Source organism: Lemur catta, chromosome 15 (genome assembly GCF_020740605.2).
Source record: "Lemur catta isolate mLemCat1 chromosome 15, mLemCat1.pri, whole genome shotgun sequence".
NCBI classification, from domain to species: Eukaryota; Metazoa; Chordata; class Mammalia; order Primates; family Lemuridae; genus Lemur; species Lemur catta.
Window position 1 is genome coordinate 47,038,792 of NC_059142.1, and position 242,917 is coordinate 47,281,708.

Here is a 242,917-nt window from a genome sequence, read left to right on the forward strand (position 1 = left end):
CAACCCCTATAAACATTCCAAGACTATTATATACCCAGTTTATAGATTAGAAAACAAAACCCATGCTCTTAATGTACCATGCCAGCATCCCCACTTGAACTTCTACTCTCTGGCTGAAGAGGTGATTCCATAGGCTCCTGGTGGGAACTAATAAATCCTGCCCCTCTTCAGAGTTGAGATTTTGGGGTTAACCCCTAACAGGCACATCCTTTTCTCACTGTTGTATCAGGTCCTTTAGACCAGAAACAGAACCTGCTGGGGGCACATCAGAGGCCGCAAGTGACCCTGAGCATAGGAAAGAGAAGATATATATTCATTACCATAGAAGGAAGAGCTTAGGAAGGGGACAGGGAGAGCGTTCTGACAATGACCATGTTGCTAAACCTTCAAAGGGCTTTTAAAGAAGTTGAGTTGCTCCTTCCTAATAATCTAAAACTCAAACTCCCATTGATGGACAGACACTGAGCACACTTGTGCTATAATTTAATCCTCACGATAAATCTTTATGTATCACCACTCCTAATTTACAGATAAGAAAGGCAAGGCTCAGGTCTCTTAACTGAGTTCTCACCCACCTTCTCCCCACTGTACTATATTCCTTCTCTGGAAAGCAAAATGAATAGCAAACAATCTGAAAAGATTCGTACTGAAAAGTGGATGATCTTACTACTTAGGGGAGCTTTTCCTCTTACAGTTCTGGTTATTAGCAAAGAAAGGGGAAAGCACCACAAGTGCAAGATTGCTTGACACACACCCAGCACCTTCCCTTCGCTTTTATTTTCTCCTCTTGTCTTCTCCTGTTTGGGCCTGGCATAAGCTTCCCTGGAGAAAGCCGGGCAGTAAAGAGGGACCTCAGCTCCATGACTTATCTTCTAAGCCCTCTCATTTTGTCGTTCTGACTCAGCAGCTGCTGCCTTTACCTGAATCCTACCATGAGCAAAGCTTTCTTTTCCTCAGTGGCTGACTCCTCAGCAGGAGTTTGGAGAAAGCTGATGATACCATTTGCTCTGAGCCAGTGTGGGCCATTTCTCCTTGATCAGCCCCTTATTGTTCAGTGGGAAATTCAACCAGCTGACACTCCCCGGCATTTTGCACTGAGGCAAAGGCCAGGTCTACAGGCTGTGACATGTGACGCTACCTGCACTCGGAGCCAGCTATCCAGGAGTGTGGTTGCTGGAAGGGACAGGTCCAAGCTTGCTTATCCAGTGTTCCAAGAGAAAGAAAACTGCTGCCTGCTGCCAGGATGAGAGCACTGGATTTTCAGACACAGGAATACATTGAGACTGCCAGCTTGAACATCCCTGGAGAAACAGAACTTACGTTCTAAAGCATCCTTACCTATTTTGGGCAAGGGGCACCCCATTTACAGGCATTGAAATATAAAAAGTACCCCTCATCTTCAAAAGCCATGGGGGAAAATAAACGGGGAGGGAGTGAGCAGGATGTTTTGAGTTTCTCAGAAAGCATCTCAGATTTACAGGAAAAGCCTTGTGCTTAGCGTTATATAAACAGAGTGCCCTTAAATGGGTCTGATGTGGTCAGCAAGGTGGAAAAGCTGCATGAGTAACAGTGCGTGTCTTTAAGGCAGTGCCAGCTTCAGACTTCTCAGGAGCTGAGGGCTCAGCTGGTCCACAGCAGCTCACGGATCTTTTTGGGACGCTGAGAAAAATACAACCAATAATTAAAGTCATGTTTTCCATTATTAACAACAACAAACAAAACCACCATCAATTCAGTTCCACATGTCTAGTTTCATAGGAAACTTTCCACATGAGAGGCTTATTCTGTAAGGGTCACATCAAATTTCATTACCAAAAAAGTTGCCTTTTCAAATATAACTCTTGTGAAGTGAAGAATGTGTGGGGCTTACACACCATATAAACAACAAACAAACAAACAAATAAATAAACTTGATTCCTTCTATTTCTCCATCAGCCACCTGGAACGTTTTACACCAAAGCCTGAGCTCGAAGGACAGAAGCTCTTTCTTACCAGAATCAGCCCGAGAGCTGGGGAACTTCAAGATGGCAGCCAGCCTGAAAGGAGCTGGAAAAACAGACTAACAAACACACAAAAGTACTGAACTCTATGGTGCCTAGAGGTTAAGTACAGTAAGCTACTTGCTTCCAGTTTAAACTTCATACACCGGGGCATTCTAGGCACTACGACAATTTTGGCATATCAGAATGAGCACTGGACTAAGAGTCAAAATAGGGAGCTTCCAGTCCCAGCTCTGCAACTGGAAGTCACTTAAACTTTTCTTGGTTGTGCATGGTGGTTCATGCCTGTAGTTCCACAACTTCAGGAGGCCAAGGTGGGAGGATTCTTTGAGGACAGGAGTTCAAGACTAGCTTGGGCAGCATAGGGAGACCCTTCCTCTACAAAAAAAAAAAAATGAGAGAAAGAAAAATTAGTCTGGCGTGGTGGTGCACGCCTGTGGTCCAGCTACTAGGGAGGCTGAGGCACGAGGATTGCTTGAGCCTAGGAGTTCAAGGCTGCAGTGAGCTATGATCTAGCCACTGTACTCCAGCCTGGGTGACAGCAAGACCCTGTCAATCCATCAACCAATCAACTGATCAACAAAATAAAAAACAACCTTTCTTGCCCAATGGGAGTGAGGTTAATTCTGGGTTTTCCTAGTCAGGCTATTGTGAGCAGAGCATGAGATAAAGTAGGTCAAAGTACTTTGACACATTTAAAACATTACAATAATGTAAGGGATTTGTATTTTGGGCGGGCTTGGGAATTCCCTTCCTTTCCTGTGGGGAAAGGAAGGTAAGAAAAGCCCATGCCTGTTTTATCTGTAAGAAAGTATTAGAATCCATTCATTTTATATCCTGATGAGGCAGAAGAGAGTTGTGTAATAAGAACCTTGCATGTGTCATCATCCTTATTAGAAAATTAACACAAGGTTTAACCATCAAGTAATGAGACTGATTTTTAAATAAACATATCTAAATGGGCGTTGTCCCATCCTGAGTAGTGAGTAGTCACTTTGGCAGGGGAAACACTTATTTAAATCATATTTCCTATCAAAAAGAAATTTTTTAACTCCTCTTTTGGAATTGTTCCTAGAGCCTCTGGCACATTTTTTTTGAATATGTCTAAGGGTGATACATTTTTGTCCTTTGTGGATAATTCTGATTTTTGTAAACAGCCCAAAGTTATTTGGCACGATTGGTAAAAAAGCTAAGTAATATCATTTTTAAATTGAAACTAAACTGTGATTATAAGATAAAAAATCTATCTTTCAGTTCCAACAGAAGAGTTACAGATAGATTTCAAGTATGGCAGTGTTGTTGGAAAGGGTTTGTTTCTAAGGTGGCAAGAAGAGAAAAGCCATTTGGAAATGTATTTTTAGTCACACTTGTCATTATTTATCTTACAAGACTGCTTGCCATTAGACTTTGAGTTTCCAGAAAGAAAAGGGCATTGCAACTAATCAACTGTTCCAATCATTTTATCACAGCTCCACAGGGCATCTGAATCCTTCATTTCCATACGGATTAACTGTCTCACAACAATACAGATGTTTCCAATGAGTTAACATCTGGGCCTGAAGGAAATATAGCATCCAGCAATATTCTAACCAATAGACTCTATACTCCCTTAAAAAGTTTAGATTTTTTTTTCTCAGTTATGAAACAATCTATCTGAAAATTTAAAAATCACTAATATCATCACAATGTAATCTGAAGCAATTGTTAGATTTGCTTCTGGTGCAAATAATTTACATTGTTAGTATTATTTTAAAATAAATACAATGGCAATTTCAATCATTGAATGTTATACACTGTGGGCACTTAATGTTAAATGATGCCGATGACTTTTTACGGAAAATATTTTTCCCTAAATCAGTTTTTATTGTGGTAAAATTAACATAAAATTCATCATGTGACCATGTTAAAGTATACAATTCAGTGTTATTTATTTAGTACATTTACAATGCTCTGCAACCATCATCACTACCTAGTTCTAAAACATTTTCATCACCTCAAAAAGAAACCCTGTACACATTAAGCAGTCATTCCCCATTCTTCCCTCCTCCCTCAGCTCCTGGCAACTACTAATCTGCTTTCTGTTTCTATGGGTTTGCCTATTCTGGACATTTTATATAAGTGAAATTTTATAATATGTAGCCTTTTGTTTCACTTAGTGTAGTATTTTCAAAGTTCATCCATGCTGGAGCAGGTATCAGTACTTCATTCCTTTTTATGGCTGTATAATTCCCCTGCAAGGATATATCAGATTTTGTTTATCCATTCATTCATTGGTGGACATTGGGATTGGTTTCACCTTTTGGCTATTCCGGGTAGTGCTGCCATGAACATGGGTATACAAGTTTTGGTTTGAACACCTGTTTTCAATCTTTTGGGTATTCTTTTGGGTATACCCAGGAGTGGAATTGCTGGGTCATATAGCAATTTTATATCTAAGGTTTTTTTTTATTTCAGGGTATTACAAGGGTGCACACGTTTTGGTTACATAAATAGCTTTTGTATAGTTTGAGTCAAAGTTATAAGTGTGCCCATTACCAGAGAGTGTGCATTGTACCCGTTAGATGTGAATTTACTCATCCTATTTTAAGTTTTTGAGGAACCACCAAACCTCTAACTCATTTTTATGCTTACAGTTTACAAAGTGTCTTGATCCCCGCTTAAAAGTTGGACAGCTGCAGTGAAACCCCAGGCTGGACCTAAGGAGGTCTCTTTTTCTGAAACACTGAGTAGAGCAGCCGAGCTCCATCTGAGTCCAACTTGTTCCAAGGCAAGGTTACATGCAGAGCTTTGAACAGCTTTCACTGCTACTCTACGTGTCATAACATGAACTGGCTGGGCAGGAATACCTTCCTGCCTCTTAGGCATTCTTGGTTTTCCATTATGTTGCACACACTTTTGGAAAAAAGAAAAAAGATGTTAACTACCTAATTTACAGGCTTCCCTCGTCTGTCTTTGCTGGAGTTCAGATTAGCACCCGTGATCAATGTAGAAACAGTGCGTGGGGGCTGGTGCTACTCCACGGTCTTGGGCAGAGGCTAGTCCTTTCATGGTTAGAAAACAGGGCCTTCCTAACACTAGCTGAGACTATAGAGAAAGCCTCCATCAAGGGTAAACTTTTACCAAACATTTTGCCTGATGGGACTGCCCAATGATTCTGACCCTATTGATCCACACATACTGGAGGTGAGCCTACCCTGCTTTGCATATTGTAGACTATTCACCCTATGGGCCTGGCCAGAGCAACAGGAGATAATCCTATGACAGGCATTTGTTTACTGCAGCCAATTTACTGAGTCATGAGGCTTCTCAGTCATTAACTTAGCACTAGACAGTAACTGATTAGCACTGATTTTTAAATTCAAACGCATTCACGAGCCTCTCAGACTGTTGACCTCTTACCCCAACTCCCTAACACATAAGAAGTTGATTCTCAGCTACAGACCCCCAAAGCAAGAAGCATTACATCGCATTGCCAAAGACAGAGGCATACTAAAATGGCTTTTTCCACTTGAAACTAAATACTAAGAATGAAGAAGTCAGCTTCCGGGGACGTGGCTGTGCTGTCTCTCTGCCAACCCAGCTGTCACTTGTCGCTTGTCTCCTGGCAGCCCTTTCAGGTGTCCTGGCCTGAATCTGCCATTAGGACAGAAAAAAGTCCCTTGGCTGGTCATATCCTCTGTAATCTGGCAGGAAACCTAAAATTTGCCTGCTCCCGTCCTCGTTCTGTTTGCTTATCTGCTTCCTTGTTGGGAAGAGACTGCATCACAGTGTCCGGTTGGGGGATTTTCACCATGACCTCACCCTCCTGCTGCTACCATTCACTGATCAGCGTTACCGAAGTCACAGCGCAGCTCGGGTGGCAATCCACATTAGTGAGATATTAACAACCCTTCTAGCACATCTCAGATGAACATCAACTCCACAAGCAGTTAAGAAAAGCCATGCATCAAAAAAAAAAAAATTGAACATCAACTCCAGTTCTTTTTTCCACCAAGGAGGGCCCTTGCAGGGGTCTGAAAATGCCAAAAAGTGCAGGAAGAAGGGGGCATTGACGACGTTTGGTTATCGTTCTGGGTTATCGTTCTCGTGAAGGGAGTCACCTTAAGAAAATGCACCAAGAACCTGCCAGGCTCGCGCCGGCTGTGCGAATAACTTTCGAGCCAGTGGCCCAAAGTTAGTCGCGCGGACCGTGACAGCTGGCCCGGGGCGCGCAACCCAGGAGAAAGGGCGGCGGGAGCCCAAAGAGCAGGGTGGGGGGCCTGGTCTCCGGCCTCCAGGGCTCGGGGAAGGGGCCCTTCGGCCCAGAAGTGGGCGCAGCTAATTGCAGGCGTGCGCCGGCCGGGCCCACGTGACCGCGGCTCCCCACCCCTGCCGGGTCCTCCTCGCGCGCGGCCGGCCGTGGCTACGGGCACGCGAGCCAGAGAGCGAGCGCGTGACTCGCCAGCCCAGCGCGGGAGGCGGGGAAGAGAGAGAGACCGAGAGCCACAGAGCCCGCGGCGTGCGCGCGCGCTCCCGGGAGGCAGCGGGGGCGCGCACGGCCCGGGGCCACCGCCCCTCTCGGGCCCGCCCTCCTTCCCTCCCTCCCCGGCTGGCCCGGCCCGCCCTGCACGGCCCGCCCTGCGAGTCAGTTCGCTGGTTCCCTCCCTCCCCGGGCGCGCTCGGGCCGCCGCAGCGTTCCCCGCCCTCGAGCCGCGGAGCCGGAGCCGCCCGCCGCCCGAGGAGGAGGCGGAGGGAGCCGGAGCGGCCCGCCGAGGCGGCGGCGGCGGCGGCAAGATGGCGGACTTCCTGCCGTCGCGGTCCGTGCTGTCCGTGTGCTTCCCCGGCTGCCTGCTGACGAGCGGCGAGGCCGAGCAGCAGCGCAAGTCCAAGGAGATCGACAAATGCCTGTCGCGGGAGAAGACCTACGTGAAGCGGCTCGTGAAGATCCTGCTGCTGGGCGCGGGCGAGAGCGGCAAGTCCACCTTCCTGAAGCAGATGCGGATCATCCACGGGCAGGACTTCGACCAGCGCGCGCGCGAGGAGTTCCGCCCCACCATCTACAGCAACGTGATCAAAGGTGCCGGGCCGGGCCTGGGGCACCGAGGACCGGGGGCGGCGGCGGCGGGTGTGGGGCTGGGCACCGCCCTCGTCCGCTCTGTCGCTGGCGGAGGACCGGGCCGGGCGGCGGGCGGGAAGGGGGCGCGCCCCGGGCACCGGTCCTGCCTGCCCGGGTGCCCTCGCCCCGCAGGTGAAAGGATGCCCCGGGGCGCCCCGCTTTCCCTCTTGCCGCCCCAGTGGGCGTCACAGGCATTCCCCCAGCCCCCACCCCACCCCGGTGTCGCCCCCTCCGAGAGGGAAGTGAGGCGAGCCCGGTGCCTCTGGTGCAAGGTGACCTCCCCTGTCCTCCTCCCTGCAGGTGAGGCAGGAAGACCCTAGAGCAGCCCCAGACCCTACGCCCCCATCCCCCGCCAGGGCGCTGTATGTCGAACCTCGCTGTCCGGGGTGGGTGACCCGAGTCACATGGGGTCAATGTGCTCCCAACTCTCTGCTTCTTTGGCCGCCTCCTGAGCAAGGGAGTTCTGGAACCGTCGCAGTAAGGAAACTTTTTGCCTGAAGACTCTTGTCAAGGGCGTAGGGTGACAGCCTCTGGGGCCCTTTTGGGCAAGGATATGAAACTTGAGGGCGTCAGGTTTACTGCACTGGCATCAGGAAAGAGCAGACCCATACAGTTACTCTAAAAAAATAGCATCAGTGGTTTTTCGCCCCAGTGTCACGGTCAGGTAACATGTTTCTCTGTAATCATCGTACAACACGTTCCACTCTCCTTTTTGCTAAGTGATTGGGGGCGGGAAGGAGGGGGGTACCACTGCTCGCTTCTATTTAGATGAAATTGTGTAGTGATATGAAGACTCTTTGGCCTCAAAGTCATGCGGTTCCTGTACGGGTGGAGTCAATGAATCAGTGTTGGGTTGGATAATAGGCTCTGCTCTTGTATTTTCAAAATTAAACTTTGTTCTTAAAGTGAAAAATACACAAGGTCTTTATATCTGGGCATTCAAAGAAATCAAGAAGTTTTTATTTTGTCATTTGAAAGGTAATTAGCACTCATTTTTCCTAGTGCTAATGTTTTACACAAAAGGCCTCTTGGCAAAATTGAGGTACATCCCCTGGTACTTCAGGTGCATCAGGATTTTATTTTATCTCGGGAGCAGTTTATCTAGGAGTTTGCTACGGATTGCAGGTCTTTTCAAGTGGTGTTTTTTTAAGTGGGATTTTTGTTCAAGAGGTACGTAAGTAATTCATTCATGTTGCTTTTTTTCCTCCCGGAGTTTTGGTAGAGAAAAACTGCCTGCCTGGAGGAGGAGCCATTGTGGGGTAATGACTGGAGAAGAATGCTAGGCCAGGAGCTGACAGGCCACAGATAGCTCTCAGCCCGAGCACCTCTGCAGTTAAACTGTAAAGAACAGTTGTATTTATCCTGCCTTACCAGTTAGCGCAAGACTAATTAAGGTTTCTTTCAAGGCCACAGACCCTGCCTTGTTAGTCCTTAATTGAAGGTACCTTTATATCCTGATGCAGCTGAACTTAAGGAATTATGTTAATGAATAGAGTCAACATGCTAACTGTGAGCCAGGTAAACACCTAGATCTTACTGTATAGTGGGTCCTAAGTGTGACCTACTTTGAGCATTGATTATGAGATGAAGTAAGTCACTAGACATCTAGTTTTTTTGAGTTGGTATGATCGGAAAATTGCCAGCAAAACATTTTTTCAAGTATCCGAATGACTTCCTAATAGCCATAGGGCTGTTAAGATTGACTGAGGGTCATAGTTTAGTTAGTGACAGAAATAATTGAGTTTGAACTAACCTCTGTGAGTTGGAGTCTGTTTTTATATCATTTTGCAGTTGGTCTTCCTTTTAGGGAAATCTAAAGCCATCCTGTGACTTACACTGATTTGAAGCTTGGGCTGGAAGAAGTTTTTGAATCTTCATTGTGTTCCTAGAAGACTTAATGTTGGTACTAGAGTGCTGAGGGAACAAGCAGAATGTGGAGCTATAATGTTTGGTTCTTAGTGTTTCATAAATAAATGTCTTTTAGACAAGCTCATAAAATCTTGGTTGTAGTCGTTTTCTGCAGAGCCTGGACATTGGGCTGTGCAGTATGATTTCTTTTTCCTTTCCCTGTTTGGTTCTCTTTTGACCACCTTCTATCCCAGAAATTATTTTATAAATTGGAGTATGTTAAAATCCTTCAGAAAGAGCAATTGAGTTAATAGTATTTGCTTTTCAAGGCTCTAATTTTAAGACAGTGAGCAACTGTTAGCTTTTTTAACCTCTGAGAAGTTGTGGGTGTTTGTTTTGATGTTGGTCTCCATTTCTGGATGATGTGGGCCTGGAGTAATTCAGAAGTTTAAGGAAATAATACTAGAGTGAAAACATAGGTACTATCTAATGACTCCTCTCCACATTTTTTCTTTTTAAATAAAGGTATGAGGGTGCTGGTAGATGCTCGAGAGAAGCTTCATATTCCTTGGGGAGATAACTCAAACCAACTCAATGGAGACAAAATGATGGCATTTGACACCCGAGCCCCCATGGCAGCCCAGGGATTGGTGGAAACTCGGGTTTTTTTACAATATCTTCCTGCTATAAGAGCACTGTGGGCAGACAGCGGCATACAGAATGCCTACGACCGGCGTCGAGAATTTCAATTGGTAAGAGATTTGCTCTTTTAAAATGTTGTGGTTTTAATGACATTTAGTAACACAGGTTGCACATCCCTAATCCAAAGGCCAAATTCTGAAATGTTCCAAAATCCAAAATTTTTTGAAAATGGAGAAACAGATGGAGGTTTAGTGACAGACCTAAAATGTTCTGACCTATAATGAGTATGTGTGAAAATATTGTATAAAATTACCTTTAGGTATGTGTCTGAGGTGTATGTGAAACATAAATTAATTTTATGTTTAGACTTGGGTCCCACCCCCAAGATAGCCCATTATATATATCCAAAATTTGGAGTATTCCAAAATCTGGAAATACGTGAAATCCAAAACACTTCTGCTCCCAAGCATTTTGAGTAAGAGATACTCAACCTATATCTGATTTTAGCACACTTTTTCGCTGACATACACAATATAATGTATCTCTCCAAAATTGTAGCCTCAGAAATTTGGGCTGCTATAGATAACCTTTTTACTAAGCAAGATAAAAATAAGGTAAACTCCACAGATTTGGTAAAGCTATTCTATTTAATAGATCATTCTTCCTTTTTGAAACTGAGGTCGTAGTGATTTTCTTAGGTATTTTTCTCTAATTTTATTCTCTTTTTGAAAATAATTTCCTCCCAATTATAGCAACCGTATTCATCCTTCTTACAAACTGACCATTTACTCTTGGAATAAGAATTTAGTAACTGAACCTAGTTGTTCAAATGTGCTGTTTAGTCTTTTGAGGTACTCATTTTATGATACAGGTTAATTTAATATATAGAGAGATTAAAATCCTTAATGTTTAACAATAAATATGCTTTTTATATATTTGCATTGTGTGTGTATTTCTAAGGCTCCTAACCACATTTTATAAAATGTTTTTCTTTAAAATAATCTTAGTTATTTTTTGTACCTTTGTTTCACATAGGAAGCACCCAGAATTTATTTTACATTTATTATTCCCCTTTGTCTTAAACAAGACTACCCATAAAATACTTAGTAGCCATTGCACAGCATTGAAGAAAGGATAGAAAAGAAAGTATCCAATCCAGGTTAAAGATACAAAACTAATCATTGAAACAGATTTTTAATCAAGTGTTTTGTAATTTAATTGTGAATGCTTTGATTTTAATCTGGGTTTTATTTGCCAAAGATCAGAAAAATACCAACAGTGATAGCAATCTAGACTGTGCAATTTGGAGATAAAGAGTTTTACTGTAATATGGTTAAAATAAAGTGACAGTTAAAAGTAAAACTGCTTAGGAAGTTGTCTGATGATGTCACCAACATTAAAGCAATCTACACTTACGGGTGTGGCTACAGAATGATGTACAACCAGCAGTCTTTGCTGTTACTATTTGTACTCAAAAGAAATCTTGACTACTAAAAATTCTAGAAAAGTGTTCCTGGTAGCTTTTTATAAAACTGACACCTTAATCTCTTTTTTTTAGTTATGGCTCTTTTCTTTCTTTCTTTTTTTTTTGTTTTAAACAACCTCTTATATCTTTCATTCAACTAGCTCTTGATTACGTACTATCTTGTATAGTTCCCTTATATCATACGTGCTTCTTTTCAAGTAACTTGTACATTTCTAAAAGGGACTATCTCACATTATTATTAAAATTGAGTAGCTGTCAGCATTATATGTTGAAAACTATGAATTTAACTTGGCAAGTGACCTCCATCCGATTCCCTGATTTCTGGTTAGTTGTTGTCCTTTGGTCAGTATTTGTTCTTTTATTTTTGGTAGATGGCTTGCATAAGTTCCTCTACATACCCCTTCCCATCGCCCTTCACCCTCCCTCCCGTTTTTAAGTGTTGCTTACTCTCCACTCTTCTTAGTTCATTTTCTCACCTAACTACACTTTCCACTCTGTTTTCTCAGGCTCTTATTCATTCTTCCAGGTCAGGGAAGAAACATCCACCTGTGATAAGCATATAGTACAAACTGAATGAATAAATGAATAGCTATGTATGTACCCAAAAGTTCTCTGTGGGAAAGTTCCATATTTACTCCAAGTCTGTTTAATTGAAGTTGGGCTTAACTGACATTTTTTTAATTTGGAAGTTCACATCTTAAAGTTTCATAGCAAGTCTGTCATGGGATCATAGCTGAGAAAGCATGCCTAAGTATTTCTTTGTCATTTAAAGCAAATGGGTAAAAGTACTCTGGATGAAGACCTGCATATTCTTGACTTGAGCCAGCTAGTGCTTTAGAAGCAGCGAAGTCCTCAAGGGCAAAGAGACAAGTTCCAGGAACACTTTTTTCCATAAAAAAAATAGAGACACAAGAAAAGAGGAACAGGGTGAGACCCAGTTCTAAGCTCCTGGAGGACAGGGATTTTCGTCTTGAGTGCATCCTCAGCATTAATAGTACCTGGCATGTGTAGTGGATGCTCAATTATTATACTGAATTAATGACGTTCATAATTTTGGATGCTCTGATGCATGGCATAGTGTTGAACACTGAGCAAGCACTTGGCTTATTTAAAATTTTCCTCAAAGTTATTGTCAGTTCCTTCTCTTCACCTATAGCAGATCCCCAAGTCCTGACTTTTCTACCTCTGTAATAGCTCTTGTATTCATTCCCTCTTTTCCTCTTCCTTTTCCTTTTCCTTCCTTATTGTTCTAGTACTTCTTACTTGGACTCCAAGGTAATCTTGTTCAAATACAGCATGGGTTTGCTCAGAAAGTTCTGATCACTTTCCATTACCTCCAGAACAGAGTTTAGCCTCTTTCTGTGAGTCAAGACTAGCAAGCTTACCTATGATTCCAACAATGTATTTCGTTAGGATTCTGAACATACCTTGTAAACCTCTCTATTCCGCGTACCCTGATTTTCTCCTCCCATGGCTCTCTTCATGTAGTGCCTCTGCCAGAATTTTTCTTTACCGTTTCTCTTCATTGGGACTTATAATTTTAAGTTGACTAAATATGGTCCATGGCCTCTTTGCATTCAACTAGAATGCTGGTTAGAACAAACAGATTCCCAGGCTTCATCACCTAAGGATCTGATTCAGGAACCTGGGATGGGCCTCAGCAATCTGCATTTTTGGCACACAGCAGTAAGTGATATGGATGAATTTGCTCCATGTTCCCACCTTCCCTAGGAACAATGCCTTAGGGCTATGTCTCCTTATTTGAAGCATCCCCAGTCCTCCTGGCCAGAATGGTGCTGTCTGTGCCTTGTATTCTCCCTAGCAGGCTTGCTTCTAACACTTGTCATGGTCCTCAGTGCGTTAGTGCGTTAAAGTTACCTACATTCATACTTGGCTGTCTCACTAACATAGAAAATCCTTTGGTATGCCTTGTTTGACCTTTTCTCTTCCACCAGCGTATCGCCTGACACTTAACTTTATTTCCTCATTTTTTAGACACTCTGAATTTCAAAGGTCTTGACAAGAAAAAAAGAAAGAAACATTCACATTAAGTTCCTTCTGGGAAATACAGATTATTTCTATATGTTAGTTTGCTAATTTTCCAGAAAATGGGAAGTCCTTGTATTATATAATCATAATTTGGGGAGTTTAAAAAAATGTCTTTTTATGTTTAGCAACGTATTTTTGAGTCTTGATTAGAAACAGTAAACATTAGGGGAAATGGGAAGAGTTAGCAGATAAAGTAACTAAGATTAAAATTAGCCTTTTCATTTCAACTAATGATTGATTATTAAATTTATTAATGCAAATTGAGATGAAAAATATACTGACAGTTTTTAAGGCTCTCTGTGACTTAACATTTTGCTTAAGATGAATAATGCCTTTAATCAATTTTTTTTTTTTTTTTTTTTTTGAGACAGAGTCTCACTTTGTTACCCGGGCTAGAGTGAGTGCCGTGGCGTCAGCCTAGCTCACAGCAACCTCAAACTCCTGGGCTTAAGCGATCCTACTGCCTCAGCCTCCCGAGTAGCTGGGACTACAGGCATGAGCCACCATGCCCGGCTAACTTTTTTGTATATATATTTTTAGTTGGCCAGATAATTTCTTTCTATTTTTAGTAGAGACGGGGTCTCACTCTTGCTCAGGCTGGTCTCGAACTCCTGACCTCGAGCGATCCACCCGCCTCGGCCTCCCAGAGCTAGGATTACAGGCGTGAGCCACCGCGCCGGCCTTAATCAATTTTTTGGATAAGGATAGGGTAGTGATATCATAGCTTAGGTTTTTAGCAGGCCACTTGTTTGTTAGTAATAACTTTGGGTGCAAACATGAATGTTTTCCTTTCTAAGTTCCCAAAGGCAAACATTTCCTTTTCTGGTTAGTTCCATTATGGGTAAGCAAAATAGCTTACTGGGGAAAAGAAAAACCTAAGATTCACATTCTTGTTATAACTTAATCATCGTAAGAAGTGATCTCTTTTATTACTGGATTAAATATTTGTAATACTCTGCTTTGGCTATACGGTGAGTGTAACCTGCCACTGTGCTAATGAGTTACCCTATCTTTGGAAAAATTTCTCATGTGACAATAACCAGAGAATTTGGGAACTAACTTAGATGACTGAAGATGTAGGGGTCGGGGTTGGCTGGGCTATGATACAATGGAAATATGGATCAGAACTAACAAATTGGCATAACTAAAAGTCATTGCCAACTAATTTTTTTTTGTTTAATTTACATTTTCTTATTGAGGTAAGCAACACTGGTTATATAGGACAGGACAGTGTGTGTGATGGGGAGAAACACCCCACAGCTTCCTAGTTTCTATAAATAATTTAACATTGTCAGCATTAATACAACTTCCTTTAATGGCCAGTCTGTCTTTGCAATTCCTGAAACCAGTACTGTTTTCTTTGTTAATCATGGTACCTTCGATTAGTCTTAATTCTTCCTCAAGTGGTACGGTTTGTGCCTGATGATAGTTACACATCTCTAAGTTGATAAGGTAGATTTTTCATTAAGACAGAGATTCACTCCTCAATCTGTGTAACAGAGTAACTATTTAGCTTCATGATTGCGTGTAAAAAGGAGGTGAGTGCCAGCTAAATAAACCTAGAAACTTCAGTTTTAGCTAAAATATTTATTTTTTTATTTGCACTGTGGCATGTATTTAAAATACAAAAGAATCAGAGTCATTTGAAGCTAGGCAGTATTGTGTACCTGTAGTCCCAGCTGCTGGGGGAGGCTGAGGCAGGAGGATCACTTGAGCCTAAGAGTTCAAGTCCAGCCTGGATAACATAGTGAGGATCTCATCTTAGAAAAAAAAAAAAATCATTTGTTTATTCTTTAACACTAATTTGGATTTGTTTTAAAGAGTGAATCAGTTACTACTTTCAGTTGTAAAAATATTGTAAAATACTATGGAGGATCGGTTCATTTTCTCAAATCTAGCAAGGACTTTGAGTTGCTGAAAACCTATTGAGCGTCTACTGATTCTAGGGCTAGAGTTAAATATTTCGGCCTATATAACATAAGGATTATATATAACGTTAAAGATAGTAGAGATTTTAAAGTTTAGGTCTCTATAGGTAGAATTGCCTTTTGATGAAACTGATCACATATCAGAGTGGTTACATTTTATCTAGACCTTGGAAACCCAGAGCTGTATTTATGTTTACTTTAAAAACAGAGAGGGTGTTTTGGGATGTGCTTATAGTTTTATTACAACTTTGTGCGTTGTGGGTATGTGTGTGTGCAGACAAAGGTATATCACTTGATGTGTTCTGTTATGTTGACATTTTTGTGTTTGCATTTTTTTGGCGGAAATAACTGGCTGTCAGCTGTCTGGGCTGTTGGTGCTAAAGGGGAATTGTTTACTGTGCTGCTTTCTGTATTACCTTTTATTACTAAATAAAGCTAGTTGTACAGTAATTTATGCTGCTCTGAAAGTGTTTATTAAACAGTTTCATTTGGAAATTAGCACCTGTCTTGTATGTAATTGTTCAGAATTGCTTTTGTTTTGGAGAAGGGGACATCAGAACACTTTTATTGTTATTTTTATGAACTCCTTTGAAATGCTTCTCATATTATGTCACAGTTTTCATACTGTCTGTAAGCACCCCAGATTTTGCAGTTTGTCACAGATTTTTGTCACAGTTAGAAGTGACATAATTTTTCTATAGTGTGTATTTCTGGAAATTAGCAGTGGTTTTTATTTCCTTGCTTGAAAGTACTCCATTTTTCTCTAGTTACGTGATACTATTCTTTGTATATATCGGGAACTTATTTTACAAGATGCCTTTTTTTCAAGAGAAATTGTTATAGTCACTTTAGCAGAGCAGTATTAGAATGGGCTGATAAGAATCAAGGAAATAATTTTGTTTTGAGAACTGGACTTCAGTGGATTTGGCCAAAGTTAGCAATCTGTTGCAGTGACGGTAGTTCTTGATCTTCATCTTTTATATTTAATCGCTCTTCTTTTGGAAAAATGAATCAAAAAGACTTTTAAATCAGTGCAGTGGGTGAACTTCTTCATCCCTGTCTACTCTGCAGTGATGAAGTAGGAGTACTCTTCGTTGATTTATTTTGTTTTTTGATCTAAGTATCAAGACTGATGTACTTAGTTGTGCTATATGTGACTTTTTTTTAACTTTTATCTTCCATACAGATTAACAACCATGTTCAAACTAACTGATTTATTTTACATACTGCAAAACATTTTTACATTTAGTTTTAATGTAATGACCTTAAAATTTGATGCGGCTTTCTGCTGTGCTGAGGGATGTAGTGGAGCAAGACAGCTAGCCAGAGTCGTGTTTTGGCTGCCACTCACTGCTCGGATGAGTCCCTCATTCTCTCTGAATTTCTGTTTCTCCAGCTGTAAAATGGGGACCATCACAGGACCTGATATTAGTTATTGTGAGGATTACATGAGATGCTCCATGTAAAGCCCTTGGCACAGTGCCTGACACGTATTAACCATATTATTAATATTAGCCATTAATATTCCTGATATATTAGCTTTATAAAAAGTAAAGCACTAGAAGCTTTGATTTACTCTCTAAACTTGATTACCAGTATAAAAATTCTGAATTCTGAATAATGCAGACCACACGTTGGAGACTTGAGGTATTCATTATTACATTGGTTCTGGTTGCCTAATATCATTTTGTTTAATTTTTAGGTTGAAAGTTTATGTTGTTCTTCATTTCTTTACGGTACCTTTTTAAACAACCAGAAACATTTTATAAATGCTGGGTCTATATTTTTATGGCTAGTCCTTGTGTATATTTGTAAATGATTTGAAAAGCATACACAATTCTAAAGAATCAGATGTCATTTGAAAATAATAAAGCATTATATAGATATATGGTGAAACTAACCAGTATTGACCTTTCTCATTCTGACTATGAGATTTATAGCTGGAATTATTTAATTGTTTGGAGAATGTATTCCTGAAATGCTTCAGCTGTGTAGGCAGAAGGAGCCAAATCCTTATCTGCCTGCTGGAGGCACGGTAAGATAACCTTTGGCATAGGTGCAAGTGCTCCACCACTCCCACTGAATGTGCTGCTCTCTTCTGCCCCTTCACCTTTGTCTCCAGGGCACTCCGCATTCCCCCTCCACACGCACACACAGAAGGACTCTTTCCCTTTCTGCCATTTCCATGGTCTGTGACTTGGCAGAGGTGTTGGGAGTACTTAGGTTAAAGAGGGTATGTGGGCTTCATTTGCAAGGTAAAAATATTGAATATGTTCATAAAATACAGAATGATTTTTTTTAAGGTTCCATGTTGCTTTTTGTGAGATCTTAGAACTTCTAACCATTTTGTATAAAAAGCAATTAAAACCATTAGTAGATGATGCCTACTTTTTCTCACAGAGCAAAATAAAATTCAAATTTCAAATTTGCTCCCCTTAACGAAAAATCTATTGATTTTAGCATTTAAAAACAATGTTGGTCAACAAACAAAACTCTTCTATACCACTCCCCACTCCCAAAAAAGTATAACAGTGTCTTTGGGTTCTTTGAGCCTAGCAGCTATATTTAGCTTGTAAATAGGACATTTCTTTTCTCTTTTAACTCCTCAAGAAAGGTTAAAGAAAAACTGGAATAATGACTAATTGGGGAGAGAGACTTTCACTTTCCTTTTTAACATCCTGGTTACTGTTTTCCTATTTCTGGGTAACTTTTTAAACAATTATTTTTCTTTTAAATAGGATGAATTGGCTCAGTAGAAGTTATGAAGAAATCTGTCATCTTATATAATCATGTGATTTTTATTTAAGCTTCATAATGCGAAGTGTGGTTGTGTCCGTTCATTGATATTAAGTAAAAGAAAAACTCATGGAAGCTACTAGCAATGAGCCGTTGCCCCAGATTTTCCAGGTTGCTAGAGAGTTGGTCACAAGTTACTGCTTGGCCTGCTCTGCTACAGTAGGCCTAATAAGTGAAAAAGTGTGCCTGGAATATACTTTAGACAAAGAAAATTGCTATTCAACTATAAGATGGTCTCTAAATCTATTTTTATTGATGTTTTTAAAAAAGTAAATAATTGAACACTATCTAGTCACAAAGCTGCAAATACTATTTATCCTAGTTGAAATTTTTAAAAAGAAAAATATGATTTAGCCAATTCAGTTAAAAATACTGCATTCCAAATGGTTTGCTATTTTTAACTGTTACTAACTTGCCACATTTACAGTTAGACTGATTTTATTTGCTACAGTTTCAAAAATAGTAGGAACTTTAAGCTGTTACCACACAGAATATATATTAATACATTTCAACTCTAGGGCAAGGAGGGTTATACTTGCTTAAATTTTTTCTTAACTTTTTAAATTATGATATGCTATGGTTAAATGTTGCAACCAGTTTTATGGTTGGTGGTACAATTTAGTAAGAGAACCCAAGTTTTCCCCATTCTACAGTATTTTGCACATTGGTCTTAACGTATGATATCTTTCTTTTGAAAAAGTTGTTTATTTTTATTAAAAAGCTTCATTCTGTAGAAATGCATTGATAGGGGTATGTATGTCCATCTCATTTTTATATGTAATTGCATTCTGTATGCAGGAATTAAAATTTAGACCATTATTTTAAGAGTATCCAGTTTCATTATGATAATCTGAATGTTTTTCTCCTCAAATGTGAAAAGTGAGTAGCAAATGTAAAAGGCGATGAAGGCTAGAAAGCCCTGGGTAGCAGATTACAGGAGTTCTGTTATTCTGGAGCAGGTCTGGTAACAGTTCACTGGTAGCTTTCAGCCGCCATGCAGTCGTGTATTACTGAACACCTATTAATGAGTCAGGCACCTTTTTGCAGGCTAGGTGTTTGCCAGTGAACCAAACGAAAGTAATCCCTGTGTTGATCTTAAATGCTAGTTGGAGGAACCTATATTAAATGGCAAACAAATAACTATATAATCACTCATATGATAAATGCTTTGAAGAAAAAGAAAACAATGAGAGACCAAGAGGATAGTCCTGGGAGGTGACGTTTAGGTTAAGACATCATGGATGAGAAAGTGTCAGCCTGGCAAGGTGGGGGAAGAGTGCTTCAGCCAGGAGCACCATGAGCAAAGTCAGAAAAAGATGTGGTCAAGGCCATCAAGGGAGGGTGTGTGAGGGAGGTTCAAGCAGGTGGGGGAAACTGGCAGCAGCCTGTTACTGCCATGCTAAGGAGTTTGGGGTTTCTCTTGACTGCCTTGCAAAGCTACCAGAGGATTGGATTTCAGGCAAGATCACTCTGGCTGCTGTGTGGAAATTGGAGGGAAGTGGGAAGAACCTTTGCACCAGGTACTGTTCGTGGTGCTAGCCAGTTCCAAGAGTTAGCAGACTATTTCAGAGTAAGTGGCTTGTTGTCAGGTAGTGGCAGTAGAGATGAAGAGTAACAAAAGGATTCCAAGTATACTTTGTAGGGAAAATCATTGAGATTCTGGTAGATTGGATATGGAGTAAGGGAGAGAGGTATAGGTTATGAGTAACTCAAGTTTCTGCCTTTAACAACGAGGTGGATGTTGGTGCTTTTTATTGAAATGGAAAGATTGTGGGAGAACGAAACTTGAGGGGGAAGATTAAGAGTTTAGTTTGGGCATACAGACGGTGCTCAGATTACTATGGTTTGACTTAATGAATTTTCCAACTTTATGGTGGTGCAAAAGCAGTACACATTCAGTAGAAACCATACTTACAGTACCCATACAAGCATTCAGAACAGATTTCAGTAAATTACATGAGATATTCAGCACTTCATTGTTAAGATAGGCTTTGTGTTAGGTGATTTTGCCCAACTTTTGCCTAGTGTAAGTGTTCTGAGCATGTTTTAGATAGGCTAGGTAAGCTATGATGCTTGGTAGGTTAAGTACATTAAGTGTATTTTTGACTTATGATATTTTCAATTTACTATGGATTTATTTGGATGTAACCCCATTCGAAGTCAAGGAGCATAAGTACTAGATTGAGGTCTCTGAGAGACATGTAGGTGAAAACAACCAAGTAGACAGTTTAATACATGAGTCTTGAATCCAGAACAGAGTTTTGGGCTAGAGGTAGAAATTAGAAGTTGTTTTTATCCGGGTGATACATAAAATCTCTGTAGTTATTACTGAGTATGATTTCCCTGAGTATGATTACTCAGGGAAGGGATGTAAAAATACAGGCAGTTAGGGCTCATGGTAGAGTCTTGAGAACCTCCAAATCTCTTAGAAATACTCAGAGGAGGGGATGCTAACAGAAGTGACCAGAAAAGTAGGAGAAATTCAGGAACATGTCATGTCATGGAAGCCAGGAATGTGTTTCAAAAAGAAAAAAGGGGTCAGTGGTGCCTGTGCCAGCAAGAGGTCTAATAAGGTCAAGAATGACATGTCCATTGAGTTTGGCAACAGGAAGGTTATATATGTGCTGACCGTGGCGGGTGATGTGAGGGAGAGGCTTGACGAGGGGAGAGAGGTGAGGAAGTGGGGAAGCTGTACTTGAAATCAAGCTGACTGTCCTCCCCTCCCTTTTGCCATACTTTCAGCCACTTGGCTTAATAGGTTGTAGTTTGTCAGACCTTTATAAAGTGCAAGAGGACATTGCATGTATATTAACCAGTTTCTTTGAATCTCATTCTTAGCAGAGTTAAATATTAGTTAATCATACTGTTAATCTGTTAGGTTAGACAAATACAAAAAAGTTTTTTTCACCTTTTACTTGATTATTTTACTTATGATCATCTCCTATTTAGTAAGGGCAATAACTTGATCAGTTATACACATGGGGCTCATTCATTCTTCAGCAAGCATGTATTGAATACCTGCCCAGACTTGGCCCTGGGAACTCCAGTGAACTGCCTGTCTGGCTGCCTTACTGGGGACTCTTGACTTAGTGGGCACTAGGTAAGGCAACAGTAGTGGCAAATGATAGGATAAATGCTATCGTATACAGCAGAATCACTAAGTGTTTATTAAGCTAGAAAATACCTAAGGGAGCATGTAGTCCAGTTCACTTCATTTTGTATGTAAAACATCTATGGAGGTTAAGGACACAGAGGTTAAGGTCACAGCTCCTTTTGCTGATAGGGCCAAGATTAAAACTCGAGGCCGTAGGACTCTAGCCCATGTCTGTTACTCATTACCATGCTTTGCTGCTTCTCTTAATAAAAAAAAAATTAACCAAATAGTGACTTGGAAACAGGAACTGATGTGCCAGTATAAATTTTGAGCTAATTTTCCACGTTGCTCAGTATTTAGAAATATTTGTAGGTTCCATTGTTTTGTTGTCTAACACGATTGGTTGGGGATGGGGAGAGGAAGGTAGTTAATGCTCCTTGCAGGCTGTGTGGAACTTTTCTACTGGGAGGTAAGAGTTTGGGCTGACACTTGAACACTAAACTGGCAAATAATGTGATCTGGTTTTTCTCTTACCTGTTGCGTGATCTTTTTTTTTTTTTTTTAATACTACCTCTTTATTTTTAATTTATAAGGAGCCTCAAAATAGTTGTGTGATCTTAGGCATAGAATTACTTGATTAATTAATGTTGGTTATTGGGTAACATTTGAGTTATGGGGTATTTATTGTAGGACATCATCATAGAACAGAGCTTTCCAGCTGGTGTGCATTCATAGGGACTTTGGGGTATTACAGAGTTTTCTTATAGCCCCTCCAGACAGCAGGGGAATTGAAACTATATTTGAGAAGTATGTCCTGTGTCGGAAAACTGCACATTTATTCTTTTATTCCTTTTAACAATTGAGGTCATTTCTTTTTGGGAATCCAAAAAAAAAAAAAATTTACAAGTGAAGGGTTCTAGTTCTGGCAAAGCTAAATCTTTATGTGCTGCTCGGATTGTACTTGTTTGGCCCTTTTCAAAAAAGTATTTTAGCTTTTAGGAATTTTTCAAGGCTCAAAACTCTAAGTTTTCTGGTGTTATCATTATGTGAAAACTGAAGAGTAGTAAAGTGGTTGGTTTGTTTTGAGGGATTAATTTACAGGCTCCAGAATCGAAATTAGCTTTTTTTTAAAGCTTAAATTTTAAAACATATGAGTTCATTGTAAATTATCATCCAGTTAGCCAGCATACCACCACCCCAAGACATCTTTGTTGACATTTTGGTGTATTTCCTTCCAGTATTTCAATACAATATTGGATGTTAAGATAAACTTTGTACTTTCTGTACAACTTTATATCCTGTTCATTTAATGTTGCAACATTAGCATTTCCTGGAGGAGGGAGGTAATTTTCTAAGAGGATCAGCAAGGCATTCTTTAGAAATGGATGTGAATTTTTTATTTAAATGGATAATTCTTCCCTGTTTGTTTTTTTATGAACAGAAGGTAGTGGTGCTAAATGCTAACATAGGGAATAAATAATGGTTTAAGTCTTGCTGTGTTGCTGCCCAGTTGGTTGGCATTATATATTATGTCAGAGCTGTCCCAACTCTGCAGTATTGAACTCCTTTCCTTTTTTCTTTTTCCTTTTTTTTTTTTTTTGTTGAGACAGAGTCTTGCTCTGTTGCCCTGGGTTGAGTGGAGTGGTGTCGTCATAGCTCACTGCAACCTCAGCTCCTGGGCTCAACTGATCCTCCTTCCTCAGCCTCCTGAGTAGCTGGGACTACAGGCATGTGCCGTGATGCCTGGCTAATTTTCCATTTTTAGTAGAGACAGATTTCGCTCTTGCTCAGGCTGGTCTTGAACTCCTGAGCTTAAGCAGTCATCCAGCCTCGGCCTCCCAGAGTGCTAGGATTATAGGCCTGAGCCACTGCACCTGGCCTGAACTCTTTTCTTGCATTTAAAATTTGGACTTAACTTTTACTTTCTTAAGATAATAACAAAATTAAACATCTTACAAGGTAAGTATGTGTAAGATACATATGTATTTATAAATATTTATCAGGCATAAAAGCTAAAACTATTTTCTCTGTTTCTCCAGGATGAAGCATTTTAATAAAATAAGATCCTTTTTTTTGTGACTTCTGTAGTAGCAGAATTACTAAACTGCTTTGTACATTTTGTGTTATGTGTAAATTGGGATTTGGCAGGACCATGGAACTATTCCTAGAAAACTCTGATCATTAGGATTATGAGCCTTAAATTATTTTGGTGATAAGTCTAAATGAAAAACTTGATATAAAGAGGAATTTATAATAATTTATGAGTTATGTCAAGAATAAGACAATTTACAAAATAACTTAGTTCTTTCTAGAAGTCTCTTATTTTTAACATTGTGTCCTAGTTTTTTGGGGTTTTTTTGTAGCTTGTATACTAGAAAAAATTAAATTGTGTGTAAATGAGACAAAGGTAGTATCCTTTTGGAAATTCTACTTATCTAAACTATCTTAGATTGTTCTGGGAAGATAGTCAATTTGAAAAAAGTTTTCAAATATTAGGATGGTTATAATGTCCTAAATAAATAATTTTGGAAAAAAAATAAATAAAAATAAAAACATAAATAATTTTGGCTCTTTTGGGAATTTTAACTGATACACATAGAAAATATTGGCAAGAAATTTGAAACTCTACATTCACTTGGAGTCTATTTAATTTTGCTGTATCTAGAGAGCAAAGAAAAATGGCTTATTATTTCTTTGGTTATAAGTAAATACTGTCCTTTTCCTCAAGAACCAAACAAAAAGGCATGAGTGGTAGTAATTTAAGTATGCCTTAATGATAAAAATGACAATATTACCCTTATTAAAAACATGTGCTCACATCATAGCAAATACTTTGCTTTTTTCTAGAGAAAAACGAAGTAATAGAGAAAGTCATTAAAAAAAAAAAAAGCAGCCTCAAAGATAAGGAACAACAGAATAGGTCCTTTGTGAAAACCAGACAAAATGAGAATGTTGGAAGGGCATTACATAAAAGGAGAAGTGAAACTGGTCAGTGGTAAGCTCTGAGAACCAGAAGGAGAGTTTTATATGCTTCCCTGGTATGTAAAGCTAGCCTCTCAGTTGGTAAGACTTCTCAAGTAGTTTGTATCATAATTAATTTGAAATAAAAATTAAGGGGGAAAAGATAAGGGACCCATGATAGAGGTAGTATATTTCAAATATTTGAAATAGAGTGGTTTCAAGATTTTTTCACTTTAAAGTTATTATCAAAGCTATGAACAAACTCTTAAAGTATAATCAGGCCTTCTTTTATATTTACTGTCTTTAGGAATTGTATATAATATTAGAATCTTAGGATTTCAGATAAATAGTGTGAGCAGAGCAATGTAATGGTATCTTATTTTTATGTGAATATGTGGAGAGACAATAGAGAAAGGACAAATAGGATGGGAAATTGAGTCAAAATAGTGAGAAATATTGCCGCTGTTTTTTTTTTTTTTTTTTTTTTGAGACAGAGTCTTGCTCTGTTGCCCGGGCTAGAGTGAGTGCCGTGGCGTCAGCCTAGCTCACAGCAACCTCAAACTCCTGGGCTTAAGCGATCCTACTGCCTCAGCCTCCCGAGTAGCTGGGACTACAGGCATGCACCACCATGCCCGGCTAATTTTTTCTATATATATATTTTTAGTTGGCCAGATAATTTCTTTCTATTTTTAGTAGAGACGGGGTCTCGCTCTTGCTCAGGCTGATCTCGAACTCCTGACCTCGAGTGATCCACCCGCCTCGGCCTCCCAGAGGGCTAGGATTACAGGCGTGAGCCACCGCACCTGGCCTGCCTTCTGTTACTCGCCATATCTTTAGGTTCAAATGAAGAGTCTTGATTGATGAACCAGCATTAACCCCAGACTTTTCCATTTTGTACCTTATTTGTATTTGGCATTTAATTCTTGCTGAAAACTTTATATAAGTACATGGTAGATGGAAAAACTTCTCTTATATTATACAAAGTCTATCCATAGAATATTATCCTAAAGGCACCTTATTTAGATGTGACTTCATTAAGATGTTTTTAGGACTGAAATTGTTCCTACATACAAATGTGAATTATTGATAAGAGCCTAAACCAACATCTCTTTTAAAGGCAAGTTAATAAGTTTCCTATTGAATAGATTTCCCCAAGCATATGCTTAATGAATCCTGCCTACAGAATATTTAGAAAACACTTTGACCTGGATTTGTTTTTGGATGATAAGACTGTTGGAAATTAAAGGCACATTATAGATAATATAAAAACTGTATTATGCTAATAGAGGTAATTCACAGTTGTGATCTTTTTAAGGCATTAACATAGATTTCCAGTTTTCTCTCGTATCACTTGACTCTTTTTCCTCTTTGAAATATCCCAGACTTGCAAATGGAAGGACTTAAATATTCATGGAAAGTGTACAAACCATTTTAAATCATTCAGCTTAGTATTTTAGAACACAAACATCTACAGTCATGTGCCATTGTTTCTGTCAGTGATGGACCCCATATAGGACAGTGGTCTCATGCATTTTGTTGTGGGGTTTTTCTTTTCTTGTTCTTTTTTTTTTTAATAAAGAGACAGGGTCTTACTATGTTGCCCAGGCTGGCCTCGAACTCTTGGGCTCAAGCAGTCCTCCCACCTCAGCCTCCCAAAGTAGCTGGAACTACAGGTGTGCACCATCCCATCTGGCTGGTCACATAAGATTATAGAGCTTCCCTATACAGGCATACCATTGTCTATGTTTTATAACTACCCTTTCTATGTTTAGATACACAAATACTTACCATTGTGTTACAGTTGCCTATTGTATTCAGTACAGTCACATACTGTGTACAGGTTTGTAGCCTAGGAGCAGTAGCCCATACCATATAGCTTAGGTGTGTAGTAGTAGGCTATACTATAATGGGTCTGTGTAAGTACACCCCCTAATGTTTACACAATGATGAAATCACCTAACAACACATTTCTTAGGTTCACAGTGGTCCCCAACCTCTTTGGCACCAGGGACTGATTTCATGGAAGACAATTTTTCCACAGACCAAGGGCAGGGGCTGGGGATGGTTTGGGGATGATTCAAGCACATTACATTTATTGTGCAGTCACACCTCTCTGCTAATGATAATGTATATTTGCAGCCACTCCTCAGCGCTAGCATCACCACCTCAGCTCCACCTCAGATCATCAGGCATTAGATTCTCATATGGAGCACATGACCTAGATCCCTTGCAGGCGCAGTTTACAATAGGGTTCATGCCCCTATGAGAATCTAATGCTGCAGCTGATCTGACAGGAGCTGAGCTTACGCGGGGATGAGAGCCATGGGGAGCGGCTGTAAATACAGAGGAAGCTTCGCTCTGCCCCTCCCAACCTCCTGCTGTGTGGCCTGGTTCCTAACAAACCACAGACCAGTACCGGTCCAGGGCCCAGGAGTTGGGGACCGCAGTCTCAGAATATATCTCTGTTAGTCAGCAAGGCATGACTGTATTTTGTAGTGTACTTACACTTGTTTAGGGAATGTTCTGCTCTTTATAGCACTTGGCTAGTCACTGGTTCTCTCTATAAAGAGAGACTGGGTGTTAACTTTGAGTTATACTACGATTTTCAAAATCACATATATAATTAGGTTTCAAAAGAAAATTTCTCACTACCTAATTATCTTAGTAATATAGATTGTCTTTGAATTTTAATATTTCTTGAACTATTATGTTTAAACAAAAGACTATTTTAGGTGATGTTAGTCTCATAATTGAAAGGGCCATAACACATAAAGATGGAATACTTTTTAATTCACTTTATTTTATTCTTTACAGTTGACTTATTTTTTTCAAAGTGAAGTTTCTGCCATTTGTAGACATACTTAATTGGCCTGCAATTAAATTTTCGACATTTTACAAGATTAAGCAATGATGGTTCATTTTAAAAGCAAAGAAACTTTTGAACGGCCCATTTTAGTGTGTTAGTCTTCTGACTTTCATTATAGTCTGCAAAATAATTTGGTAAAATAAAGTTAATTATAAGCATGACACATATTACCTAACATTCTTGTTGTCAGAATTTGACATTTGTCAAATTTCCCAGTATTAGTAATTAGAATATATACTATGTGTGGCAAAAATGAAACCTTGCAAATTCTTCATGATCTGTGATTCTTCACCACTGTCTGGAGATCTAGTCCTGAAGCGGGTAGTAACCCTGCTTGGTCCTTGAGTTTGGATCTGTTGAAACTTTAAGATTAGAAGCATTCTGAAATTTTCTAACTCCGCTCAGAGAAAAAGCAATTCTGAAGATTTATCATCATCTTTGCCCCTTTCACATTCTATCTGAATATTATTCTCTTTGAGCTCCTAGGATACTTTATCCTTTTTATGAGTGTCTTTTTGATTGATGTTAACATTTCATGGTTACTTACGTAGAGTAGAATCGTCTCATTTCATCTTAGCATCTTCCCCGTACCACTGCCCACAGTGCTTTTCAGCATATTCAGACATAATGAAAAAAGTAATGTACTTCATGCCACTGAAGAACTTAGCCATATACCTTTGAATTGATCTCTCAGTTTTCTGCCTTTAGTATTTACAATTATAAACAAATGGAATTTAGTGAAAGTTACTTTAAAAGGCCTTCCTGGCTGGGAGCAGTGGCTCATGCCTGTAATCCCAGCACTTTGGGAGGCTGAGGCGGGAGGATCAGTTGAGGCCAGGAGTTCGAGACCAGCCTGGGCAACATAGCTAGACCCCATCTCTATAAAAAATGTTTAAAAATTAGCTGAGTATAGTGGCACACACCTGTAGTCCTAGCTACTCAGAAGGCTGAGGTAGAAGAATCACTTGAGCCCAGGAGTTCAAGGTTATAGTGATCTGTGATTGCACCACTGCACTCCAGCCTGGGTGACAGAGTGAGACCTCATCTCTGAAAAATACAGGGAGGGCCTTTCTCCCCAATATATTATGCTTGTCATGACTCGGACATTTGCAGAAATAAGATGGAAAAAAGATACCATCAAGGGGAAGTTACAATACAAAAAATTTGACAAATGTTTGTGTAGCTATTGGTATGTACAAGATAATATTCTGTTCTGGTATACAGAAGTTTAGCAGAGGGACTTGGAATCTAGATTTTTACAGATGGGACTACATACAAAAATATAGAATTGCTATATTGCAAAAGATGTTGGTGAAGAGTATGATTAGAGGAGATGGGAAGATGCAATGGAGATAGGGGAAAGTCATGGTATAGTCAGGGAGAAAATTTAAGAATAAGGTACCTTAAATTCTTGGTTTCATCACTAAAATATAGTTTTGTTGTCTAAGCCACCTAACTTCCCTCACTTTTAGGCTTCTCATCTGTAAAACAGTGGATAAGGTTGGCTCTCCAGGCTCTCTTCCAACTTGAAATCTATGGTTGTCTCTCTGTGTACAGGGAAGACCCTCAGATGAGGATATGGTGAGAGGTGTGGGGAGGAATGGTGTTAGGTAGAGGTGGTAGGAATATGTGCAAAATTTTTTGGAATCTGTGAAGTGTTTTCTAAACTGATGAGGTTTTAGTGTTTTGTTTTTATCTCTCCCATCAGCCTTAGAAAGGACTTTTGTTATAAAGGAGAAATTAATATGTTGTGGTATTCCTAGTTCCAGAGAGAGTCCAATACTGTGACATTCGTTTTTTCAAGCGTGTAAACACTCACTGTATACAAATGGTAGGAGGGATACAGTGACAGGAACTGTGTCCCCAGGAAATGCATTGTAGAAAGGGAGATAAAAACAGGTACACAGATGATTGGTTGTAAGAAAATAACTCTTGCCATAAGACAGGTGCTGATGAAAATGCTATTGAAATTTAAGCAAAAGATTGTCTTCAGTTTTTGAAGGACTGAAGTGGAAATTGGGCTCTACTAAATAGATCTGGATGATTTGAGAAAGATAGGTGTACTTTGGATTTCTGAGGCAAAAATTTGTGTGTGTGTATCTTTATAAGCACTATTAAATTTTGATGAATTTTCTTAGTACCCTCATTTTCTATTATTCTTAAAAGACGGGCGTACTGTATTAGATCTTGAGTGATCTTGAAGTCTTTCATCTTTAATAAATCCCTCAGCTTCATATTTTTGATGATATTGTAATTCTTTAGTGTGAAATTCATTTGGCAGAAAGTTATTTCCTTAATTATACTTTCTTTATGGAAATGGCTTTATTTTATGTACTGTATAAACTTGCTTTATGGTTTGTGATAATGAGTACTGTACTTTTTTTAATAGAAAGCCTCACATCCAAAAAAAAAAATAGAAAGCCTCACATCCAAGCTGTTGATTATTTTCTGATCATGGTTTCCTGGTACTGATACTGTTTATAGATCATTGTTCCCTTTGGGGATCACATGATACAGTGATATAATGTACTTATCAGTTATATTTAGTATTGTGACCCTGACTAGATTCAGAGGGATAGTGCTGTCTTGATTTGAAGGGTTTAAGCTTTGTTTAAGGGTTGGAAGTGATTTTTGCTTTTTGTTAGGTTTTTTCTTTTGGGGGGGGGGAGTTAGGGATTTGGTTTTATTTAGGGAGTGTAGAATATAGAAAATGCTATGTTTTGGCATTTTTAGTAATGATTAACAACTCAAATGTATATAAAGTCATAATTATATTTGGCAGAGTAGACTTCTAATTTTAACTCTGAAAAAATAAAAGCTGATACATTGGCCAGGCCCGGTGGCTCGTGCCTGTAATCCTAGCACTTTGGGAGGCCGAGGTGGGCGAATTGTTTGAGCTCAGGAGTTCGAGACCAGCTTGAGCAAGAGCGAGACCCCCATCTCTACTAGAAAAATAGAAAGAAATTATCTGGACAACTAAAAATATATAGAAAAAATTATCCGGGCATGGTGGCACATGCCTGTAGTCCCAGCTACTCAGGAGGCTGAGGCAAAAGAATTGCTTGAGCCCAGGAGTTTGAGGTTGCTGTGAGCTAGGCTGACGCCATGGCACTCTAGCCTGGGCAACAGAGTGAAACTCTGTCTAAAAAAAAAAAAAAGCTGATACGTTACTTATAATTCGTATTTATTGTATTTTTTATTTGCTGTTTTTACCCCATAGTGCAATTTTGATCTGTTTACCACATACACAGCCACCAGCATTTTTTAGTATGTTCTTCTAAAAAAGCAGATAATTTCTTCTTGTGTATTCTTTGGCTGTCCAGCTTAAATTCCATATCCTTTTAAAGTAGTACATTCTAAAACTTGTCCTTTATATATTTTAGCTGTGTAGAAGAGAGCATTAAATAAATCTGTCACTCAGCAACTGGGCAAATAAGCCACTAAGTTTCTCTATAACTGTGAATTTATGTAATAGAAATTACTTTCTAACTTGTATTCTTAGATTTTGTTACCTTCAGACTTAGGGCTCCCAACTCATTTTGTCTTTACAAGCAATGGGAATTTTTTAAACAAATGATTCCTGTGAATGTGGGACAACATAAAACTGGTAGTTCACGAAACCTCATAGAATTTTAAAACATGAAGGGTAACTGAAGCTCACCAGTGCTCACTGATGGTGTCACTTTTCAATAATAAAGCCTATCTTGTGGCTAGAACCCAAGTCCACTGGGTTCTATGCTATTGTTTAGATGGAACCTAAATATCTACAAGGCCAAAGAAACATTGGAACACTTTTCAGAGTGCCATGCTGCTTGGTACTTTCAGGGCTCTCTGCAGTAGCCTAGAAAATCATCTATAGCATTCTGAGTAGAGAAAAAAGAACTAAGGAATGAATAAAATATCTTACATATTAGAAGTCTTAACTGTGAAATGGAGTTTCTTTGGAATTTTATTAAAAATTCACTTCAGTAACATAAAATGGACTGTGAAAAGTTATGAGTCTCATGTTATAAACAACAAAAAATGAGAGTCTTAAACCCATATTATTCCTTGCCCAATACATGAAATCCTTTACTTCTATATTAGCAAAGAGCCCAAGTAACAACATCACTTGAATAATGGGTCACGATGAAAGCTCATTTAAGATTAATAGACACATGGCATATAAGGAAAGGAGAACTTAACTTGAAATCAGTTGAACAAACTGAAATTATTGTGCAGGGCAGAACTTGAATGCTTGGTTATTCTTTGAACCACTGAACTTCCTCATTTTACTGTTGGGGAAATTGAGGCCTGGAGACGTTTAGAGACTTGACCAGATCACTCATGTATAGAGAAAGGACTGAAATTCACATCATTTCCTTAATGTTAATAACAGAAAAACCAGAAGACTTTACTAACTTCTTCTGAAATTGTTAGGAAAAAATATGTAGAGATAACTTTCAGTAATTCATATTTTATTCAACAAATGCTTTGGGAGGGGAGGAGGAGAGGCTGCCAGTTGCTGGAGACTGAGCTAGGTGTAGAATTTGCATGAGAACACTAAAGCACAAACAAAAGAAAATGATCAGAAGCTCTTGGGCTTACTGAGTACAGAGATATCATCATTTGCTTCCATGTCCTTCATGGTTAAATTATAAAATAGTACAAATTTTGGGTGTTTTGATTTGGAATTTTTTTGAGATAGTGAAAAGGTTTTCTCTTTCTCTCTCTTTCTCTCTGTCTCTGTCTCTGTCTCTCTCTCTCTCTCTTTAGTAAAACTTAGAAGCTGCTGTGAAAATTTCCCCAGATTGCCTAATTCCGAAGGGTATTCCCTCCTTTTATAGCAGGTGTGTTGGTGGTGCATTGTTTGTTTCAGCATAGCTTAATTTGAGGAACCTGACCATTGCATTTGAGTTTTATCTGGACCCTTAGGGTAAACTGTAGAAAATCTAAATTTAAATGTTTCTTTTTCTTAAGAGTATTGAGGTTTTAGTTTTACAACCACCACATTAAAAGGTTATTAACCCATTCTTTTTTTTTTCTTTTCCTTATTCCTGTGGTCTGTATAATTACAGAAATTAACCCGTTCTTATGTCTCTCACTCTCAGTTCTTAGTAATGGAAGCACCTATGATATGAAATGGTGAATTAACATATCTTTTTTTGATAAGGGAGTGATTTTAAACCAAAATGTATTTTTAATATGAATGATGTTTAAAGTGTTTATGCTCCTTGAACAAATACTGGCTGAGTGATGGGAGAGAAGGCAAAGTATAGTTCGTTGGCAGCACCATGCCTTATTTAGGACTTAAAATATTAAAGACAGTCCATTCTCATTCAAACGTGAAAGAATTATGAATATCTTTATTTCAGTTTATATAGTTGAGTGCACAGAGGACTTTGTAAATTATACTGATGTAACTTTGCTAGAAATTAAAATTTAATAATGGCACATACATTTTTCTGTAATTATTGCCATTTGATTTTAGTGAGATTATGAATTCCTAATAAACAAAGGCATGTAGTAATTTTGGCCCAAAAGATTTAAGATCCTGTCTTAGGGAAAGCAGTTAAATCAGGACGATTCAGTGAAAAGATCTGTTAAAAATATATTTTTAAAATATTTGTAATACCAGGAGAAGAACAAATAGGGGTGATTTTTCTATTTTCATCTTTTTCATTTCTCTTTTTAATGTTTTTTTGAAAAGAGAATATAGTTACCCATAATGTCCCAGTTACCTTTGCTCATATTTGAAATAGCTAAAATCAAAGCGTATATAATTCAGGCCCATAGTCTCTTATAAATTCTTGAGTCTCAATGTGTTATGGAATTAAGAACTTTTTGAATTTCAGAAAGGTAATACAGTCATTTATGGTTTACTGTGTAATATCTGCAGGGTTTTGCAGCAAAACATTTGAATAATTTTACTATGTAGGATAAAAAAAAGACTGTAAAGAACCCCACATTAATTCAGATCAGGTTTTGCTGCCAGGTGAGGATTGGTTCTAAGCTTGCAAAAAATAAAAATAAAAAATCCTAAAGCTCCTGGATCAAGGTTGTGGCTCCTTCTCTTTGTAATCTGCTACTTTAATTTAGCATTTAATGATATAAATATTTTATACATAACAATTATATCAAATATAATTATTTGATGACTATTATTATGATGATGTTAGTATACCAAAATTTATTAAATCACTCCCCTATTTTTTTTTTTTTTTTTGAGACAAGAGTCTTACTCTGTTGCCCTGGGTAGAGTGCAGTGGCGGCGTCATCATAGCTCACTGCAACCTCAAACTCCTGGACTCAAGGATCCTCCTGCCTCAGCCTCCCCAGTAGCTGGGACTACAGGCACACACCACCACAGCCTGGCTAATTTTTTGTGTTTTTGGTAGAAACGGGATCTCATTCTTGTTCGAGCTGGTCTCCAACTCCTGATCTCAAGCGATCCTCCCACCTCAGCTTCCCAGAGTGCTAGTATTATAGGCATGAGCCGCCATGCCCGGTCTCCCCTACTGTTAGTGGAAAAACTAACTTCCAGATCTTGCTATTAAAAGTAGCACTGAGGTCAGGCACAGTGGCTCACACCTATGACCCTAGCTCTCTGGGAGGCCGGGGGTGGGAGTGTGGGGACTACTTGAGCTTAAGAGTTCCAGACCAGCCTGAGCAAGAGCCTGAGCAAGAGCAAGACCCCGTCTTTACTAAAAATAGAAAAATTAGCTGGGCCTTGTGGCGCCCCTGTAGTATGAGCTACTCCAGAGGCTGAGATAGGAGGATTGCTTGAGTCCAGGAGATTGAGGTTGCAGTGAGCTATTATGATGCCACTGCACTCTCACTGGGGCAGCAGAGCAAGTTTTTGTCTCAAAAAAAAAAAAAAAAAAAAAGTAGCACTGAGTAAATATCTTTTTGTATGTATTATTTTGTTTATGTTGAATCAGTTTTCTTAGAATTGGCCAAAGGTCATTAAAAGTTTTATGGTGTATGCTACGCATAGCTTTCCAGAATGTTTGTGTGAATTTGCAAGGTCACTAAAATGAGAATACTAATTTCTCTATACCCTCACAAACAATGTGGGTTTGGGTATAAGCATTTACTTTTATAGGAGGCAAAGGCTTTATTGCTTTAGATAATTTTAATGTGTTCATTTTGCATTTTAAGGTTACTTTAACTTTCACTTATCTGACCATCAGTTAAGACAAATAATACTAATTGAAATAATTTTTTGTGTAGTTGAACTTGTATTGTTGATTTGGATGTGGGATTTATATTCTCTTTTAAATGTAGTCCTCTTGCTCTGGTGTTCCTAAAATGATAAACATTAGCCACCACAACGTCGAGCCTCTCAGAGTTTTCACCTTAGTTAATTATAGAAACATCTGCAAAACACTCTTATGCAATCTTGGCTTAGTTTATCTTTGTCTAGATTCACTATTAAAAAAGTAAACTCAATGTTTCAACTGTGGGCGGTAGGAAAGAGTCAGTTGAAGGCGGTATCAGGCATCTTAAAAATGTTTAACCCCTGGTTTAGTAATTCTTAGCACATAAATACACCACTGGGCATGGTGGCTCACACCTGTAATCCTAGCTGCTTGGGAGGCTGAGGCAGGAGAATTGCTTGAGCCCAGGGGTTGGAGGTTGCTGTGAGCTAGGCTGATGCCACGGCACTCTAGCCCAGGTGACGAGGGGAGACTCCATCTCAAAAAAAAAAAAAAAATCTTCACCCTTAAGTATACATCTCTTTACTATTGCCTGTGACGAAATGGGAGATAAACAAACACTACAACTACTCCTGCAGCGACAACTACTCCTGCAGCGTGATGATTGTCTCCAGGGAAAGCACTTGGGTGGCTGGTGCCTTGTGAGCTGAAATTGCCACACTTTTCGTGGAACACCATGAACAACTAACTTATTCAGACTAGAGTATTTGAAAGAGTTTTTTTTAGAAGATGAATGAACTTAGTCACTTCAAGGAAAATAACTGAAAGTTTTTGTTGCTAGTGATAAAATTTGAGCTTTCAAGTGAAAATTAGAATTTAGGAAAATTTATATTTGCCTGCCCCTGTGAGTTTGACAGCTTCCCAATGCTAAAGATTTGTGATAAGATTGAGGTGTTATTCATGAATATGATTTTTAAATACTGTATAATGAAACATGCCAATATTTGGAAAATCTGCATGACTAAATGACCAGTGTCTGATGTTACAGAATCATGGGCGAGTAAAAGATCCATTCAAAGTACAGGATAGACCCATGAATTTTAACATAACGATACAAAAAGTTCATTAGTAGGGTTTCCAATTTCACAGGGAACTAACCTTTAAGAAACTACCACTTGTTGAATTTTGCTGTATTAATGAAGAATATTTACAATTATCTGAAAAGATTATTAAAATATTCTTCCTTTTTTCAACTACAGTTGATCATTGAACAACACAGGGATACAGGTACCAACCTCCCACAAAGTGAAACTCCATGCTTAACTTTTGACTCCCCAGAAACTTCACTATGAATAGCCTGCTGCTGCTGACCAGAAGCCTTACCGATAACAACTGATTAATACATATTCTGCATGCTATGTGTGTTGTAGGCTGTATTCTTTGAGCTAGAGAGAAAATTATTAAAATCATAAGGAAGAGAAAATATTTATTATTCATTAAGTGGAAGTGGATCATCATAAAAGGTGTTCATCCTTATCATTTTCACACTGAATAGGCTGAGGAGGATGAGGAAGAAGAGGGGTTGGTCTTGCTGTCTCAGAAGTGGCAGAGTGTGAAAAGTGGAGGAGGTAGAAGGGGAAGCAGGAGAGGCAGGCACACTCGGTATAACCTTTATTGAAAAAAATCCATGTAAAAGTGGACCCACGCCATTCAAACCCATGTTGTTCAAGGGTCAACTGTACATTTTTATGTATGGCCAGAGTTTCTTCATATACTTCAACCAAAATAGCCTGTTGTAGCAGTTGAAATGCAGAAGCAGATGAGAGACTTGCTGTCTTCTCTGTTATGCCATACAGAAATATGCTAACATGGAATGGGCTTATTATTGATATTTTAAAATGATTTAATAAAATGTTTGGTAAAGATTCTCAGCTTTACTTTATAACATGGTGGTAGCTATAACCCAAATAAAAGTTTTTTGGGGTCCTCGAGAACCTTAAGACATGTAAAGGGGTCTTGAGACCAAAAAGTTTGAAAACTGCTGGTTTCAAGCCTTGTGACTCAAAGTGTGGTTCCAGGTACTCCCTGAATTGCAGAAACTGGGGCCATACTCCACACCTACTACACCAGAACCTGCAGGCTAACGAGATCTTCAGGTGATTCTCCTGTACACTAAAGCTCTGTCTTCAGGAACCTGCAGAAGCAGCTTCCACTGGGGGCAGTGCAGCAGTGGTAAAACCCAGCCGCAGAGTGAGAATGCAGGGACGAGGACTGGAGTCTCAAATACAGATCCCTTCTTTCCCAAAGTGGTTGCCTCCTTCTCTGTGTCCTTTTGTCAAGTGTTTTCATTTTAGGAAAGTATTCTAATACAATTAAGGTGTTTGAAATTGCTTGGAGGTCTAGCAGAAAACTGGGCTCAGAAAGGGTAGGCCACTCTGCATGGGAAGACCTGTTGGAGACGTGAAGCCTGCGGCACCATCCAGAATCTTCTGAGCAAGGTGTGTCTGTCCAGGCACACACCTGTTACTGGGAGATTTTGTATGGTATTCTTGCCTTATTTCTGGTTTGTTCTTTTCACTGATGATAACTGCTATTGCTGTAAACTTAAGATGCAAAACATAGATAAAAAGAATCTCACTTAAATTTTAGTCGTAGATTTATGTTTATCCCAAAAACAGTTTTCAACTTCTAAGTACATCTTCTCTGTGGATACGTAGTTATATCAAAAAGCATGCATGTAATCTGGTCCACAAATAAATGATCACTTGGGGTATGACTTACATAAAGCATTTGTGAAATCAAGCAGCCTTTTGCAGATTTGGCATTTTGTGACAGAGCAGACGTTTCATATGTTTTTAGGAAGGTTAGCTGTTCAGTCTGAAGTTGATGACTAAACAAAATATGTTTGGATAAAGTGTACAACCAGATAGTATAATATAAACTGTTGTAACAAGATCTTCCGTTTCTAAGCTGCAATAATTATTTATTTTCTTCTTGTTTTTAGGGTGAATCTGTAAAATATTTCCTGGATAACTTGGATAAACTTGGAGAACCAGTAAGTTTTTAAACTGAATGTTTGTTTATTGCTGTTTGAAAGTAGTAGTCAGGATATCAGTGTTTTATATGGGGGCATCTTGTTAGGAAAATTTTTAAAAAATTATATATTAAGCTATTTGCTTCTTTCTTTTTCCTTGGGGCAGTATTCTGACTCGTTGTGCTTTATTTAGAGTGATGGCTAGCGAAGGATATTGAATGATTTTTATTTTTCCAAAATGAAAAAAATTCTTATTTTTCAGCTGCAACACTCCTTTTTTCTCTCCCTACCATTTCCTTGAGAAATGCCCTATCCACTGGAAGTAAAGCTGTTTAGAAAAAGAAGTTTATGTTTGGAAATGAGATTGCACATTATCTATTATACTTAATTGTCTTTTGAGGGGTTTTGTAAGCAGAAATAGAACACAATGGGTTGATTGATTTCCAGACCTTTCAGCAAGTGACATTTTCCAGTTCATGTCCCTTTTGTGTTAAGTTACAGAGTAGGAGGGCTAGATTCTGAAAGCCTACTGAAGAGACTCCAGGATGTGGGAGAAGGAGTCATCCTTGGAAAGAGAGTTGATTATTTTCCTGTGGTGTATTCCTCGGAGCCAGCAGCTCTCAGCTGGAGCCAGGCCGGCTCTGGCTTCCGGGCCTGCTGCAGGCAGAGCCAGCCCCGCTTGTCTGTTCTCCGTATTGGACTTACTCACAAGAGTTTGTTAGAAGAAAGGTTTCTGCTGCTTAGAAAATTTTTGAAAGCCGTTGCCCTAGGGTCATTTGTTACTTACTAAATTTAGTGTCGTTTCATTTGCCTCCTCATAAAGCAAATTTCTGTTATAAATTTTAGCAGACAAGTGGGGGTGCTCTGCCTACAGCAGACCCCGGAAGCCAGAGCCAGCGGTAGCACCAGCTGAGAGCTGTTGGCTCTGAAGAATACATATTAAAATCATGGTCTTATGACTCTTCGAGGTTTTTAACTTTAAAATATAGCTGAAGGAAAGCACAACATGAACCTGTTGCAAGTAGAAAAGTAGCAACTGATGTATCTGGGACATGTGAAAAAGTATTTTTTTTTTTTTTTTTTTTTTTGCCCTAGGAGATTAATTTTTACATTTTTCCTGGTCTTTTTCTAAATGGCGTTTTTCTGCCTTTAAGCCAATATGTTTTTTTCCTGCCAATTTCCTAGGCACAGGTGTTCCCTGTAAGTTGAGATCTCCATAGTTTGTTTTTTACTCATTGGGTCCACATTAGGGAAGCTTTGTAGTAAAATCTATTTTATTAACACTTTTCCATCTGGTCAGATTGTAAGCCTTAAAAAAAGTTAAGTATAGGCCAAATGGAGAGAAGCCTTAGTAGATAAACTAATTTTGTAAGAGTTATTTCTTATTTTCCAATTCAGACAGTGCCAACTTGACCTGCCCTTCTCAATTTACCTTTCAGATAGGCCTTCCCTGAGCACACCATTCAAAGTAGGTCCGTTCCTCTTGTTCTCAGTGTCAGCTCCTGCTTTCTTCCTTCATTGCACATGATAAAGTTGATAATTACTTTGGTTTTACCCATCTATTTCCATAAGTGCAAAGACCTCATCTCCTGATTGTGAAGAGTTGAGAGTTCCTGGTGCCTGATGACAATGCATGGCACAAAGTAGGCACTCAACAAACAGCCTTTGAATGAGTGACTCCAGGCCAACTCCAGTTAATTTGTAGCAGTTGCTTGGAATCTTCTGTTGAGAACAGTTCTAAGGCCACATCTGGAATGAAAAGAAAAGAGTGCTGTGATCAGAGTATAGTTTCAAAGAGAAGGAGAATAAACCTGATGCTCTCTATTTAGGGGAAGATAAAGAAAAAAAAATAGAACAAACCTGGGTGTACTATATTTTTGTCATTCATTTTGTATATCTGGGACAAGTCACAGGATCGTGTTTGCTGTTCCATTTGTTACTGAAGTACCGAGGCCACGGACACCCTGCCAAGTGCCGAGCCCCATGATCCTGTGGAGCTGGACTAGCACAGGTGTCCAGGATGTGGGCTCTGCAGCCAGACTGCCTGGGCTCCCGTCCCAGCTCCATCACGGACTGGCTCTGTGTGACCTCAGGCATCTCTAAACTGTAGTTTCTTCATCCCTAACATGGGCATAGTAAGAGAACTGATCTCGTAGGGTTATGGGACAGTTACAGGAAATAAACCCTGAAAGTATAGTACTGTAGTCAATGCTCAGTGTTAGCTGTTCTTTGTCCTACATTTAAGGAGCGCAGTCTGGTCAGGGAGACAGAACTAACATACATGAAATAAGTGGAGGACAAGTGAATGATGCGCATCACAAAGATAATATTAGTTCATGGACTGGAGAGAGATGTCTTGGCTAGAAAGGTTGGAGCTAGCCCATAAGAGTAAGTGAACCTGAACGGCCTGAAGGATGGGTTGGATGTAGATATGGAAAGAGATGTGTCCCACCAAAATGGGAGACAGCTGGATGTGTTTAGTTTTAGAAGGCACATCTGCCTGATGAAGGATATGTGAAGTTGTTGGCTCTAACCTATAAAAACAGATTTCTAGAAGGTGGTAGCTTGAGTTTTTATCCACTGTTCGTGCAGTTGCACTGTTGTGCAAATGAATGAACATGTAATGGCAGTAAGATGTGAAGCTTTGTGCAGGTCTTGATGCTAGGCACTGTGGTGAACTTGAACTAGTGCAGAACAGAGTCTGAGTCCAGAAAACAAGATGTAAGGAGGGCCCTGAAAGCCAGTCAGCAGAGTTTGGGTTTGGTGCAGTGAGGAACACCACCTTAAATCCTGGAGTCATGACGCAGGAGGGTTAGTTTAGTCTGAGAGAGGCACAGAGTGGCTTAGAGATGTATCCAAGAAAAGTGACACATTCAAGGCAAAGAAACTAGTGAAGAGATGGCAGCCATGCCTGAGATGATAAAAAGTGGGGGGCAGTGGGAATAGGAGAAAAGGAAACATATAAGAAAGATTCGAAGAAGGAACAGTGGGATTTGATACAAAATAGGAGATGATAAAGTAGCGTCCAAGGTGATTGAAGTCTTAAAAGAGGCTGGGGGGTGGGTGGGAAGGGAGTAGAAAGGAGCACACTAGTGGGACTTGGAGGAGTTGGTAAGGAAGAAGATGAGTTTTCTTACTGAGTGTGTCTGTTTGATTGTGAGTAGATTCTCAACTGTGAATGACTGGTGAGCGTTTAAAAATAAGAGATTCGGATGAAAGTGTATCTAGCTATTCCAGCCTCCTTTGAGTGCTGTCCCTTCAGCGGTGGCAGTGGTGGCAACAGTAGTAGCAACAGCTGACACAAATATGCCAAACACAGTTGTTACTGACTTCACTCCATCACTTCTCATTTAGTCCTTCTTAGCAACCCTATAAATGTTATCTCTACAAATGAGGAAATTGAGACACAGAGAGGTTAAATGACTTGCCCAGTCACACAGCTAGTATGTGCATGTCCTGATCAACATAGTCTGCCAGACTATTTAGCACTTGATTGCATTGGCCCGGGCTTCATATGAATTAGCCTTTAGTGTTCTATCTAGAGTGTTAACTCTTAATAAAGACAAAATAGAGAACTTTTTATTTTTATGGAATTAAAATTTTTTTAATGCTCAGGGGTGCACATTTTGGAAGTAGCTGGCACAGACATAGGCTGTAAATTGATACTACCTTCTGGAAAGCAAATGGGCATTATGTGTCCAGGGTTATTAAAATATTTGTAACCTTTTTGAGAGTCATGTTTAATGTTAAAAAAAAGTTTATAACCTTTCACCTCATAATGTGATTCCTGATTATTTTAGTCTCAAGAAATAATCCAAAATAAAAAAAATTATGTGCATGAGAATTTTAATTGAAGTGTTTCTGTTAATTACAGCAAAAAAATTGGAAACAACCTATGTGACTTTTAGGGGGGATGTTAATGTAAATTATAGCACATTAATGCATTTGATATATTTTATAGATTGTTAAAATGAGATGTGACAGTGTCAGCATATGGAATAGTTTATGATAAAATATTAATATTAAGTAGAAATGTGGAGGCAGGCTGAAAATTGTATGTATATGTTGATTATAAGTAAAGTAGATATGTATGTGAACAAAAGCTAGAAGAAAACATGAGAAAGCTAACACTTTCATTACAGTCCTAGAGTTATTTAATGAATGGCTGTGGATTGCCAGTAACTAAGGCTGTGGCCTACTTTTTTTAAAATTCTTAATTCCATTGCACTATTTTAAGGAGATGAGTGAGTATCCATGTTGTATTGAAATTTCAAAATCATATTATATTACTTAGGCATAAAATGCAATATCATGAATAACAGTTACATTGTTTTAAATTCTGCCTTGATTTTTAAAATATTTTTACTTTGACAATGAACATTAAAAGCTCCACATATTGCCAAAAATCTGTGCCAGAGTTCTGGAAAAATACTAGACTGAGAAGGAAGAACCAGTTACATTGCATAAGGAAGTACACCACCAGGTAGCTGGTGACTCATGACCAGAGCTTCCATTTGTTCAGAGTCTTAGAGTTCACTGATCAAGAGTTCAGAGAAGAGCACACTTGACCTTTGCAACAACCCTCCCTTTGAGGTAGGTAAGCCAAGTGTGATCGTCTCCATTTCACAGGCAGAGGTGCTAACACTCAGAGTAGATAACTAGTTGTGAGTTCTTAGGTTGGTAAATGAGAAAGCTGGAGCATAGCTGCTTAGACTGTGTCCTGGGAACAAACCTAGCAAGAGGTCCACAGTGATTAATTGATTAGTTAGAATAGAGAAAGTGTTTCTCACACATGTAATATAGCAGCAAGGATAGCATAGAGTGACCTAGTATAGAAACTCTAAGTCATGAAGGTGGGGTGCACAGTAAAGGAATGCTTAGAATGGGTTAGAGAGAAGTGGGCAGAACCTGGAACCGGGAAGGTAGATGCACAGCAGTGGAGGTGGACGAGGACAATTGGCAGATAAGTCTTGATTTTGAATAGCACTGCCACAGTGAAAACAGTAGCGTGTGCTAGCCGTTTGCAGTGGATTTTGAGCCAGTCTTTGTAAACTAACATTTTAATGTATTTTGGCATTTTATAATAATAATAGTAATAGTATTGATGCTTTGGTGATGTATCAGAAACTGTCATTAAAAAGATCATTTTGTTTGTATATCCATTCACTAGGGCAGTTAGTAGTCCATTAAAAATTCTAATAATTATGTCTGGATTACTAAGTATAAAACAATTTTTTTCTTTTCCAGGATTACATTCCATCACAACAAGATATCCTGCTTGCCAGAAGACCCACCAAAGGCATTCATGAGTACGACTTTGAAATTAAAAATGTTCCTTTCAAAATGGTTGATGTAGGTGGTCAGAGGTCAGAAAGGAAACGTTGGTTTGAATGCTTCGACAGTGTGACATCCATACTTTTCCTTGTTTCCTCAAGTGAATTTGACCAGGTGCTCATGGAAGATCGACTGACCAATCGCCTTACAGAATCTCTGAACATTTTTGAAACAATCGTCAATAACCGGGTTTTCAGCAATGTCTCCATAATTCTGTTCTTAAACAAGACAGACTTGCTTGAGGAGAAAGTGCAAATTGTGAGCATCAAAGACTATTTCCTAGAATTTGAAGGGGATCCCCACTGCTTAAGAGACGTCCAAAAATTCCTGGTGGAATGTTTCCGGAACAAACGCCGGGACCAGCAGCAGAAGCCCCTATACCACCACTTCACCACTGCTATCAACACAGAAAACATCCGCCTTGTTTTTCGTGATGTGAAGGATACTATTCTTCATGACAACCTCAAGCAGCTCATGCTACAGTGATGTACAAAAGACTTGCTATTTTAATATCTTTTTGTTTTTGATTGTTTTCTGTTTGTTTTGTTTTTTAAAATAGCAGTTTACAACAGGAATTAGAAAAATCTTGATTCTGTGTTTAACTTCTTGAAAATCTTAGTCTTTATTCTGCGGCCTTTGGTTTGTGGCTGAAAGCTGTTGAATAACACATCGCCAAGATTTGCTGAAATTCAGGCTTGGATCTGTTTCACTATGGCTTCCGTTCGAGCTGAGTTATAACTTCCTGGCCAGCCTCAGACTAGGTATATTTCAGGCTTTAAAGCCTTCCACTTTTCAAACTGAATTCTCCTATAGTGCCAAGTATAGGTGTCCTTGAATACTTATAGGTATGAGGTAGGGAATATTCGGTTCTAAAACAAGTAAGATGTTTTTTGTCTGCCTTACACATAGCAGCGACACTTGTTGCCTGGCCTTATGGTGACCTCCTGTTCTGAAAGGGCTGTTAGAAAAAAGTTTGATCTAAGGAATGGCATTCTGTAGATTTACACAGGTTTAGCCTTCGTTTTTTTTTTAATTGCTTGTACACACAACAGTTGTTTTGTTTTTAAGTTCCTATGGTTTTTGAAGGTGTAATGCTCTTAGTGTGTTAAAGTTTCTGTAAGGATTTCTGATCTGATGCTGATGAGAAGAGTTCACAAGTGGTACAGGGGAGCAAAAGGCAAACAAATGCCTTATACAGTTCTTTGATCAAAAGCAATGAGTGGAATCTAATTTGCCTTTTTCATTTCTTTGTCATGTAATGTGCCATATGTGAAACATTCTGGCCATAGCAGCAACTAAAAACTGCAAGCAACTTGGTAACAGAACTTCCTAAACAAACTTAACCTGTTCCAGAATGTCATGTGTTTTGCTTTTAAGTCCTATCTCTGTTGATTTTGGTCTTTCCTGTAGAAAGCATTGTTGCATCGTCACAAACATCTCTGTTGCTCTCCTTTCCATTCCCATCAACTCCAAACTGTGGCACTGATGGGATGTTGTTTGTGTGTTTGTTTGTAGCTTACCAAGGGCTGTGTTTTCCTGCCAAACTATTCAAGAAGGCATTATTTGAGATTCCTGTTCATTCTTGGTATCTCTAAATGATACAGTATGTACACATTTGTATAATTATTGTTCATGAAAGGCCAGCTTTTTTGAGGTATATTTTAAATGTTTTAAGGATGCTTCTAAGGATAAGTAGTAATTTTTTTAGTTCACACCTAAGGATTTGGCCTCCCCACACTGCTTATCAAATTAAAACATACCCATGAAGTAGCTTTGTGATTACAAATACATTTATAGTGAACTCATCAGAATGGCTGGTTTGCAGTACTAAAAATACTGCCTTGTAGGTTAAATGTAGTGTTAAAATTGGATCAGAGAAACAGATACATGAGGCTGGTGTCAGTTTGAAAAGTGATAGCTTTCCTGCTTTTCCTGAAAATTTTTATTAATACTGTGATATCTGTCACTTTACTGTATAGCTATGTTCTCAGGTATTTTATCAGTCCTTAAAAGATTGGTTAACATTATGGATCACCCAGCCTTTACAGGTCAGTGGTTCTTGTTCTGTCTTGCTGTCTGGTATGAGAGCAGGGCTTTTCAGTGAGCTAACCAGGGATTGTTCTTGACATACCTGACTTTTCTTGTATTTGAAGTTCCACTATCATCATATCCATGTAACTTCCAGTGTTTTTTCATGCCTTGATAATACATGAGCTGCAGATATGTAGCTTGACATCATAACGCAGGTGTACATAGTATAATCTGTGCATGTTTGAATAGTTCCACATCTAGTGCTTCTTGCCAAAAAGAATACATTGTTTATAAATTTACAAGGTTAGCATAATTTCAGTGCTAATGAATATCTGAATATGTACAGTCACATTTGGACTGTTCCGTGGAGAGTCTATGTGTAAATTGAGCAAATAGTTTTATTGAATGGCCAAACATTTAACTCCAGTGAAGACTAAATTTAAATCCCTTCAGAAAGAGGACACTTAGTCTTATTGAAGTTATATTTAAGATTTCTGAACCATAAATAAATATTGCCTGACAAAGCACAAATCGCTAAGTTTCTCCATTTTGACCACCACCAAGAACTGTTAAAACACCAACCAAATAGATATGGTATTATTTTGGGCATTTGCAGTTTTATTCCCTGATGTGTGTGATGTCTCAGAGTCAACATTGTTTTAAAATAAAATCTAGGATATATTTTGAGGCAGTAACACTTATGTTTAACTTAAGCTTGTTCAGACATTCAGTGGAACTATAAGGTTCAATCTGAAGGCTTTAGCCCACATTCTTTTATATACTGTGTTTCAGAACCATTTGAAGGAGTCATACCTGTATCATGAAACCTGGATCCTTTTGAAATACCACTGTATGAAGAGGGAGATGAAATTCAGTGAACTGTATTAAAAAGGTGCTCATAATTTTCGCTATGCCAGCTTCCCCCTAGTCTCTCAAAAAGTAATTTAGATTTAAAGTTCTTTGGTGTGTTTTGATCTTCTAAATCATTATGGTTATGATTTGGAATAAAACGTGCCTATTTCTATATTACATTCTGTTCTTAAACCTGAATGCCTTCTCATTTAATTCTAAAGAAATATCACACAAGTGTCTTTGTTGACCTTGAAGGAATTTGTAGTATACAGAGTTGCCTTATAAATCAAGAACAGCAAAATTTAAACAAAGTTTTATAGGGAAAGGGATTTGTCAAATGTTTTCAGAAGATCTAAATAATTCAAGGCAGCCTCTGCCATTTAAACATTATTTTTGATAACCTGAATTGTTGCTCTCTGCCAAACATTGCATTAAATTGAAATCTTCATTTCAGTTTTATTATCTGGAAAGAACACGTGATAGCTAGAGTGCAGCTGCAACCAAAGAAAGCAATATGGAATGAAAAAGATCATTCATTTTTGTCTTGTTTTCTTTTAAGTGGCATTGGCATGTACTTTACGTAGAGAAGGTCCTCTGGCTGATCTCTCAAATTAGAGCTGTTGAGGGAAATCTCTGGTGGCAGTGGTTTGTTTAAAGTAGAAGGAAATAGGATCACCTTAATACCAGAAATGATTAGAAATACTGGTGTAGATTCAACAGAAATCATCTGCTCTTATAATTTTTTGTAAGAAGGAATGGGTCAATCTTAACTTTCAATGTATACCGAAATACTTGCATTTATGCTTTTGATAAAATGTATTTTCAGCATCAGTACACATTATCTGGTTATGCCTTATTTGTATGAAGAATAAAGTTACCAAATTGTGCTGTTATGTCCTGAAACTCAAAATCACTATTTGAGAAACCCTCAAATTGGTGCTTTCATTATATAATGACACATTTAGACAAAACCCCAAACCAAGTCATTTAAAACAAGATTCTCTCCATGGCAATTTGTAGCAATGTTATTTCTGTGTATGTAATGAGAAGGCTAACTATCAGTGTTAACTCTTAATTTTTTGCTTGAATCCGTGAAATCATGTGTGTAAAGCCCAGTCAAACATTTGTAACAAACTCCCTAATAAATCTAGAGAAAGTCACTCTGTTACCTTTTCATTTCTTTTAGTTTTATTTGAGGAATTAAGAACAATTTTGCTCATGTCTTTTTCAGTTGGATATCTGACTTAGTAGTTGGTCGCTTTGTCTCTTTCCCATCATTTCAGCATGTTAACTTCCATTAATCACAGATGATCCATCCTTGTGTTTTGCTGCTCGACTAAAAGCACTCAATTTTTTCTTTTAAATAATAGGATACAGGGTGGCTTTTCAGTCTAGTAAACATGAGGAGGGGAGAGGTTATAAGTGGGTGTATATGTGTCTCTTTGTTCCAAATAAAGCAGATGATATAGTACATGCCCATTATTTTATGGTACGAGGTTAGGGCTTAAGAAATTTGTACTAGAGAAGTATAAATTATTGAAGTATAAGTCTAAACCTGAACAGTTTAAACAAGTTGGACTTATGGCTTTTTCAAGTACCATCAGGTAGATATTAGCCTTAGGGTGGTAGGTGATTATTAACATTTGAAGTACAGTGTGTTGTACCACTAGCATTCTTATGTCTGTACTTGAATGTATAGTTAGCATTTAAATTAATAGGTTTGCTCTGTGGCATTCAGGTCTAACAGTCTGATTTCAAATGCTAGTGCATATGGAATGTTGATTGTTTTTAAAAGCATTAATGACATGGCAGTATTTTCTGGGTTGATAAAGAGATTTTTGTGACCTGGACAAGTCTGTTGATAATGGTAAAAATTAACAGATGGATCAAAGTATGTTGGGACCCACTATGCACAAGTTGTCGGTCAGTGAATATCACTGGTAGTAATATACTATTGGTATTTGATTTGGGTTTGTATTTAGAAAGCTTGTTTATGTATTTCTTGCCATAGTAAGTGATGAATTTGTCCTTAAGCATGCCTTTTTGCTGGTACCAGGAAAAAAGGGGAAGGGGTAGGGATTCTTGCAAAGTATATGCAACCGTGCAACAGACTAGACCCTTTCTTTACCTCTTACTTGAAAGCAGAATCGCAAAAATGTTTTAAATGGCTTTTCTATTCTACTCTACTATGGTGAGAGCTCATTTACCACAGAAGCCTTATCAAAAAGTATATTTTGTAACAACCTCATAGATACTGTACCTAACAAGACATGATTTGTATTAGCTCTGTATAAAAGTCTCTGTGGCTTAGGATTTTTTACATACATCTTTTTATAACTTTCCAGGAACTAAGCACATTATCTGATACTGTTGTAAATTTTTTTTTTGTCAGTGCTTTAGTTCAAGATTGGCAATAAATTATTTCTAAAGGAGGTCTAAAAGTGGAAAGAAGTGGTTTGATTTTATAAAATGAGTTGCTAGTTCATTAAGGCTTTTTACTTTTGTACATATTTTGCAAAACAAAATTGCCTCTTGCTATTAACATTTGCTTTGTAAAAATTACTGACATTTAATAAACATTTATAAATGATTCAGTACTATGACGTTATTTAAACTGTTTGATAAAGTGTAAAGCAAAAGTTTCATTTAGTGACTGATTTAAGGCACAGAAATCTACTTCAGCAGATCTCCAACAACACTTTGCTTTAATATTAGTCTATAAACTTTTCCTTGCTAGAGACGGAGATGTGGACTTCTTCCAAGGACGTTTCTCAGACACTAAATGTGCTTTGACCTGGGAAAGGTGAACCACTTGTTTTTCCCTGTTGTCTTACAGTTGCTGAAACTACATTAGGGTGTATTTGGGCTCCCGGTTTACCCAGCTGCGACAGTAATTCTGTTACATCTCTAATTGAAATAGTGTTTTAAAAACAAACCAACATGTTACCCCTCAGACTTTTTTTTCAGTAAACTTTATTTTAGATTATGATTTACAGAAGAATCGCAAGAATGTAAGAGTTTCCCTGTACTTCCCACCCCTTATAATAGTTTCCACTGTTAATATCTTGCATTAGTGTGATACATTTGTCATGATCAGTGAGCCAATACTGGTAACATCGTTATTAACTAAAGCCCATATTTTATTTGTCTCCTTAGTTTTCCTGTAACGTCCTTTCTCCGTTCCAGAATCCAGGTAGCTTACCACATTACATTCAGTTGTCATGTCTCCTTCGGCTCTTGTTTCTCAGATTTTCTGTTTTTGATCACCTAGGCAGTTTTGAGGAACACCGGTCAGGTATTTTGCACATTGTCCCTCTGTTGACAGTTGTATGGTATTTTTCACATGATGAGGCTGGGTTATGGGTTTGGGGACCACAGAGATAAAATGCCATTCTCATCAAGTCATATGAAGTGTACCTTGTGTGGCTCCCACTCTTCTTTCTACACCTTCAGCTAAGTTAGAAGTCATCAGATAACTTTTGGCATGTTTATGCGTTGTCTTAACTGACGTTTATTGAAAGCTGTGCTTGTACTGTCTTTTTCCAGACAGAATGACAGGCTTTTCCCCACAAATGGACTTGCAAAGCAGGTGTAAGTAAATGTCTAGTGGTAATAGCTGCACTCCTAGGCCAGCTGGCTCCAGCCTTTCTGGCAAACAAAAATTCCTTTCCAGGGCCTCCTCACCTTCAATGTGAAATTGTACTGTTGGTCCCAAGAAAAATTGAGATAGAAAATTCAGACTTTAAATGTCTAAAAATCTGTGATTTTGGAAACAAGTTGTTAAAGGCTTTCTGTGAGAGGTTTAAGATCTTTTAAAATTGAAACTAAGCTCACTTGAGCATTTGAATCCCCCTAAAAAACCAAGAAGTCTTTTTTTCCAAAAAAAAAAAAACCTTTTCTTGTGCTATTGTTGGAACAAGGGGTTATTTATCTTTGTAAAAAGGAGCAGCTAAAACTCAAAACTGTTGTCTTGCAAAGTGTTTGGACACAATCATGGTTAATCGACACTGACACGTGGGATGTCTTGTTGGCATGGGGTGATCTCTCCAGATGACCTGTTCCATCGCCCACAGTGTGGGTTGTTGAAAGAGGAGAGACTTTTCCGTCTCTTGAGAATGTAGGAAACTTAAGGTTTACGGGTTAAAACACAGGTTTATTTTGGTGACTTGGGATATTTGGCAAATCCTTAAAAAACTAATGACCTAAGGGCAGTGTTTTAAAATACATGCTGTAATTATTCCTCAGAAATTCGTGGAGCACCTGAAATTCAGTGTTGTGGTTGGAGTAGGGAATATCTATGAAAAGGCAACAATATTGCACCAAGAGTTCCCTTTTCTTTGAAGTGCACCAAGAAAACAAAAGGCTCAAACAAGTATGCAGTACAAACAGCTATTCAGGGAGGCTGTGTTAAGCTTCTCTGTTTGCCACAAGAATACTAAGAGAAGTTGTGTTCAGAATTAACATTTATACCGAGTGGAGGAGTATGTTGATTTTTCTTTCCCCCACGAAGTTTCGTGGCAGGAAAACAGAAGCAGTCAAGGCTTTTTCGAAGTGGGTAATTCTGTAATTAACTACTCTGCGGCTTCAGACGATCTTGATGGGAATTAGGAGATGGATGAAAAGGATGCTTAGGAAAGAAAATTGGACTGAGCATGTGGAAGCAGCAGGTGGAGGAAACAGGGCAAAACCCAGCAGGCGCCCCGGTTTCTGGAGGAGCAACTGCGTGGAATCATGCCTGAAATAGGACATCTGGGGTGGGAAAGATGGGCTCTGAGGGACATGCCGACTCTGAGGGCTTTGGGGTTATCCAGCTGCAGCTGGATCTACACGTCTCAAGCTCAGCGGAGAGGTCTGGTGGAAAAGCACAGGTTTGAAGCTGCACATACACAGCTGAAGCCATCGGTGTGGACGGGCTCGTCCTGGGACCTGACAGCCTAGAGTGAGAAGAGAAGAGGCTGGCAGGAAACTTGGCTTCAGGAGGACGGAGAACTGTCCGAGCAGGAGCCGCGGGGAGCTAGCCTAGGTGCTCTAGGAGGGAGGGATGTTAAAGAACCCAAGGAGGAAATCAAGGAAGAGAGACAGAGACACAGAAATAAAAGCAAATGGCAAAATATTAATTGTTCATTATACTATCCCTATGTGTTTGTTACTCTCTTCTTTCAAAATTTGTGTATGCTTGAAATTTTTCATGAGAAAAAATTGGAAAGAAGGAAGAGATCGTGCCCTCATTGGGGAGATGACGTAAGTGTACAGTCAGCTTCAGAGCATAGGCTTGCGTGGGTCCATGACATCAAGAGCTCTCGTCTCAGCCACAGTCCTCCAGTGGCCTCGTTACAATGAAGCCCCAAGGGCTGCACTTTCTTCCCGGCCTTGGTGTGTTCCATTTCTTTAATGGCCTTTTTGCTCAATAATAAAAGAGATCCAAACTGCTGATTCCAGCATAGCATACAACTCACTACATTTTTTCACCTAAGCTTTCAAGTCTAACTAATGGCTTTTCTAGAGAATTGCTATGCTGCTTTTTTGTTTTATTTTATAAGATTCTTTAAAGAATGAGTGTAGGATGTGTCTGTGATTTAAAAAAAAAAAAAAAAAAAGAACATGGGCTTTAAAGTAAGATGGATTTGGATTCAAATCCAGGCTGCTCTATTTACTAAGCTAGTGACCTTAGGCAAATGACTTAGCCTCTCTGGGCATTGTTTGCTTCACCTATAACACCTATGCGGTAAGTTTGCTGCTAAACATCAAATGCAGAAACTGCTACAGTGCAGGGCACGGGACAGGAATTGGGGGTAGCTATTTTTGTTTTCATCTATTATACTCTTTTTTCACTCCCTTTCTTTGCCCGCCTTCTTCCTTCTTTCTCTCTCATCCTCCTCTGTGTTTCATTTGGTTTTCAGCTTCACAGTTTTCTCCTTAAAGAAAGGGGAAGCCAATGTGTGACGTTCTCAGGCTATATATAGCATCACCTCTGCCACCGTGCAGTGATATTCGAGCTGAAAGTCCCCTGAGAGAGGATTTGTGTTGATGTTGGTGGTTGGAAAGGGAAGATGTAAATGGAGAAGTTCAGTCTTATATTAATAGGATCTGTGAGTAAAAGACACAGCCCTCAACCGTGTAGTCGGCTGAGCACCGCAGGTGTGAGGTCATTATTACATCCCTGACCGATAGAATTCAGCTCTACTCTAGTTCTATTATACTATGGGAAGGCACAAAATATTAACAGGTATTTTTTTTTAAAGTTAGCATTGTGTTCAAGCAGATATTAAACATTCCTCAGGGAGTGAAGGTTGTAACATTCATTTTTCAAACATTTAATTCAGGCAAGATTGATAGAAAGATTGCCTGGGCCCAGCCCCGTCTCTTTTTGGCCCCGAGAGGGTGAAAGGGGGAACACGATGTGGTCTCCGCCTCGCTCGGGGCCCCCCTGGACCTGCGTGGAGCAAAGAGGACACCCCGGCAAATCCAAGTGGCCCAAAGTAGATTCACTAGAGTGACAGGCAGCAAAATAAATTCAGTAAGGCATTCATGTCACTTCAAAAAGGACTTTAAAATGTGGACATCTGAATGCAAAGATGCCGCGCAGATGGAGTGTGGGAAACCCTGCTCATTGTGTCCACCTGACTCTGCTCTGGGCTTGAAGAGCTCCGCGGGTGGGAGGCTGACCCTTCCACTGTGAGGGGCGGGGACTCACCGGGGCCTCCTTCAGCTTGCAGAGTGAGGCGGGGAAGCTGTGGGGATGCAAGGTCGCTCTGGGGACAGGTTGCTGCCACCCTCCCTCGTGCCTCTCTCTCTCATCCCATCCTCTGCAAGTTGTCCAGTGCACGACAAGGAGCCAGGCTGATGAACCCAGCCCTTTGCCCCACTGGAGGGAGCCCTCATGGGCCACCCGCCAGCCAGGTGTCTTCCCGTGCTGCAGGAAGTGCCCAGTCTGGGTTCCCTGGCCACCTTCCCCTTCCAGCGAGTGGCGGGCATTGTGCCTGACGTGCCCAGCGTGCGTGTGCATGGAAAGTGCCTTTGACTTTATAGTTTAATGCTGGACAGTGGACTTGGGACTGTCTTAAATAGCAAAGATCGTGTGACCACACCCTCATCTATTTTCACACTTAAGCTGCCTAATTTGCTTCTAAAATACACTCAGTGTGCCGGGTGGGAAAGCTCTGAACTGGGTTAACATCAGGGACCAGCCTTAAGACCTGGAACGAGCTGAGGGTCCCAGCTTGCTCCCCGGTGACACAGGAGGCTTCAGAGGGGCCCGTTCCAGCCCCGATGTGCTCTCACCCTGTGACTGGGTTGGGAGTTCGGATTGCAGCTGTCATGCGTAGTAACTTTCATGACTTACGGCACTGAGAGAGGAAGGCACTGATTGCATTACCGGAACTTGAAAGCTTGCACATGTGACGTTTTGAGGAATATGTGTTCTTAGCTGGGAGATCGACTAGCAGGGTGGTGAAGAGTGTCCCACTGGCGTGACACCCATCTCATGGTGAATCGGGCTCTGTCGCTGACCAGCTCTGAGACCTTTGGAAGATGATCCAGCCTCTCTGTGCCTCATTTTCCTCCTTTGGGAAGTGGGGGTGCTGGCAGTGGCTGCCTGGCAGGCTGGTTGGAGGATGATAGGTAACACATGCAAGGCACTTAACTGGAGCTGGCGTGAGGGGACCCGGCCGCCAGTGAAGAGTCGGGGGTTGATGGGATGGCCGGTGTATTTGTTTCCTGTGGCTGCTATAATTACCACAAGCTCTTGGTATCTTAAAACAGCAGAAATCTATTCTCTCATCGTTCTGGAGGCCACAAGTGCGAAATCCGCGTTGCTGGGCTGTGCTCCCGCTGATGCTCCGGGAGAGAGTCCGATCCCTGCCTCTCCCGGCGGCCGGCACTCCCTCGCTGGTGGCCGTGTCACTCCAGTGTTCGAGGCCAGCCTTTTCCGCTCTCTTCCTGCTCTGTCTCCCTCTTATAAGGACACCTGGATCTGGGGCCCACCCATGTGATTCAGGACAATCTCCTCCATCTCAGAACCCTCGCTTAATGGCATCTGCAAAGATCCTGTCTTCTTTTTTCCTGCCATGTAACACAAGCTCTGGGGACAAGGACGTGGGTGTTCTAGGGGAGGGGGCACATCCAGCTACAGAGGGGTTGTTCCTGCCGGCTGTGATTTTGTGCCTTGGCGCCCGTTTGCCCTGGAGACGCGCCTCGGCCCCTCCAGACTTCCCTAAAGCGAACATGTCATCGTCCCCTCCCCGCGGGGCTCTCTCCTGACACTTCCCATTTCTGCAACGGCCGCATCATTTTCTCCACAGCTCTCCTCGGCACTGTCTTTGACCCTTCAGGCTCCTTCCCTTTCCTGACACCACCCCACCCACGCCTGACAACAGTCACCAAGTCTCAGCATCACAGTGAGCGGAAAGGAAACTTCTTATCTGACTCCTCTGATGCACAGAGATGGCATTGGCCTGATAGGGGGTGGCCCCGCACCCGGGCCGTGCAGCGATGGAGCAGCGAGGTGGCTCAGGGCCCCCAAGAATACAAATGGGGAATCCACTGAGCTTTCTTAAGGGGTAACCCTAGAGCTGGCACAGACTCACTGAATTGTGAGTTTACATACTTGCTAAAGACCACATGACACATTAGCAGATTCAGCTTGAAAGCTGGGGGATTCATGTTTTATTGAAAAATACGGAAATAAATTTACTGTTCAGAAGTTTATGTTCTGGTCAACTTCTTTGGATGCCCCTCATCTGTAAAGCAAGAGATATCAGGATTCCCTGCCATCACTGTCACCCGGACAGTTACTGCTCTGCTTGAACATATCTGATGATTCTCTTGAATCCCGGAATGAGTTAAACGTTGGCGGCATCTGTCTGTGAATGCAACCTACTCTAGATGGGATAAAAACCAGTTCCTTGGAGGATAATAGTCCACCTCCCCTCCCAGGAGAATATTAGGGAACATTTCAGTATTTGAAAATTATATTCACAAAATGTTTCAGTGACCCTGAGTTCTTTTTTTGGCTTGTTTTTGTTTGCATGTTTATTTAATCTAACCTACTTTTCCCAGCCTTATTCCCCTCTTTGCCTCTTTGTGTCTTCTATGCTCTAACTAAATAAAACCACCAAGTATGCCTCAACCATTTCCTCTTCCTTCCATGTGCTCAAGTCATTCTCTCCACCGAGGACACCTGACCATCCTGTCTCATCTCAAATGCCACCCCTACGAGGAGTCTTCCTTCATCCAGCCCCTCCAAGCAAAAGTGCTCTCCCAGGCTTGAACTTGGAGCACTTGCAGCGCCTCCCTTCTGCCTCTCGTGTTCTATCCTGGAGTTATATGCATATTTTACACTGCAAGCTTCTTGAAGTAAGTGGGTTTTTACCAGACTTTACTCTCCCTGAGTCACCCAGCACTGGGCCTTTCATGGGGGACATATTTGCTATTTGTGTGGAGTGTGTCTTTTTGTACATAGACTCACCCCTTTCTTGCCTTCTCAGAGCTGTGTATAGGTTATGAGAGCAACCATGAGGTCACCGCCACCTCCAAAAATTCGGAAACAGGGAAATGAGATTTCTCTTGGAGACAGGGTTGCCAGATTTACTAAATATTAATAAAATACAGTCTGCTTAATTAGAATTCCAGATGAACAAGTAATTTTTCATTTAGGTATGTCCCATGAAATATTTGGGACATGCATATACTAAAAACTTATTCATCGTTTATCTGAAATTCAAATGTAACTGTATTGTATCTGGCAGTGCTACCTGGAGAATTAAACCATAGGACTAACACATATGGATCAGAACAAAGAAACGTAAAGTCACCTTAGGAGGTCACAGTGGGTCTTGCAGCAAGACCTGATTGGAATTGGAGTGTGTAGGAAAAGGATATTTACAAAAACACTTCTAACCTTCTCTTGTGACATATCTTAAGAATGTGCCAATCAGAAAGGGGATTGGTCAACAATAGAAAAAGGAGGGGAAAGAGACCAACCATGGTCATTCTCGCTAACCGTGCCTGGCAGCACCAACTCCCAGGTCTGAGATGGCCCTGATCTTATAGAGGAGATGGATTTACAGGTGTCTAAGTCCGTTCGGGCTGCTATAACAGAATACCATAGACCGGGTGGCTTAGACAACAAACGTTCATTACTCGCAGTAGAGGCTGGAAATCCCAGGATCAGGGTGCCAGCATGGCCGGGTTCTGGTGAGGGCTGTCTCCCTGGTTCACGGGTGGCCAACTTTGGCTGTGTCCTCACAGGCAGGAAGAGACATAGGAAGTGGCAAGCTTTGAGTGGTAGGGGCTGTTAGGGTCATCCAACTAATCCCTCATGTTTCCTAAGAAAACTCGTTATCAGCTGGCTTCCCATGCCTCCTAGGGGTGAAGGGGCTGGTCTGGGAACATATGTGTCCAGCCCTGAGGGTGACGATTCCATAAAATGCCTTGGAGTTTCTCTACATTAATCTCCCTTGGGTAAGGTGAGGCCTACCATTCTTGCTGTGCCGGATCACCTCCAGCTGATACCCAAGGTCAGCGGGCCATGTTTGATTCCAACTACTGTGCTTTATTTTTCTGAGTCTTTATGACAGCTAATGACAGAATCCATTTCTTTGGGGTATACGTGCATGATAAGAATAAGTAGCATTTATCAAGTGCTTACTGTATCTTCTGTAATCCTTCTAACAACCCTCTACCCCAGCTTCAGAGCTGAAGAAATAGACTTAGAGAGGTTTCATAACCCCTTGTCCCAGGTCACACAGCGAGTAAGAGGCACAGCTGGGATCCCAGCCCATGGCTTTCTGAAGCCAATGTCTGTGCTAACTGCCACGCCTTAAAAACAGGCTCGAGGAGCTTTCAATGTTAACAAATACTTTGACAATGGAGAAAACAAGCTTGAGAAGACTCCAGATAAGAAATCCAAACATTAAGGAGGAAGAAATATTTACTCTTGAAAGAAAGCAACTTCATTCCACCCTGTCCCACCCGGGGCCCTCAATAAAAGCCTAATCGGTTTTGAAGCCACTTGGTAGCCATTCACGTTAAGCAGAATCTTCCCGTGTTTGTGTTTTATGAAAGAACTAAAGTTATTTGAATTACCATTCAAAATATTTCACCCAGAATCAACAGAGGTGTGTATGTAAAATGAGAGAATCTGCATGGGAGCAGGTGCCAAAGAAGGAGCTGCGAGGAAGCAAAAATAACTCCTCTCGCACCTGCTATTTCAGAAGCCGATTACTGTCAGGGCTGTAAGTTAAAACTCCTTGGGCGAAAATAATTAACAAATCGCTGCTTTCTTTTTATTAAAATATGATCTCTTCAAATCATTCCCAGGAGCATCCCAGGCCTACAGAGTTAAACCACCAGTCGTGACTCACGTCAACAGGTCATTTTTTCAGAGAGTCTTTCCATAATTAGAATTTGTGACCAATGTGTCCAACCACGAGGATATATCACAAGTATTTGTCACCAGCACTGGTTTCCTAGCAAAAAAGGATCTGTTAAATATCAGAGTTTTGTGTTTTTGCCTTTGGGGTTTTGCCAAGCTGTGGTTATTGCAATAGTCCGGCACCTTCTGGTAATAGACAGATAGTTGTAAGGAGCTGTTCCCATGTCTTCTTTAATTCTCTTGATGATCCTGTGGGGTGGAGGTTCTTAGTGTCCACAGTCATGGATAAAGACACCGAGTCCCAGGGAAGTAAAGTATCTTGTTCAAGACAGACCACCCAGGAGATGGTCGTGCCTCAGCTTGGACCCAAGTCCACTGACTGTGGATTTCACGTTCTCTCCACCATGGCGCACGTGTTAGCCCGAGCTAACGACAGCCACAGTCGTTAGCCGGAGCCTCATTCCCTCAGGGCCCCGCTAGGTACCTGCTTAGCTGCCTGGGCAGCCTGGAGGGGACAGTGACCCAGAAAAGCAGGAGGAGTTTCCAGAAGGACAGAGTACTGGTGGTGTCAGATGCCAGGGGCAATTCGTGCCAACAAACAGCCATGCTTTGTTGTGGCTTTGTGCCTTTCGTACGCGCTATGCCTTCAGCCCGGGCTGCCCTGGACTGGTCAGGCCGTACTCCTCCAACACTCAGCCCAAAATATTACTCTTTTCTTCCCAGAATGAAAATATCATTATCGTGGGGTGTTTTTTTTTTTGGCCCAGACTTTACCACTGTACATCATTATTGTTTGAAATACAACAGACTCATCATAAAACAAACTTACATAGGATAACAAGTTTTTAATCTGTTTTTATACAAATGTATAAAACTTACATATATTTTATGTATATTTGTAAATTTATATATTTTTGTATTTATATTTTAATCTAAAATATGTAAATTATATATAAAAATATAGAATATGAAAATGGTATGCTATGTATGTTTTATAATCCTCATTTTCACTCGCTACATAATGAATATATTTTATATCAATAAATATAGATTCATATAATTTTTTTCAAAGTAAGTCATTTTTGAAAATATAAAACTGGCAAATGCTCATTGCAAAAAAAATTTAAATAATACTAAAAATTATCAAGAAGAAAGTAAATGGTGCAGAAAGCCCTCCTTCTAACGAGAACCATTATTAACATTTTGGCAAGTGTCCTTTTTTACATGTATATACAGCCATTTTTATATAGATGGTCTCAAATTTTATATATATATACACACACACACACACACACACACAAATATATACACACACACACACACACATATATATATATATATATATACTGTTTTGAAACTTTAAAAAAAATTTCAGTAAGATCTTGGGCGACATCCTTCCATGTTAATAAATATGTGAGATGATCTGAGTGACTATATATTATGGTGAGATTATAACTATTGAATTTATTTGTAAACACTAGCGATGAGCATTCATTTTCAGGTTTTCAGTTTTATAAACTACACTGTGATGAACATCCTCATACACTGAGTATTCTTTCTGGAATAACAAAAAAATAGACTGAAAAATGAGAATGTAGTTTTGGAGGTTCCATATTGTTGCAATTATGTTGAAAAATGTGCACCACGAAAAAGTCAAAAGGTTCAGCCACAGTTCACACGGGTTATTTCTGGGCAAAAGGACCAGGCATGATTTTCCTCTTTTGCCGACTCTTCCATCCTCCCCAGATTTTCTATTACAAGTGTGTCTTGCTGCTCCCCTTCGTTATGTTGACTCAAGTAGAAATTTTCACATTGCATCAGAAGTATGTGTTCTTAAACCACACTAGTGGCACTCCTGGTGACACTCTCTTTCCAGTCCCTTCTGTGCCTACTTGCTTCCATCACTTGCTGTAGGGCTCTCAGGGACCTGCTAGCCCTGTCCCTAAGCTAGCACCAGGGGACCCCACAGGTGTTCAGTGGGGAGTTGCTGACTGCCTGGGAGAGTGAATTTGAGACACGGTGTTAACGGCTCACGGTCCTAAGGTAACCCCCTCAGATGGCACCTGCGTTTAACACAACCTTGGGCACCTCCACATTGTGAGCAAGATGGTTTCCAGCTTGTGCAGAAGCAGCTTTGAGGGGTCCCCAAGGACAAGAAGGTCCTTCCTGTCTCTGTCCATCAGAAGCCAGCTGCTGTGCTCCTTCTGCCTCCAGGCAGGTGCTGCCTGTCTCTGTGGGCTCCCTGCACTGACCTGGCCAAAAGGAGGCTGCGTGCTTCTGGGCAGCAGCTGTCCCCTCCCCCAGCAAGTCTAAAAAGACACAGAGGACATCTTCAGTATTTCCATAGAGGTCACCGATTGAGTGGGTCGTTGTTTTATGTTTGGTTAGTGCCGAGACACTTCCTCTTTCATTTATGTCTTATTCAGGTTACCCCTCCACCCCCCGCCCTTGGAGGCTGAAAAAGGGGAACCTGAAAGAAAAACCAAAAATTTTGAACTGATCTATGGCACAGGAGACCACGCTGTCACCCTGAAGCAGTGGCTGGGGAAGGCCCCCGCCGAGGGATCACGGCATCCTCCAGTGGTCCCCAAGGTTACTGACCTAAGATTTTCTTCCTTCCCTCATGCTGACTTTCTTAGCTCCCACCTGAGTCTTCCGAAATGCTACGGGAGATCCTTGGGACCCCTAATTCCTAGTTTTTAGGGAGTGACATTCTTAAAGTAAAAACTGAAGTCTGCTTTTACTCAATTCTTTGAGTTTACTGTACTCACATACAATATATGTATATATAGATAGAGATTATAGATACACACACATATGTAGTGGTACACACACATCAGATTGAGATAGGTTTTGGAAACTGTTTGAGGCACAGAAAATAACTTGCCTGACAGGACGTCAAAGAATTGCAAAACAGGCCACAGCACCAAAGGCTGTACAGACTGCTTAGCAATTTGTAGCAGGACTGCTGATAAGCATCTATTTGCCTCGGTAAATAGAAGCTGAAGTAGAACCATAACATTTCTTCCAGGAAACAGTAACTGAAGTCACAAATCATGAATAATAAAGGATGAAAAATTCTCTTTTAACCTAATGGACTAAAAGATTTCTTGTTTTTTTCATTTCTGCTAATGGCCTCTCTCCCTTGGCACAACAAGAGCTGGACCATTATAGGCGAATCGAGCCTCAGTTCACATGCAGGACGTGGTCCAAAAGATCATTTGTAAGTTGGTTGTTTGGAAAAAAGAATGTGTTTTCCCCTAGAAACCCGTCTTTCCCAGGGTGACTGGGTTCTCAGGTTTGCTTGCACTGTGCTGTTCAGCCCCTGCTGTAGCTGAGCTCTGGGTCTTGGAAGGCAAGTTCTCTGCAGTGCAGAGGAAGAAAACAGGTCATCTCCTGCTTCTTTGCACAGTGCCTTGGCTCTGAGCACAATTTAAGCATGAATTACTTTTATTTCCCACCTCCCTCTTGGAATCCAGGTCCAGAGCCCTAATCCCTGGACTGTAGCACCCTCCCCTAATCTGCCCTGCCCCCTCTGGGCTGCTTTCCTGCTGAAGGAGTCTATGACACCAAATGACCCACTTGCTCCCACTTTCTGTCCAGCCAGACTTCCATTTCCTCAGGGCAGCTGATATCAGCTAAGTGCTACAGGAAAGGCAAACTGAGCATATGCGAATTCATACTAGCAGGTGAATGACTGAGAACCTCTTAACCCACTTAACTTAGTCTTCTTATGTTAAAATGAGTTAGTCGTGAGACTTGAGAATCATCGTGGACAGTAAGGGTAGGGGTGAAAATAGGGTGGGTAAGGGTTTAGAATTCATGCACACATTAGTGGGATCCCCAGGCTCCTTCCTCTCCTTCCTGCCCCCTGCCTCCAAAACACTGTCAGTTAGGAGATGATCATTCCCTAGTAAAAACAGGATGGCCACAGAGAAGAGACCTGCATGATCAGACACTTGGGAGACTCCTCTCAGGGAATAAGCTAGTTGTCTGCCAGATCAGCTCTGAGAACCCTAGTGGATAAGCCACATTCATGCACACAGAATCCTCCACCAACTTTTTGTGAAATCTTAACAGATACCCAAGGATCACTAGATGTTTATGGAAAGTTCTAACATGAAAGAAGACCCAAACAGAGGAAGCAGCAGAACAAAACTTCAGAAATATTATAGTATGGTTAATATCTATAGAGAAATAAGAAATGACATTTTATCCATGAGGTGAGAAAGGGTGTAGTTTAGTCTGTTCAGGATGCTGTAACAAAATACCATACACTGGGTGGCTTATAAACAAGGGAAATTTATTTCTCACAGTTCTAGGGACTGGGAAGTCCACGATCCTGGTGCTGACAGCTTTGGTGTCTGGAGAGGACCCACTTTCTGATTCAGAAGACGGCGCCTTCCTGCAGTGAGTGGCCTCGCATGGTTGAAGGCGAGGGACACAAACATTCAGACCACAGCAGGTTGTAAAATAAAATAAACAATCATAAAAAGAAAGGCCTTTGGGCTATTAAAAATAGAATATTTGAAAATAAATGTTCAAAAGAAAGGATAGAAAATGAATGATAAAAAAACTTCAGAATATAGTGTAGAAAATACTTTTTTTTACAGATGAGAGCCGCGCGATGCAGAGAGGGCGGCCAGCCTGTCCTAAGCCGCAGAGCTGCCGCCTTCCTGCCTCACAGCCCCGCTCGGGCACATGCACGTGGCCTCGCCGGCGTCAGCGACACCGCGCGGGCGCCGCACCTGCGCGCGGGCTGGGCCCGGCCTAACCACATCAAGGAGGGAAAGTCCGGCGGTGACGGCACGGGCGGCGCGCGCGCCCGGCTCCGCGTCAACCGCGGCGAAAGCTGCCTTATTTTGGGCCGCGCTGGTTACGTTAGTCACGCTGCGGGCGCTCCTCAAACCCACGGCCCGCTGAGCACACTCACAAACGGGCAAACCCCAGCGGCGCTGGCGCGTCTGGGGCCCCGGAGAAGCGGGCCGCGGCGCCCCCGCGAGGGCGGACGGGAGGAAGGCGACGGCGGGGACTGATTTCGGCGCCTCGTCGCCCCCTCGCATCCTTCTGTTCGGGAAAACGAGGGCCGCGTACGCCTTTCAACCTCCAACACCGCGCCCGCTCGGGCCTCCCGGCGCTGCGGGGCGTGGCGCGGGCGTGACGTGGGCGGAGCGGGGCGCACGGGGCATGCGCGGCGGCGCGGCGCGCACGCGCGCAGGGGTGGCCGCGGGAGCCTGGCGGGTGGTGTCGAGGCCTGCTGGGGCGAAGATGGTGCAGTGGTACAATCAAGGCAGGGCCCGGGCCGCCTGGGCAGGGCGTCCCGAGTGTAGGGGCGGGGACGGTCGTGGTCGGTGGGGAGGGATGAGGACGTGGGAGGGGCGGCCGCGGCGGAAGCAGCGAGGACCGCGGGGGCGGGTGTCTCTGGAGAGCCAGGCCGGGCCTCTCAGGACGCTCCCCGGGGAGAAGAGGCGGGGGCAGGGGGAGGAGGAGCCCCCACTCCACCCCCATCCCGGGGACTGGGTAGCGCCTGCACTGGGGAGAGCCTCAAATGCGGGTTGCTATAGGCAACCAGTTGGAGTGACCCACTCGTCCCGGTTTGCCCGAGATGTTCTGGTTTTAGGACCAAAGCATCCCAGCGCGCCAACCCATTGCAGTGACCCAGTTCTGCTTCCAGTACCCGTCTTCTCTCGCGGCTCAACCCAGTATAGACCTAGGAGGCTGGAGGAGGACTCCTGTCCTTTTCACACTGCCTTTTTTGTATTAGGGTGAAGGCACCCTCCGCAACATTTTTCCAGCCAGGCCCAGACATGCCCCTCCTTGTAAGGTAAACACTTCAATGGGAGCCTTCCTTTTTAATAAAGGTAGGTGGAATTCAGGAGGATACATCTTTGTATTTTGTCCTGTAGGAGAAGTCAAATTTCAGCCCGGTTGTATAATAGTGAGGATAATCCTACGCTCATATCAGAACTCTCACTATAGAAACCTTTGATCTGGAATTTCTGCCACCCTCTTGACCCCCAGAATTCAGAGGTTCAATCAGAACAGTCATTAGCTTAAGTTTTCCCATCAAATGTCTATCATTAAACTGGAAAAATCTAGATAATTAGAAAATATGACAGATGATCCAGACAGATATTCAATTTTTTCCCTTTGTAATTCAGAAAGCCTCGTGGTGGAACATCTTTTTGACCCATTCAAATGGAAGGATGAAAGCTCTGCATAGGAACACAATGTGAATGGAAGAGATCTGTCATTGTGAGTCTGGCTTTTGATTAGTCATTTGATGTCTTCCCTAGTGTGACATGACTTTGAGGTGGTAAACTTCAGTGCCTGAGATAATATATCTTGTCAGCCTGCAGTTAAATTACAGAAATGGCAGGACTTAGGTTAGTTCTGTTTTTGTTTGATATTGAAGATTTTTGAGTCACACTGGAAAGGATGAGTGTTTTTCATGTGGCTCTAATGCATTAATTCATAATATTGTTATTAGTACCCAAGTGACAGAAGGAAATTGGATATCGGGTCATGCTCTTATGGTCACCACTAGTTTTGATAATGGGAGTATATTCCATATGAGATGGAGGAATGGATTTCATGATTTTCTTTTCAATTTCTTTGATACCCTCCCCCCAAAATTGATTTGAAACAGGAACCCACTCTAAGGTTGACCATTCTAAGGCATGTGGTATCAGTTATTCCATTCTACGGAGAAATCAGAAATGTATATGGAGGATAGGTAAAGTCCCCAATATGGATATGCATTTTATATTTGACTACTTGTGTTTTGTTGGTAGATGCAAACGATACGGCACTCTGAACAAACACTAAAAACAGCTCTCATCTCAAAGAACCCGGTGCTTATGTCACAGTATGAAAAATTAGATGTTGGGGAACAGCATTTAATGAACGAAGCCTTCCAGCCAACCAGTGGTCTCTTTGGACCCATTACCTTGCATTCACAATCAGATTGGATCATCTCTCATCCCGAGGCTCCCCAAGACTTTGAACAGTTTTTCAGTGATCCTTACAGAAAGACACCCTCTCCAGAGAAGCGCAGTATTTACATACAGTCCATCGGTATATATTGCTAATATGCTGGTTTGGGTTTGGTTTTGCAATGGTATCCTTGTTGTCAGGGATAGTTTGGGCTGTTGGTCTGATTCAGGTGGGCAGTTTTTGTGATCATTTTTGATATTCATTGCAATGGTAGAAGTTTTGTAGCCAAACCGACTTAAAAGAGAGCATGTTGTTTCTTTTTAATTCATATTGATGTCAATGAATGAAAAAAGTATATTGAAAAATTAGAGTTGGTTTTGTTTCTAATTTCAAATTTCTAATTTATAGACTGAGGTAAAGACTGAATATTTTAATCACCTTAAATTGTGTCTTTAAATTTTCTTCCATATTACAGGATCTTTAGGAAACACCAGAATTATCAGTGAAGAATATATTAAATGGCTTAAGGGCTACTGTGAAGCTTTTTTCTATGGCTTGACAGTAAAACTCCTAGAACCAGTTCCTGTTTCTGCAACAAGGTGTTCCTTTAGAGTCAATGATAACACACAAAACCTACAAATTCATGCAGGTGAATTAAACACCTTTACAATTTGAGTTGAGTAAAGGTAGTATATGTGTATAATATATACACATACCTACATTTCTTTTTCCTAAATAGGGGACATCTTGAAGTACTTAAAAAAGAAGAAACCTGAAGATGCCTTCTGTGTTGTGGGTATAACAATGATTGATCTTTACCCAAGAGACTCCTGGAATTTTGTCTTTGGACAGGCCTCTTTGACAGATGGTATTCCTTTTTGACATTGTTCTTAGACAATTCCTCATCTTGAGAATGTTTGAAGATGTTAAAAGAGGGAAAAAATTCTATCCAATAATAATTTTGATACTTAAAACTGTATAGTATTTTCAGTGATGTGTCATGCCGTAGTGCGAAGTGTGCTGTTGGTAGATTCTGATGATGTGGTTTCCTCCCCAGTTGGCCATTCACTACCTACATGACCTTGAAGGTAATAATACCTATTTCACAGAGTCGTTTTGAGATAATTTACACAAAAGTGCCTATACGTAAAAAGTGTGTATATATGCCTGGCACATATACATAAGCATTCAGCACAACAGCTGGGAAATGTCAGTGATTCAGTAGCAAAGTGAATTAAACAAAGATACAGTTTGAACTATCAACATAATTGTTTTTCAACTCTTGACTTTTCATAGCAATCTTGCATAGGTGGAATAACCACAGACTGATTTAAATAAGTATATGCTTCTTTCTTATCCTATGTCTTATGACACTTGTCTTTTGTTTTTGATTTTAAAAAGTCGACTTCAATCTTTGATTTGAGATATGATAAACATTGATTCATTTAGAACTCTGCATGGTATTATTGGGATAGGATCTGGAAAGAGGCCATGTTTTTACCTATTTTTTTTCTTCTTTTTTCCATCTCTCTACTTCTCTTCTCCCTACCCCTCCATTTTTGCTCTTACTTCTCTAACCTTATCCCTTAGGGTCTAAGACAGACTTGAAAGGGAAAAGGCCAGTGAACTAAGGGGAGTGGCTCATTGGTGTTCTGGGGCTGAGGAGTAAGTACCAGGGACTGTACTGAGAGTTTGTGGTCTGTCTAGATGTTACATTATTAGCTTCAGGATTTGTGTGCCAGTTGGGACTTTTCTGGCAAATGTTCTTCCTACTAGAGGTGAGGACTGTGGGGTTATAGAGCCTCTTCCTATCTACTCCTTCTTCCTCAATTTTCCATTTACGTAAGGTTTCCTTTGGTCACCCCCATTCCTCCATTCTGATGACCCTACCACTTTTTTAGAGATTTGGGTGACTGCTAGCTTTTTATCAGACGTCCCCCCTTTATTAATTAACCCAGTAGAGAGGAAAACACTAAACATAATTTAAACCAATTTGTTTATTCGTCTCAGATATTGCTAGCTAATTTGTGCATTTAAGGAGGTCAGGAAACATTTCCCCATACTGTTTCTACTTTAATCCTTTTTTAGTAAGAAATATTACATGACAAAAGAAAAGACATACAGAGTAAAGAAGGATTGATCTGCCATGCAATAAGACAATATCTTACCATAAGTGATCTTGTTTTCTCCAAGTTTGCAAAAATTGACATTTTTTAATTGAGAAAGATTTATTACTAAAGAAAATAATCTTCTATTTATAGGTATTATTGTAGTGAAATATGCCCATACGTGATTGGCCAGAGGGGGATCACTTGTGATACATTAATAGATTTAATTTTTAACTTCCAGAATTCTGTCTTTCCCTAAATTTCAAATACCAGTCTACATTTTTTGAGGGTAGGGCGAGGAACATTCTTTTTGAATCAAGTTGTATTGGGCAAATCTACTATAAGTCTTTTTCCTTACAAAAAATGTATTATTACTTTAACAACTGAAAGGGAGGCATAAATAAAAGTGATAATTTAAACAAGCCAAGTTATAAAGCAATCCCTATAGAGTGACTTGTGCATCAAACTGTGTGCTCCATGCATGCAGAAATGGTTGATACAACTCTAAGTGTAACACAGGAAGTCAGCTTCAAGAGTGTTTATTCTGGTCACCCGACACTAGCCACATAATAGAGCTGTGCTATTCTTAAGAAAGGGGGGCAGGGGAGGGGAGGAAGTTATTCTGTCTAAAGGCATGGTCCAAAACATGGTCTGCAGGACGTTGGGGCAGTGGGCAGGGCAGTTGCCCTCAGTAGCACGACATGAGGAAAGGCCAGCAGCCCGTCCCAGGGGACGTGCAACAGCTGTTTTAATTCTGTTCTTAAAGAGTGAGCTCGTGGCTGCCTGTTGTTCATGTGATTATTTCTCCTGGCTCCTTTTGGAGTAGTTGATTGAGTACTTGATTCTTTGAAAGGAAGACCTCTTTTGTGGGGAAGAACTCTCTGAAACTTCCAGTTTCTCAAGAATTTGACCTCAAATCTGTTGAGTTTTACAGGGCAAGGCAAATTGGGTAGAAGCAGCAGATGGTTTTGATAGTGAAATCGGGGGCAAAAGTCCGTTGTGTTGTGAACCTTAAGTGTGTTAGACAGTGTGAACACAGTAATGCAGATGTGTACTCACTGACCAGATGTTCCGGCAGGCCCTTTTTTGGTCTTTCCTTTAGGAATCTTACTCTCATTCTGTTGTTGCTGATCCTCTTTTTGTAGGTGTGGGGATATTCAGCTTTGCCAGGTATGGCAGTGATTTTTATAGTTTGCACTACGAAGGCAAACTGAAGAAGCTCCAGAAAACATCTTCAAGTGACTATTCAATTTTTGATAACTATTACATTCCTGAAATAACTAGTGTTTTGCTGCTTCGATCCTGTAAGGTGAGTTGCTTAAAAAATCCTAAAGGGCCATTTTTTAAAAAAAGCGATCTTAATTCCCTAAATTGTATATTGTCAGTCCTTAAGGTACTGAGTTTGTAGCATTTGTATAATTTTGGTGGCTAGTACTTGACTGAAATTATCCATAAAAACAAAATTTAAATGGATACCTTCACATTGAAATTTATAATATTGGTGCCAGTTTTTTGTCCTGCTAGTTACACGCAGCTTTGCCTGTACCCATGCCTTCACCATTAGTTTGATTCCTGGATTTTGGTATGAATAGGTAACTTCTTTCAAGCTGCTGTAGTCGTCAAGTAAATCTGCCTTCCTGAGGTTTTTGGAGAACCCCAGCTCTCCGGCCTCTCAAGGATAACGGGCCTTCCTTTTTTGGGTGCCAGCCTACCCTGGACTACAGTTCTGCTGACAGTTCCTGACATCTCCCCCCTCCCCTGCTCTTTGGAAATCCCATCTCCCCCTTTTCCCCTTTCTCTGTAGCCAGAGACATAGGCTTTTCCTTCAGCTAGAGTAGTTCTGCTTCCACCAGTACTATTTGTTGGGGTTTGAGAACTACACTTCTTAGAATTACGATTTCAAAGTGTGTTCCATGGGCCCCCTGCCTCAGCATCACCTGATGTGCTCCCCGACATGCAGATTAAGCACCCCTCCTCCCAGACCTACTGAATCAGCATCTCTAGAGGAAGAAGTTACAGAATCTAAATTATAACAAATACCCTAGTCTAGAGCAAGAATTCTCAACCAGGGGTGATTTTGCCATTTATGGGACATTTGGCAATGTCTGGAGACATGTTTGATTGTTACAACTGGGAAGGGAGTTCTACTGGCATCTAGTGCACAAGACTGCAATGTGTACAGGACAGTCCCCCAACAACACAGAATTGTCTTGTGCAACATGTCAGTGGTGTTGAGCTTCAGAAACTCTGGTCCAAGGGAAATATTTAAGTATAGTAAGGAAGGCAGTAAGACATTTGGGAAGATGATGTGGATTATTAAGTCTTTGAAGGTCTGGGCAGAGTGAAGTTTTGGTGATAATGGTAAGGGAGTTGATTTCTGTAAAATTGTCTCTTGGAAAAGCAAGAAAAAGAAGAGATGTGTAACTTGATGGTGATGATGATGGTGGTGCTATAACACCTCAATGTGACTGTCTTGCAGACTTTAACCCATGAGATTGGACACATATTTGGACTGCGACACTGCCAGTGGCTCACATGCCTAATGCAAGGCTCCAACCACTTGGAAGAAGCTGACCGGCGCCCTCTAAACCTGTGCCCTATCTGCTTACGAAAGTTACAATGTGCTATTGGCTTCAGCATTGTAGAAAGATATAAAGTAAATGGGAGGGGGGTGCTAAAAGGGAGGGAAGTGGTTACCTAAGTAGCAAACTGACATCTTCTATTAGGTCCTTCTCTAGAACTATAATTTATCAAAGGAAATTAGTGTAAAGATAAGCAGGAAGCTGTGGTTTAAAAAAAAAGCATGCAAAGAAATACCCTTCTTAAAAACTTCAACTTGCTCTTGAGTGATTTATACTAACAGTATAATGAGAAACAGTAGAAGTTTCTCTATTTCTTAGCCATTTAGGGCAAGAGAGCTTGACTTTGCAGAACAGAATAAATATTGATACGTGTGGCAAAGTTCATTTTGTAAAACCCTATAAATATGTGGATGTGATTTATCTTTCCAAATATGAGACAGAAGTATGATGTATGATGTTCATTAGAAGGAAAGGATGATTTTCTTTAAGAAGTGATAAGGAAACTACCTAATCTCGGTATGTGTGTGTGTGCCCACACATGCCCACAAACACATCAGTATGCAAGCACGTGGCTTCTGGTGGGTATGACTGTTCAGTGGCTGCACATAAATGTCTACACATGTATCTTCATACACATATGTCTACTGTGCCTACGTGTACACTTCCATGTATACACATACACATCAAATTAAAAGTGCAGTGTAAGGCCTTGTGGAATATTTAACAGGTTGAGAGAAGAAAATAATTATCCTACCACCCTAAAAAAAGTGTAAGAATTAGTGTACTTCTTTATCATCTTTTTTTCTCTGCATACTTTTGACCATAATTTGTAATTAAAGTTTATGTATATTTGGTACATGCTGTTTCATATTCATAACCTCTTTATCGAATGCAGCATCTTTATGGGACAATATAAATCACAGATTTACAGAAACTGATCTAGAAGCCAGTTTTTTTCCCTTGCTTAAAATTTTTTTACTGTCATTTGTTAAAATATGAATCTTTTCTGTTTTTCAAGGCACTAGTGAGATGGATCGATGATGAATCTGCTGACATGCCTGGAGTAACTGCAAAACATAGTCGTAAGGATAAGGGGAATTTACCAAAACCTGTTGAAGCCTTTAAGGAATGGAAAGAGTGGATAATGAAATGCCTTGCTGTTCTCCAAAAATAAGGACCTTCGAATAGGAGTAATTAAAATAAATACTTGCACATTATGCTTTCATTTGGGTGGAGTACTTCATTGGAATAAACTATATACAGATTCTGTGCTGTGTCAAAGTAACAGAACAGAACCTTCTTTAAAGCACCTGAATTGAAATGAGACTCATTTGAAAAAAATTCTATAAACTATCTTCCATCTTACTGGCCTGGTCTGTGGCAGTGAGCACATTATTTCTGTTCTTCCGATATAATTTATGTCTCACAAGAATTTCTGTTCTTCCGATATAATTTATGTCTCACAAGAAAGCTAGGACTAGCAGTAACTAGTAAGTAAATAAATAAATATAACCAGATATGTCCTAAGGGACCAACCAACATAATTCCCAGGGGGTGAATTTGTTTTTAAAAGAGATGCTCCCTCTCTGTTAGGCCCAGCCACGTCACATTTGTGAACTCTCATGGGCTCTGATCTCCATCCACATCCCTCCTCCTCTTCTGTGAGCTTTCCCTGCTCTCTGGGGTGACTCACCTCTTATTTTTTCTTTGCTGGTTATCAGCTTACCCCTGAAAGAAGCAACAGTTCATGTAAGTTTTTAGCAGCTTAAAATGTGACCTCCTCTGAGGAATATTTACAAGTGTAAATAACAGCGGTACTTACACCACAGCAACCTTTGATGGTGGGAGTTCCATTGCATTTCTCAACTACAACATTTAGTCATTTGTGAGGGGTCTTACACATACTTTGTAATGGTACTTGTTGTGAGTGTTGCACTTCTGTATATTTAGAGCAGGTTTCAGGTTTATTTGTATAATAATGTCTTTGTCACTTTTTTGTATTGTGAAGTGTGTACTTGAGTTAGGGAGAGTGGGCGGGTCTGTCAGGGTGCCAGGAATGCCATGGTGGTGGCCTGCAGGCTGTGGGCATCAGCCCCATCATCCTGATGGTAAGCAGGTTGAAAACCTCAGGCTTGACAAGCCACCTCTGCTAGATCAATGTGTCCCCAAATCTACAAATTACAGTGCATCATTTTACTGAATGCCAGTGAGCAGACAGCATTTCCCACTTTCTCATCTTACCTGGAGGGTAAGACTTAAGGATATACATATATATACATATTTTTTTTTTTTGTATTTTGAAACTTAGATTCTTTCGTTGTTATGATTTATGCAGTATGATTTAAGGTACATTTTATAACTGAATCAGTGGTTTCCCTTGGATTTACTTTCCTACTTGATTAATGATTCATTTTAGAAAAGGGTGGTTTGCTATTAAAATTAATTGGAGAGAGAATACTTGGTCATTCTAGTACTGAAAAGAAAACTTGATGGAGCATGGAATTTTATGGATTCTCTGAGGGGTTTTATTTCCTCCTTGAATAATGTACTTTAAATTATTATCCATTCTATTACATTTTCCTACAAGGTAAGCACAGTTTTAGTCCTGTAGGTCAGGGTTAGTCACAAACCCTTTTGAACCCAGATTTGTCTAGGTGCATAAATTGGGGATTACAGTTATTTGGACAGGATACAAAGTCCATTTGTGCCTATTGTCACTGTGAGACCAGAAAAAAAAATCTATTAAGGAAACAAATCATTCACTCTTGTTAAAAATTGGACCAAACAAAATTTTGCATAACCAGCATTTATTCAGCAATCATCACTTAAGTGCTGTGTATAACAAATTACTGTGTTGTATTATACTTTCATAGAATTTCTTAGAGTTAAATTTAAAAATGTTTACCGCAACTAAGTTTTATGTATTATGGTTAAATCTTTGTAGTTTTAAAAAATGATTTTCACTAACAAAATACAAGTAGATTTTGCTCTACAAATGCTGAATGAAAGATACTGAACTAATAGAATAATTTTCCACTGTCAAAATATTTCATACTATCTTTGAAATAAGTGAATTTGGAATGCTGTTCATTTATGTCATAGATCCTGTTCCTTGGTGCTGACAGAATTAGTATCTCTCCAGTCAAGAGAAGGAATAAATGTTGACATTTCAGTTCACAGACTTTAAAAAATGCATATATATGTTTATGTAGAGACGGGTCTGGCTGTGTTGCTCAGGCTGGTCTTCAACTCCTGGGCTCAAGTCTCTCGCCTTGGCCTCCCAAAGTGCTGGGATTACAGGTGTGAGCCACCATGCTCAGCCCAGTGCACAGAATTTGATTTTCTCATTATTTAGAGTGTTTAGACAGGGTCCGGCTCTGTCAGCCAGGCAGGAGTGTACAATCACAGCTCACTGCATCCTGGAACTCCTGGGCTCAGGCAATGCTCCTGCCCCAGCCTACCGAGTATCTGGGACACCACGTTCAGCTAATTTTCCTATTTTTTGTAGAAATGGGGTCTCGCTTGCTCAGGCTGGTCTGGAATCCAGGGCTCGAGGGATCCTCCCGCCTAGGCCTCCCTGGGTGCTGGGATTACAGGCGCGAGCCGCCGCGCCGGGACAGACAGACTCTTCATGGTGTGGGTTAAACAGAAGCATTTGGCAAGGATCAGGCCAGTACTTGTCCAGCTTGCTTTGTGAAACGTAAATTCCCCTGAGCTGAATAATTTACATGTCAAGCCCTCTTCGGGGCAGGCGCGCTAAAATCGAAGCAGGCAGCGGCGGGACCGCTAAGGCCGGCCCCGCCCGGGCCCTTCCCGAGCAGGAAGCGCGTCGCCCTCCGGCCGCGCCCAGGCGGGTGTGGGCGCCGCGGGCCCAGCAGCTGCGAGCGGCCGCGCGCCACCTGCTTCCGCGCCCGGGGACTTCCCCTGGCGGGCTCCGCACGCCGGCCGGGCCGCCCGGGGACCTCCTCCGCCGCAGCCTCCGGAGCAGGCCCGCCCGGCGGGAGGCCCACGTGCGCCGCACTCTGGGCCCTGGAAAATCCGGACGGCGCCGCAGCAGAGCAGTGAGTGGAATCAGTTCCCTGGGGGAGCACTGGAAAAAGTGCTTCACCGCAGAGTTTGAGTCTTAATCACTCTCTGGATTCTGGTATCTGGAGTAGCACCGTCCAGTAGAAATATAATACAAGCCACACAGGTTAAGTTTTAATTTTTCTAGTAGCCACATTAGCAAATGCAAAAAGAAGCAGGTGGCATGAATTTCAATCATCTATTTTATCTAATCCAGTGCATCCAAACTATTATTATTCCAACATGTAATCAATATAAATATTGAGATATTTTACATTTTTTCATACGAAATCTTCAAATTTCCGTGTATATTTTGCACTTACAGCACATCTCAATTCCAACTGGCCTCGTTTAAAGTGCTTACCAGCCCCATGTGGCTTGTGGCTACTGCATTGGACAGTGCAGCTCTAGATTAGTAGCAATCTCCAGTCCACCTGGGAAAATGCGCCCATGAAATCGAGTTCGTAGGAGAGAAAGGCTTGTTTAAGGAAAAGGTCATACAGATCTTCTGCCAGTACTGAAGTGTTGATAGTCAAGCTGAAAGAGTGTGGACACTACAAGGGCCTCTGGATTTAGTATTCAGCTTTCCCCCCCTCTTTTTAAGTTTTTTTTTGACACATATTTGCGGGATACGTGTGATTTTTTATTGACACATTTGTGGGGTACATGTAATATTTTGTTACATGCATACGATGTATAATGATCAAGTCAGCATATGTGGCGTATCCATCACATTGAGTATTTATCATTTCTGTGTGTTGGGGACAATTCAAGTCTTTTCTTCCAGGTACTTTGAAATATACAATACACTGTTGTTAACTATAGTCCCCCTACCCTGCTGTTGAACATTGGAACTTATACCTTCTATCTAACTGTATGTCTGTACCCATTAACCAACCTCTCGTCATACCCCGCTCCCACCTTCCTGGTCTCTGGTGTCTAGCATTCTACTCCCTACCTGTAAGAGACCAACCTTTTCAGCTCCCAAATATGAGTGAGAACGTGTGATATTTGTCGGGTTTTGATCTTGCTATTATTCTCTGTTGCAGATTTTTACCTTCCTCTCTCATTGCCAAGGGCCCAATATTGCCTTATATTAATAAATGCATTTTCATTTTTGGAAAGCAGAGTTGTAAGGTGTTAATAATGTGGAGATTGTTTAGTCCATTTCATGAATGAGGAAACAAGCCTGCAGTAGCTGAGTAAACTTGTGTGTTTAAGCCAATGGCAAAAATGGGACCAGATCCCACGTCTTCCTAATTCTGAGTTCTGTATTGTTTGCGCTGTGCCACGTGACCTCATAGAAGTAAAATACTGCCTGTCAGAAGCCGAACCAATTTTTTCAGATTGTTTATAGAAGGGGTTATAAGATTAAGCTTCCTTTCAATTTCTTTTCTGTTCAAGTGGAGCCATCTGGGGTTGCTCAAAGTCAGAGAAATCAGTCTATGTACTTCTGCCTTAGCACCGAAAAAAGAGAGATGGAGTATCCAGAAAAGCACTTGCTGCCAGTTGAGGTATTTTTTTTTTTTTTTTTTTTTGAGACAGAGTCTCACTTTGTTGCCCGGGCTAGAGTGAGTGCCGTGGCGTCAGCCTAGCTCACAGCAACCTCAAACTCCTGGGCTCAAGCGATCCTACTGCCTCAGCCTCCCGAGTAGCTGGGACTACAGGCATGAGCCACCATGCCCGGCTAATTTTTTCTATATATATTTTTAGTTGTCCAGATAATTTTTATTTCTATTTTTAGTAGAGACGGGGTCTCGCTCAGGCTGGTCTCGAACTCCTGACCTGGAGCGATCCACCCGCCTCGGCCTCCCGGAGGGCTAGGATTACAGGCGTGAGCCACCGCGCCCGGCCCAGTTGAGGTATTAAAAAAAAAAAAAAAAAAAGCATCCTGAAAAAAAAATGTGTACTGAAAAATAGGTTAAGTTAAAGCAAAATCGATTTGGCAATATGTTAAGACTCACAGCCCTCCATTTGCATACTTACCCTAGTGCTAATTTTTTCCCCTACTGTTTTGTTTTAGTCTCTGTTCATGGATCATTTTTTTCTTCCTCACAGCTGACCCTCCCCAGTAGGACACTACTGCTGGGCACTTTGAGACCCTCAAATGCTGGACCAGTAGGTTTTGAGTACGTGCTTTCAGGGTCCTGTGGCCATCCAGCTGCTTCACAGTGGCATCAGACTCCCTTGAGCTGTAATCGTAAATAGATACCATTTGTTTTCTCTTGTGTAATTAAAGGGGAGAAAAAAAGCCAATGAAATACAAAGAACTCATTCATTCATTCATATATATTTTTTTCCAAGAATATTTATGGAGTACCAGCTACTAGGTGCCAGGCCCTGCTCAAAGCCTTGGGGATATAGCAGTGAACAAAAAATTGCTACCCTAATACACTAGTGGAAAAAAACGGATGCTTTTATAACAGCATGTCAGAGTAAAGGGATAGAAACAAGTACTGATTTGGATAGGATAGTCAGGAATGCCTCCTTAGGGACGTGACATTTGGAGGTGACCAAAATGAAGGGTCACATCATGTACACAACTAAGGGACGGGTGTACCAGGCAAAGGCAACCACAAATGCTGAGACTTGGATCAATAAGAACAGTTCCAGGAACAGTAAGAAAGCTGATGAGGCTAGAGTGGCAGGAGCAAGGGGAAAAGCAGTAGCATCGGGCAGTTCACACAGGGCCCATTGCTAAGGATTTATATCTGACTTTGCTTTCAAAGGATTATGGTGGCTGCTGTGTGGAAAATTAAGGTGGGGGTGGTGTATAGCAAGGGTGGAAGCTGGCAAAGCAGCTAGAAGATTATTGCAGTAATCCAGCTGAGATGATACTGGCTTGGATCAAGGGTCCTGGTGCAGTTGGCAAAAGCAGTCAGCTTCTGGATATATTTAGAAAGTAGAGCTGATTGGATTTGGGGAGGAGTGGGTTTGAGGAGGACCCAGAGTCGTTCTGAGGACATTTTAAGCTGGAGATGTCTACTTTACATCCATGTGCTGCCATGCAGGCATGTATAAGTCTGGAGCTCAGGGACAAAGTCGGGGCTGAGAATGGGAGGGGTCAGTGCAGAGAAGGTACTTAAAGTTTTGATTGAATTCTTTTTTTTTTTTAATTTTTTTTTAGAGACAGGGTCTCCGCTCTGTCACCCAGGCTGGAGTGCAGTGGCACTATCATAGCTCACTGCAGCCTCAAACTCCTGGACTCAAGTGAACCCCCCACCTCAGCCTCCCAAGTAGCTGGGACTACAGGCATGTGCCACCACGCCCAGCTAATTTTTTTTATGTTTTGTAGAGACAGAGTCTCTCTATGTTGCCCAGGCTGGTCACAAACTCCAGGCCTCAAGCAATCTTCCTGCCTTGGCCTCCCAAAGTGCTGGGATTACAGGTGTGAGCCACCCCTCCTGACTTTGTTGAATTCTTGAGTAGTAAATTGCCAGTGTGCTTGTTGTTTTCTTGAATAGTTGGAAAGGCATATAAATGGTACATTATACATGGCCACAATTTGCATTTTCTCTCAATAATCTTTGTTGAAGCATTCTGGGATATCAGGTTTGTTGTCTAATTTCCCCTCCAGGAAACTGATAGTCACTGAAGTCATTTTGATTTGGGTGTGAGAGTTTTTCCGTGAAAAGCGACGTTGCAAGTTCTCTTACCACTTTTGTTCTGCACCTTCAGAGTCGTTATAAAGACTGAACACTAGGGGGACCTAGTTTCCTTGCTTATGCAACGGTGCCGGGCCAACCTGTTGGATACAGTTGCTCTGTCCTAGGACATTCATGGTGTATTAAAGACACATCTGAAAATAAGGACAGTTTCTCTTTTCTCAAAGCAATATATACTTATAGGAGTGATCTTTTAGGGTGCAACATGTCTGAATTGTCTTTAAATTGGTCGTTTTAAGTAATTTTCATAATCATTTAAAATTGTAAAGGCAACGGCTTCTCAACTCCAGATCCCTATTGGTGAGCCCCATGTGTGGGAACTTTTAAAGTGAGGATCATGATGATTTAGAATATTTGGATTGGAGTATGGAAACCTAAATGTAACAAGTACCTGCAGGTGACTAGAATCTGGGCCATGGGAACCCTGACTTGGAATCCATTTTCTATTTTATCACCAGGTATTAAGCTAAAGGCAAAGCAAATAAATGCACAAAAGTTAACATTACATGTCATTGGAGTATAAAATTGATAACTTTGTTGTTAAAACGTTGGAAACACTGTATCAGTTATGGATACATTTGGCTTTAAAGGGTACATGATCTTAACTCGTTTTTACAACTGCCATCATTTTATTTTGGGGGAGGGAAACAGTCTACATTTATGCTGAAACCAGTTTAAAGCAGAATCTCTTTAATCAGGGGAAATGAAAACTGATAATTAATAAATGTGTTATCATCTGTTTGATCTTTCCTATTTTGGGCCACCTATGATTCAAGAATTACTTGGACCACAACGATCCTTTCCTGTTAGGCAGGACTGTTAGAGTTGGCTGGTAGTTTCTGTCTGTTCCAATGCTAGGGATGCGTGGGGCAGGGGCTGGAAACTGGTTCACAGGCCAAATGCAGTCCACTGCCTATTTTTTGTTCACAGTCTTCAAGCTAATAGTGATTTTTACATTTTCATGTGATTGAAAAAAATCAAAATAACATTTCATGTGTGAAAATTTTATGAAATTCACATTTCAGTATCCACAGATAAAATTTCATTAAAATACAGCCATGCTCATTCATATATACATATATTTAAAGACAGAATCTTGCTCTGTTACCCAGGCTTAGACTGCAGTGGTGCAATCATAGCTCACTGTAGCTGTAACTCCTGGGCTCAGGTGACCCTCCTGCCTCAGCCTCCCAAGCAGCTAGGATTACAGGCACGAACTACTATGCCTGGCTACTTTTTATAATTTTTTGTAGAGATGAGGTCTTGCTATGTTGCCCAGGCTGGTCTCCAACTCCTGGCCTCAAACAATCCTCCCACCTCAGCCTCCTGAAGTGCTGGGATTACAGGTGGGAGCCACCTTGCCTGGCTGTCATTCATTTATATATTGTGTATGGCTGTTTTTGACCTGCAATGGCAGAGTTGAGTAAGACAGATCTTGTGACCCAGAAAGCCTTAAATATTTACTATCTGGACCTAAACATTTACAGAAAAGGTTTGCCAACCCCTGGCATGTCTGAGAGTCTGTGCTGTTTACTCAAACAAGGTTAGAATTAGTTTGTAATTGAGTATAGATAGTCTTAATTATTTGCCCTTATTACTTTTGATAGGCTTACTCTGGCTGCCGTAATATCATTTCACTCATGTATTTTTCATTAAGAAATAATTAAGTTTAATCACTGCTTTCATTCTAATTTCAATTCTTAGCTGAAAATATGCTTCTTCATTTGCTTATACTGTTAATTTTTATTTCCCTCTCTTGTTTTCCATTATTTAATACTTCCCTTGAATTATTTAGTTTTTTTGTAAGGTGCTTTAAAATAATTTGTATGAAAGATTCAATATAAAGTAAAATTGTCCTGTTTTCAATGACCAAAAAAAAAAAAAATTAAATTCAACAAGACACTTCTTGGGAAACTATGTGTCTTTAGTAGAGCAAAAAGATTTTATAGAAAAATTTTAAAAAATATTAATATTTATTTGAAATGAATCTTCCTTGGGTTTCTTTAAACTTTAACTGGATCCAACAATGAATGATCCAACAAGAATCAATTTTAAAAACCTGACAGCAGAAAAAAAACCAGTCTCTTTAAATAAAAAAGCCATAAATTTATTGCAAATCTAGAAGTACCAGAATGTCATTAATACAGAACAAATCAGCAATCTTGTTTTTCTTCCAAATATTTAAAACCTTGATCATTGACATACTGAAATTGGCATACATTTTTGTTTCATGCAGTTAACAGAATGGACATAGAGCAGATCCCTCAGAACCCAGTTATAAATATTAAATTGTATTGAACATTCATATTAAAAAATATGTTGTAAAGTGCTGAAGTCACGTAAGTCTGCAAAACTGCCACAAGCTCAAAGTTCGTCTCAAGCAGTGACAGAAATTTGCTACATCCACCTTGTTTTAGGTGTGTCTGTTTTTTGACAGACACTTTGTCATTTCCTCCCCCACCCTCCCCAAAGTTTTATAGATTGTCCTATTTCTATGGCTGATAAAATGCTATACAAAATGTAGCAGGTGGTGATGAACTATGCCACTTTCATTTCAGTGCAGAGAAATATTCAAGCTTGTGTGTACCTGTAACCAAACTAGGCTTGTTATGTTTTTCCCCCTGAGTTGTCATAAATTAACATAAAAGATGAATAAAGATGGAGCAGCGAGCATTGACCATCACCTGCAGGGTGAGGTTCAGTAACAGGTGAGTAAATCGCCCATATATTATCCTCACACTTCCCCTCTTTACGGAAAACTGCTAAAATGAGAAATACTGTACATGTAGTGTAACTCCAAAAAAATAATGACCAGTTACCTGATACCTATAGCAACTTAGAACATCAAGTCATGTTTTATATAAGATGTAAATTGCAACTTGTAACTCGTAACATAAATGTCGCTGCTACCCCCATGTGAAATACAGAAATGCTTCAACAGTTAGATATGTTTTTTTTTAACAGTTAGATGTTTTTTTAAAAAAATATGAGAAATGCTTCAACAATTCACACTTGATCTTAGCCAAAAGGCCAAGAAACAGTAACAATTCAATGAAATATAATTCTGATCAAAGATTCTCAAGTATTCTTAGGTGACAAAACAAATTATTTTTAAAAGCTAAGGCGATTTGCTACGCATTATTTTTCTCCCTTTAAATGGCACATGTTGCCTTTTTTGAAATTGAAGAATTATTACAACTTAGCCTTTTATGAGAGTAACTCTACAAGAGAAAAGGTATTCTTTGAGGCATTTAAAGGATTGCAGAAAGGAGGTAAAAATGCTGCTTATGTCTCAGATTTTTTTCTTTTGATTACTTTAATCATCCTAGAATAACTTAATAATAAATAGTGGTTTAAATTAAAGACACTACAATCACATATTGCTGAATAATTAAAAGCAACAGGAATTTTTGAATGCCATTTTGTATATTCTGTATTGAAACACTTCTGGTAATGACTGGCCATAAAAAGAAATGGTAGTCTTCACATTTATGAAGTTCAAGTTACATGTATTTTTAAAATTTTTGTTTATTAGTCAATATTTGGTCTTAAACTGTACTTCATTTTCATGCAATATTAGGAAAATTCAGAGGCTATAGTTTCTTAATGAAAACCTCAGCATTTTTCAAAGGGTTTTTAAAAAACGTTTTTATTCATATTTCTGAAAGTCAGAAGTTTTTAAAATGATTGAAGATTTTTTTGTTTTTGACTGGCCAATTTCATTTCAATGATTTGGGCTGGAGGTTGTTCTATAAGATTGTCTCTCCCATGTGAGTGCTCTTAAAACCACTTTTCCAGTTCATGTCACTAAATTAATATTGGAATGTGAACCAAACAGTCCTTCTACTTATCTTTCATATTGCTACAGAATAGAGCCAGATTTATATATAGAAGAGTGTTTGGTTGTTTTTGTTTTGGATTAAAAAACAAGCAAAAAGGAAAACTTTAAAGGAAAAAAAAAAAGATATTGGTAGCGCTGTTCACGTATACATTCCCTTTAAAATGTAGCTTTGACAGTGGAGTAGAGTGGTTAGCTCCCCCACCTCCCTATGTCCCCCCAAACCCCCGGGGTCTACCCCCCGCCCCCAAGCCAACACAGTGGCTGTTGTTACATGAAAGTGTGTCATACTGGCTCTATTTGCACGTGGACTCTATGCTCATTTTTCGCAAGATCCATTTCCAGAAAGTCTTCAGGTATGTCTTGTAATGCCTTCCCGCGATGGCTCGTTGCCTTTGTTTCACCTGGATGATGGCGCTGGCACAGTCCCTGTTTACACGGTCTCACCAGGGCGAGGCACACGGCAGCCACGGACATGCCCGCTGCGCAGGAGTAGAAGGCCCTGCTGTAGATTTTACTTTGGTCCACCAACAAGCCTGGGGGAGAGGTCAGCAGCTGTTAGCAACGTCCCCACTGGACATCAGCCTCCCGCTCCCACCCAGGCGCCCATCAGATTTCGAAACCGCTCAAGTTTCTTTGCCTTTTTGTTTTGTTTTTCTAAAGAAAAAAGGATGTTAAAGGCAGAAATCTTTGCTAGACTGGAGAGAAGAAATAGATAAACACACAAAATATTCAGCAACTGAGAAAATGAAGTCGCTAACTTGTTCTTCATGGGCTAAGTCTGTCCTCGCAGAGAATCTAAAACATGGGAGGGACAGTTAGATGCACGATTTTTGAAAAGGTAAAATTCTTAAGTAGGAAAGAGCTGTATTATTTTCACTGGCATTTACTTCAGGTCTCTTTTATCAGAGGGTAAGATTTCTAATCCCAGTAACTTTAAGGATCTATTTCATATCTAAAATATGAAACATACGTATGTCTACCTACAGGGAAATATTCTGTATTAATCAATTAAGTATGTGCAGAGTGTTGCTATGTGCTCAATTCCCAAACATCTTTCCTAACAAGGGACGATGACTTACAGAAGTCCATTAGTTCTATTATTCCAAAAGTCTCCTGAGTTATAAAGGTCATAAGCCCATGGGTTCCCCTCTAACATTAGACAAGGCAAGATGATAGAAAGAGCCTGGGGCAGCCTGGACTGCAGACAGAGGTTCTAATCCCGACTTGGTCGCTAATTTATCATTATGACTTTATGCTTAAATTCTTTGGCCTTCAGTTTCCTCACATTTAAATCAAGAGAGTTGGCTCAAGTAATTGCTAATCCCTGGCAGCTCTAAAATTCAATGGAAGTATAAAAACGGAAGTAGATATTTTTTTTAATTAGACGAGAACAGGAAGCTAGCACAACTCCTAAGGGGGAGTAGACAAGGGTTTGTATTTTGTGTATTTAAATCACCTGCAAGGGGTGGTCCCGCCAGTCCTGCTATGCTCTGAATGAAGACGTAGACCCCAGCTGCAGAAGACATCTTCTCAATTCCCACGACATCATCTTCAGCAAGCAGTGGTATGTGGGTTCCTCCTATTGTTCCGACCATACACCCAAAAAATACGCTACATGACATGAGACCCCAGAATTCTGTAGCAAACGTAAAGGCAAACAGAGACACAGTCAATAAGATGACGCAGATGAGCTCGATGTAAATCTTACGGATGGGCTCTCTGTTCAGGACAAAGCCAGCCGCGATTCTTCCAAACACTTCTGCAATTGCCATCGCAGATAATAAAAAAGCAGCGTGTTCCTGGTCAATGCCCAGACTGATGCCCAGAGGAATGATGTACAAAGACGGCGCGAAGAATCCCAGTGTTGCAAAGAGACCAAATAATGCATAACAAATAAAACTTTTCTCTTTCAAAATCGAGAAGTCTAATAAAGGGGCTTTCTTATCGCTCGGCTTGGAGCTAGCCTTCATCAGGACCTGCTGCATGTCAGCCTTCAGCTCCAGTTCCGTGCTAGCGTGACTAGGCACATTTTTAGGTGAGGTAGTTAGTTCTACTCCTGAGTCAATGGAGTCTATTGAGGTTCGTGTTTTTTCATTTTCAAGCATATATTGCACTTCTTTCCGATTTTCTTGGGGGATTATTTTCGGCGTCCCTGGTCCTCTGATAATAATCGGTCTCAGCAGTGCCCCGAAGACGACGATGTTTAGCTGTAGCAGGCCCACAAAGAGGAGGCTGTATCTCCAGCCGATGTTCTCCTTCAGCGCCGTGATGGCTGGAATGGGCAGGAGTGAAGAAGAAATGAAATCGAAGGTCAATAACGCACTCCAGAGCCAGGAGAAAAAAACATCAAGAAGAAATATGCATCTAGATTTAGGAATCATTTGTTTTTCTTTCTAGTGTATCTAGGCCCAGGACAGTAATAATTTTTGTAGATACTTACAAGTGTGAATGCAGTCAATCCTGACTATTCTTTATTCTAGGTTTTGGTGCATTTTGTGAATCAATAAGGACAAAAATGTGCATAATAATTATTATGTATAACACGAAAATTTTCAGCCCAGGTCTCCAAAAGAGCTTTGAAGGGTACGTTTTTCTGGGTAGACGCATAAGAAGTGAAGTGAGTTTGTGACCTACATCAAGGTTTGGCAAATCCAACCCATGGCCTGTTTTTGTTAAGAAAGCTTGACTGGAACACAGCCGTGCCTGTTCACGTACAGACTGTGGGTGCTTTTGTGCTCTGACAGCAGAATTGAGTGGTTGGGACAGACACTAAAATACTTACTATCTGGCCTTTTACAAAAAGAATTTACCAAACCTCTGAGCTATGTCATTACACATCCACTCATTTAATCCTCAAGAGTAAGGGATTAAAGCAAAAAAAAAGGAACTAAGAATCTAACCTGAGAATCTAAAAGCTCATGATTATCTTAGAATGAAATGATACCGTTCTCCTGTTTCTACCTGAGGTGTGTCCTTAACTACCTGAATTCTTCTCCTTCCTGCCATTAAGTCGGGTCCTAGGTTGCTGACCAGAGGAAGGCTGAAGGGGAGGTTGAGGATATGGCCAAAGAAAGCACACAGCATTTGAGCTGCAGTGTGATAATGCGGGCCCCACAGGCCCCACGAGATCTTACAGTGTCTTCTCTTAATCATCCCAGAAAGGTTACATGATATTCATTATAATTTCATTTTACCACATTCTCATTCTTTGAGAGCTGAGAGTCAAGTACAATGGACATGATGACTCGGGTAACCAGCAGACTGGCTTAGCAAGAGTCCCACGTTCCTCAGGGGCCTCCACTTAACCTTTAGGGCATGGTTCCCTCGGACCTCCTGCTCTCCCTTTAATATGGAAAACTTAGAATTGCCAAATACTTTAGACTTGGGGGTTTCTAAGTGCTTTGCTCTCGCCTGGCGGTAATAGCTCTGATCTTCCTCTCTCCATTTAACATTCCTTGTTGCCCACTAAGTGCCAGGGACAGTGCCCAGTGCTGGGGAACCAAGCTGATCAAGACATAGTCTCTATCGTTAGGGTACTCGCAAGTCATTGATTCTTTCTCTCCTTGATGATTTATTTTGAAAACTTTCATACCGACAGAAAAATGGAGAGAATGATGCTGACGTGCCCATGCTTCACCTAAACTCGACAATTAATATTTTTCTGTCTCTATCTGTATCTTTCTGTCTATATATTTATATGTACACATATATTCATATTTAAATATCATCTGAAAGGCTTCAGACATTATAACATATCACTGCTAAATACTTCTACCTGTATCTCCTGTGAACAAAATGCAATCCACTGACACATTCATTAGGAAATGGCAGAGCAAGAAGTGAATCTGGGTCTCCAAGGTTATGTCGTCTACTCTAGTTTTCTTATAATTCACATATTAATGTTAAGATAGAGAAATAAACCAGGGATAAAAATTTTGCTGTGAGATTATCCACCCACAGCTAATAAACCTGATTTTATTAGCATAATTTAAACCCACATTAAATCTAGCTCTTTTGAAAAAGCAGAGGACATAATGGTATGAATACTCCTAAATCGTTAAATTACTTTGGAATACATGTGTCAAGAAAGCCCTACCACTGAATATATGCCATGTTATCTTCCTATTTATGTCAACTTTGATTATTATTAAAATTGTTTGAATTCCTAAAGTGGGGGTTAGGGAGGACAGATCCCAAAACTGTGCCGCTGATGAGTGTCCACACTGTTAAAGTCATCCATACTGTTGGCCAAAGTTGGTGCCGCAAGAATACCTGAGTGGCTCCCCCTATTCCACGTTAATACTTAAGAGTAAGAGTATTGCAGTCCACCTACCTGGTGCAAAAGCAAACACAGCGAAACATTCTCCCGTAGAAGCCACTGCCGTGACCACAGAGCGTCTTTTGCTAAAGTACTGCGACAGAATAGTCACAGTTGGGAGGAAACTGAAGCAGCATCCCAAACCTGTGAGAGAAAGTGAGAAAGAACAGTGAGGCCACAGACCGATGGAGACTGGAAGGAAACATTCAGAGACCTGGGACTTCTGCTTTTGTTTTTTGAGTCTACTGTTTTCTGGTTTTTTTCTTTTTCTTTCTTTTTTTGACTTCTCTGCATTTTTTCAAATTTATGTAATTCACAATGGACAAAACTATTATTGAATATAGTTTTTATATAAGACTTATATCTGGGGCTGGGTGCGGTGGCTCACGCCTGTAATCCCAGCACTTTGGGAGGCCAAAGTGGGAGGATCACTTGAGGTCAGGAGTTTGAGACCAGCCTGAGAAAGAGCGAGATCCCATTTCTACTTAAAATAGAAAAAAATAGCCAGCCGTGGTGGTGCATGCCTGTAGTCCCAGGTACGGGGGAGGCTGAGGCAGGAGGATTACTGGAAGCCAGGAGTTTGAGGTTGCTGTGAGCTAGGCTGATGCCATGGCACTCTAGCCTGGGCAACAGAGCAAGACTCTGTCTCAAAAAAGAAAAGAAAAATTAAACAGGCATGGTGGCATATGCCTGTAGTCCCAGCTACTCAGGAGGCTGAGGCAGGAGAATTGCTTGAGCCCAGGAGTCTGAGATTGCAGTGAGCCATGATGATGCCACCACACTCCGGCCCAGGTGACAGAGTGAAACTTTATCTCAAAAAAAAAAAAAGAAAAAAAAAGAAAAAAAAAAGACTTGTATTTGGAAATAACCAAGTCTCTTGATATGTGCATAAATGTATGAAAAAGTTAAAGGGTGTAAATCATAACTACACACATATATATAATAAATATAAACACACATATATATAATATGTAATCCTTGAGTAATATGTGGACTCCTTTTAAATGGAAAAAAAGTTTTCTTAGACCCCCAGGAATAAGTCCAGCACATTGTACTTCCTTTACTTACTGCCCTGGATCCTTTAAGACCCTAATTTGAGAAATACTGGCTAAAGAAACTCAAGTCTTACTTTGTAAAAATGATGTCCTTTGGCTGCAAACTACAGCAAAAGAGAAGTTATCTTCATCATTGGAAACTTTAAAAAAAAAAAAAAAAGATGAAATAAAAACTCTCGGACACTTGAGAATAGGTTCACAGATCTCCGGGAGTCCATACAGCCCAGTTCAAAACTACTGATCTGAGTGAGACACTGTTAATTTAAAAGCAAAAAGGAAGAGAGCAGTACAGTTTGGGTTTAATTTCCTCCTCCTCCCTTATTCTTCAAACTAAGTACCTAGAGAACTTCACAGCCAAGGAGCAGCCCTTACCAGAGATGAGGCCAATGGTCACGTACATGTGGCCAACCCCACGTGCGAAGGAGGCGGCCACCATCCCGGAGCTGACAAGCACGCCTCCCAGCATCACCACCAGACGGTGTCCGAAGCGATTGCTCAGGACCGTGGCGAGCGGAGCTGCCGGGAAAGAGCATAAAGTGATGTTTTAACGCAGCGGCTGCAGGGTGTGAGCTGCCCTGAGACTCCTTCCTCCACGCCCTGAGCACGGAGAGATGATGTAACATACATGACACGTTTCACGCAATGGCTACTGCAGTTCAGGAATTATTTTATCATTTGTTTAAATTAGACAGGATTCTTCAGGCTCCTTCGAGAGAAAGCCACAGTCGCAAAGATGGGGAATCAGCCTAAGTGCCCGTCAACCGATGAGTGGATAAAGAAAAGGTACAACACAGAGTACTACTCAGGGATAAGAAAGAATGAAATTGGGCCGGGCGCGGTGGCTCACGCCTGTAATCCTAGCCCTCTGGGAGGCCGAGGCGGGGGGATCGCTCGAGGTCAGGAGTTTGAGACCAGCCTGAGCAAGACCCTGTCTCTACTAAAAATAGAAATAAAAATTATCTGGACAACCAAAAATATATTGGGCATGGTGGCACATGCCTATAGTCCCAGCTACTCAGGAGGCTGAGGCAGTAGGATCGCTTAAGCCCAGGAGTTTGAGGTTGCTGTGAGTGAGGCTGATGCCATGGCATCAGGGTGGCAGGGAGCAAGGGATGAAGAATTACCTGTGGGGTACATCATACACCATTCAGGTGACGGGCACATCGAAAGCCCAGATTTCACCACTATGCAATATACACATGTAACAGAATTCAACTTATACCCCTAAATCTATTAAAATTAAAAAAAATGAAAAGGAAAAAAAAAGAACACCAGAGTAATAGTATAAAACATATATCTATATTTTTAGATGATTTTGACTCACCATGAGTGTCCACAAACTAGGTATGCATTTATGTTATTCTGTAATAAAAATAGGTTTTCCTATGATTGCTTGAATCATTTTTTTTTTTTTTTTTTGAGACAGGGTCTTGCTGTGTCACCAGACTGGAGTGCAGTGGCACCATCATAGCTGACTGCAATCTCCAACTCCCAGGCTCAAGCCATCCTCTTGGCTCAGCCTCCCGTGTAGCTGGGACTACAGGTGTGTGCCACCATGCCCAGCTAATTTATTTATATTGTTTTTGTAGAGATGGGGTCTTGCTATGTTGCCCAGGCTGGTCTCAAACTTAAACTCCTGGCCTCAAGTGATCCTCCTGCTTTGGCCCCCTAAAGTACTAGGATTATAGGCATGAGTCACTGTACCCGACTGATTTTTTTTTTCTCCCTGTACTCGCTACTTTGGATTCTTTTTAAAAAGCTCCATTTGGAATCAGATTCTAGTTCGTTTCTTTATAATATGAAAGTATGGTGGATTCTCAGTTATGTACTCTTAGAGGAGGACAGCTATGGGATCAATAGTATTGCAATCTATTTAAAGTGTCTGATGAATCATAATTTGCTTAGCTTCTATAAGCTGTATCCCCTAGGACATATAAATCTGGCAAATTAGTTTCCTAGTTATATATTACTTAATATCGACTTGAGAACACTGAGATAAGCTAGCCATTGAGAGTTGGGTCAAGGAAGGACAACACGCTGGGTAGAAGGGGCAGGGGGAAAAAGGATGAAATTTTATTGGGGTTAGTGCATATATATGTATTACGGTAGCTATTAGAATTTGAACAAATATTGAATGTAGCTCATAACAAAACCACTATCGTTTTGAGCCAGTATGTTGGCTCGAAGCATCAACAAATAGAATAATGGTATCTGGAAGAATTATCTTCTGGTATAATAGTATTAAGTAGAAATTTCTTGTTGACTACATTTTAATTTTTGGTTATAAAAGAGCTAAAACTTTAGCTTTGGGATTTTCTTTTTATGTAGATTACCAAATGTAAAATTTTAGTTCTTACTCACTTATCTTTCTAAGAAGGTAATTAAGCATTCCACAATTTGAAAATTAAGTTATCTTAATACTCAAACTGGAACTAGGAGCTACTTCGTGACACTGGTAAGAAATAGTAGGACGCACAAGAGAAATTCCTACTTTGCCCAATGGCTAAAAACACATGTAGTCGCCTATATAAAAGCATTATATGGCTGAAAATAAACTGTATTTAAAGAAAGTCTTTGACTTCAGCGGTAACTTCAGAGATAACAGTTCCATGACAGGACATTAGGATAAAGTTAGGGAAGTTTAAGATCAGCCTGGTTAACTTTCTGAGGAAGTTCAACAGCTCTGTTCTCCTGGAAAACCCTCAGCATTGCCTCTGACGATGAACTCCTGAGAGTAGAGTGTGGGTTCAAATTAGGCCAAGTGACCAAGTAAAAATTAGCATGTTAAAAATAATACTGAAACCTGATTTTATTTTATGCTGTTGGATCTGGGAGTGTTGTACAATGATGAATCAGTGACGTCCTTTAGGGAAGCAGGTGTCTGGAACTCGGGAGTGTCTCCTCGGGATAATGTTTGTAATCTCACGTGATCTCCTTTTACACATCCCGTTTTTCTTCTTCACGTATCCACATTTACATGTTTCTGACCTGTAACCAGGAGATCGGGGACTGGTATGCCAGCAACTTCTTGATGCTGCTTCCTTAGACAATGGCTACAGCCTCTCAGAACTGGGGTTCACTGCCCTCCTCAAAGTGATCTGCAGAATCCTGAGAGTGTGTGGATGGTAGATGTTTAACACCTGGGTGTTAGATTGAAAAATTAGCCAGGCGTGGTGGTGCGCACCTGTAGTCCCAGCTAGGCAGGGGGCTATGGCAGGAGGATCACTTGAGCCCAGGAGTTAGAGGCTGCAGTGAGCTATGATGACGCCACGGCACTCCAGCCTGGGTGACAGAGCGAGACCTTGTCTCAAAACAAACAAACAAAAAAACAAAAGAAACCCCCAAATAACAAAAACAGGCCGACACATAAGGGAATGCATCACAATCACACCAACCACCATTATGTAGTTAGGCAGATTACAAGGGGCCCACGCTTATGTCACGGTCAGGCTGAAAGATGTACTAACCTGTAAATGTTAAGACAAACACACATATTGATATTATCCATGAGATCCTGCTATTGGATTCATCAAAACTGTCCATTAAATCATTAAAGAAGACGCCGAACGACTTGATGATGCCGTAGGTAAAGACTTCAATGAAGAAAAAGGAAACCGCTACTGCCCAGCCCCATCCTCCATCAGGCACTTCAGCATACACGTTGGCTCTGAAACAAAGCTTTGCTTTCTTTTGGGTCATTCTTAATCTGAAATAAAAAGTTAAAAACAATTTTAGACCAGCAATAGCATGAGGGTTGATGACTGCAATACTCTTTAGCAAACATAACAGATAAGAATTACCCCATTACTTAGGTTGAATATCTAAAGTCTTTGGAGCATTTTATACATGTGTATATATGAAAATCTTTGTATTGTATATGGGGCTCCCAAAGAACGTGGAAGTAAGACTTCCCTGTGACAGCTAGATGGGAAAAACAAACAAAATAAGGAACCAGAGCAGAATACTGAGAGGCACTTTGAAGGACATAGAATGGCCTCCGGACCAAGTATTGATGCTGACCTTGAAGGAGACAACTTAGGCAAAGAAAGACTGAATTGACCGTAAGAAATGTTGATCAGAAATGATCAGAAGAGGCCAGGTAGGGTGGCTCATGCCTGTAATCCCCATGCTGTAGGAGGCCAAGGAGTTCGAGACCAGCCTGGGTAATGTAGCAAGACCCTTTCTAGAAAAAAATTTTAAAAATTAGCTGGACATGATGGAATGTGCCTGTAGTCTCAGCTACTCGGGAGGCTGAGGCAGGAGGATTACTTGAGCCCAGGATTTGGAGGCTGCCGTGAGCTATGATCACACCACTGCACTCCAGACTGGGCGACATAGCAAGATCTTGTCTCTTTAAAAAAAAAAAAAAGAAGCTTAGAAAACGGAGGCTGAAGAGCAAACACTGACAATACATCTAGTACGTTCCACAGGATCACAAGATAAGTTAGTTCTTGAGAGCTTGAGGTACCATATGCATCTCTGCTTGATGCCACTGGCCATGAAGACCATGCAGCCAACTCTTCTTGCTCTCATTTTCCACTCAGTAAGCAACATTCCGATTATGATTTGGTGTCCCAGGTGGATGGATGCACCTACACAGACAGAATGTGACTGTACATCAAAATGTGGGAATTTTGTCTTCTGGAAGTTTGTTTAGCATGAGTAAGTTCCTCAAAGTTGACCACTGCTTGGTGTATTAGCAATTTAATTTCTGAGCACACGACAAATACTCTAGAATACAGTGATACCAGTTAATGGAATTACCCCTGGCCTCATTGTGCCTTTACGTTCAAACTGCAACAAACATCAGAACAAGACCTGTGTGTACTATAAGAGGAGACACTATATTTAACACTGGAAGGAGGTTGGTTTAACTCAGGTCTTCTTTCTGGATTGGGCTCTAACACATGAAAACTGTCTTTTTCAAAGCCTCTGCAATTACATATACTCTGAAACACTGATGTATATTTTTAGCCCAACTAAGAATTAATGATATCTATAAAAATTAGTGAGTCCATGGTCTTAGAGCTCTTAATGGCAAGTAACTTCAAGATTATAGATTCTTTACATACTACCCAAAGCAATCTACAGACTGAATGCAATTCCTATGAAAATACCAATGACATTCTTCACAGAACGAGGAAAAAAAAATCCTAACATTTGTATGGAGCTACAAAAGACCCTGAATACTCAAAGCAATCGTTCACAAAAAGAACAAAGCTGGAGGCCTCACACTGGCATCACACTACCAGACTTCAAAATATACTACAAAGCTGTAGTAACCAAAACAGCATGGTGCTGGCATAAAAACAGACATATACACCAAAGGAACAGAATAGAGAACTCAGAAATTAATCCATGTGTCTACAGCCAACTGATTTTTGACAAAGGTACTCATTGGGGAAAGGACAGTCTCTTCAACAAATGGTGCTGGGCAAACTGGATATCCACATGCAGAAGAATGAAACTAGACCTCCACTTCTCATCCTGTACAAAAATCAACTCAAAATGGATCAAAGACCTAAATGGAAGACCCAAAACAAAAATACTACTAGAAGAAAACATAGTGGAGAGGCTTCAGGACATGGGTCTAGGAAGAGATTTTATGAATAAGACCTCAATAGCACAGACAAGGAAAGCAAAAATAAACAAATGGGAGATTATATCAACCTAAAAAGCTTCTGCACAGCAAAAGAAACATTCAATAAGAGTGAAAAGACAGCCTACAAAATGAGAGAAAATATTAGCAAACTATTCACCTGACAGGGGATTAATATCCAGAATATACAAGGAACTCAACATCTCAGCAGCAAAAAAAAAAAAATCTGATTAAAAAATGAACAAATGGCCGGGTGCGGTGGCTCACGCCTGTAATCCTAGCACTCTGGGAGGCTGAGGCGGGTGGATCGCTCGCGGTCAGGTGTTCGAGACCAGCCTGAGCAAGAGCGAGACCCTGTCTCTACTAAAAAAAAAAATAGAAAGAAATTAGCTGGACAACTAAAAATATATATAGAAAAAATTAGCCGGGCATGGTGGCACATGCCTGTAGTCCCAGCTACTCGGGAGGCTGAGGCAGGAGGATCACTTGAGCCCAGGAGTTTGAGGTTGCAGTGAGCTAGGCTGACTCCACAGCACTCTAGCCTGGGCAACAGAGTGAGACTGTGTCTCAAAAAAAAAAAAAAAAAAAGGACAAATGATCTGAACAGACATTTCTCCTAAGATGACATACATATGGCCAACAAGTATATGAAAAAATGCTCAACATCACTAACCATCAGGAAAATGCAAATCAAAACTACAATGAGGTATCATCTCCAGTGAGGATGGCTATTATCAAAAAGACAAAAAATATCAAATGCTGGCAAAGATGTGGAGAAAAGGGAACTGTTGGTGGGGATGTAAACTAGTACATCCACTATGGAGAACAGTATGGAAGTTCCTCAATAGCCAAGATACAGAATCAGGCTAGGTGTCCAACAACAGATGAATGGATAAAGAAATGTGGTATACATACACAATGGAATACTATTCAGCCATAAAAAAGTATGAAATCTTGTCATTTGCGGCAACATGAATGGAACTGGAGGACATTATGTTAAGTGAAATAAACCAGACAGAGAAAATTAAAAACCACATGTTCACACTTATATGTGGAAACTAAAAAAAGCTGGATCTCATAGAAGTAAAAATTAGAAAGATGATACTAGAGGCTGGGAAGGGAGGGATAAGGAGAGATTTATTAAAGGATACAAAATTATGGCTAGATAGGAGGAATAAGTTCTAGTGTTCTATACCACTGTATCAGATGACTGTAGTTATTAATATATAGTTTCAAATAGCTAAGGGAGGACATTGAATGTTCCCAACATAAAGAAATGATAAATGTTTGTGATGGCAGATATGCTAATTACCTTGATCAGATTACTAGACAGTGTAAATATCAAAACATCACTACGTACTCCATAAAAGTGCACAATTATTATGTGTCAATGACAAAAAATATGATAGTAAAAAAAAAAGAATTGTTTACAAGTCTATAGTTAGTTAGTTATACACAGGTGAATTTTCAGGATGCATGTATATCCTTTGCCTAGCCATAGTTGTTGTATTCAAGTTACTAAGGCAAAAGTTTTATTGACAACAGAGGGTGACTTAGAAATAACAGGATCCAACCCCATCTATCCAGTACACTTGCTGGTTTCTAATGTTAAAATCTAATATTCTACATTTACTTGATAAATCTTAAAATGCAGCCAATCTGACCTAATTTAATATCATTTATCCTATAGATAGCACCCTTCACACACACACATATCTGTCAAATATTTGGTTGAATGAAATAGGCCATAAGATGCTTTAAGAAGCTTATGTTCTCTGCAGCAAAGTCGTCTGTGTTGTGATGTGTGTTGATGTGTCTGTTGTGCCTTGGAGCAATCGGAAAAGGTGGGAGAGGGCAGGTAAATGGCTCACGAGGTAGGCTGAGCAGCTGCAGAATAGTTTGTCATTCGTGTCCTCCCCACGTGGAAAGCAACTGATTTAAGATGGGAGCCAGGAGCCCTCCAGCAATTGGGGTTTTCACAACGCCCCTCCTTCATTAGCCTTTCTGAAGTCCCTTCTGAGATGGGAGCTGGGGCAGGAGTGAACAGCACCGGCTCAAGATTTAGGAGACCTCCCCCAGAAAGTGCCTCCCAGTGCGGACTTGAGAACAGTGCTCCTCCCTGGGTGGGGGGAGCGGGAGGGCAGAGGACTAGTGAGGGTGGTGAGTCTGCCGCGGTCCAGGCCTTGGCCTTCACCCTTCGAGGCCACGGGTTTGAGCTTTCCGTTGCGAAGACCACGACTCCCTTACCAGCCTCTGGAGGGCCTCCACGTGTCCACTACAAGTAATCTTTTTGAAATGCTGCATTGTTGTGGCATTTTTCTGCTCAGACCTTTTCAGTGGCTTTCCTCCTTTTGAAGGATAAAATCCACCAATTAGCCTGACTTTCAGTGGCCTTTGTAAACCTCGCTTTGCAGCCTTGTTTCTTCTGGTTCTGAGCCTTGACTCGGCTGCCATGGTCATAGTCCCCACCCACCGTGCTGAGGCCGTGCCACTTCCCTATGCCGGGATGCCCCCTCTGCAGCTGGCACAGTATAACCTCTAAGGCCTTGTTCCATCACATACTCCCTTCTCCGTAATGCTTCCTCCAACCAGCTCACACTAAGGGCTCTCTTCTTCACACGACAGGTATCGTTAATGATGGGGTACCATCTACTTTGATGCATGTATCTTATTTGCTTGATTAAATTATAAGCTCACAAAATCTGGGGCCTAGATCTCTTTGCACCACCCTCCCCCAACCTTGTACCTTGTACATAGCTTTTATTTATTTTCTCAACAAAGTACCTACTAGGTGCCAGGCCCTCTGCTTTCACTGTAGGGATACTACAGTGAAGAGACCGAGAGATGGTCTCCATGGACTCAAATATTTGTTGATGATAACGATATGGAAATTTATGACCGAGATGCATCCTATTTCAAACCATTCAGCCACGTCCTTCCAGAGTTCAGCACATTTCTGACAAGCAGTCAGGACTAAGTGGCTATTAAGTCCCAGGTCACATCGGCACGATTGTTCTAACCCAGAAGGGTGCCCGTGAGGTGTTACAGTTTTAATGGAGGGCTCGGAACCAACGTGAATCAAAACATATTAGGATAAAATATGATAAAGGCTCTAGAGAGGCAGGTGGAACCTCTCCGTAGCCTAAAATCACTACAGGATCAAGAGACAATCTTTTTGTTGCATTGCATTTGATTGAGTGGGACCAGATTACAGTTTTCGGATGAGCTGAGATCATCGACCACCATCAGAAGGCTGTATCAGGCCAGGGGTGTGGGTCTGGTGATCGCTGCCCACCTCCTGCCCTCCCCTTGCCTGTATGATCACTGGTTTGCACTTGCAAAAGGGACGGGGTTAGGATCAACCACCAGCCCCTGCATGGAGTCTGAATTGCTGGATTTTTTTTTCTCGCTCTGTTGCCCGGGCTAGAGTGAGTGCCGTGGCGTCAGCCTAGCTCACAGCAACCTCAAACTCCTGGGCTCAAGTGATCCTACTGCCTCAGCCTCCCGAGTAGCTGGGACTACAGGCATGTACCACCAAGCCCAGCTAATTTTTTTCTATTTTTAGTAGAGACGGGGTCTCGCTCTTGGTCAGGCTGGTGTCGAACTCCTGAGCTCAAGCGATCTGCCCGCCTCAGCTTCCCAGGGTGTAGGATTACAGGCGTGAGCCACCGCGCGGCCAGAATTGCTGAATGTTAAAGCTGAAGGGGAACTGGCAGCTCATCGTGTTTGGCTTCTTTTTGTAAAATCCTAGTCATTTTGCAAAATAGGGAAACTGAGCACCAGAGAGGTGAAGGGACTTGAGCAAAAGGGTCCATAGTGGGATCTCCCGCTTCCCGGGGCTCCTGCCGTGCCAGCCTGAAGCGCACAGCACAGCATTATAAAGGCCAGGGGGGAGGGTTTTACATAGGCCTTGTGAAGAAACCATTTTTTCCCCCCCAAAGATAAAAGCTCTCTTGACCTCCACGTGTAAAGAGGTCTGTGAACTGCCTTGCCACTTAACTGTGTGACCTTGAGAAAGTCACTTTCCCTCTCTGGGTCTGAGTTCCTCATCAGTCAAATGTGGATGTTGGCCTGGGGGGTCTCTAAGGCTCCATCAGCCTGAACTGTTGAAGCTTTTGAATTGAGCACGGAGGCCAAACCTGGCGGCCCACGGAAACCAAGCTAGGAGGAAAGTGCAGATGCTAGACGGTTCTTGCAAACATGGGTGAAAAGTAGCTAGACATTGGTTAGAACTGATCTGCGATGGCTGGTTAGAAGATGGGGACCTTTTGAGACTTGCTCTACTTCTGTTTACTTTCTGAGCTCCTTTCTGGGTGATCAATTCCTTTGTTGGTTTGTTTTTTTTTAAAACTCTGCTTTATGTCGGTGCTACTGCACTGTAGCTAGATCCAAATATAACTTTCACCTGCATTCTTCGGTTTTTGGATGATGGAAGCTTTCTTTCTTCATCTATTACTGGGATTATCATCAAGGAAAGATGACACTTTGGACCTACTCCTACTCCAAAGTTTATGCCTTTAGCATCCTAAAGCATCCTATGTCCTATTATATTTAGCTTTGAAGATAAGGCCACAATAGAGACTAATAACAGAATAGCCTGGTTTCTAAAGCCTACCAGGTGATAATGTCTGTATTTTGCATGTAAGATTGCACAGGGCAAGTACTTAGAGGGCAGTCAGCAGCTCTTTTGGGACCCAGTGCCTAGCACAGTGTTTGGCACAATGTATGTGCACAATAAAGTTTGGCACAAAGTATGTGCTCAATAAAGTATGAGTCTTGGGGTACTCCTAAAACAATGCACAGCTCTTTCCTTATAAAACTGAGGCATAAGGTGAGGAAGTGCTTGGTTGCAGAATAAACCCCTTCCTGGACTTTTCTTTCCTCCCTGCATTCAGCAGAAAGCCAACTGGCTTTATAAACCGCTTGTCTCTGCAAACAAAGCAACTGAGGCCTGAATTTCGAACTCAGTTACTTAGAAGCCTCTACAAATTCCAGAATATGGAAATTATCTGTTCGTTTCAGTTTTATGGTCATGTGAATTTATCTGATGGGCAGGGATGTTAGTAGGCTGTGTAGGGATCTCACTGGTGAGGCAATGATGAGTGAGATTCCATGCCCTTGGGAAAATCACTTCTTTTCTTATTTTCACGTAAAATCAAAATAAATGTAAAAAAGGGAATTGAATGAGACTCTGATAATCTCAGATCTCTTCCTGCCCTAGGAATCTCCAATTTTATGATAGTCTTTGACCCTGACTTGCTCTAAATTATCCTTCGAAGCCCTTTAAAGGCAAGGGTTGGTCTTCTTGAAGCCTGCATTACCATTAACTGGCTGCACAATCTGGGGAAATGCCTAGATCCCATCATTGTAATCCCTAAATTCAGTCATCTGTAAATCAGGGCTTGACAGTCCCTCAGACCTTTTCCAACTGTAAAATTCTACAATTCTGAATGCGGGTTCCTGGCAGCCATCTTCCTTTCACCCTAATGTTCTTCTGGAGTAAGAACAATGACAAAATCCACTGGCCAGTCTGGAGTATTTCCTAGTAGCATCTGGTTGTCTTAATTGTCCCCTTAAATAAGTAGGTATTCTTCCAAAGGCTTGGAAATCTGCTATACCCAGGAGTGGCACTATGATTTAATTTGTTGAGAATAGAGATTTGGACTGAGGGCATGAAAAACTTTGGATTATTGTAGACCATCAGAATGTCAGTCCAAGGTCAGTTCAGAGCAAAGTTCAAAATGCAGGCTTTGGTTAGAAATGGGATTGGCTACTGGTATAGGCAGAGCCTCACCAAATACACTGTGAACCTCTATTCTTTAAAGGCGTAGCCTGAAGAACAGCTTTGACAAGTTGTTTCTAGCTCCAGTTGTCAAAACCAGTCTGTATTTGGTGAAGTTCATTTGAAATCTCTCTTAAAAAAAAAAATCCCAAACCTAACCTGGACAGCTGCCTCACAGGGTTGAATCACTGGATACAACCGATTCACCCATTTTACAAGACCATGATGTTGAAACCTGACCCCTTAATTTAAGTGTCCTCCTCAGGAGTTCCATTGAGGAAAGTCCTTTTTTGGAAACCACAGAAGGAAAACTCAGGATTAGTGGTACTCATTAAGCTCGAAGGAGCTTTTCCACTTGGCTGCATTGTTTATTTACATACAGTAAGTTTCTATCTTGGGCACCCTTCCCTTAATTATGAGAAGAGGTGTTTCTACTGTATCATCCGGCAGGATGTATTGTTGACCCTAAAAATGCCACGTAACGGTGCTTGGGACAGGGGGAGATGCCTCAGAGTTTTCAGCATAAGCACTTGGTATTTTTTTTTCTTTTGCAAACAAGACACCCATATTACTATGATTTGCAAAAACAATAAGATCACTGAGAAACCTCATTCCCAGGGTAGAAACTGTCTCCTGCGAGAAGGAGCTGGCACCGAGCGTCAAACAAAACTGGCTTCCAGGTTGACAAGTTGTAACTGCTCTTCCTGGGTCGGCTCCGGGGAGATTTTTCTAAGACTGACGCCCCCCGTGTTTGGTGCATTTTACGTACCACCTAACAAACTTCTATGACCTGTCTGCTGAGGGGTGGCGGGGTGATGAAAAGACAACAACCCAGAAGGAAATAACCCATTTCCTCTTGCAAACCATCCTCCCTCGCTGCAGAACAGCTCAGCTACACCAGCGCTTTCCTGCGGCGGGCAGCCCCGGGAACCTTGGAAGTTGCGCGGGACCAGCGGTCCGCGGCTGACAGTTCTGACCGTCAAGGTGTAGGACCCGCGCTCTGCAGGAAAATCCCTGCCTTCCCCGCGGGGGCAACTGGTGGCCGCCCCGGGGGTGGTGGTGGTGTGTTTGGAGGGGGAGACAGCCAGGGAACCCCACTTTCCCTCGCGCTGCCTCAGTGGCCGCCCTGCGTGCGCGCGCCAGCCTGGAGAAGGAAGGTACCTCTGACATTTCGCTCTTGCGACGCGCAGGCAACTTCATACGGAAAATCCACCGAGGGGCTGAGCCCCTCGCCCCGGACTCGTGGACGACCTGGAACCCCTAACCCGGGACAGGGGGCACTCCAAGACCAGGCATGCCTCTAGGTATTTTCCGGGATCCAGCTGTACCAGGGTCACGGACGTTCAACTCTCAGCTGCCCACACCAGCGAGAGCGCGTAATCCTGGGGGCCTGAGCATTCCTAACTGTCAGAGAATATTTTTCGGAATAACCTCTCCAAAATGTTAAGATGTGAAGTGGTCTCCTCCGCCTCCCATCCCCAAAAAGGCCCCAACACATATTTTTAAAAAGCAACCCACACCCCACAATCAAACTTTTAAACATGTAAAATAATAAAACCAACTCACCAAGTTAGAAGGGAAGAGAATAAACCCCAAAAGGCTCCCAATAAGGCGGAGGCTTGGCCTCCCCCTCCTTATAAGCCGCTCGGTAACATGAGAAAAGGGTTAACCCCTTAAGGGGCGGGCCCGAGTCTAGCACAAGTTGGCTCGGGCGGGTGAGGCCGGTGCTCCCGGGCCCTCCACCCACTCCCGCGCCTCGGGCACCCGAACCACACCCTCCCCCCGCCCCCCGCCCCGGCAGCCCGTGCTCGGGGCCGTGCGTGCTGCCGCCCGCGCCCCGGCCCCGCGTCGCTGCCTAGCGCTTATCCTATACCGGCTGCAGCCGGTCTCCGCCGGCCTCGGGGGCGCGCCGCCGCCGACCATGTGCTGCGAGCGCCGGGCGCCGCCAAGGAGGGGGCCGGCCTGGCGCGCGCGCGCCGGCCCACGTGGACCGCTGCCGCGCCGGGCACGCGCCCGCCCGCCCGCCCGCAGCCGGGGCTGGGGGTCACGGAAGGTAACGGTGTCGCCATCCCCGGCCGGGCCGCCCCCGCCAGTGCCACCGGGGTCCTGGGCACGACAGCCCCATACCCCGAGCCGAGCGCGCTCGGCCCGATCAGACCCCGGCGCTTTGCTACAATGCAAGTGGGAGTGCGAGCGTGCAGGGGGGTCCGGGCCGCCTGCACCCTGTCTCCGAGCACCCCCGGGCCGCCGCCCCGCAGCCCCCCGGCGCGCCCACTGGCCAGCCCTGCCCGGGGCCTGAGGACTTGGGGATTTAGCGAGGAGGGGGACGCGCGCGCCGGCGGATCCGCGCCCGCCCCGGGCAGAACAGGTTCCTTCCAGTTTGGGTGTGAGCGGCGCGCGCGGCGCCCGAGTTCCTGCTGCGGCGCCCACTTCCCTCAATTTCGTCAACTCGCGCACCCCCACGGTTCCCCTTCCGGGAGTGGGCAGGGAGTGCCGCAGTGGGCCCCGGGGAGCGAGCGGCCCGGCTGCTCCGGGAGCCTCGTGTCCCCCCCTTTGCTGCAGCAGCAGCATCCGCGTTGCGCGGAAGGAATGTGAGCAGCGGGGCTGAGTCAGCATCCCCGGCCGGAGGCGCGCGCGCCCTGCCCGGCGGGAGGCGACGTCGGCACAGGTGCACTGCTGCCTTGCCGGCGGGGAGCCTCGGTGAAGGGCCTGGAGGTTTAGGGACTCGGTGCCCCTCATCCCGGAGTCCCCGACCCCCAAGGTCACTGCGAACTAAGTGGGTGATGCACGGGAAACCTGTTATGAGCTCCTCGTGGGGACAAAGCCTGTGTCGGATCCCAGACGTTTCAGAGCCCGCGGGGGCGCAAACTTGGCTTCATGGTCGCCTTTTCGCGCACCCAGGGCAAATTTGGGAACTCTTGGGAAACAAAAGCCATATTATTCGCGTTCCTTTAGGGACTTGGGCTCCCTCCGGCTGCTCCCTTCATTGGGGTTCTGAGACTGTGGTTCTGATGTCAGAAACTCAAAAGAGAGCCTAGTTTGGGAGTGCGTGCACGGAGGGTCGCCACCGGGAGGAGTTGGCGATCTGAATTTTAATAAAAATCCTTCCCTGCTCGCTGGTTTCTCTCACCAATTTAGGATAGGGTCTGCTGGGTTAAATGCCATCCTTTGGTGTTAACTAGCTCTGGTTGGGTTAAGTGGGGAGCAGGTTCATTGGTGCAATGAATATGTGATCTAATTTTAACCCCACCAGCAACCTTTTGCTTGTGACATTCATTACCCCCATTTTACAGATGAGGAAAGTGGAGGCACTGGGCACTGGAGGGATTTGCCCAAGCCTACACCATATTTACAGATAGGCACAGGCCCTTTTTGCACCTAGGGCTCAGCTCATCCTTAGTTGACATTGGCCATCTGTGTTTGAAAAGTGGAGAGGTGGCTGGAAACCCAGCCTCAGCCCAGCCTTGTGAGCCACAAACCGATGACTTTTGCCCATTCTGGTTAAGGGCTGGCTTCACCTTGTTCCCTTAATCCTAGTGAGACCAAGCGTGAAACCCCTGCTTTTTTAACTTCTCCATGGAAAGCACTGCATTACCATGCTAAGCAAACCCCCCCAAACAAAACTAACTCTGTTTACTTCTAAATCAGAACAAAAGAACCTTTGGAGTCTGGAGAACAGGACTAAAAAAAAATCAGGAAATTAAGTTAAGGGCTCAGCTTCCCTCTTAGCCTCCCCCGTTGTCTTTGTCATAACTCAAGGGGCAGGCAGAGCCCCCTCCAGCCCTTTCTTTACAGTGGCCAAAGCTATAATGATGCTCTTAGAAAGTCCCCCCAATATCTTCTTGGGGAAAAAATTGGCTCCTCCAAGCTGTCCCCAGGTCTCTCTCTTCTAGCCCTCTAGCTTAGGGTCATTTGCATGAGAACGGATTCCTTTGTGCAGAGTTGGCCTGCCTGTTCTCTGTCCACGCTTCCACTCCTTCAAGTCTTCGTGTTGGGTTGCTAGGCAGATATGACCCTGGCTTGCAAATAAGCTCACTGCATTTACTAGCCTGTGAGAACTTCAACTTGGGTAAGTAGATTGAAAGGAATCTCAGAGGGGAGGGTCCTGCAAGCCTGGGGGCTGGGTCTTCAGAGCAACCATCACAGAGGGGGAGTAGATGTGGGGGCCTCTAGAGGAGACCCTGCTCTCCCACCCACCCGTCCACCCTTCCTCTTCCTGTCTCTGTCGCACCTGCTGGGCTCCCGCCTAACGGCCCCATGTTCCGATGAGCAGCTTGTATTCCAGTGAAGCAAATTCTTGCTTTGAAACCTTAATATCTGCTTCTCCAGCTGGCAGAGAACGTCACAGACTGTGCCATCCATCGAGGAACCTTGTCGGTGAACTGGTGATCCAGGTGGTTGTGCTGGGTTTATCTTGTGGCTTGGGGCCCTCCCCCCTGCCCTTTGACAGTTTGTAGGGAGGCAGGGCCCCTCAGTCTGGGGAATGAATGCTCCTGGGGGAATTTAAGGATTTGCCAAGGGGTTCTGACGCACAGATAGTGATGATGATAATAATACTACCATCGGGTTGTGTGGGAGGCTTAGCGCTATGCTTGGCTCAGGGTCAAGTTCGGTGACTCTTTCAACCTGTGACTTGGGGGATTGAGGAGGTGGAGATTGAGGAAGCCTAGAACAGGCAAGGAGGACCTTGGAAGGACTGGCCAGGGGCTGTTGAGCCAAGGGAGGGATGAACAGCATCGGAGGAGGGCAGGAGGTAGGGGAGGGCATGCTGTATTTGGGGACAGCGAGGTCACCCTCCCACCTGGGCCTGTGGGGGCCTGTGGCAATCTGACTTCTCTCATGCGTGGGTGCCATTTGGTGCAGTACGGATGTATTCCTGGAAGTGTCTTATTAACTCTGGAGTAACTTTTACTTGATTTCAACACTGAATTCCGCTCTCAACTTCTCAGTCTTCATAGTCGACTGCTCCTGTAGTTTGGCCATCCTCTCACAGCTTAAAAATTTAAAACAACAATGACAACAACAAAAAATACAGAGCCTAGCCTTAGGGAGGCCTCTATCAAGTATCTTGATCCTGTTGACAAAAGTTCTAAAAAACAAGCCCAAATTCTGAAAACAAAGTCATTTTAATCACAGTGGATTTAGGAGTAAATACGTGTCATATTAAGCTCTACAATGTGATCGTGGGTCATGAAATCTAATGGAAATGTTGGAAAGGGCTGTGTATGGGACCTCTGGGTTTTGCCCCAATTAAATCAGCCTTTCTTTAGACAGTTCAAAGTTGAAGTTGCTCCACCTGCCATGTTCCTCAAGGCCCAAGGAATAAAAACCTGCTCTCCTGCTACAGTTCTTGCCTAGAGGGAGATGCTGCTTTTCCCTGTCTTGTCTAAACATGCACTGCCTGTCCTTGCTTCTGGGTTCCCTGGAACAATACGCAATAGTAAGCTTCCATTTTAACCCTTTAGGACCAGCATGTCCATGCATTTTGAAACAGCAAAGAAGCTAGAAGGATGCTCCAGGGTTGTGTTGTGGACAAGAAGCAAGGAGGGGCCCCACACTGCCGTGGTCAGTGAAGGGCTCCTGTTTCCTTAGGTGAGCTCGCCAGAGATACCTGCGGGACTGGGTCCAGGGAGCCTCCATCCTTCCCTCCCACACCCATCGTTCCTCTGAGCGGCTTTTCTTCATCCACAGCCCACTCGTGAGCATCGATGAATGCAGTCATCTCCCAGGCCACAAAACCACACCCCAGAGGATGTGGTTCCTTCTCTCAAAGTGTTTACATTCTAGTTCAGAGGACAGGACACGTATGTGATTGTTACCTAAAGCAGCATTTCAACAAGTGCAATTTTACAAGTGAGAATGACAAGTGAGCGTTTCTGAGGAAGGAGAATTTTGGAAGGTTGTCTGAGGTTAGGGAAATGATGCGATGAAGCTGGGCTTCCAGAGCAAGGCAGAGAAGCCTGGGTCATTGATGTTCATGTGATACACACTGATTCAGCTAATATTGCCTGAACACCTTCCTGGCAAGGTACCAGAATTATGCAGTGCATAAAGCACGCAGAACGTCCCTGCCTTTATGGAGTTTCCATCCTAGATTTATGGATCTTTCTTGCTAGGGCATCTAGCTAGCCAAGTGTCATGGACAAATAGTTCTTTCGAATGTTTCTGATGTTGAAATGTAATTCCCGTTTTCAGTTAGCATCAACAAAGGGAGATTCCTCTCACACCCACCCCGCATCTTGACCTCATATTGTTATACTGTCCAAAGCCAGAATTTGCTGGAAGGCGGCGTACTCCAAGGATGGCAACTGTCACCAGAGTCTGCCCAGCTAAAGGGACATGGCTCAGGTTTAGCCAGGATGGCACAGGCAGCCATGGGATTGTGTAATAAGAAACCATAGTTTGGAGCTTCAAAAATTCGAACCAGAATGACTTCATTTTCTCTTTGGCATTATATGTGACTATAGTGTTTGTAAGCTTCTACGTTCTCTGGGCGCAGAATCCAGCATCAGAACATGCTGATAAATCATTCTGGTAGACTCAGCCAATAGCTGCAGGGAGCCTGGATTTCAACATCTGTACTCGGAATGGTTTTATTTAATATTAATTTTAGCAATGCATTGGCTTTGCATAGCATGTTTTCAAAGTGTTCTCATATTTGTTATCTCTTTATCCTCAAAACAATTGAAAGGTGGGGCTGGGCTCACACCTATAATCCCAGCACTTTGGGAGGCCAAGGTGGAAGGATTGCTTGAGGTCAGGAGTTTGAGACCAGCCTGAGCAATGTAGCAAGACCCCATCTCTAAAAAAAATAGAAAAATTAGCTGGGCGTGGTGGAGCACATCTGTAGTCCCAGCTACTCAGGAGGCTGAAGCAGGAGGATCACTTGAGCCCAGGAGTTTGAGGTTGCAGCAAGCTATGATGACGCCACTGCATGCTAGTCCTGGAAGCTGATTGCAACCCTGTTGTGGGTTATGATATCTAATTGGAAACTTTGGGGTTGGGGGAAGCAATTGAGAGATGGAATAACAATAGCCAACATTCCTGAGCACTTCCTGAGAACTTGTGTTGGATTATTTCATTCTCATATTATGTTTGGTGTCGAGGACGTTTACTATGGCTCTATTTTTTAGGTAAGTGAGGAAACTGAGGCATAGAGGGACTCAGTAACTTATCCAAAGTTATGCAGGTAGCAAATGACTCTGCTTAATCCTGGGTACACATTCTTTTGGAAACAGGCCAACACACCCCCAAAGTCAATTCCCTAAAAGATAAATTTGCCAAGTAACTGCTTCACTGAATTGAGTATTTTTTCCCCCAAGTTTTGGTCTTACTCCTACTTCAGCCTCAGTGGCTCTCATATAAAACTTTAACAAGAATCTGGCTCAGTGTGCTCGGGATGCTCTAATAAAATACCAAAGACTGGGTGGCTTACACAACGGACATTTATTTCTCACAGTTCCGGAGGCTGTGAAGTCTAAGATCAAGGTGGTGGCTGATTTGATTCCTGGTGAGGGCTCTGTTGCTGGCTTGCAGACAGCCACCTTCTTGCTGTGTCCTCACAGGGTGAAGAAAGAGAGAGAGAGCAGAGTCTCTGGTACTTCTCCTTGTAAGGGCACTAATCCCATCATGAGGACCCCGCCCTCCAAACCTAATCACCAAGTTGGGAATTAGGGCTTTAACATACAAATTTTGGGGGTGTACAAACACTCTATAACAGAATCTAACATATTTCATTGTAGAAGTAGAACAGATCCAGGGCAAGAATAAATCCACAAAAAGAAGAGAGAGTATGTAGCATGTAAGAGAAAGTTCTCTATTCTCATACAAAAATGACAAAGGAAAAAAAATGGAACTTTCTGACACATGAAGCACTGATCAGGCTTAACATGACAAGGAGAAAGATGAGATGTGTGAGGCAGGCCTGCCAAAAGAATCCAACCTGCCCCTGATCTCACCTCTAGATCGACAAATCAGTTTGGCAGAAAATTAAGGGGGCCAGGGACCATTTTAAATGACACCAGGGGAAAAGCAATCGGCTAAATCCAAAATCTGAGAAATTTTATAGGGCAAACAACCCAATGTATTTACAAATCTATTGCAGAGAAAAAGAGAGGGGGAACCTATAAATGAAAAGAGAAGAGACACACAAACCAAATGCAGCACGTGTTGGACTTTGTTTGGATCCTAATTAGAACAAACTAAAAAAAAAATTGATGACACAATGAAGGACATTTGAGCACTGATTAGATTTTTTTCCTATTGGATTTTTGATGATACTAACACATTGTTAATTTTTAAAAGGAAGGTCTTAATGGAGTGGTCGTGATATTTTGAAAGAATTCTTATCTTTCAGAGAATGAGATAGCAATATTTATAGATAAATTTATATGTTATCTGGGGTTTGCTTTAAAATAATCCAGTATATGTGGAGGGTGAGGCAAAGGGAAGACTGTGGGGAAACAACTGGCCGGGCGCTGTGTTGATAATTAATTGTTGCATGTAGACGTTAGGTAGGTACATGTGAGTTTCTCAACTTCTGTATGTTTGACAACTTCCATGATGTAACACAGCTTTGTAAAAAGTCCTTAAAATTTGGCACTAGGCTTTCAGAGAGTAGATTTCAGGTAATTGGCCTTGAACCCTTTCGTTTGGACCGCATCACTCAGCACGCTCAGCATTTGTCCTCTCAAGTGGAGGACAGTGTTCAGAGGAAAGATGCTATTCTGAGGTCCATCCATTCTCTCTGTTTTTCTGATTTGTGTGCCAGGACCCAGATATAATTTCCGCAGGCCTACTGGGTTTTTAGATGCATGGCATGACGCCACCTAGGCTCTCTCAAATTGGCACCTGCGGCATGGCTTCCTTCTGTGACAGTCTCAACAGGTGGTTCCAGCCTAAAACTAGGCAGGATGTCATGTGCCCCCTGCGGGTGGGCTTCCTGGCATCCTTGGGTCCACAGAAGTGATATTCCCAGCAACTGGGTTTGGCTTGAGTTCTCCAAGTTTAAAAAAAAAAAACAAAAACCATTTAAATTTTCTAAGCGGTATTGTTCTCCCAGCCTGGATGGAGGCATTCAATCAAAGATGTCCTTTGCACCCCTCTGCCCCCATACTCTAAGGAAGCAATCTTTCCAAGTTGGGCCAGAATGACATGTTGGGGTCTAGGGGCAAAGGGAGGGGCTGTGAGGATGTTTATTACGTGTAAATATTAAATTTGTCCTGGCTGCAGTGGCAACTGGGTTTTCCTCTCCACCTGGACTTGAACTGGGTGAGGCAAAGTTTGAGGAGGTGCTTGCTGCCTGGGTGTGCGAGTGCAGGGCGACCACCCAAAAGAGAGCGCTGCCTCCTTAAATGTTGTGCCCTAGGCTCTTCGCTGGTCTCATTCTCACTCCAGCCCTGTCTTTCTCCCAGACTGATGCAACCGGACTCTTAACTTCTCAGCTTCTTCTCATACCTGCTGCCCCGCACTGCACATTTGTGTATTCTAGAACCTCTTATAAAATAAGTCAGATCTTGCTGTGGTTGCTCAGTTCTTCCTCTCTGGCTTCCCATTGCACGCAGCAAAGGTTCCCATTTCCTCTCTGACCGTCTCATCCTCTCCCCTCCTCACTCTGCTGCTTCTCCAGTGGCTGCTTTGATGCTCCTCACATGTGCCAGACCTTGGCCTTGACTGCTGTCTCTGCAAGGCTTCCTGACGGCTGCATGGCTTCCTCCCTGACCTCCTATAGGGCCTTGCCCAGACATCACGTTCTCCATGCGATGGCCCCCCGCCACCCTCTTTAACTTTGCACCTACCCACCCTCACAGGCCTGATCCCCTCCCTGCTTTGATTTTCCCCATGATATTTAATTTTACTGATTTCATTTCTCCTCCCACCCACCCTGTCCCGCCACCCAAAAGTAAGTGGTGTGAGGGCAGGGATTTTTGTGTGTTCTGTTCATGGCTGTATGCAGCGCCTGGCTTGAGACCTGTCACTCAGTACGCATTTGGTGGACAAATGACTGAATGCATGGGAGAACCATTTCAGACTGCACACGGCAGCTGGTGCCCACAGCCCCTGCATGACTCCCTGCCTCCAGCCGGCACACACTGTGTTCTGATTTGACGGGTACAACAACAGTGTTCTGCAACCAGAGACCCACTCCCCCTGCTCTTTTGTCTTTTTTGGCTTCAGCTCATCTGAAGCTTTTGTCTCCGGAAAACCAACAGAGCCCTCTGCCAGAAAGGTCTGCCTGACCTCCTTGTTATTTCAGCTGTTTTCAAGGTTCTCTAGGAGGATGCTTGGCCACAGAGAGGCCCGTGGGGACCCCGGGTCAGATGATGGAGTGAGTGGCTCAGGAAGCCCTAGGACTTCCAGCTCTGTCTTATTCAGACCCTGTTCAGTGTGTCTTCGGGTTGCCTCATCCCCTCCGCTGCTCAGTCCTTCTGGCCTGGGGGTCATTTGGGGGCTCACTGGTGCCTTTACTTACAAGCCAGCCTGGGATCGGACACGAGGTCACACTTCAGCATACTTAGCCTGCTTTAAAATGTGGGTTGTAGAGAAGGATATAAATCATTAGTCAAGCTAATGATTGGCAACCAGAGTTCACTCTGCTCCTACCTGGGGAGCATCAAGACGTGGATCCTTGTCCTTAGCAAGGACCCATCGTGGCCACCTGAGCCCTGATGGAACAGACGAGTCTTGGTTGTGGGATTTGTTGAGTACAGTGGTCAAGCACCTTCCACCCCGGTGGAAGGAGGGGTGAATGCTTTTTTGCTAAGGACTTCCCCCTTTCTTCCTAGCTGGGAGGGGAGCTCCTTGCCTGTGTCTCTCTTCTGAGAGTGACGACGCGTAAAGAAAAAGTTGGGAAAGTGACATCAGATAACATGTGAGGTCAGGCAGTGGGGCCAATTCCTTTAGGGGATCTGAGCTCAGAGTTTGAATTTGGATCTTCATCGAAGCCTTTGCCTGAGAGTCCATTCTTGGAATGTCTGGTTTGCCTTTTCCCTTTAGTTTAAAAAAAAAAAAAAATGGGGAAGGGATTAAATGTCTCCCTGGAGAGGCGGGTGTGAAGCATAATGCAATGGTGTGCTGGCTAAATTAGCTTATTTCCATTCTATGAAAAATTTAAGTGTTAATGATTCTCTTTGAAAATCCTCAAAGGAATGTTTTATTACGGAACACTGAAGAAACACAATCTGTTTATTTATGTTCCCACCTTAATTTTAGCTTTTTTTCTTAAGTGAATTTTTTTCCCCTGAAGTCTTGTACGTTGGATCATTCCGAAATGGATTATTGACCAGGTCTGAGCCCGCTCCAGTGTTCCAGGCTAAGTAGCTTTGAGAAGAAAAGCTTCCTCTGACTGTTGCTCATGGTTAGAAGCCAGTAGAATGACCTGGGAATCAACTAGCCAGTCAAGAAGGGTTTGTTCAGCACCCTCCTTGTGCAAAGGCTCTTTCTCTAGAAAGGGAGAAGTCTTTGGGGCCTCAAGATCAACAAATACCAGTTGAATCTAATTGAATTTGAAATAATAGCTCTCCTTTTGGAAAACGGAAGAATTTGCATTTCTGAACAATTGATTCATTGGCGGGCAGATGACCATGACTGTTTACTTGGACTTCCTTTTGTTTTGATTATGTGTGTATCTGCCGGTCCTTTTGATTTTATCTAAGTCTTCCAGAATTTACATACCTCCAACCACCCCCAGCCACTCCAGTTGACCATTGGCTTGGCTGGAAGGGACTGGCAACTGGAAACAACATCTCTCGTAACCCTGGTCCTGGTAGCATCTTTATGTGTTACAAATTGGTTCTCCTTTAATTCCCTCCATGGGTTGGGTGTGCAACTGAGGTTTTTAGTTGATCCAGAATTTCGACTCTGTGTCTTCTTATTAAACTTGCAAATTTAGGGCTTTTAAGGGAACTAGCAGTAATATGGTTTTATTCTTGGCTCCGTTTGCAACCTGAAACTTAAAGTATAACCTTCAGTTCCTGTCTTTTAAAACCCAGTCTGATGAGTTGCTTTTGTGTTTGTCCACTGAAGCTGAGTCATCTCTAGTTAGGTTAAGCAGTTTCCTTTTTCTTCTAGGACCAGATTCATGATGTTTTTGTTTTCCAGTACCTTGCTATTCAAAGTGGGATCTAAAGGCTAGTGGTAATGGGCCTCACCCAGCTTTACCTACTGAGTCTGCATTTTAATAAACAAAAGCCCCAGCTAATTCATAGGTACATCCAAGTGTGAGAATCACTGGTTGAACATGTCTTTAGATTTTCTTATTTAAAATTACATGGTCAGGATGTTAAAGGGACCCATTTCCATTAAGAAATTTTGTTCTAACATTTTATTATGAAAATTACAGGCCGGGCGCGGTGGCTCACGCCTGTAATCCTAGCCCTCTGGGAGGCCGAGGCGGGTGGATCGCTCGAGGTCAGGAGTTCGAGACCAGCCTGAGCGAGACCCCGTCTCTACTAAAAATAGAAATAAATTATCTGGCCAACTAAAAATATATATAGAAAAAATTAGCCGGGCATGGTGGCGCATGCCTGTAGTCCCAGCTACTCGGGAGGCTGAGGCAGTAGGATCGCTTAAGCCCAGGAGTTTGAGGTTGCTGTGAGCTAGGCTGACGCCACGGCACTCACTCTAGCCCGGGCAACAAAGTGAGACTCTGTCTCAAAAAAAAAAAAAAAAAGAAAAAAGAAAATTACAAACATACAGCAAAATTGAAAGAGTTCTAGCTGGGCATGGTGGCTCATGCCTATAATCCCAGCAGCTCAGGAGGCAGAGGTGGAAGGATTGCTTAAGCCCAGGTGTTTGAGACCAACGTAGTGGTCTATGTTGTACCCTGCGCAACATAGTGAGACCTTGTCTCTACAAAAAATAAAAAAATTGAAAGAGTTCTCTGGTGAGCACCCATATACCCTCTACCAAGATTCTATTATTAACTTATTTTTTTACATTTCCTTTTTCCCCAATATTAATTTCTATCAAGAATTTTATATAGAAATGTTAGATTATAGCATGACTGTTACAGAGAATAGTGTCTTGGTAATACGGGTCTCACTCTTTCTTCTAGATTTCTCAATGGATTTGATAAAGGCACAATTAATTTGGGAATTTCTTGTGAAGCATAGAAGCATGGGGGTAGGGGTGGGTAAGCAGAGTTGGAGCTGGTCCTTGTTCCCCCCGGAATACTAGGCCTCAGCATCCTCATCTATACAGTGAGTAGGTTGACCGAGATCATCTCTAATGTTACATCCAAGCCTGTGACTATAGGTCCATTGCAAATATTATTATTATCATTATTTTTCAGGTGGAGAAACTGATGAACCAGTTAAATATTCGAATAAAAAGGAAAACATCTGTTGGCATGGAAAAGTGATTATTTCCTAAGCTACTGAGTAAAACACAGCTGCACTGGCAATTTTAACTCTGTTTTCTTGTCAATTTTTGTTCTTTCAGGAAACTTTACAGAAACATGAAGCCCTCAACCATCTGGAGCTCAGAAACATATTTGAGGCTGTGGCTTCTAGAACATCCAGGTGTTCTGCAGATGTGAGAATTCGTCCTGTAGTCACCAGATGCAGTCCCTAACAGATGCAAGGCTTATGCTGTGGTTCTAACACTCCTGAAGAAAGAGGGGTCACTTTTTAGGTGGCCAAAGGGCAGTCGTTGACACTGTTTAACATAAACCCTTCATCTTGTTAAGCCGTGGTGGGAAAACCGACTACAGAGGATCAAGCCAAATTAGGAGCTGCAAGTTTCCCGACTTTCTTGAATTAGGATTCCAGGTGGGGGCCTCATTTGTGTAGCCCCCATCACTCCTGCAGCCATTGTGACGGCTACCACCACTGCCACCAGTATCTTCTTGCAAACTCCATCCCTACTCCCCAGGGACTCCCTGCATTGAAAGTGAGCAGAAAAGGAGCTCTTGGAAAAGTCTCAACAATCGGATCCTCCCCTCACCACCATGGGCTGGCTTTTTCTAAAGGTTTTGTTCGTGGGAGTGAGTTTCTCAGGATTTCTTTATCCTTTTGTGGATTTTTGTATCGGTGGGAAAACAAGAGGCCAGAAACCAAATTTCGTGATCATTTTGGCTGATGACATGGGGTGGGGTGACCTGGGAGCAAACTGGGCGGAAACAAAGGACACTGCCAACCTTGATAAGATGGCTTCAGAAGGAATGAGGTGAGTCTTGAGGTTGCCAAGCTAGTGTCTCTTTCGATGTCTTATCCTAGTTCTTGTAGGGGGCACTTAAAGAGCAATTGATGGATCTATGTTGATTTGATTAATTTATTAATTGATTTGGTTTGAAGCCAGTACAGCATCATGAAGAAGTCCATTCATCTGACCTCCATCCACCCATTCATCCATCCATCCATCCATCCATCTGTCCATCCATCCGTCCATCCATCCATCCATCCGTCCATCCATCCATCTTCCATCCATCCATCTGTCCATCCATCCATCCATCTGTCCATCCATCCATCCATCCCTCCATCCATCTGTACATCCATCCATCCATCCGTCCATCCATCCATCCATCCATCCATCCATCAGATAACATTTATTGTGTGTGCTGGGAATACATAGAGGTGAACAAGATAAAAATCTTTGCCCTTAAGTTACTCATTGCCTGGCAGAGAAGATAAGTTAAAAGGAAAGTAAGAATCATAATCAAGTACATGAGTCTGCAATCAGGAGTTTTGGAAGTTCAGAGGGGAGTGTGTGGAACCAGCCTGGGAGTTCAAGGGAGAAGATGGACTTTGAAGAACAACTAAGAGTCCATGAGGCACACAGGCTTATTTATGAGAGAGGTGACTTACATTTAAGGTATTCTTAACTCGAAGGGATTACAAAAGGGGAGAGGGTGTGCATCTGACCAGTCGAAGTGTTTATAAAGCAGCCATCGCAAATTTTTGTTCAAATGTCTAGCTCCTTTCCCTGCTTAGATGGAGAACAAGTGTCTGAGCTTCCAGATTTCTGGGTTTTCTTGTTGGGCTAATGTTGGTCTAATTGGCCAGCACTGGGTTAAACTCTTCTGACTGGCTCAGCGGGAAGCATTCCAGCTAACCGGTTAGGGTAATGCGCAGGGCACCTCCGCAGAGTTTTGGCCATTTGCATCCTCGAGCTTGGAGCTTTTCCCCTGAGGTGTGGGCCCTTGGAAGGTGGCATCCCTGTGTCTGGTCTCACCCACTCCAGTCCCTTCTCCTCATCTCCACCAAGGTGAACTTTCTAGAAACACACCTCTGCTTCCAGTCCTTCAGAGGCATTTTGTGGCCCTAAGGATAAAATCCCAACTGTTCTACATCTCACAAACCGATTTTCCTCTCACCCCTTCTCTCTCGCAGCCGTCTTCACTTGTTGCCTCCCGGGTCTCGTGGGATGGGTTCTTCCTGGTGCACTCTCCCCATCCTCCATTTAATTAGCTTCTACTCACTATTGAGGTCACAGTTCTACATGAGGGCTTCAGGAAAGGTTTCTTGGACACCTCAGGTGTTCTCTGTCATTGTCCTCGCTGCTATTGATGGTGATTGTTTCATCATCTGACCAGCTGTGTTGGGTTGAATAGCACCCTCCCAAATTCATGTCTACCCAACAGGTGACCTTATTTGGACATAGGGTCTTTGTAAATGTTATTAGTTAAGGATCTCGATGATATCACAATAGAGTGTGTGTCCTAAACCCAATGGCTAGTATCCTTATAAGAAGAGAAGACACAGGGAGACACACACAGAGAAGGTAACATGAGGACGGAGGCAGAGATTGGAGAGATTCAACTACAAGCCAAGAACTCCAAGGACTGCCGGCCACTCCCAGAAGCCAGGATGGAGGCAGGGGGCAGATTCTCCCTCATAGCCCCCAGAAAGAACCAATCCTGCTGACATCCTGATTTCAGACCTTTAGTCCCCTGAACTGTTCTTTTAAGCCATTCAGTTTATGGTAATATGTTACGGCAGCCACAGAAAACTCATATACGTCCCGCCTAGCTCTGAACTTTAGGAAGCAAAGCGCCTTGTCTATTCTTCCCCACTCACATCCCTAGCGTGTAGCACAGTGCCTGGCACATAGTGGGCAATTAATAAGTATTTATTCACCAATAAGTGATTTTTTAGGAGCTCAAAATGCCCTAAAATGGCACCCCAAATTTTGCATATAGGTATTTTTTTTTCTTTTTCTGGGAGAAGAGTTAATCCGTACACAGCATTCACCAGATCCTCAAACGGACCTGGGTTGCCAAATGCTGAAGAACTTCTGCTTTCAGTGTCTGGTGGGTTAGTGGGGAAATAGCAGCCTCACTGTTCCAGCTGAGATTTGTGAGGCCTGCAAATTTTTCTCACGAGCTGTCGCCATCCGCACACGCTTCCTGGGCAGCAAGGGCGTCTCGCGGGTCCGGTGCAAACACAGTTCGGTGGGCCCCCGTCTTTCTTTCCTCCTGTGTGCAAGTATTCTCTGCATCTGAGCCTGGTCACAGGGGCCAGGTGGATGGCCCTCTGGCCCGAGGCCGACGGCTGTCCAGCCTGCACCGCGGACAGGAAAGCTGTGCTTCCTGTGAGGCCGCGCATCATGCATCGCGCGTCACCCGCTGCCTGCTCACGGCCGCTGGGGAACGGTGACTTTCAGATGGGAACTCTTATTGCCAAACAGGGTCCAGGGGTGCGTTGAGAAGTTTCTTTTCTGTTTTTTTCTTTTTCTTAGTGTGTGAGTTTCCTAGGATCGCCGGGACAAGTTAGTACAAACCGAGTGGCCCAAAACAGCATTAATGTGTCCTTTTGCAGCTCAGGAGGGCAGGAGTCTGAAATTAAGGTGTCAGCAGGGTTGGGTCCTTCTGGGAGCTCCGAGGGAGAATCTGTTCTCTGCCTCTGTCCTGGCTTCTGCTGCCTGCTGGCAATCCTTGGTGTCACTGGCTTGTGGGCTCCGATCCCTGCTTCAGTTGTTACATGGTGTTGCTGGGTGCATGTGTCCAGACTTCCCACTTCTAGTAAAGATACCAGTCCCTGGGTTAAGGCCACCCTAATTCAGTAGGACCTCATCTGCAAAGACCCTATTTCCAAATAAGGTCACATGCACAGATTCTGGCTTGGCGTAAAATTTGGGGGAACATTATTCAACCCATTGCAATCGACTCTATGACGTATCCCTTTTCCTCTGCTTCCAACAGAGTCTTCTAACGTCGTAGATGCTCAATCAGTGTTTGTTGCACTGAAGACTAAATGTCACGCTTAAGAGGACTAGAGCCACATGGTGTGAGCTCAAATCCCAGCTCTGCCACTTTCTATTCGTGTGACCCTGGGCAAGCTACGTCACTCCTTGGAGCTTTTCTTTCCTCTTTTGTAAATGGAGACAGTAATGGCACCCATATCTGATAGCAGTGTTGCGAGGGTGAAATTAAGTAAAACATGTGAGCAGTTAGCATAGAGCCTAGCATACTATAGACATGGATAGATGTTATCTATGGTTATTTTTGTTATTGTTATTAGAAATAATGTCCCTTTGAATTGTCGATGTGAATTGGCTACTCTGTATGACAAAAGGTCCAAATGACAAAACAAGGAAGGAGGACATGGGGTTCCAGTGACAAATGCCTCTTAATCCCTATGTATATGTGCACAGAGAGCCAACTTCTGCGTTTAAATCAACAACTGCAACAATAGCTAACCTAGGGTGGGGAACCTGCAGCCTTAAGGCCATACGTGGCCTTCTAGGCTTTTTGACTGAATCCAAATTTTACGGAACAAATCCTTTTATCTTTATTAATACATTTTTGTCTTTTATATTTTTTTATTTTTAAAATGAGCATATTTAAAATACCAAAGAATAAAATCAGTTTCAATGAAATAATCCTCCCAGATTGACCAGCACAATTAGAACATTAGTAAACCATAAGGCCTCAATTGACAGCTGCTAGGCTCATGATTTAGTTCTAACTTCCCCCACCTGACTGGGCCACTACTGTGCAAGGCTGGTTGACGAGAGTTTATGGGGTTGAGTACAGCAGTCTGTTATCAGCTTTTGACAATGGTGCGTTGTCAATAACAAAAGTGGAATTTGTGAATAGCTGCACAGCTCGACAGTATTTTTTAATTCTGTCTGCTTAACAGCCCAGTATGTCAAAGATGACCAAGAGAACACTGAAGGAAGAAAACAGATTTTTTAGTGAGGATTGGGAATTGCAATATTATCTTGTTTCTGCTAAAGATAAGATTATTTGCTTGCTTTGTGATACTGCAATATCAACATTAAAGAAATTCAATGCCCATCAGCATTATAACACTCATAAGGAACTCGACTATTTTAAATTAGAGAGAGAAAGGTTATGAAAGGTTGTATTGCAGAAATTAAAAGATGAAAGGAAAAAGCAAAGATAATTCTGTCAAGCGGCAACAAGACCTGGAAGTAATGCCACTGAAGCAACTTATAAAGTAGCTTATATACTCTGAAAAAGGGAAGCCATCAGTGATGTGGAAATTGTGAAAGAATGCATTGCCAAAGTTGTAGGATGCTTAGACCTTGATAAAGTTTCAAAGTACAAACAATTGGCCCTTTAAGGAGAACCATAACTGATCGGCAGCATGAATTAGCCTTCAACTTAGCAGAACAACTTCCTGCAATACTTCAAAAGGAAAATATGTATTATTCTATAGGTTTGGATCAGTCAGCTGATATTGCTGATTTGGCACAGGTTTTATCTTTCATTCAGGTCATAACAGAAGATTTTCTTTGCTACGAAGAGTTACCTGCTTTGGGTACTCTTATGAACAGAACACAGGGAATAGATGTAAGGTTTTTGGATGGTCCGTGCCGGAGAAAGAAAGACGAGCAGAGATGAAAGGGATGAGTAAAGAGGCTTTATTGGAGCGCTCCCGGGTGAGGGTAACGAGTCCTAAGAGAGGTTCACGGGTCCTGAGAGAGGGGCCTGAGAAGTCGCACCGCCCAGAAGTCTTGTGTGGGCTTATACGTGTTTTAGAGCTGGGGAATGGGGGTCTTTCGGTTCCATTATGGTTTTAGGGTGGGTATTGAGAACTAGGAGGGGCTGGTGGTATGTATGGATGTCAGGAATCTAGACCCTTATCAGGGTAATCCATCCAGGTGTGGCTATTCTTTAATTTAGCTGTGCCTTGCAGGCATTGTTTTCGGCAGGTCTCGTGGGCTTCTTTTTTCATTAGGGAGGGGAGGGGTGCCCGCCACCAACCTTACAATAGATATCTTCAACAACTTTCAGGATAAATGTCATGAAGTTGGACTGAATTTGGTAAATTTAGTGAGTGTAGGTACAGATGGTGCACCTTCCATGACAGGAAAACATGAAAGGTTTATTGCAAAGATTAAAAAAGTATTAACAGATCCAGATGCTCTCATTTCTTTTCATTGTATCTTGCAGAAGCAAAATCTCTGTGCTGAAGTTATTTTAAGTGACACTTTGCAACAAGTTATAAGTATCGTAAACTATATTTGTACAAGTGCCACACAGCATCATCAGTTTCATAACATGCTAAAGTTGAACGATCAAGTATTCAGTGTGGATTTGCCATATCATTCTAAAATGCATTGACTGTTGCAGGGACAGGTGTCAGCCAAAATTTTATCTCTGCAAGCACAGACAGTTAAATTTTATGAAGAACAGAATCAGCATGTGAATTGTTGAAAGAAGATTTCTATAGGAATGTAGCATTTCTGTGTGCCATCATGTCAAATCAAAATGACTTGAATATTTCTTAGGTAAAACTAAGTCCATATATGATATGTGGCAAAAAATCCAAGCATTGTGAAAGAAAGCTATCTTTTTTCAAAACACTTTTCCTCAAAAGGAAATTTTGGATGAACATTTTCCCCAGTTAGCAAAGGTCACTGATGAGCAGGATGATATATGCGAATCATTTGAAGAATACGCAGCTGTTATAGACCTATTAATTGCAGAATACAATGGAAGTTTCACTGACTTTGAAAATCATGACATCACACTCAAATTAGCATTTCAGTCTCACCTAGCTGCTATCACCAAGGCACCTAAAGAACTACAGATGGAATTGATCGAGCTCTCAATAGATAACATTTTAAAGTCATCGTTTGATGATCAGAAAGATCTAGCTGAAATATGGAAAAATGCAGTGGAATACCCACACCTTCGACAACATGCCCAGAAAAATGCTTTCTTGCTTTTAACCACTCATTGCTGTGAATCTACATTCTCCTGTCTAACCCAAATCAAGATGCCCTTAAGGTCACAAATAACTGACACCCATCTAGAGGATCCACTGAAACCGCAGACCTCCGTGCTGCACCAGATATTCAATTGCTTTCCAACAAAAAGCAGACACAACAAAGTCATTAAAAGGTTAGTTAACTTTAAAATTAATAGGTAGTTTTCATTTTTTGAAATTATTAAGTTCATAGTAGTTAGATTTTTACAAAATAATGGACATTTTAAAGTATATCTAATTGAAGTTCTTGAATGTGGCCTTATTGGATTATAGCTAAATTAATGCAACCTTCCAACATGAAAAGATTCCCCAGCCCTGAGCTAACCCTTTACTGAGTGCTTGTAAAGTGCGAGGCTCTGGGCTTCACCCCATTTCATTCTTGCTACCATCTCACCTTTCTCGTGTTTCACAGATGAGGAAATTGAGGTAAAGTAACTCACTCAGAGTTGTTGAGTGGCCAAGCCAACATTCAAACCCAGATTCTCCCATTCTAGGGCCTTGTCCTTGGGCTGGCCTTGCCATCAGAGCTGTCAAGGAGGATGAGATTGGAATCTCAACATTTTTTCTCCCTTTGGTGCTGATGAAGGATTTTCGTGCTATCCAAGTATAAGAGGCAACCTGAGAAATGTGATTTAGATGTCAGTCATGGGAAAAGTTGATCCAACCATCGGTCGGGAGGCCTGCCCAGCTGGGGATGTGTGGTGGCTGCATTTGCAGATGCCTGTGGTCTTATCTCACCTACTCCAACTTCGTTTCCAACCCTCTCCTCATGTTCCTGATATTGCACTTATTTCTGTTCCTCAAACACACTTTTCCCTGCCTCAGGACCCTTGCACTCGCTGTTCTCTCTTACTGGCAAACTCTCCCTTCAGGCTTTGAGTGGCTGGTCCCTTCTTGTCCTCTGCTCTCCACTCAGATGCCGTGTCCTTGGAGATACCTTTCCTGACCACTCCCTCCAGCTTTGCCTCGCTGCCCCAGGCATAGCCCTTACCCTTTCCCCAGTTTTATTTCCATGGCCTGTACCCCTGTTGACATGACCTCTGTTTCCTTCTTTATTGCCTGTCTCTCACACTGGAATGTCAGCTCCTTAGAGGAGCAACCTTTATCTGTCTTCTTCATGCCTCTGGTGCCTAAAACAATGCCTGGCATGTGGTAGGTGCTCAAAAATATTTGTTCAAGTACTCCAAGTACTTGGACTACTGGATCCAAACTTCTGGGCATGTATGCGCGAGTTCACCACAGCATGGGATCTGGAGCCAGACTGCTGGGGTCTGGTACTTGCTAGCTCTGGGAGGGAGACTGGACTAATTAGTAAACTTTGCTGGGCCTCAGTTTGTTCATCTCTACAAAGAGACAATAATGGCACTGACATCACAGGGTTGCCATGAGGAGGAATCGAGTTAAGTCATATAAGGCATTAAAAGAGCCCCTGGCATATATTGGTGCTTGTTGAGCGCTAGGTCTGCTACAGTCACTGTGACAGCGGCTCTGTTCCCCTGTCCTCCCCCACGTTCCTCTCCCCTGGCTGGAGGGTCACACCCATGTTCTCAGCTTATGTTGCAGAAACACCTTGTTCTGTCCACGCTCTGGTGTTCCGCCCCTCCCCAAGCTGAGCTGTAGAACTCGTCTGTCCTCTTGGAATCTGCTTGATTCTGCACATTCCTAGACCAAACCCCCAAGGCAACACTTAAAAGTTGCTATAACATTTCCCTTTTACTTCCTCCTGGCTAGCACACACCATTTGTTTTCTGGTTTTTTTTTTTAACCTGGCTATGGTAGATGTGGTTTGCCCATTTTGTGGGCAGAAAAAGACATCCACAACATAACTCTGATGTCATTTATTGTTGCAGAAAAAGAGGGATCCTTGGGGCAAGAAAAACAGAATCTTCCAGTGCCTCCGCATTTTGGCGTCCCTTTTCAGACTTCCTAAACTCCACTGACATGGAGATAAAGTAGGGATTGTGGCCTGTAGCCCCAGGGCTTCGAGCCCATTTCCAGTAGCCCAGGTCAAAGAGCAACCCCATCACCACATCACGTAGTGAGAAGCCGGGGCCCAGGGAGACTTGAAGTGCTTCTACTATGATAGTTAGCTCTCTGCCACGGGGGAGTAGATTATCTGCTTTGTGGGTTCACTAGTTTGCAGATGGACCATATTAAAAATAATGATGAACTATTGTTTTGTAAAAAAGAAAACTCCTACAAATCAGCACACATCTCTTTATCAGAGGGCATTGTCGTTGGGGGCATCGTCCGTGATTGCTCATCTGTGCACTGAAAGGGTACAAGGCCCCTTGCACTTGTTTGTAGGTTAAGCAACCAGCATATTTTGCCCTTGGCCTTGTGAGCTGTCATTTTTGCCAGTGTCCTGTGCAAATCTGAGCTGGGCAGTGCTAGCAAACGTTTGTAAGCTTAAAAATGATAAGATAGCCAGAAGCAAATCAAAATGAAATCTAAGGGAAAATCCCAAGGACTTAGTAATCAACTAAAACTTAAAATTTTCAAGCGATTAAAATAGGGGAGATGTAAGGCAACTTGCATTACAGTAGGGGACAGAAGAATGAATGGCCCATGCTTTAAAAAAGAGAAGAGGACAAATACATTCAGTTGGCGTCTTTTCCAGCTCTTCAAGCAGTCTGAAAAATATATATATATATAAATATATTTTTGAGATGGAGTCTTGCTCTGTTCCTCAGGCTGGAGGACGATGGCGTGATCACAGCTCATTGCATCCTCAAACTCCTGGGCTCAAACGATCCTCCCGCTTCAGCCTGCCGAGTGGCTACGACTATAGGCACGCACCACCACACCCAGCTAATTTTTAAATTTTTTTGTAGAGCTAGGTCTCGCTCTGTTGCCCAGGCTGGTCTCGAACTCCTGTTTTCACGCGATCCTCCCACCTCAGCCTCCCAAAATGCTCGATTTACAGATGTGAGCCACTGTGCCCGGCCAAGCTGAAAATACGTAAGACATTCTGAGAACCCAGTGAATAACCTTGACAATGCAACCCTAGTTTGGTTCTTGTCGGCAGCACATGCAGAGAAAGCCAATGCTGGTTTCACCTGTGACGAACAAGCAACATATTTCTTGAAAATTCTTGGTCTGGGAAGTCCCTTGCATATGTCTTCTGGCTGGGTGGCCAGATTCAAGCAATGGACTAGGATTTCCAGATGGGGGTTTGGGCTGCTGAGCAATGATGACTCACAGGTCTCTTGGAGGAGAGAAGGAGAACGACCAGTGATCGTGAGACAGAGGTGGTGACAGGCTGCAAAGCCCCGGCACTGCCCACTCACTTGAACTGTCTGCCAGGCTGGCCCAGAAGCAGAGTCGATGGCGTATTGTAATAACGTTTGCTTACAAGCATTGATTAGCGATATGTTAACTTTGCACCTTGATCTCGTTTCCTCCCTGCTTTCCCCCTTCTCTGCCCCTGGTTTAATTTTGAGTCTAGCCAGTGTTCTGCTGCCACTGTGGCTGCTGGAGTTATAGGCAGTGGCGTAGCTAGGAATCAACGATCAATATTCACCACAGGAAGGTCAGAGGCTCCCAGGGACTTGAGGCTGTTTCTAAAAAGGGCCTCGGTGAGGAGTGAATTGAGCTGTCAATTTAGTCAAACACCTGGTTTGATTTCTGTTCTCAGAATTGGCATTTTTTTCCCCCCGAGAATCTGTCCACCTTGTGACCTCTCAAGCCTCTTTTTCTCAGCCACCCTGCTGCCTTGGGGACTTGGCAGTGCCCTAAAGGAAGACACAAACCGGGCAGGCACGCACGTGGCAGGGGTTGTGATAAGGTCCTGATGTCTGTGGACAGCAGGGGAGGAGGGCAGAGAGGACATTCTCAACAAGATTGCTATCGGGAAGGGAAGGACCCTGCCACCTCTGTGATTCCCTCCCTCCCTCCCTGATACAGTGACTCAGATTCAGGGCTGGGAGGACCCTCCCTGAGCAAAAATCTTCTTATCCTGATGACCTTTGCCACTACCCCTGAGATGTTTGCTTTGGTAGGTCCCATCCTAATTTCTCCTTGTCAGCTCTCAGTGTTGTGGGCCAGGTGACTTCACGTCTTTGCACTTGGGTAAATAGGTCAAAAAGACATAAAACTCGCGTCATGCCCACCTATCAGCTGGGGCCAGTGAGGGCTGGACAAAAGGGACTGCAGGTTTTTACCTCATGGCTCTGTTTGGTAGATGGGGACATGCAGGAACACAATGACCTAGATGGTATCCAATCTTAGAGAAAAGAAAGGAACTGAAATATTAACCAGTGGGGCCTTGGTGCCAGCGTGCTTAAGCAACTGCAAGTTCAAAGTAGCCCATCCAGTTGCTATTATTAGTTCCTCTTTTAAGCCTCCCAAATAGAGTCACTCAACAATGAATCTCTACTAAGAACAGGTCATGAGACAAAAGCTGGGAAACCCTAGTCAGCACTGCCCTTAAGAGGCTTATGGCCAAAATAAGGCAAATAAAGACAAGAAAACCAGGCTTTAGAATGCTGGGGTGTAATGTGCTGTAAGAGCAGGAACTCCCACCCTGTCTCCTACCCCATGCTTTTATAACATGAGTTGGATGTAACTGACCTGACAGCTTAGGGGATGGATTAGCACATCACTTACACATCAGTCTCAGTTGAGAAAGAGAAAGGGCCCATGCTGGGCTTCTCACCTTTTGGGTGATAAAGCGCAGATGGAGAAGCTGTGTTAAAGACAGTTCTGTGCGGCCACAGGAGGAGAAAGGCCAGTGCTCTAGAGTGAAGCCAAGAGGTCACCAATAGAGGTTATCTGTTATTCCCTGAATGCTGAGATCTGAAAGAGGAGTAGGAATTAGCCAGACAAAGGGAGAGGGAAGAGTGTTGCAGCCAGAGAGAAAAGCAAGAACAAAGACCCAGAACTGAAGGGGGCCCATTCATTCAACAGCTGTTCCTAAAGCCTTGCCCCGGGCACTGTCCTAGGTGCTGGGAATACGTCCGTGATCCGGGCACTCAAACGCCCTCGCTGTCTGGGTGTCCTGGGGTGGGGTGGGTGGGGGTTGCATTCTTGCGGTTGAGTATGGCTGGGCCGGGGGCAGTGAGGCTGGACTGAGGGTGCAGGGCATTTGGACTTGATCCTGGAGGCAGTGGGGAGCCCTGAGAGACTCAAGTCATCGGCCCTCGGCTGAGATGGAATGTTCCAGCTTACTAGGGAAGGTCCATACCGGCAGCTGGGATGGCAGGGGCCACAGGGCAGGGACCTCCAGGGTGGCTTGACTCAGGGTGGTGGCAATGGAGAGCGGTGAGGTGTCCTGTCTGGGAGGCACTTAGAAGCCTGCGTGTGTGTCCTTCCTTCAGCACGAATGTGCACATGCCCACAACAAGAATGTGGAAAGGAAAGGGAGAATTTGCCACGCTCAGCTGCCAGGAATCCTTTTTTGAAAAGAACTAATGAGTGGATGAATGAATGAATGAATGAGTAAACAAAACACCCCAACTCCACTATTTGCTACCACATTTGCTTGCAGTTTCCAAAGGGCTCCCATACCCCTTATCTCAGTGATCTCACTAAACAACAGTCTGAGGACTGAGTCGGGTGCGTTCCCACTTCACAGACGGCAACACGGAGGCTGAGCTGGGCTGGTTCTCCATTTGTCTACAGCCTCTTTCCAGTTACCTCCTCCCACCCCTCTCCGTCTACACACAAATGCCACAACAAATGATTTTTAAAACCTATTTCTACCTCCGTGCCTTTAACTTATGAATGGACCAAGGATAGATTTTATTCCAGTCACATAGCAATTTAGAGAGTTGCCACAGAAAGCCTCATCATCTATTTCAAACTCCTTGTAAATGAAGGCTGGACATGCTTAGCTTTGCAGTGTTATGTGTCTCCAGGGCTTTGGTGGCAGCGTTTCCAGCGCTAACGTTCCCTGGTTCTAATACACGTAATTTATGCAATAGCAAGTTGCTTTGGTTTCTGTCTGGCTGTGTCTTAATTTGCGTTGATTTTCGTGTTAACAGGCTGCTGTAATGTGTGGCTTTGTATTGCCAGCTTTGCCTTACAATGTATTTTCAGACTTTAATTAGGACCCCTGATGGTGAACTGGCCTGAGCCTGCCCAGATAGATTTGGGGGAAAACCAAAAAAAAAAAAAAAAAAAGAAAACCTTTCCAAGTAACAACACCATTTTGTTTATTAATTTAGTCCCCACCAAATGGAGACAGTGGCCGGAAGAGGGGGAAAAAGTGACAGGCAAGTCAGTTCATAAGGCTTCATTTTTAGGGGTACAATCTCTCCAAAGACTTGGAAATAAAGGAAATAAGATTGTTTCTCTCTGTTTCTCTCTTCAGAGAGTTAAGCTTTGAACTTTAACACACCGTGGGGAAGGAATTGAGCCCGAAAAGCATCAGCTTAAGTGATCATGTGAGAAATGAACTAACACGTTTTTTCCAATCAAACCACCTGAGTTCCTCTCTTCAAGTTTTGTTTGTTCATTCACCAGATGTCGCTGGAGCAGACCTGACCCACCAAGGCACGGTGCCTGGGGCTGGTGTTGCAACGCTGAGCCCCATCCTCATAAAACCCACAGTCTGCAAAGGAACTTGAAGCTACATCTTGGTAGAAATGTGTTGCTGGAGCCGTTCCTAAGATGATGACATTAACATGTCCAGGGAGAGACCAAACGTAGGGCAGTCGTTTACAAAGGGCAAGGGGGCAATAACATTCAGGCTATGTATTTTTGGCGCTGCCCAGGTGTATTGGTCATCTCAGGCTACTGTAACAAATACCGTAGACTGAGTGGTGTAAACAACAAATGTTTATTTATGGAGGCTGGAAGTCCAAGATCAGAGTGCTGGCGTGGTCGGGTTTTAGTGAGTGCCCTCTTCCTGGTTTGTAGGCGACTGCCTTCTTGCTGTATTCTGTATTCTCACGTGGCACAGAGAGAGAGAGAGAGAGAGAGAGAGAGAGAGCAAGCGAGCTTTGGTCTCTCTTCCTCTTTTCCAAACAGCCCTCATCTCATCATGAGCCCTACCCTCATGACCTCATCTAAATTTAATTACCTTCCAAAGACCCCACCTCTAAATACCGTCACACTGGGGATTAGGGTTTCCACATAGGAATTTTGGGGTGAACACAAATGTTCGTTCCACAGCACCAGGCAAAGAGAAATGGTGGTTCAATAGCCTCTGAGTATCCCAGACCCGCTATCAAAGGTCAAACCACAGTAGGAATAAGATTGGCAAAATAAAGGACTTTTTCTGTGATCCATTTGAAGTCTCTTGGCATTAAGGAACTCCACACTCGACGGGGTGAGCTTTGGATTCTGATTTCCCATGTAACTCGTGTACAGGAAGAAAACATGTTGACCACACTGACACTCTGGTTCCTGTGCCCGTCCTTGGAAGTCAGTTGGGACATGGCATTCCCGTGTCTTTCTTGGGCTCATGTGGTTTGTGTGGATGTGAGTCAGGCTGTCAGGGCTGGCACCACCAAGAGTCAGTCTCAGGAACTTCCCTGCCAAACACCGGCTATCGTAACACGATGACCTGGTTAATGTAATACCCTCTGTGGGCCGGCCCAGCCCCAGCCAGCCTTCCCTCAGATGCTGTAGTGGAAAGAGCACAGTGATTTGAGTTGGGAGGGTCTGGGTTCAAATTCTAGTTCTGTCATTTCCTAACCGTAGGGGTCTATAGGCTTCAGCTCCACTGGGAGATGCGTGTGCACTAGGTGTTTTGTACACATGTGTTTTTGAGTGTATGTGTGCGTGACTCACCAGTCTTTGGATAGTTAAGCCTCAAGGCCTCTTCTCATGCCTAGGCCGGTGCCTTAGTCTCACGTCCTTTAGGCTGGGCCTGGGGACAAGGCACGTTTTCTTCTCCACTAAGACTTTACTCTGTCTCTCGGGGTTACAGTCTTACAGCTTGAGATTCAACGGAAGAAGAGAGCTATTTCTTACTCTCTGGTTCAGAAAATTCCAAGTTTGGATTCTGAAGAGCCCTGCTTGGGTCATGGGTCATGGGCCGGTTCATTGAGGACAGAAGACTGTGCTACTCTGATCAGCTCACGCTAGAGTCCTGGGCCCATGTTGGGGTAGGTAATTGTGGGGCAGGGAACATGCACGAAGAGCCCCATGAGAGCCATGTGGAAGAGGTGGGTGGATGCTCCACAGTAAAACACAACTGATGACTGCTCCAGCCAGTGCTCAGATATTGCCAGGTGAATGTCTGCATTGACGAGAAAAGGCTGCAAGGAAGTTTCACATGCTCTAGAAGATGAGGTCAAGGCTTACCTTACTGGGGGATGAGGAAAGACTGTGACCATGGTAGGTTTTGAAGGATCAGTAGGTATTTGGAAGGGAAGAAGAGGGGTAAAGCATTCTTTAGCAGAGGTACGCAGAGGCAAGGTGTTGAGCTGGAGAGTTGGGTGGGACATGGGTGAGGGAGGGATTTGAGATGTTCCAGGAGCAACAGTCCTGTTGGGCTGGATTCTGGGGACATGTTGGGTGGTGTATTAGTTTCCTAGGGCTCCCGTGATGCAGCGCCACTAACTGAATGACTTACAACAACCAAATTTTATTCTCTCACAGTGCTAGAGCCTAGAAGTTCAAGATCAAGGTGTTGGCAGGGCCACACTCTCTCCAAAGCTCTAGGAGAAGTTCCTTCTTTTCCTCTTCTAGTTTCTGGTAACCCCAGGCATTCCTCGGCTCGTGGCGGCATAACCTCAATCTCTGCCTCTGTCCTCACATGGCCATCTTCCCTCTGTGTGTCTGTGTGTCTTCCCTTAGCATTCTCTCCTCTTCTAATAAGGACACCAGTTATATTGGACAAGGACTAACTGCACTCCAGTATGACTTCATCTGAACTTCAGATTATCTCTGCAAAGACCCTATTTCCAAATAAGGTCACATTCTTAGGTATGGGGGTTTAAGACTTCAGCATATCTCTTTTGGGTCACAGTCCAGCCCACAGCAGGCGGCAGTGGCTCAGAAGGCTGCAAAGGTAGGCTGAGCCAGAGCAATGTGGGTTCTGGTGGCTAAGAGCTGGGGCTGGGGGACGGCATGATGGGTCCATGTGCTGGCGTGGATTAGAGAGAGGGACTCGGGTGAGGGACAACCACCATGTTGAACCTGGTGGCATCACTGGGAATGAGGAGAAGCTGAAGGAGGCAAGAAGTGGCAGAAAGACTCGCGATGATGCCTCAGTTGACCGGGAGGGGTGAACACGGGCTTTTGGCAGGAGGGATGCTGAGCTTGATTCTGTGCATGTTGAGGCTGAGGTGACACGCAGCTTCTGTGGGTCAGCGAACGTGGCACCAGTGTAGTGCCCACTGCAGCCACGTGCCGCTCACCCCTGGAATTTCATCCACGTGTGCCCTGCTCCCTTATTGCTCCTCTACCATGCTGGAATATTCTCTATTCTCTTCATCCCATTTAGCCTTAATGACAGTAATCACATTAACTACCAAGAATTTTAGAAACCTACTTTGCCTGGTGCTCTGCTAATTAGTTTGTGCACTGTCTCTTGGAATTCCTCAGATAACCTGGTGGGGTGGGTCTGATTATGCCCATTTTGCAGATGAGGATACGGAGGCATAGATCAAGTGACCCATCTGGTCTCACACTGGAGAGAGTCGGGGCGGTGTTTTGAACCCAGGTTTGTTCCTCTGTGCTGTTAACCTTCCCATCACTCTGCCTCCCACAGCACTTTCTTTGTGTTTCTCTAATAGGGCTCGTCTCATCTGACCTTATCACCCGCGTAAGTCTCGACACTTCTGCTCGAGCCTGAGCTCTCTGGTGGAAAGGGCTGTAGCCGCCCGGCTAGCTCTGTTGCAGTTGGTTGCGTTACACCTGCAGCTCGTAGGTGGAGGATGTGAGGTGACAGGTGATGTGCATGTGTCGGCTGGGAGGCAGCGAGAGGAGCAAAGGGGGGAATGTCCAATGGTGTCTTCACATCTACGTATCTAGCCGCTGGAGAGATTAAGTCTTGGTTTCCGCAGAGACCCCGGTTGAGCAAGCCAGTTTCCGTGCAGGCTGCGGCCGTCCCGCCAGACCGGAAGAAACAGGTCTCACCAGGTGGCGTGCAGGTCCTGAGCTGGTGACAGTGGAGAAACGGCTGTCCCGAGGTCTGGAGTCATACCCCAGGGCACTGGTGGGCGTAGGTGGTTCTCTGGTGGAACTCCGGCCTAGATAAGGGAGGCAGGCAGCGAGCAAGAGACAAGTCCCTGAACAAGATAAGGTCAGATAGGGCAAGGGCTGGGGACAAAACACAGCAGTGATACGGTGGGAATGACTGGGTCAGCAAGGACCTCCCCAGGAGGAGAAATATGAGCCGAGATCCAGGTGACATGCCGGGCCCAGCCACGTGGGGCCCAGAGCAGGATGTTCAGGACAGAGGGAGCACAAAACGAGGCAGGAATGAATTTGGGATGTTCCAGGAAGCGACTCGAGCGGTGGGGCTGGAGGGGAGTGAGCTCAGGGAGCAGGCGGTGATGCCAGGCGGGGTCCAGATCACCAGGGCAGTGAGTTCCCACCTTCCCCGTGTCATGTCACACCTGGAAACCAATGATATTTATGCCCCTTTCCAAGGACCTCCACCAAGACGACTGGCAGTGGAGGCGGCCAGGCTGGGCCCCAGCGCAAGGGCTCTGTCCATGTTGTGCGATAGGGGTTTGCTTTCCCTGGAGCTGGGCAGGGCACAGGCAGGGCCAGCACAGGACTCCAGTTGCCCCGGCCCGGCTCGCTGCCCCAGGGCCTGGGAGGAACACTAGCTCAGAAAGCCCAGGACCCATTTGGGCCTGTCTGTGTGCTCCAGCTCCCTGGCTGGGAAGCTTTGACCGAGGGCCTACAAACCACGGTGATTGGTTTACTTTGATTGCCACGAGAACCCATTGGAGGGTTTGTAGCCAGGGACTAATGTTAGGTGATAAACATTTTTTAAGATTACTTTGGCTGCCCTGTGGAAATGAGAGGAGGGGGACTGAGGGGAGGAATTGCAAGGGGGGCGTAGGGCTGCCACATACAGCTGGGCAGACTGCGCACTGCTCAGCGCCGGCCGTGGTGTGAATGGTGTGCACCCTACGGTTGTACAGCATCATGGCCCTGGGGAGGCAATGCAGAGACGATGGCAGTGGTCTGGCTTGGACTAGGACGTCAGCAGGTAGATGTAGAGAAATGGATAGGTTCTGGATATATTTGGAAGTAGAGTTGATAGGACATGCTAATCGTTCGGCTGTGGAGAGGGAGGAGGGAAAGAGAGTTACCGACTTGAGTAGCTGGGGGAGGTGGTGCTGTTTGCTGAGACAGGGAAGACTGGCAGGGGAGGAGTGGGAATGCAGGGAAAAACCTAAAGAAGACCCAGATGAGCTTGCAGAGACGGGCAAAGGAAACAACCAGTGCCACACGGGAGCAACGTCTGGGGCCCCAAGACCAACAGGCCTTTCTCTCCTGGCTCTGGAAGCCCAGTGGGCTGAGAGGTGACTGTGCTTTAAGACAGGGCTGCTGCCACTGTGCAGGGATGTGGCCCAGGCAGTCACACAGAGCCCCATCCTTGAACCCTGTGCTTGGTTGAATACCCTGCTGTTACCGTCTTAAAATGTTTAGTGATTCTTCAACCAGGGGCCCTGCATTCTCATTTTGCACCGGGTCCTGCAAATTGTGCAGCTGGGTCTGCTATGGCAGATGAAGAGACGACACCAGTAAGCTGGGGCCAGCTCATACAGAACTACAAATTCAAGCCAGAATGAATCCAGGTGTGACAGATGCGTATGTCTTAGCATAATATATGTGAAGTGCTTGGAACAGTGCCTGCATTAGACTAAGTGTTTCATAAACATTAGCCGTGAGAGTAATAAGAATTATTATAAGGACCATTTAGGAGAGTGAAGTAGGAAGGTCCTCGTGCTTCAGTCCCAGGAGGAAGAGAACAGAAAAAGCTGGGTAGAGATGGACATTTATTTTGGGAGCAAAGGTGTGCGCGATGGGTAGAACTCGGTTTGGAATTCTAAGGACAGCAGCTACGAGCTACTGGCAACATCAACATCTGGGGCTCTGGATTTTGCCCCAGGAGTTTGGTCCCTGTGGCCCCACTATGTGTGGCTGCCAGGGAGGCTTTAATGGAACCTGTGCGACTGGGGGAAGGAAGGCTGAAGGAAGAGCTGGCAGGGGTGGTCGTAGCCAGAGCTGGGAGCCCCCGAGCTCCCTGAGGCTCCAGAGGGAGGACCTCACTCAGCGCCTGCGAGCCCAGCGGTGCATGTTGGCGCACACGTCCCCTGCCCTCATTCTGTCAGAGGGAGGGAGCCGCGGCCTGCTTCCAAGAGTGTGGCTTCGGGGCCAGGCCAGGCTCCCAGACGGGCAGGGCTGGGATCTCGCCGTGCGATTTCCCTGCTCCCTGCTCATGCCCCTTCTTTGCTCTTTGTCACCTTGAAAAACAGTGTCCAGGGATTAACCCGTCTTCTGGGAACGAGGCCCAGGGCTCTTTAGCAAGACTTGTGTTGTACAAAAGCAGAGAGGATGGTGACGTCACCCAATCAGCACACATTGGATTGTACCCATTTTGTGCTGCGCTGGGGAGTTAATAGTAAACCAAGTGTTGTCTGGTGCGAGAGGAAGACATTGTTCTGCTTGTGTATTGCTGAGCAACAGACTACCCTCAACCTTAGCTCCCAAAAACAGGGCTCGTGAGTAGAGCTCATGATTCTGTGGTGAGGAATCTAGGCACTCCTTGGTTGGGCAATTCTTCTTTTCCACGTTGTGTTGACTGAAGTTGCTTCGTGGAATTCAGCAGGCGGATGGTCAGGCTGGGAGGTCTGGGGTGGCCTTGCTCACAAGGCTGATGTCATGATGGGGACGTCCTCAGCGGGGGTCACTGGCCAGAGAGAGCACCCGCAGATGGCTTTTTCCAGCCTGGTGGTCTCCAGGTGGTCTGACTTCTATGGCGGTTCAGTGTGTTTCAAGAGAGGAAGTGGAAGCTGCCGGTCTCGGAAGGCCTGAGCCTTACAAGCCCAGAAGCCGGTGCAGTGCCACTTACCTCCACATTATTACGTTGGTCAGAGCAGTCATAGAACCCGCCCAGGTTCAAGGGGAGGGGACACAGACCCCGCCTCTCACTGGGAGGCATGTCCAAGAATTTGTGACCATCTTTAATCTGATGTGAAAACAGAGTTATCGTTGAGTATTATAAGGTATATGCCAAAGGATATGTTAATATAATTACGTGGAGAAGTGGGGGGGCCCTGATTCTGTGCAGGAATTGGGGTGCTACAGATAGGTTGTGGGGAAGAGTCCGGGAAGATGTCATAGAGGTGGTAACATTTGAACATTTGAACTGGGCCTTGAAGACAGCTGGGATTCGTCAGTCAATGTAAGTGAGGTAGGGTAGTGGGGAGCCAGGCATTCCCAGTGGTGGGCACGGCATGTGCAAAGGCACAGAGGTAGGGGAGTGCTACGGGGTGTTGTTGGGGGGGCCTAGGGTTTGGAGGGGCCGGGGTAGCAGACAAGCCCTGGGCAGCAGGCAGTGTGAGATCGTATTCTTCAATTGGGGCTTGGTGCCATCACATTTGCACCGTAGAAAGGTATTTGCATTCTTTTGGACGATGACGGGAGGTGGCAGAAAGACCAGGCTCTTGTGATAATTTTGACTCTAACTCCCAAGGACCTCTACGGACGCAGTGACAGTGGATAGCAGAGCGGAAGGACGGATTCTGGGAGCTGCTTTGGAGGCAGAATTGACAGGACTTGGTGGCCAGTTTGGCATGGAAACTGGCAAGAGGGGAGCAAGAGCGAACTGAGCAAGAGCGAAGAGTCCAGGCCTGCTGCGTTCTCTGCTGGGCGCGGGGTGTAGGCGCTGCTCACCCAGATGGCAGGTGGGAGCAAGTTTTGGGGGTGAAGACAACTAAGGCAGCCCTGGATTATTGCCTGCAAGGTGGCAGGGGGAGATGTCCTGGAAGGGGCAGGGGCCAGTGAAGATGGTCTCTGCGTGGAGTCTGAGCCGGAATACGGATCTGGGACTCATTAGCTTTCGGGCATTAGTTTAGGCTGCTGAGACTTCCCGGAGTGTGTGAGTGGACTAGGCATAGGAGAGGCTGGGGAGGGGACCCGGGAGCCTCCTACATCTTAGAGATGGACAAAGGAAGACCAGCCCACATGGAGAGAGAAAAGGAGCTGCCAGGGAGGCAGAAGGAGGATGAAGACAGGTCTCCTGGGAGGGCAGGGAGCTGTCAGGATGATCGCTCCCTGAATGGCACCTGGAGATCAGGGAGCTGAGCACGGTCTTTTCTTTCCAGAAGCGCCCATTCTTAGCATCACCGCAAGGCTTGCTCGAGGGCCCTCCAGGCTGTTGGTGCAGCCTCTTGTCTTCAGGCAGGTCTCAGAGGAAAACCCCCGGGTGTTCAGGTACCTGGTTTTGGTCTTGAAGGTTTTCAAGGTATAAAAGACTTGAAAAACTAGCTTTCCTGAGTCGATCCTTTGAGTGTTTCATAATCTTATTCCAACGGGCTTTTCCCATGACCAGTTGATTAGTACCTGCCACAATTCACATGGAGCTCCATTGGGAGATGCATGTGCATGTGGTGTTGTGTGCATGCGTGTTTTTGAGTGTATGTGTGTGTGACTCATCAGTCTTTGGATAGTTAAGCCTCAAGACCTCTTCTCATGCCTTAGCTGGTGCCTTAGTCTCACGTCCTTTAGGCTGAGCTTGGGGACAGGGCACGTTTTCCTCTCCACTAAGACTTCACTCTGTCTCTCGGGGTTCTCCTCCCCTCAAGACTGGCTGTGGAATTGGTGAGTCTCCCCTGCCCCTTCCATTGTACTTTTTGTTTTTTTCCTGAGACAAGGTCGTGTTCTCTTGCCCAGGCTGGAGGGCAGTGTCCTGATCACAGCTCACTGTAACTTCAAGGTCCTGGGCTCAAGCGATCCTCCTGTCTCAGCTTCCTGAGTAGCTGTGACTTCAGGTGCCTGCCACCAGGCCTGCATAATTTTTTTTTATTTTTTTGTCCAGACGAGGTCTTGCTATGTTGCCCAGGCTGGTCTCAAACTCCTGGCCTCAAGCAATTCTCCCACCTCAGCCTTCCAAAGTGTTGGTATTACAGGTATGAGCCACCATGTCCTGCCCCCCTTCAACTTTTGAGACAAGTTTCTGGACCTCTTAGCGGAGGCAGCATGGTTTAATGGGACATGGATAGGATTTGGAATTGGACAGGCCCAAGGTCAGAAGTGTGCCCTTGGGTACCTGTGGCTGGGTGGCCGGGAGCGTGGACTGCAACACATTCCTGAGTACAAATCAGGGCTCTACCACTTCCAGCAGTGTGAGGCAAGGTCTTTAACCTCCCCTGCCTCAGTTTCCTCATCTGTAAAGTTACACTCAAGCCCAGAGATCAGAAGGCAGAATCGTTTTAAAATTTTAGAGACTAATTACCATGTGACTCAGCAATTCCACTCCTAGGAATTACCCCAAAGGAACTGAAATCAGACACTCAAACAAATACTGAATAGACGTGTGTTCGTAGCAGCACTATTTGCAATAGCCAAAAGGTGGAACTTGCCCAAATGCCCGTGGTGTCTATAAATACGTTTTTGTTCTCTGAATCATTTGAAGGATGTAAACAGCATGACTCTTCGTTATAGATAATACAGTTTGCATCTCTTCAGAACAAGAATATTCTTCCACATGCCCATAATGCTGCAATTATGCTCAGAAAATGAACAAGAATTCCCTAATATCTCGTATCCAGCCCATATTAAAATTTTCTTAATTATTTCCCAAGTGTGTTGTTAGTTTTTTTGAGCTGGGAGGCAATCAAGGATCATGTATTGCATTTGGTTTTGTCTCTTTAATCTCCTTTAATGTAAACATTACTCACACCTAATCCCATTTTATCCCCAGATACTGACTTTTTGAAGAGACTAGACCAGTTGTCTTGTAGAATATCTAGATATTGGTTTGTTAAATTATTTCCTTGTGGTGTCATTTAATTTGTTCTTCTGTGAGCTGTATTTCCTGTAACCTGGAAATTAGTTTCAGAGGTTTGATTAGATTCAGGTTAAATGGTTTTGGCAAGAATCTTTGATTTTATAAACTTCATGTTGCATCCTGTCAGGCGACACACAAGGTCAAGCCACCATTATTAGTCTGTTCAATTCATGAGTGACGCGGGGGTGACACTGTGAACACCCCCTCCCAACGCGCCTACTGGTAATCAGTTACTAGATGGCAAGGGTTTGCAAAAACGGCGATTCTCGATTCTCGAAGCCTGCCATCCCTCCCACAGTGCTGGCTGCCACCTTCTGTGCAGGAGTGCTTCCCTCCTCACCCAGCAATGACAAGGGGTCGTTCTAAAGTGTCAGGGTAGATGTTCAACCCTTTGCCTTTAATTATGAATTCTTTAGGTGGGGAGTTAGTATAATGTTCTCCTCTGATGGTGGCAAATGACTTTTTTTGAATGTCAGTGTTGGCTCATGGATTTTTATTTATTTATGGCTTACAATCAGTTGCAATAATTATTCTTTTTGATGCCCGAATTATCCAAAATTTGGCCTGCAGGAGCACCTGCAAGCTGGCTCCTCGGTCTTTGCTTCCTGGCACAACAAGATGTCCCAGACTCCCCTGGTATTTCCCCTTCTCCAACTCTCGAGGTGGCTGTTTCCCCAGGGAGATCTGATTCCTTTTAGTGCAGGAGGGTGATGAAACAAAGATTGGGGTGTGGGTGTGCTCATTGCCGCAGGGGTGTCAGTGCTTCTAGGCCCTTTCAGTGGATGGTAGCTAGGAAATAAATATTTTTTAAAATCATGAGTTCATAATGACATTTTAATTAATTTCAACATTGTAGGTTTTCTCTTAACTTTTTTTTTTTTTTTTAAGAGACAGGGCCTTGCTCTGTTGCCCAGACTGGAGTGTAGTGGTGCCATCATAGCTCACTACAGTCCCAAACTCCTGGGCTTAAGCCTCAGCCTCCCCAGTAGCTGGGACTACAGGTGTGAGCCACCACACCCAGCTCCTAACTTCTTTTATTTTATATCTTTATCTCTTAGACCAAAAATCTTGGTTCCCTATTAGGAACATTAATATAATTACTTATTTGCTTTACTCGACCATATGCATATAATAGTTTCAAAATCCCAATACCAATATTGCTACCAGTGATACACCTCCTGAGTGAAGTTGAAGCTTTCTTTGCAGCTCTTTTTGCCCGTAGATTATATACCCCACTAAGGATGTACAGCCAGAATACTGTGTGCTAATGTTACTTGAAATGATTCTTTCCTCTGTGTGGTCATATTAACAGTTTGTTATAGAGTTGGATTCATTTGTTTCAGTGTTACATTTTATTGTAGGGTCTTCTTATTTTTCCTTTGTGATATAATTTTACTTTTTGACTATGTCAGACATTTACATTGTGCAAAAGTCAAACTGTGTAACAACATATTGCAGAGAATCTTGTTCCCCCCGCCCCCCACCACATGCCAATTCTCCCCCCCTTGTAGGAAACCATTTTTTATTAGCTTTTGGTTTATCCTTCCAGTGTTTCCTTTTGCAGGAATTAAAATATCTTGCTGTTCCTCCACTGGGAAATGCCTGTCCTTGTGATTTTCAAAGTGTTCATGACAGTCCCATCTTTTAGATTCCAACCTCAATCCTGCTTCCACTATGGAGACTTCTCTGATCTTTGGACCTTCACCATTTCTTTCTCCCTGTCTTGATACTAAAACATTTCTTGTCTTCATTTCCTATGACTCTGTCACTTATGAGGGGTCTTAATGACATGCTGTTGTGTATTGTTGGTACTTGAATTTGCTCGTGTCTTATTTCTCAATGAGGCTGCACATTCCTGGGGGGTAGGACCATGCCTAGATTTCTTTTATATTTAGGGCTGAGAATACAGTCATATGTAACAAATTCAGTCAATTCTTGTTATTGGCAATAGCTATGTTCTATAAGGTCACTGGGAACACTGAATTAGTGAATACTGAACTTTTGTTCCTAAGGGAAATGCAGGGTAGGTTCCTGCGAGGCTCCGGTCACAGAATTTTCATCCACTGATCAATACATAATGTATTTGATGTGTGTCTCTGTTTAAAGACACCTTCTTTAATATATATTTTTGATCCATTAACATCGAACGCACAGCCAATGGCAGCATAACTCATTCCTGAAGGGAGTTTATCTAACGTGTTTTCTCCGTAAGGCACATCACAGCCTGCTTGTGCTTAAAAACCTGACACAGCTTGGGGCCCATGAAACAATGAAATATCCAACAAGAAGCACAAAAATGTGAAAACTTTGGGACTAAATAGACTGGGAGGACACTTGTTTATTGCATGTGAGCTGAAACAAGAAGACAGAAGGTCACGTTGTTTGACCTCAGCTGGGAATGTGCACATCGAGGTGACTCATATTTTTCCAGGTCTGCCTATATCTGTGAATGACCCTAAAGAGCCTCAAGTATTGATTTGGGGATTAAAAAATAGCGAGTAGGCAAGTGTGAAATATGGAATCTGCAAATAAAGAGGGCTGCCTGAATATGTTGGATTAAATCGATTAGAATGAGCTGTGTGGCCTTGGACTAGTTGTGTTACCTCTCTGGGTTTTGCTTTCTTTCCTTGCTTTTTCCCAGCATCAGAATCCAGGTACTGAGTGGGCACGGCCTTTTCTCTTGCTTTGGCATCTGACCACTTCCGCCACCCCCGCTTTTTAAATTTTCTGCCCTTGTGAACACACTCAAACCGACCCCTCTCCTTTTCACACAGGTTTGTGGATTTCCACGCAGCTGCCTCCACCTGCTCACCCTCCCGAGCCTCCTTGCTCACCGGTCGGCTCGGCCTTCGCAATGGAGTCACGCACAACTTCGCAGTCACCTCTGTGGGGGGCCTGCCGCTCAACGAGACCACCCTGGCAGAGGTGCTGCGGCCGGCGGGTTACGTCACCGGGATGATAGGTAACTGTGGGCCCCGTCTGCACACTGCCACCTCTTCTGCTCTTGTCTGCTTCCTTCTTCATTCCTTGCTGGGTAAGGCGGGGGCGCTCTCAGCTATAAGCCACTGAGAAGTCCTAACAGTGGATTAAAACATATACGGAGCTATTTTCCTCCCACTAAAACAAGCTTCAAGGTAAGTGGTTGACTTCGTTAGCCTGGGGGCTCCAAGATGCCACCAAGAGCCGGGTGCTCTAGTTCTTTCTGCTCTGCCATGCTTAGCACATTGGTGTTCGTCCTCATGCTCGTTGCCTCATGGCTGCCATGTAGCGACTTCGGTGCCCTTTGCCATAACTTGGCTCAAGGAAGGAAGAGGAGATTAGAGGTGGTGCCAGCCTTGTTTGTCCACTTTTATCAGGAGAGCAAAGCTTTTCTCAGACAATCTCCCGGTCCCGGCAGTATTGTACGCAAATCTTACTGGCTGGAGCTGGGTCACGTGGCTGCCTCTCACTGCACCGCCCCCTGTCCCCCCCCCCCCCCCCCCCCCCCGGCTGAGAAACTGGGGACAAGATTATAATTGATTGACTTGGACTTGGGCACGGTGATCCCCCATCCTGAACAAAAGCACAGTCCCATGAGCAGGCAAGTGGGGACATGGGTATTGGGTAGGAGACCAGCAGCGTCTGCCACATTGTCCAACGACTTCCTGTCCCTTTAAATTGTTTTTTTAGGCGCCTCTCACTCAGCATTTGCTGTGTGCCAGGTGCCGGGCTAAGTGTTTGTTTGCATTGAGATTATTGTTTACCCCATGTATTGGTGAGAGAACTGAGATTCAGGTGGTGGGGCTATTGTTCAACGTCCCCCAGCCTGGGCAGGGTGGAGGCAGGACCTAGCCAGGTGCGCCTGGCCGCAGCCCTGCCCCAGGCTTTGCTTCACTGCCTGCCTCCCCTCCAGGGGCCACGGCGACCCGGCAGCTGCCTGTGCTTGTTAGTCTGACTCTCAAAGAGCTGGGTCCCTCAGGATCCGCGCCTTTCTCCACCGTGCAGGAACTGGCAAGGGAGGGTGCACTTACAGGCACGTGGACAGCGAGGGTCCCCGTGGGCCCGTCATGGGTGCCTGAGCAAACCTGTTCACCTGTAGGAGGTTGCTGTACCCAGACCCAGGGCTGGCACCTCTGGTGTTGGCTCCATCTGCCCATCTTGGTTATCAAATAGCCTGACATCCTTTTACCGAAGCTCAGACTGGAGTGTGGCATTCACTGTCCCAGAAGGGCAAGCCCCAGGCGGTAGGAGAGACCAATTAAAGTCTGTCCCTTCTCTCTTTCCAATCCCTTTCTCTCTGTACCCAGAGGTATAATTATGTTAACAACATCAACACCAAGACACCATTGGTGAAGCTCCCCCTGTGGGCTCACTACCCTCCTAGACGAGTGACATGGAGTGACACGTAGCCATTTAAACCTCGCAGCCAGGAGGGGTTTGGGCCCAGGGCTGCCCGACTCTCAAACCTTGTGCTGTGGTGAGAGGCTGGCGTCTACTGGCGCTGGGTTTGATCTCACTCACACCACCTTACACCCCCCTGCCCCCTGCCCCCCCCCCCCCGCCCCCATGCCTGTAAACTCCAAGTGAGCACCTGATTGCAGGTAGACTGTTTTGCTGCCATGCCCTCATCTCTACTCACTACTCACGACACCTTTCGCAAGACCTGGACAGGATATTTATCATACCCACTTGTTGAAATTATGAACTAAAACACACTTACAGGAGAAATTAAAAACCCACCAAAGGAATATTGAGTCCATTTATAACACTCACACTTTGCTTCTAATCTTGGTCTACGTGTATGTTTTTACCGAGTTGTGTACGTACCTCTGGCTCTACTTGTTTTCCCCTTCATGTTATTTTATATTTCCATATAATATAATCTTACCTATTTATTATAATTAAAAAAAATAAATGTTATAATTTTAATATTGTTTTATTAATATATTTCCATGTAATGCTTAATCCATTTCCCTCAATTTTTTATTAATTTTTTTCTTCCCAAACCTATAGAGCAGTGGCAAGAAGGAAACTATGGACTCTGTACACCCTCATCCAGAGTCACTGATGGTTGATTTTTGCTACATGCATTTTGTCTTTAATCAGCTTGGTAGTATTTTATTGAGGCCACAGGAGATGATTTGCTCAGACATACTCCTGCGGGTGCCCGTTAATTTCTGCGCTTTGTGTGGTTTAATGCTGCCACTGTTTTGATCTTTGTTCCACATTCTTTGCTTTGCCCCCTCACCTTGGGGGTGATCTCCCTGGGGTCCGCTCGTCGGAGTGGAATGAGCAGATCAGAGAGTTCTGACATTGTCAGAGCTCTTGCCACACGTTGCCCAATTATCCCCCCAGACTGAGCCCATTTGCGGAGCAGGCAGCAGCGGGGCGTCCGCGTTTCCTCATTTGCTGCCCCGTAGGTATCTCGCTGCTTGAACTGTGGCTGCTGATGTTGTCAGGGAGGAAGCTGATGAAACCAGACGGGCAGCGAGCATTTCTGAGACTGTGTGGGGCGGTGCACCTGCACCCTGGGCCACCCAGCGCCTTTTCGGGGCCCCAGCCTGGGAGGGCAGAGTGGGCGGTGCCAGGGGCTGTGTGGGGTGGCCGTGGCTGCGGAGCCCCCTTTGAGGGCCAGCGGTGCAGCCTGCTGGCTTCCCTGGGCTCCCCGCTCCCGGGATGGCCCGACTCCCCCTTTCTCTGTGGGTCTCATCGGTGAGTGTGCTGTCATCCTTGCGTTCTGTCTCCCCCCCGACTCCCTCTCGGCCCCAGAGAGCGAGGCTAGGCTTCTGCACTGCACTGGCAGCCTGTCTTTGCTTGTCCCGGGCATGGGGCGAAGCCGATCGAGAACTGGGTGCGTGATCAGCTCCTTAGAGGGGCTCGGTGCCCCTACGGGGATTCTTCTGAAAATTTCTCTCTCTGGTTTTTCTACAGGCAAATGGCATCTTGGGCACCACAGCTCTTATCACCCCAACTTCCGTGGTAAGAATTCTTTTGGGGATTTGTTACCTGGGAAACAGAAAATAAAGATCTCTGTGTAGAAGGACCCCATTAACAGTTAAGCCATCCTGTCCCTGGGGACAGCCCTAAGTTAGGACATCTCTGTTCACAAGATTACATGGGTGCATTTGGGGTGCCAGGGCTCCCCTGGACTCACAGCCCTCTTGCTGGCACCTTCCCTGGCCCCCTTCTTGGTCCCCGTCAGCTCCCGTGGCTGCCCTGTCACAGGCCCATCAGTTTCCTTCTGTCTCCCAGTTCTTTACAGCCCAGGGAACATTTGCCCGTCAGGTTCAGGCACGGCTAATCTGGGAAGACATAAAAACTGCCTGGGGGGTTCACTGAGGCAGGAAACCAGGCTGTGGACCCAAACAGGAGATGCTGCCTCTTGGCCTCTTCCTGCAGCCTTTCGCTTCCTGCGATTTCTCACCCTCCGGCCTTGGGGAAGTAGGCCAAGATCAAGCTGCCGAAGCCAATTCTCTGAAAATCAGTTTGCTGAAAGATGGATTCTCCAAATGTCCAATCCACTGAATTATGGATGGGTTTTTAAAGTTGCAGTTTGTGGCGCTGCTCTTTCCCTGACCTTTCCCACTTCCTATGGGAGCCTGTGGACTTTCCCTTTAAAGTAGTTTACCGTGATCTCAACTCGTGTGGCTTCTCCCCTGTCCCTGGCCCTATGTGACGTCCCCTTCCTCTCCTGCCATTTTGTAAGCAAACGGGCAGTCTTTTCCCTAAATGTGGCTGTCTATTTTGCAGACTCCTCCCCTCCCCTGCCCCAGTATCTCTCCCTATCGCCTCAAAAAAGAGCTGCATTGCCGTGTCCTAGACCTGGGGGAAGGTTTACGTCTGAGGTTTTGCAATTGGAGAATGACTTTCGAGAACTGACCTGGAGCCAGCCTGCAGCAGGGTCCCCACCGGCCGACAGCCCCGTGGACTGATGTCCTCTTCACTTCTCGCCTCCCCTTTGTCACTCCTTCCTTCTCCCTTCTCCCTCGTGCCCTAGGTGGGCATTCGTGGCATCTTCCACGTGTGCCTTTTAAAAAATGGTAGATGGGAGAAGTGAAGACCTAGCTTTTCCACAAACTAAAAATAACTCCGGAACTTATTTCCTCCTCGGTCTTCAGTTTTCTCACTTGACAAATGAGGGTTTGGGCCAGATCAGGGTGTTAGCACCTTGAGTGCCTATTCCTAGAGTCCCGTGCTGGGGGATCCCGAGACTGGGTCCTGTGCAGCGGGCAAGCAGTGGTGCCGTGATGGACTCGTGGTGCCTGCCGTGCCATGGGGAGTGGGAAGAGGGAGCACCTCCTATGTACCAGCTGTCCTTGGACCAGATGGTCCCGAGAAGCCTTGTGGCGTGGACACTTTGAGGTGTCTTGATGCTCACCTCCAAGTTCACTGTTATTTCCTCCTGCCTCCCGTACCCTCTCCACGGTGCGCTGTGCTGGTTCCCGTCAGCCCCATGGCCGCCCTTTCAAACATGCCCTGGATCCTGCCGGACGCAGTCACACATTCCTCCTGCACATCCAGCGTCCTCCTGCTGCCTCGGGTTGTTCCTCAGATCAGGGCTCCTGTAAACACATGACCTCTTTCTAAAGCTGGGTGTGAGGACGCCTATGGTATAGAACAGGGGTTGGTATGGACCTGTGGGTCAAATCCAGTATATCACCTCCTTTTGTAAATAAAGTTTTATTAGAAAACAGCCATGCTCATTTGTGTACATATTAGCTCTGGGTGCTTTTGCACTACAACGGCATTGAGTAGCCTCAGCAGAGACCATCTGGCCTGCAAAACCTAAAATATTTACTCTTTGGCTCTTTACAGAAAAAGTTTGGTGCCTCTGGTCGAGACACATCCTGGTACCAAATGCAGTAACATTTCAGGGCTATGTCATTGACCTATGGGGTGTCCAAATCTGTTTGTACAAACCAGGCTAGCATGGAGGTAACACAAAAGGTTTTTTTCAGCACAACAAGCATTTCCTAGTCATGCTACATACACCACATATTGGGTTGACAAAGATCTAATGTCCTAGCTCAAGGAGTGCATCACTAATGGGGAAGACCTGTGTCACAGATGATACAGAAAGTTTCTGGTGACAGAAAGTCTATAGGCTATAGGTACCAGGAGTGTGAGTGGAATGGGGGCCTGCAGTGGGTGGGAAATTCTGTAGGAAACTTCACGCCAAAACCAGGCTGGAAAGTGCTAATGCAGTTTCACCTCTGAGAGACACAGAGCAGGGAATCCCAGGCAAAGCCACTGGGACCCCAAGATCCTCAGATCCTTGTCGTTGGCTAACCTATCCGTCTCTCATGGGTTAATCTGTGTATCTTATTTTCTCTTCAGATGGAAAGTCTCTTGAGGGCAGAATTTGTTCTTTTATCCCTTAACGTGTCATGCATGTCGTAGGATTTCACCAAATACTTCCTAAATGTGTCCATAATTCCACCGAAGATGTTAGGTGTTCAATAATTCTCCCTCCTTCCTCCCAATCTGGGTTCGTTCTAATCACAAGATGTTTTGCAAATCTAGTTTTACAGCCAGAACCCAGCAAAGTGATTTTCTATGCATACTACAAAAGGATATTAATCAAATCCTCCTTTAATTACATATTACATAGCACTGCAATATTAAATCATAGGAAATTAAATTTTTGCCATGGGTGTAAGGAGGCAGGCATAGGAGTGTAGCCAAGTGGGGCTGCTAACCAGTTGTTTCTATTCCAGGTTTCGATTACTACTTCGGAATCCCATATAGCCATGATATGGGCTGTACTGATACCCCGGGGTTCAACCACCCTCCTTGTCCAGTGTGTCCACAGGGCGACGGACCACCAAGGTAATGTTGGGCAATGCATTTGCTGTGGGCTCCAGGGCAAGGTGAAGTCCTAAGGCTGTGGTCTGTCAAGACAGCACATGAGAGAGAGCGTACATTCAGTCCAAATTAAAACCCATTATTTGCAGGGAGTGCAAGAAAACTTTCAGCAAAGGTGAGGTCTGCAAAATTTTTCTATTGGAATTTTCCAGGATTATTTAACTCAGCTGGGGGGCGCCTTGTGCTGCCAAGGTCTCACACAGGGTGGGCGGGGGCCTCCCTCCTCCCCTGCCTGCTGGCCTTGCTCTTGGTCCACTCACCTGGCCCAGACACTGGACATAAGGAGGCACAGAGAGAGAGAGAGGGAAAGTGCGCAAGGTTCCTTTTGAACTTCTTCCTCACCTCCGGACAAGAAAGCCAGCATTCTGACGTTGGAATGCCGTGCAGGCACTAAACAGGATGTTTTTAAAACACACTCAGTGAAGTGGGAAAATGCTCATGATGTAACAGTAAGTGAAAAAAGCAGGAAGCAAGTCATCAACAGTATAATATTAACTACCTCTGTATCCGTGTCTTTGTAGCCCTCTCGAGAGAGACTCCAAAGAGATATGCTAAAACGTTATCAAGGGCTCACTGGATGTGGGACTAACGGTTTTCACTTTCTTCTCTCTCATTGTATTTCCTAAATATTCTACAATGGGCATGCAATGCATTTGTGATCAGAAAAAGAAGGTAGGCCTTCTGCAGGTTGTAAAGTGGCACACACCACAAAAGCTCCGCTTGTTCAGATAGTGCACAGTGGTTATTTCCAAGGCCGCAGGTGTCTGAGCCACTTGGGAATGGTGAGTCTCAGCTGGCCCCTTAATAACACAATAGTTCACAGGATAGTGGCTGTTTATTGAGAGATTATTACATTCTAGGCCCTCACTATACCATCCACATGGCCACTGTGTGACGCAGATATGTACTTGATTTTATAGGTAAGGAAGTTTATTTATCTTGCCCCAGTCACGCTAGAACTGGTAAGAGGTAGGAATGGAGATTCCAATCTGGTCTCTCTGAGTCCAGAGCCCATGTTCTCCCTATCTTTGCTACTTACTTACTACTCCAAGTGGCAAAGATACTGGTCATTAGATCGGGATCATGGATGTTCCCTGAGCACTTGTTACAAATGCAGAAATTCCTGAGCTGGGCACAGTGGCTCACTCCTATAATCTCAGCACTTTGGAAGGCCAAGGTGGGAGGATCGCTTGAGCCCAGAAGTTTGAGATCAGTCTGGGCAACATAGCAAGACTCTGTCTCTTTGAAAAATAATAATAAAAAAAATTAGCCAGGTATGGTGGTGCAGTCTGTAGTTTCAGCTACTTGGGAGGCTGAGCCAAGAGGATTGCTTGAGCCCAGGAGTGTAAGGCTGCAGTGAGCTATGACTGCACCATTGCACTCCAGCCTGGATAACAGAATGAGACCTGATCTCTAAAAAAAAGAGAAAAGAAATGCAGAAATCCAGACTCTACCTCCAGGTCTGTAGTTTAACAAGATGCCCAGGTGACTTGCATGCCCATCACAGCATGAGAAGTGAGGCTTTAGGGCATCTGGTTGCCTCCTCACCAGCTTTGGCCTGGCCATCACCCCTGCCATCACCCCTGGCCGTATCCAGGTATGACATACGTCAGCCAGTCTCTTTTTAATCTGTGTTAAAATTAAATAGAAAATAAAGGGTTGGCTTCAAGGGGGTGGGCGGAGGAGAGAAGGGAAATGATGGTGGAGTTGCAACTAGGGAATCAAAAGCTCAAAAACTCAACACAAATATGAGATTAGCATTACTGTGCCCAGCATGGTGACGACTCTTTTCCTCTTTTTCAAACATTGTGGTCCTTGGCAATTATCTCCCAGTCTGACCTTATCGCCTGCATTCTATTAATATAATGGAGAACAGGAGTGCGCACAGGTGTGATGGGGAGTTTTGATTTCTGCACAGGTTTTTCCCTGCAATAGTAGGACAGTTTATCTGCCTGAGGGGCCTCCCATCACCTCCTCTCTCTCTCTTGCTCTCGGCTTCCCTCCTGGTTCTCTGCGGCAACCAGGGCCGAGAGAGCTTGAGCTTTTACTGAATTCCTACTGCACCGAGCAGCGCGCGACACACTAACCGTTTATCTCCTTGAGACCCCTGCTACCCCTGTACGGGCATCAGTAGCAACCCCGTGCCACAGAGAAGGAAACGCAAGCCCCGGGAGCTGAGGTGACTTGCCCGAGATCCTGACCAGAGTAACCACTCAGCCACATCGTTGGGGCAGCCATGGGTCAGATTCATTTCGATCTGTAAGATCAAAGGCTGAGTTTGTTTTTTCCAGAAGGTATTGTTGGTTTAACTCTCATTTTCCCCCCCAACCCCTAAGGTTCCTCTAAATTCTCCAAACATGGCTGAAAATTAAAATTGTTCCAGGCCATCTTATATATTCTGTCCTAGTGTCAGACTTGGTGTCACATGAAGTCCTGATTGATGACTCAGGAAAACGCCAAGTGTTGTAAACCGTCCACAGAGGCCAACATTTAGGTTGGACGGTGGAGAAAGCCGGCAGTGATCGTCTACGGGACTCTGCTGGAAATGATTTCACCTGTTTAGGCCTCGGTTTCTCTCCCCGCAAAACGGGAATAATAATGTCCCCAGCTCACAGGAGCCTTTGTGAGCTTTATGGAGTGGCCAGGTTGTCCAAGAAGCATAAACATCTATTCAAAGGGAATGGAAGAAAGCATTATACGTTGGTTTTACACTTGGAGGGAATGGCTGCTGGCAAAATCATTTGGGGCCCGGCTGATAAGTGTTTTATGTTTACGTGCATCGTTGCATTAAAACATTTTGTCCTACTCCACGACTTCTCAGGTTGTGGAGATGAATAACCTTACTGTCTACACCCAGGAGCCCTGGGAGAGACTGTTACACTGACGTGCCTCTTCCTCTCTATGAAAACCTCAACATCGTGGAGCAGCCGGTGAACCTGAACGACCTTGCACAGAAGTATGCTGAGAAAGCAACCCGGTTTATCCAGCACGCCAGGTAAGGAGCCCCCTCCTGCCCCGGGGCCGCCCCTGCTCCCACCCACCCGCACACGTGCACCAGGTCCCCTGATCTCAGCACTCGCAAGGCCGTGGCAGAGTTGTGTTGCTCAACAAGAGGGACACGTGCATGTCTCCTGTAAGTAAAACTGGAAAACGGCCCTCTCTGGAAGCTCCCATCCGGGGTTAGAAGTTCGTCAAGTGTATCCCTAGAATTCCTGGGGGCTTACCCATCTGCCGCTTTGATCATGTTCCCCTGTCATTATCATTTTGTCCTCTGCTACCAGGGTATAAGCTCCTCAAGGGTAGGGCCTGCCCACTGTGTTCTGGGTGCTCAAGGTGTTTTGTTGAATTCATTAGTTGACAGGGTGTAATAGTTTCAATTGCTGCTCTAACAACCAACCGCCAATTTAGAGGCTAAAACAACAGTAACTTATTCTCCTGTGGACCTGGAAGCCAGATGTCTGAAATGAGTCTTAGGGGGTGAAAATCAAGGTGTTGGATGGGCTCTTTCCTTTTGGAGTCTCTAAGGGAGAAGCAGCTTCCAGAGGCTGCTGGAAGGTTTAGAGATTTAGAGCCACATCATTCTAATCTCCACTTCTATTGTTCCCTTGCCATTTCCTCTTTTGTAATTAAATCTCCCTCTGTCTCTCTCTTATAAGAACACTGGTGATTGCATTTAGGGCCCACCAGGAGAATCCGAGATAATCTCCCTGTCTCAAGATCCTTAACATAATTCCTTCTGCAAAGTCCCTTTTGTCCTATAGAGTAACATTCAGGGATTCCAGGAATTAGATCCTTTGTGGGCCATTATTCAATCTACCATGCAGAGGTTACAAATTCCAACATCTACAGGGGCCAGACAGGTAACCTGGAAGAGGGAAGCAGGCTGAGTGTAAGGCATTAGGGAGTGCCAGGGCCTGCCCTGAATTTGTAAGCACATGCTGCAACTAAAGGGGCAACCACTACCCAGCCCCGACTGCTTGTTGCTTCTTTGTGGAAATGGGAGCCTGAAGTGTCAGATCTGACCATTTTACAAGAGAGACAGGATACCTGGCTTTTATGTGAAATCTCTTGATCTTTAAATGTTATGAACTATAATACTGGTAAAATAACAAAAAAGCAAAATGGGAACCAAACCACAGTGTGCCTGGAACAAATGCATGTGTGAGGGCTGCTGGTTTGCAACTTCTGTCGGGTGTCAGGGCAAAGGGTGGACATTGTGAAACAGTGGACAACTCACAAACTGTGCATGCTCATCGGGGGGCACATGCACAGATCATGGGGTGCAAGTGCACAGGCATACATGCACGCACAGTCACCGCCCAGGACTTGCCCTGACCTTCCCTGAGTGCCCTGGTGCTGCTCTCTAATGACTCTCCAGAGTCATCGTCTTTCTCCCAAGATTGTAAACTCCTCAAGTTCAGTGGAAGAGTTTCCAACAGGTCCCTTGGTATTTTTCATAGCCTTAGCCCAAGTGGACAGGAAGAAATGTACGGCTGTCCACTTGCACAGAATTAAAAATGGACACCCACTGTGGGTAAGTGATCACAGCAGCCCCTGGAATGTGCAATAGTCCCCCCTCTTTGCTTACCTACGTCAAATTTTCATGAGATGTCAGCAGGCTGGGTAGAGGCAGCCATGGAGGAGATCCAGGCATCATGTTTTCTGGATAATAAAACCTAGGTAAGACCTTAATCTCAGAAGCAGCCCCAGAGGGCTTCAGAGACTGCACCTTAAGGATTTGTTAGGACTTTCTGAGGAAAACTGTTGCTTTATTTCAGATTGTTGGTATAAAAAAGGGCAGAAAACCTTTCTCCCGTCTGGAGAGTTGAGTATCGCCTGGGAGCTTTGAGATGGTTTCCGGCCCCTGTGCCCCGTGGCAGGTGGATGCTTCGTGGCTGGTGGGGACAGTCCCACCCACTTTCTCAGTGGCTCAAACCACACAGTGTCCTGAGAGGGAGGGAAGGCGACGGGCTGGGGACCGGGGCTGTTCAGTGCCTGCTCTGAAGCCGGCGTGGGGCCTGGACTTGCACCAGTTAGTTCATCAGTTAGAAGATGAATCAACTAATGGTCTCCTTATCACACAAAAAGGGCAAAGACATTGCTAGTTTATTAATTAGTTATTGAGTGAAAGGTCACATGAGTCCCGTTGGTTAACTTCACAGAGGGTGATCCGCAGCATGCTGATCTCTTTAGCACTGACGTGCCAAGTCAGGCATGATTTTCCGAGCATCAGCAAAGGCCCCAGACCTGTGCTCCCTCCTCCTGCCTGACCATGACTTCTGCCCCCCGGCGAGGCCCGTTCCCCACTTGGACCTGTGTGTCAAAACTACCAGGTGTCTCTAGAGTGCGGCTTCCTATTCCTTGGCAGAGGGCCCACCGCAGGGCTTCTCTGCATGTTTTTACTCGGGTCTTTACTTGAGTTTAGACTCCCCCACCCACCTCTTTTTTTTTTTTTTTTGGAGACAGAGTCTTACTCTGTTGCCCAGGCCAGAGTGCAGTGGCGTCATCACAGCAACTTGGAACTCCTGGGCTCAAGTGATCCTCCTGCCTCAGCCTCCTGAGTAGCTGGGATTACAGGTGTGCACCGCAACACTGGCTAATTTTAAAATTTTTTGTGGAGACAAGGTCTTGCTGCATTGCTCAGGCTGTTCTCAAACTCCTGGCCTCAAGCCATCCTCCCATCTCAGTCTCCCAAAGTGCTGGGATTACAGGTGTGAGCCACCACACCTTGCCTGACTTTAGATGCTTAATCTAGCATCAATGCTGAAAGCTAATCCTTGATTTGGGTTTTTAAAGCAGCAAACAGAACTCTGAGCAGGAAAAAAATGGAGCGAGTAGACGGCGTGGGTTCCTGGGTCCCAGAGCTGGCCAGGCCTCTGCTTCTTACAGGTGTGGGACTGGGCATGGCACCTGGGGAGGGAATTCAGGGTCTGGCAAGCACACATGGATTGGGTAGGGGTGAGCGGTGGCTCAGGATATTTGGAATCAGAGCCATTTGGGAAACCAAATATTCCAGGGTGTTGTGGGCTGCACGTTTGTGTCCTCCCAAAACTAATGTTGAAACTCTAACTCCACATGGGCTGGTGTTAGGAGGCGGGGCCTTTGGGAGGTAATTGGGTGTAGATGATGTCCTGAGGGAGGGCTGAGCCCCCATGGTGGGATTAGTGTCCTGGTAAAGGTACATCCTCAGGTACCATTTATCCTCACTATAGCTAGCATGTATTCTTCAAAATTATTAATAAAAAGGCTATTGTTTATTAAATGCTTACTATGGGCAGTTAATAACACAACCACCTTGTCAGGGAGGTATGATTGTCACCTTTTTATAGATGACAGTGGTTAAGTTAATTGCCCAGGGTTATATAGCCATGAAATAAAAAATTCTGGGATTGGGATACAGGTCTTCCAAGCCTGTGTTTTTCATCAATGCGCTCTGCCGTCTCTCATCAGCACACACCGCTTTGAGCCTCTGCCCAGGGTGCTGATGTGACTTTGATAATGAGGGGGAGTTGGGAGGATGATGCTGGGATGGTGGGACAGTGGGACCACCCCTAGCCCGTATGTAGTGATGAGCTGGTAAATGTTCAACAACCAGGTCTCAGAGAAAACAGCCCCAGTCCGTAGCATTTGCCAATTTCTGTGGTGTAAATACTCCCACCAGCTGGTGTCAAGCTAATGAGGAGACATCACCAGGCATTTGAAATGTGGCTAGACAAGGAACTTATTTATTTATTTATTTTAGAGATGGGGCCTCACTGTGTTGTCCAGGCTGGTCTCAAACACCTGGGCTCAAGTGATCCTCTCGCCTCAGCCTTCCGAGTAGCTGTGACTACAGGTGCGCTGCCCTGAGCCCAACTGAGACACTGAATTTACGAGTGTGTATGTTTGTGTATTTTATTGTAGGTGTGTATAGAGATCATAAAATTTACCGTCTTAACTATTTTAAGTGTACAGTTCTGTGGCAATAAGTATATTCACGTTGTTTTTGCAACCGTTACCACCGTCCGTCTCTAGAACTTTTTCTTCTTCTCTAACTGAAACTCTACTCTGTCCCCATTAAACACTAACTCCCCAATCACTCTTCCCTGCTGCACCCCCATCCCCAGCCACCCACTGTTCCACCTTCTGTCTCTGCATTTGGCTACTCGAGATGCCTCATGCAAGGGGAATCACGCAGTGTCTGTCCTTGGTGGCTTCTTTCAGTGAGCATAATGTCCTCAGGGAGCAGCCATGTGGTCGCATGTGGGACATGGAATTTTAAATTTGATTTAATTTTCATTAATTTAAATCTAAAGAGCCACACGTGACTTGTGGCTACCGCACTGGACAGCTCAACTCTAGAAATGTTGCCAAGAAACTGTTGGTTAAAATGGGGAAGGCGAAGGCCCCTGTCTGGGGACGTGGGTCCTGGGTCTCATGCCTGTCAAGGGAGCTGAGCGCAAGCACAGGCCCAGTCAGTACGTCCCGGGAGCCTGGACGAGGGGGCTCCCCAGGGTAGACTGGGTGCAGAGCTGAGGCTGAGGGTGCTGTCACCCAGGCTGAGCTAGGGAGAACCCGGGGGCCGATCTGAAAGTGGAGGCTCTGGTGAAATGGTTAGAGCCACCCTCTCTATGTACTTGACTAAGCTTGCTTGCCACACTTGCTCTGTGTCCTCTGCAAGCCCCCCATGAGTGTGGCCTGGGGGAGGGGCCTGCTCTTGCTGTGGTTCTACAGCTGCCCTTGCCAGGGAACGGCACTGGGGACAGACACGGGGCTTTTTGAGTGGTAACAGAGGCCACCCGGCTCCCTCCAAGCCTTTCATTCTGCACTTTCCGGAGGAATCAGGATCAGTATGGAGGCAGCAGGGCACCGGGGCCTCTGGCAGACCCTTGAGCTAGGTGTTACCTGGTGGTCACGTGTGTCCTTGGAATTCCCTGCGGTCAGCTTGAGCCAACCATTCATCTCTTAGAAAGGGATGAGGCTGGCAGTGGACATGATGGTCTAGATGCTGCAAAATAGCAGATAAAATTTAAAAATATGTGTGCCTTAGACTTCGGAGTGCACCAGTGAAGAGCAAGGGCTTTGCTTTCAGCCACATCTGAGTTTAAATCCAGATTCTGACACTTACACTAACTGCATAACCTGGGGCAAGTCCTTTAATGCTGAAGCTTCTGATTCTTTATCTGAAAAAGGCAACTTGGGGGTTACCGTGAGGATGAGTGTAGACAACATGAGTCCCATATAACAAGCTCTCAGTAAATGGGAAGGGACAGAAACCATATTACAATGATTCTTATTTTTAATGGGGTAACCAGATTGTTTCCACGTTACCTTGGGTGGCCGTAGATGAATGTGTCCTTCCTGAGCCCAGGGGGCAGAAGGGGGTCTGGGGATTTTCCCCAAGGTGAGGGAGGATTACAGAGGTGCAGGACAAGCCAGGAGGAACTTCTGCAGAGTCACCTCTTGGCTTTCCCGTTTCAGTGCCAGCGGGAGACCCTTCCTGCTCTATGTGGCCCTGGCCCACATGCACGTGCCCTTATCTGTGACCCAGATACAAGCAGCCTCAGGGGGCCGAAGGCTGTATGGTGCAGCACTCCGGGAAATGGACAGCTTGGTGGGCCAGATCAAGGACAAAGTTGACCGCACAGCAAAAGAAAACACATTCCTCTGGTTTACAGGTAAAGTAGTAAAAACCTGCCAGCCTCACTGTGGTCTAATGGATAACCCTGCACACACGCCCCCTAAAGAGCAGAGTCTGGCTAAGTAATCCTCTTTAACAGGGGCGGGGGCTCGCTTTGAACTTGGGACCCTGATAATGTTTGTCGGCCTGAATGCTGAGCACATGTCCGTTGGAGCCTCCGAGACCGAGTCCCTAGAAAGGTTTGCACAGGCAGAGCAGGCCCCTGCTGGCCTCTTCCGTATTGATTAGGACTATCTGGGTGTTGCTCATAACTGCTAATGAATGACTTTGACATTGTGAACCTGTGTAGTCCTTGTGCAGTTCTAAGATTTCCCTCTTCCCTATCATCCAGGGTCCCAAAGACTCCAGTTGCCACCAGTCACCAGGTCATATCTTTTGGCTGAGCAGCCTTAGTGAGCTGAAGTGGTGACCCCTTTAAAGGGCGCACACATGCACTGCATGTCTCAGGTCCCTGTCTGGAGCCAGGGCAATGGTTAAAAGCATAGCTTTCAAGTCAAGTAAAGACCTGGGTTTGAATCTATACTCGACTATTGGAGAGTTACCTTAATCCCTCCAAACTTCCGTTTCATCGTCTGCAATTTTGAGCTAATAATGGAATCTACTCCATAGCGTGTTGGAGGATTATGAGATGATGTATGTGAGGCACTAGGTGCATAACAGGTGCTCAATAAATAGTTGCTGGGCTGACGCTGATGACCCTGGTGATGGGATTGCTAAAACTGTGTAAAAGGCAAAGGAATGGAGGGCAAGAGGCTCATGGCAGGGTTGGATTGGATAGACTGGAGCGGGAAAAGCCACCCCTCTCTGACAGCCGAGTAGAGACAGGCCCCCTATCAAGGGTAGTTCTGCAAGGGTGGGATCATAGTTGTTTCTACAAGCCCTTTTTCTGTCTAGTGTTGACCTGTTACGCTGTTTTGGTTTCTAGGAGACAATGGTCCTTGGGCTCAGAAGTGTGAGCTGGCAGGCAGTGTGGGTCCCTTCACTGGATCCTGGCAAACTCGTGAAGGTAGGGGGCTCAGCTGGGGTGGGTAGATCTGCCTCTGGGAGGGCCAGCGGACACCTGGACCTCGGGGGCATCATTGTGAAACAGGGACACGGTTGCCCACCGGCCACCAGTGTCTGTGGTGGAAAGTGTCTGCCTAGCCTGCCTGGACCGTCGTTTTCTTGCCTTTTCTCCTAGGACTCCCCTAAAGCAACCATCCCTCTCCCAACAAGCCCGTCCTTCCAGCAAGTATCCTGCTCCCTTGCTCTTCATCTTTCCTTTCTTTTCTTTTCTTTTTGAAAGATTCCTCCATCCACCCAACCATTAATTCATTTCATCCATCGAAGAAATATTTAGTGCACAACAATGCAAGGTTTCCATATGCATTGTCTCTAAACCTTACATTAGTGATAGGTGGGTAGTATTAGCTCCACTTAAAGGTGAAGAGAGAGAGAGAGGTTCAGAGAGGTTCAGAAACTTGCCCAAGGTCACACAGTTTGTGAGGATGGAGCCAGGTTTGCCACTGAAGTTAAAGTTAGTGCTCTCCCCGCTACACCATACTGCCTCTCACAGCTGCCTCCGTCTCTATTTAAACATCCTTCGGCTTCCAGCTTAGCTCCCATCTGCTCTGGGAAAGCTTCCCCACAAGGACCTACTTTCTGAGAGAACAGCCGTGCTGGGGACAATTTGACATATGGAACAAAGGCTTGAAAAATATGTATGCCTTTTGATGCATCAATTCCTCCTGTAAGAATTTGTCTTAAGGAAATAATTAGCTAAGTGCACAATGATGTATATAAAAGAATGCTCATTGCAGTAGGGTTTTTTTAATAGTTGGATATAACCTAAGTGTCTAGCAGGAAAGGAGAGCTTAACAGAATACGGTACATGGCGGGCGTGGGGGGAATGGCGGACTGGAGGCCGCCTGCCAGCTCGCTGATCCCAAGGAACGAAGTGAGAGGTGCAGGCAACTGCCTACATACCAAGTGGCATTGTGAATTCACAGAGAAGCAATGCGGGACACTCAGCTTGGAAGAAAAGGTGACGGGGTGATCCATGTAGCAAGATTAGAGAGTGCAAGGAGAATAATAGAATAGAGCACGGGAGCCCCGAGCTCACCCTGTGGGCGCAGTGTGGACTGAACTGCAAGACGGCACCCACCACCCCCACAGACCTCCTACCTGCTCAGACAGGGACATGTCTGGAGTTGTGCAGAGCCAGCTAGACAACAGGCGCTGTGGGGATTGTGCAATAGCTAAAGCCATCCTGTACTCTCAGGTGTACCACACCAGGTCTACACCAGGCTGGGGAGGGAGTGGACTGACTTGTGGCTTCCCCGAGCTGTATACCCTGCAACTTAAAGCCAGGCGCTTGGCTGCTAGAGCACAGTGGGACCTGGGCGTGGGAATTGACCAGAGGGCAGCAGGCCCTGAGCTGAGAGCTGCTGGGTGACTGCTTTGGCGAGTTCCGGGTGGGGCGTGGAGAGCTGCGACCTCTGCACGTCTGACCTGGCATCCATGGGACCCTTGTACCTAAGAAGCAGCCTGCAGTGTGCTTGGCCCTGAATCTGCCCTCCAGGCCCCAGTCACCTCCTGCCTGCCTGGCCCTGACCCTGCCCTCCAGGTCGGGTCAGCCTGCCATCTACATGGCCCCCGCTTCTGGCTCAGAGCCCCTCCTCAGAGGCTTTGCTTGGGGCTCCACCTTGGGGCTCCACCCCCGTCCCAGCTCGGAGGCGCTTATGCAGAAGCACAGTATGCTCCAAATGGAGAGGCTTGCAGACACCGCTTTGGCAGGCTCCAAGAGGAGCGTGGAGAGGCTTACGGTCCCTGGGCCGCTGGAGCCAACAATAGCTCACCTATCTTGGCATTAACGGGACCCTGGTGCCTGAGGAGCAGCCAGCTGCTTGCTCATCCCAAGTCTGCCCTCTGGGCCCTGATTGCCTCCTGCCTACTTGGCCCCAACCCTGCCCTCCAGGTCAGATCACCCACCATCTGCACAGCCCCACTTTTGGCTCACAGGCCTTGCTCAGAGGTTCTGCTCAGAGCTCCTTCCTAGTCCCAGCTCTGAGGCTCTCACGCCAGAGTCTGAGGCTCCACCTCTGTGCCCCAGAAATCTCACCAGGCCTGAGACACCATCCCCAAGTCTCCAGTGCTGCACCTGGACCCCAAGACCCCACTCCAGAGCCTTCACCAGCAAACCAGGACTGGAAGAGCTACTCCAAAGTCCAGGGACCACCCAGCCTCAAGCCTTCAGCATACTGTGACCTGCTTTGAGCCGATCGCCCACAAACTGGGAACCCATGACAACTTCATCCAGCTGCTGCAGTTACCTCTGAGGGAGACCCTGAGTAATGCAATCCCCACAACACCAGCTTCAGTAAAGAGAGTTTTGTCCAGCTCCCAGCTTGAATATCCTACAACTATCTGGAGAGTTCCCAGCAAGGAACAGGTCCTGCAAACCTATTAACCCAGAACTCAGAAAAGAGAGTTCAGATAAGAAACCAGCAAAAGAACCTTGGCAATATGAAAGATCAAAATAGATCAACACCCTCAAGGGATCACAAAGGAGCTACAGCAGTGAACTCTAACTACAAGGAAATTGTTGAAATGACAGAAATGGAATTCAGAATATGGATGGCAAATAAGATGAATGGAATTGAAGAGAAAGTTGAAAACCAGCAAAAAGAAGCCCAAAAAATATTTCAGGAAATTAATGAAAAAGTCATTAAAGAGCTTGACAAAATTAGGAAGGATATAATAGAACTTAAAGAAATGAAAGCATCTTTTAGGGATTTTCAAAATGCAGCAGAAAGTTTCAGCAACAGATTAAATCAAGGAGAAGAAAGAATCTCAGAGCTTGAAGACAAGGCTCTTGAGCTAACCCAATCATTTAAAGAGGCAGAGAAGAGAACAACAAGGGCAGAGCGATCACTTAGATTTGGGACTACACGAAGTGAACAAACATGAATTACAGGTATCCCTGAGGGAGAAGAAAGTGCATGGAAAATCTATTTGGGGGAATTATTGTGGAAAACTTCCCCAGTATTGCCAGTGATCCAGACATGCAGATACAAGATGATCATTGAACTCCAGGAAGATTCGTAGCAAATAGAACATTTCCAAGACACGTAGTATTCAACCTGGCCAAAGTCTAAGTGAAAGAGAAAATTTTACAAGTAGCTGGATGTAAGCAACAAGTGACCTGCAAGAGAAAACCCATCAGGGTAATAGCAGACTTCTCAGCGGAAACCTTACAAGGCAAAAGGGAGTGGGCCCCCATCTTCAATTTTCTTAAAACAAAACAACTGCCAGCCTAGAATTTGGTATCCTACAAAAGTAAGTTTCACATTTGATGGAGAAAGTGAGACTTTTCAAGATAACCAAACACTGAGGGACTCTGACAAATCCAGGCCTGTCCTGGAGAAAGTACTCAGACTTGCACTATACATGGATCAGCATAATAGATGCCCACCAGTATAAAAAACCCCAAAAGCTAAAGATCAGAGCCCAAACTGAATTCAGCTGCTCATCAAAAATATAATCCATCATGACCAAGTGGGCTTCATCCCAGACATACATGGATAGTTCAACATACACAAATCTATAAATGTAATTCACCATATAAATAGAAGTAAAAACAAAGACCATATAATCCTCTCAATAGACATAGAAAAAGCATTTGACAAAATTCAACACCCTTTTATGATAAGAATGCTTAACAAAATTGACATAGATGGGACTTACCTCAAAATTATAAAAGCCATATATGACAAACCCACAGCCAACATTATACTGAACAGGGAAAAATTGAAAGCATTCCCGCTTAGAACTGGAACCAGACAAGGTTGCCCACTATCACCACTTCTATTCAACAGTGCTGGAAGTCCTAGCCAGAGCAATCAGGCAAGAGAAGGAAATTAAGGGTATTCAAATGGGGATAAAAGAGGTCAAACTATTGCTCTTTACTGATGATATGATCTTTACTCTTTTTTTTTCTTATATTTCTTTCTTTCTTTTTTTTTTTTTTTTGAGACAGAGTCTGACTCTGTTGCCCAGGCTAGAGTGCCATAGCATCTGTGTAGCTCACAACAACCTCAAACTCCTGGGCTCAAGCAATCCTTCTGCCTCAGCCTCCCGAGTAGCTGGGGCTACAGGCATGCGCCACCATGCCTGGCTAATTTTTTTCTACGTATATTTTTAGTTGTCCAGCTAATTTCTTTCTATTTTTATTAGAGACGGGGTCTCACTCTTGCTCAGGCTGGTTTCGAACTCCTGAGCTGAAACGATCTGCCTGCCTTGGCTTCCCAGAGTGCTAGGATTACAGGCGTGAGCCACTGCGCCCGGCCACAATATGATCTTATGTCTAGAAAACCACAAAGATTCTGCCAAGAGACTACTGGAACTGATAAATAAATTCAGCAAAGTCTTAGGTTACAAAATCAATGTAAGGAAATCAGTAGCATTCATATATGCCAACAACAGTCAAGCTGAGAACCAAATCTGAGGCTCAATACCTTTCACAATAACAACAGAGAAAATAAAATATCCAGGAATATATTTAACTAAGGAGGTGAAAGACCTCTACAGGGAGAACTATGAAACACTGAGGAATGAATTAGCAGAGGACATAAACATATGGAAAAACATACCATGCTCATGGATCGGTAAAATCAGCATTGCTAAAATGTCCATGCTACCCAAAGTGATCTACAGATTCAATGCACTCCCTACTAAAATACCAATGTCATTTTTTGCAGATCTAGAAAGAATAATTCTATGCTTTGTATGGAACCAGAGAAGACTCCATATACCCAAAGCAACTTTAAGCAAAAAGAACAAATCAGGAGGCATCAATTTACCAGACTTCAAGTTATACTACAAGACTACAATAACCAAAACAGCATGATACTGGCACAAGAATAGAGACATAGAACAATTGATCAGAACAGAGAATCCAGATATAAAACCATCCTCACATTGCCATCTCATCTTTGACAAAGCACACAAAAACATACACTGGGGAAAAGAATCTCTGTTCAATAAATGGTGCTGGGAAAATTGGATAGCCACATGTAGAAGACTGAAACAGGATCCAGATCTTTCACCACTCACAAAAAATTAATTCAAGATGGATGACAGTCTTAAATTTAAGGCATGAAACCATAGGAATTCTAGAAGAAAACATAGGAAAAACTCTTCTAGATATTGGCCTAGGCAAAGAATTTATGACTAAGACCCCAAAGGCAAATACAGCAACAACAAAAATAAATAAATGGGACCTGATCAAATTAAAAAGCTTCTGCACAGCCAAGGAAACAATCATTAGAGTAAATAGACAACCTACAGAATGTGAGAAAATATTTGCATGCTATACATCTGATATAGGGCTAATAACTAGAATCTATAAACAACTCAAGCAAATCAGCAAGAAAAAATTCAAACAACTCCATTAAAAAGTGGGCAAGAGACATGAACAGAAACTTTTCAAGAGAAGATAGACTAATGGCCAACAAACATGAAAAAATGTTCAGCATCTCTAATCATCAGGGAAACACATATCAAAACCACAATGGGATATCACTTAACTCCAGTGAGAATGGCTTTTATCAAAAAGTTTCAAAACAACAAATGCTGGCATGGATGTGGAGAGAGAGGAACATTAATACACTGTTGGTGCAACTGCAAACTAATACAACCTCTATGTTAAAGCAGTATGGAGATACCCCAATGAACTCAAAGTAGAACTACCATGTGATACAGCAATCCCACTCCTGGATATTTATCCAAAGGTAAAAAAGACATTCTATAAAAAAGACACCTGCATTCAAATGTTTATAGCAGCACAATTCATAATTGTAAAGATGTGGAAACAACCCAAGTGCCCATGAATACATGAATGGATTAATAAAATGTGGTATATGTATACCACGGAGTACTACTCAGCCATAAAAAATGGTGAACTAATACCCGTTGTATTCACTTGGATGGAACTGGAGACTATTCTAAGTGAAGTATCACAAGAATGGAAAAACAAACACCACATCTACTCACCATTAAATTTAAACTAATCAATTAACACATGTACATATGGAAATAACATTCATCAGAAATCAAGCAGGTAGGAGGTGGGAGGAGGGAATGGGTAAATTCATACCTAATGGGTACAGTGCCATCTTAGTGAAGGGCACACTTATAACTTTGAAACAAATGGTACAAAAGCAATTTATGTAACCAAAACATTTGTACCCCTATAATATTCTGTAAAAACAAAATAAAAAATTTAAAAAAAGGAAATATGATATATCCATTTCAAGGAATACCACAGAATCCTAAAATGATGTATATTTATTGACTTGGAAACATCTATATGAAATATTTTTCAGTGAATAAAGCAGGTTGCAAAACAATAATGTAAAACAAGATTTTATTATATAAAAATAAGCACATGTATTCTCAGAAAAATCTTGAAAGCAATCTGTTATCAGTTATCAAAAATATCAGAAATCTGTTTTTCAAGTTTAACCTGGTGTCCCTTGGATCAGATATCTTGAGAACGTGAGGAGCAAGTGGCTGCCGGACTGTGGCCATGTCTTATGCCTGCAAATTTGAGCCACGGGTCAGGAGGAGGAGTACCACTTCCCCCTAACCTGCTCACTGCTTTGTCTCTTGGAGTATGGGGCTACTGGTGTTTCTCTTTTGCTCTCCATTGATCTCTTTGGTTCTCCCAAGTTCAAGAACACTGTGATATTGTTCTGATTCCTGGAGAGAGCTGGGTCAGAAGGCACTAGGGAGGACTGGAGGTAGACAGAGATGTGTCTGATGCCTGCAAGCAACAAGAACCTAGAGAAATACGGCATATGCTGCGAAGAGTTTGTTGTATTAATTAATTCCTCCTCCCTGTACCTGGGATACCCTTTGGCCAGGATGTCATCTTCAATGTTCAATCAGAAAGCCTGGAAGAGCCTAGAATCAGAACCCTCAAGGGTAGTGGTCCAGAAGGCGTAGAGACCATGGATGTGGAGGTGAAGATCCATAAGGTAGTGGGCTCTCCCCTGGGAGCTGTCGGTTCCCTAGGAAGCTGACCTGCCGGTCTCCTATCTGAGGACCTGCCTTATCTGTCTCATGAGATAGGTTTGAAATAGTGGGTCAGGTTTAAGGGCATGTACTGGGGCCCTGTTCCCTGAGAGAAGAACTTTGCCTGGTGAGAAATATGTTTACTCTGAGCAACCTCCATCTCTTCTTTCCTTCCTTCCTTCTACAAGCATTTGTTGAGCATCTAGTGTGTGCCAGGAATTATGCTCAGTGCAGGGACACAAAAATCAACAAAGCCCCCAAGCCCAAGGAATGACACTTTGGAATAGTGTTTCTCAGATTTTAATGTACAGACAGTTCCCTGGGGACTCTGCCAAAATGCAGTTCTAACCCAAACGGTCTGGATGATAATGGCGATTTTGTATTTCTAAGATGCTAATTAGGTGATGCTAATGTGGCTGGTCCAGGGATCACCAGTCTAGAACATCTACATCTAGACCAGGTGAGTCCAGAATCACCCGAGTCTAGAACTTTCAACTCTAGACTAGTGCTTATCAAAATATGGTCCCTGGACCGACACCACCTGAGAACTTGTTGGCAATGCAAATTCTGGGACCTCACCTCAGACCTACTGAATCAGAAATTTTGGGGATAGGCAGGGCGCAGTGGCTCACACCTGTAATCCTAGCACTTGGGAGGCTGAGGTGGGTGGATCGTTTGAGCTCAGGAATTCGAGACCAGCCTGAGCAAGAGCTAGACCCTGTCTCTACTGAAAAAACAGAAAGGAATTAGCTGGACAACTAAAAATATATAGAAAAAATTAGCCGGGCATGGTGGTGCATGCCTGTAGTCCCAGCTACTCGGGAGGCTGAGGCAGGAGGATCGCTTGAGCCCAGGAGTTTGAGGTTGCTGTGAGCTAGGCTGATGCCACAGCACTCTAGCCTGGGCAACAGAGTGAGACTCTGTCTCAAAAAAAAAAAAAAAATGAAATTTTGGGGATGGATCCCAGCAATCTGTGGTGGTTTTATTGTTTTTCAAGAGACAGGGTCTTGCTCTGTTGCTAAGGCTGAGCACAGTGGTGCGATCATAGCTCACTGTAGCTTCAAACTCCTGGGCTTAAGTGATCCTCCTGCCTCAGCCTCCCAAGTGGCTGGGACTACAGGTATTCACCACCAGGCCGGGCTAATTTTTCTTATTTTTTGTAGAGATGGAGTTCACTATGTTACCTGAGCTGGTCTTAAATTCTTGGCCTCAAATGATTCCCTGGACTCGGCCTCCCAAAGTGCTGAGATTACAGGTGTGAGCCACCGTGCCTGGCCCAATCTGTGTGTTAACAAGTCCTTTCAGGGGATGTTGAAGCAGCTTTAAAATTTGAGAATCACCTGTTTAGAGTTACACTGTCTGATATGCTGGGCATTAGCCACCCATGGCTAATTAAATTAAAATTAAAATTCAACTAAAGTTCAATTCCTTGGTTACTCTAGCCATACTTCAAGGGCTCAGTAGCCACATGTGGCTAGTGGCTACTGTATTGGACAGTGCCAGTAGGCTCCCCTGGGCGGTTTGGGTTTTGAAGAATGAGGAGGAGACAGCCAGGGATTTGCAGGGAAGAGGTTCCAAGCAAGGGTGGCAGCCTGGCAGGGGTGGGAAGACCAGAGCGTAGGAGCTGCTCCCTGGAGCTGCTCTCATGTCTGTGTGTCCAGAACTTGTGGCAGTCAAGTAGAATAGAGATGGGGCCAAGTAGAATAGAGAAGGTCTTTTCTTTCAGGCGATGAATTTTGGCCTTAGTTCTAAAGAAATAAGTAATCATGGAAGGATTTTAAGAGTGGGACTGACATTATGAGGTGAAATTTACATCATATAAAATTAATCATTTTAAATTGTACAGTTCAGTAGCATTTAGCACATTCACAGTGTTGTGACAACCACTTCTGTCTAGTTTTAAAGCACTTTCATAATCTCGCCCCCAAAACCCCATACCCTTTAATTAATTAATTGGCTAAAAATGGGGTCTCTATGTTGCCTAGGCTGGTCTCAAACTCCTGGCCTCAAGCAGTCCTCCTGCCCTGGCCTCCCAGAGTGCTAGGATTGCAGGTGTGAGCCACCATGCCCAGCCTGCACCCAGCTTTTTTGAAAATGTATTTTGCATGCTCCAGTGGCGCAATCGGTTAGCGCGCGGTACTTATATGAAAATGTATTTTATTTCATTTCATATAACCCCATATCCTTTAAACAGTTGCTCCCCATTTCCCACTCTCACCTCCCTCCTCCAGCACATTCATCAATTTTCAAACATCCTCTAACATCAGTGGGGCTGAGAACAGGGCGGGGAGGAAGTACGAGACTCATTTCCACTGAGCCAAAAATTACAAATGAGAAAAGCCAGTGATACAAAATTTCCAGGAATATCCCCACATTCATAGAATGCCAGAGCTGGAAGAGACCTCAGCGGTCTTTATTCCAACCACCTTGCTGGCCAAATAAGGAGACTGAGGCGAGGAGGGTGGGGGGCCCCGCGGGGCCAGCCAGCGGTCGAGGGGGCCGCATCCTCTGGCCACCGCTGGCTCATTCCTCAGCCCACGTGAATGCGGTTACTCACACCTTGTTCTACCCGACTGGCTGCTCAGCCGTCTGGAAAATCCTGTCTTGCTTCTTTGAACCTCGTAATTGTCAAGGAAAATGTCTTTAGCCCTGGTGCCGGTGACAGTCTGAGTCTGTCTGAGTCTGTGGGAGGCAGAATGGAGAGATGGAAAGAGCTCATGGCTTGGGAGGCCCCTGCTGGGCTTGAATCTTGACTCAGACATGTAGTCGGCTCCGGGGCTCAGTGTCCCCTTCTGTCCTGTGGGGTCGTGGACCCATCTCCAAGCTCGGATATTGCCCGGGAATCGCCCAGCCTTGCACTTGGCTTTCACTGTTAGAATAAGCCCGGTAGACTTGGTTTCTTCCCTCCTGGCCAGAACAACCTGGCTGGACCCCACCGAGAGAGGAATTGGAAGGGGATCAGAGAACGCCCTGGAAAAGATTCTCCTGTAAAGTACTGGGCAACTTAAATAACACGTGGGTAACTTTAAAAGTGCTCTGGGCCCCTGTCTGGGGAAGCTCTGCTGTGAAGCTGGGTTTCGTCACCTCAAGATAACCCTGTTTTGGGGCAAGACCTTTCCCACTAACGCTGTGGCTTCATGTGGGATCCGTGGGGCACAGCACCTGATGGCTGGCGGGCCCGGGCGGGCGGGGTGCCTTTCTCTTCTTTTCTCAGGAATCTGAAAGCGAACTTTGCCTGAAGGGCCGTGACCCAGGGGCAAACACTTCCACATCCTCATTCTCCAAACCAGCTTCCTGTCGACTGTTCACAGCCTCCTTCTTCCCCTCTGCCTGGGATGCTGCTGGACGCTCTGGGAAGCCAGGCAGAGCCCTGCGTGTAGCTGGGCAGAGGGCAGGCCCCGTGGGTCAAGGGCACTGGGGTCCCTCTGGACCACCTGCTCCTCCTCACCCAGTTCCTTGTCAGTGGGATGTCTGCACATCCCGCTGTAAGGGGGCCAGGCTGGAGAGCAGATGAAAGAGAGAAGACAGGCAATGTTTTCGCAACCGAGTAGGACAAACAGTACCGGAGCCCTGCAACTTTCTCCCCGAAGCCAGCCGGCTGCGTCAGGCCACGCGCTGTCTCCCCCTGTTCTCAGGGCCTCTAGGCCCCCCTCCTTGTCTTCCCTTTCCTTTCCTGGCCAAGCCGCCCAGCTCAGCTGATGGGATGAGGCAGCGTCTCCTGGAGTCATCTTTTCACCCCGTGCGTGCGGAGTGAGGATGCTCCACTTGGCTTGTGCCCTGCAGGGACGAGGAGAGGCGGAACTGGCGGTGGGGGGGCGGGGGCAGGGCCTAGGAAAGGGCAGGAGCCGCACACCCTGCTGCCTGGGACTGGCTCCCAGCCGCCCCTCCCTCTCCACTCCAGACCCATTTCCTCCCCGGGACAGAACCGACACCTTGTTTTTCCCCTCACTGACTGCTCCTCTGTCTGGAAAATCTTTCCTTGTTTTATTTGAAGAGCAGAACTGTTCCTTCCTCCCCCTTGGTGATGAGGAAACATTCTGTTGCATTTGGCATCCTGGCTTCTAGGAGACCTTGGCTGTTTGTAATTCGATGCTATCGGGTTGTTGCATAACCTTTCCCGCTGGGAAGCCGCCTGTGTGTCCAGGTGGGGGCAGGGGGCGGGGCCGGGAAAGGTCAGAGGTGCTGCAGGGTGACAGAGCAATGGACAAGGGACATTGGCCGTTGGCCCTGGCTGGGGCAGGGCCTGCTGGTGGGGACCTGGCAGAAGTCGGATTATGTCTCCTCCTGGGCCTTTGGCCACCGGGCTTGGTGGAATGTCCCCATGCCCACACTCAGGGCCACCCCGGGCCAGCCGGCGTCTGTGTCCGAACAGAGGCCTGGCCTCCCTGTGTTTCTAGAAAACGAGTCTGCTACGGGCATCCTTGGCAGGGACACGTTTTCATATTTAGAAACGAAGCCTGCTTCTCTGGAAGGTTATAGAATGCTACTCCTCAGAGCGGGTGTTCTACCCCCTCGCAAATGCTAGTGCCAAAGTGGGCCAGGCAGGTGACATAAAGGAACAAATGTTCACTTCCGACAGTTGTGGGCAGTGTTGGGATGCAATAAACTGGAGACAGGGCGCTGTCTAATGACGTTCAAAATTAGTGAAAAGAAAAATACTACACACTCCAAAAGAGCAGTCAGGGTGTGACCTCTGCTGTTTTCTACCTATAGGTAATGTGGTGGCACTTCATGCCAAAGTGCCTTGCTTAGAACTTTACATACATTATTCTCTGTAACTGTGCCCACAACATTATAAGTGCAGTTGACCCTTGAACAACACAGATTTGAACTTCATGGGTCCACTTCTATGAGGATTTTTTTCTGCCTCTGCTACCCCTGAGACAGCAAGACCAACCCCTCTTCTTCCTCCTCCTCCTCAGCCTACTCAATATGAAGATGATGAGGATGAAGGCCTTTACAATCATCCGCTTCCACTTAATGAGTAGTAAATATATTTTTTCTTCCTTAGGATTTCCTTAGTAACATTTTCTTCTCCCTAGCTTACTTTATTGTAAGAATGTAGTATGTAATATATGTAACATACAAGATATGTCTTAATCAACTGTTTGTGTTATTGGTAAGGCTTCCAGCCAACATTAGGCTATTAGGCTATTAGTAGTTAAATTTCTGGGGAGTCAAAAGTTATACTTGAATTTTTTTAGAGATGGGGTCTTGCTCTGTTGCCCAGGCTGGAGTTCAGTGATGTGATCATAGCTCACTGCATCCTTGAACTCCTGGGCTCAAGCGATCCTTCCACCTCAGCCTCCCAAGTAGCTGGGATTGCAGGTTTAAGCCACTATGCCAAGCTAATTTTTATAAAAAATTTTTCAGAGACAGTGTCTATGTTGCCCATGCTGGTCTTGAACTCCTGGGCTCAAGCTATCCTCCCATCTCAGCCTCCTGAGTGGCTGGGATTATAGGCACAAACCACTGTGTCCGGCTATACTCCAACTTTTTTTAAATTTTAAAAAAATTTTTGTAAAGACAAGGTCTTGATATGTTGCCCAGGCTGGTCTCGAACTTCTGGCCTCAAGAGATCCCCACCCTGCCCCCTGGCCTAGGCCTCCCAGAGTGCTGTGATTACAGACATGAACTACCATGCCCGGTTATACTCAAATTTTTGACTGCATGGGGGTGGTCAGTGCCCTTAACCCCTGCCTTGTTCAAGGGTCGACTGTACAGTCATTTTCCCCGTCTTGGCTGAGATGATTGAGACTGAGGGACGTTAAGAATTCTGCCTGAGGCCGCACAGCTGGGCGGGGTGGCACTGGAGTTAGAGCTCAGATCTGCGACCTTCCAATTACCCTGCTCATACCTCTCAAGCTCTGGTGCTCGGACCACTGGCATCAAAATCACCTAGAATCACAGCCCCACCTCAGACTTATTAAATTGGAATTTCTGGGGACAGAACCCAGGAATCCAAATTTTAAATAAGTTCTCTCCTGGGCATTCTACTGTACGGAGAATCTGTGAACCTTTTTGTTTGCTGCACTGCCTTTCTGACTCAGTGACACAGGGCAGCTGGGCCCTTTCCAAGAGAGACCACTATTCCTAGGCGTAGGCAGCGGTGACATTTCCTCGGTCTGCCCCTGTCTCGATGCATCATGGAATGCCACTTCACTTCCGTAGCCAGGGAAGAACAAATAAGCAAATTTATGAATCATGGTTCTGTTTATATTTTGGTTGCTGAGGCTAAATATTTATTGCTTTAAGTAAGAGGTTCTGCTTTAATTAGAGTCATAACTAACCACAAGTGCATTGAAATGCATTGTCACGGCCATAAGACATGCATTTCTCAACAGAAAGCCGAAGGCGACTAACACTTTTAATGTGCCGGTGCCTGATCAAAGCAGTACGGCTTTTCTAAACTAACAAATAGCTTTTGAAACGGACTTCTAGTCACTACTAGACGTTTAATTTATGGATTTATCTATTGTTCCTACTGTAACATATAACGTCACATTTATGTACTATGGCATAAAGGTATGAAGGTGTGGGCTATATAAAGCCCTTAACTGTAAGAGACATGAACTAGTTTAGGTTTGAAACACACTGTGGCCTCTTCCCAATCCTGCCCCTCCCACTGCTTCCCCGAACGGGCGCTCTCCCCATTAAATCACCGGGAGAGCCGTAAAAGATATTGATATTCAAGCCCCACCCCAGGCTAATTAAACCACGATCTCTGCCAGAGAGGCTGCAGCATGGGCATTTTAAAAAAGCTCCCTCGGTGATTCTAATAAGCATTCCAGGATGGGAGCCTCTGCCCTAGAAGGCTAGTGGGAGAGGGTGCCGGCTGTATAGTTTGACTGGGATTCAAATCCTGGCTCTACCATTTGCTAGCTGTGTGACCTTGGGCAAATGACTTAACCTCTCTGAGCTTTGGTCACCTCCTCTGAAAAATTGGGATGATAGTGCCCAGCTTGAAAGGTTGTCATAAGGATTCAGTTAGATAATGCAGGGACACACTTAGCATTATGCTTAGTAACACTTAACTTAGTACTTAGTAAGGGCCCAATAAATAGAAGATGTTATTGTCACAGAGAATGCTAGTCGGATGTTTTAAAATTTTGTCTACTCCTAGCAGTGCCAGTGAGAAATTGGGATTTGGAACAAGACAGGATCATGTTGTAGTTTGTGTATATATATAATCACTTGCCCATACTCTAGACTCTTTTAAGATAAATTCCCTTAGAGTATGAAGTCTGTAGGCCTGTGATCATTTATTTGCATGGCTAGAATATATAATTGTGTCTTTCTGTTGTGTCTAAAGGCATCTACAAAACCAGAACTCAAGGTCCAGCCAGGCCTAGCTGACCAGTCTCGACAACATAGAGAGAGATTTCCCCCTAAGTGGCCACACCAAGGGGCTTCTCTCAGCCAGTCTTTTTCTCTCTTTCTCTTAATTCCTGGATCTTTGCAAGTAGATTGCCCATTTTCTTGACCACACATGTTTTAAATTGGCTGAATTCCTCCTAACCTTTCCAGCTTTCAACCTTTTCCTGAAATAAAACAAACACTATTTTTCTCTGAAAAATGTATTAGGAAAGTCAGTGGCCTGCAAAAGAGCAACATGAAAGGTTGTTGCAAGCAGGCAGAATCCCTGCTGGTGAAGCCCCATTAATAAATTTATTAATCAGGGGCCAGTTTACCATTCTGGAAACATCCTGGAGGCAGAGACCACCCTATGTGCCGACCCTGGTGCCTGTCGCTCTGCCAGTGCTACCTTCTGGGTGACTGTCAGAGCCAATGGCTTGTTTCTTGGAACTAAAGCCTTGACCTTTCCTTAGCAGCTGGCCTCAAAGGTTAAGCAAATCCATTTGAATGTCGTACACCACGGACATGCAAATGAACAGGCCCTATATTTTCACCCACCCATAACCCACACTTGCACGCAAAAGCCCCTCATGGGGGTGGAAGTATCCACAAAGCCCCAGCACATGCAGTCCGTGGGTGCTTCCTCCCTGCTCTTTGGCCTCAAGCTGAAGCATAAGTCATACGTGCCACAGCCACGTGGAAACGCGTTTTATGCTTGCTGCAGTTTTGGAGTCTCTGCTCCGTGTGCACGCGTAATTGGAGTGGACTCTGTATGTGTTTATGGGAGGTGTGGCTCTGGATGGGAAGAATGTATCTAAGAAATGCTGGGCTACATCAAGGAGCGTCTTAGCCTGCAGAGACTCCAATTGGTTTTTCCAACCCCACACCCTGAAACATAAACAGTCCATAGGACGTGAGTTGTTTTGTGTTTTGTCTTTTACTTCAACACTTGGGGGACTCCAAAGCTGGTTATGAGAAAGTCCCAAGAATGCAGAGCATTTCCGGTGTGGTGTGCTGGGCCAGGGACATCAAAGGTTCCGTCTGCAGCCCTCTGAGTACAGAGTGACAGAAGCCTTCGTCTTGCCCCCCACCCTCTGCACCCTTCCCTGCTTTGTTGCTTTTATTGTTCACGGCAGCCAAACATAGGGAGGTTGCATGACCACAGTATGTGTGAGCCGCGTACAGCGTTTGCCTTGGAAGGGCTTTTTACACGCTAACTTTGTGGAATCCTTGGCCTCTGGCTCAACCAGGATGAGGGCGGGGTGTGCGTGGGAGTGGTGGGGATGGTCATGGTTAATTCAACGCAACATGTATTCAGGATGTTTCCATAAAACATGACCTCATCTCTTCCAGCCTGCTGGCCATCATTATACTGGTGGTCACTTTTGACTTCGTGGTTACAAAAATAATTCCTTTAATTACCAAAGTGGAAATTCATAGATTGCACGTAGATGGTTCTTACCTCCCCCCAAAACAGGCAGGAGGTCAGAGCTGTTTCTGACACTGTCTCCACAACACCAGAACAACTCATTAATTCAAGGAAAAACAAAGCAAAGCAAAGCAAAATAAAACAATAAAATCCATGCCATGTTGGGCGTTGGGCAGATCAAATAGCTGGAGAGGTTTCTTCCTTTCTCTCTTTTCAAGTAACTGTATATATTTTTTATCCTGAATAGACAGTCACATTATGATCAGTAGGAAGTCTAATGCATTTAGTCAAAGATTGGTTAAGCACCTAAAATCTCACGGTGCAAAGACACAAGATAAGCAAGTCAATAGAAAAACCAGATCATTTACAGCGGTGAAGGTCTCATGGAGGAAATAAAATGGCATGATTCAATAGATTGAGGAGGCAACTGTTTACACATTAAGCCCAGTAAAATAAAAGCAGGTATTGAAAGATAGAAGCTAGTTGGGGGGAAATAGCTGGTTATCAAAAAAAGTCATTCCTTTGTTGGGATTATTGGCAACTCTTGGAGAGACTGTTTTCCCAGAGACAAGCTGTTAGCTCATCAGAAGTCTTGAGTGATCACTGTGCATGAACCAGCTGCCTCTCCTCGTCCCACAGGGGGAAGTCCAGCCAAGCAGACCACCTGGGAAGGCGGGCACCGGGTCCCAGCACTGGCTTACTGGCCTGGCAGAGTCCCAGTCAACGTCACCAGCACTGCCTTGTTAAGGTATGAGCCCCACACTGCCTTGAGATTTGGGGGTCTAGAGCAAGAAGTCAAGGAAACTTGTTCACCACCCATCTTCGCCAGGTGCTCCCTGATGCTTCCCAAAGTCTGATTGTAGCAGTGTGCATTTGCCTATAGGTGATTCCATATCTAGTTCGAGTACTAGTGCCAGGGACTCAAACCATCCTCTGGGGGTAGTGCCTGAGTGAAGAGGGGCAGGGGTCTCACATCCATCAGTTTCGAGTCCTGGGTGTATCTGCTGAAGAGAAAACAGAGGCAAAAGAAGGCGGCGGCAGCAACATCTCCCCTTTTGGCCTGGGGAAGAGGTCACTGGAGCCCTAATTATTCCATCCCTGGGGTTAAGGCAGGTGTCCTAGGGGTGGCTGTGAGAAGCCAGCTGTTGCTGGCAACCAGATCATCCCAAGAAAGGAGTCCATATGTCCACTTGCCTTGGAGAAGAAGGAGAAGGGAGGTGGCCTTACCAGGCCAGTGGGAAAAAAATGAATCCTTAGGTGAGGACATTCTTGCTACCTCTGGCAATGAAGGTTCTACAAAGAGGAGAATGTCTGGGTTCTTCGTTTGTGAGAAGGACCACTGTAAATGTGATATCTCATTATCACTCTTGCCTCTGTATTAAGGCAGATCCAGGAGGCCATCTCCTTGGCAAAGAACTTGGCTGTGGCATGTCAATCTGAAAGCAATGCCTTGGCAGCTATGGAACCATGACTTATAATGGGGACTTTTTTTTTTTTTCTTAGAGATGGTATCTCGCTATTTTGCCCAGGCTGATCTCAAACTCTTGGCCTCAAGCGATCCTCCCACTTCAGCCTCCTGAGCCTGTAATGGGGACTTCTTATGAATTCAGACAGAGACTTCCTCTCTGGGGTTCTGCCCTGTGTTCACTAACAAGGGGAACCCTCCATAGAAGCCAGTGCTTGTTCATGTGCTCAGAGGTTTGGTCTGGTTAAAGATCAATTTCTTAGTTCAAAAGGTTCTTTACCTTTAGCATAATGGGTCCCAGCATAAAGAACACAGCTGAGTAGGGGGCAGCGAGCTTCATCGGTCCCCTCCAGCACCCCTAGACCCGACGGGGAGGAAGGGGAGAGACTCAAGCACAGGGGAAAGAAGGGTAAACAGCTCTGATGGCCAAAGCGGAGGGTGGGTGGGCATCCTCCCTGGCAGCATGGGGCCCCCAGGAACTCTGGGTCAGCCCTGACAGTCAGGAGGGGGTGCACTGTCAGCGGGTACCAGCAGGTGTGACAACAGCAGCGCAGCCTGGAATCTCTGATGTCAGGCTGCCTGGGAAAGGGGCCAGGCAGTCTGCTTTTTATAGGGCTGACTTGGTGTAGTCAAAGTGCTTATCGAGAGGGGCCAAGTGTTCACGGGCTGGGCTGCACATGCACAAATAACTCAGCAGTCTCGCAAGTCACAGCACGGAAAACCAAGCAGTGGCTTCTCACTGGAGAACGGTGTTTGCACCTACAGTCAACGACTGCGTCGTGATCAAATTGCATCATCTTGTGGATCATCTAAGGCCTTAGAGGGGACAGCTGACGGAGGGGATAGTTTGGTGACCAAAGGAAGAGAGTTCTTGGTACAAGGTAGCATTTGCCTGAGGGTCTCTGGAATTGTATAAGAACAGTATCCATACACCAGATTGGTGCCTCTTAGGACATTCTTTGGTGTTAAATTAGTCCGATTGCAGCCGGACGGCTTTGTCTCATAGATTCACCCTCTTGCTGTTTCTGCACGTGAATTCATGTAGAGCAGACTTGAGTGCAGCCTCCTTCCTGCCCAGACAGGCCACCGCATGTCTGTTATCCTCCCACAACTGCCCCACTGTGGAAAATAGTGTTAGGACTGATATTCAAGAAACTGATGCTCATGTTCTTGGCAGCCCAGCCCAACACCACCACCCAGAATTCTTATCACCTTTTCCAGAACTTTAGTCCTCAGTGCAATATCGATCTTCTTCGAGATCAGAGATAACTCCCTTAAGCGACTGAGTGCTAAGGCCAGAATCCCTTAAACGTATATTCCAGTGGCCCCGAGGAATCACGGGCATCAGATAGTCGTCAACTGGAAAAACAATACTCACGTGAATATTGAAAAGTTATAAAGGGTGTGTGCGGCAGGGCGTGGGGCGTCCACGCTAATCCCATTGATTATGTTTTAGACATACCCAGTGTTCATATTCAGGCGTGCACCTAGGGGATGTAATGAGATTAAAGAAAGGTCTTGTACGTGGCCCATTCACCAAGCCTGATGACACAATTACAGAGTAAGGAAAATTCATTTACACAACAAATACTTACTGTCCCGTCCAACTATGGGTCACGCATTGCTCCAGGGACTAGGGAAGGAGCACTAATGAGCAAGTCAGACAGAAGCTTCCAGTGTTTAGGAGCTGCCTTGCCTTGGGGAGGGCAGGGCTTTGGCAGCATGTGTGAAAAAGGCTTGGCAGTTTCAACCTAAGACTCTAACACAGGGTTTCTCAACCTTGGCATTGTGGATCTCTGGGGCTGGGTCGTTCTTTGTTGTGGGGAACTGTCCTGTGCCTTGCAGGATGTTTAGTAGTAATCGCAGCCCTGGCCTCTACCCACTGGATGCCAGTAGCACCCCTCTCCCCAGTTGCAACAACCAAAATGTCTCCGTGCAGCTCCAAATGTCCCCTGGGAGGACAAACTCACGCTGGCTGAGAACCACAGTGTTAATGTAATTTCTCTTAGCCAAATACACGAAGGGGAAGCACCTGCTCTGTGTCTGAACTAGGAGGCCCCCACCTCTGCTCAGAAGGAGAACCAGTCTTTCGGAGATGATCAGAATGGCAAGTAGGAAGTGATCAGAATGGTAAAAAGGACCTGAAACAATGTCATTTGGAAAACAGCTAAAGCTACTGTTTAGCCAGGAGAACAGATAATCCCCTGGACTACCTCATGGCTTTCCCCAGATATCTGCAAGACAGTCAGGTATGTGGGGGGGGGGGGGGGACTCGGCTGGTTCTGGCCTGCCTGCAGGTGGAGGGCTGGGCCTTGGAAGTAGAAGCTACGAGGAGACCGTGTTCACCTCAGTGTCCTGTGGTTTAGGTGTCACCCCTGGGCAGGGCCTAATCACATGTCCCCTTTCCAGGTCACTCCTCCACCCTGGGAGGTGGGGAAGCGGTCTGAGTCCCAGCCTTGCTCCTGGCTGCTTTCTCTACTCTGGGTGGGGTGGGCACGGTTTGCTGGGGGGTATCCCCTGATGCTCCGGGACCCCCGTTCTCCCTGAAATCAGTGCTGTTGGGGCCATGCTGGCCTCACAGAAACCTGCAGGTGGAGGGGGGCTGCCAGGGAAGCTGCCCACCAGATGTGGGCAAAGGCTGGCCCCTCAAATCCCTGCAGCACAGCTGAGACCAGGAAGGGAGTGGGCACCCAGCTTTGCTCAGGGATAATGACAAGGAATAACAATGCAGGAAAAAAACTTAAAACTAAATGCAGAAAGAAACTTACAACTCAGTGCTTAAAAAACGAACTGCTCCCGTGTCCTAGGGACAATTCCTGCTCTTCCACCTGAGGGAGTTCTGCTCTCCACGCCCTCACTCGGGAGAAGGGGGCACAAAAAGATTCTCCCTCTGTCCAGGTCCCCCCACTCCATCCCTGAGCTATTCCTCCCTCTTCTCCTTTCCCATCCTCAGACCAGATCTGCCTTTTCCCCAGATAGAATGTCCTCAGCTTCTAGGAGATGCCCTTCTTCTCCATCCCCTGCCTTGACCCAGGGTGCCTGCCCCCCAGGACTGGCCAGCATGGGACCTCAACTTTCATCCTCATGCTCCGAAGCCCGAGTTGCTCCCCTGTGGCCCCTCCGCTTCCTCCCCGGGCTTCCTCCCTGGGCTTCCTCCCCGGCCTGCACACCTTGGGCCCAGCTGGCAAGGCCCTTCTGCATCCTCGTCCTGCTGCCCAGTCTCCATTCCCAGGTTCCTTTTGCAGCGCCTTGGATGAGAATACAAATACGCACACTTCCTATGGCCAAAGCCACATGAAGAAAAAAGAAAATATTTCCATATGGGCAATGCAACTTGTAAAGATGTCACCCTGCCCACTCTGAGGACGAGTGTTTGTGTCACTGTGCAGAGCAATCTCAGCCCTCTCCTTGCAGGAGAGGAGGCTCTTGGCCACCCCTCTCCTAACCAAAAAGCTGACTGAAGTGGGGTTTCCTACGTTCAGAAGCCGGGACCCCCTCCCTCCATTTGGCCCAGGGAGGCACAGTGCCATGAGACTTAGGAAAATTTTAATTCTTTTAAAATCTGAATAGAAGAAGGACTTTTAGGTGGGATAAAATGGCTTAATGTATACTATTTCTATACTCATATGTATCTTGCTGCAGTCGTAAAATGTAGGTTTTTTTTTTTTTTTTGAGACAGAGTCTCACTCTGTTGCCCGGGCTAGAGTGAGTGCCGTGGCGTCAGCCTAGCTCACAGCAACCTCAAACTCCTGGGCTTAAGCGATCCTCCTGCCTCAGCCTCCCGAGTAGCTGGGACTACAGGCACGCACCACCATGCCCGGGTAATTTTTTCTATATATATTTTTAGTTGGCCAGATAATTTCTTTCTATTTTTTAGTAGACGGGGGTCTCGCTCTTGCTCAGGCTGGTCTCGAACTCCTGACCTTGAGCGATCCACCCGCCTCGGCCTCCCAGAGTGCTAGGATTACAGGCGTGAGCCACCAGGCCCAGCCAAATGTAGTTTTTAATATACTTTTTTTACGGAGGAAGAGACGCATGAAGGCAAAAGTGCGTCGGTCCCGTGCAAGTGGGAATGGGGCTCTGCCAACAGCCGGGCAACGAGCTGACGGGGGAGACTTGAAAGCGCAGCCTTCTGTTTTTGTTTTGTCTCTTTCTCCAGGGTTTCCAAAGACCCCCAGGGCCAATGCCGTAGGTGGGGTTTGCGGTTCGCCGTTGCTGGGGTACCCTGGGTTGCCTTCCCAGGACGGACGCTCTCTCCAAGTTCACACGGAGGCTGCGGGCACAGCCCTGGGGTGGCACCGAGCTGTGGGGGCCGGGGACATCTCCCGCTTCCGGGGCAAACCTCAGTGGTTTGGCTTCCTCCGTGACTCAAGGGAGGACTTTCTGACACCCGAGCTTGCCAGTGCTGGACCACGCTGCCGTGACAGCCTGAGTCACGGCGTGTCGAAGCTATTCTAGGGGGCAGGAGGTTTTATTTGTGCTCCAGGGGCACTAGGTGCCTCTGAGGTTGCCACCAGACCCTGAGACACCAGGATCCCGTGAACATGACATTCGGTGCTACGTCATTAGGACGCTAAACCTCATGATAGAGGGGGGAAAATACGATGGAAAAAGAAAGCCTGCGACACTTTCCAAACTCTAACGCAGATCCTGTTTCTCTGCCTCACGGCTCTGACCCATCTGTGACGCTGATCTCTCTTAGGGGCGCAAGTTAGAGAAAACTCGAACAAACAGCCCCAAACCGCCGCGGCCTTTTCAGACTGCTTTGTGGTCGTCTTTGCTTTCCGGTGTGTGGCAGGAACCTTGGACTCTGGACAGGTTTCTGGACTGTTCTGTGCTCCGTGAGTGCTGACTGTGCATTCCTTGACTTTCATCAGTGTGGGATGCCAGGTCCTGGAGCGCGTATCTCAAGAGATAAGCCGCCAGCTACGGGGCCTGTGGAAGCCGAAGGCAACAACTCTCTGTGCTACAGTCAATGGAGAGATTGCCACCAGGGATCCAGAGCCACAGGGCAAGTCCCTTCTGCAGCCCCCCTGGAGGGCAGAGAGCGCCCCTCTGCCCCTGGACCTCAGGGTGGGGAAGAGGGGAGGAGTGGCTCTGGAGGCTTCCCTGTGCCCCTGTGAGCCTGAGGTCTGCTGCCCAGCCCAGCCTCGGGGCGACCAGGGCCCCTCTCTTGGGGAAGTCTAGCTTCCCCCGGCCCAGCCCTCCTGGCTCCAGCAAGTCGCACAGACTCTCAGTTGGCCTGGCCCTCAGATAAGCAGCTCTGTTGACAGGGCAGTGTCTTAGTCTGTTTGTGTTGCTATGAAAGAATACCTGAGGCTGGGTAATTTAATAAGAAAAGAGGTTTATCTGGTTCACGGTTCTGTACAAGAAGCATGGAACCAGCATGTGCTTCTGGGCAGGGACTCGGCTGCTTCCACTCATTACAGCACATCCAGCGAGCGCTTTCGGAATGCCGGGCCTCTTCTCTGTGCCTGACCTGTGTGTTTCACCCACACGACTACCCTGTGAGCCAGGCACCCCTACAGTACTCCCCCGTATCCACGGTTTTGCTTTCCATAGTGTCAGTTACCTGTGGTCAACTGAGGTCTGAACATATTAAATGGAAAATTCTAGAAATGAACAATTCATAAGTTTTACATTGCCCACTGTTCTGAGTAGTGTGATGGAATCTCACCCCGTCCTGCCCCGTCTTGTCTGTCACGAATCCTACCTTTGTCCAGCAGATCCATGCTGCACGTGTTACCCGCTCGCTAGTCATTTAGGAGCCTTCTTGGTTATCAGATTGACTGCCGGGGTGTTGCAGTGCTTGTGTTCAAGTAACACTTATTTTACTTAACAATGGCCCCAACATGCAACAGCAGTGACGCTAGCAATTCAAATATGTCCAAGAGAAGCCATAAACTGCTTCCTTTCAGCGAAAAGGTGAAAGTTCTCGACTTCAAAAGGAAAGAAAAAAAATTTCTGCTGAGGTTGCTAAGACCTATGGTAAGAACAAATCTTCTATCCGTGAAATCGTGAACAAGGAAAATAAACTTTGTGCTGGTTTTGCTGTTGCATCTCAAACTGCAAAGTGACGGCCACAGTGTGTGATAAGTACTGAGTTAAGATGGAAAAGATGTTAAATTTGTGGGCGGAAGTCATAAACAGAAATGTGCTCTGATTGATGGCAAGTGTGTTCAGTACGATCCATGGTTTTGGGCATCCACTGGGGGTCTCGGAATATATCTCCCTTGGATAAAGGGGGACCACTGTATTATCATACCCATTTTAGAGACTAAGATAACTGAGGCATTGAGGAGTTAGATTGGAGGCAGAGCTGGGATTTGAGCTCAGGCCCCCCCCCGGCCACAGAGCCTGGGTGCTGAGCCACCGTACCATTCTGCTTCTCGTAGGAGCAGAAATTGAGGTGGAACCTGAAGGAAAGATAGGCAGGTGGAGAGGGTGGGCCATACGGGAGGCTGTCAGTGCTTGCTCTGGGCTAGTTCAGGTGGGTTTTGACACAGCAGGGCCAGGGAGAGAGTCAGAAGAGCTGGGGCCAACGCAGTCTTGCTCTTTCTGCAGTGTGCTGGACATTTTCCCCACGGTGGTGGCCCTGGCTCAGGCCAGCTTGCCCCGCGGCCGGCACTTTGACGGTGTGGACGTCTCCGAGGTGCTCTTTGGCCGGTCGCAGGCTGGGCACAGGGTAAGTGGAGGAGGTAGGTGGCCACACCTGGGCTCTCCAGGAGGCTGGGCTGCTGCCTCTCACCTTTTGCAAATGGAACCATCCTCAGAAGATGTGTGCAAGTGCAGTTCAGACCCGGTGTGAGAAACCCCAAGACGTGAATCCTTTCAGATGAACCTCTCTTTCCACCCCTCGCCCCTCGTAATCATCCAGGTTGTCAATCCAGATTTATATTTGACAATTTGGCTCAGGATGGGTGTACGTAGATGCTTATTCCCTATAATGGACAACATTTTCCCCTGTGTATTTAATTTAACAACGTGGGCACCCAGCACGTGTGTGTTGGATGAGGCGGCTGATGAGTGTCTGTGACTCGTTCATCATGAGGCTGCCCCTCTAGAATGGAAGCTTCCTGCGGGCAAGGATCTCAGCTGCTGAATTCTGAGTGCACCTGGCAGTGCCCGCACCAGCCAGCACTCGGGCCATGTGCGTTGGATGAACAAATGAACGAATGGATCAAAGACCTCTGGGGCAGCCGGCCAGCGAGGTCTTCATGCCCCCGACAGTCCCCCGGCTCCAGAGGGCTCAGCACGTGCTCTGTAGCCCCTTCTCCACCCAGCAGCCCCCCGCACTGGCCCTCGGCTTCCGCTTCTCAGCGTCGCCCCCTCGGTGTCCCCTCTTTGCACTCAGTGGCAGTGACAGCCAGGAAATGTCAAGCCTGATGGCCTTTCCCTGTCATTTCCGTGTGTTTTCCTTTCACCAAAAGGAAGAGGAAGCAGGAGGAGGCCAGGAGGCCGGGGGAGCACGGAGCCCCCTCTGTAAGACCCTGTGAGCACACAGCTCCTCGGTTAGGGACCACACTTCAAAGTGTCTATTTATGTCTTTGCCAAGGGTCACATGGAAGTGACTCAAATGTGCGCAAGTGTACCGTGGCTGGTGATTACTGGAGCTGCCCTTCCCGCCCAGCCTCCCCCGGCAAGCCAGAAAACGGGTCCTCGACAGGCCCTCGGTGCTTCTGTGCGCATTAATGCAGTTTTTACGGGTTGTCGATGGGGCTGAAAGGTCCCCTGAGGAAGTCCTGCTTCTCCCCAGAATACCTGCCCCCTAGAGCTGCAGACCCCCAGGCCCACCCCTTCTCCCCAGCAGCGAAGCAGGAAGATGGTTTCCGCCGTTAGGCTGGAAGTTAGCAGCATGTGACCCTGGGGGTTTGTTGACGACGTCAGTGGAGAGGTGCTGCCGAGTGTTTATTACCATGGCTACTAATAGAATAATTGGGGTCACTAGGAAGTGCTTCAAGGACTGTGGTCTCCTTGACGTTGTCGGGCCTGCCTGTGGAAGCCAGCTCCTCCGTGTGCTAACTTCCGTTCCCAGGCGCGCTCGCTCTCTTCCTCCAGTTGCGGCTTTGCACACGCTCAGGGGCCCCTTCCCAGCTAGTGTCCAGCAGGGGGAGGCGCAGGAGCCAGGCGGAGAACCAGATACCAGTCACAACGTCAGCTGTGGGGGCCAGTGGTGTGTGGTAGTGCAGCTGCGCTTGGGGCTGATTTGCTCCCTGACCACACGCCAGGGCCCAGAAAGCGCCAGGCACGCTGACTGCGTGCAGGAAGCTGCTGATGGTATCTGCGAGGGCACCTTGGGCCACGCCCAGCCTCCCAGAGCACTGGATGCCTGCAGTGTCAGTGAAGACACTTGAGAGTTTGAGGACAACATGGGTAGCTCTTAGCCCTGAATTTGGATTTGGTCTTCTTTGGTCAGTCCTTTCTATGGAAGCAAAGGAATAAGACTAAAGAGACAAGAGCGAATTGTCTCGAATTTGGAACAGCTGTTGGAAGGGCCAGCACATAGGGATATGAGTGATATTGTATATGTACATACACATGCATATGTCTATACATAACATGCATGTATACATATGCACATACATGCATGTGTCTGAATGCACACTCATAAACATACATATATACATATGCATATTCACATGCATACATATGTACACATATATATGCCTACACATACATACATGTGTATATCTGGATATATGTGTATTCGTCTGGACACTTACAGGTATACATGTGTATACATATGCATATGTCTATGCACACACATACATGTATATTTATATTTTTAAAAATAAACACAATTTGTGTTCACCCTCAGATATGTCTTGGACTTATAAGGATTCCAGTATGGGTTGGTTTAGAAAAGCATTCTAGTTTCTAAGAGCTCAAACTAACTCCCAGATAGTCAGCTCGAAAACAATATGCAAATGTTTCTCAGCAATTGGGCTCTTCCCTAATTTGCAAATGCAGTAACTGAGAGTTAAAGGGAGCTGAGAGGTGTAATGCAAATACTGGGCTGCCGGTTCCACGGTGGACCTCTAGGACATCACGTCTGAGTTCAAAACCAACAGCAGCTGACGCCGTGCTGCATGTTCCTTCCCCCGCTCAGCCTCCTGCTTCTGATCTCAGAGGGTCTGTGTCGAGGCAGTGAGGGCCACGTGGAGAGAGCTGAGAGCCGGGAGGGGGAGGGCTGCACGGGCTTGAACCAAATGTCCCACCTTGTGCTTTCCTGACTCCCAGACGGAAGCCCAAGATTACAGCGTCACCGCTGGTCAAGTCGTATCTCAGTTGCAGGTTGTCATAACCAGGTCCCAAAACTGTCGGCTCAGGAAAGAGTCCCCTGACAGCTGTGATCTGCCCAGCCCAGCCCAGTCTGGGGCTGCTGTGGGTCCTCAAATGCCTGGCACACCCCCAGAGGCCCGACACTGAGGGAGCCGAAGCTGGGCTTTAGTGTTGGGGACACCGATCACTTCTCTTAGAGAGGCCCCTAGTGGTGAGAGACGTCACCCAGAGTGGCTGGCAAACGACCGTCTCCTCCAGCCCGAGTCGTGCTCCCCCCCCCACCTGATGGGACGAAGGAGCCCATCGGAGCTAATAAGCGCCAGCCTCCCTGATCTAATGTAAGGGGACACTTGTGTGCTTATAAAAACAAAAAAAAGTAAAATAAAGCAAACAAATACACATAAGAAAGGCAACCAAGAAGGCACAAGGAGTTTGCAGAAGATAAAGTCATCTTTGAAATTTGGACCAGGCATCTGGCGAGCTGCAGCGCTTGTGTAAATTTGCCAGCCTACTTCCCATGTTGATAGAAATAAGAAAGCCGTGATCAGTGTGCTCAAAGAGAAAAAATGCATATACAAGTTCTCCAAAATCCATCCACATTTCTGAGAATGAGCTGTCCCACAGTTTTGCTTCCTCCTGGGTTTTGGCAGTGGCCTCTGGTCACGCCGAAGAAATATTCCGAAGAGAGCAGCCCACCCTTATGGAGTTTCTGTTGCTGAGACTCCAGTGAGATCAACGGTCTGAGGCAGAGAGCCTGGCCCCCCATCTTCTGGATGTCTGAGTGATCGGTTGACAATAGGTTTTCCAAGCCTCCCACTTCCTGCCATCTCAAGAAGGAAACAAAACAGTCTCCCGCGGTGAGACGCTTGGCTTTCTGCTGGGATGAAAGGAGCGAGGGTTTTCAGTTAGGACTTCTTTTCCTGTTTGGAAGGAGCCTGCTGTCATCACCAGGGCCCTGGGTATTTGCAGGGATTGTCACGAGAGCCCAGAAACGGCAGGTTGTGGGGGGAGCCCCACCTTGGCGGCATCCTCTCAGAACTGTGAAATTTGGGGGGACAGCTGTTTACTGCTCTAACAGATGTTTCTCATTTTTTTTTAAAGCCCCATGGAAACTTTGAATCACATGAGCGCCTTTCCAGCCATATATACGCTCGTGATTCATACCAGAGCAGTCTCATGCTTTTAGCCCAAACCCACGGACCTACAGAGGACACTGGCCTTTTATTTTTTATCAGATCCTTCCCTTGGGAATCCTGAATTAGGTGTTTCCATTCTTTAGGGTAATTCTTTTTATCTATGACTCGATGAGGAAGGATTTCCTCAGTCCAAGTACAGAGGGATTGAGTCATAGGTGTGGGCGTCTGTGTTCAGAGGCCGGGCTGTGCCCGGTGCTGGCGGAATCAAGGATGCCTTCTTATACCAGCCTCACCCAGTGGAGGGCTGGGAAATCGACTTGATGTTGAAGAAGCTGTTTTTCAAAGAGATCTGAGGGTCACCTGCATCAGAGTCCCTGGGAATGTTTGTAAAACATGCAAGTCCCCAGCCCTGTCCTGCCCCTGAGGGGTGGGGCTCAGGCAGGACAGCCTCGTGGGCCTGTCACCTGTACCACCACTCAGGGCCCCACGCTTGGAAGGACGCTGTGCTTGGTTTAAAGCTCTGCTGCGGTCTTCGTGGAATGTTCAATTTATGGACCAAGGGATCCCTGATTCTCATTTTGCACTGGACCCTGCAAATTATGTAGCAGCTATTGGGTCTAGAAATCTGACTTTCTACCCAGTGAGATCTTTTGCCCACTGGTCCAAAGTTGTAACCCACTTGGATTCATTAGCTAGCAAAATAATGACTTCACAGAGCCTCTCGGGCGTTGGCCAGTGTGGACTAGAGGCCTGCGTCTGTTAGTGTGTGTTTGGGGCAGGGATGGGGAGCGTGGACTTTGACAAACAAAGCAGTGCTTTCCAGGGAGCATCTAGCATGGTTTTCTCATCAGTAAGCCCTTGCAACCTTCCTCAGGTGCTGTTCCATCCCAACAGCGGGGCAGCTGGAGAGCTCGGAGCCCTGCAGACTGTCCGCCTGGAGCGTTACAAGGCCTTCTACGTGACCGGTGAGTGAAGGCCCGCTCGGCCCCGCCTCCCGCATGCACCCCTGGATGGTGGCCCCTGGGACTCTCACTCAGGCCTTCGGGAGCGAGTGTGGGCTGCCCTCCTCTGGGGAGCTCTCAGCACCTCTTGATGGTGCCACCCCCAAACCCAGGCCCGGCAGAAGGACCCAGCAGAAGCCCTCTGGACCCACCCCCATGCAAATAAGGTCTTTCTACTATTCTCGTAAATTTCCAGCAAGCTCAGAGAGCTCTCTGCACATTCATTGGGCTCCTTTTCACATGGATGTTTCATTGCATTGTTACGCTTTAAATGCCAGTTTGGCTGAACATTAAATGGAAGCCTAGAGATATTTTAAAGTATAATTTACTTGACAATGGACTGTTTCAGAAAATAGACTTTAGAAGTCTATTTAGCAAACTGACAGATGTCTCTCTGCTTCTTGGTTCACTCTGTGACTGTCTTAAATCTATATTTTAGAAATGTTACATTGGAGGCCAGGTGAAATGGCTCATGCCTGTAATCCTAGCACTCTGGGAGACTGAGGCAGGAGGATGGCTTGAGCTCCAGAGTTTGAGACCAGCCTGAGTGAGAGTGAGACCTCATCTCTACTAAAAATAGAAAAATTAGCTGGACATTGTGGCGCTAGCCTGTAGTCCCAGCTACTCAGGAGGCTGAGGCAGGAGGATTGCTTGAGCCCAGGAGTTGAAGGTTGCTGTGAACTGGGCTGATGCCACTGCACTCTACCCAGGGTGACAGAGTGAGACTCTGTCTCCAAAAACAAACAAAAAAATGTCACACTGGATCAGGATGGTTCTCAAAATATTCCATTGGCTTCTTGCTGCCACCTGAATTCAGACTCTTAGTCCTGGGTCCCTCTGTCTTTCCAGCCTGAATTCTCCAAGAGCAAGTCCTCTCTTCCTTGGCCTCTGTGTTAAAATCCTTCTCAGCTTTTAAGGCCCCCAATCAAATGCCACTTTAATAAAACTCCCTCCTCCCAGCCGGGTAGGCTTTGGAGAACTCTGATACCTATTATATCACATTCTGCCATATATGCTAGTCATGTACGTACATGTTTTATTTTCTCTACTAGTTTTAAGCTCTCTAAACTCAGAACTCTTTAAGCTCTTTAATCTTCATTGTCTTGAAGTACTTAGCACACTTAGTAGGGACCTAAGATTTTTTTAATGAATGAAAAGCAAAAAATAGAAAACCAAAATCTGTGACCTGATGCAGATTCCAATTTGATTCAGTTATTTAATGTTGAAGCTTTTAAAAGAACTATATAATAAAAAACAAAAATTATTTTCCCTGAGTGTAAATAAGTGATCCTTAAGAAAATGTGGCATAAAAACCAAACAAGTTCTTTGAGTTCATAACTTGAGGGATATTAAAAATGTCATAAGAATCTTTGATTCTCTAAAACCTAAAACACAAAACAGTCACATATTTGTTATGCTTTCAGAGGAAATGCTTCTAGATTAGAGTCCTTATATTACATTATGTAAGAGGTATGGGACCTCCAGGCTGAGTTAATTTCAGAAGTAGTAACCGTGCCAGAAAGCCCTTGGCACCACAATATTGGAATCATAAATGTCACTGTGAAGTAATAGGGCTATTTAAAATGATCACGATCAGGCAGGAATTCTAATACCGAGGGGAGGTCTGTTCTTCTGAGGAGTCACCAAACTCCTAGTAGACTCAGGGTGGGAGCACTGAACTCTCAACACATCAGGTGAAAATCGTGAATGGGATGAAACACACAGATATATTCTGATTCCTCCTTCATCCCCTGCCCCCATACTTTTAAAATTTGCATCCTAATTAATTAAAACTGCTTTTGGATAAGCTAGATATATTGACACCTACTACATTAGATTAGAGAAAGATGTGTTCTTCCGTGACAAGGATATAATGTTACCATCAGGCTAGGGGTGACCTTAAAAGACCACCAACCAGTCTGTTTTAGTGTGTGGCTAGAATTAAAGTACGTTATTTTTTTTAAGTATTAATTAAATCAAACTTTATACACAGTGAAAGGAACAGATATAAAATGTACAATTCGGTGAGTTTTTATAAATACATATACCTGCATATGTACTCTCTTAATGCTGTGAATTCCATTGGTGGATTTTTTTTCTTTTTTTTCCCATTGATTGATTTTTCAAATGTTAAGCCAACTTGGCGTTCCTAGATAAGCCATCTTCCCAGAATCCTCTATCTCATTTCTTTTTTTTATATTGAATAATATTCCATTGTCCTGATGTACCACAGCTTATCCATTTACCTACTGAAAGATATCTTGGTCACTTCCAAGTTTGGGCAATTACGAACAAAGCTGCTATAAACTTCCATGTGCAGGTTTTTTTGTTGACATCTTTTCAACTCATTTCAGTAAATACCAAAGAATGTTACCACTGGATCATATGGGATAATAAAAGTATGTTTAGTTTTATAAGAAACTGTCAAACTGTCTTCCTAAGTGGCCAGACCATTTTGCATTCCCACCAGCAATGAATGAGACTTCCTGTTGTTACACATCCTTGCCAGCTTTTGGTATTGTTAGTGTTTTGGATTTTAGGCATTTTAAAAGGTATGTCGTGGTATCTTATTGTTGCTTTAATTTGCAATTACCTAGTGACATATGATGTTGGGCATCTTTTCATATGATTATTGGCTATCATTATATCCTCTTTGGTGAGGTGTCTGTTCAAGTTTTTGCCCATTTTTTAATCAGGTTGTTCATTTTCTCATTGTCGAGTTTTAAGAGTTCTTTGTACATTTTGGATAGTAGCCCTTTATCAGATATGTTTTCTGCAAATATTTTCTCCCATTCTGTGGCTTGTCTTTTTCATTCTCTTGACAGCATCCTTTGCAGAGCAGAAGTTTGTAATTTTAATGGAGTCCAGCTTATCAATTCTTCCTTCCATGGATTATGCCTTTGGTGTTATCTAAAAAGTCATCACCATACCCAAGGTCTTCTAGGCTTTCTCCTGTGTTATATTCTAGGAGTTTTATAATTTTGTGTTTTATACTTCAGTATATATGATCCTTTTAAAATTAATTTTTGTGAAGGGTGTAAATTCTGTGCTTAGATGTCCTATTGTTCTAACACCATATGTTGAAAAGACTATCGTCATTGTATTGCATATGCTCCTTTGCCAAAGATGAGTTGACTATATTTATGTGGATCTGTTTCTGGGCTTTGCATCCTGTTCCATTGATCCATTTGTCTGTAGTTTTCTTTTCTTGTAATATCTTTGTATGGTTTTTTGTATTAGGGTAATGCTAGCCTCAAAGAATAGGGTAGGAAATATTTCATCTGCTTTGACCTTCTGGAAGAGATTGTATAGAATTGGTGTAATTTCTTCTTTAACTGTTTGGTGGAATTCACTAGTGAACCCATCTGAGCATGGTGCTTTCTGTTTTGGGAGATTATTAATTATCATTTCAATTTCTTTCATAGATTTGGGCCTATTCAGATTGTTTCTCTTCTTGAGTGAGTTTTGGCAGATTATGTCTTTCAAGGAATTGGTTCATTTCATCAAGGTTATCAAATTTATGGGCTCAAATGATTCATAATATTCCTTTATTGCCCTTTCAATGTCCGTGGGATCTACTGTGATGTCCCTCTTTTATTTCTGATATTAGCATTAACAATTTGTGTCTTACCGCTTTTATTTTTAGCCTAGCTAGAGGCCTGTCAATTTTATTGATCTTTTCAAAGAACAAGCTTTTTGTTTTATTGATGTTTTTCAACTTTATTGATTTCTGCTTGAATTTTTATTTTATTCTGCCTTGTATATTATTTTATTTTTATAATAATTTGCTTTGCTATTTCTAGTTTCCTAATGAAACTTAGATTATTGATTTTATATCTTTCTTCTTTTCCAATATATACATTTTAACGCTATAAATTTCCCTCTAAGCACGGCTTTTGCTGCATCCCACAAATTTTGATTAGTTGTAATTTCATTTTCATTTAGTTCCAAATATTTTAAAATTTCTCTTGAGATTTATTCTTTGACTCATGTGTTTGAAGTGTCTTGTTTACTCTCCAAGTATTTGGGAATTTTCTAACTTTCTGTTATTGATTTCTAGTTTAATTCCATTGTGGTCTGAGAGCAGACATTGTATGATTTTTATTATTTTAAAATTGTTAATGTATGTTTTATGGCCCAGAGTATGGTCTATCTTGGTGAGTGTTCTACATGAGCTTGAAAAAAAGTATATTCTGCTGTCACGTAAACAGTCTATTGATGTCATTATAGCTAGTTGATTGATGGTGTGGTTGAGTTCAGCTATGCTTTTACTGATTTTCTGCCTGCTGGATCTGTCCATTTGTGATAGAGGGTGTTGAAGTCTCCAACTATAATAGTGGATTCATCTATTCCACCTTGCAGGTCTACCAGTTTTTGCCTCAAGTATTTTGATGCTCTCTTGTTAGATGCATACACATTAAGGATTGTTAGGTTTTCTTGGAGAATTAACCCCTTTATCATCATGTAATGCCCCTCTTTATCTCTGAAAACTTTCCTCGATTTGAACTCGGTTCTCTCTGAAGTTAATATAGCTATTCCTGCCTTCTCTCGATTAGTATTAGCGTGGTATATCTTTCCCATTCATTTACTATTAATCTATTAGTCTACTTTATTTATTTAAAGTGGGTTTTTTGGGTAGAAAACATGTAATTGAATCTTGTTTTTTTATCCACTCTGATAAGCATTTAATTGATGCATTTAGATCATTAATGTTTAAAGTGATTATTGATAGAGCTGGATTAATACCTACCATGTTTGTTACTATTTTCTATTTGTTGTCCTTGTTCTTTCTTTTTATTTTTGTCTTCCACTGTTTTTCTGCCTTTTGTGATTTTAATTGAGCATTTTATATGATTCCATTTTCTCTCTTTTCTTAGTATATCAGTTATACTTTTTAAAAACTCTTTTTAGTAGTTACTCTAAAGTTTGTAATGTATATTTACAACTAGTCCAAGTCCACTTTCACATAACATTACACCACTTCAAAGGTAGTGCAAGTACCTTGTAACAAAATAATCCTAATTTCTTCCTCCCATCCCCTGTAGCATTGCTGTTATTCATTTCATTTATATATAAGCACACATAGGCATATATATATATAAGCATACATAATCAAATCATTGTTGCTATTATAATTTTCAATAAACTGTTATCAATTAAGAAGGGGATTTTTCTCCATTATTTACTGTGATAACCTGGTTGAGCTCCTAGAGGTAAAACTCACAAAGTTCGAGGCCCCTCGATGATGGGGTCCCCTAGGGTTATCTCTCAGACTTGTTCACGCTGAGCCTCCAGTAATTTGTCAGTTACAGAGTTACAGGTCAGGTCTTCCCTAGCCTGGGAGCTGGTTCCCAAAGAAGTTTCCACTCGTGGACTTCTGCTCTGGTAAGTTGTGATTCTGTTTCCCCATGTGTCCCTCCAATTTTGGGGCCAGTGGTTTGCTCTGTGCCCTCCCTTCTCTGACAGACCTAACAAGAGTTGTTGATTTTTTTAGTTTTTCAGCTTTTTACTTGTTGGCAAGATGCAGTGGTGACTTCCCAACTCCTTACATGCTGGACTGGAAACCAGAAGTCTCCTATTTAGTAGTTCTTAAAAATTATAAACCAGACACTGTTGCTGACACATTGTAGAGATTCTGATTTGTTATCTGAGAGTGTTAATTTTTGTTAATTAGTAGTTGATTCTCTTGAACTTGCAGAGGCTTGGTTTTATACTTTGTTAGGATGGTCTTTCAGATTTTTCCCTTAATCCTAGGGAAATCCCTTAGTCCTGGGACATGGTCTCTACTCCTAGCATGAACCTTCTGGGACTTCAGTGGAAAATCTGAGGTGTTGCTCAAGCCTCTCTAATTTAATGGAAGGAACTCACACTCTAAACTCTATCTTCCCTGCAGTAGGTAGTAGCAGAAACGCTTGCTGGGCTACTTTGGCCTTCTAGCTGCGGTTAGACTCTCTCCCCTGTGCGTGCGCAGTTCGGGGGCCAGCCAAGGCTTTGAAAGGAGCTTATATTCTGGATTTTGAGGCTTCCCCTCTGTGGGTCTCTCCTTCCCAGGGTTTTCTCCATCAGTTTTCATCTGTCATGGCAGCCCTGCACTCAGTCTTCTGGCACCTGAAGCCAAAGAGACCTCGGCTTTCTTCTCGAGTTCTAGCTGTCTATGCTGCACAGACTGGGGAGTGTCTCCAGGGGAAAAACTTGTAAACACAGATCCAACCCAATATGGCTTCCTTCTTTCAAAGGTCAAATCCCTTCAGGTTTCTGCCTGTCTTGGTTACTTACTAGGGTCTTCCATTGTATTGTTTTTTAATATGTTACCAAGAATTTATAGTTGCTATCTAGAGGAGGGTTAGTTCTGTACAAACTACTCCACTGTTCCCTTAAGTGGAATCCTTTAATTTTCTTAAGAGGAGTCAGTCCCAACTTTTGCATGGCTGATTGTAAAGCTCATGGCACCGCCCTTTACTGACAATGGAGAACAGCCAAACTCTACTCCCAACTCCAGCAAAGACAATGACTGTAAATCTCTGCTGAACAACCTGAATCTCAGTCACAGGAGGAAAACCATTAATAGAGAGTTGCCTAAAGGCTGTGAGATCTAATCATTTTTCTCAGTATTTCAAATTTTATTTTTGGCCAGATTGGACCAGAAGGCTGAATCCTTAGGTAGGATAGCTTTAGCCCCTGTAGATTTCCTTTTGCTGAATTGCATTTTGGCATTATGCTCTCATCTTGTAACGAAGGGTGTGACAAGAAGTCATCAGCTGGGCCATCCTAATCGCACAGTTGGGTTTTCATAAAAATACCATTGAGCATTCCATCAGATAGGTCCCCTGTAAGAGGAGCCACTGGTAGAATTTCTCTCAGACCTCAGTGCCAGAAAAGCTCTATTTCTCCTGAGCAATTGATAAGTTTCTATCTTATTAATGTTTGGCTGTAATAAGCTGAGAAGCAGAGTAGGTGTTCAGGAACTTCTGTAATTCTGAGAGCTATTCTTTGCCTTAGTTCCCTTTGTTTATTCGATTATATTGTATTTATTTTCATTAGATATCTTAGCTACTTTTTGTATAGAAAAGGTTAAAAAAAAAAGAGTTTTCTGAGTTATTAAGAGCCAAGGATGCTGCTATCACTCCAAATATTCTTGTCCTTTCTCTTTGGGATGCCTTAATAGCCAGGTTGTAATCCATATGAGATTCTCATCTCCAACCCAGAGTGGAATTACTCACCTTGACTTCCCACCTAGTTCACCAATTGATATTTGAGAAATCAATTTTCAAAAAAATCTAATTTACTCCTAAAGGGCAGAGATTAAAGATATTTGAATGAGTGTTCTACTGGCTCTGAAGGCAAGTCCAAGGAGAAGTTCCAAATCATTCCAGATAACAGGATCATCACTGGAAGGAACAAATAGATCCTCAAGGTAACTTCTTTGACAGGGAGAGCAGGCATTTGGATGTCTGAATATCTGGTATGTTGGAATTATACTCAACTCACAGCTCTCCTCTTTACAATATAGGGCCCAGGCTGGGTCTTAAGGATGCAGTTGTTGTCCTTCTCTCTCTAGGTGGAGCCAAAGCATGTGATGGGAGCATCGGGCCTGAGCAGCATCACGAGCTTCCCCTGATGTTCAATCTAGAGGACGATGCTGCAGAAGGTTCGCCTCTAGAGAGAGATGGTGCCGAGTACCAGGCCGTGTTGCCCGAGGTCAGAGAGGTTCTTGCAGACGTCCTTCAAGACATTGCCAGCGACAACATCTCCAGAGCGGATTACACTCAGGATCCTTCAGTAACTCCCTGCTGTAATCCCTACCGAATTGCCTGCCGTTGCCAGAACGAGTAACAGACCAGTTTGTCCATAAGGAGGAATATCTGCAAATGAGATGGGCAAGTTCACTCCTAGACCTCAGTGTTACCCTCTTTACAAACATACGCTTTAACAATAAGTCTTGGAATTTAGTTTTGTAGCCCCCGCCTTGCATACCTCGCCTGCATACTGTCCTGTCCGCCATGCCGGCTTGAGAGGACAGCTGAGCTGAGCTGGCTCCGGGCAGGGACTGTACCGTCATGGGAAGCACATGGGCTTTGGAGTCAGGCACAGGTTCAAGCCCCAGCTTTTGAACTTGGGCAATTATTTAACCTAACTTGCAAGTTGATTTTCGAGGGTTAAATAAGGCAATACATGAAAATGCCTGGTACGTTACCTGATACAGAGCAGACACTCAATACATCTTAGTTTCCTTTTTTATGTCCCCAGTTTCTCTGGTCATTTTAGCGTAGACTCATTCCAACCAGTATCTGGGGCAGAGCTTCTCCATCTGTAACATGCATACAAATCACCTGGGATCTTGTGAAAATGCAGATTTAGACGTAGCAGGTCTGGATGGGGCCTGATATCCTACATTCCTAGTAAATGATGACTTGGGTAGCGTGGATCTAGACTGGACAAAGTTACATCTGTTTCCAGGTCTCAGAGCAGAAAAGGCCATGGCTAAGTCCATGGCCCTGTCCCCTTCCCCTCCTTTTAAGGGTCGTATGACTGTATTTTAAAAAGTTTGAGTTCTTCCTGCCCCCTGAAACCTCAAAGAAATAAAATAAATTTTAGAAACCTCAAAAATGCATTGCCATGATTTTATTATTAGTGTCCTAAATGGGACTCAAAAGTAATACATGAATTTATTCCAATCACTGCAAAAGATACTTTGCCTGGCTAAAATAGTCCCTTTCTCTATATATGTAATATACAACAAATACAATTCAAAGAGATTTTCCTATAAAGTACATTTTTACACAGCATATATTTAAAAAGGATGCCCTTTTCAATATAAAATTCCGGTTATATACCAATGTGGTTAGTTAGCATTTACACTATGGTTTGAACATATTTTAAATAGCAGATGTGTATACAATGTCTCCCGTGCCCACTGGCAACCAGGGCCGAGGGGGGCGTGGTGAGGAGTTTAGCACGTCCTGTGGTTTAAGCAGCACAGCACCTGGGACTCCTGCCCCCCTTTCTGCTCACACAATTGCACTCCATTCTTCCACCTTCCTTGTTTTCTCCAAAACCACCTGATAGGGGATGTCCTGATTTCTGAGGTGTGCGTCTCATCATGTCTGCTTCGTTTTGCCCTTCTGACTTCCACGGCACAAGATTATCTACCAAAATCAAAACAGAACGGCCTTACTCTTCCCGGGAAGAGGCTGGCAGGCAGGCTGCAATATCAACAGGTCTGTGCCCATGCAGGGTCGGCGCTGCGTAGCTTTTCTGTCTGACCTCACACTGACCCTCGCCCGTGGCCAAAGAAGATCCACCCTTCTTATTTAGGTGTAGATGAGCATGGCACAGTTTCAGAAAATACTATATAAAATGTGTATGTGTACAGATTTATATGTATATGTGTATTTTTTAAAAAGGCTCATCTTACTTGTAAACACGGACTGCTAACTCACCGCTAAAAAGGCAATATACACCCTGGGTCCCGATCCCCTTACTCTTGCTCACAAGATTAAGGCTGGTCTCGAGAAATATGCAGGCTTGTAAAGGTTGGCTTGTTACTGAAAAAAAAAAAAACCCAGCTGCTCATTCTCCCGAACGCTGCAGCTTTCTAAGGTACCAGAAATGATCGATTCCCTGTTCTGTCCTTGTTCTTGGCGCAAAGTAAATCCCAAGGAGGTAAGAGTGATCACACGCAGGGAAGTGTCAGTATATATCTTTAAAACCTCACTAGTGATGCTCTTCTTAAGGCTAAAGGCCCGGGAGCCCTGGACGCAGGCTACTCAGGCAGGCCTGTGTTCACAGCTACAGGAGAAGTGATTTTAACCAAGCTGAGATTCCGAGATCCTTTTGTGATCCTAGAGGTTTTTAATGAATCTGAGTAAAGATGTGAATTCTGGACAAATATTTGCAATAGGCATGACAATTCAGGATAAAAGCAAAGAGAGGAAGTTTTCTAGCATCTCTAGTTGAACATTTCTGCCAAGATGCACATGGCTGGGATGGGCCATGCTGCGAGGGCGTCCAGTAGCGCTCACGCTCTGGTCCTCGCGTGGTGAGATGGAGAAGGCCGCCTGCCACCGAGGCAGCACCTCAGGGGGAGCACTGCCCCTCCCCACCATCTGCCTGCGGGCTCGAGGGTCGGCTGGGGTTTGGTGGCCACCAAGATGCCTAGCGCCAGCCCTGCACACACAACTGCCCACCACTCGCTGGGGTCTAACAACCATTCTAAGGACCTGGTTGAGTGACCAACACTCTCACTGGCAGGAAGCATTTCTTATGTATACATAAAAAGTCCTGACGCAATTTAAACCCACTGTCACTCATTTGGTCCTTAAGAGGTGGACAGGACGACTGGCTCATGCCCAGCTTCCTGGAATTATATAGGCAAACAGGTCTCATGACGTGTTTTCTCACTGGTTCTTAAATTAAGTATCTCCACTTTTTTTTTTTACCCCAAACAAATGGTCTATACAAGGTACCTATTATTTCATATAGGTTTTCTTTGGCAAGTGACTACCTCCTAAATGACAATATCCAAATTACTCCAACTCTGTAAATATAAGAGGTTTGCAAGGGTTACTCTGATTATAATTCATAATCTAATAAACTTTTATAGCCGTCACAGACTTTTACAAAATCACTGAAATGGAACCAAGTGTGTGTGTGAACTCTCTACACCTTGACAGAGCGGGAGGGTCACACTTGCTCCTACCACGTCTGACCTGGGGAGCTCTGGTTCCAGGAAGATGCGACTTCAGGTGAATAACCACCAACTTGCGGGGAGCCAGAAAAACTCCTTTACGGCTAGTTGGGGCCACGAGGACCCAAAGGCAGAACAACTGATTTATCGGTAGGCTGCAGCCAACAGACGTTTTTAAGGTTAATTAAGAACCATTGCTTTTCACCACTAAAATATAAGCTTCAGGTGTTGGAAATGTTGGCAACGTGCCTATTAAAAGCCAGAAATGCGCATCTCAAGCTGTGACCCACAGAACCGAAGTGGGAAATCACAACACTGCCCCTCCAGCCAGGCACAAAGGGCCCCAGGACAGCTTTGCTTTTCAAGCCAAATATGCTTACTAGATTGTTCCATGGATCTGCTGGGGGAGAAGCCGGACCTGCGCTCCATCCTTTTACAAATGGAATCTCCACTGACAGAAAGTGACCATCAGGAGGAGACCTTCCATACCGGGGCCTCACGGGCACTGCTCCGTACCCAGAGGGCCACTCCTCGAGTTGACTCTCCACGCGTTGGCCTAAACACTGCTTCCGTCTCTAAATTATTTCAGTGGACTATGTGGGATGTTCTGTAAGTGATGCTCGCAGCAGGGGTCGCTACATTGCTCCAAGTGGAAGCTTGGAGAATCAGAAGCTAAGGGGGCCCCGGCAGCCCCCCAGGGAGGGAGTCTTTTCTCCGGGTGCAGAGGCGGGAGGAAGCCAAGCCTAGCATGTAGCCAGCCCTGGGGCTCCTTCCGCCACGCCAGCTGGAGCAGGGTGCTGGGGAGCCCAGCTGCGGGTGCCCGGGTGAGCTCACGCACAGCGGCTCGTGCCCCCCACGTGGCTGTTTGTTAACGAGTCCCTGCAGCTGAGGGGGAGGCTCGGTGGAGCTCGCCTGCACCGCGCAGCCCAGCCCTGTTAAGTCACCCCCTCCAGCACAGGGCAGGCAGCGTTCTGCGACAGCATCCCGGGGAGCCTTAGGAGAATAAGAGTTTGACACAGGCGTAAGTTCCTACCTTGCCAGCAGCAAAGTCAGAGCTACAGAAGCGAAGTAAAGGATTCCAGGCCTCTGAATGAAGTGAGGCTACCGAGACTCCCTGGATTAGCACTCGGTTACTCTAGTGCTGCCAGGGTTGAGCTGGACCCCTGAAGCCTAGCCTGTAGGATGTGCAGCGCACGGCACGATAACACCCTACGGCTTTCGGAATGTTAGAGAAGAGGATTAGTTGCTATAGACTAGGAAACAGGGAAAAAAGTGCCTTCGCCTCTGGTAGGAGGTGAAGGCTTCCGTCTAAGCGCACGGACCGAGCCGCTCTCTTACGGATCCCTAATGCTCACAGGGGGAAATTCATTCTCATCCTCAAGACACACTGGTCCCGTTGCAAACTCATGCTCGGGAATAACCTCTCCTCGCAGCGCCCCGCCGTCCTCAGAATAACCTGGAAACCAAGAACGAGAGATGAAACAAGCAACAGGGTCTGTTCTTACACCATGACCGGCCCGGGCACGGGATCGGAGAGGAGGGAGAGACAAAGCAAACTGTGGAGCTGTCTCTGCCTTCCAGCTGGAGAGACTGTGCTTACGGCGACTCAAAATCCTCGTGCTCACTCTCCCAGCCTCCGAGAGACAGACGGCTGGTCTCACCCCGCCTGCCACCCAGCTGCCCCAAATTTTCCACCTCTTTGGAATCCCTCAAGAGGCAAGGGTTAGCGCCACTAATTAGGCAAATGACCTTCTTGTGCTACACCTGCCAGGCTAAGGGCCCAAGGTGAAATCGATTACCCCGGCCTCACCTGTGAGGAAAGAACAACTCCAAGGAGAGTGCTCCACCCCAGATGGTGGCCACTGGGGATGCTCCCCCGTCGGCCCTCACGTCCCCTCACCTGGCACCGTGGAGGCCGAAGAGGCGCTTGGTCTGGCTACAGTTGCTGCGTAAGACTGAGGTAACGGAGGTCTGAGGTCATTTTCTTTATTCTCTTCTGTTGCTCCTGAGCCAAGCAAGCTACTTGCAGCAATGAAGAGGGGGTGAAAAAAAAAAAAAAAAGAAGAACTAAATCGTCACGTATCTAGAACACCTTCCAAAGGAAAAGCAGCAGGAAGCTGACGCTCCACTACCTGAGTTTAAATTGCAGACCTACGAGTACACTGCTAGGTCAGTGTGAACTGCAGGGACCTTAAACTGCCAGGGGTCAGTCACACAACTTCAAAATGACCCTTTCTCTTATATTTAACAGACAATGATTGGTCCTCTGCTCTTCCTGGCATGCTCAGGCGAGGACACTAAGACGTGCTAACTAGCAGAGTGGTGGTGGCAGCTCGTGGTGCCCTGTCCACAGCCGGAAGAGAAGTCAGCCTGCACCTGGTCATGGAAGTCACGAGAACTTTTCAATTCAATGCAGGGGCCGCTTTTGGACACCCACTGTGTCCCCAGGGGCTGTGCCAGGAGAACAGGCCGAGGGGGATGCGTTCCATTCTGCGTGTTACCATTCACCCTGGCACTTTCCCGGACGAATACCGCAGGCCGAGAGCACCTGCCCAACGCAGAGCAGGGGCCCGCTAGAGGTTTGCCACCGAGACTGCCGGAGCCAGAGCACTGAAGCTCGTCATTGTTCTTGGTGAAGTGACAACTCTACACAACTGGCGCTTGAAAGGCTGTCCTTTGAGAACTAGTATCTTCACCTGTGGGTCTTGATTAAGACACACTCTCCGCCATCCTGAGGGTCCAAATTGTAGATGTAGAGGTGCCCATCAGATGATGCAACTAGCAGCCTTGGCAATTTCTGGATCCTGAGGGCCAGGTAAAACATGAACCGTGATTACAATGAAGTTGGGTGACGGACTAGCTTCAAATGACAAGGCCTCCCTCACCCTCGTTGTCACCAACTTCTGCCATCTGCAAACCCTTAGCCCACTGATCCGTCTGGGCCCCTGGACATTCCTTTGCGTTCTGACCTCACGATCGACTTTCAGGATTATTTCGTGACTTGGAACATAATCGTGGGGATGAGGGGAAACAAGGTGTGCAGAGACCATTACCCTGTGCAACGCGACTGCCAGCAAACACATCAGCTCACCTACACGGAGCGCAGGCTGTAAGTGACAAACGTCTCTGCTTTTAACAGTGGCAAAGAAAGGTTAGAAAGTGTGTAATTGGCTCACTGTCTTTGCTGGTTAGTTTTATGACTTTTTTAAAATATTCAACTTTTTAATACACTCCTTTAAATTTCTTAGATAAAACATTAGTCAGCCCCATAGGTATCTGAGCCTAGACAATAGGCCTAGAGGCTTTTTATGTAATTACATAAAAATAGGAATTGTTTTCAATACTGTTGCAACTAGAAGGTTAAGATTCCCACGCTGTGGCTTCCAGCTGCCCCCTGAGAATCCGTATTGAAATCAGATAGGAAAAGTAGGGGTTTGAGTCAGCTCACCTTTTCATTTTGACTGTCTTTTCTTTCTTTTTTGCTTTTCACGTGTGGGAACTTTGTGCTTTGGAAAAAGACGTTTATAAAAGCATGGGCTTGTTTAGGGTGGGTGGCGCTGTACGTACGTTGAGAGGGTGCAGATGTTCCTCTGCCCAGAGAAGTTCAAGCGTCCGGTGGCAAAAGCCCTGTCCTGATTCATCATGTCTGACACTTGGGCCGGGAGGTAGTTGGTGGCAGCCATGAACATCTTTCCCATGTAGCCACTCCAGGTCGAAGGCTCTTCTGGTTGACTAGGGGAGTGAGGCATAGTCGAAGATGGGACTGAGCCGTGGCCGCCGGCATCTCCCCAATAACCTACACACCCAACGTCATTAGCTGTACTCACGGCGGCAGGGAGAGACTGTGCCTTTGCACAATGTTCTGCCCACCGAGGACAATTCAGGACATATTATTCTGGCAATAACAAAAGAGCATCAAGGGCTTGTTTGTCCTTCAGAAAAGCCATTGTGAAGCTGTTAAAAGGTTCCCAATGCTACTGCTTTCCTGCATTAAAAAGGCTGTATCTGATGATCAGTCTGATTGCTAGATTTCCGAAATAGGGCTAGGGCAGAGAATGAGACCGACTCCATACCTGGGCTCTGTAAAATAAGCCAAGGCCTGTGCTGGGCTCATGGAAGAACAGACAGATCTCGAGGTGAAGGCCCCCAGAGCCAGACTGAGTGGGCAGCAAACCTCCAGGCAAGACACTTTGAGCAGTGTCTGATTACACCCCGGAGCCACCTGGGTACCCAGCATTCCTAAAGATGAAGGTAATTCAAAAGGACCCTGCAGTCATGGAACTTCATCCTCAGGCCTCTGCCAGACAAAGGGGGGTGAATGCTCTGTTGAGGAGAGACACCCCCATCTCCGTGCTCTGTGCAGCAGGCGGCGCATGGAGGACCAGGCTGCTACGCATGTTCCCAGGAGCACCTGCTGCTGAGGGAGAGTGGGATCAGGTCCTGGGGGGAAACTGACACTGCAGCGCAGAGCTCTGCACTTACTCCCCACTGCGTCACCAGCAGGCTCGGCGGTCTGTGGACAGACCTCTCTGGGCCTTGACATTCTCATCTGAAATGACACTGTACTACTATGATCCCGTGATCTGAGGTAGCACGAAACCTCCCGGTACTGACTGTCCTAGAGCCCCGTGCTCTGGGTTGGGATTTACAAAGAGGTATAACACCCAGAGCCCGCATTCCGGGTGGAGACATGGCATGGATACATTAAAAAAAAAAAAAAAACAACCCACGAGCAGTTAATGTACGGCGCCACATAAATGCACAGGCAGGAGCTGCTTTAGGGCCACAAAGGAAGGAGAGGCAGATGAGGAGGCTCCTTAACCTCTCAGTTTCCATGTTTCCTCATTTGGAAAACAGGGATCGTCACAGTAGCCTTCCGCACAGGGTTGCTGGGAGAACTGAAGAGGCTCCGTGCAGAGGTCAATGTTGTTTGAAAGAAGGTGTCTCGGGCTGAGGGGACTGGGGAGGGGGTGGCCATGGGGCTCTGCAGCAGGTCTCACCAGGGCCCAGGTTTGGGGAAGGGAGGGGAGCAGCTGTGAATTTTATTCCCAAGGACAACGGGGAGCACAGCTTTCTGAGGAGAGGTGTCACATTCAAAGGAGCATTTTCAGAAGATGAATCTGGCGAGAAGACAGAGGATGGATTGGTAAAAAGAGACTGGAAAGAGGTCAAATATGAGAGTGACGACGTGGACCAGCAAGAGAAGTGGAAGACGTGGGTAAGGGCAGTGGCCGGCGAAACAGGACGGAAGAGGCCAACGTGGCCTTATCGTCCAGGACACAGGGACCCCCACGGACGGGCTGAGGGGAGATCCCAGAATGACATGGAGCAGAGATTCTGCTCCTGGTCACCTGTGGTCACTCTCAGCACAGGAGCCTGCAGCGGGAAATGGATCTTACGTCCCGATAACAAACCCGGACTGAGACAGGAGCGCAGCAGCAGTTTGAGATCCCTCAGCTGCGGAACCTCGGGTGGAAGGTGTGGGAACAGTTCCACACCCTCCGCGCTCACACCTACTGCGACAGATGGCGCGGGAAAGCCCCGGAGGAGATCAGGGCTGAAGTTTTAGAAACCCTCTGAGAAGTGACAGATCTATCTAGAAAGTAGATACAATCTCTGGGGAACGTATGCAGAGTAAGGAGAACTTCAGGGCAAACAGTGAGCTCTGGGACACACCTAGGCAGCTGTGCGTGTCAGAGGGTTGTGAGGAGGGAGGGAGCACACCCCGGTCTCAACACCAGCCGGGGACGGGGCTGCCGGAGGACGGGCGCCTCACACGCACCGCGCTGGCCTGCAGGACCCAAAACCCGCCGCACGTGCTGGCCTGGCCGCTGCTGCCTTTGGATGGAGTTTCAGAAGAGGGAGGGACAGAGGCCGGGCACCGCATCATACTGACACGCATACATGATAGAGGCCAGTAGCAGGAGTGAGGTGGAAGAGGACTCCGAGCTCCGGAAGAGAACGCAGCCGGCTGACACCTCCCTTTCAGCCCTGTGGGACCCCGAGCAGAGGGCCCAGCCGTGCCACTCTGGGCTTCTGACCTACAGAACTGCGGAATAACAAATGTGCGCTGTTCGAAGCCATTCAGTTTGTGGTGATTTGTTACGGTGGCTGCCACAGAAACCCAATACGCACACCACTGGCTACGATCTAACGCAGGCTTTAATACACATCCCCGTGGGGCCGTTTGCCAAGCACTCGCTGATGGTGCTAATAGCAATAATAAATATATTAATATCACTAAATCTAGAGCTACACTGGCTCACTCTTGTCAGTGCTTACTATGTGCCAGGCACTGTACTAAATGCTTTAGGTCAACGCACTCATTTACTCTTCAAACAAGCCCAAATATATTATCATGTTTGTTTTACAGATGAGGAAACTGAAATATAAAAAGATTAAATTATCTCCCCAGGGTCTCACAGCTCCTAAGGGGCAGAGCCAAGATGTGAAGTCGGGAGTGTGGCCCCTGATTTTGTACTTGCCACTGAAGTTTTACTAACACACACTCCATCACTGTGGTGAATGAAGACACAAGTAAAGCCAAGTTTCTGGCATTCAAAAGAAAGAAATCACTTATGCCGGCCCCTGGCTCCTCCAGCCGGATGGGCGTTTGGTGCCCGCTGCTGTACTTGCCTACTGGGGAGCTGCTCCAGCTTGAAGATGTGCACGGTCTCGGTGTTGCTCGAGGCGCAGAGGAACTGTGAGTCCATACTGAACACGAGAGAGCTGATTGTCACATACCTGGGAACACAGCAACACACGGACAGTGAGCCTGAAATGAGGGTTATTGCCTTGCAGTTCAAAGATCAGCTCTGTCAAAAAATTAAATGCATCCTTAAGAGCCTACTACATATTCTAAAATCCCTTCAACCTTGTGTTACTCGAATTTGGAAATTAATGTCAGAAAGATTCACAAAGGGTCACCATCTTGTGCAAGAACAGACCAGGCACAGCCCTGCCTCTCCATCAGCAGACGGGAAGACTCGTACCTTCCTGGCGCCTTGGGAGTTTTCCAGCTGCTCTGTGCCCCGATCCAGCTGCAGACCCTACATCTGATAGGATCCTCAATGATCACACTTTACATTGTCCTTTATTTCCATGCAAGGGAATCAGAAATTATTTTTGAATTGTGAATCCCTGGCTGTCTCATTTCTCCTGTGCTGCTGCCCATGCACACATCAAAAAAGGACTCTGGTGGCTGAACTCCCCGCTATAACAGCATCTCGGCTTTCAGTCTGACTGAGCCCTAAGCGGAACCTGGACGTCAATTACCCGGGAAAGTCCAGTTACACTTCCTCTGGGTGAGAGGAGGGCCCAGAGCCACCCTCCGTCCTCTCCCCGACGGCTGCCAGCAGCCCCTGCAGGACTTCTGTGGGGACTTTAAAATGGGTTTGAACACTGACCTTTTCATCCCTCTCCGGAACTCATAGAGCTTTTGCCCGTCAGGTACAGAGAACACCCGGATGACGGTGCCCTGGAAAAGCAAGCGGGTTGCTGTTTAATAACCACTAACGGCTTCACACAGAGACATCCCTTTAGAGAAGAGTTTGTTTTATGGGTTTTGAACATCTGTCTCTGAGGAAGAAGCACAAAGTGTCAAGCACGGAGGCATTTTTATTTGTATGTGTGCCATATTAGCAACTCTTGGAACGTGCTTTAAACACGCTCTGTCTCCCTTTTTCCTCCCACCCCTGCCCAAGGCTGTGTGTGTGTGTGTGTGTGCGTGCCTGTGTGTTTGCCAAACTGCTCTGGCTGGCTTTCTAGAATATTCAATCTCTGCCTATCTAAATACACCTGCTTTTCATGGCATTTAAAATTCAACTTGATCACCTTCCCTGATTATTCTGGTCAGAAGAGCTCAATCTCTGTGGCTAAATAGCAAAGCATTTTGTTTGTACTCAGTTTAAGAAATGTCACATCTGTATCTATGGATGATATGCATGCACATTTTTTGATAAGACCACAAGTTTTTATGCAAAATGTCTTGTATCTTGTGTAGCATAGGCCTTTGTTCTATTGAATTAACAAATGACTCAATACACCACAACATGCAGGGGCCAGAAATTCTCACTTTGAAACAAATCCTAAGTGCCTCAAAGACCAGTCGGTCTTCATGTCACCAGTCTCGTGCCATCAGATCTCTGGGCACCGCGGGAGACGTCCAGCAGGCCCCCAGACAGGAGGAGACACTGGGAGCCCACTCACTTTTGCAGACGCGCTTGCCAGTTTGGAGCCCGAGGCATTGAAGGTGATGGCAGCCAGTGTCCCTTCATGGGCAGCAATAGTGCAGACCGGTTTCTGTTGGTGGAGAGGAAAAATGGATATTGATGCCAGGGAAGAGGGAAGATGCGTTTCCTCTCCCTCTCCTTCCTCTTTTCTTCCTTCTTCCTCGTTTGCCAGGCTCGCTCTGCCTCTCTTTCCACCAGACCGTCTGCATATGAGCCAGGCATCATTCTCTAGCGTACCGCGATTCGGCTTCAACGGCCGTCTGTTTCTATCCCTTTTCCTGCCCCTGGGAAGGTGGACAACCAACCATGTGCCTGATGCTCTGCGATGCTGTCGTGGGCACTCCCTGCGTGCACAGAGCAGGCGGGACTCCCACAGCTGCACGTGGCCTCAGGCCAGGACAGGGCGAGGTGGGACACATTCGATCAGATGACCGGCCACCAGCTGGCAGGTGGTTTCCATCGTGGTGCAGACGTCTGACTTGCCTGGCGCGCTTGCCTCACGGTTATGTTGACCGACGGCAAGCCCAAGGCGAATGTCATTGCCATCTCTTCCACGCCCACCCGTGATCGCCACAACAGGCCCCCCTCGTTGCTTCCGCCTCCGCTCCTCACCCCCCTGCGACGGGGCCTCTCTCCCTCCTTCCATCCAGCACACGACCCAGGCCTGCGGCTGGGATAGTCGGGACCGCTGTCCACTTACCAGGGAGTTTCCGTCATAAAGCGCAATCTCGCCTGTAGTCAGGCTTCCAGGATAGGCCAAGTAGGAATTGGAATGGTTGATAGAGAGGGCGCATAGACCTGGCAAAGGGGAAACAGGACATGAATAGCCAGGGTGCAAGGGAGACAGGCGGGCTGGACACGGCCTCTGAAAACAGCACGACCACAGTGCCACCTACTGGCGAGCAGAGGAACGGCTTTGTAGACGTTACTTTCTGTTGATTATTGCCCTGATCAAAGGACTCCAATAAAGTAAATCCACAGGGGAAGAACTCCGGATTTAACACTGGCCATGTCCTATTCACAGCTCAGCAATAGGGATTTAGACTATTAAAAACGCTCACCTTCACATTTTACCCCAGGGCTCTGAAACAGCATCTACTTCTCTTCCAATTCCTTCCTGCTCTAGGGCTACAGGAGGATTTACTCATAACTGAAATGAATCTTCCTATTGTGAAAGGTCAGTGCATGTTAGTATTTTTGCAGGTGAATATATACAGTTGGCCAGTAAGTGCAAGTTGGAGAAGAGGAAGAGCAAAGGACCCATTTAGAAATTCCTCATTTCTGGGCCGAATGTCCTGCCTTGATAAGGGAAACGGGCACCTCTGGAGGGGGAAGTTCATCTGAGGTCTGCCTCTGCAGTCACGATGGTGTGCCCAGTGTGCCCAGTCATCGAAACAAACCAAATACAGAGGACGTGTTGGATTTAAGATGCTTCCACAATATTCTGAAAGAGTAAACAGCCCACCAAACCATTGAACCAACTTAGCTATTTTTATTTACAAGGGGACTCAAGGGGGTGGGGGTGGGGATTCCCAATAGCATTTAAGAAAAGCATTTTCACAACAGTGCTTTAGATTAACGGAGGTATACATGATAATAGTGAATTCAAGGAATTCTGAAGAACCAAATACCAGAATACCAGAAGAGGAGCTTTGAGATTACCCAAGAGGGATACCTTTTTACATAAAAAAGGGACTGACATCTTTGTTACAAGTTAATATGTTAAGTGGGCTTCTTAAGAAAGTATAAGAACTTTAGATCAAGCTGAAATGTACTTTACCTAATCTGTTGAGGAAACAGAGCAGAGAAAGAAAAAATCAAACGTTTAGAATTGGAACCTATGTCCTATTTCCTGCTCTGGCTTTGCTGCATATACAGCGGGGCTGTACTCTTATCACTTGCCAAGCAGATCACAGGAGGAAGGCGGCCAAGCCCTGACAGGCACCCCTAAGAGAGTGTTATGGCATCCCTGCCACCCCCTTGGCTGTACAAGGCCACTCCTGACCCTGGCCTTAGAAGAGGCCACTCACACCTTCCCAGTTTCACTCTGGGAACCCCCATTCCCCATCCCATCTGAGTTCTTTGTAATTCAAATGTAACTTCAAGAACAGCTAGGCAGGCAGAAGGCGTTCTAGTCTCCGTGAAACTGGGGAGGCAAAGCAGGAGATCAGGGTGGCTCACATGGTGGGTTCCACAGCAGTAGTTGGCACAAAAGATGTCAATAAAATATGGCAACCTTAAAAGGACTTGAGCACCAAACTAGAGAGTTAAGATCTTTCAAATGCAGCAGTTGACTGATGAAGGTTTCTGAGCACCCATGTTTTAAAAAAAGCACTGTTAAAACCATAATGAGATACCACTGCACACCCTTAGGATGGCTATAATAAAAAAGACAGATAAGAAGTGTTGGTGAGGATATGGAGAAATTGGAACCCCATACACCGCTGGTGGGAGTGTCAAATGGGGCATTTCTTTGGAACTTTTGGCAGTTCCTCAAAAGTTAAACATAAAGTTCTCATATGACTCAGACATTACACTCCTACATATATACCCAAGAGAAATTAGAACATATGTCCCCACAAAAACTTGTATACAAATTCATAGCAGCATTATTCACAAGTCAAAAACTGGAAACAACCCAAATGTCTATGAACGAATGGATAAATAAACTGTGGTATATCCTTAGAATAGAATACTATTTGGTAACGCAAAGAAATGAAGTGATGATTCATGCTGCAACACAGAGGAACCTTGAAAATATTAGGTTAAGTGAAAGTGAAGGAAGTCAGTCATAAACTATATCTTGATAAAGGTGGTGTGTGTGTGTGTGTGTGTGTGTGTGTGTGTGTGTTTAAGGCAGTGTTTTAGGAATACTTACCTGGCAAGGACAGGCTGAGGACATGGGTTCAAGACCCAGGTCTGCCGTGCGCTGTTTAACTCTTGCCGAGTTACCTGTGGTCCTTGCAGGCCTGTTCCCTAGCTGTGAAATGAAGGGGCTGCAGTGCTCTGGGGGTCTTTCCAGCTTGACATTCCGGGATGCCACACTTTCATTTACTCACTTCCTCCCTTCGAAAAAATACCGAGCACATCTTTGTGGCAGAGAGAGCTGAGAGGTCTTTGAGCCCTGGACAAATACTTCCAGTTGTCCTTCAGAGTTTTGTGTTAAAATCTAAATATCCCAGAGAGAAAGAAAGGCTTAAACTTTTTTTTTAGCTGGCATTGAACTTTCTGTGATACCTAATATAGAATTAGACGATACTGGATGCTAACAAGGAAGGGACAGAGGATAATGGGTGCTGCAGCTGGCGCTGACACATGCCACTGATTTGACAGCTTTGCCTTGGGGCTCACACCTTTACCAATCCATCGGAATTTAGTCAAGGACTCTGCACGCCCACCCTCGCAGACTTCACTAAGGTCCCCAGAGATGCTTGCCATGACTTCCTTCCATTGGCTATGGTCCAGGTCTCAGAAGAATCCAACTGGCTCCTGAATGTATCATCCTACCTTGTGAAGCACCCAAAGCAAACAGGAAGACTTTTTTTTTTTTTTTTTTTTTTTGCCTTAGCTATTACCATTCTACTAGTCTTCAGTTTCTGTCACAGGTGTCAAAAAAAGCCCTTTCAAGGAAGGAAATGGGCTTTAAAAAACATTATTTTATAACATAAAAGTAATGGCATAGAAAACTCCCAAAGCCCAGAAAATATAAAGAGGAAAAAAAAATCACCCACGATTCTAAAACCCAGAGGCTTCTTTTAACACTCTCAACATATGAGTGTATTTTCATCCAGTCTTTTTTCTACATAGGAATGAGGTTTCGATGGGGCATTTGGACTCATTTTAGATTTGACACATATTTTCATAAATCATTGCCAGCTATAATTTTACCAAAATTGTTTGGCTGTAATTCTTCTACAGCTGGAAAAGAAGTACCTGCTATCTATCGAGTTAAAAACCAATGGAATCAGCTGGGATTAGAAGAAAGTCCCATGATTCTAAGTCACTCTCACCACCCTGGTATTTATAGTATCACATGCCAAACTTTAGGCAAGTTAACAGTGATTTATAAAATGTAGTTCCCTTTGAGAGTTGATTAATGTCTCAAAATATGCTTTCCAATTTTCAGAAATAGAAAGGAAAGAAATCATCTCTGTACTGCAAATGCTATATGCTACCACAAAAGGGACCCCTTTACACCACCTGTATTACCATTTGCAGAAAGAGGATTTGTGGGGGGTACAAGCCACAACTGTGCTCTACGATCCACGTGGCTGTGTGGCACGGAATGCTGCCCCAACGTTCCGTAAAGGGTGGTCAGGTCTGTGACACCCCTGGCCCCCAGTTCTGTAGCTGGCAGGACTTCCGTGGAGATTTCCACCCTTGAACGCTCAGTGCACCGACTGCTGTGCTAGCAGGAAATTAACTTCGAGCCCCTGTCTGGCCAAACTCTTTAAAGGAAACAGCCTGCAATCTCTGACACAACAGGAATGGGCATGACACAAACACAGAGAGAAGGAAGGAAATTTACAGCTGCATGAGATACCGAATGTGAGGCCACAGCAGAACTCTGTATATTGAATTTACCTGTTGTTCGCTAGGTCAAAATACTTTCAGAATTTGTGTGCCAAAGCCAATCAGACAAGTGATTCTGTCTTCCCTGTGTACCCAGTAAGGATTTATTTATAAAATTGAGCCAGAGTTGCCGTCTTATTTTCATTGTTGTCGTTCAGAAAATAGAGAATGAGAACGCACAAGGAGACCCTTGGCCTCTGAGCGTTGCATATTCATGGTTTTGACAGTTCAGGGACCTCTGAAGGTTCCTGAGCGAGGAACCGAGGAACCGGCTGTGCCACTGAAGCACAGCTTTGGCTTGTGTGAGGGGCCCCGTGGGCCGCTGGGCGCCGGTGAGTGAGCCCAGCTGACCCTGCCCCCCCCTCCCCCCGAGCGGACAGTGGACTCGCCTTTGCCTTCTGACGCCAGGACCTCAGCTAGTCCTCTTCACGGCCACTTGGGGGCTAAAAATGGTCATCTCTGTTTTATTCAAGTAAAAGGGGAGCTCAGGAGAAGTTGGGGCGATAATTATAAAATTTGAGGTTTGAAAAGGTCTTGGACTATCTCTCCAAAGAACATCAAAGATCTAAAGAGACACGTTTTGGTCAACCTGCCCCTGGTCTTTCAGAACACGAAGCTCAATCTATCCCTGGATCCTTTTGTGATGTTTATCTGAGACAGAGAAAGTGCCTCCATTGTTTCTAATTTTTCTTGAGATAAAAGTTACTCCCTTTACAAACAATACACATTCTCTCCAACATGGCATACAGATGGCCCTGCATTTTTAAACTGTGTTTTCTTCCTGTTTAAGTCGCAAAAAGTGAGACAACCAATGAGTTTTCTGTGCTGAAGAAAAACAACTATATTTGCTAAAAAGTAAGAACAAATGGGGAGAAATGTCCCTGTTTGCAGGGGGAGCGTGCTTGGTCCCCAAGCAGCTCTGTCCTCTGGGGGCCAAGTTCTCGCCAGGTGCGAGGGAGGAAGTGGCACTCACTGCCCCCACTCCCGTCTCTTCAAAGACACTGAGAGCCAAAGGCAGCTGTCCACCCCTGCCCAAAGCCATCAAGGTCCAGCTCAAGCTGTGCCTTCCAAGCCCTGTGTAGGTTCAGAAGCCTGTCGTGTCCTATCAGAAAAGCACATCTTCCTTCCAACTGTCCGTACCCACAGCTAAACACGGGTCCCACCCCTGCCAAGCCCTGCTAGAGCACCAAGGGAACTCGTGCCGGGTAGACTGCGGGATCCTGGTGCGTGGCTGCCGTCCCCGTACCTGACACTGCCTGCTATGGTGCCAGCACGTGGTGCGCCTGCAACAGCTACTTTTCCAGATTATTCCAACCTCTCATGCCTAAAACCAAACACCACCCACAGTTTCTTCATTTACCACCTTCCGTTTTGAGGAATGTGCTTTAAAGACTTATCTCACAGAGCTTTATAAAGGCCTTAATGGCTTTTGTCCTTTTAAAACATCTTTTTGTCATGGCTGAAATTTTAAAGCACTGAAATGATCAGCAAGTGGACATTTATATAATTGAAATGAAGAGAAGGAAATCAGGCATAGGAAATGTGTACTGCATGGCAGGCTTGGTGCTAGTCACTTCCACAAACATTACTGTGTTTAATTGTCAGCCAATCCCATGAGATGGGTATTATTATCCCATTTTACAGATAAGGAAACTGAGGCTTGAGAAAGTCTAGGTGACTTGGGTAGGGCCACACAGATCTCGAAATTCAATGAAAATCAAAGAATTAGAAAACTACAGTAAATGGAAGCAGTTATATAATGATACTAAATTGGAATATAATCTACAAATAGTAACCTGAATCATTAGATACACAACTTATTCTAGTATGATCACGTCCCATCCCACCACACAAGAAGGAATTCTTTCTCATTTACTTCTAGCTCAGTGAATTCATAAAATTTCATCATCTGCTGTTTCAATCTAACAAATCCAAACTATTCCCATTCTTAAACACCAGAAATGTTAACAGCATTAAATCTTGAGAACTTAGTAAAGTCCAATATCATAACGTGTCACCCAGGTAGAGAGATTTCTTTGTAATGTAACAAAACACATTCGTTACGGTCTGCATTGTCTTTCTCCTGGCCAGGCAGACACACCAAGGCAAAACCTGCTTCTAATTATTACACCTACTCTGTACTGAACAACCACAGAAAAGAATGAGGGGTACATGCCTTTCAACATCAGATGCATGAACTCTCCCATGTGTCTACCTTAAATGTCTTGACACATCTGCTGCCACGGATGCCAGACGATGGCGGGTGTCTCTCCTGGCTGCAGTGAAGGCCACACAGCCCTCTTGCAGGACGCACAGACTAACATAATGTGAAGCCGCCACCATTGAAACAAAGCTTCAGGGTAAACACCACGAAGACTCATAAAGCAAAAACAGTGCTTCATGTTTCCAACTTAGGAGGAAACACAGCTTGGGAAAGCAGCACGTGGACGTGAGATTTGAAGGGTGTCTGGAGCTCACCTGTTGGGTTTGCAGGAATATCCAGGAGGGTCTTCAACAGCTTCATATCTTTAATGTTGTGAATGTAAATGGACTCCTCCAGGCAAACTAGCAGCCTCTGTAATCACACACACAGAATCATCAGTCTCCTGAACTGGTTCCTTGAAATGTGTCCTAACTTGATACTAGGCCTAAAGGAGAAGGAATTCTGACGATGCATTTTGAAGATTATGTTTATGTGTGTACGTGGGTGCACACACACATCATTATCCGCCTGAACAGAGGCATAAAATACAAGATCTCAAGAAATTTTATTTAGAAATTAAGATTTCTTTTTCTTTTCTGTATTGTGATCAGACTTCCCGATCAGACTTCCTTTGCCATTTAAGACAATTTCCAGTCATCTCTTTGGTTCCTATTCCCATCTGACATTTTGGCTTTCAATGTTTGTAGCACAGGTCTCCCTCTTATACAAATGTGGATTTCTTTGCTCTCTGTGTCGCCAAATCTTAGGTTTCATCCCTCTTCAGATAATTACCAATTTTAACTCCTTTCCACTCAAACTCTCCTCCAGGCCCACTTTGGGGCCACTCTCTGTAGCCCCAGTCGAGGGAACTGCAGAAGGCCTTCAGCCCCCACATTAACACCCCACCCAGCGCCCTGTGCCCCCCTGGGCTCCCCTCTCTGGTGCCCTCCTCCGTCTGACCCTTCTCTTCCTCTTCATGTGAAAACTTGTCAGGTTCGGAGCCTCTTCCCAATGGCTGTGCTCTCTGCTAAGTGAACACAGGTCACGGGGCCGATGTGTTGGGTGTTTAAAGGAATATAATGTGTAGCCCAGTGGAAGAGCAGATGTCAGTGCTGGTAAGGAGGTGTAGGGAAGGCATTTTCGTTCCAGCACACTCTGAGCAGCTGCCTACCACCCCTGCACACACCTGACTCGGCTTCCCCTAGGCTAGTGTTTCTCAGACTTGGATGAACACCAGAACCACCCAGGGAGCAAGCCCTGGACCCCCCTGGAGATTCTGGCTCGGAGGTGTGGGTGTCTTTAGACAAGTGCCCACCTGATTATGTTGCGAACCAAGGTTTGAGAACCACTGATCTCAGGCCAGCTCCTTTTAGTCCAAGGAACATCAGTTGGAAGGGAAAGTACCTAAAAATACCACCCAAAAAAAGAGGCAGGGCCTCCTCTCGGGAAAACCCGGCTCTGTCGCGTTCCCAGTAAGACGCCTCACGGTTCAAAAAGATGGAGACTATCAACTTTAACCAGGCAGAAAAATAAAATTGAAATGTCTTTCTTAATTTTAATTAAGGCTCTGTCATACGTCTGAGATTGGGTGCTGAGGGGTAAAAAATTCTAACAGGGTCTCAAAATTGATGACATGTTTCTCTATGACATATTCTCTGATTTACGTGATCACTTTGCCTGCTCCCAGCACATACCCCGGTCTGGACTACATTGTTCCCTGCTAGTTTATGTTCTGAGGTTTCTGATCCCCTCTTGTATCCTCTCCAAGCCCCACCATCAACCCCCAGGACAGGGAGGCCCCAGCATGTGCCTCCTGCAGGGACGGCGCCTGCACTGAGCTCATCGGGTCACATCTGCACTTCTCCCACCAGCTCCAACAGTGCCATCTGCTCTGCGGCCCACTCAGCTGAATTTCAGGTCACCCCCACGCTGGCTGCAGATAAGACTAGAAAGGGAGGGAACCAGGAGGCCCCTCATCTTGGCTCACATGGGAGCTCACATCTGGGGTGGACACAGCCCTGCTAACTGCTTTTTTAATAGTCGATTTTCAATCTCAGCAGAACCATGGCCTTGCGGTCAACTCAGCTCGTTCCCTGTCACTTTGACTTTCATCTACTGTTCTAGGTTTGATAAGTAACAACTACCTTTCTCACTTAAAAGATATTTATAGCATTATAGCATCTGCCCTTGAGCACCATTGATTAGGCCTCAGAGGCTTCGATCCAATCGACTTCCGTCTGGATAACTAGGGCCCCTAGGAGCAGATGGTCAAAGCACTGTAAAAGTTTGCATGTCTACATCTGGTTTATTGTCTTTACTCCATAAAATACATTTCTTCAATTAAATACAAGGGAAATAACAATCAACTAAAAATGAAACATGACAATTCCTAAGTGTTCTTCCTTTATACTTAGAAAATAGGGATTCTGTATTCTTGTAACTCCTTATACAAATCTTTAATTTTTTCCTGTTTTTTAGAAAACAACTGCGCTGTCTGAAGATCTGATGAAGTAGAGGACTAATTACCAAAGAAGGGGACACGCTGCCCTGGCCCCTCCTTGCCTTCCCTCCGAGTGGGCAGCTCTGCCGGGCACTGCCCGGCAAGGAGGGGCCGTGGCAGTTGAGTTGTCTAAACCAAAAGTTAAGTCTGAGAGTTTTAAGAAAAGCAAACCCTAAATACTTTTCAGACTGGTTTCAAACCATTTTCTTAGGAGCAGAAATGCTAAAGGAAGGGAGAACTGTTAGATGTCGGTTCCCAGGACCTTTGCCATGAATTGCTGGGAGTTCTAGGTGCATCTGTGTCCTTTAGAAGATGGGGGAGGGGAGGAGGAACTCAAAGTTAATGAGTGCTATGTGGCGGGGAGGCTGGCACCTAAAGGTTAATGGGCTCAGACACTTGAATAATCCTTCCTTGTCCCATTTGCCAGTGAAAATACCAGAGAGAAAGAGAGAAATTATATAAGTAAATAGAATAGATTCTATTTGAGAGTTCTGATCTTTATAGAACATTTGCCTAAATAATCTTGATAAGTGCCAAAAAAAGACATTTAACCTTTGTGTGCTGGCTATTTCCATATGCAAAGATTTAAGAAAAGGTTCTGAAATGAAACTTAACGTGTTACCAACAGATTTCAGAGAAAGCACTTGAGTCAAGAATTTTGCTTAAAAGCCTTCAAGTTGAAAACTCTCAAATGCCTTTCCCTCCCTTACCAAGAACTCAGGTTTCTTTTCTTCCTTACTTCTCTCCACTTAAAAATCCCCACCTTATTTCTCCAGCTATTTTCTACCACACTGGTTTTTTTTTTTTTTTTTTTTTGAGACAGGGTCTCACTATGTTGCACAGGCTGGTCTCGAACTCCTGGGCTCAAGTGATCCTCCTGCCTTGGCCTCCCAAAGGGCTGGGATTACAGGTGGGAGCCACTGTGCCCAGCCTGACCACACTGCTTTATATGGACTTCAGTAGATCATCAAAACAGGTGATCAGGAAGAAATAAACTCTTCCTTCTCATAAACTTAAGAAAGCACTTTATTTGTTTCATCTGTTAAAAAAATTAATTAGTGCTTAATAGTTTAGATACAAAGACAAAAATAAAACATTGTTCTGAATGAATGCAGCAACCTCCACCTCCCTGGGAATAATTAATTGAATAGACAGATCTGCATCGTCATGCAAGGAACCTCTTTGTTTATTTACTCATTTCATACATAGTCAGGAAACAGACACTTATGAGCACTTTTCTACCAACCACCGTCTTTTTGACCAGGGCTTACAGCCATGAACAGCGCTGACACGGTCTCTGCTCTCACAGGCTAGAAAACCTGGGAATTCAAGGGGGGACTCTGCTAATTGCTAATACCCCGACACCTACTGAACAAGATTTTATATTTTTAAAGAGACTGTATTGCTTATTTAAGAATAATCCTTTCTTCAACAAAGAAAACACTACACGGAAAAATCTTTAAGGGTTAACTGGGAAAAAGAATGGGAGTGTGAGACTGAACAGCTGGCCTGTCAGGAAAGCCCGTGGGGACGGCAGGAGAAAGCATTTTACTGACCCCGAGGCCCACACTTTGTCCTCGTGCATCTCTTGTTCAGAAACATTACCAGCATCTGCAGTGAACGCCACTGTTTAGAGCCACATCCAGAAGAGGCGCTCTTCTGGTTTAAGGTCCCCCTGCTGTAGCTCATGGGACAGTTTCGAGCCACAGGATGAGTCATCCCTGCTGGTGCCCAGCTGCACCCCAGGGGAGCAGATGCACCTAGGCAGTCAGTGGCCGACATTCTGGAAGCATGAACCAAAGGACCAGGGAAGATAAACCCCTAAAGCAAGCATATGGGGCAGACTCTCTTTACAAAATCCCTAGGCCTGAGCGTTAAAATTCTCATTAGAGTTTAATGCTGATTTTAAATACATTCCTCTTTAAAGACATCCATCTTTTTCTCCAGTCCCCGTCAGCAGAAGCCTTGAAACCCCGAGGGATCTCCCCCACTTACTTGCCGGTTCAGCCTTATGGACAAGATGTTGCTAGAGTAGCTGTAATTGCAGATCTCTGTCCCTTTCTTGAAGTGATACACATTCATTTGCCGCGGTTTGGTGTGACTGACCACCACCACCAGGCTGCTGGAGAAGAGGCGCTCCACGATGTAGACGTCCGGGATTTCATCTGGGAGGGCAGGCGGCAGCGAGGTTAAGCGTGGCTCAGGGATGGAGAAGGACTCCAGCCTCCACAAGGCCGGGTGCAGCGCAGGCCAGGTTTGGAGAATGTTCTCCAGGTCTTGCTGACCGGGGGCTAATACCATGACAATGATCCACCCTGGCCCACCCTCCAGGGGAGCTTTCTGCATGGGGGAGTCACCCCTCCAGGCCCTAGGGCTCCCCTGCTGGCTCTGCAAAACACATTTGGAAGGTCTGGACAATCTCAATCTACCCTTTCCCTGTGAGAGATTTCAAAGGAGTGCCTTCTCGGCTGGGAGCCTCTGTTTTCAGAATTCTTCTTGTCCTGCTAGAGGGGGTACCACTTTAGGGGGTGACAGTCCCATAGTTAAATCTATACCCCCCCTTCTCCATCTTGCTGTGCTCCTCAGCTCTCTCTGGAATCCCCTTCCTGTTGAAAACAACCTGGGCATCAGTATTATACCAGGGAAGAACTTCTGTACTTAGGAAGAAGGCAAATTGGTAAGTCTCCTAGCACCCACAGGTTGAGGCCTTGGTGTCTTTTTGTACTTGGGCAAGTCCCACAGGGAACAACATGAGACAGATAGCAAAATATTAACAAAAATGGTATAATAAAAATAACATCTTGCAAATAAATTAGGAGCCCAATATATTATTTACCAAACCACTTTCTTTCCAGGAAGCCCAAAGGTTGTATATTCTTCACTATCATGATGGCATAAACTATTAGCCTGAGAAAATAAGAAAGTCACATATCTAAGCTGAATTACTTATAATATTCACTAGAAGTACTATAACATCTTTGATATGCACTATGTAAATAGGATAGTGTTGTCTTATTAAAACAAGAAAAATACTTCCCTGAGTGAATGAATGTTACTAATATTCTACATTGCTAATATAATGGCAAAAAGAAGTCACAAGTGACCTTTTGGTTTGACAATTATAAAAATTAATGACTATGCATATAAGTATATGGAAAAGTACCAATAATATGATTTCAAACAAAAGATTTCATGATATAAAAAAATGTTATTTAAGCTATTGCCAAATCTTAATAAGTGCTTCATTGTGGATTTTAAGCAAGTGGTTAATAGTTATGTTTAAATCTGAAAAATACTGACTCCTTAAGTTTAATGGTTAAGGGAGGGAAAAACAGAGAGCTCAGAAGCACCACAGATTAAAGTCTAGAGGAAGGATTTGGTGTCCCTGAGATGTCACACACACACACTTACTGCTTCCATGGACTTGGTCCAGTTGCTCCACAGAACTCAAAGAAAACAGCTTATAACCGGCTTTGGTTCCAATTGCTAGGGATCTGTGGAAGATAATGACAGCATGAGAATGACGACAGGTACTGTATTCCAACCACAGATCTGTCTGAAAATAGACAGCCCCTGCCCCCAGCCTTATAAGGTACAGGTAAACATACATCTTCAGGAGCTTAGACCCTGGGTAACTTCCTAAATGGTGAAGCATGCCTTGACAGGCAGGCAGGTACAGTAAAAGGAAAAAGGTCAAAGGCAACTAAAAAAAAAAAAAAAAAGGTACAATGGTCAAGAGAAGTGAAACTGCATGAGCCCTGCCACAAAATGTCAAACCTGCCAGACATCATGTTTTTCCAGCTGGGCAGATATAGGAAAAATGGAATCTTTAGGAATATTCATAATAGCTCTACTTCCAACACAATTAGGGGGTCTTCTTGTTCTTCGAGAGGCACTTTACCAAGAGGTAAATTATTTTTTCTTTCTTTCTTTCATGACTTTTTTTTTTTTTGCTTAAAAAAAGAAATATACATTCATAGTAGGCATAGTAGGTCATCAGTAGGTAAAATTTAATAGATCCTTTCTTTCATCAGTTTCCATGAAAATATCCCAGATACTTCATACCAGTAGGTGTCAGCCCTGGCTGTACATTAAGCTCAATTGGGAAGTTTAATCAAAAAATATATTTTTTCAAGTTCAGGTACTCTAATGAGTAGCCAAGGTTGAGAACTCTGCTTTCTACCATGTTCTACAAAGCTATCACCACGACCAACAAACAAAATAAAACTAAACATTTGTCTGGGATAATGTAGCTTAAAAAAAAAAACAAAAAAACAAAAACCCTTATTTTCTTAATTTTTTTTTTAACTTTTCAACCAATAGATAAACCTGAATCCAGGTTTCCTTGGCCTTGTGATGAAAGTGAATATCAAAGTCAACTTTGGTCAGCTGCTGGGAATCCCCACCCAGCTCTCTCACGCTTTGCCTTCAACATTACGAGATGACCGGAATCTGACATGGAGCACACCCAGAATGAGCAGTGTGACCCGGAGCAATGCCACCCCAGGAAAATGGGATGTCACAGCTGGAATGAACCTTACAATGGTTTAGTCCAACTTCCTCCTTATAAAACGAATATATGCCAAAGGTGAGATCCATTCTCAAGGAAGCATACATATACTAAAATAAGCAACTTACTACGACAAGCTTAAATGGCCAAGGCTCTTGTTTCACTACCCTAAAAAAGAAGAAGGGCACATGATTTTCCCTGGATTTTTTTTTCTACCCAAGCATTTGTTCTTCTCTGAGACACAGGGATAGGCAAATACAGTCAATTTTTAATCAGCAAGGTAGCTAGTTATGTCCCTTAGCCCTCCAACCTGCTGAGTAGCTAATCTGGTGTGTTAGACATTTGCTGAACAGCAGGTGTGCAGTTAGAAGCGGGGTTTGGTGTCTAGGACCACGGTCTTAACGATGACAGATGGCAATCGGAAAAGTAAGCCCAGAGCATCTTAAAACTTCAAAATGTACTCTGTAGTGATTACTATTTTTAAACTTCCTTCATATAAACTTTTTCACAAACATATATAGCCTTGTTTAGTTGCAAACTGAGGTTTGTAAAGCTTGCAAGTAAGGAAAACAAATACTATAACTACAGTCTTACAACATTAACCCAAAGAGTTTGAAATTTAAAGTAATTTTCAAACATAAGCCCTTCTCTTGGGACACAAGAATTTTATATATGAGAAAATGGCAGGGTGATCAGCATTATGTTTTAAATGATTGATCAATGGTCATAAATCACTGGATCAAGGAATTCAAACTTAGACCTTATTTCATCCATACGGCCTTTCTGTAGAAACAAAATTCTCCTCACCACTCATGGGAATGGAGTTTGATATCACTAATCAAATTTTAAAATGTACTCAAAGTGTCTAGCACAGTGCCAAGCATGTCTTTACCCACTTTCCCCGTAAATACTAGATCCCAAACCCAGCTTACATTTATAGAAAAAGGCACATCGATACACCTAAATGTATTCAGTAAGGGGCTTGACTTATTTTAAAAACCAATGTCATACCCTCTGTGGCTCAAAGCAACTGACTGTGACAAGAACTTTTATTTATAGGCGAGACAGAGCTGCCCAGCAGAGCCTTTATCCAAGAAAACAGAACTAACAGTAGGGAGTAAGGAAATTAACTTTCAAAGCACCCTACAGTTTTGAAAATAACATTCTTATCCAATTGCTGTAGAAAGCTGGGATTTTGTATTATTTAATAACTAGAGTAAAAATTAACATGATTTTTCCCCAATCTAATAACATTAAAAAGCAGAACTTAGAATATTTACTAACTATAAGCAAACTAATTCCCCTTCTTAATTTGTGTTCTTTTCTTTTTTCTTTCTTTCATTTATTTATTTATTTATTTATTTATTGAGACAGTCTTGCTCTGTTGCCTGGGCAGGAATGCCATGGAGTCAGCCTGGCTCACAGCGTCCTCAAACTCCTGGGCTTAAGCGACCCTCCTGTCTCAGCCTCCCAAGTAGCTGAGACTACAGGTGCACACCACCACACCAGTCTAATTTTTTCTATTTAGTAAAAATCGGGGGTCTCTTGCTCAGGCTAGTCTTGAACTCCTGAGCTCAAGGGATCCTCCCACCTTGGCCTCCCAGAGTGCTAGGATTGCAGGCATGAGCCGCTGCGCCTGGCCACTTCAGTTCAGTTGGGAAGGAAAACATCACCCAGGCATTTCAACAGCCATGCCTTCTTGCAAAATGTTTCTTACAAAACATTGGGATTTTATCTATACCATAATTTTTATAAACTGCAGGTCTCAACCCATGAGTGGATCCTAAAAACAATACAGGGGATCACAGCAGCTTTAAAAAAAAAAGACAGAAAATACCAGAGAGTATTGCACATAATATTTTGTGAGTGGTATGTGTATATGGGCATTGGGTGATGTTGTAATAGGTATTTTTTATCGTGGCTTGTGGTCAAGAAAAGCTTGAAAGTCACTCATCTAACCAAGCTGTTGAGCTACTCGATTACATGATTACACATACAGTTTTTTCAAACAAAGGCATATTGTTCAGCACAGGGTGTTTTTAAACAGAAACACAAAGGGAATGGAAGCCAGGGTTGCTTGTGGTACACGATGGCCTTAATTACCCCACTGAATGTTCAATATTAGCATAGTTCAGTCACTGGCAGCCAAGGCACCAGCCTGAAGCTGACTTCAAACAAGGAACACAACAGAAACTGGTACAGCAGGAAGTAGGAAACTGGGAAGTGGTCATCCCTGCCTGATGCTCGGGGTGCACATTCCAAAGAGATTATTCCATATGGTCCCTAGAGCTGGCTTCCATGAAAAGTGGGAAAGAAACAGGCGTTTGCTTCTAAAAGAATCCTGCAGATGCCTGAAACACACAGTTTAGCAATCCCGGGCTCTCTGGCCAAAGCCCAAATGTGAACATCAAGTAAAACATTAAAAATTCACTCAAAAACAACAGGGTGGAGCTCCTGTTTCCTGGAGAGAGAGTGGTCTGTGCCCTGGAAAGGGCTCTTGGACTCTGAGAAGGAGATTCTGCCTGGCTGGGTGGGCGATGTGAAAACAGAGAGAAAGGTTTCCTACACCCAGAGCGGGCAGGCAAGATGCCCCGCGCTGGGGCTGGGACAGGGGCTGGCCTGGCCACAGGGATAGGCTGCCTCTTTGTCCGAGGCCCTGCCCAGATGCCACGTTGAGATGCTCAAGGACAAATGGGAAAGTTTTTCCCTTACTCCCATCTTCCTGGCCCCAACTACACAGTTTTGGGTCAACTTGCTACTTCCTCCTCCCCTCCCATCTCTTTGTTTTGGCCACTGCCCCTCCTTTCCAGACCCCCACTTGGGTCACTAGCTTCCCCACCGCCCTCCTCTCCCCGTCGTCCGCAGCCTTCTCAGCCCCTCTGCCTTTGCTCACTCCCTTCCTCGCCCCCGGGCCGACCCCTCCTGGCTCTCGGCTGGCGGTGGGGACCTGGGGGGATCAAACCCACTGTAGGGGCGGGGGAGGCTAACAAGATCCCATCCTGCCGGACACAGCCCCCGGCGGTCCCCTCGAGGCCCTCCTGGGGCGCAGGCCCGCGACTCTCTTGCCACAAGTTGCGTACAGGACAACACCCCTTGGTCACGACTTTCGTCCCCCACGTCCCTGGCAGGGCCTGGCGCCGCGGCTTACGTGCAGTCCTGGTTGAAAGAGAAGCAGCTGAGCGCTGCCTTGACCCTGCCCGGGGGGGCGTCCGCGGCTTCGGCCTCCATCGGGGGCTCGACCCGGGAAGCCGCAGCTCCGAGCCGGCGACAGCCACCTCAGCAGCCCGCCCGCGCCGGCTCCGCGGGCCCGGTCATCGGGCCCTCCCCTCCCCGCCCTAGTGCCGCCCCAGTCCCGCCCCAGCTCTGCCCCCTAGCCCCGCCCAGTCCCGGCTTCGCCCCGCCCCTCCGGCTGGAGCACCAGAACGGAGCCGCTGACAGGGCGGGGCCCCTACTGCCCGCTACCATTGGCCACGAGCCCAGGTCGCGGCGGGCGGTGCAGCCCCCTTGGCCAATCCTCGGTGGCTATGGGCGGAACCGCCCTGCTGGAGACCCGCCCCCGACTTAACGACGCGGCTGGCCATTGGGCTAAGGCCGTGACGCAAAGGCTGCTGGACACGAGGTGGTGTTTTCATAGCCAGAGCCGACCCGCCGAGGGGGAGAAGGGAAGAGTGAGTGTGGCTGGCGCGGGGTGTGCCGGTTCCAGTGGGGCGTCTGCGTCCGGGCCGCCGCGAGGGGACAGGCGGACGCGCTAGCTCCTCCTCCATCTAAACTCCTGCCATGTGGGACTCTCACAGAGTTGAGTAAGAGAGCGTTAGACGCCAAAGCCCCACCCTTTTGTAGAGTCCTCAAGCTGCTTTGAGAAAAGTTCCTAAAACGAGGCTGCCACAGCCAGATAGGAAGTTATCCATTGCGGGCGGTTGAGAACTCTTACCACAAGCCAAGCACTGTATTAACTATGTATATTATCTTGTTGAATTCTTATAAAATCTTGTGTGAAAAATATAACTGTGTCCAATTTACAGAAGAGGCAGTCAAAGCCCTGACCGGCAACACAATTTGTCTAAAATATAATAACAGTAGATGATAGAATGCCTATTTGTCTGCTTTCAAGACCTGTGCACTGACCCTGCTAAACTGTGTTTGACAAGACTATGTGATCCGTAGCTGAGAAAAATGAAAAAAAAATGAAAAATGAAAGAAAATGTGTACAGGACGGTGAAGTTTATGAAAACGGTTAAGTCTTGAAGACATAGCACAATGCAAAACTCACATAGAGATAAATCTTGATAAAAGATCCCCTTTCCCAAGGTAAGTACTGTACGTATTACCATAGAGAATTATCATCAACACAGTTTATGAATCAGGAGCTCTTCTAGCTTTGGATTTATGTAATACCTGATGAATTTTTAGTTAATGTGTTTTCAAATTTTGAGATGAAATGATAATTATTGTTATCCGGCAGCATTTCAAATCGGCCTAATTCAAATTTACCTAGTTGGTGACAAAGCTATGTATATGTTTTTAAACCTGTGTACGTGTATATTTGGACCTGGAGTGGATGAGCAAAGAGCAGTATTTCACTTAAACTTTTCTGATTGAATTTCAGGTTTGGGTTTTCTGAGATGCAAATGTAAGTTTCTTTTCTCAACTCTGTTATATTTTCTCTCCACCAATGTAAAAAAAATAGCTCAGTTCCAAGATGCACAGATGCTGATTGCTCTTTAGCCGATTGTGAGGTGTTGTATAAACCATTGGAAGTGAGAAAAAACTGCTGTTTAGATGCTTTAACTGGATCATCTTTGTAACCTTTCAGATCAAAGGTGCTTTCCCCTCTACCCCCAGCTCAGTCAAATGTCACAGTCCTTTCTGCTCTATTTAGAAAACCAAAACTGGCGTCCTAAGTGCTAGGTTGTTGGAAGAATTGCATGAAGTGCACAATGAGGTTTTTAAAGTGGAAGCTGTTATCAGTTTGTTATTAAGAGTTTGGGCTTTATGGGGTAGAGCTGGTAGCTGATGTTAGTTTTTGAGCAGGAGTGTTTCCTGATAAACCGGTGTCTTAGGCAGATAAACTCAGCCAGGGTGTGTAGAATAAATTAGAAGTGGAGAAAGGCCTTGAAGTCTTTAGGGGACTAATGTGAAATTCTGGGAGTGAAGGGAAAGGAAAGACTAGACTAACATGATGGAACTGATGTCAGAAAGGCTAGGACAAATCCAAGAGATGTTTTGAGGCAGTGGTGTCTAATAGAAAGATAATATGAGCCATAAATGTGAGCTCCATATATAATTTTAGATGTTTTAGAAGATTAAAAAGGTAAAAAGAAATGGGCAAATTAATTTGAATAATATGTTTTATTTAATCTAATGTGTCAAAATTATTATTTCAATATAAAGGTAATCAATATAAAATTACTAATCTGTTAATTTAGATTTTTTTTAGACCTAAATATTTAAAAGCCAAGTGTGTTTTTCGCTTACAGCATGTCTCAGTTCTCATGAGCCACACTGAGGTGCTCATGTGGCTGTGGCCACCTTATTACTCAGTAGAGTCTTGAGGGACTAAATGGCAGGGCTTGGCGACTGATGGGGAAGGGGGAGGGGCAGGGGAGAAGAGGGCAGAGTCAAAACCTGGTTTCACGGTTAGGAAGAGGGAAGCCTCTGCTTCCAATTGCAGCCAGGAAAAAAAAGAAAGAAAAAAAAAAAAAGAAAGAGGGAAGCCTATTGTGCTACATTTAGAAACCAGATCTTTGGGCAGGTATTTAGGAAGATGTATTTCATTTCAGACATGTTGCGGTAGCGGCAGAACTGAATACTCCCTGGAATTGGGGTTCAGGTCTAGACATCTGGGAATGGAAGAAAACTGGTCACCTGCCCAGCCTTGCCCTTCCTGTGAATGATCCTGCTTATGTGTGTCCTGTTGGGTTAACGGTCCCTGGCCCCACCACCCTTGTGGAGATAACACCCCAGGGCTGCCTCATCTGATTTTATTTTTCCCAAGGCAATATGTAAGTCTGTATTTTTATATAAATCTATATCTATTTTTATATAAATCTATATTTTTATGTGAATTTTTAAGATGTTGACAATTAATTTTTATTTTCAAAAAATACCATATGGGCCAAACTAAATACATCAGCTGGCTGGCTGTGGTTTGTGAATGGCCAGCTTGTGATTTCTGTTAGAGGCATAAGCAGCTGCTTTGAGGGGCTCCACCCTCAAAGAAAATTCCCAGAAATCCATTAGGTATAAAAACACAAGGACAAGGTTATAAATAAATTCAGAGGTACTGAATTCATTTAATGTCAGGCTGATTTTTTTTTTCAAGTTCTAGCTCTAAGTTCTGTGGGAAAGAACATGCCTGATTTGAATGTTGGGCTTGTGGTATACTAATTCATCCACATTCTTGCAACAGCAATTTTACTACTAAATAACAACAGCAAAGGGTACGGGGGTGGGGGGCCGGGTGCATGGGATACAACACTCTTCTGTAATGGGAACAAGATTTCAGCTTTTTCTCATTCTTCTAGGTGAAACTCCTAAATGTCCATTATTTCTCAGAAAATAGTAAATCAGCAAAATCTGGGAGAATAAAGCTGGGCTCTGGGAATTAAAAACATCTTTGTTAATACAAAATTGCAGGCCACAACTCAGCTAATAGGAAGACTTCCTATTTGTGTAACAATCAGGTTGTAATTTTAAAATGCTGATTAGGGCATGTGCAGGGCATTAACAGGGGAAGCTGGAAATGAGACATCCTGTCTGATGCAACTTGCATGTCACCCAATATGGTTGTTCATGACACCCTACTGTCTATAATTAGAGTAACTACTAGGTGAACAAACACCACTCCTGTCCTGTTCTTCTTTTTATAAAATCCATACTATTTTTATAAAGCCAAGTCACAGGAAATAATCTCCTTTTTCTCTTCTGATGTCTCAACACTTAGAACGTGAACTGGAAAAAAGTTGAACCATAATGGACCGTGTCTGGTAGCACTTTGAGAAAGGGTAAAGGAAGAATAACCTTGGGACAATGAAGGTGGGAGAGAGGAAAGGGTGATGTCTCACTATGTGAAAGAAGCTCAAGGAGTCAAGTCAACCAGATGGTTCCAGAGTGGAAGGCGAGGGGTTGGGCTGTAGGGTGATTTCTGGGAAAGGAGACCTGATTAGGAAACAGCGAGTCCCCAGCCCCAGGTATGGCTGGGCCACAGGCACAAGTGGGCTTTTTTGTTTCTACTTATAGGCACAGTCTGTATGGAATAGCCTGGCTACAGTGAGTGAACAGTCCCCATTATGTGCCCTTGCTCCTAAAATGGAACCATTATTTTTGGATTTATTGATTAAAAAGGGAGAGGCAGGGAGCAAAAACCAATGCCCATTCTAATATTCCTTGACATATATTTCCTCTCAAGAGTCAGAAACAATGGTATTTCACTAAAGAGTGACTTGGTGTCTTTATCTTTCTTCTTTCCCCTCATCTGTCTTATTTTTGTTTCCAGAATAATCTTCCTAAAACACCCATGCAAATTACAGGTTCTCAGTAAATACTTGCTGATAGGCTGATGCTCATGCATGAAGACAATAGCTTTCCACGTGTGCATTTGCTGACATACCTTGAGCTAAGGGTTTATTACCCAAGACAATGTAGAGGCATTCAATCATAGAGTTTTTATTCATTGAGACATCCTCAGACTGGCCAGGAATACAGAAACAGGTTCAGCAGGTCAGCCAATCACCCTGATTCAAGTTTTGGAGTTTAATTACAGGTGATATCTGGAAATGGAAAACAAAGCTTTGTAGAAAGCTTGGTTTGGAGCCTCATATATCTTCTCATTTAAGGCTGACCACATCTGTCTGGTCCAGGAATTTTTATCCTCATCACACAGCTGCGTAAACCCAAGTTGAGAGATGTTGACTAAGTTGCCAAGGGTCCTAGGACAGTTTTGTGATGGAGACATAGTTTATGCTCAGTCCCTTCCACTGGATGGCCATTCCATGCTGCCTCTCAGACTGCTTTGGCTAAAGGCTAGAAATAGAATTGGCATCTCAACCTGTGCTTTATCCTATAAAGGGACAGACGGGCAAGAGGTAGAGAGAAAGAGGTAGGATTGTGCCAAGTGGGCCACAGGCCAAATAGAAGGGGAGGGGGTGTGTGGAGTCCTGCAGCTTTTCAGAGAGGACCAGTGCTTTGCCAAGGGTACTACTAGAAATACTTAAAAGCATCATTTGCTCCTAAGCAGAGGGTTAGCCTGCGCCCAGGGTGGGCATGGGCTAGTTGGTAAGTGGTGCCATTTGACTTTAGGCTTCTTTCTAGTCTAGAGATGGTGTGGGGAGTGGTAGCCATTCCTCAGAATTCATCACTTCTGGAAAGAAGGTGATTTCAAAGGCTTGCAGGGTCGGGGATGGGGGAGCGGCTGAGAAGCTCAAAAATCATGGTGAACATTGCCATCTAGTGGTCTGAGATATTTAATTCCAGGGTGGTTGGGTGGACTTTGCAGGAAAGGTGAGTTTGGGTGGTAAGGTATGGATGGCTGGTCCTGAAGCCCTGCAATAAGAGTCCCTGGGGCCCTCTCATGTGTCTTCCAAAACCTCTTTACTGTCTATAAATGGAAAACACAGAGGCCTCCCTCACTACTTTCGTTGTAGGAGGAGAAGTTTGGAAGGGGTTTGGGTATCCATTCATTCAACACATTTCTGTCATGTGCCTATTTTGTGCTGGTCACAGTTCCAGGTCCTAGGGATACGCCACTAGATGAAATAAACAAAAAAACCCGCCCACCTAGGCAGAGAGACCATACACAAGAAAAATAAGATGTTTAGTATCTTAGATGGTGATAAGTGCTAAGAAAAAAATAAAGCAGTGAAAGGATGTTTGGGAGTGTTGGGAATGGGTGGAGGATAGATTTTGCACAGGGTGATCAGGGAAGGCTTCACTGGAAGTTTCCATCTGAACAAAGACCTGAGAGAGAAGGGAGCAAGTTATGCAGTTGCTTGGGGAAGAGCATTTGGGGCCCCGGAAGCACAAGTGCTCATGGAATAGCGAGGAGGCGGGGCAGCCAGCGGAGTAGAGGGAAGAAGGGAAAGAGGGCAGAGAGGTTGTATGGAGGCTGGGGCGGGGGCATGAGAAACCACTGGGAGTTCTGACTTATATTGGAAGAGACTCACTCAGGCAGCTGTGTTGAAAAGAAATTGAAGGCGTCTTGGGATATTCACAATTCACTTTAGCATGTTAAAAGCTCCAGAAACCCCAGTATTATGTTTATTTAAAATTGTGTAACAAGTACTTTCCAGGCTCATTTAAAGATAGACCCCTTTCTTCTAGGAACTCCCAGTGAGCCCTGCTGAGCGGGCTGTGACATTCTGGACAGTCACAAACAAGGCCAACGCAAGGCCGACCCAAACCAGTATTTAACCCAAGGCCATGACACAGGCTGCAAAGTTACTGACATTGAGTGACTAATTTTTTCTTATCAACTCCTTCCTGAGACCCACTCCATTCCTCCACTTCCTGAACAAAGATTTCTGAGATACCCAATGATTAAACCACCCTGCTTCATGACACATCCCATCCTGACCTGATTCCTGTTTTTCCTACCCTTCCCACCTTAGAATCACTTAACACAAACCGTGCAAAAAGCCCTTTCCCACGGCCTCTTACTGAATCATCTCATAGTTCATTTGATATGCACACCCTCTTGCCGCAATAGGCTAATAAAACCAGCATTGGCAAGGTTCATTCCCCTTGTACTCTACCTTTGGGTGTTATCTGAACTAGTGTTTCCTAGAACAAAGTCTAAGGACAGCCAGATGAAATGATTACTTCCTACTGTAAAATCCTGTGGGTCTAAAAGCTGAGACATTTCAGCCCACCTAAAATGTCTTGTGTACCAATTGGAAAACAGTGCATTATAAACAAAAAGGGTGAGGACTATATTGTTAAATATTTAAAAAATAGGAAGTGTGTACTATTTTTATAAATTGCCTCTTGTCTCTCTGGTCCCTCATGCTGCTAATGCTTTTGGCTGAATGTTTGTGCTATAGGCTCTCTTGGTTTGATCAGGGCTGAATACCCTTCCCTTCTGCCAGGGACCTCCTTGGACTTTCTCAAGCAATGCACAAGTGTCTGGAGAAAGACAAGACTGGTTCTAGGCAGAACAGAGTATTTTCTCAGCTTGCTTGAGTTGTAGCGAGAGTGTAAGCGATGGTGACCCACAAAATCAGACTTGCATCTTTGCAAGCTCTTTGCTGCAGCAGCAGGGATGCATGAGAGGGTTGGTTGAATAGAGGCAGAGGCCAGGTGAGCTGCGGGTGCGTCAGTCCAAGTCATAGAGCTGGACTCAGGTGCTAGCTGGAGGATGGAGGTAGGATCTGTAGGACTCAGTGCTCTATTAGATGAGAGAATGAGGAGAGGTGGGTCTGCACGTGGAATGGTTGTCAGTGTCACTTGGGTTTCCTTAGGCCTCACTGGCTTCTAAGTGCAAACAGGGCTGTGTTACCAGTTACCCAAATTTCACTGGCTCTTTCCTCTACCTTCTATAGGACATTCAGCTCCCTTCAAAGCCCTTCCCAATAATTCCTGGGAGTCCCTGGAAGTGCCTGATACATGCAGGGACCTGCCTTGCAGGAAGCCTTGCTCCTGCTGCTGTGGGCCCTTGAAAGTGATGCCTCATTACTGCCACCTGTTGGTGTCCATGGTGACAACACTGAAGTTTTATTTTCAGTATCTCTTTCTGCTTTTATGGAAATGATCCTATATATTTTCTTCTATCTATGTCGATGTGGAGAATTACATTGAGCACTTTTTTACAGCATTGAAATTTACATAAAATTAACCATTTTAAAATGAACAATCCAGTGGCATTTAGTGCATTCACAATGTTGTGCAACTATCATCTCTATCTATTTCCAAAACATTTCTGTCACTCAAAAAGAAAATCCCACACCCATTAAGCAGTTGCTGTCCATCCCTCTTCCCCCACCTCGTGACAACCACCAATCTGCTTCCTGTTTCTGTGAATTTTTCCTATTCTGGATATTTCACATAAAAGGAATCATACAATACATGACCTTTTGTGTTGGGCTACTTTCCCTTAGCATGATATTGTCAAGGTTCATCCATGTGGTAGCATATATAAGCATTTCATTTCTTTTTTAAAGAGTAATAATATTACATTGAATATGTATACCACAACTTTATTCATTCATCAGCTGATGGACATTTAGATGGTTTACACCTTTTGGCTATTGTGAGTATTCTGAACATGTGTGTACATGTACTTATTTGGATACCTGTTTCCATTCTTGTAAGAATTCTCTGGAATCCTCGGAGTAGCATTGCTGGGTCATATGGTAATTCTATGTTTAACTTTTTGAGGAACTGCAAACTGTTTTCCACAGTGGCTGAATCATTTTACATTCCCCTAACAATCTATGGGGACTCCAATCTACACATTCTTGCCAACACTTGTTATTTTCTATTTGTGTTCTTGTTTTTTAAATTATTGTAGCCATCCTTGTGGGTGTAAAGAACACCGAAGTTTTATGTGATGCCTGCAAACTGCAAACCCAGTAGCGGTGGGTCCCCCAGCGTCCTTACTGAGTCAAAGCCATACTATATTCTCAAGGCCTCTGTGCCCATTGTGGGTCACATTTTTGGCACTTGTCCAACAAAGCCTTGTATCGTATAGGAACATACTGAACTTTGACAAAGAGCTCTCTTCATGAAGCTCAAATGGGAGTCCATGTGGCCCTGTCAAAGAATCAATATCTGAAGCAGACTCCTGACTTCCCTCGCTAGCCTGTTCTTTTTTTTTTTTTTTTTTTTTTGAGACAGAGTCTCGTTTTGTTGCCTGGGCTAGAGTGAGTGTGGTGGTGTCAGCCTAGCTCACAGCAACCTCAAACTCCTGGGCTTAAACGATCCTACTGCCTCAGCTCCCGAGTAGCTGGGACTACAGGCATGCACCACCATGCCTGGCTAATTTTTTCTATATATATATTTTAGTTGGCCAGATAATTTCTTTCTATTTTTAGTAGAGACGGGGTCTCAGTCTTGCTCAGGCTGGTCTCGAACTCCTGAGCTCAAGCAATCCACCTGCCTCGGCCTCCCAGAGTGCTAGGATTATAGGTGTGAGCCACCGCGCCCGGCCTGTTCTTTTTTTTTTTTTTAATTTCAAAATATTAAGGGGGTACAAATGTTTTTGTTCCATGGCTTGAGTCAGGGCCATAAGTGTGCCTATCAGCTCAATAGTCTTCATTGTACCCGTTAGATTGGTTTTTGTCCCTCCCTGCCTCCCCCACCCCCACTTGATTTCCAGTGATTTTTACTTCCCTCTGTGCACTTGTGTGCCCATTGGTTAGTTACAATTTATTGGAGAATACATGTGGTGTTTGTTTTTCCATTCTTGAGATACTTCACTTAGGATAATGGTCTCCAGTTCCTTCCAAATTGCTGCAAAAGGCTTTAATTCATCCTTTTTTATGTCTGAGTAGTACTCCATGGTATATACACGTACCACATTTGTTAATCCACTCATGAATTGATGGGCACTTGGGTTGATTCCAGATCTTTGTAATTGTGAATTGTGTTGCAGTCAACATTTGAGTGCAGGTGTCTTTTTGATTAAATGACTTTTTTTCCTTTGGGTAGATACCCAGTAGTGGGATTGTTGGATCAAATGGTAGGTCTACTTGTAGTTTTTTAAGAAAGCTCAATACTGTTTTCTATAGGGGTTGTAATAATTTGCGGTCCCACCAACAGTGTATAAGCGTTCCTTTCTCCGCATCCATGCCAGCATCTATTTTTTTTTTTTTTGGACTTCTTAATAAAAGCCACTCTAACAGGAGTAAGGTGATATCTCATTGTGGCTTTAATTTGCATTTCCTTGATGATTAGTGATGTTGAGCATTTTTTCATGTCTGTTCTTTCCAATTTTATCTTTATTCTCCTGACCACCAGTTCTTTGGCTACACTGGGACATGGTCGCATCCAAGCTTAGCTTCAGCCTGGGGACCTCTACTATGCAGGATCTTGTTAGCGTGAAGAGGCCAGTCACACAGGTGACACAGAAAGATAAAGCTTGGTCCCTTTGATTGTGAAGATCCTGTGTGACACCAAAGAGGGCATGTCTCGGAGGCAGTTGATATCTGTATCTGGGGCTGAGGGTAGATATATGGGCTTGAGAGAGAGCTCCAGGAGTCACTGGGGAAGATGTAGTAGCTGAAGCTGTGAGAGGAAGTAGGATGTAATGGAAAATGTGTCAGTTGGTGAAGAACTGGAATGAAATGTCCTGGTTTGACGTTTGGAGTATTCCTTTAATTTTAGGAACACTATCAGAAAAGAGGCTGACTTGTGAGTTGAGCTGGCTGCAGCAGCTCTAAATCACACGTTGCTGATGAGTGAGAACCTCTGTTATAAATGGAAATGTGAACTGGTGGATGCTCATTGGCTAAAGCTGAATACACCAGTTTATTTTGGTACCTATTATGCCCATGATCTCCTATTTTCTTTATTGATTGCAAATACGCACAAGGAATTAAAAGCTGGTTTGCTTTCCAAAAACATGACTGAATGCTTTCACTGCTAGATATCTAAAGTGAATGCAGATTGGACTTTTTAAAATTATTTCTCTGAGGTCATAAATGTACTTTGGTGGGCTTGTAATTTTTTATGAAAGTTCAGTTCCAGAGACTATTTATGAACTGTTAGGAAAAACATCAAGCAGACAAGACATATCTCAAAATATTTAAAGTGGCTCATTCCTAGGCTCTCAGCTCTTCTCTTTCCACTTCCTCTCCAGGAAGTTTCTACACATGGGGGCTTAAGTCACTCTCTTGTCTGTAGGTGACCCTTGTCTTACTTTCTGGAATGCTCTGTATGCCTCTGACTTTCATCCCAGGGAGCATCAACACACACATCTGTTGGCATTAGGGAATGGTAGGAGAGCAGTTCTTTAGGAAAAGATTTATCCCACATGAAAACAGGAATCATTCATTTTGCACCATTTTATGCATGGACTATTTTCAAGGTAGGCTCTTATTTTCCTTTCTTCTACTCTTCCAATCCATGAACATAGTATATATTCTTAAGTCCTTTTGAAGTGAACTGTAAAATTTCTCATGGCCACATAGCCCAATTTCTTCCACTTGAAGAAATTTTTATCACATTAGCCTGTATATTTCCTTCAAAACAGTTATCACAACCTGAAGGTATCTTGTTCATTTCTTTGTTTACATGTTTGTTATCAAAACTGCAAGGGGGTTTTGGTCTAGGTCCATTTGCTTGTGGCACAGAGACAATGAGGTTTGCCAAGGAAGAAAGGAAATGTTAATATGAAAGACATCTGTCAGGAGAACGGGAGAAGCAACCTCAACTAACAGAGGATATGGGCTTTGTAAAGAAAGGCTACATGCATAGGGGCAGGTTGTCTTGAAATTAACAAGAGGAAATTAATGCGGGTCTATGTGCATGGGGCAGGTTACTGAGGGATGGTGAGCCTTGGCATTGGGAAGTCTGCCCACCGGCCTTCGGAATCTCAACTCCTTTGTCTTGCAGAAATTCCATCATTTTTGGGAAACAACTCAAAAAATCAATTAGTTAGTTAAAAGTTGCAGGGTTCTGGTCATCAAGCCCTACTTACCTGAGAATCTGAAACGTGAGAGGGAGAGGATTATAAAAAAACAAATAGGGTCATTTAAATTTGTTCATAGAGCTGGTTACATGTTTACTATCTGCCTCCTCCATCTAAAAGCTATGTTTCATGAAAACGGTGTCTTGTGTGTCTTTTCCTGGCACCCAGAGCAATGCCTGACCATGCGCAGGTGCTCATGAAATATTTGCTGGCTGGCTGAATTAAAGAATCAAGTTTAAATATCATACAAAATTTAACTTTCCATCACAAGTGTCCTTTTTTTTTTTTTTTGCCTTTCTTGAGCAATACTATTGTCCAAATTTAACTAGCATTACAACCTAATGTCAATGAACTATATTAGTGGCCCTCAAATTTTTGAATTCCCTTTACAAATTATTGTGAACCCTAAAGAGCTTCTATTTCTATGGATTATATTTATTATTACTTAGGGAATACAATACAACTTCTAACCAAGGCCAGCTACATAATTTGCGGAGTCCGGAGCAAAATGAAAATGTAGAGTCCCTTGTCCAAAAGCCAGGAGAAAGTGCTTGCTGTTAAAGGCACTAAAATATAAAGTTTTTCCTTTAAAAGAATTTTATTACTTATAAAACATACTAGGGATAAGAGTAGTACATGAATATCATGCAAACTTGCAAATTACAAAAAATTTAACATTTTGGTGCTATGACTTTATATAACTTTATATATAATAATAATTTGTTAATATGATATCTTGATTGATAATTTGATTTTTCTGGCTTGCTTTTCTGCAAATTCATTTACTAGGTCATCAAAATTTATACTTTTAGCAACTGCATTTTTAACCAATATAATTGAAAATGATATCAACCTCTCTTGGCAAATTACTGGATCGCAAATAATTTTTAATTTTGAGGAAGATTATTCTATGGACACAACTTTTGGTTTTTTGTACAACCTCCACAAGTTAGAGGAGATGTCAGAGGAAATATTAAAATGTCATTGTACACATTTACATTTAAACTTAAACTCAGACTTACACAGAACTGGTTAGTATGAAAAGATAAAACTATTGATCTAGCCACCAATCTATCTGCCAATTTATCAATCAATTGATCTATTTTATATGGATTGTTGATTTCTGAAAAGATGGAGAGAAATTGATAAAAAGTGGTTTCCAAGTCTCTTCTCATTCCCAAAAGCCTTGGAAATTGGGGGAATGGGAGGGGAAAAATCTTACTCTTTATTTGTATAATTTGCCACTGTTTGTCTTTTTAACATACACACATGTATTAGTTTTTCAATTTAAAAACTTGTAAATAAGAAAAGGAACCCTTAAAGAAAGAAATGCATGTTGACATAAAACCTTCATACTCAGTTTATCATAGATAATGTTTTGATTCTTGCTAATCTTTCTAAAACCATTAAATATGTTTGATATTCATTTTATATTATACATAGCTATACATAGTTTAGGCATCTTCAATTCAGCTGAAAAATGTTAAGCCTGGAAAATTTCCAAATTTAGGGCATTAAGTCAGATCAACTCTGCTTTTTCCTGGGATTAAGTTTTTGGAAAGGTAGGGAGTCAGCTGCCGTTGTAGCCATTTTTGAAAAGGTGAAGTGTGCTTCTTAATGAATGAAGAGGATGTGGACAGAAGGTTATTTCCTGTGTTGGATTCCCCGGACATGTACAGGAGGAGTCTGAGGCTTGGGTGACTTGCACAGCAATGCCCGGGGGCCCTGCTTGATGTCCGGTTGTCTGATGTCACACATAGTGAGAAGGCTGGCAACAGGAAGGCAGGGCAGTCTCGGGTCCGTCCCATTTTGAGTGGTCAGGAGAACACGATGTCAGGCGGATCTCCATTAAGGCTTCTCGATCAGCTTATTAAAAAAATAACACAGAACACCAACATTCAAAATCAAAACCCCCAAGTTTTCCTACTTGCTCAAATAAGTAAATAACACAGTTCTTAGAATTCCTGTTGTTTTAAATTCTAAAGTCTAAGTTAGATTTATTTCTGTAATAAAAAAGATACTTAACATTCAAATATCAATCAATACATTTAATGCAATTTTAACATATTGAATGGATGAAGAGGGTAAGTATAATCTGCTTCATAGATATTTTAGTGGATTGATAAATTTCAAATCTATTCCTGATAAGAGAGGAATAGAAAGGAACTTCCTTAACCTAATAAAAAGTATCTACCAACAACTTCTAGCAAAGAGGATACCTATTGCAGAAATAGGGGAAGAATTTCCTTGAAATCAGGGAGGAGTGTCTCTACCTAGCAGTTAAATGGATGAATTAAATCTTCAGATGTCAATAAGACTTCAAGAAACATAATAATGAACAAATACTGCAAGCAACAGAGGGATGTGCATACCACAACACGCTTCCTCTAAGTCCTGCTTAATAGCGTCATCCTAGCCATTTTGATACATGGACTTTTTCATTGCCTCGCAGGTCTAAACATTTTCTAATTTCCATTATTTTCACTCTCTTGATACATATTTTATTTATATATGGAATATCTAAAAATTTTTAAACATGAGTTTTTTTTGTTGGTGGTGCTATCTTAAAGTTTATTTTAAATTTTATAGAGAACATAGTGATATGATGTTGATTTTTTTGGTTGCTAGTTTTAGTTGATGCCCACCTTGTAGCCTAATACATTTTTGTGTGTGTGACATCATCAATTTTGGTAAATGTTCAACAGTGTTTAAAAATAATGTGAATTGTTGAATGCAGAGCTCTCTCTATAAAGCCATTAGATAAAGCTTTTAGATTATATCATTCTAACCTTGCATCTCCTTGTTTATACTTTTGGTTGCATGATAAAACCAATACCAGGAGATAGTACATTAAAAATTGGTCACTATAGCTTTGAGCTGTTGCTGTCATATTCCATTTACCATTAGCAGGTATCTGCAGGCAGAAGGATTTCAAGTGGAGACTTCCATTTTTTCCTTTCTTAATTATAAAAGATATTTTTTGGAATAGATAATATATGCACATGGTTCAAAATATAAGAGTACCAAAAGCTATATAGTGAAAAGTAAATCTTTGCCCCTTTTCTGGGCTGTGGCCACTTGGCTGCCCTCCCAGGGGACAACCATGATTACCAACTTCTTATGAGTCCTTCCAGAGACTATCTGCTTCTCTCCTTTTCTTATTTTTAGAACACAGATGTTACCATACAGACCGTTCTCTGTTCTCTACCTTATTTTTAATCCCTTAGAGATGTTCAGTGAAAAGTCTCACCACATCAGAACACTTATGACTGCCTCATCTTTTGAATGGCTGCTTTTTCCATTGTGAGAATATGTGCATATTCTTTATATATCAGATACTATACAACTTTATAGATTACATATTATATGTAATATCATATGGAGAAAAAATTCCTATGATAGGTCAAATGTAAGAGTATCTTCATTTTTTCCAAATGACGAACCAACTGTCTTAACATTATTTATTAATTAATTTTCCCATCATCTATTTGAAATGCCACCCTTGGGGTAAATGAATAAGGAAGTATGAACTAGCTTTTCAGGAGGAAAAAATAAATATTTTAAATGGAAAAGATAGTTAAGATTTAAAAATTTCTCTGTTTTCGCATTTGGTATCTCCTTACCTGGATACAGGGTGAGGGTTATACATGCTGATCAAGCTCAGAATTATCAAACCGAATATCGTCCATACAAAAAGGTGAACCAAACTAGAAGGGCAGCAGCCTGGGTGTGTAGATCCATCCTCCCCCTTATAAGCTTTGACTGAGGTCAATCTGGGGACAACAGAGGGGCCAGATGTCTTCAAATTGCCTTAAGCAGATAAATGATTCATTCTTAGCAAATATACCAACCATTCCCACATTAGAGTGACAGACAATTTGGAGCCAGCTGTTAAGTTTTCTAGACAAAAAGTAGTTCTTTATGGTTCCATCTTGATATCCAATCATATCTGGATATGGTTAATTGTCCTTACTTCCAGTGAAGTCCAATTTATCAATTTTTTAAACGGATCATGCTGTGGTGTCATGTATAGGAAATCTTTGCCTAACCCAAAGTCACAAAAATTTTCTCCTATGTTGTCTTCTACATTTTTTAGTTGAGGTTTTACATTGGGGTCCGTGGTCTCGTTTGAGTTTATTTTTGTACATGGTGTGTGTGGATCCAAGTTCACATTTTTTCATACAGATTATCAAATTGTTCCAGCACCATTTGTGGCTTTTCCACTGCATTGCCTTTGCACCTTTTAAAAAAAATCAATTGTCCATTTATGTGTAGGTTTGTTTCTAGAATCTATTCAGTTCATTGATCTACTTGTCTATATTTATGCCAATACCATGCTGTTTTATTATTGGAGCTTTATAATAATTCTTCAAATTACGTGCCATAAACCCTCCAACTTTGTTCTTTTTAGAGTTGTTTTGGCTATTCTAGGTCTTGTGCATTTCCTTATGAATTTCAGAATCACCTTGTCAATGTTTACAAAAAAAAATCTTGCAGATATTTTTATTGGGATTGCATTGAATCTATAGAGTAATTTGGGGGAGAATTAACATCTCAGCAATATTGACTGTTTTGGCCCACAAACAAGTTAAAATCTCTCCATTTATTTAGATCTTTTGGCTGGGCACGGTGGCTCACACCTGTAATCCCAGTGCTTTGGGAGGCTGAGGTGGGAGGATCACTTGAAGCCAGGAGTTCAAGATCAGCCTGGGCAATGTAGCAAGACACCATCTCTAAAAAAAAAAAAAAAAAAAAATTAAAAAATTAGCCAGACATGGTGGCATGCGCCTGTAGTCCTAGCTACTAGGAGGGTGAGGCAGGAGGATCACCTGAGCCCAGGAGTTTGAGGCTGCGGTGATCTGTGCACTCCAGCCTGGACAACAGAGTGAGACCCTATCTCTAAAAAAACAAAATAAAATAAAATTTAGGCCTTTTAACAATTTCTTAAAGTAATGTGTTGTAGTGGTCAGTGCACATCTTTGGTCACATTTATCTTTAAATGTTTCATACTTTTGATGCTGTCGTAAATGGTATATTTACATTTTAATTTCTAATTTTTCATTGCTAGCATATAGAAATACAATTAATTTTTGTATTTTGACTTTGTATACTGCAACCTTGCTAAACTTACTTATTGTATCATCTTTCTTTGTTTTCCATAGGATTTTACTACAATTTTACTTTTTCCTTTTTGATATGGATGCCTTTTTGTTCTTGCCTTATTGAACTGACTAGATCCTCCATCGTAATGTTAATAGGAAGTCATGAGAGGGACACCCTTGACTTGATCCTGATCTCAGATGAAAAACACTCAGCCGTTCAACATTGAGTAAAATGTTGGCTATGGGTTTTTCGTAGCTGCCCTTTATCAGGTTGAGGAAGCTCTATTTGGGTCAGTTTTGGAATCTCATCAAATTAGCAAAAAAGGCTGACAAGCAAAATAGTGTTTTCCATCATAATGCAGAAAGCAAATTTAGATGAAGTCTCAGATACTGGGGACAACCCAAACTAAGAAAATGTCCTGAATTTGTCATGCAAATAAGTATGGTGATTCACAGGAAGGTGTTAAATTTAATTGTTCAAGGCAAAGTTATATTTGCTCTATTTACTTAGAATAAATTTATTTTCTTCCATAATAGCAAAAAACTAACAAATTAGCAGTCTAGTTTGTAAGAGATACGTGGAATATATTAAGACATTGCCGATGTATCTGTTTTACCAAGGACTTGAACAACAACCTGAACTTGTGTGATTTGCTGGATTCGAGAGCAGACTATTGGCTGTCTTTCTGCTGATTAGATTATTTTACACACCGAATCACTTTGGAAAAATGCTCCAAAAAGCTGTAGTTTATGCACATAGTACTATTTGTCTAGAATTGAAGGTAAGCTCAACACAGATGGAGAGTGGGAGACAAAGATTGACTTCACTTCCACAAATAGCTGAATGCTGAATGACCCCTAAAATGAGATAATATTGTGCAAGGATATTGTCCTAGATCTCAGTTACTCTTTATCTTTGGATTGTGTTGTATTAATGCAGCAGTAGGTTTGCTTTGTAAAAGAGAGAGAGCAAATTAAAAAAAGGAGAAGACATCTGTTACTTCTACTGAGTTAAGCCTTCTAAAAATATTTTCCTTTTAGTGACCACTTGTTATTTTGACCTTTTGGTCTTTTACTTTGGAAATAGGACCTTTTCAACTCTTCCCTTCCTGTGTTTGTAAAATGTTGATAATACCTGCACCACAGAAGTAGAAACTTTATTTTACATCCAGAGCTTTTGGAGATGAGGAGTTGTGGTGAGTAAAGGAGGAAACATCCCAATTATTCTCTTGAAGCCCGAAGAGCTATATTTTTTCATTTAAAAAAAATTGTGGGCCGGGCGCGGTGGCTCACGCCTGTAATCCTAGCACTCTGGGAGGCCGAGGCGGATGGATCGCTCGAGGTCAGGAGTTTGAGACCAGCCTGAGCGAGACCCTGTCTCTACTAAAAATAGAAAGAAATTATCTGGCCAACTAAAAATATATATAGAAAAAATTAGCCGGGCATGGTGGCACATGCCTGTAGTCCCAGCTACTCGGGAGGCTGAGGCAGTAGGATAGCTTAAGCCCAGGAGTTTGAGGTTGCTGTGAGCTAGGCTGACGCCACGGCACTCACTCTAGCCCGGGCAACAAAGTGAGACTCTGACTCAAAAAAAAAAAAAAAAGAAAAAAAAATTGTGTTCATTCCACTAACTCTAAAGAAACATACTTTAAGTTCAATGATTAAGTCCTCCAGCCCATAATATGTTTAGTGATTCAGTGCATTGTTGATTGATCACTATGAAAGGAAAGATTCTCCCAGGAATCGGCCAACTTTGCAATCAATTTCACATTAGTCATACTGATGCCTAAAATAAGCAGAGAAGACCCCATGAGATTTTTTAAATGTCTGCATAATTATGGAGTCTGGAAAGCATAAGTGGTTTTCCAAAGATTGTTCTGTGAAAGTCATCGGTTATATATATACAGTCAGAAGTCTGTTACAGCATCAGAAAGCACAAGCTCTTTATCATAAGATTTCCTCCTCCTCCTCCCTCCTCCTACTCCCTCTCCTCCTCTTCCTCATCCTCCTCTTCTTCCTCTCTCTTTCCCCCTTCTCTCCTTCCTGCCCTCCTCCTCCTCCTCTTTCTTTCACATAAGACTTCCCCTTCCCTTTTCCTATTATAAAAATAAATTATCCTCATTGTAGAAAGCAGCACTACGGAATCAAACCCAAGTTGAAAATCTGTTTCCATTGCTGACTAGCTGTGTCACCTTGCAGAAGTCACTCATCTAACACCTCAGCTACCCAAGTGTTAATGGGTATACTGATGCTAGTTACCTCCCAGAGTTGTTATTGCATGGATTTAATAAGACATTCATTTACACACATTGCACAGTGCCTGGCACTGGGTTAATATGTTAGGTGGTAATAGATAGTTGGAATCCCAACAGACAAAGAAAGGCTCCTCAGCAGGGCTAAGTTTCTCCCAGATCTGGCCCCTGTCTCCCTTCCCTTCCTGCTGTAGTCTCAGGCTTCTTATGGGTTCCTGAACTGACTGTGGTTTTCAGCCTTGGTGCCACTGTCTAGGCTGGCCTCCTCTCTCATGTATTCCATTTACCTGGACTGCCCTTCCCATCCTCTCTCTCCTTCCTGTCGCCACCTCTCTGCCATGCCACCAGCTTGTCCATCTCCCCAGCAAATTCCTCTCCATTTTTCAAAATCTAGTTCTGATAGTGTTTCTGGAAAGAGTTGCTTCTTCCCCAGCCCCCACACAGGGTTCCACATCTTCTCCTCTGTGCTATTGTTTATTTTTTAATATCCAAAAGTTACCATTTTATTTATTTATTTTTTATTTCAGAATATTGTGGGGATACACACGTTTGGGTTACATAATTTGCTTTTGTACAGTTTGAGTCAAAATTATAAGTGTGCCCTTCACCCAGATGGTGTGCGTTGTGCCTGTTAGGTGTGAATTTACCCATCCCCTCCTCCCCACTTCCACCTACTTGATTTCTGCTGAGTTTTACTTCCATATGTGCACGTAAGTGTTGATTGATTAATTCCAATACAGTATTGAGTACATGTGGTGTTTGTCTTTCCATTCTTGCGATACTTCACTGAGAAGAATGGCCTCCAGTTCCATCGAGGTTGTTACAGAAGATACTAGATTGCCACTTCTTTTATGGCTGAGTAGTGCTCCATGGTATACATATACCACGTTTTATTAATCCACTCATGTATTGAGGGGCACTGGGTTGTTTCCACATCTTTGCGATTGTGAATTGTGTGGCTATAAACATTCGAGTGTAAATTGTCTTTTTTATAAAATGTCTTTTTTTCCTTTGGTTAAATACCTATGTGCTAGTGTTTATATTGTACATGCTTCTATTGTAGTACTCATCACATATATTGCAGTACATTTGTTCCCATGTCTGTCTCTTCTACTAGTCTATGTCTTAGCTTCCTTTTGTTGCTGTTACAAATGACTACAAATTTAGTGCCTGAAAACAACAGGATTTTGTTATCTGGATTTCTGGAAGTTAGAAGTCCTAAACGGGTCTCATTAGGCTAACATCAAGGTGTTAGCAGGGCTGTATTCTTTTCTGGAGGCACTAGGGGAGAATCTGCTTTCTTGCCTCTTACAGCTTCTAGAGGCTGCCTGCATTTCTTGGCTTTCTACCTTTCTCCTCTACAGGTAAAGACCCCTGTGACGTAAGGCTCATCCTGATAATCCAGGATAATCTATTTTTAAGGTCATTTGATTAGCAACCTTAAATTTATCTACAGTATTAATTCCCATTTGTCATGTAATGCAACATTTTCACAGGTTTGGCGGAGTAGGATGTGGACACTTGGCGGATCATTATTTGGCCAACCACAGTCTATGAGCTGCTACAGTAGATAGGCTGTGACCGTGCATTACTGTCCCTGAATGTATGACAGAAGCTGCCATATATTAATAGTATATGAGTAAGAAGTGATATTTGTTCAAACAGAGTTTTACTCTAAAAGCAGGGGTCAACAAATTTTGACTCTGTTTTTGTGCAGCTTGCAAGCTTAGTTTTTACACTTGTTTTTGTACGTCATGAAATCTAAGAATAGGTTTTACATTTTTAACTCATTGAAAAAAATCAAAGAATATAACATGTAAGAATTATATGAGCTTTATCCAAAATATACAAAGAACTCAAACTCAACACTGACATCTATTGTTTTTTGACTTTCTAATAATGGCCATTCTAATTGGAATAAGATGGTATCTCATTGTGGTTTTAATTTACATTTCTCAGATGACTAGTGATGTTGAGCGTTTTTAAAATATTTTTTTGGCCACTTGTATCCCTTCTTTTGAAAAATGCCTATTCATGTCATTTGCCTACTTGTTAACGGGGTTTTTGTTTTTTTCCTGCTGAGTTATTTGGGTTCCTTGTAGATTCTAGATATTACTCCTCTGTTGGACACATAGTTTGGGAATATTTTCTCCCATTCTTTAGGTTATCTATTTACTCTTTTAATTATTTCTTTTGCTGTGCAGAAGCTTTTTAGTTTAATTAAGTCCCATTTGCCTGTTTTTACTGCATTTGCTTTTGGGGTCTTAATCAAAATTTTTTGCCTAGGCCAATGTCCAGAAGAGTTTTTCCTACATTTTCTTCTAGGATGTTTTTCCTGGTTTCAGGTCTTACATTTAAGTCTTTAATCCATCTTAAGTGAAGTTTTGTATATGGTCAGAGATAGGAATACAGTTTCACTCTTCTGCATATGGCTATCCCATTTTCCCGGCACCATTTATCGAAGAGTGTGTCTTTTCTCCAGTGTATATTTTTGTCTGCTTTGTCAAAGATCAGATGGTTGTAGGTTTTATTTCTGGGTTCCTTATTCTGTTCCATTGATTTATATGTCTACTTTTATGCCGGTGTCATGCTGCCTTGGTTACCATAGCCTTGTAATATAATTTGAAGTCTGGTAATGTGATACTTTTAGTTTTGTTCTTTTTGGTTAGGATCGCTTTGGCTATTTGGGCTACTTTTTGGTTCCATATGAATTTTAGAATTGGTTTTTCCGAATGTGTGAAAAATGACATTGGTATTTGGGAGTAATTGCATTGAATCTGTAGATTTCTTTGGGCAGTATGGTCATTTTAACAATATTGATTCTTCTGATCCATGAGTGTGGGATGTTTTTCCATTTGTGTTGTCTACAGTTGTTTTCATAAGTGATTTGTAGTTCTTCTTGTAAAGATCTTTCACCTCCTTGGTTAAATCTTAGGTATTTTATTTTATTTTTTTTAAGCTATTGTAAATGAGATTGAGTTATTGATTTGGTTTTCAACTTGGTCATTGTTGGTATATAGAAATGCTACTGATTTCAGTACATTGATTACATAACCTGAGACTTTGCTGAATTCATTTATCAAACCTAGGAGTTTTTTTGAAAGAGTATTTACGGTTTTCTAGTTATAAGATCATATCACCAGTAAACAGAGATAATTTGAGTTTTTTTCCTGATTTGGATGCTCTCTTTCTTTCTCTTGCCTGATTGTTCTGGCTAGGACTTCCAGAACAGAAGGTGAACAGAAATGGTGACAGTGGGCATATTTGTCTTGTTCCAGTTCTTAGGGAGAATGCTTTCAACTTTTATCCATTCAGTATGATGTTTGCTGTGGGTTTGTCATATATGGGTTTTATTATTTTAAGGTACATTCCTTCAATGCTAAGTTTTTGAGGGTTTTTTTTAGAATCATTAAGGATGCTGGAATTTATTGAATACTTTTTCCACATCTATTGAGATGATCATATGGTTTTTGCTTTTAATTCTGTTTATGTGGTGAATCACATTTATTGACTTGCCTATGTTGAACAATCCTTACATCCCTGGGATGAAACCCACTTGATCGTGGTGAATTATCCTTCTGATGTGCTGTTAGATTCTGTTGGCTAGTATTTTGTTGAGAATTTTTGTGTTTATGTTCATCAGAGATATTGGTCGGTAGTTTTCTTTTTTGTTGTCGTTGTTGCATCCTTTCCTGGCTTTGGTATCAGGGTGATACTGGCTTTGTAGAATGACTTGGGGAGGATTCTCTCTTTCTCAATCCTTTGGAACAATTTCACTAGGGTTGGCAGTTCTGCTTTGTATGTCTGGTTAGACTCTGGCTGTGAATCCATCTGATCCTGGGCTTTTTTGTTTTGTTTTGTTGGGAGATTTTTTAAATTACTGAGTAAGTCTAGCTACTTGTTATTGATCTATTCTAGAGTTCTATTTCTTCCTGGTTTAATCTCAGGAGATTGTGCATTTTGTGGAATTCATCCATTTCCTCTAGGTTTTCTAGTTTGAGAGCATATAGTTGTTCACAACGGTCTCTGATGAGCTTTCGTATTTCTGTGGTATCAGTTTTAATGTCTCCTTTTCCATTTCTGATTGTATTTATTTGAGTCTTCTCTCTTCCTGGTTAGTCTAGCTAGTGGTTTATCAATTTTGTTTATCTTTTTGAAGAACCAACTTTTCATGTCATTGATCCTTTGTATTAATTTTTTGGTTGGTAGAGCTACTTTGGAAGATAGTTTGGCAGTTTCTTACAAAGCTACATGTACTCTTACCACATGATCCTGAAATTGAGCTTCTTGCTGTTTACTCAAAGGAGTTGAAAACTTATGTCCACACAAAAACCTGCTTTATGTTTATAGCTAGCAGTTATATTCATAATTGCCAAAACTTGGGGACAACCAAGATGTCCTTCAGTATGTATAGATAAACAAACTATGGTATATCTATACAATGGAATATTGGTCAGTAATAAAAAGAAATGAACTATCAAGTCATGAAATGACATGGAGGAACTTTAAATGCATGTTACTAAGTGAAAGATGCCAGTCTGAAAAGTCTACATACTGTATGATTCCAACTATATGGCATTCTAGAAAAAGCAAACATATGGAAACAGTAAAAAAGTCAGTGGTTGCCAGGAACTCAGGGGAAGGAGAAAGGGATAACTAGTGGAGCACAGGGGATATTTAGGGCAGTGAAATTCTTCTATAGGATGCTGTAATGGTGGATATAAATGCCATTATACATTTATCAAAATCCACAGACTATACAACACAAAGAGTGAACCCTAATGTAAACTATGGACTTCAGTTAATAATCATGTTGCCAATATTGGTTCATCAAGTGTAACCAATGTACCACAGGAATGCAAGATGTTAATAATAGGGAAAAGTATGATGTATAGGGGATGATGAGGTAGTATTTGGGAACTCTGCACTTTCTGCTTAATTTTTTTTGTAAGCCGAAAACTGCTTAAAAATATAATTATAAAAAATATAAAAATTATGTGAATTTCAAATTTCAGTGTTAATAAATTTTTACTGGAACATATCCATACACATTATTTACATATTGCCTAGGGCCATTTTTGTGCTACAGTGGCCTAGTTGAGAAGTTGCCACAGTGACCAGATGGCTTATAAAGCCTAAAGCATTGACTGTCTGGCCCTTTACAGAAAAAAATGTGCTGATCCTGGTCTAAAGCATACACAGCCCTTCTGCATCAGGTCATTGCTTATTCCTCCAGCTCAACGCTTGTCCCATCTTATCCTTAAGCCATCTTGAAAAATACTTTCTTTAGAAATCCATGCTTTCTTTTGCTCATCAGTTTCCTCTAGCTGAAAGACAAAGCAGGACTAACTGGGCACCATTATGTCCCAGGGACCTCTTGTAGGCAGCCTTCCCTGACCTCCTATGCCAGGTTAGCCCCTTCCATGTGCTCCCTAACCCTGCCCCGATAGTTCGGCCTCTCTATTGAAAGCACCCATGTTCTTGCTGATCCCTACTGTGAATTTGCTGAGGCCATGGTTTATCCCTTTCTGCATCCCTGGCACCTAGTACCTGCTCTGTGGATGATTAGGAAACAATTTTTTTAAAGGGATTCTGAACCTGGAGTCCATACATGAATGGGCTTCAGGATCTGTGAACCCCCTGAAGCAGGATAATAAATGTTGTGTGTATATGTCTGGGCGTACTTTCGGGGGAGAAAGCTCATTGTTTTCAAGAGCTTCTCAAAGGGGACCATGACCACACCCCACCCAAACAAAAACGTTAAGAATTCCTGGAAGATGTGTAGGCATATAGTCACCAGGATAAATTAAGAAGATTTGTTGGCTTTGTCAGTTTGACAGAAATAAAGTTCTTGATCCTAGTCAACAATCCTACCATCCATGACACATCTAAAGGTGTGTGGGTGACTGACCCATCACTATTTTTTTAAAGCCTCAAATCCACGATCCACTGACAAAAAGTTACCATTGGTTAAAAATAGCATAGGTCTAGGAGATTGGCATTCAAAGGAAGAACATTTTGGAAGAGATTCATACAAATATCCAGACTTGACTGGATACATGCTTGTGATAATTTTGTGTCAACTTGGCTAGGCCATATTACTCAGTTTTTTGTCAAATACCAGTCTAGATGTTTCTGTGAAGGTTTTTTTTTTTTATGTGATTAGCATTTAAGTCAGTAGACTTCGAGTAAAGCAGGTTGCCATCCATGATGTAGGTGGGCCTCCCCCAATCTCTTTTCTTAAGAGAAAAGACTGAGGTTCACTGAGGAAGAAGGAATTCTGCCTTTGGACTTAAGATTGCAACATCTACTTTTCCTTCTTTTTACCCTGCTGACCTGGCTTGCACCTGCCCTGCAGATTTTGGACTTGTCAGCCCCCACAATTGTGTAAGCTAATCCCTTAAAAGAAGTCTCTCTCTATATATATGCATGTCCTACTGGTTTTATTTCTCTGGTGAACTCTAACATAGTTCTCTCTTGTTGAACATTGTGGATTTAAATATATTACTTTGGATGAAGATATGTTTTGGATGAAGATATTTTTACTTGGAACACTCTTCAGTAATAAACTCAAGATTGCCACTCTTCTGGTTTCCTGGTTAATGTTTTCAATTAATGCTCAAGATAAACATCCTGCTTGGTTTAAATGAGCATTTGCCAGTGAGAAAAGTAGAAAGACTTTCTGGCATTTGGATGTTTGCAGGAATTGGGTTATGTCTGAAACCACAACTTTAGGTCCCATAGGAAGCATAAATACTCAGCACCACTACACACCACAAGTAGGTGGTGATAGTGTGGAAATCAAAAATATGTGGATCTGTGTTTAGCCAATAGAAACTTTTAAGAAAGGGGCCACCAAAGTATTCCTTTTATGTTTTAGCTTTCTTAGTTCTATTTCTGCTTATTAAATGTACCACTGACCTTTTAAATATTTTTGCTGTTGTTTCACAAATATTGTAACAGCAATTATAGAATTTTGTTTTAAAGAGGAAAATTTACTTATAACCCACTATCCTAGAAACATATTTTATTGAGTTTCTCAAGCACACAGGCCAAAGGAAAGGTCAACAGACCTTTGAGACAAGGGCAGAAGGCCTCTGGAGAACAGAAACTGTACAGAAACTACAATGGAACAAATGTCATTTCTGAAATGTGATTTACAAGTTGGTATTCTCACAGCAGCACAGCAGCACTGGAGGAGCATTTGCACCATTTGGAAAGCCCTGAGGCTGTTGAGTTTTTCAGAACAGCTGTCTCAGTGAACTCACCCCAGGCTCAACTATCTACTGCCCATTTCCCTTTTTGTCTTCTAAAGCCCCAGCATATGAGGATTTGGCAGCTAGAACAAGGTTGAGTGCAACTGACACAGGAAATGGCCCGTGGCTGGACTGGTGCCTGCATGCAGCTGAATGGGGACACATGGCCAGGCCTTAGCAAGAAAGCAGCTGTCACTCAAAGCATTCAACTCAATGTCATCAGCTTGCTTGTTTCCTTACTCTTAGTGTCTTAACTGCCTTAGGAAGGTAACACTAATAGTGGGACAGAATATCACTAAGACTTAACCTTGTAGTTTGGGCAGCTCTTTATGAAGGGAGAGAAGTAGGAAGTGAACGAACATTTATTTAATGTATCCCACAATGTACTGGGCACTTTATATATATGTATATATATATATAGGCTGCAAAGGAGAGTGGTTAAGATTACTGTCTGGGTTTGAGCCACACTAGCTGGGTGGCCTTGGGCAAGTCACTTAACTTCTCCATGTTTCATGTTCTTTCTGTAATAATAACACTACCTACATCATAGAGTTATTATGAGGATTGAATTAATTATTACATGGAAAACACTTAAAACAATGCTTGGAACATAATGAGTGCTCTACATATGTTTGCTATTATTATCTTTACTAATTAACTTTAACTCAGCCCTGTTTATCCTTTTACAATTGAGGAAACTGAGGCTCATGGAGATTAAGTCAATTACCGGAGATGGCAGAGCCCGAACCAAACTCAGATTTATCTGACTGCAATGTTTTCTTCCCATAACAGGACCAGGCATGCTCAATGCTATCGAATTCCCTCTCCTGCTTGCCAGCTTAGGGTTCAGTTTATCAGCCGTTCTTTGTACTGACAAGGGTGAAATCCTATATGGCTGAGCCTCTGTCTTTAATCCCCCATTCCGCTCATCTCTGGAGAAGGGCCAATGGTGAGCATGTGGGGGATTGGTGAGAGGAGAAACTTCCCACCTACATTCCCCGCTGTAGGTGTAATTGGCCTTTCTGATGTTGCCTATGGTTCCCCTGACTATGAGAAAGCAGGGGATCACGGTAACTAAAGGAAATAGTCTTATGAGCAGGATCCTTATCATAGCCTGGCAGGTTTAGGGAAGCAATTGGGCAGCT

General features: G+C 43.9%; 5 protein-coding genes and 1 long non-coding RNA gene across 20 annotated transcripts; 4 read left to right on the top strand and 2 right to left on the bottom strand.

The window, feature by feature from the left end:
* Positions 1–6,497: 6,497 nt before the first annotated feature.
* Positions 6,498–46,315, top strand: GNA13 (G protein subunit alpha 13). Of its 2 annotated transcripts, none has more exons than XM_045569470.1 (4): positions 6,498–7,056; positions 9,469–9,695; positions 36,909–36,959; positions 42,186–46,315. In XM_045569470.1, exons 1-4 carry the CDS (start codon positions 6,774–6,776, stop codon positions 42,756–42,758), a joined length of 1,134 nt encoding a protein of 377 aa, XP_045425426.1. In that variant the 5' UTR covers positions 6,498–6,773; the 3' UTR covers positions 42,759–46,315. The 2 variants fall into 2 exon arrangements, with proteins under 2 accessions (XP_045425426.1, XP_045425427.1); XM_045569471.1 differs by lacking the exon at positions 6,498–7,056 and adding an exon at positions 7,331–7,572.
* A 15,409-nt stretch (positions 46,316–61,724) lies between these two features.
* Positions 61,725–69,380, top strand: AMZ2 (archaelysin family metallopeptidase 2). 8 transcript variants are annotated; one of them, XM_045569499.1, is made up of 9 exons: positions 61,725–61,808; positions 62,294–62,390; positions 62,691–62,784; positions 63,324–63,606; positions 63,941–64,114; positions 64,205–64,333; positions 66,719–66,882; positions 68,053–68,229; positions 69,174–69,380. In XM_045569499.1, exons 4-9 carry the CDS (start codon positions 63,324–63,326, stop codon positions 69,327–69,329), a joined length of 1,083 nt encoding a protein of 360 aa, XP_045425455.1. In that variant the 5' UTR covers positions 61,725–61,808; positions 62,294–62,390; positions 62,691–62,784; the 3' UTR covers positions 69,330–69,380. The 8 variants fall into 8 exon arrangements, with proteins under 8 accessions (XP_045425455.1, XP_045425458.1, XP_045425461.1 ...); XM_045569502.1 differs by having other exon boundaries at positions 62,294–62,353; XM_045569500.1 differs by having other exon boundaries at positions 61,771–61,855.
* Positions 69,381–72,077: 2,697 nt separating this feature from the next.
* On the top strand, positions 72,078–188,073 carry ARSG (arylsulfatase G). Of its 5 annotated transcripts, none has more exons than XR_006739435.1 (13): positions 72,078–72,216; positions 109,921–110,646; positions 135,363–135,550; positions 138,499–138,546; positions 141,285–141,396; positions 144,290–144,427; positions 149,893–150,089; positions 151,038–151,118; positions 167,592–167,700; positions 174,982–175,102; positions 179,710–179,800; positions 187,131–187,250; positions 187,395–187,468. XR_006739435.1 is itself a non-coding variant. In XM_045569510.1 (12 exons), exons 2-12 carry the CDS (start codon positions 110,429–110,431, stop codon positions 187,154–187,156), a joined length of 1,329 nt encoding a protein of 442 aa, XP_045425466.1. In that variant the 5' UTR covers positions 72,078–72,216; positions 109,921–110,428; the 3' UTR covers positions 187,157–187,488. The 5 variants fall into 5 exon arrangements, 3 of the variants coding, with proteins under 3 accessions (XP_045425466.1, XP_045425464.1, XP_045425465.1); XR_006739436.1 differs by having other exon boundaries at positions 187,131–187,298; positions 187,395–187,413; XM_045569510.1 differs by having other exon boundaries at positions 187,131–187,488.
* SLC16A6 (solute carrier family 16 member 6) lies at positions 79,024–98,328 on the bottom strand. 2 transcript variants are annotated; one of them, XM_045569511.1, is made up of 6 exons: positions 98,047–98,328; positions 88,567–88,805; positions 85,472–85,615; positions 84,060–84,188; positions 81,183–81,998; positions 79,024–80,259 (listed from the first exon to the last, which is right to left on the bottom strand). In XM_045569511.1, the coding sequence occupies exons 2-6, from the start codon at positions 88,796–88,798 to the stop codon at positions 80,009–80,011; spliced, it is 1,572 nt and encodes a 523-aa protein (XP_045425467.1). In that variant the 5' UTR covers positions 88,799–88,805; positions 98,047–98,328; the 3' UTR covers positions 79,024–80,008. The 2 variants fall into 2 exon arrangements, with proteins under 2 accessions (XP_045425467.1, XP_045425468.1); XM_045569512.1 differs by lacking the exon at positions 85,472–85,615 and having other exon boundaries at positions 98,047–98,227.
* Positions 188,074–188,443: 370 nt separating the features above from the next.
* Positions 188,444–215,853, bottom strand: WIPI1 (WD repeat domain, phosphoinositide interacting 1). 2 transcript variants are annotated; one of them, XR_006739437.1, is made up of 13 exons: positions 215,688–215,853; positions 211,441–211,523; positions 210,025–210,194; positions 205,805–205,901; positions 199,455–199,552; positions 198,732–198,824; positions 197,930–198,000; positions 197,160–197,267; positions 194,091–194,255; positions 193,220–193,327; positions 192,424–192,542; positions 190,904–191,979; positions 188,444–189,381 (listed from the first exon to the last, which is right to left on the bottom strand). XR_006739437.1 is itself a non-coding variant. In XM_045569513.1 (13 exons), the coding sequence occupies exons 1-13, from the start codon at positions 215,765–215,767 to the stop codon at positions 188,935–188,937; spliced, it is 1,341 nt and encodes a 446-aa protein (XP_045425469.1). In that variant the 5' UTR covers positions 215,768–215,853; the 3' UTR covers positions 188,444–188,934. The 2 variants fall into 2 exon arrangements, 1 of the variants encoding a protein (XP_045425469.1); XM_045569513.1 differs by having other exon boundaries at positions 188,444–188,982; positions 191,879–191,979.
* Positions 212,426–218,535, top strand: LOC123650614. The gene is made up of 3 exons (XR_006739438.1): positions 212,426–212,617; positions 217,146–217,169; positions 218,320–218,535. It is a non-coding gene; the product is annotated as an uncharacterized LOC123650614 (long non-coding RNA).
* The last annotated feature ends 24,382 nt before the right edge of the window (positions 218,536–242,917 follow it).

Coding starts and splice junctions, on each gene's coding strand:
- ARSG (XM_045569508.1), top strand. CDS start 110,429: ATGGGCTGGCTTTTTCTAAAGGTTTTGTTCGTGGGAGTGAGTTTCTCA. Junction 110,647..135,362: donor ATGGCTTCAGAAGGAATGAG/GTGAGTCTTGAG, acceptor CTTTTCACACAG/GTTTGTGGATTTCCACGCAG. Junction 141,397..144,289: donor CAGGGCGACGGACCACCAAG/GTAATGTTGGGC, acceptor GTCTACACCCAG/GAGCCCTGGGAGAGACTGTT.
- WIPI1 (XM_045569513.1), bottom strand. CDS start 215,767: ATGGAGGCCGAAGCCGCGGACGCCCCCCCGGGCAGGGTCAAGGCAGCG. Junction 194,256..197,159: donor CTGGAGCAGCTCCCCAGTAG/GCAAGTACAGCA, acceptor TCACTCCCCTAG/TCAACCAGAAGAGCCTTCGA. Junction 188,983..191,878: donor ATGAGAATGAATTTCCCCCT/GTGAGCATTAGG, acceptor TGATTTTGGTAG/ATAATCTTGTGCCGTGGAAG.
- AMZ2 (XM_045569499.1), top strand. CDS start 63,324: ATGCAAACGATACGGCACTCTGAACAAACACTAAAAACAGCTCTCATC. Junction 63,607..63,940: donor TATTTACATACAGTCCATCG/GTATATATTGCT, acceptor TCCATATTACAG/GATCTTTAGGAAACACCAGA. Junction 64,334..66,718: donor ACAGGCCTCTTTGACAGATG/GTATTCCTTTTT, acceptor CTCTTTTTGTAG/GTGTGGGGATATTCAGCTTT.
- GNA13 (XM_045569470.1), top strand. CDS start 6,774: ATGGCGGACTTCCTGCCGTCGCGGTCCGTGCTGTCCGTGTGCTTCCCC. Junction 7,057..9,468: donor CTACAGCAACGTGATCAAAG/GTGCCGGGCCGG, acceptor TTTTAAATAAAG/GTATGAGGGTGCTGGTAGAT. Junction 36,960..42,185: donor TGGATAAACTTGGAGAACCA/GTAAGTTTTTAA, acceptor TTTCTTTTCCAG/GATTACATTCCATCACAACA.
- SLC16A6 (XM_045569511.1), bottom strand. CDS start 88,798: ATGACCCAAAAGAAAGCAAAGCTTTGTTTCAGAGCCAACGTGTATGCT. Junction 84,189..85,471: donor GACCATTGGCCTCATCTCTG/GTAAGGGCTGCT, acceptor TTTCTCTCACAG/GTTTGGGATGCTGCTTCAGT. Junction 81,999..84,059: donor TGTGTTTGCTTTTGCACCAG/GTAGGTGGACTG, acceptor TGCCCATTCCAG/CCATCACGGCGCTGAAGGAG.